Raw genomic sequence first — 287,652 nt, forward strand, 5'->3', positions numbered from 1 at the left:
GCAAAGCCCCAAAGCTCCGCACTAAAAAAGTCGGGTACTTACCCTGACTTTTTGAGATTGGAGCAAGGCTCCGTGCCTCTGCTGAGCCTTGTTAAAAAAGAAAAAATTAAAGGGGGGTTGGAAATTTTGCCAGGGAGGGAGCACCCCTTTCCTCCCCCCCCTTGTTCACCCCCATTTAGCCGTAAATGTATCAAGAGGAGGCATGGTTGTTGAGCCCCCCAGGAATTGCAGCTCCTTTTCACCATTTCAACTTGGTTGTTCACCCGGCTCTTGCTCTGGTCCAGGCAACAGAGGTGATGAGAAGGAGGAACAGTATATGCCACTGCCCACTTGCCACTGGCTACCTGCCTGACAAGTAAGCAAGTGATGTAAGTGATGGATGAGAAAGAGAGAAGGAGCCAGAGCAGCTGGGGACGGTGCCAGTGAGACGGTAAACTCGCTCAGGGAGGGGACCCATTGAGTGTTCCTTGCCCAAGAGTATTCAACATCTAGAGCTGGCACTATATGTCCTCAGCATCCTTAGAAACACAGCGAAAGTGCAACAATAGTCACATGCCAGCCACACACAGAGGAAGCCAGGGAACAAAACAAATGCAACATGAATCACAACACGTGCAACATGAAAAATGCTGCTATAGCGCGCGCACACGCACACACACACACACATATATCACCCTGCTATTACCACTGCCTCCAGTATCCCTCCAGGCAGGGTTTGAGGACTATTAGGCTACTCCATTCTGGAGCAGAATACGCACAGCACCCACAGAGCTCTTAAGCTTCATTCCACATACCTGTTTTCCTCGAATTATCCCCTACAGCGTTTAGCTGTCATTGTTGTACTGCTGCTGCTAGCTAAATCACACCCCGGGCGGCAGCGTTCCTAAGATCCTTTGCATACCAGGAAATGGGTTTAAGGGGGGAAATGTAAAAAAATCATTAAAAAATCAACGGATGACCCAATCCGATTCAAATTTGGTATGCTTAAAGCTCTCCTTAATATCTATTACTGTGCCAATTTTGATGTCTTTATCTTTAAAATTTACACAGATGTAAGCATTTGTTTAATTTTTCTTTAAACCTCTCAAAACCTGCTCCTTCGCCCCCAGTGGCCGCTCGGAGAACAATAAAAGATTTGCTCCTAAAGAGGTGGCAAAATAGGCCGGGTCTTTTGCCTTTGAAGCACAATTAAAGCAGGGTGCCTGGGAGTCCTTCACAGTCAAAGCAGATTATAAGCTGGAAAACTTTGGAGTCCTTTGCACACAATCCGCAGTGATTGTGCAGTATAACGCTGGTGTGATAAAGCTCCTTGAGCAGGGAGCCTGTACAGAGCAGACCCTTTCTATTGGAAAAGGGTTCATAGCCCAAGGATGTAAGGCAAGACTCTTGCCAAGCAGACAAAGAGACGGGCCGGGACATGCAGGAAGAGGAGCCACATGTTGGCAACAACACCCTTCAGGGACTCATAGGGTTGGGAAGCAACAAGTATGAATTTGAGCCCCACACGGGGCAAGGTAGGGAATGGCCTGACTCACCTTTTGCACACCTGCAACCACAAGAATCAAGAAGGCGGCAAGAGAGAGGGAGCCTCTTAGGCACAAACGCACACTGCAAACACCACAGAGCAGTTCCCCAAACCGCTCAGCCCCAACAGCAGACAGGAAGCACTACAGACACTTCATAGGTGTTTGTCTTCCCTCGGTCTGAAGACCAAGAGTACGGAGCCTTTTTTAGCCCGAGGGCCAGATTCTATTTCGGAAAAGCTCTCAAGGGCTGCATTCCAGTGGTGGGCGGGGCCAAACGCAAAAGGGGCAGGGCCAAAAATGGGAGGGGGGAATATGCCCACATATTTTAGCTTGAAGTTTCTACCACCACTCGGAGAGGCATTTCAACTTTTTACGAAGGGGGAAAACTAGAAAAGGTGGGAAACCAGCCAACAATCAATAGTCGTGGGAAAGAAAGATGGTGGACCCAAGGGAATGAAGTGCAGACAGCTGGAAAACCTTGGAGGGCTGGATTAGGACCCCGAGCCTGAAGTTCTACACTCCTGCTCAAGACTCTGACACAGGCTGGGTTCGGACAACACGATAAGCAACGGTTGATTAATTAGGCAATCATCCGTTGCCTTGCTTATCGTGTCATCTGGTCGGTGCACTGTTTTCTCAAATTAAGCAATCAAGAAAACAACAGTCTGCTCCGTTGCTTATCCAGAGACCCATTGCTTATTGTGTTGTGTGGTGAGCTCCGTTGCTTAATTTCACATGTGGAGTGCGCTATTTCAGAAACCCATAGAGTCCTCTGGCAGGAGTGGCCAAAAGTGCCCTGGCCGCTCCTCTACAGCTGGCAGAACTTGCAATGGCTGATCAGGAAGGACCTGAGAGGAAGGAGGGACGAGCAACAGCCATCAGGAAGTACAATGGGAGCCGCTCGATGGGGGGCGGGGCAACATGTTGTCTGGGGAGTACCAGCAGCATAACATACTGTGAGTTGCCTATTCCCCCCCCTCCGTTGCCTAAAATGTCGTCCGAACGTGACCATGGACACCAGGAACACAGAGGCTGCAGGAGAAGCCCCAGCACAGTGGAACAACTCATGCAGGAGGTTCCAAATCCAATCCAAGGTACAGCTCCACACTAAGAAAGGTGGGGAGGGGTCCCCCTTCCTCCGCTTACCTGTGTGAGGTCCTCTGCCTTACACTCCCCATTGCTGGAGTGAAGGTTGTTTTGGGGCATTTGTGTCTGGCAGTCCTGAGGCAGGGTACCTGTAAGAGTCATATAGCTTTATCACACCAGTGTTATACTGTGCAATCACTGCGAATTGCATGCAAAGGACTCTGAAGTTTTCCACCTCATAATCTACTTTGATTGTGAAGTAGTCCCAGGCATCCTGCTTTAATTGTGCTATAAAAGCAAAAGACTCGCCATATTTTGATACTAGTTTTCGAGCGTATCATCCGAGCAGCCACTGGGGCGCAGGAGCAGGATTTGAAGAAAAATTAAACAAATGCTTACATCTGCGTAAGCTTTAAAGATAAAAAAATCAAAATTGGCACAGTAATGGATATTAAGGAGAGCTTTAAGCATACCAAATTTGAATCGGATTGGGTCATCCATTTATTTTTTATGATTTTTTTTACATTTCCCAACCCACCTCACAGGGTTGTTGTTGTGAGGATAAAATGGAGAGGAGGAGGAGGAGGATTATGGACACCGCCTTGAGTTCCTTGCAGGAAAAAAGGTGGGATATAAATGTAATAAATAAATAAAAATAAGTGTCTGCAACATGGGACTAGAGTGATATAGCCCCATGACATGCGCCCTGTTATTCTGCTCTTCCTCCTTGGCATTCACAGACTGATGGTGGCATGTTGTGATTGGGGTGTTGATGGGCACCATATCCAATACTCTTGTCAGGGCAGGATGGCTGTTGCGATGATGGCTATTTTAAAATTTATGTTTTCCTTCCATTTTAATCAATGGAAGGGAAATTCTTTGGTCCAGGTCTGGAGCTGGTGGAAAGTGCCTCAATCAGCATGGTCGTAGTCTGAGTTAATATAAATTATGGCATAAGTGTGCTTCTCCCCTGCCCTGCCCACAATTCCAACACATTTTTGCCATTTTAACAATGTATCTTCACCTATGCAATGGCTGCACTGGTGGAGTGTTCTACCAGCATATTGAGGTATTTTGCTGACATATTTGTCATGACAGTGGCCTATCTTCCATTCCGCCAGCTTAGCAGGGCTTTTGCCATATCCTATAACCCCTTATCCAGCATAACTCAAGTACAGGATTGCTTTGTAACTTCCTCTTTCTTTTTTATTATTTTATGCTCACGTTCAGGAAAAGTCTCTGCTTCAAATTATGCGTTCTTATGCATGTTTTTCACACACACACACACACACACACAACCTTTACAGGAAATATTCCAGAACTACACATGGGGAACTTTAAAATAACTCTTAACGTAAAAAATATTGAACAGCAAAAAAAACCACCCTCTTAACGGTTGCTATTGGTGGAGTTCTGTAACCCTTTTATGAACGAATAACTCAATTCTATTTTATACGAAAAATCTACCCACATGAGCATGAGTTTCAGGATCAAGACCAAATTCTGTCTTGCTTTATAGGACAGAATCGCATTAGGATTGTAGCTGGAAAAGTGATTATCTATTATTAATGCTCTATCAGACAAAAATAGCCCTTTAAATATTGGGATATACATTAAACACATGCATATTTTATCATCAGGTCACTCAAGTCAACTATTACAGCAAGAATGGTTATTACATTTTTTTTCTTTTATTGATCAGAATTTGGAACTGTTTTTGCACATGTCATAGGCAAAAATTAGGGTGACCATATGGAAAGGAGGACAGGGTTCCTGTATTTTTAACAGTTGCATAAAAAAACAGGACTTTCAGCAGGTGTCATTTGTATGCCTGCGGCTCCTGGTGAAATTCCCTATTCATCACAACAGTTAAAGCTACAGGAGCCCTGTCCTCTTTTGTATTTGGTCACTCTAGTATAGCTCCTGCAACTTTAACCATTGTGATGAAGAGGGAATTTTGCCAGGGGCTGCACATATACAAATGACACCTGTCCTCCTTTCCATATGGTCACCCTACAAAAATACAGTTGCAAACTTGCATCTATTTATCTCTCTAGGTAGCCATTTTGCCAATGTTTTCCATCCACTGGCATTATCCAATGCGACATCGGCACCAACATAAATTATGTTGTGCTAGTGCAACATAAGGGGGCTCTAGAGCAATTTCAATAGCATAAGCTGGTGGGATTCCCCAAAAACCTGTTGCACCAGCTAATGCTATTGGTGTTGTGCTGGAGGTCCCTTCTGCTAGTGCAATGTAATGTAACATCAGCATTCATGTCACATTGGATACTGCCACATGTCTCATATTTACATTGGAAGGAGAAGGTAGCTGACGGTAGGTTGACCTTTCAATGTTCATAGAGGAAAGAGATGAAAAACCCGTTGCTCCAGCAAACAATATGGATGTTGTGCTAGAGGTCAGTACACTAGTGCAAAGTCATTTATGATAGGGCTAGTGCTGAATTGGATGCTGACCTTGGGGTCACACCAAGGACTCAAAAAGAACCAAACTGTTCCCGTGTGCTCTTTCTGACCACTGATGACCATTGCTCTATTTATTCCGGTCGTTTTGTTCACTGTTTGCTGATGTTTAAAGGCAGCTGATAAGAACAGGGAAATTACACACAAACAACAAAACAGCTAGATTGAAATCTCCTGTATATTTGCAATTGTGATTCTTGCATTCCTGGATAATCTCGATAGGATTACTGTAGCTCTTATGGAAACATTGTGCAACTAAATGATGTCTGTTCTTCAACAGCAAAGATAAAGACAAGAAAAATTGTTAGCTTTTACATAATTCTCCAATCAATGTTTATTTTTGTGAAAAACAGAGGCCAGGTCCTAGCCTCCCATCTTGATCCAAGTGAAGAGGCGGGTAAGAAATAAATAAATTATTATTATTATTATTATTATTATTATTATTATTATTATTATTATTATTATTATTGAAAAATTAACTCACTCACTGCACCAAGAAAGCAGCAATTTAACATGAGTGATAGTAAATGAAAGCAGGGGGTATGGGTATGCATTCCCATCCATATCACAAGACAGACTAGATGGGAAAGCGCCTCTCCAGATACATTAATGCTGATTAAGATTTTATCCATGCATCAGGAAGGTTGCTCTTCTTGTCTGATCCTGATCCCCGTATACAAGGCACCACATCCTGGGCCTTCATCTTGACAATGGCAATAATGCTGCGTGCGGTGGCGCGAGGCACAGCAGCGCCGTATTGATGCTCCTTCCAACCATCTACATCAGAAGGAGCAGAGTTGTGGGCTTTCTGGGCACCCCTGTCAGCGCTACTGTGCCCACCCATGCCGTAGGTATGGGGTGCCTGGGAGCATCAGCGCCCCCTCTTGTAAGGTTAGTGGATTTGCTTTTAGTAAAAATGGGACTGATGCGTTTTGGGAGGATCGCATTTTGGAAGGGTCACATTTACAGCTAACTGTGGGGGGAACAGGGGGGGAGGAATGGGATGTTCCCTCCCTGGCAGGACTTCCAACCCCCCCTTTTAATTTTATTTTAGTAAGTACCCGACTTTTTTAGTGCAGAGATTTGGGGTTTTGCCCCTGGATCGCTTCGGAGTGGCGGCTGCGTCATGTAGATCAGCTGCCACCGCTCCAAAGTTACTGTGGGGGAAAGCGCCTGTGTAGAGGGGCCCATATTTTCTAGTACAGCATCAGAAAAGGCTGAAGCTCAGTATAGACCCATGCCTTGCATGGGTCTATACTACAAGGTCCGAGGTTGAATTCATGGCATCTCCAGGTAGGCCTGGAGAGTTGCTACTATTCAGTACAGACAGTAGATGGACTAATGCTCCGACTTCCTATAATTCATTCATTCAGTTTATCAGCTGCCCAATACCAAGAGTTCTTTGGGTGAAATACAACGTAAAAACCAAGTACAATCACAATTACAATAAAATCATGAAGTAGCAAAGAGTACAAGAACACAAGAAGACCCCTGCTGGATCAGACCAAAGGCCTTATCTAGTCCAGCATTCTGTTTGCACAATGGGCAATTAGGTGCCTGAGGGAAGCCCACAAGCAGGACATGAGTAAAACAGCACCCTCCTAGGAGCCCATGTTCCCCAGCAACTGACACACAGAGGCATACTGCTCCTGAAACTATAAAACTACTACAGAGAGCTCAAGAGATACAGACATTGCAGCAATCACCAACTGATACAATTGGAGGAGGGGGGAATTCAGAGCTAAACCATGCTAAAATTACAGCATCGTGTAAAGCAAAAATAGGCAACCAGGTGCCCTCCAGATGTCCTGGACTACAACCCCGACATAAAATTTAAAAGGCCTGGAGGAAATGAGAAGGTCTTTGCCACTGAAAAGACATTAAGATAGGCACCGGGGTAGAGTTCTAGGTTCCTATCAGCCCCAAGTGACGGATGCAGCTATTCAACGGATGCAGCTAGGCAACCCTGCAAGGAGATCCATGCACAGAAGCCTGTTTTCGACACAGATCTCTTACTGGATTGAGTTGGCTATATATACACCTGAGGAAGCCCGCTCAGTTTTGCACACTTCCCTAATTCCGTCAAACCCTTTCCCTCCTGAAATGACACACATGCTGACTGCAGATTCTCTATTATGAGAGCCTCTATGGCCTTGAGTACGTCTCAAGTTCAGCACACATAGCCCTACTCCCTGTCCTAAAGGATCTCTCTCTCTCTCTCTCTCTCTCTCTCTCTCTCTCTCTCTCTCTCTCTCTCTCTCTCTTCTTTTTTTGCACATGGTGCCCATATGCGCGAAGGAAGAATGAATGGAATCTTTGCTCATGACCAAAAAAACAAGACTTGCATCTTCAGTCACAGAGATGGTAATAGCTGCTTTTTCAGTGTTGGGGGACATCTGACTAACAGGTTTTATAACAACATTCCTGGCCTGAACGCAGTTCCTAAATTTACTCTCATCAGACTGTTTACAAAGCTGTGGCAGCAGAATCCTATTCAGTGGTTTGGAGCGCCTGCACAAACCTGATACACCAACCTCGTTTTTCAACGTTTTGGCTGCTTTTAGGTGCTCCTGTGTATCCGGAGAAAGTGGCAGCATCCAGGCTACAAGACCAATTTGGGGCCCTTTTCAAAATATGCACTATTATTCATGGCAAACCGAATCCAGTAATTTTAAAAAGCAAACCATATGGAAATATGGCAAGCAAGCGGGACAGTTATAGTATTTCCGACTGAATGAAAAGGGGGTAGGAAAGAAGATAGGTTTATCTGCCGGCCCAGAAGAGATGTGGGGGAAAAGCCTGTCTTCTTGACAATTGCCAGACCAAGAAAACTGGAATAGTTCTGATATTATGCAATATATTACTCATCCAACGATCTCTTTAGAGACCTATCTTTCATTCGTTGGCAGCTTCCTTCAAACATTGACTTGGATGTGGAAAATCCACTCAGATTTTATGTGTGTAGGATGGGGAGGAGGTGTCCTTACTTCCTGGAATAGGCATAGGCTACCTGGTACCTGCCAAATATTTTGGATTACAGCTGTCAGGGTGGCCATGTCCTATTTTACAGAAGACAGTCCTCTATTGGAAGGGCTGTTCAAGGCAGTCTTCTATTTTGAACATGTCCTCTGTTAGAAGGGCTGTCCTGTCCAAGTCCAATGTAACAATAAACAACCCTAAGAAGTGAGAGCAGAGGACGTGAAGTTGCCCATCAGCAGTTATCTCCTGAACAGAAGTTTAAACAAGTAGGCACGGGGCTCACTTAGAGCTCCATCACACCAGCGATTTATCACACACTCGCCATGCCTGGTATGCAGCTTTTCAGCCCGGTACTCACATGATGTCATCCACTTCCTGCAGTCATTTTGCCTCTTCCCCTCCATGTTTGGTTTCTTTTTGGAGCGGGGAAAGTCTGGGGGCCTTGCTAGACCCTGCCAGATAAGCCGGCAGGGAGGCGGGGCAACGGCGCGCTAACTTTAGCGCACGCCGCCCCGCCTCCCAGATGGCCGACGCGCAGGGACTGCGGAAGCCCTGTAGCGTCGGCCATTTTTTAAAATTATTATTATTTTTGTTAAAGGGGCCACGTGCGCCCCGAAGACTCTGGAGAAGGTAGGTGGGCTTTTTTTAATTAAGCCCCCCACCCTTTTTTTAATTAAGCCCCCTGCTCCCTGCCCACTCTTTCTCTGCCCTCCCTCCCTGTCCCCATCCCCTGTGTCGCCCTCCGCCATCCCTCCCTGTCTCCTGTGTCACCCTCCGCCATCCCTCCCCGTCTCCCATGTCGCCCTCCGCCATCCCTCCCCATCTCCCGTGTCACCCTCCGCCATCCCTCCCCGTCTCCCGTGTCGCCCTCCGCCATCCCTCCCCGTCTCCCATGTCGCACTCCACCATCCCTCCCTGTCTCCCATGTCACCCTCCGCCATCCCCCTCTCCTGCCGGTCCAGCCTTCCCCCCCCATGTCCCCCCCTGAGTAGCCACAAAAAGCCACGGACCTTGCTAGACGTTCTGCAGTCCCAGCCTCAGGCCGGGGCTGCGGAAAAGGCGCGCCATAAGCGACTTCGCTTATGGCACATTAAGGGAGGTCTGAGCACGGCTTGACCCTGGATTCCCCTGTGCGTCATCTGGACGCACAGCAGGGAAACTGGGCCTCAAAGCGCGCTAAGGCCTCGTCTAGCAAGACCCTGGATTATTTTCCCTCTCTGCAAAATAAATGCACTCCTCCCTCCTGTGTATTGCTGTCGTTGCATTCTATCGGACCGTCCCGTTCTTTGTTGGAGGCGTGTGTATCTAAGGGCGGTCTCGCTAGCAAAAGAGGAGGGCAGGCAGTTCTCCACTCAGCCATGAAGGGGGAGGGAGAGAGGTCCCATTTAACTCTATGTTCTTACTCCTGAGTAGGCATTTTACCTTAAAAGAAATGTGGAAAATGCACCCTCCATACCCGCAGCTCCCTCATTTTTAAAGATAAAGAGATCAAAATAGGCACAGTGATAGCTCTTAAGGAGGGCTTTAGCCACCCCAAGTTCGAATCAGTTTGATCTCTTTATCTTTAAAACTTACGCAGATGTAAGCGTTTTGGTTACCTTGGAGCAAAGGAGGGGACCTGACCACCTTTACAAAAGAAATTAAAATGATTGTTCATCTGCCCGCCCTTTGAAACTAGCAAAACAAACCTTCGCTCCTCCTCCCCTGTAAACATTTCCCAAGGGGCGCAGCTTGAGATTTCACCGGCATAGTAGCGCTCCAGGTGAAAAGATACAGGAGCTGAAAGAGCGCAACAATGCACAGACATGAAAGTGCCCAGTGCTCAACTCGCTAAGGAAATGGAGGGGGAAACTGTGGATGAAAACTGGATAAAAAAAGTAGGTGTGATGGAGCACTTAGTCGTAACCTTTCCAATATGCTAAAATGTATAGTATTTCTATTTAAGTTATTGCAATTCTTTCAAATTTGCATCTCTATATAAATTACCACTTACGATTTTTATGCAAATCTACATCCTTTCACCCACCTTTTTTGTTTGTTTGTTTATGTGAAGCAATTCCACTTTTTTGGGCCATGCATAAGAAGGCACCCTACCTATATTCCTTGACCATTGACCATGCTAGCTGGGGCTGATGGGAGTTGCAGTTCAAATCATCTGGAGGGCATCAGGTCCCCAACCCAGTCCTAGAAGGTAGAAAAGGTCAGCAAAGTTCAATGAGGCTGAGTGAATTACTAACAAGCACAAAATGACCGCTGTGATTGTAAATTCAGATATTATGTTATTACATTCAAGCTGTGCGTCTCCTTGTCTGGTTGTATTTGTGCCTGTATTCCTGGCATGGAATTAAAATTAGCTGGAAGATTTATTTTGTAAACTGCCCAGAGAGCTTCAGCTATGGGGTGGTATAGAAATCATCATCATCATCATCATCATCATCATCAAAATCTTCAGTGATGTCCAAATTAGCAAGCAATGGCTAGCACTTGCCTCTGATGGAGAATCAGAAACTCACTCCAGACCATCATTTCTGATTTGGTGGGCATGAACAACCATAGTTTGCTGATTCATATATAGAAGCAAACTATCATTAGTACTAAGCAGGAAACAGATAGGGATGCTGCATTGGGAAGGGAGGAAGTAAGTGAGTCCATGGCTCATTTCTGAGCCTTCATGGTTTGGCAGATCATCTTAACTGAGTCATTGTTTTGCCACTGGAGAAGAGTTTGAGTCTAGCCTTAAACTTTAGCATGGAGCTGATTTAAAATAAGGTGACCATATGAAAAGGAGGACAGGGCTTCCGTATCTTTAACAGTTGCATAGAAAAGGAAATTTCAGCAGGTGTCATTTGTATATATGGGGAACCTGGTGAAATTCCGTCTTCATCACAACAACTTGGGACCAGGATACCTGAGAGAGCGCCTTCTCCCTTACCAACTTGCCCGGTAACTGAGGTCATCCGAGGGCCTGCTCCTGGTGGTTCCACATAGTTCTATCCTCCAATTGGAATCCACCAGGGGAAGAGCCTTCAGCGTGGTGGCTCCCCTCCTATAGAATTCCCTGCCTCTGGAGGTCAGGCAGCCTCCAACTTTGTCCTCCTTTCGGCGCCTCCTGAAAACATCTTTATTCCAAGAAGCCTTTCCTTAATATGCAGCCTTGAATCTCTGTTTTTGCTTCTTTTAAACTGTTTTATTCTGTTTTTATTTTCATTTTATCTTGTACACCGCTCCGAAATTTTTCAATGGGGAGCGGTATATAAATATTCTAAATATATAAATAAATAAATAAATAAATAAATAATAACAACAACAGTTAAAGGTGCAGGAGCTATACTAGAGTGACCAGGTTTAAAAGAGCGCAGAGCACCTGCAGCTTTAACTGGTGTGATGAAGAGGAAATTTCACCAGGTTCCCCATACAAATGACACCTGCTGAAATTTCCTTTTCAATACAACTGTTAAAGATGCAGGAGCCCCGTCCTCCTTTTCATAGGGTCACCCTATTATTTAAAAAAAAAATTGGGGGATGCATCGAATCTAAAGTGATTCAGCTCAGCTATAGATAAGAGGCTACTGGTGTTGGTCAGAGAAATGACGCATAATTTTCTGAGTGGGTTCAAACAACGTGCTAAGTCATGTTGTTTAAGCATTTTGAGCTAAACATTATGACTTAGCGTGCCGGATAAACCATTCCTAACAATGGTAGCTACATAACCATGGCTTAAAAACGCACACTAACCATTTGCTTCAAAATGGCTTAGCATGTCATCTGAACAGGTCCAATGACAAACCATTGTTTAAACAAACCAGAGTTAACCCAACAACAAACCACGGAAACCAGAAAACACAGGAAGGTTATAATTGAAAGATGGTGACATCTGGACCCCCACGTAAAATTCCGTGAATGGGTGTCATATGCTACTAGATGAGGTAGGTCTCAAGGTGCTACTTCATCTGGTTGCACCCTGAGTTCTGAATCTGGTGATAGATGAGAAAAAGAGCTATGTTTTACATTACATAACTTTTAAAAGTCAGTTTTTCAAACTGGTACACTTTTTATAATGAAAAGAGTAAATAAAATTTAAAAAATGATTGGGTTTTTAAATAGGTCTGACCTTCCTCTACGGTGTTTGGGACCTCTGGGTGCTTCTAAATTTACAGGGGAGTAAAAGTCATACTGTTATCATATAAGGTAATTCCAAATTGCGGGAGGGAAAAGTCCATTGAGTAATGTTTCTCGATAGCATGCTTTATCTCAGGTGTCAGCTTAAAGGTTGTGCGCTTCTATTTCCTCTCCTCTTAAGTTAGAAGTCCTTTAGGTACCATAGCAACAGCTGCATCACATGGGCTTTCTGCGATGCCACCTATAAGCAGATGTGAACTGTGCTGGCTAATAAAGTCTGAGCAAGTGTCAGACAGAATTGAGAACTCAGCCAGGCTCTGCATTGCCGGTGGAATAATTCATTAGTAAATGCTTTCTTACCTCCTCTGATGCACCTAGGTAAATCCCAACCCACAAGCTAAGAGAACGCTAATTACTATTCTGCCTTTTAAAAAGAAGCTGTCAATGTCATTTATATCTGGCAGATTATTATTTTTTAAAAAACAACAACCATATATCGCCAACCCTTTAAACATTACTGTAAAGCTTGTGGCTAAAAATCTGTATTCCTATAGTTATTTCTTCACAGCCATTGCTTTACTGTTGATCCCGGCTGCAAGGCTGATCTCTTCCATTTAAACACAGAGAGAGAGAGAGAGAGAGAGAGAGAGAGAGTAAAATTGGATGGGAAACTATTGAAACAGTTGCATTTAACCTATAATGATTATTCTGCCTACTGGAAGCATACACACAAAAAGCTGCAGAGCACATTTGTGTAAAAGCAGCTACTGCATGGACCCACTTGTAATGCAAGACAGCATGCTCTTCCAATACTAACTGTGTTGGAAACTTACTAGGGGTTCTGCAATGAGATTAGTATTTGTGGACAAGCTTCCATAAAGCGGCTTGCCCATCACTACCTAACATATCACCTTAGGGAAGCACGCTCCATCTTCTGCCGTCAGCCAGGGGACCAAGAGCCAATGGGAGGAAGCTGCACCCGCTGCTTCCCAAGAATATCATCAAGCCAAGGGGGGAAGGCAAAGCTGGACCCATCGATCTGCCACAGGAGGAGCAGTTGCAGGGAGCTCGCTTCCCCCTCCCTGCCAGAAAGAACACTCAGCTCCAACTGCCAGCTCCAACTGCCCCCATCCATTGACCTAAGGAATAAGAGCCTCATTCAGGCAAGAACACCACCAATGGAAGAACAGTGCGATTTACCAAAGTGCATTTAAATAGCCGTTTATAGCGCACCACCTTGTTCTTCTCTTGAAAAACTGATCTCCTTCCTCTTCTTTTTCCCTCCACTCTCCCCTTCTCTTGTGTGTGTGTGGTTTTTTTTTTTTTTTTTTTTGTAAGCTTGATGGCAGGACCTTTCTCTCTTACACACACACACACACACACACACACACACTTTTATTGATGTGAGCCACTTTGGCAGACCATGACCCTGCCTTCACGGCGCTGCGTTGCCTTCGCTTTGCTGCTAAACCCCATGGTTTCACTGCTGCAGGTAATCTTGATGGCAGGAGACAGTGTGGGCTTTCCAACAGCCATCTGGTTTGCTGGACCCGCCCCCTGTCCAGCTTCTGGTGACCAATCAGGGGTCACCATCCACCTTGAAATGCCCCGCTCGACACAGAGCAAGGTCTCACAGCAGAAAGGCTATGGTGAACTTGCTTTGAAGAGGGCAGCTTTGTGTAAACGTCCTGCGGTGGCTGCACGTCAGCGGCTGCGTCATATAACCGGCGCAACACCACCACGGGGCAAATAAGCCATAGAGACAGTCCCAATAATTGTCTGAAAAGGAGGATAAAGATATAGCAAATAAATAAATATTACCTGCAGCAGAGATGGATGAGTTCTGTGGCACATGGGAACTCTCTCAGTCACACAGGGCAATGATAAGACCCCGCAGGCCTTACTGTGGCATCATTCCATATGATATGAAAGGCGGGCCTTCTCTGTAGTGGCACCCACCCTCTGGAAAACCCTCCCTCGTGTGGTTCAGGAGGTGGAAAATGTAGTAAATTTTAAATGCTGCCTAAAAACATAGCTTTTTAAACAAGCCTTCCCTGGACTGTAATTTATTCTGGTTTTATGTGACTTTAAAGTTTTAATCTGAAATTTATTATTTTAATTGTAAACTGCCCAGAGAGCTTAGGCTGTTGGGCAGTATAAATATGTAATAAATAATAAATAAGAATAATAAAATAAATGCTCTCCTCCTCATTTCTCCATAACATCCCACAAACAGGATGCAACGTCTGCATATTGAAGCATTCTCCTAAATGGATCTCTGCCTGGTTTTCTTCTAACGATGATAGCCACCAGGAAAGAAGAATGCCCTTATCGAAGTAGAGTTCATGAAATTCACATCGGCTAATCTCTCCAGACTTCCATTAATATCACCCAGCCCCTCCTGCCTCTCTACCTCTTTTGTGAAGCTTTTATCCTGGAACATTCTGGAGCATCTTAGCAATTCAGCTCCTTGCTCACGATTTCCATTTCCCTCAAGACCTATCACCTCTACCAATCTTTCCCCCTTTGCTCTGTTTCCTCCACTCCTTCCCTAAGCTATTTCCCTCTTTCTGCTGCTGTACCACCTACGTCCATGACATTGAGGCTCCACTCCATCCTTATTGATCCACACCTTCCTCATTTCTATATTTCTCTCTGCCCATCCAGAGTACTTGAACAATTCAGCAGCTCAGCTAATGGCTAGCGAGAAGTTGGCACACTGACATGCAACAGACAGCATATGTTTACTGCCCCAAGCTGAAGTTAAATGGAGCATACCACCAGAAAATACACACACGCACAAAACTCAGTGAGAAAGGGAGTTAGTCGCATCTGAAATTGCAGTGGGAGAAGAGCTAGAGGCTCAGAACTGGATATCGAGGATTACCAATTAGTCTTCCAATTAAGGAAGAAACAGTGCATGCACGCATGTGCACACGTGCGCGCGCACACACACACACATCCCATTCCTATTAGTATAGTGTTAGGCAATTCACATCAGACCAGAATACTCACTCATGTCATGATGCATGGCTGAAGTTCTCTCTCTCTCTCTCTCTCTGGCCTTAGCTAGACCAGGCTATACCCCGGGGCGAACCCCGGGATCGTCCCTGTGCATCCAGATGACGCACAGGGGATCCCGGGATCAAGAAGGGATCATCCTTCCCTTGCCCCAGGATATAGCCTTCCCCTTTGGGCCCATTGTTCCGCATCTTGGGCCATGTAAGTGTGCTAGGACTGCAGCCATATGGGCCTAAACCGTGGAGGGGCTAAGGACAATTGGCAGGTAAGCAAAGGAAGATAGGGAGGAAGATGGGAGCCAAGGGTGCATAGCAAAGCTAGGCCTTGTTTCATGACAACATGATAGTCTTACTTCCTACACCCTGGAGCTGTACAAGGCCATACAATATGCTTCCCCCCCCCCCCCCCCCGTAGACTGGCTCAGGATATAAACTAAATTAGTTGCATGAAGTGAGCATCTCAGTCTTGGATGTTCAACATGCGTGATCGTTTCTTGAACAAGGTTTGGTAGCGGTAGCATAATTAAAATGGACACACACATTGCAAAATGGACATCTGAGTGAACAGCAAACTTCAAGAGCTCTGTGCAACTGATGACACACGCACACCTCCCAGTATTTTGTGCCTGGTGTCCTATTGGGGCTATCCTAACCCAGTATGAGGGAAATACAGTTAAAAGCATGATCATGACAAGAAATGTGAACACTTTGGTTGTGACTTGATCCTAAACTAATAATAAAGCCATTTTCTGTGTCTCGCTCCTCTTGTTCTTTTACCTTTTGTGACAAAAAATGCCGCTATTTTCTGTATTAAAAACTCTCACAAAAATAGGGCATTTGCGGCCTGTTTTCTCCTGCAGCAGCAATCCTCCTATTCTTTGCTCTCAAAGTGCTGTGTACTCAAACACTTAATGCTGCATTCAGCACAGAAGCTCAAGGCTAGATATCATAGGGCATACATTTTCTCCGCATCATGCACAACAACAGAGGCTTTTATACGATGCATTTGAGTGTGGGGTATACCCAGGTTTGAGTGGCAGAAAATGCAGAACAAAACATAACTGCTTATTTCTAACAGCTATTCTTTGAGAGTGGTTCTCTGTACAGTAAAATATTTGGTCTTATGCCCACACACAAGCCACAATGTGGAATACATGTGGGACCTCTTAAGAAAGGGAGGTGCTTTGCTCTTCCTCTCAATATGAAATTTTTGACTCTGTATGCCTCAATCAAGCATATATTTTGGGGAGGGGCTGTAGCCCAGTGCTAGAGCACATGCTTTATGTGCAAACATTTCCAGGTTCAATCCCCAGCATCTCCAGGTAGGACTGAGAAGGATTCCATCCTGAAACCCTGGAGACCTACTGCCCATCAATGTACTGTAGGGTAGAACCAGGTGGGGAGAAGGTAGATCTCCAAATAATAATAATAATAAATAATTTATTTCTTACCCGCCTCTCCACCCGGATCGAGGCGGGGAACAACAGCGAATATAAAACACATAAAAACTGAATAAAAACATAATATACATGCTTAAAACATCCTAAAAACATTCTAAAATTCCACTGGATAGGCCTGCCGGAATAGATCAGTCTTTATTGCTTTTTTAAATGCTAAAACACAAGTTGACAAATCTCCTCCGGCAGGCCATTCCACAGTCTGGGAGCAGCAGAAGAGAAGGTCTTCTGGGTAATGGTTGTCAGCCTAGTCTTTGCTGACTGAAGTAGATTCTTCCCAGAGGACCTGAGTGTGCGGGGCGGATTGTACGGGAGAAGGCGATCCCTCAGGAAGCCTGGACCCAAACCATGTAGGGCTTTAAAGGTAATAACCAACACTTTATGCTTCGCTCGGAAACTAATTGGCAGCCAGTAAAGAGATTTTAAAACTGGTGTAATGTGGTCACTCCCAAAAACCCTTGCCAGCATGGCAAGTGGCCTGGAACAGTAGGAGTTGAAGACCAAAACATCTGGAGTTCTACTCCACTCCCAGTGTATACATGTGGTATTGTGGTAGATGAACTGCATGTTGGGAGTTGTAGTAGAGGCATGGAAAGGAGCTGTGAGGAAGAGGAAGTGAAAGGGGGAGTCAGGAGGATTGCAGAGGAATAGTATTTGTTTGAGTTAGGGTTTAGTGAAGGCCTAGAATAAAGAAGCATTTAAGTAGCTGTCTCTAGTGTCTTGGGATTCTTGCAATACAACAAGACTTTACAGGTTTATATGTATCAATGGTCTGATTTGGTACAAGGCAGCTTCCTATACTCTCCAGTACATATAACATGCAGTGCCAGGAGGCAAGGTTATCTGGTGTGTCATGGGTGGGTGTGTTCCTGCTACACTGCCATACATTCATTGAACGCATGAGGAGGGGTTGTATGAACACCTTTAATGTAGCTAAAAGCATCATTATGGAGACATGAAATGTGACAAGGATAATCCCAAAAGTTGAACGGCAAAGAGGCAAAAAGAAGTACTCACATGAGAACTAATTTCTCTAATGTGACATTCTGATCACGGAAAAACATAAAGAGGAAAATAGCCCTTTTGGCCTTATCACCACTTCTAAAAGCTTAAAGAAGAGAAGGTCACTACTCACTTTTCAGGAACAGTGGGCACCGCCTTTTAGACATGGAATGGAAAGGAAGTGGGTTGCTGTGGTGGTCCCAAGGCAGCTGTGCTCATAACCAGGTATATAAAACCAGGTGCAAAGTCAGCTTTTTGCTTCATCCCACGTACCTGTTTCCCTCGAATTATCCCCTACCGTGCTAAGCTGTCGTTGTTGTTGCTAGCTAATCACACCCCGGGTGGCAATGCTTCTAAGATCCTTTGCATACCAGGAAAAGGATTTAAGGGGGGAAATGAAAAAAATATAAAATCAACGGATGACCCAATCCGATTCAAATTTGGTATGCTTAAAGCTCTCCTTAATATCTATTACTGTGCCAATTTTGATGTCTTTATCTTTAAAACTTACGCAGATGTAAGCATTTGTTTAATTTGAAGCTTAAGAGTATCAAATCCTGCTCCTGCGCCCCCAGTGGCCGCTCGGAAAACAACAAATGATTCGCTCCAAAACTAGTAGCAAAATAGGTCGGGTCTTTTGGCTATATAGCACAATTAAAGCAGGACGCCTGGGAGTACTTCACAGTCAAAGCAGATTATAAACTGGAAAACTTCAGAGTCCTTTGCACACAATCGCAGTATTTGCACAGTATAACGCTGGTGTGATAAAGCTCTTTGCCTGTGTGCTGAAGTCAGCGGGCGCCAAGCTGACACATGGCATATATGCTGAATGAATTCTGTCTGACTGGAAACTAAGGAGGGTATGGGGAGATGCCTCAGTTCTTCAAATGCTGAAGTGTGTTGTATTTGGCACACACTCAGGAGAAAAAGGGATTTGGGGGCATCCAAACAGGATATTGGGACGTAGCTGTTGTGTACTGCCTCTTTAGGAAGCAAGCCCAGAAGGACTTCAGCGTGAGCAGACCATATGAGTGAACTGAAATAAACAGTTTTAACTTTTGTACAGGTGGCTGGGCCTCCATATTCTCCTCAGGGGCCAGAACAATCCTGGGCCTAGTAACCAGGGTCGGCTCTCAGGCCACAGCTAGACCTAAGGTTTATCCTGGGATCATCCAGGGTTCGCCCCTGCCTGAGCACTGGATCCCCTGTGTGTCACCTAGATGAACAGGTTTGACCCCAGGACGATCCAGGGATAAACCTTAGGTCTAGCTACGGCCTTAGTTGCTCTTGTATTTCTTCCCCTTTCTGCCCTGGTTTTCCCAGTGAATGCTAGTAAATGGTTAGGTTGTGGGAAGTCTGGTGTGTGCTCTTACTCTGACATATAGAGTAGTACAGAAGGAGTATCCATGGTAGTCTGTTGCCATGTTAGCCTATTAGTCTTGTGGCACCTCAAAGACTAACAAATGTATTTGTCCTGGCATAGGCTTTCGTGGACACAGTGTCCATGAAAGCTGATGCCAGAATAAATATATTAGGGCACAATCCTGGGAGTTGTAGGACTTTTTCTGTCTAAACATACATAGGATTGCACACTTAAGTGCTTTTTTGTTTATATCCAGTAGTTATGACCCTCGGCTACTATGGTTTGATAGGAATCCAAGGGAAACCTGACATAGGAAGATGTAGCTTGTTCCTTCCATCCCTCCCCAACTTTGCCTGGGTTTCTTATCAGGCTTCCTTTCATTTGTGGGCCCTCAGATCAGGCTGCTGCTACTGCCTCATCCCCCGTCGGCTGAAGTTTGCCAGGCCTAGCAGTGGGGTCTCATGCCCATGTGCACCAATGTGACTGTGGACACTCTCTTGGCACCCAGCGGGCTCCCTGCCCCACCTGATTTTTATTTTACTTTTTAATACTTTTTTATTTTATTTAACTGGGACATTGGCATGCTGCAAAGTGAAGTACTGCCCTCAAGCATTCTTTATTTAGACTCAAACGAGTGCTTTTGTGTTTTGGAGCTCAGACCCCCACGTCTGCCTTATACTTATTAGTTTCTCAGGCAAGTTGCTTTTCCCAGTTTGCTTTCTGGGAAAGGAGTGTTACATAGGGTGACCCTATGAAAAGGAGGACAGGGCTCCTGTATCTTTAACAGTGGCATAGAAAAGGGAATTGCAGCAGGTGTCATTTGTATGCATGTCGCACCTGGTGAAGTTTCCTCTTCATCACAACAGTTAAAGCTGCAGGAGCTATACTAGAGTGAGCAGATTTAAAAGAGGGCAGGGCACCTGCAGCTTTAACTGTTGTGATAAAGAGGGGATTTTGCCAGGTTCCCCATATACAAATGACACCTGCTGAAATTCCCTTTTCAGTACAACTGTTAAAGATACAGGAGCCCTGCCCTCCTTTTCATACGGTCACCCTATATTTTGTGACAAGCCATGACCGCCATTGCAGCTATTCTCTGAATCACCAAGCACTGCCGCCAATGGTAGCTCCTTTGGAGAAACCATGTGACAACACTTTCCAAAAAATCTAAATGTGCCTAATGATCCCAAAGGGGTTCCCTGGGTTAGCATATAATTGGAAATAGAGGAAATAGAAGGAACGTGGAGTAGTCTCTCCCATCTGCCCCTGCCCACCCTCAAAACAAAGTAATTGCTCCCATAATCTGCCCTCCTGCAGAATAGTTTTCTTATATAAAGAGAAGGAGCATAATTTGAAGCAGCAACAAGCTTAGTAGGAAAGCATCCCACATGCCTGTGGTTATCTCCTTTCCCCCCTTTTGTATCACAACTGTCAAAATAATTTGACAGTATTAAATTTTATTTATTTCATTTTCCAGTTTGAGGGCTTTTAATAAGTTCCTAGAACTCCTAAATCACACAGATCCGTATTTTCTTCCTTGCCTTAAACTGAAAAGTAAATTCCATATTTGTGAAATGATTTGCTTCAGTCCCTCAGAGTGCATGTGTTACACGGAGTGCCTGTCTAAGAGCTTCATCCCACGTACCTGCTTCCCTTGGATTATCCCCGTAGCGCTAAGCTTTCGCCGTTGTTGTTACTTTTGCTACCGGGTGACAGCGATCCTTTGCATACCAGGAAGTGAGTTTAAGGGGGGGGGGAAATGTAAAAAAATAATAATAATTAAAAAATCAACAGATGACCCAATTCAATTCAAATTTGGTATGCTTAAAGCTTTCCCTAATATCTATTACTGTGAACATTTTATTGTCTTTATCTTTAAAGCTTACACAGATGTAAGCATTTCTTTAAAATCCTGCTCCTGCGTCCCAGCGGCGGCTCAGAAGATACGCTCAAAAAGTAGGGGCTAAATACGGCGAATCTTTTGGCTTTATAACACAATTAAGGCAGGATGCATGAGAGTACTTCACAATCAAAGCAGATTATAAGGTGGAAAACTTCTGAGCCCTTTGCATGCAATTCGCAGTGATTGCACAATATAACGCTGGTGTGATAAAGCTCCGTGACTTATACAATTAGTTGCACTACCATCCTTATCAAGGTATGCAAACTTTTCTGAAGCCTGCTGCAAAAGAATAATCGTACAATTGTGAGATAAACATCATAACAGTAAACTAAGTAAGATATCCACTGTGGAAAAATTGTGCTATTTACTAGAACACTGCCAATGTTTAATTTGGAGGCAGAAAACATGTAATAGGGAGGGTTGCAGGAATTTAAAAAAAAATGTTGTGGGTTACTTAAATATTCCTAAAATAAAGTGTGTGTGTGTGTGTGTGTGTGTGTGTGTGTGTGTGTGTGTGTGTGTGTGTAATGCATAAATAGGAGCAATGATACTGTGTTTTTATTGACCTGATTGTTTTAATTGTGTCAGATTGTACCTGTGCTTTATTATCATTAGCCTCCTTGAACACTGTTTTTTTAATGGAAAGGCAGGTTTTAAAATAAATCAATAAATAATTTCTCTGGTTTTGCCTATCTAGGATTAATTACTAAAATTCAAAATAGTTTGCATATCAAGAAAATCCTGGAAGAATTTACCACAGGAGTACTTGAAAAAATTACACAACAGTCTACCAAAGCAAATTGCTTCAGTTTTGCATTTTAAGGGAGGCCACACAAAATACTGGTTCTAAAAACGCAAGAAGTTGTGTTACTTTTCGTTGTATTAATGGGCTCATCTACACCAAGCAGGATATTCCATTATGAACGTGGTATATAAGAGGTAGGAGCCACACTACTGCTTTATAGCGGTATTGAAGTGCACTGACAACTGTTGGGGCCCACTGACACATACCATATATTGCTTTCATACCACTTTCATAGTGTTATATCCTGCTTGGTGTAGATGTGTCCTGGGCCCCAACAGTTGTCAGTGCACTTCAGTACCACTCTAAAGCAGTAGTGTGGCTCCTGCCTTTTATATAACACTTTCATACCACTTTCATAATGGAATATCCTGCTTGGTGTAGATGAGCCCAAATGTTTCTTTATGTTTACTTCAATATTATATAGTGGTGGGTTTTTTTTAACAAATAAACACTTACTGCTCAGATAAATGGCTTTAATTTGCATTTTTCAGGTTGGCCTAAGACTTTTGCACAGTACCGTATATAACATTTCTTGAGTAGGAAATAATTGTTTTTAAAGTAAGCAAAATGATATCTGTTTATGCCCATTCATAGGCATTGCACAAGACAGTTAACACTGTTCCATGGAAAACACACTCACCACTTTGAGTGGGAGCTCCTTGAATTTCCACACTGGCAGGAAACCAGACTAAGAAGGTACTCATCATCCCACAATGACAAAACAACTCCAAAGAAAACATTTGTAATAATGTTACTATGAAAACACAGGGAAAGGTGGAAAAATACCCAGTGGCTGCTTAACATTCGTATTATTATTATTATTATTATTATTATTATTTATTTATATAGCACCATCAATGTACATGGTGCTGTACAGAGTAAAACAGTAAATAGCAAGACCCTGCCGCATAGGCTTACAACCTAATAAAATCATAGTAAAACAATAAGGAGGGGAAGAGAATGCAAACAGGTACAGGGAAGGGTAAGCAGGCACAGGGTAGGGAAAAACTAACAGTAGAAAGTAACAGTAGAAGTCTGCACAACATCAAGTTTTAAAAGCTTTAGGAAAAAGAAAAGTTTTTAGCTGAGCTTTAAAAGCTGCGGTTGAACTTGTAGTTCTCAAATGTTCTGGAAGAGCGTTCCAGGCGTAAGGGGCAGCAGACGAAAATGGACGAAGCCGAGCAAGGGAAGTAGAGGCCCTTGGGCAGGCGAGAAACATGGCATCAGAGGAGCGAAGAGCACGAGCAGGGCAATAGTGTGAGATGAGAGAGGAGAGATAGGAAGGAGCTAGACCGTGAAAAGCTTTGAAGGTTAACAGGAGAAGTTTATATTGGATTCTGAAGTGAATTGGAAGCCAATGAAGAGATTTCAGAAGCGGAGTAACATGGTCGGAGCGGCGAGCCAAGAAGATGATCTTTGCGGCAGAGTGGTGAACAGAAACCAACGGACTGATGTGAGAAGAAGGAAGGCCAGAGAGAAGAAGGTTGCAGTAGTCCAACCGTGAAATAACCAGTGCATGAACAAGCGTCTTGGCAGAAGAGACAGACAAAAATGATCGAATCCTGGCAATATTATACAGGAAAAATCGACAAGATTTAGCTACTGCCTCAATATGAGGAATAAAGGAGAGCGAGGAGTCGAAGATAAAGCCAAGGCTACGAGCTTCCTTGACCGGAGTAAGCGTAACATCATTGACAGTAAGAGAGAATGAGAGATGAGGAGAAGGTTTAGGAGGAAAAAAGGCGCTGAACCTTTGTACTGGGTGAGAGAAGGGGTAGATTGCTAATCAAAAAGGAAATAAAGTGGGTAAAGGGAAGGGGGGAAATGCCAATGTAGTAAACTAGACATGAAAGCAAACACTGCCACTGTGATTCCAGGAAGTCAAGAAAACCACTTCTACTCTTCACCAAGGGCCACACCAGAAGTGATGGAGCTGTCATTTTGTTGTTCACCTTTCTGCCTCATTAATGTAAAAATGGGGGGGGGGGGGGAATTGGTGTAACCTTAAGATCATCTACAGGGGCCCTTTTCCGTGAGCCCCTGCCAAAGGAAGTGAGGCAGGTGGCTACTAGGAGGAGGGCTTTTTCCGCTGTGGCACCCCGGTTGTGGAATGAGCTCCCTAGAGAGGTCCGCCTGGCGCCTACACTATACTCCTTTCGTCGCCAGTTGAAGGCCTTTTTATTCTCTCAGTATTTTAACACTTAATTTTAACTTAAATTTGAATTTTACTGTTTTAACTCTGTATTTTAATTTTATATCAATTTTGCTGCGTGGTTTTTATTCTGGTTGTGCTTTTTATATTGTATTTTGTATTTGTGCTTTTAACCTGTTGGTTGTCTTACTATGGTTTTAATTTTTGTGAACCGCCCAGAGAGCTTCGGCTATTGGACGGTATAGAAATGTCATAAATAAAATAAAATAAATAAATAATGGCCAAAAGATTTATACAGTCTGAAGAGAAACCAGAGTGGTATAATGGAGCCAGGACTCACAGGGATACTTTTTGATTAGCAGGGTCACTGAGGTTATTTGCCATCCCCTTTTAATTGCTTGTTCCGTCTGAAATCCTCACATGATTGCGATGGCTTGGTCTTGCTCCTATTGTGGATGAAAGCTGCTGGACCTGGTTTGTTGACATGGATCAACACAGCTGCCGGCATTTGAGGACTCTCTTTGGCGACATTATTATTATTAGTAGTAGTAGTAGTAGTAGTAGTATTAACTACCGACCTGTCTCTTTGTTGCCGTTTGTTTCAAAGATCCTGGAGCGTGTGGTCTACTCTCGTTGTCTTGATTTTCTTTCTAGTAACTCTGCTCTGGATCCTTTTCAATCTGGATTCCGTCCTTTGCATTCCACTGAAACAGCCCTTACTAAGATTACCAATGATCTTCTTACTGCCAAGTCTGAAGGCCATTATTCCGTTCTTATTCTCCTTGATCTAACTCCAGCCTTTGACACGGTTGATCATGATCTTCTTTTAGATTCCCTTCATGACCTTGGATTTTGTGGCTCTGTCTATAACTGGTTTGCCTCCTATCTAGCGGGTCGCTCTTTCAGCGTGTTGGCTAATGACAGCTCGTCTTCTTTTCCCCTTTCAGTAGGGGTTCCCCAAGACTCGGTGCTTGGTCCGTTGTTGTTTTCTTTATACATGTTGCCCTTGGGTAATCTTATTCAATCTCATGGCCTCCAATATCATCTGTATGCCGATGATACACAATTATATCTTTCATCTCCGGATCTTTCTCCTGATGTTCACGATCGTATCTCGGCATGTCTTTCAGATATCTCAGCTTGGTTGCTTCATCGTCGTTTGAAACTTAATATGGCAAAGACTGAATTGCTTGTTTTTCCTCCTAAACCTTCTCCTCATCTCTCATTCTCCCTTACTGTCAATGATGTTACACTTACTCCAGTCAAGGAAGCTCGTAGTCTTGGCTTTATATTTGATTCCTCGCTCTCCTTTATTCCTCATATTGAGACAGTAGCTAAATCCTGTCATTTTTTCCTGTATAATATTGCCAGGATTCGATCATTTTTGTCTGTCTCTTCTGCCAAGACTCTTGTTCATGCATTGGTTATTTCTCGGTTGGACTACTGCAACCTTCTTCTCGCTGGCCTTCCTTCTTCTCACATCAGTCCGTTGGTTTCTGTTCACCACTCTGCTGCTAAGATCATCTTCTTGGCCCGCCGCTCTGACCATGTAACTCCACTTCTGAAATCTCTTCATTGGCTTCCAATTCACTTCAGAATCCAATATAAACTTCTCCTGTTGACCTACAAAGCTTTTCACTGTCTATCTCCTTCCTATCTCTCTTCTCTCATCTCACACTATTGCCCCACTCGTGCTCTTCGCTCCTCTGATGCCATGTTTCTCGCCTGCCCAAGGGTCTCTACTTCCCTTGCTCGGCTTCGTCCATTTTCTTCTGCTGCCCCTTATGCCTGGAACACTCTTCCAGAACATTTGAGAACTACAAGTTTAACCACAGCTTTTAAAGCTCAGCTAAAAACTTTTCTTTTTCCTAAAGCTTTTAAAACTTGATTTTGTTCTGACTTTATACTGTTAGTTTTACCCTACCCAGTGCCTGTTTACCCTACCCTGTGCCTGTTTGCATTCTCTTCCCCTCCTTATTGTTTTATTATGGTTTTATTAGAATGTAAGCCTATGCGGCAGGGTCTTGCTATTTACTGTTTTATTCTGTACAGCACCATGTACATTGATAGTGCTATATAAATAAATAAATAAATAAATAAATAATAATAATAATAATAATAATAATAATAATAATAATAATATCCCACCTTTTGCCCAATGCTGGGCCTCAAGGCGGCCTTCCAAAGTTTAAAACATACATTGGGGGGGACACATAAACATTTAAAATACACAACAAAATTATAAGACATTAACACAGATGGAGGGCCAGATTATTCGCCAAAGGCCTGCTGGAACAAAAAAGTTTTTGCCTGCTTTCGAAGCCCATCAAGGAGGGAGCCAGCCTAGCTTCCCCGGGAAGAAAGTTCCAGAGCACTGAAGCAGCCACTGAGAAGGCCCTCTCCCATGTTCCCACCAAGTGCGCCTGTGAAGATGGTGGGACTGAAAGAAGGGCTTCTCCAGAAGATCTCAAAGCACGGGCAGGCTCCTAAGGGAGAATACGTAGACATGGCTATGGAGACTCACGAAGAGCTCCCGCTCTTCAGTGTTTACCACAACAGTATTGCCTGTTGTTTTTACTGCAACAACTCCCATTGCAGAAGAGGTAAGCCAATCTTCAAACTGAACAACTGCTTGTTTCTTCAGCTGCAGTGAAAATAGCAAGCGAAGCGTTAGGTAGGCATTCGGTTCTCTCCCACATGGGCATGCTTCTCTTTCAATCTCAGCTGTAGCGTTTACATATTACGCTGCTTCATAAATCAGCTATCCTTTGTCAATGCAAGTTTAGTCCGGGCTCTTAGCTTTGAACCTGGAAGATCTGGCTTACTTTAAATCCAAGCTCAAGGGTCAATAATAATGGCCACAGAAAACTGTAGCTTTCATGTCTACATCCATTCTCCATCTCAGAATGGATGAACAGTAACCAATGAAAAAGTTTCCTTAGTTGTGGTGAGTCAGATGAGATAAAGAAACATTACCTGCTCATAGCTTAAGAAACAGGGTGGGTCATAAATCAAAACTAAATGGTAAAAAATGATGTTAAAAAAAACCAAAAAACTACACCCGGATATGACTCACATTCTTTACAACAGTGATCAAAGAGAACTACAAATGTGACTTTAATTAGCTCCATATTTTCCCATCATACTGAGACTTTTTTTTAAGTCCACTATTCTGAAGCATTTGTTTTACATTTGAAAAGATCTGACTGTTCTATATTTGGCCAATATAGAGTGAATCAATTTACATAAGAGAACTATTAGCTAATGATTAAAATCCATGAAACATAAAAACACCCTCCCCCTTCTCTAAGCAATAATTATTCCCGTTTATCCCTGCTAAAGCTAAACGTTGTATGACAGCTTAACTGTACATGTTGCTGCTTTAATTGACTCTGTGCCTGAAAGACGGACGATAATCACATGACAATGCGCTACTGGCCTGACTCAGTGCATTAACAACTAGAACGAGGCTCAACATGCATAACACTGGCCGGTTTCATTAAGCTAGATCCACATATCATTTACTGATTTCAGGTTTACAAGCTCTCCATGTGTTTGAGGAGGTGGAGTGGGGGGGGGGAGTGGAGCAGCTTTGGAATAGACCTGGTGTGGGTAAACATCACTACCAGAAAAGCGGAAAGGCAAGTTGGGTCACTTTGTCATATGCCAGTCCTGCCTACCTGTGTGTGATGCAGGGCAACCTTCAAACCAGTAAAGGTAGGGTGACCATATGAAAAGGAGGACGGGGCTCCTGTATCTTTAACGGTTGTATTGAAAAAGGAATTTCAGCAGGTGTCATTTGTATATATGGAGAACCTGGTGATACTCCCTCTTCATCACAACACTTAAAGCTGCAGGTGCCCTGCCCTCTTTTAAATCTGGTCACTCTAGTACAGCTCCTGCAGCTTTAACTGTTGTGATGAAGAGGGAATTTCATCAGGTTCTCCATATATACAAATGACACCTGCTGAAATTCCCCTTTCTATGCAACTGTTAAAGATACAGGAGCCCTGTCCTCCTTTTCATAGGGTCACCCTAGTAAAGGAGGGATTGTTGGGTTAAGGATCTACTGGTGTTTGAGGAGGGGGCGGGTGGAAAGCCTGTCTTAGAGCTCCATCACACCAGCATTTTATCGCATTCTCATCCTGCCTGGTTTGCCATTTTGAAACACAATACTCACATGACGTCATGCATGTCCTGCAGTCACTTCGCCTCTTCCCCTCCATTTTCAGTCTTTTTCCAGCATGGGGAAAGTGTGGTTTATTTTCTCCATGTGAAATAAAAGCACCCTTCCAGCATAGTGGGAGACCAAACAAGTGAAAAGTGAGTTCACCAGTACAGCAGTGCTCATAAAAGGGACCAGCACTTGCCACACTAATGAAAATTTGCGGGTGCATACTAGGAAAAAGAAGTAGTTGTGATGGAGCTCTTAACCTGCCTTCAGCTGAAGGCCAGGGTAAACTGAATGATTCTACAGGTGTATCATGCTGATTGTTTGTGGGTACTAAACATTTCCAAAAGCAGCAGGTTATTTATCTATCACTCTTCTCATTCATTTCAGAGATGGTGTGACAATGCAATACCATAATACCAAAAGAATAATGAGGACAAGGAGGATGACAGGGCATTGAGTAGTTTGGAAGAAAGACAGAACTGGTTAGGCTGAACAGCTGTGAAGAATCATGAGAGATGTGCCTGTCAGGATGAGCAGATAGCGAAATCTTCAGACTGACTCTCCCTACTCTACTCAATTTCATGGCTAAAGTTCAGTAAGTCTGGTCCCATAAGTTGCCTGGATAGGAACCCACAGGGAACTAGATCATATATAAGCGGTTCTGTGTTCTGTGCAGGAAGAGCATGGTGTAATTGTAATTTCTGATAAAGTCCCCCACCAAAAACTCCAGAACAAACTAGGGCCGTAGCTAGACCTAAGGTTTATCCCAGGATTGTCCTGGGGTCAAACCTGTTCATCTAAGGCCATAGCTAGACCTAAGGTTTATCCCTGGATCATCCAGGGATCAAACCTGTTCATCTAGGTGACACACAGGGGATCCAGTGCTCAGGCAGGGGCGAACCCTGGATGATCCCAAGATAAACCTTAGGTCTAGCTATGGCCTTAGTAGTCATGGAATAAGAGGAGAGGTCCTCTTAGAATCATAGAATCATAGAATCATAGAACAGCAGAGTTGGAAGGGGCCTACAAGGCCATCGAGTCCAACCCCCTGCTCAATGCAGGAATCCACCCTAAAGCATCCCTGACAGATGGTTGTCCAGCTGCCTCTTGAAGGCCTCTAGTGTGGGAGATCCTACAACCTCCCTAGGTAACTTATTCCATTGTCGTACTGCTCTAACAGTCAGGAAGTTTTTCCTGATGTCCAGCTGGAATCTGGCTTCCTGTAACTTGAGTCCATTATCCGTTATGGATCAGTAACTGGTTAGAGAACAGAAAGTAGGAAGAAATGGTCAATTCTCCCAATGGAGGGAAGTAAATAGTGGGGTCCCACAGGAATCGGTATTGAGACCAATCCTTTTGAACTTATTCATAAATGATGTGGGATTTGGAATGAGCAACGAAGTGGCCAAGTTTGCTGACGACACCAAATTATTTAAGGTTGTTAAAATACAAAGGGATTGTGAAGAGCTCCAAAGGGATTTCTCCAAGCTGGGAGAGTGGGCATCGAAATGGCAGATGCGGTTCAATGTAAGCAAGTGTAAGGTGATGCACGTTATGGCAAAAAAACCACCCAACTTCAAGTACAACCTACTGAGATCTCAGCTGGTGGTGACTGAACAAGAAAGAGATCTTGGGATTGTGGTGGACAGATCGATGAAAATGTCCACCCAGTGTGTGGCCGCTATAAAGGAGGCAAACTCCATGTTAGGCATTATAAGAAAAGGAATTGAGAATAAAACAGTTTGGTCATCAAACCTAAAAAAGGCTATTATAAAGCTGGAAAAAGTGCAGAAAAGGGCAACTCAAATGATTAAGGGGCTGGAGCATCTCCCCTACAAGGGAAGGTTACATCAACTGGGACTGTTTAGCTTGCAAAAAAGGAGGCTATGGGGAGACATGATAGAGGTTTACAAAATTATGCATGGTATGAAGAATGTGGATAGGAAAACATTTTTCTCCCTCTCTCAAAATACTAGAACTTGGGGTCATCCCATGAAGCTGAATGGTGGGAAATCCAGGACAAATAAATGGAAGTACTTCTTCACGCAGCACATAGTTAAATTATGAAACTCACTACCACAAGATGTAATGATGGCCACCAATTTGGATGGCTTCAAAAGGGGGTTGGATAAATTCCTGGAGGCGAAAGCTATCAATGGCTACTAGCCCTGATGTTCGTGTGCTATCTCCAGTAATCGAGGCAGTAAGCCTGTGTGCACCAGTTGCTGGGGAACATGGGCGGGAGGGTGCTGTTGCACCATGTCCTGCTTGTTCATCCCTGGCCGATGGCTGGTTGGCCACTGTGTGAACAGAGTGCTGGAGTAGATGAACCCTTGGTCTGATCCAGCATCAGGGCACTTCTTAGGTTCTTATGTTCTTAGATGTGTTCTTAGGAAAAAATTATACGTATGTTTTTGTTTCTGTTTCTGAATTTAATTATCTCTCAAGTTAGGGTTTTAAAAATGAGGGGAGACTTTATAATAATAATAACAACAATAACAATAATATAATAATAATAATAATAATAATAATAGTTGTTGTTGTTGTTAGATACACATGCAAACTGAGATATAGCAGCAGTTTCCCTTGAAATTAAATGAACTTTCTATTCTAAAAGCCAGCCACGTGTGCCTTCTGGGTGCCATTTTATCATGCTAGCTAATAAGAAAAAGCAGCACTACCTAACATAATAACATACTTTGCTCTGATGTATTGTTTTTCCACCTGAAGTGCGCAAAGTGATTTCCACACTACGGTAAACTGAGCTCAACAGCAGTCATTTGTGACAGATGCATTGTTCGTATTACATATGCAAGGAAAATGAGGCAGCAATCTGGTGACTTTTTTTCAAGCTCACACAGCAAATCTGTCAAGAGGATCTGGAATTTAAGCATAACTTGGAAGAAGATACATCTGCGGGATAAAGGTAGGACCTGGAGGTAGAATGGAAGGGATTTATATACTGGCAATAATACAGCCCTGTCTGTCTGAGATAACTCAGGTTGCAGACTTCAAAACGAATGGAAATACTTGGATTAAACAGATTTTGATCTTGTTGATCAGCCTTAACTGGGTAGTGAATCACAGTATCCCTTAAGATTTTGTGTTCTCTTATACATCTTTTATTGAAAGATTCATGGAAGTGGTATTTAAAACATCTGAGTATCGCAATTACTGTATAATCATACAATATTACGATTATATTAGCGTAGCTTGTTGCAGATGATTCTTACATATCTCTGCCTCCAGACATTGTTAAATGTGTGCTCAAAATACACTCCTTTTCACCCAATTACACAAGGAGAAGGGAAGAAAGTAGTGTGTATGCACCCTCACACACAAGTGAAGTAATGTATGTCTGTGTGTATGGAAGAGAAAGAGCGATCTTGCTGACAAGGCTGAATCTGCATGAGTTATTCTCTCTTCTTTCCCACCCTTCTGCCTAAGGCCAGGTTTGTCTTAAAGCTGAGTTTTACTGGTCATGTCCACTTCAGCTCAATAGATATACCATGGCTTCATGAGACACGGCTGAGAGTAAAGCGGAGCAGAAGATGAGGAGTTGTAATCATTGCATCATACTTTGATTATAAAATGCAATTCAGAGCATTACACAATTCTGTTCAATAATACAGATTGTAAGGGCGCTTGGGAGAATATAACTGTTCATTTTCGTATTATCATGTCACTCTGTTCCACCTTTGCCATGTCTCTGCTGTTTTGCTTCTGTTGCTAGAGAACAGAAGAGGATGTTGCCAGCCAGCCAGCCAGCATTTCCAATCTATAAATAATGATAATTGGGAAGAAAAGATCTGTTAAGCTTTATATTCCATTGATATTAATTGTCTTAAGAACATTTGTTAGGGAAAGAAAATCCATCTATATTCTACATCTATATCATATATATATTAAATGTATATACTTCTAAAAGAATTAACTCTTTTAAATGAAGACAGTTCGTAAGTGAGTAGCATGTGGACAATATAAAATACAATATAGGGACACAGAATTAAGTACAGTAAAGTTCAGATGTGACACAGGAATCTGTTCTCAGGCAACTGTGTATTTGCTGTCTGCGGAAAGCTGGAAGTTGTAGGATTTTTTCTGTCTAAAATTCTGCATAGGATTGTTTTCTTAGTGTTTGCCTGGTTGGTTTGATGTTATGCAACTTTAATTTGATGACCATATAAGTCCCTGTCACCACATCCCAATATGGCATACACATAATATAGAAAATGCACATAGCATCTCAAAAAACCATCTATAGTTTTTTTAAAAATAAAGTACTTCAACAATCTAGATAGTTATACAAGTTTCAAGAGATATGGGGCGTATCTACACCTCCCGGCGATCCACGAGGGAGGGGAGAGGATCACGAGATCCTCCCCCTGCTTTCACACGCGGCGCGCAACATCCAGGGAGGAAGGAGGACGTCACGCCCACCATATTTTTTTTAAGAATACAGGAGCTGGAGTGCCCCTGCGCGCCAGCAAAAAAGTAATTCCCCCCAAAAAAGCCCTGACCCCACTCCCCACCCCACTTCCAATGGCCCTGGACTCTTCCTGTCCCCCTCCGATGACCCCCGCTACTCGCGGGGAAGAGGGAAGGAGCTGGGACAGCTGGCCACACCACCCGCAGTATTCGGAACCATCCCGGGGCCATGGGAAAAAACGAGAAAAAAGGGTATGGCGATATCCCGGGGAAATGGAGGGATCATCTCTCCCTGCTCCCGGGAGCTCCTGTGCGTCATGTGGACACACAGGGACGATCCTGGGATGATCCCTGGGATATTGCCCGGTGTAGACATGCCCCTGAGCTCTCCAGGGAATCCAGCAAACTAAGGTATTCATCAAAAGAGTGCTGTTTCCACAACCTTAAATCAGTTAACTCTGTCAAAGTTTGAGGCTTATGCTCATTTGCTTGGCACTATCACGGAAGTGTGTGTGTGCACTGAGTAGTCTTTTAACTGAAAATGAAAAGCAACTAAGAGTAAAGAACAAAACATAGGATACCCCAAGGCAGAAATACAAAACGGGACGCAATTCCGTATTCACATCTCCATATCCAACTTAATATTCATGAAGCTTTGCTTGTTCATATGTTTTGGTGAACCAGCTTGGATTTGTTGTGCTAGACCTCTCTACCGCTTCTTTTTGAAGAAGTTTTCTTTACCAGGATGACATTGCTGCTGCATCCTCATCTTTTTCTTCATCTTCCGCCCATTATCTCAAAAGTCTAACACAGCTGGATACGGGGAAGAGGTGGACATGCATAGGGGGAGAATACATAGTCCAGTTCTGTTCTGAAATTACTATCTAGTAATAGTTTAACTATTTAGGGACTAATCCTATGGCCCTAGACAGAATGGGCTGCTTCTCCAAGGTTGGAAAAGCAACCTTCTGAGAGAGGTAGAGGGGGTGTTCCAGTGGGCGGGGAGAGGAAGGGACTGGAGAGGCCAGGATACAAGCTATCACAAGGCCTCTCCAGCCTCCTTCCCTCCCCCTCTGATGCGCCCCTGCTAGATGGGCAAAAAAGCAGTGCGGGAGGAGCGGCAGAAGCAATAATCGCCTCCACCACTCCTCCCACTCTGCACTGGATGCTTGCACGCTTCCGAGTTCAGAGGCTCATGAGCATCGAGCACGGAAGTCGTAGGATTGTGCCCTCAATTAGGGCCATGTCTATACAGGTTCTTTACCCCGACCTAAGCACATATTTTTGCGCTTCCAGACACATGACTCAGCCGTCAATTCGCCATAGCGCCGGCTTATAAACGCATTAATGCGCATATTCTGAGCTCCGATTTAACGTGAATTTTGAGCAGTGTTCAAGTGTGCACCGTGTTAAACCTATGTTGAGGGGGTTAAATCGCCTTTTGACTTGTGAGCATATCTTCCAGGGCAGGACACAGTGATTGGCCGAGTGCCCGCCTTCCCACCTATCGCATCCTCCTCTGCCTCCCTCATCCCTTCACGTCCTTTCAGTTTGAATTGTATGATTCTGCGCAGCTCCGCAGATAGAACTTATACTGAATTTGAAAACAAACTGGGAAACGGATAGCCAGAGGCAGGAGACGTATTGTTTTCAATGCTCTGCTTTCCCCCCCGCCTTTCGTAACCTGCTCTGCTGCGTTGTTCCTTTCCCCTGCTCGTTCCTTTCCCCTGTTCGTTCTTTTCCCCCACTTGTTCTTCTCTTCCATTCCCCCAGAGCTCCACAGATAGGAATTAGAGCCTCGCTCGGCGATAATCCATACCTCTGTGTATGTGTGTGTTGTGTGCGCGTGAATGTGTGCAGTAATAACTGCAATATGAGAAAAAATTCAGGACATAAATCACTGTTATTCCTGAAGTGTGACGCTTTTGGACTAGGTTCGAATCAACAAAAATTCAGGATAATATTCAAAGAGGAACAATCCCGTTGTTGTATAGATGAGGGCTAATTTTGTCCCAAGGGCTCAGAGCCAGTAATAATATGCTAATTACTCTACGCTAAGACTTCCCACCCTACCCACCAAAATCGAGTTTGAATAGCAGTGTCATATTGCTTCTTCACAGGCTCAGCTTTTGGCTAGGAGTCACAGGAAGGGTATTCCAAAATGGAAGAGCAGTCGGAATGAGTGCTAATGGACGTGATCTTGCGTTTCTGACTTGCTGCAAGGATGGTATACGCACAAGAATGTTTGAGAATAGAATGAGCCTATTTTCATCTGTGACTTATTGAAAGAGAGAATTCTGTAGGTGGTCTGGTGTGGCTTCTACTGAGATGCTTTTGCAAATGTTCAGCTTATTAGGCTGGCATTTCCCTGATGAGCCTGGTGATAGTAGTGCTGCCACCTTGGATTGCCTGAGCATGATGAACATTCTCAATGCTAAGAATAATTCAAGAAGTTACTGCCACCCCATGTTGCCAAGCCTGCCAAAGACTTAGTCACTCCTGCTGTGCCTTAGTTAAGTATGCCAGAAATTCTAGGGAGGGTGAAACCTCAAGATTCAAAACATCACATGTGAACGAGCTCATTGCTAATTATTTGGAAGCAAGTAATCTATTAACTAACAGGAGTGTAATAACATGCTAAAAATAAATCTTGAGTACATAACGTAGTACTGGACACCACAGGATCTAGATGTTTAAGGAAATGGGAATGATGTAGCCCTCCTTTGCTAACTAGAAGACAACAATGGATTTTAGTTATCTAAATGGTTCATTTTGGTTTTAATTTTTGTTGTTGTTGTTGATATACAAACAGGGCTGGTGCTAGACTATTTTGCGCCCTAGGCAAGGCGAGCTACTTCCACCACCATCACCCCCCAAAATTGCCAACTTCGATTCAGCTGTTCAAGAAAAGTTTCTGAACTATTATAGTTTCCTTTTATTTGTAATTTTGTAGTTTGTAAATTTGTAATTTTGCACTGCTGCTGTTTTTATCTGGTTGAGCTTTTATATTGTATTTTATAGTATGGTTTTATACTGTTGTTTTATACTTTGAATGTTTTTAATTTTTGTGAACCGCCCAGAGAGCTCCGGCTATTGGGCGGTATAGAAATGTAATAAATAAATAAATAAATAAATTATGTTTTTTTTCCTTAGAACAGCTAATTTGTATAAAACTGTGACCCTTAAAGGGCAGTACTGCGCCCCTCTGAGGTCTGCGCCCTCGGCGGCTGCCTAGTTGGCCTAATGGTAGCACCGGCCCTGGATACAAATAATGAGAGGCCACGTTCCTGCCCCAAGGAGCTTGCAAAGAAAGAGCAAGGGGACAGGAGCAGGCAGAGGAAATATCAGGGCCTACTCCAGTTGGACTCCCACCCCCCAGGGCTAACTGACATCTTGACCCTGCGGGGAAGAAGAAAGAGCAAGGGGGCAGGAGTGGGCAGAGGAAACATCAGGGCCTGCTCCAATTCGACTCCTCTCCTTCAGGAGCAGGACAATCCCATCAGCCCTGTTGCAGGACTTCTTAATTTCTCCCTAAGCTGCATCCGACAAGCGTTTTACTGCACGCTCGTTACTGGGAAGTCACGGATTGATCACATGACATCCTCTGCCTCTCGTGCATCTTCTGCCCCTTCTGGCCTTCGTTGCGCTGCAAACCCCCCACCCCAGGAAAAGTCCGGTTGCTGCTCTCTCCTACCAGACTGAATGGGCCTAATTACTTCCTGTTTTCAGGGAGCAACCACAGAGAAGGGACGGGAGCCGTGCGTTTCAACCTAGATGTGATGGGGCTTTCTGTCTCTCTCTCTCTCTTTTCCCTCTTCCCTCCTGAACTCCTTTTCCTTGTGTGTCATGTCTTTTTTAGATTGTAAGCCTGAGGGCAGGGACTGTCTTCTTTGCTAATCGATTGTAAGCCGCTCCGAGAGCCTTTTTTGGCTGAGGAGCGTGGTAAAAATACAATAAATAAATAAATAATACAATCTAGACAAGGAGACAACAACAGAAGGCTGGGAGGGAAATGGAGGTGGGAATAAACAAGTTGTTATTTTTTTATTTTGAGTTTATTACTATATAGAAAAGTGAGACATTTCTCCAAAAAGAAATAAATGGGAAGAAGATGAGATTATTTCAATTACACATACTCAGGCTTAGTTACAGTAGGTTATGAGGACCCTGGAAGAAATGAAGTTAAACAGTGCAACAAGTTATTAAGAGACTATTTGGGGAAACCTTTGAAGCCCTCATTTATGAATGAGGTCATGGACCTCATTCATAAAACACATGGCAATCAAGAAGGAAGGAATGGAGAATTTGCGAAGTTGTAACGTATTGTGAGAAGGTTGGGAGGTTGTTGCTTTTGTTGAAATGTAACATCCTGCTCCCAGTGCCATTAGGTAAATTTCCGTGTTTCCCCTTGCCCCATCTTTTCATTTGGCTTAACCTTTGCCCGTTCAACTGCTCCTTCCCTCTCGGCTATGTGCTCACGTCCCCATTAATTTCAGTATATTCTTGCTTCCCTGGGTTGTCATGTTCCTATAGTAGCTGGCCTAGAGCTACAAACTATGTGTGGCTGTGATTTGGCTTTTGCAGAATGAAGAGGATTTACATGGCTTCGGTTTATCAGCACTTCGCAACTCCACAGCGGTCATAAATGGGAAAATCTGTTGGTCTGTGTGATCCTTTTCCAGCTGGACACACCGCTAAGGGCAACCTCATGGCAACTTCATACAGTTAGTGACCCTATGTGACTTCCTTAGGTGGGACGACCAGTATGCTAGCTGGGATTTTGTGGAGGAACTAATCAAGGGGCATCTTCAGATGGGTGTTTTTTCGTACGATCATCATGGTTTGGTGACTGGTTTTCCTGCGCGATCTACACAATGCCGGCATCATACAGTTGTTGTCTCGTGTCTTCCTCCCCTTTTTGTGTGTTATTTTGCTATGGGGAAAATGTGGTATTCTTTGTAGGCATGCGATGAAACCACCATCATTCTCCCCCCCCCCCCATGTGATCCTCCAATCACATTACGTCCTGCTTTGTGTGGGCGGATGTTGGGCGCAAAGAATCAGCACTTAACAATGGGATGGGGGCTGCTCTCTGCACATGCTGCCTGGAAAACCTGATGATGCTCTTACTGGCAAGGCCGGCCCTACTATTAGGCAGAGTTAGGTGGTCACCTCAGGTAGCAGATCCTGGGAGAGAGCAGTAAGGTTTTGGTCAAATACCCCAAATATTAGCATATTTCTGTGTATAGCTCTTATTGCCAGTAACTAAGCCTTAGTCAACTTCCCCTTCCCCATGAGGGTGGGAAGGTAGACGGGTGAAAAAAAGAAAAAAGTTTCCATTGGAAAAAATGGGGGTGGGAAGGTTTAACCCTCCCCTCCCAGAATGCAGCAGTCCCAATACACGTCAAGGATGTGCATGCCTACACTATAGTAAAAAATATATAACAAGCCTTGTTGTGCTTCCATTTTTCATATTAATTATATTCATCATCTTGATGGTGCAACAGCAACAGCCCAGTGCCTTTATATTAGAAGCACCGAGCAGATATAAAGCAAGTAACGGGGGTGAGTTCGTGCAGAAAAGGGGCAGGCAGCAGAGAGTGCTGAATCCTGCCTTCCCTGGGGCTTCCTCCCCTGAAATCCAGCCCTCCTAGTCTCCAAGTCTAACCCCAAATAGGAGAAAAGACCCTACGGTAACTTGGTTTTTGGAGAAGTGGTGAAAGGGGTTCAGCACCCCCTCTCCACCTGCCATTTGACTATTTAAATCAGTCCTTAGCCCTGCCCTTTATACCTGTTCAACCTGAGCTGCATTTAATGCAGTCCCAGCTAGCTAGCCGATGGGCGTGCTAAACAAAAGCTGGGATGTAATTCGAATACACAAACAGACATTTGATTATTGCAGTGGTTTCCAATGGTAATTCAGTTCTTGCATTCAGTGATATGGGCATAATTACAGTAAATCTATCTATCTGACTATATATGTTCTTTTACATAGAACAGTTTTCTTGCAGGTGAAGTTGAAGTGGAAATTTCCAGTAACATGAATCTGTCTGTCTCGATGTCCAAAGGCTGCTTTTGAATATTGAGCAAGGAAAAAGAGACAAGTTACATGAGGACATGTCTTTTACTGGAGTAATGTCTGTTGGAAAGTTTTAATAACATCATGTAGACTTGATTGGTTCCAAAGTAAATTATCTGCGTAACTCACTTGGCCCCCGTCTATACAACAACGGGATTGCTCCTCATTGAATATAAAGCTGAATTTTAGTTGATTCGAATCTATGGAAAGAGCGTCACACTGCAGCAGCAACAGCAATTCATCTCCTCAATTTTTTTTGTAGTGCAGTTATTAATGTGCACATGCGCATTATCGCATTTACGATGCACTGTAGTATAGACTAGCGAAGCTATAAATTTTATCTGCGGAATTCTGCAGATTCATAGAAGAGGAAAACCGAGGGTGGAAAGGAACGAGGCAGCAGAGGATGTGAGAGGGGGACTGAACACGTCTCCACTCCCTCGCTGCCCATTCCCCCCTCTTTGTTTTAATTTTAAAAGCTGTATCTGCGGACCTCCACAGATTCATATCGTTCAACATGAAAACAGCGGGAAGGAACGAGGCAGCCAGAGGACACGATAGGTGGGAAGGCGGGAAATTGGCCAATCACTTTGTCCTCCCCTCAAAGTTATGCCCACATGTCAAAATGTGATTTAACTCCCCCAAGGACACATAACTCTAATGCAGTGCAAACTCGGACGTTGATCTAAAAGTTGCGGTAAATCGCAATTGCGAATATGCGCATTATCGTGTTAAAAACCCGGCGCTACGGCCAATGGACGGCTATGTCATGGGTCCTAAAACGCGAATCTGCGCATTTATGTCAGGGTAAAGAAGCCGTATAGACAAGCCCTTGGCTGGAGCATGGAGGGCTAATTAACACTGGGGGGTGGGAATATCCAATGTTGCATGAGCAAACCTCTGCTTGTGTAACGGGACTTCCCCTTCCTGTTCATCCTTACCCACCCCGAAATCTGTTCTGGTGGATCTTCAAACCTCCAGAGCAGATTTGGAAGGCACACAGGTCACTGCAGGGAGGAGGAGAAATCTGTATCACAAATGGTATACATACAGCTGGCAGATGGACAAAGCTGGACACAACCCTCAGATCATATGTGTCGGTTGCCACGTATGGTATTGACGGATGGGAGAGAGTTAGAAAACAATCAGATAAGGGAGTAAAGGCAAGTACACATATAGATGGCACCCTAAACCCAATACTGGAAATGAGTCATGAACTTTGAATAAATGAGTGAGGAGAGACAAGGTGCCAGAACAGAGGGCAGGGAAAGGTTCAGCACCTTTCTTGGGCACACTTTTTACGGTTAAAATAAGGACTTTCATTCCCCCACCCACCCCTACTTTATCTGGGAACATGAAAAGAAATGTGTTTACCACCATCAGACTTGTTTGGACCTCAGAGAGGTGGACTGGGGGCCAGTCTCCTTCTCCCTGAGATCTCATTTTCTACGTTAGGGGTGGGCAACCTCAGGCCCAGGGGGCCCTATGGGGTTCACAAAATGGCCATGTGCCCCCCCCCCCCACGATCTTGACCCTTTCCCCCATCCAACAGTTGTTTGGCGCTTTCCCAGCTATTGTGCAGATTTTTCCCCATTCTAAAATGCTGAAATGCCTCACCTAAGACTTAGGCCAGATCTATACCAAGTAGGGTGAAAGCAGTATGAAAGCAGCATATAAGAGGCAGGAGCCACACTACCGTTTTATAGCGGTATTGAAGTGCACTGACCACTGTTGGGGCCCATTGACACATACCATATACAACTTTCATGCCACTATATCCTGCTTGGTGTGGCTCCTGCCTCTTATATACTGCTTTCATACTGCTTTCATAGTGCTATATCCTGCTTGGTGTAGATCTGGCCCTAGTGAGTCGCAATAAGAGCTTTAAGCAACAATATGCTGGTATTTTTAGGATTTTTGATCCCACCGCTTTTGCCCACCACTGGAATGCAGCCCCCGAGTGCTTCTCTGAAATTGAATTCAGACCTTGGGCTGACAGAAAGCTCCATCCGACGGGCGTTTTATTGCACGATCGTTACTGGGCGCTCACGGAGTTTGCTCAGGTTCCTCACATGACGTCGTCTGCCTCCTGTGTGCCTTCCACTCCTTCTGGCCTTCCTTGCACGACAAAAAAAAACACCCTCATTAAGTCCGATGTATTTTTAAACTCAGAATTGCTGCTCTCTCCTGCTGTGTGCAGGAGAAGCACCACCATTAGAACAGCGGACTCAATGGGCCTTGTTCTCGTTGTATACTTCCTCTTTTGAAAAAGGAAGTAACTGAGGAACGAAAACTCAAAAGTAGGGAGCGTGTTAACTCCCGGTGTGATGGAGCTTAGAGGTGCCCCCCCCCCTCTTCCATGTAGAAGGATTTTACTTTTGGTATGCAGGCATGTTCAATCATCTGAGCACCCCCAACTCTGCAATCTGAAGTTGTACAGCCCAGACACAGATTACCACTTCAGGGCCTACTACATGTTGCATCAAAACTAACATGCTTTTAATTGGCCACATCTCAGTAAAGGCCGCTGTGCCCCACCATTCAGTTTGGAACTGTATTGTGGAGGGAAGGAGATTAAGCCCTGAGCACATACGGCTTTCTCTTTGAACATCACACACAGGGCCGGTGCCAGACTATTTTGTGCCCTAGGCAGGTGAGCAGCTTCCAGCCGGGTGTGCCATTCCGAAGCCGCCCCCCGCCCCAGCGTCCTGGCTTCGAAGCCAGCACCCGGCCAGAAGCCACTCCTGGCTTCGAAGCCAGGACACTGAGGTTGGGGGGCGGCTTTGGAACGGTGCTCCAGGAAGCTGCCCTTTCAGAGCTGCTGTGGGAGAGCAGCTTCCGGGCACGCCGTTCAGCGCCCCCCTTACTTTGGCGCTCTAGGCCGCCACCTGAGCTGCCTCTATGGCAGCACCGGCCCTGATCACACACAATGCCGCTTGACCCCAAACATGCTATTTGCATCAAGTACCAGCACTGGAGGAAAATACCAGCAGCAGGAGGCACTTTTCGGTGGGGAAATTGTGTGGTGGGAAAGGCCTAACACCTTTGCACTGAGGTCCCAACCCAACGCCTGTGACCGCTTTTAAAAAAATGTGCCCAGTCCTGAGCATATTACATTAAAAACAATTTTAATATAACATGTCATTTGGCCTTCAGTTACAACTAAGCCCATAGTGAAGGCACAGGTAATGATTACTCCTCTATAATTTTTGAATTGGATTCCTTTGCCAGTTTCAGTTAGTTCCTTGTGTTTCCTATTCTATTTTTATATAGTTGCACAATGTGCTGCCTGTTCCACAACATAGTTGGCCATGGGCCTCACCAGAGGGGGAGAAAAAACACTGGAACCATGACATTGACTTTTGCATGGTAGAAGCCGTATGATACATTTCCCCCTAATTAGCCTGAGACTATGTGGTAAGAATGATTAATGCCAGTCACACACACACACACACACAAAATACATTTTCTGTTTTCAAGTGCTTTCAGTAAATAAAATGGATTTCAAAAAGAACCAAACAGACATTTTTGGCCTGTCAGGAGATCTTGAATTTCATCATACCAAGCCTCTAAATAGTAAAAGAAAATGTTTCATGAAATGTATCGCTTCGTTACCCTTTTGCCCACAGTCACTACTGGCTCCAGGTTTTTGAGGGCCCTTGTGCAAGACACTATCAAAGAGGGCCCTCCTTCAGTCTGGCACCGTCTCCTCCTTGCTGCCCTTTGTCACCAGCTGCTTTGCTCCGCTTTATCATTGTTGACTGCTTGCTTGTCATGATGGAGAGAGATCTAAGGAGTGAGGAGGCGGCAGGTGCTGCTTCACTTCCCAGTCACCATCATGCACCAATTCTGGGCCAGAGAAAAGGGTGATCAAGTGAGAAAGTGGGATCGTCAGAATGAGCCAGGGGGCCCTCTGCAGAGTTATAGGCCTCAGCAGGTACCCAATCATGCCAACCTCTGACGTAAGCCCTGTCCAAAGGCAAAAGACCATTCTGAGGATCATTTCATGTATGGAGACAATGGTTACGGAGACCTGAGATGATGTTGGAGGAGAAATGAGAAATCTGTTTCAGTTCTTAGATCAAGATCTACTGAGTTCACACTTTGGGACCGACCATGGACTCAGACACAATCTGCAGTTGAAGTCCAGACATTTCCAAACTTGCAGTGTGATTCGTGGACACACACACACACACCCAAATGTGTTTGACCATATGCATAACACATGAAAAATGTGTCCTATGAAAAATGCACACAAATAAGCACACATGAAAATAGACAAGGTTTTCACATGAAAAGTAAAAACAACAACTCACAAATGAGCTTTGAGATGGAATTCAGAGAACTTCAGTGAACTTAAGTGATGCTGATTTGCACATCCCTAGAACCTGACAGCCACGCACAGAATCCTTGGGCAGCTGCCAGGACCCTGGGAGAGGACGTTGCTGATGTCTGCCCTGTTCTCCACATTGCTCCAGAGTGATGGTGCTACATTGACAACAATGTGTGAAACTAAAATGGCAGCTCCAAACCACCCGGCACTTATTACTACTCTTCAGTTTTTGCTTATTACTGTCACCATGGAAGATACCCACTACCACAAAGTATGCTATACTGTATAGCTCATGTCCATTAAAAGTTCTTATAAATGCTAAGTAAGAAATCAAAATGTGTTTTCATGTAAAGATATTCCTAATGCAAATAGGCTTATTGCAAGATAACTGGTTTTGTTCAATTATTAGTTTTTTGTTGAATCTTGCCAATCACATATATAAAATAAACCTTTCCTTGTCCTTTTTGATAGATATATTATGGGGCCTTTTAAGCTTGATATAGTTGAGAGCCTCAGAATGTCATAATCCAGCCCTGACAGTTTCTTTTCTTGTAAAATAGGAAAAACCTGTGGTTATATGTAATAAAATTGATTAACTGACTGACAGCAACCACTATTATTAATTTCCCTCCACCTATGAACCATTGTCTACAGTTAATGTTAAACCTATAATACAGTTAATATTAAACAGTAATGCCTCTAGCCTCCTCCCTGTCTCTCATTTTTCTTTTATTGCTACCAGAGGAAACTGCAAGAATATTGTGCAAGGATCTCAGGAGACCAGGATAGTTTCCCCAACATGATTCAGATTTTGTCAGGAACATTCTAACTATAAGGTTTTTCTGAAGTGGTGTGCAAAAGTGTCATTTTGACTAGGGGTGTGCACGGATCCCCCAATCTGCTTTGTGGCCCGATCCAGAAAATCCGGATCGGGCCCGATCCTCTTCACGCCGTTCTGCCCGTCTCCCGCTCCGCTCTGTGGAGCGAGATCCAGCTTCGCCGCCGTCACTACATGGACGGCGGTGGCGGCAGTGCCAGGTAGGCCAGCCCCCTGCCCGGCCCCCTTACTTGCATCCGTCACGGGCTTCAACTGAGGCCCCGGTTGAAGCCAGAAGAGGCCTCGGCCTTCACTTCCACCTTCAACCGGGGCCTCAATTGAAGCCTGCAATGGACGCAGGTAAGCATCCCTCCTCCCTGCTCCCTTACCTGGCAGCGCCGGCAGCACCAGATGAGTCCCCACACACACACTTAATTGCAGGGGAAGCTCCGGATTGAGGCGATCCTCTTCACCTCGATCCGCAGCCGCCCTGACTCTCTTTGCCTCCGCCTTTTCCGGAGGCGAATTAGGCTGCCTCGCTCCTGCTTCTCTGAACCGAAGAGGAGCGGAGCACATCCTTAATTTTGACCATAACGATCTATCTTTAGCAGACATCTGTAGAACAGCCGATGAAGATTGCTCTTCTACAGCTTTATAACAATGTTCTAGATGTGGAATGTTAAATTTTCCTTGCCTGAATAGCCCTGTTAGTCACTGTTAGATATTCCTGATTCCCTTCTTCCCATTCCAAATGTCTAATAGAATTAATTAAGGCTGTGGTTGCTTAAAAACAACAACCACATTTCTCTTTTCTCCCACCCTCACTCCCAGGGGCGAACTATACATTTTAAAAGCTCCACCGAGGCTGCACAGTGGCGCTGCGTTGGTTATACGAAGCATCAGCCCCTTCGAAGCCACTGCAGGGCTTTGTTGGGCCTCCATTTGGGATGGGGGACACAGAACAGCTGAGCCTGAAAATGTTTGGGGAGGGGCCCAGCACATGGGCAAGCAGAAGATATCCGCAGCTCGACCCAGCTGGCCTCACTCATTAATCAGCCTCAGCATAAAAGACAAACCTTGAGCCCGATTCAGGTGCAGTTTACTCTTCTCCATAGCAGTAAATGTTCCTGGCAGCTCCTGGACCCCACTTGGATTTTTCTTGAACCCAGAACGACTCCAACTATTCTTCACCATGTTCCTTGGCTTATTGACTTTGAACTATTTAATGACCCATCCTAGCTGCTGCTTATCGCTCCGTGATTTACATCAGGCTTTCTCGCAAAGGTTCAAATTTAAAAAGTCAGGGACTTGCTCCAACTTTTTATGCTAGAGCAAGTTGACTACAACCCTTCCGCCATCTGTCCTCACTCAAGAGGGCTTCCTGGGCAGATGGTGACCCCTGATTGGTCTCTGGAAGCCCGGGCAAGGGGTGGGCTGTCAAGCCAAATGGCTGCCAGAAAGTCTGTGCTGCCTTCTGCATTGGAATTTGCCACTGCCACCCCGCAGCAGCGAAAGTGCAGGGCTTTTCCAAAAGCTGCAGCAACACAGCACCGTCATGGCAGCCCACCCACCCCCAGAATATGACAATATATGTCCTGTTCTTAAGGCTTTATAAATATCCCAAACTATAAGGAAGCTAGAAAGGGGTTAAGGGTTTTTTTTTGGGGGGGGGGGAATAATTCTTGTGCCTGAGTTTCTATGATCACTTATGATAAAACAGCCTTTTGTATTTTTAGTAGAAGAATGGGCTTTTTAAGAGTTAACCGTTTCAGCTTCCAAAATCCTCAGTAGCTGTGATGTTAAATGACTAACAGGAGTGGTAGTTTGGAATGCTGTCAGATGAAAATTCCTAAGGAGAAAAAGACCCCATAAAAGAATAATGTTTATGAATTGCCCTCCCAACTAAGGACATTTGGACTAGATTCTCTGAGCCTGTAGATCCAGACGTTTTCTCTTTTTATTATTTAACCCGCCAGGTGGGTTTCCTTGTGGACTGAGTTCTTCATCTGGTTTGTCAAAGTGAAACTCAATTATCTGCATTACTATGGAAACATGCCCAGTGATGTCCCCCAGTGCCTCGCTCACTGCGTTGTGGGGAAAACACTCACTATCAATTTTAGGAGGAAACCACTGTGCAGCTCTGACAGCAGATGGCCAAATATTTAGATACTTATTGCCGATTGTTATAAAAGGAAGAAGAATCAGGCGTACTGTAGTGATGGTATCTGCTCTAGGATGTAGGAAACTCAGGCCACAGCTAGACCTAAACAAGATAAAATCAATAAAATACCATAGGTAGCATAAAAATGTTAAAGACAATTTTAAAAGATAAAACAGTAAAACCATACAGCATAAAAACAATCGTATTTTGGTAAGAGATGTGAGCAACAAACATTTCTGTGTTTATTTAAGGAAGAAGAAAGGCACCAATGGCATCTATACCAATAAGTCCTGATTTTCAAGTCTCACCTCTGCCATGAATTCTCTAGGTAGCTTTAGGCAGGTCATTCTCCCTCAGCCTTATCTCCTTCCTCCATCTTTAACATGGGGATAATAATAATACCAATTTACCTTACAGGGTTGTTGTTATAATGATCACTGAGACAAAGAACCCATAAAAATGTCCATCATGACACAGATCCATTGCAAGCAGCACTCATTCCGTGGCAGGTCCCTTGTCAGAGGCTGAAAACTGGAGTGCTAGAAAATAGGGTTGTGCTGTGAGAATAGGATCCATCTGCAGCTCCCATCATCCCCAGCCAACATGACCAATGGTCAGGAATTGAGGGAAATGTCCAAATCATCTGGAAGACACTAGGGCCACAGCTAGACCGAAGGTTTATCCTGGGATCATCCAGGGTTTGCCCGTGCCTGAGCACTGGATCCCCTGTGTGTCACCTAGATGAACAGGTTTGACCCCTGGACGATCCAGGGATAAACCTTAGGTCTAGCTATGGCCTCAGATGCAAGTCAATGTTAAAAACAGACAGTACAAGAGAAACATAATTGTCTGCAGGATGACACTTTTTATGACATCTGGTAACTCTTTGTGGACTATATGAGGGGAAGGACAACAGATAAAAGGGCCCCCAGCTTCAGATGGCAGCCTATGGAAAGACCAGTTGGGATAAATCAGTCTGTTTTCTTGTTCTGCTTCTTTCTCTTTTGATGCAATTGCTTGTGTTTGATGTTTTTGTGCATATACCGTATGTCCTCCATCTTGTAATTTTTATAAATATTTTATATAACCTCTACCATTTTAGACTTTTATTGGCATTTAGTCTACATAGAAGACTAAATGTATTTGTCAATTATTACTGGAAAATTTAAACAGTAACATTATTATTATTATTTAATATCTGCAGCATGAATGTAGATTTTGTCAGATTTCATGGTGATAGGTCATAAACAGGTTTGGCAAGTTTTTATAGAAGTGTGTGTGAGCACGCTTCCAGTTGGAATTCAAGGTGTTGGTAATGACGTTTAAAGCCCTAAACGGCTTGGGGCCTCGATACTTGAGAGAGCGCCTCTCCTTATACATGCCTGCCCGAGACTTGAGATCTGTTGGAGGAGCCCTTCTCCGCATCCCACCAGTACAACATATGCGCTATTATGGGACAAGGGAGAGGGCTTTCTCTGTTGTGGCACCCCGACTGTGGAATGCCCTCCCCTTGGAGGCCCGACTGGCGCCAACGCTGATTTTATTCCAGCGCCAAGTGAAAACATGGCTTTTTAACAAAGCCTTTAATGGTTCAATTCACCAAGTTTACACATTGTTTTAACTGTTTTAATTGTTTTACTGCTTTTAAATTATAAACTGGCTTAAACTTGATTCATGGTTTAATTTGTTTTTAGCTGAGTATATTTATTGTTTTATATTGCATGATTTTATCGGTACACTGCCCTGATATCCTACCGATATAGGGTGGGATACAAATGTGTTAAATAACAAATAAATAAATTAAATTAATAAATGCTGTGTTCCGTCTTTGCAACATCTTCTTCCATAATGCATCATCAGTGGTGGAGAATACTTCCTCTCCCTTTTGGGCTCCTCACATCCACCACCAAGAGAGATCTGGGCAGTAAACAGTGAGTCCCGTTACTGCTGCTCTGGAAAGCTGTAGAGTGTCCAAACAGCTGTTGGGCAGAAGGAGAACAGAGCATCCACGGGTGGAGGGAGACAGTGACAGAGTCTGTCTTTTAACAACTGGACCTATTGATGAGCAGAGGGGTTATGGAAAAAAGGAGAAAAATGCACACACACCTTTTTCTTCTGCCATTTTCCTAACTTGTATTTTCTCCAGTTCACATTTTCCAGGAGATCTTCCAGAAAAGCTGCAGAAGAGGGTTGGCTATGCCTCTGAAAGCTCCATGCTCAAGCTCCACACCTTCCCTTCCAAGTGCAGTGCCAAATGCGACAACACACAGCCCTTGGCAATAAGGTGACCCTATGGAAAGGAGGACAGGGCCCCTGCATCTTTAATAGTTGTATTGAAAGAGGGATTTCAGCAGGTGTCATTTGTATGCATGCAGGACCTGGGTGACGAGACATAAAAGAGGGCAGGGCTCCTGCAGCTTTAACTGTGGTGATGAAGAGGGAATTTCTCCAGGTGCTGCATGCATACAAATGGTACCTGCTGAAATTCCCCTTTCAACACAACTGTTAAAGATACAGGAGCCCCAGCCAATGGCCTGCCCTCTGCCCCACCAAGCACAGCAAGGGCCAGCCAGCCCTAGAGGCAGCCACTAGAGGGCACTCTCCAGCGCTTGCTGCTTCCCTCTCTCTTTCTGACCATAGCTAGACGGGGCGATATCCCCGGGATTGTCCCTATGTGTTCACATGACGCACAGGGGATCCCAGGATCAGGGAGGGATGATCCCTCCCTTGCCCCAGGATCTCGCCCTACCCTTTGAGCCCGGTTTTTCTGCAGTCCCAGGCTGATCCCGAGACTGCAGAATGTGTGGCTGGGTGTCGCAGTTTGTTCCAGTCCCTCGCAAGGAGCCGGGACCCGTGCATAGGGTGCAAAGCTCCTCAGGAGCACTGCGCCCATTGGGGGTAGGGTGGGGGGAGCAGGGAGTGTATGTATATATAAAAAGACTTACCTTTTACGCACAAGCGCTCATGCACATCTTCTTCTTTAAGAAAAAAACACAAAATGGCGGGTGCGACGCCTCTCCCTCTGAGGTCGTCGTGCGCCACGTGTGAACAGAGGGGGAGATCTCGCACTAAAAATATCGCAAGATCTTCACCCCTCCATCCCACTAGACCAGTAGGTCTAGCTAAGGCCTCCCTCTCTCTCTCTCTCTCTCTCTCATTCTCATATTCACCCTCTTCTTTCTCCTGTCCATTCTCCCTGCTCCCCCCATCTCACCTTTTCCATGGCATATGGATCTACATACCCACAAGATGGACTGTAGGACTCCGCTCTGTATCTTGTTGCATTCTCTAAAATGGCCAAGCGTGGCTTTAAGAATTTATCAACTGTGCAGCAATGCACAGCAGCTGAGGTACAGAGGGAGGTGATCTATGTGATAGCTCCTCCAGTATTGAATTCTTTTGCTTCCGCTAGTGCAACAGAAGTAGCAGAGGCACAGCAGCAGTACAGGATCCTGCCCCTTGTTGCTGCTTCAAGTGGCAGCTCAGGGGCTTGAATCATGCTCCTGGGCCAGGCTGCCCCAAGAACAATGATCCAAAGAGCATTTTGTTCCTGGAATGATGCCAGAGCTGGTGAGCCACCGTGACTTAATTGATAGTTTAAAAGATAGAGGGTAGAGAAGAGAAGAAAGGAACCTCAGTTACTTTGCATTTAAGGTAAGGCAGAGAACCGCCCAGAGAGCTCCGGCTTTTGGGCGGTATAGAAATGTAATAAATAAATAAATAAGGCGAACATTCTTGAAATTCGACTGGCTGTCGTGTTTCTCAGAAAACTCCTGCTTTCGATGGGAGGCAAATGACGAGGCTTGCTAAGTAATCCACAAAGCTTTTATTAAGCAACAAATGTCTCTTCTACCGGAAGAGTCTAACCTCTTGGAAACATAACCCTAGGTAAAACTATGCAAACTAAGCAATCCACTTAAAAAGAATAGGAAGCCACTTCCCAAAACACCCCTAACTTCAGAGAGCCTGGTGCGGAGGCAGGTCCTGGTGTAATCGAACCAACTTTCTCACACCTTCCTTCTGTGCCGTGCGTTTGAGCTTCCAGCAGACCCTAGCATCAGCTAGCTTGTCAGGACGCTCACCTCACTTCCCACTGAGTGTGTAGGATTTGGCCTTGAGGAGATAAGCTCTGGAGAGGGCTGACTCCCAGCTGGGGAATCGCCCATGAGAGCTTCCTCCCCCACTGGTACAGGCTGGCTGGTGTCTGGCGCTGCATCTTCTAGTTCTGAATCTGGTTCTGATTGATTACCTGAAAATATCTTCTCCAAAAACAGGAGCAGTAGAGTTAGCTATGACACCGGCCACTGAAAATCACCAAGTACACACACACACACACACACACACACACACACACACACACACACACACTTTCACAGGGGATAAATGGTCCTGAAAAATTGAGAAAAACTCATGAAACTGTTTTCTTTTTATTAAAGTTTTAGAGGCAATTTCTGAAATCTTAACAATGTATTTTCCAGTTTTCACTTTTGATATTCATAACTAGTTTTTAAAACAAACTGTTTTATACAGTAAATTTAACAAAGGCGGCCTAATGTGTGTGTGTGTGTGTTCGCTCATTTTGTTTGTTTGTTTGTATTTTAAGGAGATTGGCAGTTTTAGCATTAATTCTAAGAGTGGATTCAAGATTCAAGTATCCTGGAAGGATTGGTAGTAGCATCCTGTTTGGAGGCATGTACTCCTCCACAGAATGGAAGTCTCCGGTATCGGCCTCCATCATGGTGTGCTGCTCCACTGCAAAACCTGGAATCTGCCTATTTATGGGGGAAACACATGGCCAGTTTTCAACGAGAGGGGGGTGCATTTGTGCCTTGGTCCAGTCAGTTAGGGGACAGAGCGGTGTACACCTTCCGAGTTCCCCTGGGACCAACTAGCCTGCTGACTGAGTGGGGTGGAGGAGGCCATCCCATAATGCCAGGGTTGAAGTCAGCTTCTGTACATGCCCTGGAGAGGGCGCCATCTTGCCCTTCACGTCAGGAAGCAAAAGGACTCGGGGAAAACCTTGCTTCAGTGCACTCTGAGCGTCATCACACAGGGAAATCACATTTGCTTATCAACGATTGTCCACCCACGTGTTTGTCCTTCTTTACTTTCTCTTTTGAAAGAGGAAGTAAACAACTTGCACACAGCAGGAGATAGTGGCAACTTTCATCTTTAAAAATAAGGCAGACTTACTGGGGTGTGGTTTTTTGTAGTGCGAAGAAGGCTAGAAGGGTCAGGAGGCACAAAGGAGGCAGACGACGACGTGAGAGGGAACCGCGAAAATCTGTGATTGCCCAGTAACGAGTGTGCAATAAAACGTTTGTCTGATGGAGCTCTTAGTCAGAGGATCCTGGAGAGACTCAGGTCCTCTCCCAGCAGAGACTTCAGCAGCAAATCCAGCTTTGGACTACAGCTTCTGTACGGTGTCTGGAAGAAAAAGAGAAAGTCTTATCGCTGTTAAGGATTCTGGACAATAAAATGGGGCTTGTGAACTCGAACCAATAACCCCTCTCCATCTTCTTCCTTGCCTGGGGCACACAATAAGCTCACTGCACCCCAAGGGCAGAAAGTGTCTCCGAGATTCAACTAAGACAAGGTATCAGGTCCTGCAGATTCTGAAGAGGCATTTGCACATCCGTATCTTATTTTTGGTTTGGCAAAGTCCATGAATTTGTGCCTAAAATGGTGAGCATGAATGTATATTTCAGAAGCAGATTTTTTTAAAAAAAATAATAATTTGTTTTTATAATTGCAGGTGGAGACACTGCCCTATTCTATATTGTCAAAGGTGTGAGAACCTTGGACTGATATAGTCTTTTTATATATGTTTCATATGCATTGAAAGAGACCTATGGTCAAAACAGAATGTGCTATTAGAGGGGAGAAGTAGGACCTGCCACAAAATGCAGAATGCTCCCGTTTAGAATTCCAACCACTAACAAAAATTCCCCAAGAGTCATTGGAATCCCAAAGGGGTTTTTCCCTAAAAATGTGTTGTTGTTTTTAACTTCTGCAAGACTTGGAATTCCCCCAAGCCTGGGAATTCCTACTGCATGGTGCCATTTTGGCTACATAAGCTCCGACACTCTCCCACGTGCAGATTGGAATTAGATGACGATTATATTTTATTTTAAATAAAATAAAATATAATTTTATTTATATAAAATTATATAAATTTTATATAAAATTTATATTTTATATAAAATTTTATATAAAAAATTTTTATATAAAAAAAATTATAAGGGGGGCGAGGGGGGGCGGAGGGTGACACACGGGAGGGCGGAGGACGATGACAGGGACGGGGAGGGAGGGCGGATGGGGGGGGCTTAAGTAAAAAAAAAAACTTACCTTGTCCAGAGACTTCGGGCCGCACATGGCCACTTTAACAAAAAAAAAAAATGGCCGACGCTGCAGGGCTTCCGCAGTCCCTGCGCGTCGGCCGTCTAGGAGGCGGGGTGGCGCGCGCTAAAGTTAGCGCGCCGTCGCCACGCCTCCATGCCGGCTTATCCAGCAGGGTCTAGCAAAGCCCTTAGTGTAGTTGTTTTGAGTATACCTTTGTGTGCATGTATTATATGTGGTGTAAAGATTGTGTGTTTGTGATGTTTAAATATATATATATATATATATATATATATATATATATATATTTAAAAAATACAGTTAGAGTGCCCTTCATCCTTCCAGATGCCAGGGCAGTGTACCATGGGCATGATTAAACCTAAGGACCTACGAGAGGCAAAATGGTTTCACCCTGTGATCTACCCTGAGTCTCTGTGTGTGTCCATGCCTGTATGTGAGCACAGGCCAAAAGGACTGCCCAGCCCTACTCTATGTAGCAAGGGGCAGTTTCTTCAGGCTCGAGGGCAGGGGGTTCTAGTTCTGGGATCCAAGCGCCTGCCGTCCAGAGTCCTCCAGCCATTATTCCTTTATATTGAGCACATTCTCTTTTGGATACCTGTTGTGTTTAACACTTTCCCTGGAATGAAATGATTCTGGAATGAATTTATCTTCCTACTTGCTCATGAAATGCTTTTGAATACTTAAAGATTTTTTGCTTATTGCTTACTCAGAATAGTGCCAACGGAGTACAGCTTTAGGAGGCTGCAACACAGAGGCGGAGTTTCAGCATACAAGACATGTGGGAAACCCTCTTTCACTGACGTAGAAGCAGTGCCCATTTACAGAGCATGGCACCCTGGTGGTACCATTTCATGTTCATCTCTCTGCTCCCAATAGTGGGGGGCCCAGGGAGGAAACTGAATCTGCAGGTCCTTCTTTCACTATCACAGGTCAATGGCTAGGGATCTCAAAATGCTCTCCCCCCCCCCCCATTCCCCACAAGTTGCTGAAGATTTAATGCAGTGAGTGTAATCCTTTAAAGATAACCCTGCCTTAGCTTCAGAGGAAGGAACCCCTTCAAACCCGAATGCAGAAGCTGCTAAGACATTCTGCTTACATTCCTTCCCTCTCAATAATGCTAACAAAATGCGAGAGAAAAGTATTTAACGGTTTCTTGCACTAAGCATTTCTGCCCATCTGACCATTGAACTAGCTGAGACACGTATCACAATCCTAACATTCACATTCAAAGAGCTAGGTCTCTGAATCCTCATTCAATTGATAGTTAAAGTTACAGTTACTATTATAAAACTTGCTTATTCTCATTATTCTCATTCAATTATCAGTTTAGACATTCTCATTGCTTCACATTTGTACAGTTCTCTTCAATTCATCATTTAATCAATGCCGACAACAGCTTTTGTTGCATCCATCTTGTCAGGTATAAATGCAGAAGGGTCTATCCTGGACCAGCTTCCTTTCTATCAACATCTCTGCCGGAGATAACCCTGAAGTGCACTGATGTGTAATTAATTCTATAATTAAATAAGTAACGAGAAAGTCTTATGTTGAGATTGTCTTCAGGTATTCTGACAATGCCTTCTTTTTTTAAAAAAATGCATGGCCTTCTCTGTCAAACCATTTGACATGGAATGATAGGGTGCAGAAGTAACACGTAGACATGGGGTAAATGTTCACCCATTTAGAATGTGCATCTACCAGTATTAGGAGAATTTGAACTAAAAATAGACAAGCATAATCTACATATAATCACCTCTAACGTTGAGCTGGCCACTCCCAAGGATGGGGCTTAGCCACAGTAAGGATTATACGACTTTCTTTACACACTGCACAGGTTTTTACAAGACTGCAATCTCTAGGTCTGTTCCAGGCCATCATGGGTCACTCCTAGCCAATCCTCACATTCCGGGATGGACTTGGTGCATTTCCTTTAATGTACTCTCCTGTCTTTGTTTCAGAATTACCACATGGGCTCCCCACAGTACACATCCATCATGTACACTCAGTTCCCACCTACACAGGTAATATGGCCATGTTCATTTCCATTAAGAAATCAAGTCATCCTCTCAAAGCAAATCCCCTGACTTTGGCTAACACTGGATTTGTTTGAGTCTGTTATTTTATCTGGATGTCTGTCACTGGGGATGCAGGAGTGCAATCCACAAGTAGCACACAGTCCTCATTTTCCATTGTCACCAGTGTCTCAGACAGTGGTAATCGACTCAGCACATATACATAACCTAGGGAGGTTGTGGTCTCTCCCACACTAGAGGCCTTCAAGAGGCAGCTGGACAACCATCTGTCAGGGATGCTTTAGGGTGGATTCCTGCATTGAGCAGGGGGTTGGACTCAATGGCCTTATAGGCCCCTTCCAACTCTGCTATTCTATGATTTCATGATTCTATGATTTCTTTTCCAGCTCCATACACATTGGTGTATTCGTAGACCCTCAGAATGACTGCCCACCTCTGGATTCTTGGTGATACCGTCTGTAGTACTGCTTTGGTTTCATTAAATAATGAGATCAAGTGTTTGTGCTCAGTTCAAATCATACATTTCCCTCCATATACGTATTTACGAAATTTATGAAATACAAAAGCTAATTCTTCACAATCTGACTGTGAAGGATTATTGTTAATATCTAGTGTAGAACGTCACATGCAAAAGAATTACTACAGGAAACTGTTGGGAATAACCATATATGGCTAAATTCTTTTGCAGGCTTAAACTAAACTAACTTAAAATCTCACTGAATTTAGCTAAATGTCTCTAGGTTTGCACTGTTTTAACTAGTAGTATAGATGTTCAGGAAATGAAATCTTTATGGCAGAATATATAAAAAGCTGCATTGTAGAGATCAGTAGTACCATCTTTATAGGGGTGAGTGAATTTTCATGGTGGCTCGCGGTGGCTTGTTTAAGCCAGGATGAGACATGGTGCATCTCATGTTGTCTGAACTCAGATGGTGGGGACTATGCAAGGATTAAACAACCCTTGTATAATCCTAGAACAGGCCATGGGTTATGGGAGGGTTATTTAATATTCAAAATGGCCACTAGCATTATATTGTATTTTATATTGTATTTTATATCATGCTTTTATACTGTTTGTTTTATACTTTGAATGGTTTTAATTTTTGTGAACCTCCCAGAGAGCTTCGGCTATTGGGCGGTATAAAAATGCAATAAATAAATAAATAAATAAATAGCATGTGCCACAGCCCACTGTGGCTTAAACATGTCTGATCATGTGAACCAGCCCTATGCCTTCTTTATATTTAGGTGGGTGGTATGCAACTTTGGTTGAGGAAATATGTTAATTGTTTGTAGATATGTACCTTTACGTAACCAATCAAGTATCTTTATTTGCTATGGCTGCTAAAATTATTAAAGTAAAGGTCCTAAAAACTGTTTCAATATTTCAAAGTCCTGCGTATATGTGCAACCCCACAAATAGAAGATATTCATTATATATTATTCTGTATGTTCTATGCTGATCCTAGGAAAATATTTTTTTGCATCTTTGTTGGGAGGAATGTCTGATAGAACTTCACCAGATAGGTTGAGGAAATGTGTAAATTGCTTGTAGATACTTATCTTTATGTAACCAATCAAGTAGCTTTATTCACTCTGGCTGCTAAAATGATTAAATCAAAGGTCCTAAATAACTGTTGCTGTCAGCTGTACGCATGATGAATTAATTTGATTGGCTTGTTCAGTCTTTTGTGTGTGACTGATGTATTCTCCCTTGGGTGAGACCTGTCAAGGTCTTAATGAATACAGAGGTTTATTGGGTCTAGGTCAGGGTCACCCAGGATGTTTTGCTGTCTGAGGCAAAGGTCAAGAGGGAATGGCATCCCACCATTCTCACAGTTGAAATTTACTTCAACACTGATGATGGGAGAAGGTCCCCCAGCACACCTGAAGGCAGCAAGCTATTTTAGGGGGTGAAGAACAGGCCATGTGGCACACAAAGTAGTGAGCTCAGGAGGAATTCCCAGGGGGCTGCCTCACTCTGCCTTATAGTAGCGTTGTCCCTGACCTAGGCTGTTGCTAGACGAGGAGTTAGCCCGGTGTGAGGCCCGGGCTCCCTGCTGTGCATCCAGATGATGCACAGGGGATCCCGGGGTCAGGCCAGGCTAAGTGCTCCCTTGACCCAGGATAACAGGATCCGCTTATGGCCCGGCTTTTCCGCAGCCCCAGGCTGAGGCCGGAGCTGCGGAAGGTCTAGCTACTTCTGTGGCTTTTCCTGGCTGCTCGCTTACTCGTGAGTAGCTGGGAGAAGCCACGCACTGGGCACAGCATTCCATAGGAACACTGTGCCCATCGGGCCAGGGTGGGGGGAAATCACGGGGGGGGATGGGGGCCGGGGGGAAGAGCGGACCCAGCAGGAGAGATGGGGGGGAGCGGAGCCAGGGTGGGGAGATCATGGACGGGAGGGGGCATCAGACATGGCAGGCGGGTGATCGGGTGGGCATGGCGAGTGGGCTGGCGAGTGGGCAGGGGGGGCATCAGACATGGCGGACGGGGGGAGAAGAACAGGGCCAGGGCATGGCGAGCGGGGACGGGCATGGCGAGCGGGGGAGGACGGGTGAGCGAGCGGGCAGAGGGGTATCAGGCATTGTGGGGGGGAAATCAGGGGCAGGGGGAGTGGGGAACCCTTTATTTTTTTAAAAAAAAACACTTATTTTTCCGTTGGTGTACTCCTGCGCACATGGCCCTTTAAGTAAAAAAAAATAAATGGAGGACGCGACGGGGCTTTCCCTTACCCTATCGCATGTTACGTGTAGAAAAGGGCGACGGCCCACGCTAGCTGTAGCGCAGCGTCGCCCCTACTCCCCACCGGATTATCAGGTAGGTCTAGTAAGGCCCTTAGGTCACTTGGGGCTTTATAGATAATAATTAGCATCTCTAACTCTTCCACTCTGACATTTTCAGCATAACGTATCTTTTATAGGGACAGCAGAACCCCCCAACCCTATTCTCCACTGGTGCCGCTCACTCAGGATTTAGGATTGTCACACTCTGCATGAAGAAACAGCTGTATGTAAAAGCATTTCATGATCATGGAGACAAACTGCACCATCATGTAATCATTCATAGTACTGTTCATGAACGGGATTTGGCCTTAGGGATGTCAGTTGCAGATCAGTATTTTATGTCATCATTTATATTTGGAGAGTTGTGTTTGTAGCTTTATTGAGGGTATTGTAATTTCCCCCCTTTCTAAATACTTCCACACTGCGTCACTAGAGCAAAGGAAGTTCAACTAATCCAATTTGAAAAGTGTCAAACACCAGTAAGACTATGCCCCCCTCCCTCTGCATCAATGTTATCTCCACTATTTTATCCTTTGATTTAAAATAAATATTTGGGTTAGAACTTGGAAGGTAGTATATCCCTGGAGCCAGACCAGATCTTTTCTGCTTGTTTTTGTTTTCAATGGCAAATATGTCTATGAATATTCCTTGAACTGTAAGGTTTGCTCTCTTACAATATATTCCATATTAGTTAGATGAAAGTAGAATATGATTCCCCTGTCACAGGATTGGGGGAAGGAAGCCTTGATGGAGGTGTGGTGGTGGTGGTGGTGAGGAGAATAGATGACTATCTGGAATGGCCTTGAGGCTTCACCCCCGTTGTTCCCAAGTTCATTGATTTGTACAACAGAGATCAATTTTCCAAGTCCATATTTGTATACAGCAGATGTTATTTTCTCTGTGTGCCTTTTCCGGTGCAGGGGGAAAATATGATTTTTCACTTGGTAGCTTGACAAAGGTATCATGGTAGAATTAGATCTTGGGTAGAAAGATAAAATGCAGAGGGTGTGATTATTAACAAGCACTCAGGATTTTATTAGTTGAGGAAATGCATGGAAGAAAGTGAAAGGTGAATGACTGGGAGGAGCAAGCAGCAGTGTGGTTGAGAACAGATGATATCGCTAGCAAAGAGGACAGAACAGAAAGCAAACTGATAAGGAGCAAGGGAAGTGTTTGGTCAGGTTACAAGGCATGCCTGGCTGGGGTAACATAATTTAGGTGCAGAATATCAATGGATAGTTATACAAATTAGCTGTCACAAGTTAAATGACTGATATTGCAACTTAAGACATGTAATTCAACTTACACAAAGTTGTTCTGAATCAACAATATTCCTGCAACACAAAGCAAATTCTTTGTACTGTAAATCTAATAGGTTCTTACTATTTTTATCTGCTTGTCTTTTGAATGTGTTCAGAGGAGGGTAATGAGGATGATCAGGGGTCTGGAAACAAAGCCCTGTGAGGAGAGACTGAAAGAACTGGGTATGTTTAGCCTGGAGAAGAGAAGATTGAGGGGAGACATGAGAGCACTCTTCAAATACTTGAAAGGTTGTCACACAGAGGAGGGCCAGGATCTCTTCTCGATCATCCCAGAGTGCAGGACACGGAATAACGGGCTCAAGTTAAAGGAAGCCAGATTCCAGTTGGACATCAGGAAAAACTTCCTGACTGTTAGAGCAGTACGACAATGGAACCAGTTACCTAGGGAGGTTGTGGGCTCTCCCACACTAGAGGCCTTCAAGAGGCAGCTGGACAACCATCTGTCAGGGATGCTTTAGGGTGGATTCCTGCATTGAGCAGGGGGCTGGACTTGATGGCCTTGTAGGCCCCTTCCAACTCTACTATTCTGATTCTATGATTCTATGCTTCATGCTTTTTGATTATGGTGCTTTTAGGGTTTTTTCTTGCATTTGTGATTTTTAAAACATTTCCCTTGTATTTCTATATTACTTTCTATTAGTTTCCTTGAACTTTTTAGAAAAGGTGGGGTATCAATGTTTTAAATTAATAAATATGCTTTATTTCATGTAACAACATTATTACTATTTATTCAATTTATACCCTGCCTATATGCAGAATATCCTAGGCAGCAAACGAGGTTAAAACAATTAAAACAAGATAAAATCAATAAAATACCATAGGTAGCATAAAAATGTTAAAGACAATTTAAAAAGATAAAACAGTAAAACCATACAGCATAAAAACAATCGTATTTTGGAAAGAGATGTGAGCAACAAACATTTCTGTGTTTATTTAAGGAAGAAGAAAGGCACCAATGGCATCTATACCAATAAGTCCCAATTTTCAAGTCTCACCTCTGCCATGAATTCTCTAGGTAGCTTTAGGCAGGTCATTCTCCCTCAGCCTTACCTCCTTCCTCCATCTTTAACATGGGGATAATAATAATACCAATTTACCTTACAGGGTTGTTGTTATAATGATCACTGAGACAAAGAACCCATAAAAATGTCCATCATGACACAGATCCATTGCAAGCAGCACTCATTCCGTGGCAGGTCCCTTGTCAGAGGCTGAAAACTGGAGTGCTAGAAAATAGGGTTGTGCTGTGAGAATAGGATCCATCTGCAGCTCCCATCATCCCCAGCCAACATGACCAATGGTCAGGAATTGAGGGAAATGTCCAAATCATCTGGAAGACACTAGGGCCACAGCTAGACCGAAGGTTTATCCTGGGATCATCCAGGGCTCACCCCTGCCTGAGCACTGGATCCCCTGTGTGTCACCTAGATGAACAGGTTTGATCCCTGGACGATCCAGGGATAAACCTTAGGTCTAGCTATGGCCATTGTCTCTGATTCATGAACTAGATTATAAACATACTGAGGCAGAGCTTTTCTGTATGACACGTTTAGTGTGCACTCGTCTTTCCCTACTCACAAATGGGAGATGTTTACAGGTTCTTTAGATGACATCGTGATCCTCCAGTTTTGCTTCTGTTTTAAAACAGTACTTTCGGCAAGCTTTTTTTTAGAAAAGGGAAAAGGTAATTTGTGAAAGAGAAGGACCACACTTTTCCCACTTACGTAATTGCTACTCCACTGTACTACTGTGCCACCTAGAGATGATGTATGTAGCCGAAGGAAAGGAAATGCTCTTTGTGTAGTGCTCGGATCTCAATTCTGCGATGAAACCGAAAGTAGATAGAGCAGAATAGTACAGAAAAGTTTGTAGAGATCTAATGTTTTGGTTATGTTACTATAAATAGAACCTAGTATAGTGATGTCATCATCATCATCATCATCATCATCATCATCTCCCATTTGTATGTGCCTTGTTTATATAACACGCCCTGGAGGTGAATTGTTAAATAGGCTTAAAGTTTTGCAGGAAACTTAGCTCATCAAACATAAAGAGACTGGAAAGTCGACAGAAGACTTAAAAGGAGAAGTAACCTTGTATGGGAAAATAGATTAGGTTGAACATGATTCAACGGATGAGATTATGAGAGACTCGGCTTTGAAGGGACAAACACCCAAGCAGGATACAAGAGATTCACTGCGGTGACTTCCTGGAAGTGAAAATAAGCTTCTTCTTTTTTAAAAAAAAAATGGCATAGTGATAGTGGACCCAAATTATCTGCTTTCTTTATCCTACAACAAAAGTTCTTTCTGAAGTAAAGCAGAATTGTTGGCTTGGTGAAGCATATTTTCTGTTTGCAGAATCCCATCATCCCAGAAAGTCATTGAGCAAACAGTTTGAGAGAATTAAAGAAGGATTAGGTGGTGATGTAGCCCAAAGATCACATTTGCAGCTGTGTGATTGAGATTAAAACAATGCAGGGGGACAATCTGGTCAGCATATAAGCTGATTGTCTGTGAAGGCCTGCGAGATAAATCTGCATTGCCCAAGACAACAGCCATGATGACAGCTGACTTCTAGCTGACAAAATGTTAGGCCCACCCATTTTTGTACGGGAAGAGGTGGCAAAGGACGTTTATCAACATGCCCCTGTGGAGGACAGCTGATTCATGTCCCTGGATGATAAACGCAGTGATAAATTTGTTCGTTGTGCGTGCATGCTATGATGGTATCCATCACAAGTTGCTCATGGACAAATGTAAAACTCACATGTGAAGAAGTCACTACTTACAGAGAAATGATTGTATAGATAGACCAATGCCTGGCTATTATACTACAGCATGATAGTTGCCGCACTCTTGCAATGTGGTCTTATTACATGAGCTCAGGAGGAGATCTCATTATTATTATTATTTATTTATTTATTTAGCACCATCCGTGTACATGGTGCTGTACAGAGTAAAACAATAAAATAGCAAAACCCTGCCACATAGGCTTACATTCTAATTGAATCATAATAAAACAATAAGAAGGGGAAGAGAATGCACCAAACAGGCACAGGGTAGAGTAAAACTAACAGTATAAAAGTAAGATCAAAATCAAGTTTTAAAAGCTTTAGAAAAAAGAAAAGTTTTTAACTGAGCTTTTAAAACTGCGATTGAACTTGTAGTTCGCAAATGTTCTGGAAGAACGTTCCAGACGTAAGGGGCAGTGGAAGAAAATGGACGAAGCCGAGCAAGGGAAGTAGAGACCCTTGAGCAGGTAAGAAACATGGCATCTGAGGAGCAAAGAGCATGAGCGGGGCAATAGTGTGAGATGAGAGAGGAAAGATAGGAAGGAGCTAGACTGTGAAAAGCTTTGTAGGTCAACAGGAGAAGTTTATATTGGATTCTGAGGTGAATTGGAAGCCAATGAAGAGATTTCAGAAGTAGAGTAACATGATTTCGCTCATCAGAACAGCATTACATCTGAAGTAGAAGAATAACTGGTGTGGTTGGAAGAAGGATATCAGAATTTAGAACTCAGTTACTTGTTCTTTCCTACAGACCTTCCCTGTGTTATATCAGAGATAGGATACTGATAGGTCAGCTGAGTTTGCACGTGGACAAAGAATGAAGAGTCAGGACACGAGATACTGGAATTTAAAGGGCCACAACTTTATTGATTAACAGAAGGAACTACAGACATTAAGCCTTTGAGTCCAGTTTAAGTAACTAACCCTGTTCCCCTGCAAACAGGTAGCCAAACCATATGGGATGAGAGCAGGCCCTATCACAGGGGGCAGCGGAGTGGCAGGAGGGCCATTCAGCACAAGCCTCACAATTATGGAGGGGCCTCAGATTTAAACTTTACATTGGCCTCATCTACACCAAGCAGGATTTTGCACTATGAAAGCAGTATATAAAAGGCAGGAGCCACACTACTGCTTTATAGCAGTATTGAAGTGCACTGACAACTGTTGGGGCCCATTGACACATACCATATACCCCTTTCATACCACTATATCCTGCTTGGTGTGGCTCCTGCCTTTTATATACCACTTTCATAGTGCAATTTCCTGCTTGGTGTAGATGAGGCCATTATTTCCAAATGAGGTTATACATACAGACACAGAGATAAACTGACAGGACTGAAAGAAGAAGACGTTCATCATACAGCTTTAAACTTATGTCCCATTACCAGGCCACCCTGCCCGTAGTGCACTATGAATTAATTTTTTTTTATAAATCCTGTAATTATCTTCTGAATAGCACAATTATATTGTAAGGCATGCCATCCGTGGTGGAACCTTTAAAACAGGATTAGGTCTATAGATTATGAGTGACACATAGCTATCAGTCAAACCATAATTGATATAATACTCTCTGTTGTATTGAAAATTCTAAAGTGACATTTTGCTGCAAAAAAAATTAATGTTTTGTATCTGTCAAAAATACTTCAATCATTATACTTTTTGAGTGCAGAAAAATAAAATACTGGCAAAGCTGAACCTATATTTTTCATTTGTCAATTCTAATAATTTTTATTAGGATTTTTTTTGGGGGGGAGTGTTTTGATAATTTCATGAAAAAAATGGAAAGAAAATTGCTATTCAGTTTTTAACAATTCTAGAGGAGTGTGAGGTAGATTCTCAACTCTGCGTTGGTCCAGCCTACGATAATGGATACAACATGGTTGGCAAGTATAACCATACAATCAATTACAAGTTATTGCATTGTATTTTTGTGTGTATGAGAAGCTTTATTATTTGGAAGTGGCCCAGGCCTCTCTCAATATCTGAGAGGGCCTGGATGAGAGACGCACCACTGTCCTTGGAGCCAGAGATATGATCCCACCAATGGAACAGCTACCCTTTCTGCTTCTGGCTTCTCATTGCCCAAATATCAAAGGTGTGCTGAGGGAGGCCAGTCTGGATCACCTGACCCTGAGCCCAGGGGTCCGAAGTGTATAAGGCAAGCAGACCTCAAATGCCTTCCCATTCTGGCTCTCCTGAGCCAAATAGCCAAAAGGACCAGTCTGAGGGAACAACCCTTCACCCTCAAAGCCATTTCTCTCTGAGTGAACAACAATGTCCCTATCTTTGGGGACATCCCACGTACCTGTTTCCCTCGAATTATCCCCTACAGCGCTAAGCTGCCGACGTTGTTGTTGCTGCTACTGGGCGGCTAGATCCTTTGCATACCAGGAAGTGGGTTTAAGGGGGTAAATGTAAAAAAAAATCATAAAAAATCAACAGATGACCCAATCCAATTCAAATTTGGTATGCCTAAAGCTCTCCTTAATATCTATTACTGTGCCAATTTTGATGTCTTTATCTTTAAAGCTTATGCAGATGTAAGCATTTGTTTAATTTTTCTTCAAATCCTGCTCCTGCGTCCCAGTGGCCGTTCAAAAACTAGTATCAAAATATGGTGAGTCTTTTGCTTTTATAGCACAATTAAAGCAGGATGCATGGGAGTATTTCACAATAAAAGCAGATTATAAGCTGGAAAACTTCGGGAGAGGCGTTCCCTGATGGAACGCCTCTCCCGACATCCTGATGGAACGCCTCTCCCGACATGAACCTACCCGTACACTGTGCTCAACATCTAAGGTCCTCCTCCGAGTGCCTACTCCGAGGGAAGCTCGGAGGATGGCAACAAGGGAGAGGGCCTTCTCAGTGGTTGCCCCCCGACTGTGGAATGATCTTCCCAATAAGGCTCGCCTGGCGCCAACGTTGTTATCTTTTCGGCGCCAGGTCAAGACCTTTCTCTTCTCCCAGGCATTTTAAGCAGCATTTAATAACGTTAAGTTTGTTTTTAATGGACCCCAGAATTGTTGTTTTAAATGGATACTGTTGTTTTTATACTGTTTTTATGTTTTTTAAAAATTTTGTGTACTTTTAATGTTTACTATTTTTAATTGTTGTAAACCGCCCAGAGAGCTTCGGCTGGGGGGCGGTATATAAATGTAATAAAATAAATAAATAAATAATAAATAAATAAAAACTTCGGAGTCCTTTGCGTGCAGTTCACAGTGATTGCACAGTATAATGCTGGTGTGATAAAGCTCTTAATCTCATCCCTTAGCTGAGGGGTGTATATACTCAGGCCTAGGGATCAAATCTGGCCTTCCAGAAGTTCCAACATGACACTCTGGAGTTCCCCAGATGGCCAGGCCTTCCTTCCCCTTCCCCTGGTTTCATCCCTTTCCCCTGACCACTGATCATTTCATGGTTTCCCAGCTTTGGGACAGTTTTCCCCCATTCTAAAAGGTTGAGATACCTGTTGTAAGGCTCAGTTGCTGGCAGTAAGAGCTGTAAGCTAAAATATGCTGGTATTTTTGGTATTTTGGCCCGGCTCTTTAGTCTTTGGCCTTGCCCCACCACTGGAATGCGCCTCTGAGAGCTTCTAAGTGGAATTTAGCCCTCAGGCTGAAAAAGGTTCAACAATCCTGCCTCAACCTTCACTAACTTTGTCCCAAGAATACACTAACAGTGCCCCCTCTTGCTTGGTTGAGATCCAACAGACCTTACTTCAGGCAGTGGGCTCCGACCTTAAATAGTCTTTCTCTGACAGTTCACTGACGGTCCAAAACAATGTTGTGCACAGCTTGCCTCCTCATCCAAGTGACCGCAGAAAACATCTCCACCACCACCTGAATCTGCAGCAGTGGGGAAAAAGACAGACATCACTTGGGCTTAGTTACCTATCTTAGATATATTTGTGGTCCACCACTCACCCTATGACACAGTAAGGCAGCTGTACACACAGTTGGGTTTGTTGTTGTTTATTCGTTCAGTCGCTTCTGATTCTTCGTGACTTCATGGACCAGCCTACGCCAGAGCTTTCTGTCGGCTGTCGCCACCCCCAGCTCCCCCAAGGTCAAGTCTGTCACCTCCAGAATATCATCCATCCATCTTGCCCTTGGTCAGCCCCTCTTCCTTTTGCCTTCCACTTTCCCTAGCATCAGCCTCTTCCCCAGGGTATCCTGTCTTCTCATTATGTGGCCAAAGTACTTCAGTTTTGCCTTTAATACCATTCCCTCAAGTGAGCAGTCTGGCTTTATTTCCTGGAGTATGGACTGGTTTGATCTTCTTGCAGTCCAAGGCACTCTCAGAATTTTCCTCCAACACCACAGTTCAAAAGCATCTATCTTCCTTCGCTCAGCTTTTCTTATGGTCCAGCTCTCGCAGCCATAGGTTACTACGGGGAATACCATTGCTTTAACTATGCGGACCTTTGTTGTCAGTGTGGTGTCTCTGCTCTTAACTATTTTATCAAGATTTGTCATTGCTCTCCTCCCAAGAAGTAAACGTCTTCTGATTTCCTGGCTGCAGTCTGCGTCTGCAGTAATCTTTCCGCCCGGAGATACAAATTCTGTCACTGCCTCCACGTTTTCTCCCTCTATTTGCCAGTTATCAATCAAGCTGGTTGCCATAATCTTGGTGTTTTTGAGGTTTAACTGCAACCCAGCTTTTGCACTTTCTTCTTTCACCTTTGTCATAAGGCTCCTCAGCTCCTCCTCGCTTTCAGCCATCAAAGTGGTATCATCTGCATATCTGAGATTGTTAATGTTTCTTCCTGCGATTTTAACTCCAGCCTTGGATTCGTCAAGCCCAGCACGTCGCATGATGTGTTCTGCATACAAGTTGAATAGGTAAGGTGAGAGTATACAACCCTGCCGTACTCCTTTCCCAATCTTAAACCAGTCCGTTGTTCCATGGTCTGTTCTTACCGTTGCTACTTGTTCGTTATACAGATTCCTCAGGAGGCAGACAAGATGACTTGGTATCCCCATACCACCAAGAACTTGCCACAGTTTGTTATGATCCACACAGTCAAAGGCTTTAGAGTAGTCGATAAAACAGAAATAGATGTTTTTCTGGAACTCCCTGGCTTTCTCCATTATCCAGCGGATATTGACAATTTGGTCTCTAGTTCCTCTGCCTTTTCTAAACCCAGCTTGTACATCTGGCAATTCTTGTTCCATGAATTGCTGGAGTCTGGGGCTAGTTGAACTTATCCTCTGTTCCTCCCCAATAGCATTTTGACCATCTTCCAACCTGGGGGTGCCACCTTCTGATGGTATACCGACATATCTCTGGTTGTACTGATCCATTTAGTTTTCATGGCAAGAATACTGGGGTGGGTTGCCATTAACTTCCCCAGGGATCGTATTTAGTCTGACCTCTCTACCATGACCTTCCCGTCTTGGGTGTCCCTTCATGGTTTAGCTCATGGCATCCTTGAGGTGCTCAAGCTCCAGCACCACGACAAGGTAACGATCACCTTTGCTGGAGACACAGTTTGGTACAGCTTGTAAATCTTTCTGTGGGAACTTACACAGAGGGAGAACCAGGAGTTCCTCATTTAAATCAAATAAAATTGAAATAGTAAAAGGTAAAAGAACAAAAAGTAATCCAAATATATCAGTCATTCTGACCTTGGAAAACCCAGTTTGTCCCCTCTTCTTCTGAATGCGTGGAAGAAACACCCACGCATGTATCCCTTAATGTGGGAACAGATCAGTTCACCATTACTCTGCCTTATGTGACAGTTTACCTCCAATTGTTGACAGCTCTTCATGTCAACACAAAGACAAACAATAAATTGGGGAATGTACTTCTACAGTAATCCAGGGCTTGAAACACAAGGCTAAAAGTGGAGCAATGTGATGGGTTGTTCCATGTTAGTCCTACTTAATGTAGACCCATTGAAATGAATAGAACAAGCTAGACTGCCATGCAACTGAATATAAATGAATCCTTTTTGGTTTGTTGAATAAAAAATGTAAAAAAAGAAAGTTATAATTTTAAAAAGTTAAGCATTTGGTCCTTCCCTTCTGCAATCGATTCTGTTCAGTTGCTCTTCTTAATGAAAGACTTTCTTGATCTTCAAGCCAACATTGACCTACTAACATTTACAACTATAATTCCCCCTGCCCAGAAATCATGTTTCCTTTTTGCTGGACTAAATAGGTGCAACACTACTAGCAATATTTATTTTTTGTTTTGTTTTTCATTCCTGGAACAACTTCCAAATTCCCTTCCTCTTTGCATTAGTCCAATCTGAATTCCTCCTGTTGGAACTTGGGAAAGTGAAAACTACCCATTATACATTCTAGCCTTATACATCAGTTAGGGTGGTGAGGTGTCCTACTTCACAGAGGACAGTCCTCTATTTGAAGGCATCCTTTATTTGAAGGGTTGTCCAGTTTAAAGATTAATAACTCTAAGAAGGGAGTGCAGGGGCCTTGATGTTGCCTTTCAACAGTTAGTAGCACCTGCATAGAAAGGTGAGCAGCCGCAAAAGGCCCCTGCTGGTCACAATCTTCCCCACTATGGTGAGATGTATTTCTATTTAAATGATACCAACGATGTATACATGTGCATCTATACATATAAATTAGCAAATGCTGATATTATGCAAATCTGCCCTGGATTCTCTTTTTTAGTGATGCATTTCCTCTTTTTATGTTGTGTAAGTAATACATGCAGCTAATACATGCAGTGATCACATTTGCTTCCTCCTTGTGTCACAGCTATGGCCCATAATAATCTTTTCATCAGCCAAGACGTCTAGAGACCCCTTTCCTCTTTCGATGCAGGCTGGTGGTTGACAGCAAAGGTGCTTACTATATCTCCCAAGATCATAGCTTTCCCTTTGTATTATTTCTGTTAGTCATGTCCATGAGATCATCTTATTTATTCTACTTAACTTAAAATGTTTATCATACTTGATGAGACATGGAGGTTGATGAGATCTAACATGGATGTCACCTCTTTTTACTTTTGTTCAAATCCCTTCTGAAAAACCAACTTTTCTGTAGGGTCTTTGGCTCAGTCCTCTATTTCCCATACCTTCCTGTAGTTTTCTCCATCCTGGTGCCCTCCAGATGTTTTGAACTTCAACTCTCACCAGCAAGTGCTGGCGAGAAAATAAAAATGGTTTCCATAGTGGCTATGGAGTGCCCAAAGGTTGCTCCATAGCTACTATGGATGCCATTTTTTCAGTTAAAACAAAATTTGGGAGACTGTGGGAGTTGGGGTGGGGTCAAATGCAGGCCATGGGCCACATTTTGCACTAGTTACATAGGAGTAATTCTATTTATATTGCCAGTTTTAAATATTATCCCCAAAATTGACTATTGAAGAATTCTTACTAGTTGTCTAAAATTCTGACTACCTGAATATATTGCCGTAAATCTGATTGCCTGATTACTCTAAATAGGTCTATCAACATGTTTTTGTCTAAAAGGTTCATTTGATGGGAGTCATTTGACAAATGAACTGTTTGATGACCGTAGATGTTTCTACGATGGGTAATTCACTTGCAGGCACAGGGGCTCAGAGTCCTGTCCTGCTTGGTGGTGGAAGAAAGAAGGAAATGGGCAGTGGATAGTTTTCAATGGAGACAGAGAGTTTCTGGTCAGAGTTAGCAGGAAACTAGAGTTCAGCACAAGCTGCTTCCTGGGAACCAGGTGCCTGCTGTAAGAGTGCCTATTTGCTTCTAAAATGCTCTTTGTAAATAAAGCAAGTATTGCAAATACAAGAGAGGTTCCCTATGCTCTGTCATTCAAAGAAAACTGAACCATTAGAATTGCCCCTGTGAACCTCTCACTGCTCAGAAGCAGAGAGTGCACCAAAATCACAAGGAAAGCAACCCCCTTGCCACTTCTTCTAGCAAATTCTTTTATTATTACAAACACTTTGGTTCACCCCACTCCCAAATGGGGTGAACCAAATGTTTCACATGGGGGGGGGGAATTTCCCTTTCCCTTTTGGTAGCCACTTCTGTGGTACCAATTCCTGAAAAATAGCCATGTTTGCCCACTTCATAAATCTAATGAAGTACATAGTTATCCAGAAAAGCTCATGCCACAATAGACAAGATGGTCCTCTGAACAAAGCCAGCCCAAGGTATTTTGATATCTGACAGAGAACATCCAAATGGCACTGTCTGCCATTAACTCTGAGCACCATTCACTGGCAAGTTCTCCTGTACAAGCTCCATTAAAATGAATGGGGGCTAAATGAGATCAGACCCAGGGGGACTTCTTAGTACAGCTTCCCCAACCTGGTGCATTCCATATGTGACTTCCATCACCCTCAGCCAGAATAGGTGAAGGGAAAGAGAGTCAAACCTATCTAGAGGGCACCGAGTTGGAGAAGGGTGCCTTGGGAGATTTGTGCTTCAAGTATCGGACCCATCTCCTCTGTCTCACACTCTGCCACCCGTAATGACGCCCTACATCTGCCCTCTCAAGCAGGCCACTTGTTGCAACTTCTAATGTGGCCACAGTTTTTGGGTCATGTGCTAGTGTGGCCACAGCTCTTTGGGTCATGCGCTTGAATATCAGCTGCTTTGCTGAAACCCAAGTAGATTAAACCAACAGTGTTTTTTTTTTCTGATCCAGAAAACCAGCTGTGTAAATAAAAATAAAAGGTCATTGGATTAGGTTAGTGGGGGCTGCTTTAACTGAGCCATGCCTTGTTGTTCTCCATGTCTAATGTTCTCCAATTTTTTTAAAAAAAAATTCTAATGTAGACAGTCAAAGTCTATGTGCTTCTTGAGAGAATATGAATTCTTATTTGGTTCACATTACAGCTATTGTTCTGAGTCCAGGTTTCCTCCAAGATGTTTCAGTTTGCTGTGTACAGCACATGCTTATACTCAGAGTACCACCGCAATGTATTCCCCTGTTATATATGCCGGAAAGAAACAATCTGAAATAGTTTATTCTTAATGGAGCACAATCTGTTTTTGAAGATAAATTACAGTAAGAGAATCAATGGGTTAGGATGAGGAGTTTGTTGTGATAGCTTAGATCCTTGAGTAAAGTAGCTGCAAATATTGTGAAGCGGTGGGAGTGAACTTTCCTTATCATGTGTTCCAGAACCTCTCAAGTGGCAGAGGATACAAAGACAGAAGTCCTCTGTGAAGAAAAAAGGAACATCTTGGTGCTACAGACACATTTAGCTCTGCATGTGAATGAATAGCAGTTTGTCATCCAGCCTGCTGTACAGGCTGTCAATTGCAGACCGCTTTGCGACTGTTCACTTCAGAATATCGCAGACAAACAGCAATGGGCAAACGTAGCCGATTCTATAGGCCAGAGGTGTCAAACCTCAAGCCCATGAGCCAAATCCAGCCCACTTGTGGTACCAAGCCAACCTTCCAAGGTTCCCCAGATGGCTATCCCTCTTCATCTGACACCAGTTCCCTTCCTCCAACCAGCAATTATTTAGTGATTTAGGACGTCATCAGACGGGGGGTGGGAGTGAATCACGTTTCCTTACCAATGCGTTCCTCCCCCTGCTTCTGTCCCACAGTACTTCCTCTTTCTTCACACGGGGAAGAAAGAGGAAGTAAACACTGACCATGTGGCCCATTCAGTGGGCACTTTTTATCGCGCTGCTTTTCCTGGAGGCACATTTTGCTTTTAAAAAATGGATTTACTGGGGTCTATTTTGTTGCGGAAAGAAGACCAGAAGGAACAGGAGACAGGCGGGAGGCAGATCGCATCATCAAAAGGCCAGTAAAGAGTGTCTGGTAAAAAGCTCGTCTGATGATGCTCTTACTGGCAAGGCTGGCCCTAATATTAGGCAAAGTGAGGCAGTCACCTCAGGTAGCAGATCCTGGGAAAGTGCTGGAAGGGTTTTGGTGGAGAGAGCTGTGTGGCCAGCTCAAGCACCCTGCTCCCTATCCCATAAGCTAGCCAGGAGGGATTCCACACGTCGTACTGAGGCCGCTTCCATGTGGCCTCAGTGCACCCCGAAAACGATCATGTAGCCTGCCTGTAAAAGAGACGAGGAAGAGGCGTCCTTGCTGCCACCGCCACCGCCGCCACCCACCTCCCTCCTCACCGGTCGGTGAGGAGAGCTCAGCGGAAGAAGGCGGGGTGGAGAGCAGAAGATGCTCTCCACTCCGCCTTCTTCTGCCAAGCTCTCCGAGCCAGCCGGCGAGGAGGGAGGTGGGTGGCAGCAGCGGCGGCAGCGGCGGCAAGGACGCCTCTTCCTCGTCTCTTTTACAGGCAAGCTACATGATCGTTTTCGGGGTGCACTGGGGCCGCATGGAAGCGGCCTCAGTACGACGTGTGGATTCCCCCTAGCTTTTGAACATAGAACAGGAGGTGGCGCCATCTTGATCTTTGCCGCAAGCAGCAAAATGGACTTGAGTCGATCCAGTTTCCCAGCTTTTGTGCAGCTTTTCCCCTGTTCTAAAAGGTTGAAATGCCTTTCCAGAGGCTTAGTTACTGGCAGTGAGAGCTTTAAGCTAAACTATGCAGGTATTTTTGTCTTTTTAGGCTCTGATCCTTTAGCCTATGGCCACACACCCTTATCCCTGCCCTCCACTGGAATTCAGCCCCCACAAAACCTCTCTGAAATTGAATTTCATCTGCAGGTTGAAAGAGGCCTTTTGCATAAGCTTTTAGGGTAATGTGTAGATGAGTCATGTCTTTTTTGCCCCCGACCTTCCCAATTGTACCAATGCATACAGCTGTGCCAACAGCACAGTGCAACTATGGCCCCGTTCAGGCAACACACTAAACCATGCTGCTTAACCACAACATGGTTAATGGAAAGCATTCCTTTAACCATTTTGTGGTTAAGCAGCATGGTTTAGCGTGTTGTCTGAACAGGACCTTTATGGGTTAGCCTACAAGAACATATGTGACTATGGAACAGTCTTTGCATGACATTCTACACTCTTGTGTGTTGTTGCACATAAGATTGGATCACAAGACAAAATTGTAATTTCTATTAAAACAACAACCTCCAAACATATGCAGTTTTAGATTCTACAGATCAGATGATTTTATTGCAGATAACCATAGGTTCTTACAATTTTGCAACAACAGCAGACACAATCACAGAAAGAAAAAGGTTGAACAAGTCACTCAAATCAATTCATCATGTGCATCATACAGCAACCATTTTTAGGACCCTTGGTCTAATCTTTTTAGCAGCCACTGTGAGTAAGGCTACTTAAGTTACATACGGATCTGTATCTACAAGTAGTTTACACATCAGCCCAGACAAAGTTCTATCAAATATTCCTCCCAGCAACAGTGCAAGAAATGTTTTCCTGGGACTGGCACAAAGTTCACAAATACATATATAATGAATACGATCCTCTGTTTCTGGAACCCCACATAACATGCAATGATTTTACGATTCAGAAATAATTTAAATGCTTAAGTAAAACAAAGTTCAAAACATATTTTAATAAAAATATTAAGAAGTAAGGTATTCTAGCAGAAGTGTAGTAGTAGTTCATTTGCCAAGTGTGTTGTTCCTAAGGCAAAGCATTTCTGAAATACAATGAGAATACTAAGGTTATGTGTATGTATATATATATATATATCTCTTCGCAAAGTGAGGTCATTGTTTTTATGGCCTCATTTGTCTGATTTATGTCAGACGCTCTTGACAAGAAATCATGGATGTCATATTTCAGTTTTGGTGAAGATAGCCAGCAATGGGAGCAGTTGCAGGAGCGGACCTGAGTTCTTTGGCCAAATTTAAACTAACAGCTGAAAACTACCTTTCTTTAACAAACTCAAAACACTGGCATTTGTATTTGTAAAAGAAGTAAAAATGGAAAACAAAAATGAACGAAATAAAAAGGATATGCTGAAGAAGGGCCCTGTAAGGGTGGGCATGGGAAGAGATTTAAATCTGCTTTAAAAGGAGCTAATCACATAGCTGCCTTTGGGTCAAAGCAACCTATTTCAGCTTATAAACGTTAATATCACCAGCCTTAAGCTGTTTGAAAATTCCCAGACTCAGTCTACTGTTTTTATACACTTGGATGATGCGTCCTGGGGCAGATTCAGAGGTTTGTTATACAATGTGTGTTTATTATGTGCCTTTTAAATCCATGCATCAGATTTACAGTGCTAGACAGCGTGTGATTCTCCGCCGGGCCCCTCTCCACACACACTTTGTTTCTGGCAGTATAAATAAAAAGCAGATTGGAGTTGTGTGCGGGGAAGGTTCATGTTCCTTGCGATTGCATTTCCTGTATGATGGGGAGCAACCACGGAAAGGAAACGAACAAACATCATTAGATAATGTCCAAATTAGCCTGATCATACCAATGGTTATATGTTCCCAAAATGGTATTGGGAACCAAAAATTGCTGTTACATTGTGGTGAGTAAGTGGGGGATGTATGTATGTCTAACATTATGTTCTGATACCTTGCTAAGCAGCAATTCTGTTTTTCAGGGGGTGTCAGGATCTATGCTGTACTGAGTACTTGCAGGACCCAGGTCTTTGGTCAGGACCTGTCCTGCTGGGGTGTTTGCAAGCCTCAGGCCCCTGACTAACTAAGCAAGGGATGTGATTGGAGTCCAGCTGGGAGGGGCCAAGGTAAGAGCTATTTAAGCATTGCACTTCTCTCTCAACCCTTGCCACAGCAACACCGTTCCTGTGCTGCCTGGCTCTGGTTCTTGTGAACTTCTACACCTGTTCCTGATCTTGTTGGTTCCTGACTCCTGGACTTCCTTTGGACTTTGCCTTGCCTCTGCCACGCCTTGTTGGTTCCTGACCCTTGGACTGCCTCTGGACTATGCTGTGGTTCTGCCTCTGTCTTGGCAGAGGGTGCTGGACCCTTGTGCGGGTTCTGGGACGTTGCTCTGGCTTGGCCCGGACTCAGGTTCAACTGTGCCTCCGAACCCTTGCGTGCCTCTGGCTCTGGCCCACACTAGTGATGGTCAATAAAGCAGAACCCTTCATGGTCCTGCTTCAGTATGGTGTTCTCTTCTGCCTCACTCCCCCGGCTCCCAGCGGCCCAGCCTAGCTCCCTGCTGCCCACGCCCCGGATGAAACGGGGCCAGTTTGCCATTGGGGTGGAAGGAGGTAGTAGATAAATGCTGCCATACTTCACCTTCCAAAAGCCCTGCTACCGAGTCCTTTTGCCACAGATGCTTTTCATCCCTGTTGCTCTTTTGCCTCTAGGCTTGGCAATTGTAAAGGGCAGATGACACTATTGAGCAGACTGTAACTGACCCATGGGCTGCCAAGTGCCAGTCCCGGCTCTCTGTTCTGATATAATTATGTCAGATAATTTTGTCAGCATGTGGAGCTTTGCTCAATGTTTTGTTTGTCAAACCATTTAGAGTCCACCTTTCTGTCCTAACAAGAGCACCCAAGACGGGGCTTACAATTAAAATTAAAAATGACAAAAGTCATATCTTATTGTGGCTGTGTGCATGCGAGAGCCATTGGTCGCGCCATGGAACCAGTGGAGCAGCAGTGCTGGATACTGCTCCCTGAGTAATACAATACAAATCTAAGAACCTAACTGAATATTTATATATACATTGAAGGTTATAGCTTTAGAAGGGGCCTAAAAATAATTACACACACAGTAAATGTCAGCAGATTCTGTAAAGGGAATTCCTATAAATGTGTCCCCTGAGATGTAGATGTGAGAAAGCTGGCTCCATCATAATATGACCTGACTTCTATAGGGAGCCGTCACGATGTTGTCTTTGCTCCAGGGTGGCTCCGAATTTGTGCTGTGTCTGCTAGATGATGCAGCCGCAGATTTGAAGCCACCCTGGAGCAAAGGGGCAAGATACGTAGCTGAAAGTCAGGGACTTACCCTGACTTTTCCAGCCAGAGAGGTCAGCCCAACTCTTCCACAGGTTTGTCCTCACTCAGAGCCACTCGGGGGGGGGGGGCACTCCCAGGTGGAAGGTGACCTATTGATCACTGAAAGCCATGGGAGGAGAAGGGGCAGACCCAGCAAGCCTAATGGCCACTGAAAAGCCTGCACTGCCTCCCCTTGTAAGGACAACTTGCTGCCACCGCGCACCAGCAAGAGCACAGGTTTTGGTGGTGGAGTGGTGTCAGCCCGGTGCCATGAAGACAGCCCCCACATTGCTCAAATATAGGGAAGGGGAGATGAGAACACAAATGTGTCCAGAGGAAGGCCACCTGGATGGCGAGAGGTCTGAAAGCCAAGTCATGTGAGGAACAGCTGAAAGAGCTGGGTATGTTTACCTTGGGAAGGAAAAGATTTAAGGAGAGATATGATCTTCCATTAGAGGAAGGGTTATTTCACAGAAGATGGAACAGACTTGTTCTCTGTTGCTCCAGAGGGCAGGACTAGAACCAAGAAATGGAAATTGCAGGAAAGCAGAATTTGGCTAAACAGCAAAGTTGTGAAATTGTAGAGAAGCCGATTTAAACTAGACATTAGGAGAAACTTCCCAAAGGTAAGAGCTGTTTGGCAGTGAAGCAGATTGCCTGGAAAGCCAGTGGGCTTTCCTTCACTGGACGTTATCGATACTGGAGGTATCGAAGCAGAGATGGGATGGCCACCGGTCAGGGATGCTGTCATGGCAATCCTGTATTTCAGGTCCTAACCTAAATGAGTTGGACTGGAGGAGCTTCAAGGGCAGCGCGCAGACGACAGTATGTGACCTGCACATCCCAGGGAGCAATGCCTGGAGATGGTTTTGAGGTGGATAGGGACAAACAAGCTGAAACCTAATGCAGAAAAGACATAGAAAAGACAGTATGGTAGATGAAGCATGCTGAATACCCAAAAAGTGATTTATGAATGCTATTATTAATTATTATCATTATTATTCAGCCAAAAAGATCAAAACATTAAGCATGTTTGCTTTCATATCTACTGTATCTAGTTCGCATTTGGTTTATCAAGACAGGCAGCTGCTGTTACATGTGTCTTGGTCTATGTTTGGTCATCGTCCCCCTCCCATCATGGAGAATGTTTATTCTTGCCTGGGCATTGCTCCATGGGTGTGTCATTTCATGCCTCACTTGGCCAGCAGGCAAATGGTTGTCCATGGGTGTGCCCCTTGCTTTGGCACTGCTTGACATGTTGCCCTTTGAGCAGGCTAGAACTAGATGGGCTGCTTCATACCACATTAGCAGGTGGTAGAGACACAGTTAGAGGTGTGTGTGTTTTCCTGTCTCTGGAAGTGTCTCCATTTTCTTCTCCATTTTCTTTTAAAATAAAGGAATTATAAACGTGTAATAAACACCGAAATGCCCACCAAATGAGCATGGGTGCAACTGAGAGGCACAGAAGCTCAAGCTGGCAAAAACTGCGCGTGCTCTCAGCCTTATTTCCCACATTTGTAATAAGGGCTGAAATAATACTGACTTAACTTACAGGGCTGTTGAAAGGTGAGAATAGATTAACTTTCCCAAACCTGGTGCCCCATAGATGGGTTGGACTACAGCTCCCACCATCCACCATGATGAGAGTTGTAAGCAAACACACACATCTAGAGGGCACCAAGATGAAGAAGGCTGATAGACAATGCATGTGAAATGATTTGCACAGTTGAAAATACTATGCAAATGTTAGCAAGTCTTCTACTACTTCTAGAAGTTAGATAGTGGTAGAAGCGTGCAATTTTGCCCCAGATGTATATCTAGAATGCCAGAGGGTGCTAAATAACAGAGGGTTATTTAGACTCTCACACACAAAGAATTAGGAGGTGATCAGTATTTAGATTAATCAATTTACAATAGAGCTGCATAATCTTGCATGTGAATAATCTGCAAGAATGTACAAAATGTTAATCTTTTGCTTTGACTTCTTTTTTCTGGTCATTCACTGCCTTCCCTTCATTCAATGCTCACAACCATCCAAACACTGTGCTGCAAAACTAAGTCACCTAGGAAGCAATTTAAGGTTTGTCAAAAGTAGCTTCCCACTTTCACAGTCCCATTCTCAGACATTTTCTACACATCAGGTGACTTTTTCCACTAGGAGACTTACATTTTTAGCAGTCAGAGACAGTAACAGAGCCTTCTTTTAAAACTCACCCCCCGCCCCCTGCTTTCTTTCTTACTTTAAAGAGTTTTTTTGCTTGTGGCAGCAGTGATCCTTCTCTGGCAAGAGACTTTTCACCCTCAATGGGCCTGACTAAAAACACTAAGAGCTCCATCACATGTGGGAAACCACGCTCCCTACCGTTGCTTCTCCACTCCTGATTTCGTTACTTCCTGTTTCAAAACAGGAAGTAAACAACGAGCACGAGGGCCATTCAGTCAGGAGTTCTAATCATGCTGCTTCTCCTGCACGCAGCAGGCGAGAGCAGCAACTTCCCGGTTTTAAAAATATTTCAGACTATCTGTGGTTTTTCTTGTGGCGCAAGGAAGGCCAGAAGGGGCGTGGGAGGCAGATGACATCATGTGAGGGACCCGTGAAAAATCCGTGAGTGCCCAGTAATGAGTGTGTGGCATCCCTCGGGCCTAGGGACCATAGGGGTGAGCTGACCTGCTCAGCCTGTCGCTCGCCCCAGATCTTGACCACCAAGCAATAACTCCAAAGCCTCTTCCTTGATGTTTTCCTTTATTGTTAAAACATCTAGGAGCAGCCCACACATCAAACTGTCTGCTTCAAAGCCCACACCAAGAAGAGCATAAAACAGAAGCCCTGCCCAGGCCTTCAAGGAGGACCTGGAGACTAACAGCTGCAGACCTCTTAAAGATACATTCACATGTCACAGAGCACACAATAAAATTTATTTATTCATTTATTTAAAACATTTATACCCCACCCTATATCATTACGATCTTAGAGCAGCGTACAGATAAAAACATACAGTATAAAAATATGCACAGTTAAAAACAAATTAAACCATGATCCAAGTTAAAACAATATATAATTTAAAAGCAGTTAAAACAATGGGCCAGTGAGTTTAACCATCAAAGGCTTTGTTAAAAAGCCATGTTTTTACTTGGCGTCGAAATGAAATCAATGTTGGCGCCAATCGGGCCTCCAAGGGGAGGGCATTCCACAGTCGGGGTGCCACAACAGAGAAAGCCCTCTCCCTTGTCCCATCATAACGTATATGTTGCATTGGTGGGATGCAGAGAAGGGCTCCTCCAACAGATCTAAGGTCTCGGGCAGACATATATAAAGAAAGGCGCTCTCTCAAGTATAGAGGTCCCAAGCCGTTTAGGGGTTTAAACGTTATTACCAACACCTTGAATTCCGACCGGAAGCGTATAGGCAGCCAGTGCAGTTCCTTTAAGACCGGTGTTATGTGGTCTCTGTATGATGTACCCGCCAGCAGTCTAGCTGCTGCAGTTTGCACTAGCTGCAACTTCCGTGTCGTCTTCAAGGGCAGCCCCACGTAGAGCGCATTGCAGTAGTCTAAGTGGGAAGTTACCAGTGAATGCACTACTGTGGCTAGGTTGTCCCTGTCCAGGAAAGGCCGTAGCTGGCAGATCAGCTGAAGCTGACCCCAAGTACTCTGTGCCACAGAGTCCACCTGGGCATTCAGTGACAATGATGGGTCTAGGAGTACTCCCAAGTTACGTACCTGCTCCTTCAGAGGGAGCGCCACCTCATCCAGAACAGGTCGCTTACCCAATTCCCGAACTTGGGAACCACCAACCCACAGAGCTTCCATCTTATCAGGATTCAACTTCAGTTTAAATGCTTGTCGGATGGAGATCTACATATACTGAAAGCTCCATCCGACGAGCATTTTACTGCACGCTCGGTACTGGGCACTCACGGATTGCTCACATGACGTCGTCTGCCTCTCGTGCATCTTCCGCCCCTTCTGGCCTTTGTTGCGCCACAACCTCCCCACCACCACCGAAAATGTCCAGTTGCTGCTCTCTCCTACCAGACTGAATGGGCCTAATTACTAACTGTTTTCAGGGAGTGACGACAGAGAAGGGACGAGAGCCTTGCGTTTCGACCTAGATGTGATGGGGCTATGAATGTCCTTCCTCAGATATATTGTGGGATGAGACGAGCCCTGATAGAAGAGGGTCACTGCCGCCATGGGAAAGCAGCAGCAAAAGCTATTTAAGGCAGGGGTCCCCCAACAGTGCCCATGAAGCTCGCCACTCCCTGCCCCCTTCAGAACTTTGTTTTAATTAAAAAAAATAAGTTGCAAAGCATTTGTGCACCAAGCTTTCCTTCCTGTTTCTGAACCTGCTGCCAATCAGCTGTTCAGTGGGCAGGAAGAGAGGGAAAGAGTCTGTTCTTGGCCCCATGCCTTTTCCCCTTGCTTTTTGTCTCTCTCCACTCCCGGGCTCTACCCAATTTCTCTATTTCTCTCCACCCAAACCCTTTCTTCACTATTTCTCTCCTTTCCCAGCTAATAGCCCTGCTATTTCTCTCCCCTCTTTCACCTCACTGTTTCCCCTTCCATCCCAGCCTCGCTATTTCTCTCTCTCCTCCCACTTACTTTGACTACCCTACTGCAGCCATTATGTAACTAGCCACATCCTCCATAGGAGCCATTTTGTGGTGGTGCCCACAGCAGTTTCTCAATTTCTCAAATGTGCCAACAGGTCGAAAAAGTTTGGGAACCCCTGAATTAAAGCAAGCAAGAAAGCGAGGAATTAATAAAAAGAAGCCTCTGGCTGTGCTACTAGAAATTTAAAAATGTGTGTTCAGCGGGTGCCCCTCAAAGTCACCAGTTCTCCACCCCACGTTTTTCTCCTCTCTCCTCCTCTTACGAATGTGTTGGGGGAAACTATTCTGAGAATGTTCAGCACAGCTGCAGTAGGAGTTCCATCAAATCTTTCCACTCGACATTCACCACAAAAGTTAGAATAACAGCAAAAGAGAGAGAGAGAGAGAGATTGAATTCTAACAAAACATATAATCCAATTTCACCACTGGGTTGTACAGAGTGATAACCCACAACACGTTTTAACCTTGTATGTACAAAATCAGGATGGATAAAGAGATTTAAGGGGGCTTGCCATACAATCAGGGCGATTAAAGCCTACTAAAAGAATGAAATTTCCCCACCATTCTGACACATGATTATAGGTGATGTTTTAAAGGATGGCATACATCCAGATATTACTATTATTACTTCTAATTTACTATTGTGGCACATAGGTTATGGAGCTCCTGATTGGATTGCCCTCTTTTAAACTTCAGGAGAGCTGTTAATACTTTTTTTTAAAAGAAGCTGCTTGGCTTTTAATTTGGGTTTAAGTTAGGATGACTGCTCCCATTGTGAAGGCACTGTGCAAGTATTCTGCCATTCTCTCCATACTACATTTGTGTGTGCGTGTGTGTGTGTGTGTGTGTTAAGAAAAAAGACCAAAGAAGCACTTAGAAAATGTGAGAAGGTTACAAATGGATGATGTCGTCATCTGGATTCTCTGTAAAATTCCACGAACGAGGCCTAGACTGGCTGCAGCCTAAAGGTGCTTCCAGACAAGGCTTTTATAGCGCCATCACCCTGTCTCCTTCACCAAAATTTACAGGGAATCTCTGGAAGCAGACTGCTTGCATGCTTTCAAATGGAAGGCTCCTAGCACTACCTAGTGTATCTTTCCTTTCTTAATGGGTTTTTGGGGGTGCTTCCAGATGAGGTTTTTATCATGCCATCACCCTTGCCTCATTCACATTTTTACCGGTATGCTTGTGGGTCCAGACATCATTTTCTATGTTTTTTCTTATCAAGCAAAATAACCCATTAAGTAAAAGAAGTCAGAATAGCTGCACAATGCCTTCTGACTCTTAGTGGTCTTGGACCCCTTCATCTGAAAGCATCCCACGTGATAAGAAAAAAGACAGAAGCAGCAACAGAAAACACAGAGAGGTGACAAATATAAGACATCTGGACCCCCTGTAAAATTCCATTATTGAGGCAGGGCGATTGTGGGTTAAACGTTTTTTCCCTAAGAGCGTCATCAGACGGGGTGTGTGGATTTTCACATTTCCTTGCTGTCGCTATGGCTTCCTGCTGCTGTCCCACAATAGTGACGACCTCTTTATACGGGTAAAGAAAGAGGATGCAGCAATGACTACGTGGCTCACGCAGTGGGGAATTTTATTGCACTGCTTTTCCTGCACACAGCAGGAAATGACGGCAAGTTTCATTTTTAAAAAATAAGTCAGATTTTCTGGGTCTTTTTATGCGATGTGAAAAACTAGCGGAAGGAGCAGGAGGCAGATGTCATCGTCTAAAGGACCATGAGTATGCAGTAACGAGCGTGCGATAAAACGCTCATCTGTTGATCCCCTAAATCTCCCCCAACTTTTATGCTTGAATTGCTTGATCCTGCCCTTGGGCTTTACAATATGGAATGCTTTTTATTAGTTTGATTTGCTTTTATATTCAATGCATTTGAATGTTTATTATATTGTAAACCACTTTTGAGTGTGTGTGTGTGTGTATGTGGAAATACTAATAATTTAGAGCTCCATCACATCGTTTTATCACACTTTTGTCCTTCCTTGTTTACCGTATTGCCCCACGACCCTCACATGACGTCGTACATGCCCTGCAGTCATCTCGCCTCTTCCCCTCAATTTTCCGTGTTTTTCTAGGACGTGGAAAGTGTGCTATTTTTTCTCCAGGCAGGATAAAACCACTTTTCCATCCCTGTGTATTGCTGTCCTTGCACTTTGTCAGAATGTCCTGCTTTTGTGGGGGCATGTTCGTTGAAGGGCGGCCTTGCTGACAAAAGAGGAGGGCGGGGGCGGTTCTCCTCCAACATGCCCTTTGAATTCCTTCTCTCATTCTGCTTGGAGATGCGTGCTGAGTTGGCCAAGTCAATTCAATGGACTTTCGCTGCTCCAACCCCCACTCTCATTGCTTCCCCCCCACCAAAAGGGGTGCTCAACCAGGAAGGAGGATGGAGGGCGCCATGCAAACACCCCACGCAGAAGGGAGCATTATTGCACCTCAAATGACAAAAACAGCACCTAATCGATTAAATGCTAAATTGCTAAAACAGTAGACAACAAAACCAGAGCAAGGGATGGAGGCGCCCACATCCATCGCAATGTCCATCAACCACAAGAACCAACGAACTGGAGGGGGAAGGAAAAGGGGAGGGATGGGGCAAGTGCAACTGCGGGAGAGCGAACAAGTGAAAAGAGATTTCGCCGGTACAGTGGAAGCGCAAGCCAATGCAGGTAAAAAGGTAAACACGGTGAAATAGCACAAGGCACGTGTGTGAAAGTGATCAGTGCTTGATGCGCTAATGAAATGGAGATGGAAGATCACAAGCTGAATATGAGCCAACAGTGCAATATGGCTGCAAGAAAGGCAAATACTATTTTGGGCTGCATTAATAGAAGTATAGCTTCCAAATCGCTTGAGGTACTGGTTCCTCTCTATTCGGCCCTGGTTAGGCCTCATCTAGAGTATTGCGTCCAGTTCTGGGCTCCACAATTCAAGAAGGACGCAGACATGCTGGAGCGTGCTCAGAGGGCAACCAGGATGATCAGGGGTCTGGAAACAAAGCCCTATGAAGAGAGACTGAAAGAACTGGGCATGTTTAGCCTGGAGAAGAGAAGATTGAGGGGAGATATGTTAGCACTCTACAAATACTTAAAAGGTTGTCACATGGAGGAGGGCCAGGATCTCTTCTCGATCCTCCCAGAATGCAGGACACGGAATAACGGGCTCAAGTTAAAGGAAGCCACATTCCTGCTGGACATCAGGAAAAACTTCCTGACTGTTAGAGCAATACAACAATGGAATCAGTTACCTAGGGAGGTTGTGGGCTCTCCCACACTAGAGGCCTTCAAGAGGCAGCTGGACAACCATCTGTCAGGGATGCTTTAGGGTGGATTCCTGCATTGAGCAGGGGGTTGGACTCGATGGCCTTGTAGGCCCCTTCCAACTCTGCTATTCTATAATTCTACGAAATCCTAGATGCAAACCAGGGGAGGGGGAAGTAGGTATGATGGAGCTCTTAATGCAGGGGGCACCATTTGGATTCTCACTCAGGTGCCACAATGTTATGCCCCAGTGGATTCTCTTTGCCCTAGTCATCCCTCCCTCTTGAGGTGCTAGCCAGGGTGGCTGATCGCGGGCCGGAAGGAGCTCCACACATGCTCAGAGGTGCTCTTTCGATGGTTACTTCGCTTGCTCCGGGGGCTCAGAGCCCTGGTGTGAAGAAGCAAACGGGGAAGAATTAAAACTAGAAGAAGAAAGAGCAGGCGCGCGCGCGCGGCGTCCTTCTCCCTGCGCACCCGGGGAGACAGGGGTGGGTGTGGAGCGGTGTTTGAACGGAGCTAGGCGGGAGCTGGCTGCTGCTGTGGCTCTTGCAGCAGCAGCAGCAGCAGGAGAAGAAGAAGGAGCAGGAGGCGAGGAGGGAGGCGCGGCGAGGCGAGGCGAGGCAGGCGAGGCCTGCGCGCCGGAAGTGAGCGCCGCCTGAGCTGACTGAGGGGAGAAGAGAGGCAGGAGGAAGCTCGGCCGGCGGGAGCGGCTTGCCGAGGTCTGCGGTGGCTGCAGCTGTCTTGGGAGTCGAGCTCCGCGACGGCGAGGAAGTGGCAGAGAAATCTCGGCAGCCAGAGAAGCCTCGCCCGGCTTCGGGCTTCTGAGGCACGGTCAGGCGGGAGCGGCGGCTGTAGCCGCGGGGGAGAGGAAGCCGCTCAAGCCAGCGACCACCGGTAGCAGCAAGGGCGTTGAGAGAAGAGGAGGAGCCGCCGCCGCCGCCGCCGCCGGCATAGTGAGCACCCGCTTTTCTTTTTTTAGCCCTGGGTATAAAGGGTGTGGGCAAGCAAAGACACACATGCACACACCTTTCCCCACCATTTTATGGGAGTCCCGCCCTTTGAGGTTCCTTAGGGCTACGGGGTGGTGGGTGGGTGTGGGGGTCGCTTCTGCCGCCTCCCATGCCCCGCAGGAGCAAAGGGGGCTGAGGCCCTGGTGGGGTGTGAGAAGCTCAGCTGAACTGGGGTGTGTGTGTGTGTGTGAGAGAGAGAGAGAGAGAGAGGGAAAAGAGGGGGGTGGGGGGGTTCCCTCCCCTCCCCTCCCCTCGGCTCCTTCTCTCTTCCCACCGCCCTTTCCAGCTTCCTTTTCTTCCTGGGGAGGCTCCCTGGGAATCCTGTTAACACGAAATGGTCGCTGTTTCCTAGACAAGGTGTCTATTTCTGTGCCGGGTGAGAGAAACGGAAAGACGGGGCTGGCGTTTGGTGGGCTTCCCCCCCCCCCACACACACACACTCCCTCTTATTGTTCCTGATTCTGGGTCACACAGAACCCACACCCATTTCTCCCATTGGAGTGGGAATAAATGCAGCCGCCGGCGGCTACGTGGTGGCATGAGAAGAGGAAATAATATTTAGCATATACCTCGCCTCGCCCTAAGGATGAGCTTCTTAAAACACATTAAGGCACAAAGCCACAACTATGTTGGACACTGGTGGGTGGTGCAACGATTCTATATTTGGGGAAGGGGAGAGTTGGGGGTGTGTGTGTGTGTGTGTGTGTGTGTGTGTGTGTGTGTGTGTGTGTGTGTGTGTGTTTTACTGGATATGTGCAGTCAAGATGCAAGCACCCGTAGAAGAAATGCTGAGAGGTATCATTCCTCCAGCTTGCATGAGAGGGAAGGGGTGGGCTTGCGACAGAAAACAGCATGACATCCCTTTTCGTTTATTGGTATACTAAATTGCTTGTAGATCCAGCCTCCACCCTGTCTCTCCTTCCTTCTGGAATCAGTTATGCACAGGCTATGTAAAAAAAGGGGGTTGGTCTAGCACTCTGGTTAGCTTCCCTCCCCCCCCCCTTCAAATTTTTCCCTAGTTGCATTCCCAAGGATTGCTGTCAAATATGTGGCGATTTTAATATAAAAATAGGAAAGCAAATATCACTTAGCTGAGGTTTCAAAATAAACTGAAAGGCTGCAAGATTGTGCCATACTGAGGCATTCAGTGTGTCAGTTCCAGTGGGACTCCACCCTGTGGAGCTAGAACCAACATAATTCCCCCTCTACAAGCGTATGCAAATTTGTGTGGAATAATTCATGAACGCTTCACAAATTAAGAACTGGGTGTTAAGGGCTAGTAAGTGTTGATTGGTGTGAAATAAATGTTTCCTTTTAGAATGTGTTCACATAGCTGTTCAGAGAATAGTGGGCTGGTATATTACTGAAGAATCTTACAGGCGCAGCTGGTGGCTTCCATTAAAATGAAGAGAGACTTCTAGTGTGGTGAAAATTGTTAGTTAGAAGGGTAAAGTAGGAGGACTGTTTGTGTTCAAGAACCTGTATTTTGTTGTAGATGACTGTCCATTAATACTTGTTCCTGGTGATTCCTCCCCCCCCTTTTTTTTTTTTTGCAATAATATATTAACATTGGCCTTACTTTTTAATGCAGTTTCTTAATCTACACCAATGTCTTTGAAACCAAAAGTGTAACCTGCAATAGGCATATGCTACTGTATGCAAAAAAAACACCCCAAAACCTAGAACTCCTATACAGCTGTTTGATGTATTTGAAAGATATCTGAAAACAATTTTTTTACATAGGTCTTGGGTTGGATCCAGATTTAGTGATACTTGGAGTAAACCTATTGAGATCTACTCTAAGAGCTAGGAGCTACTGTTGTGATGATAGAATTGAAAAATAATACAGAACAATGAACTGTATGCCTATATAGGCTATAATTAGTAGATTATTGCAGTCTTGTCTAATTTAATTGTAACTAAATTTTTATGGTTACACTTTTAACAAATGATCAAAACTGTATTGCTCTTTCTAGGACTCAATTTAATAAAACCAAATGTGTGTTTAGAAATACACAGAGAAGTATACTATTTGAATGGTTTTGCCGCTCTGTGTGTAACCCATTAAATTACAGCTCTCTGCTTGCTAAAGAAGCCCTTGTAATTGAAGGGGGAGGAGAAGTATGAGAATGTGGAAAAATGCTGAATCAGAATCCAGTGTCTCAGTATTTTTCTCCAGTGGCTAAATTTAAGTTTGTTGTTAATGTGCCAATTTCTCTTATGTGTACGCATGCAGAATATAAAGCTAATTGTTTTGCCATGCTTCACTTAGCCCTTTTCTGTGTGTGAATGGATATTCCAGAAAAAGCAAGCTTAAGGAGACTGTTCTATTATTTGTGGCCTTTTTTTGCACATGAGTAGACTTTGCTGAGAAAGAATGAGGCTGCAAACCTATGCATGCTTATCTGACAGCAAACCATAACCCCCCCTGAATACATTGAGCAAACATGCATAGGATCACGTTGTAAATATAGTAATCTCTTTGGGAACCTAAAACATTCATATGACCATGCAACTATTAGCTAATTTTGTGTGTTGGTTAACTTAACAGAGTACTAATATATTTAAGCCTTATAGGAATTCTATTTTGTGTGTAAAAACGATATAGCTATTCTGTCTCTCTCAATATATTAGAACACTTTGGACACAAGATATATCTTTTCATATGAGTATAGGTAATCAAAGGTCTCAAAGAACAAGGCTGTATTGGAACCACTGTAAGACAAATATAAGGCAAATCCCTGCATCATCCCAACCCCTGATTCTCCTTTGAATATTTGTACAATATGCTTACATCAAACTCCTGAAATAATTGCTGTATAATTTGATAATGCCTTTTCAGTCTTCCTTTAAGGTAGGGGTGTGTCTTCCATTTCCCCCTTCACCTTCCATATTCTTTTCCCTGTATATGAAAAATCTTAAGTGATGTTCTTCTATTGCTTTTTTACATTTCAAGCAGCCTTGCAGTTTCAGGAACTCATTGCCAGTAGACATGCCAGGCACAGAGCCTGAATTTGAATGACATAACCAACACATATGATACCTTATGTTTATCTTACCAGATTTTCATACTAAGCCAAAACATTTTAAATCATCAATTTGTGTTTTAAATATGCACTTTCTTCATCAGCCCCACATGAACTCTGTCTGTTAGGTTAGTTTTTTTTGTTTGTTTGTTTTGCAGCATTCCAATAATATTAAGTTTGCTGTTACAGATATCTTGATATTACCATGATGAATCTAAATGGGTATTTTTCATTGGGTCATGCTTTGGACACTATATTCCGGATGATTGCCAGTTTCTGTACATTTTGTCACATTTTCAAACCACTCTTCTACACCTTTCTGTTGGTATTGGGATGTATTATGCCTTTGGAGACCCAGAAAACGTTGCAGCAGCACCCCAGGTTGACTTTGTATCTCTCTTCAAGTAGTATTTTAAACACTTTTGTTCTCTTTTGTTGCAACCAAATTCATTCTTTTAAAGAGATTGCTGCTGTAGTCTACTGGAATTCAGTGAATATCTAATCACTACCACTTGTTCTGAAAATTTTAGGCTATTATAACAATATATTATGTATATATGACAGCTGATTTAAATAATTTCCCCATTCTTTTGGTTTGCATTAACCAAGCATTAGATTTGCACCATGCAAATCATTCAGGTCCCTGCCTCTGTCCTTGCAAGGTGACAAGCATATCTTGTTAATCTCTCTGTGTGTGGACTTGGGTAAGGCTTAGCTCAACTAGCTAAATCATGGTTTCCATGTATGTTTGGGTTTTCAGCCTGGATTAAGGCATCAAAGAATTGCTACCTTGAACCGTTATGTCTGCACTAGACAGAACAACAAAACTTGAGTTTCCAAGGTCTCAATCCTATGCACCTTTAGAAGGAAAAGAGTCGTACATCTCCCTGCCTGTCATGCTGGCTGGGGAATGCTGGGAGTTATAAACTTTTTTTTGTCTAAACATGCTATAGATTGTGACCCAAGTGAGCCTTTTTTTGTAGCATTAAAACTTACTGACATATGAGTGTGTTCAATTCTCATAGTGTGTTCTATGTTAAACATAGTTGCAGTGCTATGGTGGCTGTACACATGGCCTTGCTGGTCCAAGAACAAGGTTCACTTGATGCTTGGGTGCTCATCTAGAAACAATATATGTGGCAGATTGCCTTTATAGAAAAAAAAATGTGAGTGGTGGTCATAATGGCAGGTCTTGCAATTTCTAAAATTGAACTTCTTGCTTTTTTAACTATAAGTGGTCAGTTCTTCATGAAAAGTAAAACAATGCAACAGCTGCTTGAATTGTCTCTTTCTATGAATCCTCCCTCAAGCTGTTCAGTGTAATTTTTATAAGATTTTCAAGTTTAAGAGAGAGGCATTGTGTTGCTGGCATGGTATCACTCCTGTCAAAACTTTGTGTTTTAATGCATTATGCCTAGATATTCTAGGCCAGTCTTCCCCAACTTGGTGCTCTTTAGGTGTGTTGGACTACAACTCCTATCATCCACAACCAGCATGGTCAATGGTCATGCTAGCTATAGGTAAAGAAACTTGTAGTCTGTCACTTCTGGAGGATACCAAGTTGGGGAGAGCTCTTGTAGCCTATACTTGTATAGCATCTGTCTGTAATTATTTCTTTTCATTCTTCCTCAATCTACAATAGTTATAGTCTTGAGTGTCTGCTTTCTTTCTCACTTAGATGTAGGTTTATTTTAAGCCATGCTGTCTGCCCTTCAGGACGATTTATTTTATAATCATCCTGAATTGTCTATGTTTTTCTGCTTTGTTAAAATACAATAATAGGATTTTGAACACATAACGGAAATACATAGGAAGGCCTACTAATATTCCAATATCATGCGGTTAAAAAAACTTTAATATCTTGCATAATTTCATTTATTGTGCAGTGCTTTAGATTGAAGAACTAGTCTACAAAAGCCCTTGTTTCTCCCTGGATTTGGGGTGGGGAAAGGTCTATGTTATAATTAAATCAGTTATTTAACTTAAGCTTTCCCTTTGTACTTCACATATTTTTAAACAAAAGTGTTTACTAATTAAGTTGACGTAAACATTAACATGTTGATTTACAATCAAGTGGGTAGTTCATACTACCTGTGGTGATATTTTATTATTGTAACCTATTACATAATTTTCTGCGACATGCCCTGGATCCAGAGGCTGGATCCTCAAACATATAATAACATATTACTTCTGGCTCACAGTATCAAGCTGATAATTAATGTTAGCTGCATTAGCATGTAATGCTAAACCACAAATCCTGCCGTAATAAAGCATGATATGCATGAGCAGCAGTGTGCGACTCATTTCACTCTTCCCTTCACATGAGCAAGCTAACAAGCCAAGATTCAGAACTTAAATATATCTTCCTGTGATGTGTGAATTGGGAAGTGTAGTTAAGTTCTTGTAAACAAGCCAGGGTGAGAAACCATCTTTAAACCGGGGTTTAAACCCAGCTAGTTCCTTTTTAAATCAATCTTAGAAATGGCTATTGCCACATCTTTTGGCAGTGTATTTTGTCAGCTGTTACTGTGGTATTTGGGGAAGTAATATGTGCAAAGTTGTTTTGTGAGTGCCTGAATATTGGAGTTGCAGGGGGAAGAAGAGAGAAGGCTGGGGAATGCTTGAAGTTGTAGGACTTTTTATGTCTAAACATGCATAGAATTGCACCCTAAAACATTAATCCTACCATCCAACTGATTATTCTAAGCATAATGCAGTCCTTTCTCTCCTTAGGTATATATAATTTAATTTTATATAAAATTGGTTAACATTTAGATATTTAACTGTTTTTAGAGAGTATGCTTCTCCTTGGTGGTTACATGCAAGATGGATTTTCCACTTCTTGAATATGGATAAAATACTGCTGAGCTGATGATTGTTTCACAAGCAAAATTTTTTGGCAAGGGTATCCCTCTGTAACCTGGATATGTGCCTATTTTTATCCTTGCTTCATAAAACCCTCCAGCTGTATTTAATTTAAATAAAATGTGGATATGCTGGTTCTTCCAAAGTGAGAAATTTCTGTCAAGATCTGTCTTTTGTTGGAAGTATACTGTCTTAAGCCATTCATTCCAAGGAGAAACTGCTTTTGTTCCAAGTATGGCAGAGCATAATATAAGTAAGCCAATGGTTCACAGAACATAGCATATATTATTAGATCTACAGTTACGTATGTTGACAAGTAGATATTTTCCTTGACTGTCATTCAAATGTCAAGGAAAGTATCTACAGCTCAAAATACCTTAAAACACATTTCTAACGTGAAGCAGCCACCCAAATGTCTCCATGATTCTTTGTAGGCATTGGGGACACAGATGACATTGCAATTAGGGTTTTCTTCTTGGTCAGTCTTGGAGACAGCAGAGGCACATAATGAAGATAATCTTTCAGTGTGTGGTACACAAGCAATATAGACCTTTATAGATCAAAACCAACATCCTCCCCTCCATAAGAGAAGGCTTTGTATATTTGGTTGTGCAGGCATCATTCAATGAGGAGCTGATGTTGCTTGCTATCTAGCCCATGGGGACCCCTCCAAATGTTGGGTTACAACTTCCATTGTCCTTGATCATTGAGAATGCTAGCTGTGACTAATGGGGGCTGGTGTCCAACCACATCTGGAATGTCACAGATTGTCAACCCTTGATCTAACTCTTGCTCAGTTCAGAATATGACCTGTGTTAAATAATTTTGCACTCTTTGTTCGTAACTATTTGCCTTTCCAGCCTACATTCTGTGAATAGCAGATAATTGAGTTTTCATGAGCACTTCTTCCTTTTGGACAGGATAAGTGCATACCTTTATTCTCAGTTGCATCCAGAGGACTATAGTGGGTAATTTAGAACCTGAAGAGCAATTTTAATATGTTTGTAACAAATTGCAGGTTTATGACCAAATAGCACAGTGTCCTTGTTGAGAGGGGGGATGGGGAGGTCAGATACCTCATGGTAGAATGATTAGCCAGGAAAAGCATTGTTTTCCTCAAAACTGGTTGCTTTTATGCTCCTTCTGCATCAAGAGGTGGCACACATTAAAAATGAGCCAAAGAAGACAAGACTGATTTATTCCAAATGCTGGCTTAGAGTAAATTGAGCAGAATACAGGAATTGACTTGATCTTGTGAAACAAATGGTGAAACATTTCAATTTATTCAGCTTTTTGGTGGAAATGCTTCCACCATTTACCATCTGAAATAGTAATTGCTTTTTAGAAGTGATTATATGGTAAAAGGTCTGCGCTGTGATTGCTTGGTTTGGTGCAGCTTAAGCACCGTCTGCTTCAAATCCTTTATCAACCCATGGTAGACTGTAGGATAGACTCTTATTGATGTTTGCTGCTTTCTTTGAAATTGCCTTGTTTTATGAAGATGTGCAATAGCATCTGCCATCATTTATGGTGATAGTTACTTATCGTCAATACAAGACAGTTTTGTTGGTACACTATGGAGATCTGTGCTGATGGAAGAATAAACCTGAAAGTGATAGTATCACTGGCCAAGTTTAGTCAGAATTCTGGAATCCTGTCCAATATGTCTTCATAGGTAAGGCGTTCTGGCTTGTTGGAGTTATAAAAAAGCAATGCTACATGCCCTGGCATGGTGAACATAACGTTAGAGCTATGCTGAATTAACCCAAACACTTATCTCTTGTCCAGCATTCTGTTCACTAGGAAGCCACAAGTAGAACATAAGTGCCGTAGCACCCTTCTGCTTGTGTTCACCCAAGAACTAGTATACAGAGGCATACTGCCTCTGATACTGGAAGTAATATATCGCCATCATGACAAGTAACCTTTGATAGCCTTGTCCTCCAGGAATTTATCTTTCCCCTTTTAAAGCTATCCAAATAGTTGGCCATCACTATATCTTCTGGTAGCAAATTCCATAGTTTAACTGTGTGTTGTGTAGTACTTCCTTTCATCTGCCTCAAAATTCAGCTCCATGGTATGACCCTGGATCCCAGTTTTATGAAACTCATCCACTTTCTTCACACTCTGCATCGTTTTGTACACCTCTATCATGTTTCCCTGTACTCACCTTTTTTCTAAGCTAAACAGTCTCAGACATTGTAACCTTTCTTTGTAAGGGAGTTGCTCCAGCCCCTTGATCATTTTGGTTTTCCTGTTCTGCACCTTTCCCAACTCTGCAGTATCCTTTAATGAGGTATGGTGACCAGAAGCATCCGAGGTGTTGCTGCATCATAGAGTTGTATAAAGGCTGTATGACATGGTTCTTTTTAGTTCTTTTTCTGTTTATATCCAACATGGAATTTAGCTTTTTCACAGGAGCCGCACACTGGGTCAACATTTTCATTGAGGTATCCCAAGATCTCTTGCTTCATCAGTCACCACCAGCTCAGATCCCATCAGCGTATACATGAAGTTGAGGTTTTTTGCTCCGCTGCGCATCACTTTACATTTGCTCATATTAAACCACATTTGCCTTTTAATGCCCATTGCCATTAATGGCCAAGGGAAAACTACCATCTTAACTAAAGAATCTGTGCATGATCCAAAGTTAAGTACTTTTAAAGTTCCCAGCAAACATGACCAGCTCATTGCGCACCCTTTACTCCAGATCATTTATGAAAATTAAAAAGCAAAGATCCCAATAGAGATCATTGGGAATCCCTACTGTTTATATTCCTCATATGTAAAAATTAGCCATTTATTTTTACTCTGTGCTTTCTGTTCTTTAACCATTTACTGATCCATAAGAGGACTTCTCCTCTTATTCCATGACTGGTAAGTTTGCTCAGGAGCCTTTGGTGAGGGACTTTGACATAAGCCTTTTGAAAGTCCAAATAAGCCATGTCTACCAGATCACGCCTATCTACATGTTTATTGACATTCTCAAAGAACTATGAAGGTTTAGCGAGATAGGACATACTTTTGCAGTAGCCATGTTGATTCTTTTTCAGCAGGACTTGAGCTTCTATATGCTTGATAATTTTATATTTAATACTGCTTTCCAATTTACCTGGAACAAATGTTAAGCCAACCAGCCCTTAATTACCTGGATTCCCCTTTAAATACCTTTCTAGACCTCTGATACGGAGGCTAATCTTAGATGGTTTCATACACCTGGGCACATGGAAGCTTTAATTCTCATATATAGTCATATGTATGGAAGGATATTCTCTAGATGTGCTACATGCTAGATGGCTCTGGAATGTTCTCAAAGTATGTCAGGAAAGATATCCATATTTCAAAAAGGTTCTTCTACCTACTTTAGAGATCTTTAGGTTTATTCCTTCTCACCCTCTTTTAACGTAGTGTCCTAGGTCTTGGAGGACCATAATGAAGGAATTGTCAGGTTTCACTCTACCATCCTAGAAATTAGGAAGTATTGGTTGGCTGTGTTTAATAATAATGTGATCTCATGAACTCTAGAGTTCCCTGGTATTGAGTAGTTCAGCCCAGAATTTCATTAGTTTGGCCGTAATGGGAAATTCTGGCTTAATGCAAGCTAGGGTGTTTGTGCAGAAGCTGGTGCATGATAGGAAGAGGCAAAGATAAAGGAAGGAGTGCATGGCCACAGCGCTTGTCAGTAACTTCATAAACTATGGCATATGTGTGTTGCACATTGACCGCTGTTTCGACCATGGCTTGCAGTTCTGGTTTAGAGGACTTGCTTGAATGATAATTGGCATGAGGACTGTGATTAAGAGGCTGGTGAATTTGATTCTCTAAACTCTGTCAGGTTTTATGATGTACTATTGCTGTATTATCTGCTTCTATGTTTTTATGGCATCTTGAGGACTGAACAAGTTTTAAATTCAGGAAATGAGCCTTGTTACCATGAATTGATACATCTGTAGGTAGTGAATGTCCAAATAATTGGTGATCACACTGGTGACTATGGGTTAGTGTCAGTTCTCCAGCCCTGCCATATGTGAATTCCCCCGATCCTTCCTCTGTTTGCATTTAACCGTGGCTGTTAGCAGATATTAAATGTAGTTTATACTGACCCTGCTCTCTCTGCTAGAGTTTGCTAACCAGCTCCAAATTATAACTGCATTTCCATTATTTCAGGTTTGAAACTCTTTGACTACTCAGTGGCCATGCTCATATATGAATGATACTTTTGCCGAGATATGAACAATACTTTTTGCCTATGTCTGCAGTCCCCACATGGCAGCCATAATCAAAACAGGAAGTCTCTAATTGAGGCTTGTGTGAGAAGGGGCTACATGCATGGGCAGAAGGCTCATTCATATCTTGGCTGAGTAAGTTGAGGTATGATCATCTAGGCTTGATAAGTGTTATGAACTTGATAGTGCAGTTTTCAATATTAAAAACAATCTGAATTTCTGTGTCCTGGAATTCATTCATGTAATATTTGGTAGACACATGTCTTCATGCCAAAGAGGATATTTTTGAGGAAAGGAAAATAATTGTTCTTTGGGGATATTATTCACATAAACTGACAAAATGTTGCACAGCTGTTAAATGACATAATAGATATTTTTGTTTAAGGGCGTAAATAAGAACTTCCTTCCTCCTTCATTCATACTTGTTTTCGCTCAATGTAGGATTGTGATTTGAAGAAGAATTATAAAGTTACTGTCCATTGTAAAACAATCCATGAGAATGTATTAATCTATTTTCTTTCCATGTAGACACTTGATCTACATTGGAAATAGCATAGTTCTGTATTCTCCGTTTCAGACCCTTGGGCTGACTTTTGCTGAGCACCTGAGAGTAACATCAGACATACTAAAGAAGAACTGCATCTTGAAGTGGAAAAATTTCTGAATGCAATGCATGTTGATGTCTTTTCAGTGCCAGCCAAAGGACCGTCCTACTTCCTCATGCCTTTAAAGAGTTCTAATTGTTTTAATATAAATTGAAGGTTCTTGATACCTTTTAAATATATTTTTAGTACTGAAAGATTGATATTGGTACTACTGGTCTCTGCTTATGGATAGCTGTTTTTTTGTTTTTGTTTTTTAGTTTGGGACATTTTTTTTTAGCATTTTATATATACAATGATCTTTGTGTTGGCATTTTATCCTTGTGTGTTGGCTTTGCATTTTTTGTTGAATTAATTGAATTAGTTGCTATCTTTTCGGTGCATGGTCAAGTCTTTTCTCTTTTCCCAGGCATTTAGCAGCATGTGATGAGTTTTTAGTTGATCCTGAATCTGTATTTTAGGTTTGGCTGATTGCTCAAAGTTGTTTTAGATGTATGTTGTCTTTGTGTATATTGACTGTTGTATATGTTTATGGTTTTAAATTTTGTATATAATTTTAATGTTTTAATCTTTTGTAAATCGCCCAGAAATCTTCACTTCCTATCTTTCCATCATGTTCATGTAAATGAAAATGTATGTGGATCAGTTTCAAAATGAGTAAACCAGCTGTTGGCTTCTGTTTTCTACCATATTTCTAACATCTGCCTATGTTAACATGTTGCTTGCCTTTGACTTAGTGAGTAAGTACATGTAGAAGCCAGCTAAAAAGCATACTGCTGTTATCTGTGCCAATCAGCCTGTTCTTTTTATAATTTTTGACCAAGCAGAAGGACTGCCACCCTTAGGGCTATGTTTTATTAAATAAAACAAAATTTTCCTTTTGCCTCAAGCAGCACAGTTCAACAGTTGCAACTCTGCTATTGCTTAATAATTACCTAGGTAATTATGTAGGAAGGATGGTTCATGTAGACTATTCTAAGTGAGATTCAAAATTATAGGTGTCGTCTTTTTCCACCTGTCTATCGACTCTGCTATTATCAAGCATATTTTGGGGGTTTGCAGTTAGTGTATGCAATGTAGTTTTTATCTCTTTTTGTGAAGTGCTAAAAAGCCTATTTATTATCTTTGATGGAAGGAAACTAATAGTACTTTTATTTGTATAAAGGGTTCGCTTGGTGTAAACAGCCCCACCATCTTGATATCTAAAAGTAGGTAGTGAATAAGGCTTAGGCTATATGGCTCGGGTCCAGGTTATTTGAAAGAATGTATTCTCCCTTATGAGCCTGCCCATGCTTTGAGATCTTCTGGAGAAGCCCTTCTTTCAGTCCCACCATCTTCACAGGTGCACTTGGTGGGAACATGGGAGAGGGCCTTCTCAGTGGCTGTTCCAGTGCTCTGGAACTCTCTTCCCGGGGAAGCAAGCCTGGCTCCCTCCTTAATGGGCTTTTGGAAGCAGGCTAAAACTTGTTTGTTCCAGCAGGCCTTTGGAGAATAATCTGGCCCTCCATCTAGGTTAATGTCTTATAATTTTGTTGTGTATTTTAAACTGTTTCCCCCCCCATGTATGTTTTAAACTTTGTAAGGCTGCCTTGAGGCCCAGCATTGGGCAAAAGGCGGGATACAAATAAATATAAGAAGAAGAAGAAGAAGAAGCTGCAATCCTATGTAGGCTTAACTGCCATTGCCATTGAACTCAAATACCTGTCATTGAACTCAAATACCATTGAACTCATATTAGTGAAAATCAGTTGCCAGTAGAAATGTAGTTGTATTCTCAGTGTGTGGGTTACATTGGTCTTTATTGCAGGGTGGGCAATAGAAAAAATATTGGCTTCTTCCTTATCTTCTTCAAAAGTATGGTTGGGAATATTTACATCATTTATAATGATACGATTTAGATACGTTCTATTGAATAAGCTGTGGGTAAGTGGGGGTTTACCAGTTTCTCAACGTAGATCATGTTCAGTGATATTTTTCAATTAGCATCACTGTTTCTGAAATGCAGTGAGATCTGACTCTTTGTACTTGGATTTATAACCAAGTATGTGTTCTGCATATACCAAGTAGGTGTTCTACATGCACAATAGTTGGGTTTAAATTTCACTGAAGTAAGTTAGTTTTTCTTTTAAGTAAACATGCATAGGTTTGTGCTGTTGGTTTCACAATTTATGTGAGTTGGTGGTAGGGATGCTTTCCCCCATGACTTGTAGGAAATAGCAAAGAAATAGAAAATTCTTGTCTAGAGTTAGGGAAAATGCTTCAGCTGTCTCTTAGGAAAAAGGAAGGATGACATCTTCAAACATTTCAATAATGGAATAAAATAAACAATCCTTGGCCAATGGCCATAATAAACTTCCTTATGTTATAAGAATGTGTGTGGGTATAATCAACTAAAATTGAAGATGGATTGTTTTTCTTAAAATTAGAGAATTATCCCCAGGGATTTGTCTCCCCCACCTTCAATATGACTGGGCCATTGGGTTTGAGACTTGAGCTTGTGAGCTCCCTCTGTCACTTCCTGGTTCTCCCAAGCCATAGTTTGCTGTTACATCTGAATTGACAAGCTTTGATTTGCACTTGCCCTTCAAACCAGAATTAGTTTCCACATGGTTTCCAGTTCTGTTTTGGAGAACAAGTGTGTGACAAGCTGGTATGTCTGTACCTCCAACCCTGAGATATGTAGGGCATGCTACAAGACATACTTTGTCTATATTCCAGACTTAGCGCCGGCCCCCATATATTACTAATTCCTATGGAATATTAATATTTAATAACTCGTATCCAGGATACATGACAATCCAGGCTATGGCTTTTATATATGAAGAATAGGCTATTTATTTATTTATTTATTGCACTTTTATACCGCCCAATAGCCTAAGCTCTTTTATTTCAGAGTCTCCTTTAAACTACTTAACAACTAGGCTAGCATGTTTCCCAAGCAACCAAGTGCACAGGTAAGGCCACCATTAAGGCTAGGCAAGAAAATGATCTTGCCTTCACTCTTTGCCAGCCTGTCAGACACAATGGAACTTCCCTTCACAGACACAGATATTTATTTGGGGGTGCTGGGGAGCTCCCAGGGAAGGAAATTCAAAATGACCCATCAATAGCCTGGGAGGACCTGGTCATGCATCTTCTAGGTGATTTCTCTGTTATTATTAGATCTACATTTATGTATGTTGACAAGTAGATATTTTCCTTAACTGTCATTCAAATGTCAAGGGAAGTATCTACAGCTCAAAATACCTTAAAAGACATTTCTAATGTGGAACAGCCACCCAAATGTCTCTATGATTCTTAGTAGACATTGGGAACACAGATGACATTGTCAGTTAGGAAGGTGTTCTTCTTGGTCAGTCTTGGAGACAGCAGAGGCACATAATGAAGGTAATCTTTCAGTGTGTGGTACACAAGCAATATAGACCTTTAATGGTCAAACCAGCCCCCTACTGTGTGTTTGCCTGTTACATGTTCAGTGTTTAGCCATGCAAGCATCACTAGTTAACATTTTTAGAATAAGGTTGTTTACAACTAAAGGTTTAATATTGTCGAAGCAAAATATTAGGTTTGTCATTCCAATTATATGCTTATAGGAGTGGACATTTTGAATAATATGGAACAGAGGAAAAATCTGCTCATGCCATTAGTGCAGTGGTTCCCAAACTTTTTCAGGTAACTACCCCCTTGGTTCCACAAACACATGCCCAGTGCCCCCTACCATACACTATAAAAATCTTATTCAGAATAGAGATTTTCAATGACCCACTAAGGAAGATAATAACAATGAAATTCAAAACAGTAACAATTGAATATTTATTCAAAATCCTTTTTTTTTTAGTTTATTCAATTAAACATAATTGATGAACTTGATCCAGTGATACCATCTTTTTAAAATCTGATAGTCATTTAGCAAGAATATTAGATATCACAGGGCCTTAGATGATGAGTGTAGTATATTTGGGTAGGGTCATCAGCCCGAGTTGTCCGGAGCCATGCTGCCAACAAGACCCTCCTCAGTCCACATGTGTATTAATACCGTTTAAGAAGAGTCCTTTTAACGGTGAATTGAAATGTTTCAAAAGCACCAAAACCCTAATAAAGAGACATACGCAGCTTGGTGTGCCCCGCCATGCCGGCTGCAAACAGAGGCGTTAGCTTTCTTTTGCCTCCTTACCTCGGCAAGCCTGGGGCGGGTGCTTCCCATTTAAAGGGCCGCGCTCCTCTGGATCCTGCTGGTCTGGGTGGCGGCCAGGCATAGGAGCTGAGAATGAAAAAAGGGCCATACTGCGCGTGGCCCCTTTAAATGGGCAGCACCCGCCGCAGGCTTGCCGAGGGAGGGAAAAGAGAGTGAATGCGGCGTGGCGGGGCACACCAAGCAGGGTATGTCTCTTCATTAGCGTTTTGGTGCTTTTGAAACATTTCAATTCACTGTTAAAAGGACTCTTCTTAAACGGTATTAATACATGTGTGGATTCTTCCCCTATATATGCGCTTTGGGACCAAACTACCTTCTCCCATAAATATGTCCCTTGATTTTAAGACCTTCTGGAGAGGTGCTTCTCGGAAAAGACCACCTCGAGCGCTCCCCAGCCACCCCTTTGCCTCTTAATGCCCCCCCTATGCAATCCCACCGCCCCCAAGAGGGCAGTACCGCCCACTTTGGGAACCACTGCATTAGTGCCTGAGTTCTTCCTGTTAGGCAGCCTCTCCCTCACCTTTTGAAGACTGACTTAAATCAAGAGTGATTATCCTCAGGGGGCTGCCATCTGCTGGGGGGGGCATTTCTGAATTGTTGGGGGGAATTCTATGGGGCAGTGTACAATAATTTTAATTGCTGCTTTCTTTGCTGGGACTTGAGTGAAGATGCCTGAACACTTTGTACCTTTTTTCAATGAAAGAAATGCATAAAAGACTTTCTGTCTTCTGCTTCCACTCTCTTCTAGTGAGAGTGGAAGCAGAAAGTCTGTACCAGTGTGGGGTGGTTTTGATACTGTTCTGATGTAGGGCTGACTTTCTCAACTTGTGACCCATCCACCTCAATTCACCACGCCAGCCAAATACTGTAGGCTAGCTACCCAGTGTGTATCAGCCCTTCTTTTATGTAAGTCTCAGACAGACAGAAAAACCAAGAGTTTTCTTGAGCTCCGATGGGCCATTGCTCATGATTGGTATCTGCAGATTGTGCAGGGCATTTAGTAAGAGTCAGAATATTATGGAATGAGAAAGGAATAAATTGGTGGAGTACTCCCCCCCCGCCCACCCCCAATATATGAAAGAAGACATGATTGGGAGGTAGGGAATGAAGATAATAGATCTTGGGAGGGATTCCATTTCCCATTATGCAAATGCTGTTGGGAATGGCATATATGCACCATTCATTTTTATAATTCTTTGATGGTTTTTTTTTTTTTGGTGGTGTGTGAAAACATGTTATAAACATAGCTCAGCAAAAATGAGTTGTTAGTGTATGAAAAATTCTTGACTACGAACTTGAATCGGATTTCAATTTGGTATAGCTTACTGGTATTGGGTTATAATTATACATTGTATATAATACATAAACTATACACAGGAAAAGTTATTGTTGTAGCAAGAAGACTGTGTCCATCTTTATAAAAACAAAAACAAACCACAGTTGAAATGCTGATACTGAGCCCTTGTTGAAAGGAATTTGGCAAGTCCTCTGGAGTTTTACTGGATAAGTACCCACATTGTACAAACTAACAATGTCTCACATGGCAGGGAATCTAAAAAGTGAGCACTAGCATAATTGCCACTTAAATCCAAATATAAAGGATCCCTTTAGCAAGAATAAGAGGGTGTTTATTATTGATGGCTTTTCAGAAACCCAAATCTTTATAAGCTGGCTCTTTATAGATCAAGGGTATATTCCTTTATAAACTTTACATTCCTAAAACAGAATCCCCTCCTTAGAAGTTGCTTTTCCTTGAAGTAATTTAAATAAAAATATAATACATCTTAGCATACTAATAAGTAGCACTGGATAGTCTCAAAAAGAACTACCCCTGAAATTGCAGGGTAAAATGATAGGGCAGTATTTAATGCTGCCCACTTGCTAGCAGGACACGCCACTCGCACAATGGGAAGCAAGTGGATTCTGAAGCAAAGAGGAGGAAAAAGCCAACATTCTCATTTCTGGAACAGGTCAGGTCAGCAGAGCTTGCAGAAGGGAACTCCACTGACCTGTCTTGTTCTGAAAATGAGCATTTCTGTGTTTGGTTAGGAAGCACTAGCTTCCTTTTGTGATAGAGGTGGGTCCTGCTGCTGCAACAGGAACAGCGGAAGTGCAGCAATCAGTCTGTCCATAGTTCAAGCAAGCATGGAATAGCTGAATCCCAAACAATTTTAAAGAAAAGAATGAAAAACACTCTAGTCAGGTCAAAAAGACATTTGCAGGTCAAAAAGATACTAAGGCAACTTATAAACATAAGCACATCCGAGAACAACCATGGGATGTCTAAAAACAACCACCACCTTGACGGCACTAATAACGGAGCGTACAAACTCACATAGACTTTTTAATTTCCACTTGTGAAGGAAAAAAATAAACTCATACTCTTCCTATGCACTGGAAAGAATTACTGGCCTGTTCTTACAACAGGCTAGATATTAAACTTAAAATTCTGGATATTTTACCAAAAAGGGGAAAACTGAAATGAAAGGGGGGATTGAAATGAAAGGGAGGGGAAGTAAAATTAAGAATTTAGAACAGACAATCTGCAAAGAGAAATTCTCAGATTTTTCTAATTTTAGAAGTTAAAATTAATTTAATGAAGTTAATTCTTTTTTAGAAAAGTTTTTTTTCCTTTCTGGCATCTGGAGACCTGCCAAGATAAAAGGAAACAGGAGCTCAATATGTGTGCTTTAGTACTTAGCTAAAAATGTTTACAGATAACATTAAGGCTGCAATCTCCAGGTCCACATTTACTCTCTTCCTACCTACCTGCCTGCCTCACCCATAGGGCTTCCTCTTTAATGATCAACCAGATGTGTTGCCATTGCTGGAAGGCCCTCCCCATACAGACCCAGTGTTTGCTGGGATTTGTAGTTCAGTAGGAAAAGAGAAAGATGGTAAGAGAGAACCCAGAATCCAGTGCACTCTTTAGTCTTCCTGTGTGTGTGTGTGTATCTGCTCATTGCACTCAGAGAGAGCTTTGATTTGGGGTGTCCTTCACAAACATCCTATTAAGTAACAAACAGCTGTATCCTGATTTGCTCAGGGGAACTAGTATTGAACCAATAATAGTGAAAAGGAGAAAATTGCTGAGTCTTCAACCAAGATGCCTCCCTGAACTTGGAGGCAAATTCAGCATTGGACCACAAGGATGTGTTTTGTTTTCTTGAGATGACTTGCACTTTATTTATTTATTTATTTATTGCATTTCTATACCGCCCAATAGCCGGAGCTCTCTGGGCGGTTCACAAAAATTAAAACCATTCAAAGTATAAAACAACAGTATAAAACCATAATATAAAATACAATATAAAAGCTCAACCAGATAAAAACAGCAGCAATGCAAAATTACAAATTTAAAACACCACGTTAAAATGTATTTATAGATTGTTAAAATGCTGGGAGAATAAAAAGGTCTTCACCTGGCGTCTAAAAGCATATAATGTAGGTGCCAAGCGAACCTCCTTAGGGAGCTCATTGGGGAGGAGCCACAAGAATGCATGCACCAGTAGCCATCTCCTGGCTGGAACAGACTTCTGAACCCCTGCCAGGGCAAATCAGTGAGGAGAGCGAGTGATAACTTATACAGGATTGGGGAATGGGGGAGAGAGATAACGGGGTACATCATGGGGGACCCTGGGCACTGACTGGTGGGAGGACAATGCCCCAGCTGCCTTTATTGAGGTGGGTTCCCTGCTTAATAGTGGTCCTTTATTGAAAATGCATGTTATTGAACTTAGAACTCCAATTGGTGAAGTCTCGTTAATGCAGTGACCTTCACGAAGTTTTTAAGTTCTGCTTTCTACTCTATCTCATTACATAGTTCTGTATCTTAAATAACAATAGCACAATAAAGGAGGGCCATAGTCATACGCTGAAGAAAACTTTAGTACCATATGTTGACTGGATATTTACATAATTAAATTTCCTTATTCTAGAGAGGATGTTTCCCATATATTGAGAGTAACACATTCTGTTTGTGGTGTGTGTGTGTGTGTGTACATGTACATATACAGATATATACAAATCTGTTTTTTGTACTGACTTCCTGATGCTAAATTTATCTGCTTTGAAGAAAGTCTCATTTCTGCAGAACTTGCTTCAAAGTGACTGTTCCCATACTGTTACAATGTTCCGCTTTCATAGAGTGTGCTGATAGAACTCCCTTCTTGTGTTCTTAAGATGTGGACTATGCAGGCTCAGTTCAGCAAATTCTGTTGTCTGATTGGGCATTATCAGCTTAATTCTAGCAAGCATTTATTATAGGATGTGTTTATGTTTCAATAAAGGCTAGAAGGAAGATATAGGAATAGATTGAACATGGACTGTAGGAGCTTAAGAGAGCGTAGCGCCTGTGGTGATATAAGGAGTACTTCTCACCTTTTAAAGCCTACTTATATACCCTAGTTTGATGTTTTTATAAATATGGAACGTATTCCTGTCTGCAGGAGACTTTGTTAATCAGAGTTGCTAGATGTTTGATCTCAGAAGTTGGGATGGGCGAATGAGCCATTTTCATACTTGTCAATGCTCTCCTTTTCTCACCCTGATGCGTATTTTGCCTCATTCTCATTTGTGAATGTGAGCATAGATTTTTTCAAACAGAAAATGCACACTTTTCCAAGTGTGCACTCAAATGTGCATTTCCACCAATTAAAGTGTGTCCTTAAAAAACCCAAACCTGAGCAATTTAAAATATGCATTTTTAAAAAAGACACATTTTTAGATTGTGATCGCAAGCTTCAGAATGTGTGAGCATTTTCCAAAAATCATATTTGCGCTTACATTCAGGGTTGCAGAAGGGGCATTTTTGTCACTTTTTTTTGAGTGTGAACAACATTCTCACACATCCCTATTCAGAAGCCTGTTAAGGCAACATTGTATACTATGTTTATCTATGCTGATGCAACAAAAGTGTCTTAAAATGCTGTTTGTTGACACAGTTCACACGCAGCCAGGCACGCACGGAGTAGTACACAAGCTGTTTCCAGTTTGAAAAACAACCTACAGGTTTTATGACTTTTAACCAAGTGTTTATTTTAAATTTGGTTCTTATTATTGACACCACTTCTCAGGTGGTGTGGTGTAAATTTAATAAATATTGTGTGCCAGGCTGTGCTTATGCTAGTCAGTGTTAGAACCCCTGAATTTAAAGCTGCTTAAACTAATCTAAAAGCCTGAACTGAAAAGGGTAGAGATCAAAAAACATGATGTCTGGTACTGCTAGATGGTACTACATGTTAAGTTGAAATGTTTTTGTTTAAAATGAAACACTTTGAACATGAATCAACATCCTGTTTAGAGGAAGGTTATGAAGGACTTAAAATTCTGTTGAGTTGGTGCTGTCTCTAAGCTGGGTCCAAATAAAAGTGTGTGGAACAGAGTGACGGAAGTTGACTTTCGCATTCCCTCTTATTCCCATGCGTCCTCACCCCCCCCCCCCGAACTCCTGAGGGTTCGGAGACCCTCCTGAATGGGGTGCTACGGGCGACCTCAACCTACCAAGATATTGGTAAATTGGGGGCATTTCCTCTGTGTAAATAAGAGACCCTTTGAGCAGCTTGTTGCTAGATTGCTATGCTGCTTCTGTCTCTTTGGCCTTTGGAACTGTTCACTCCACAACTAAAGCTCTAGCTTCAACATACACTAGGATTGACCTGGTAGAGCTCCTGTTTTCCTTTTGACTGGTTGGTTTGGCTGACCCTGATCACGTGCCTCATTCCGAACTGGAAGGCTTCAAGGCTGCCACTTAAAAACAAAAACAGCCTTAATGTTAAGCCAACATCTTGCCTAGACCTGCATCCTGGCTGCTGTGTTGTTCTTTGCATAACTTCACCTCCCTCTAGAAATCTGTTTCTTGTATACATGAGGGAGTCCATTCCCTTATTCTTTTGTACAGCTGCTAACAACTATTTAGCCTCCTAGGTCAACTACTCTGTGCTTTCTGACTCTGTTTTCTACAGTTTCATACTTCACCCTTGTGATTGTGTATATTTGAAACTGCCCTTCCCCTTCCCTGTTTCTTCAGACACTAAGTGTGTGGGCAGAGTCTATCTGATTTTATTTTTTATGTTGCTTGATTTGCAGGTGTTTAATAAATAGTAATCTAACTAACCTGTACTGCTATATAACTAGCCTGTTTTATAGCTTAAAATTTCTCTATGGTTTATATTGTTACATTTTCCAGCCCCAAAGTTCACTTTTTGCTTATTATAAATTTTTAAATAGCAAATTACAGTAACTGAATAACTGTCAGCCAAATAGTCTTTAAAAAGTATTAAACAGAATGCACTTTAGATGAGTTCATGCACTCATAGAACTGGAGATTTTCTAGTTGTTGAAACAACTAGAAAACAACTTTCCTGACAGATGACATGCATTGCGTCAGACATGTAACTTTGTTACTTTAAGACAGCCTTCCCCAACCTGGTGCCCTTTAGATATTCTGGACTTCAACTCCCATCAGCCTCTGGCAGCATGGCCAATGGTCAGTGCTGGGCAATGTAGTCCAAAACCTCTGGAGGGCATCAGGTTGGAGAGGGAACATAAAACAGTCCCTCTGTTCCTAAAATTTATTTATGTATATCTTAGTTTGCTCATAAAATATTCATTATATTTTAAAACATTTAAAAGTAAAGTCATTTGGTAAATTTGTGATTATTGTCAAAATAGATTGACTGCTACAGCATCAGAGATGCAAGACTCGGTAGAGCAAAACACAAACTGTCAACACTGTGCAATGGTAACTCTGCTCACACATTGGGAAACTGAGCATAAATGTCTATCAGTAAAATATACTTTAGATCAATAACTTTAATAAGGAATAAAAGAAATAACTATGCCGGGAATATTAAAAACGTATTTTTCCTCTGTCTTCATTATTTGCAGACATTTTACATCTCTAACATTTCTTTTAAAAAACATGTTATTACATAGCTTTTAGAAATCATTTTGGGGGAATAAAGGCTGGGTAACAATATATAAATACTTTGTCTTAAATTCTAAAAAAAATTATTCATAATCTAAAGTTGTTCAATTTTTCCAATTTTTTTTGAGGGGGAAATGATAGTTGGAAGTAAACGGCGTTGGGGGGGTTTCCTTTTTTTAATGTTTTTATTCCCTCCACTGAGGTGTTCACATCTCTATTCCTGCCTCATTGTTACCCTCCATTATTAATCCATCTAAATTATTTTTATGCTGCTCTTCAGTAAAATTCCCAAGGTGGCTTATAATTATGTAATGGCCTTGTAGGCTTCTTCCAACACTGCTATTCTATGATTCTAGGATAAATAAAAAAATACCCAAGAAACAATAATAACAATAAATATTAAACTACTAACAATCAAATAGATTAAACAGTGGAGAGCAGGAACTAAACATCAGCAACCATACGAATTTAGTGGAATGGAGAAAAACAGAATCTGTAGCTATCTTATGCTAGATGTCAAAAACCCTAGGCAAATCAAAAGGCCTTTGCACGGCACCAAGAAGATATCAAAGTTGCAGCAGGCGGATTCCTTGGAAGGGCATTCCACAGATCAGGTGGTAAAAGTCATCACCTGCTTAACTTTGGATGACAGGTGTGACATAGAGGAGGATCTTAGAAGATGTCTGTAAGGGTCAGGCAGGGTTGTGTGATAAAAGACAGTTATACAGGAGCCTTCCAAACCTTTTAAGGTTGGCCTCAAAGCCTCTGCCCTCTGATCTTCAGATGGGTGGATATATGATACAGGGCCTGTTCAGTACTGACACCAAGACTGGTATACCCTACCTTTGGAGATTTCTTCTTGTTTTTAGGCATCTGTTGAAGAATTTTAAATTTCAGCCTGCCTTTACTATGACTTTAATCTGCTGATTTATTGCATCCTGCTGTTTTAAGGTTTGCCCTATATTGCTGCTTAGCAATATAGATGTAAAAATGGTTTTATGTTTTTAATTTGTGTAAATAGCTGTGTGTGTATTTTTTAAAATATCATCATCATCAAATAGTTGCTCTATACCTATTGACTTGGCCAGAATGTATTGGTAAGATTCTTGGGCACGCTGACCTTTAATGATATTCCTCTGGGATTTAATGAGTGGAACCCTTCCGCTATTCCAGCCAGAACATTAGACCCAGAACATTCTTAATAATATAACTACTTAGTAATGTCCCTAGCAATATATGTTTTGCAACACAGCTTATATAATAAGGACTATTTAATGTATTATTAATTAAATAGTCCTTCAGTGGGACAAAGTGCTTTACTATCATTAGCAGAATAATGATAGCCTGATTTTATAGACTGGGGATCTAAAGCCGAGTGACATCAGTATCCAAAGACTACCAAATCTGCAATCGTACAGTCCTTGTGAGAGCATCCCAGGGGCCATAGGATAAATTGGATCTCCCCTCTGAGGGCAGAGAGAGAAAGAGGACTGCCCTGGCAGTAGGGATGGGGAAGAAATTTGTTTGCATTTTAATGTGAATTTGCCTAATTTCACACTTTTTAAAAAAACCTATACATGAATGAAAATGCAGTTATCCTTCAAAATTCACACTTCTTTGAATTTTGTGATGAGGTTCTCCACTCAAAGAAATGTGTACAGGTATGTAGTGTTAGTGCAGGCTCCAGGGCCTTGGTCAAAACCCCTCCATGGGGCCCCTCTCTCTCAGTGCCTACCCTGTGTAATGTGCACAAAAATGCACGTAACAGTGGAAATAATGTCAGGAATGTATTATATTATAGGGAAATTGCTTACAAAATCTATGTTAGGCAAAATTGCATACAAAAATGTTTGTGCCAACTTTGAAAATAACTGGAGTGACTAGATACAAAAGAGGGCAGGGTTCCTTCAGCTTTAACTGTTGTGATGAAGAGGGAATTTCAGCAGGTACTGCATGCATACAAATGACACCTCCTGAAATTCCCTTTCCGACAGAAAGCTCTGGCGTGGGCTGGTCCATGAAGTCACGAAGAGTCGGAAGCGACTGAACGAATAAACAACAACATGCAGCTGTTAAAAGATACAGGAGCCCTTTCCTCCTTTCCATATGGTCACCCTACATTAACCATACCCTGGATCCACACAGCCAACCTATGCTAGCTAGCCTTAATTAGCCATGCGGGACAGTGATCGAGAGGGCTCATGGTTGGCCACGTGACTGCAATCACCTTGTTCATGTCATCAGGCTGCATTAACTGAAATTGATCCCACAAAATGTGGATAGTTGGTGCATTGAACACATCACTTGGATCTGCCTTAAGAGTAGCATCTAAATTGCTTCAGAGCTGAATGACTTTATCCTCAAAGTGCAATGAAAAAAGCATTGCAACCAGCTTCTGAGGACTCTAAAGGAGCTGTCTCTGCGGTTAGCAACCTCTGAACCGCTCTGAAGAGCTCTGCTGGTCAGCTACTTGAGGATGCTCTGGAGGCTACGATACAGCCTTTTTCACTGCCTGCACTGCCACATAGTGGGCACAGTTATGTGCTCTAAGCAGTCTTTGGATGCCTTCAGAGCAAGATATCCACCACCTGTGCTCTAGTCATTGTCCAGCCTGCTTCATTGCCCATAACTACCAGAATACCATGGAGCAAAATGGGTTTGGGGCATTACAGAAGGCAGCCTATTTGCCCTTTGGCTCTGTGCTTCCTCTCAAGTGGTTTAGTATTCCTGGCAACTGTTCTGTTATATAGTAAATATGATTTTTACATATATGTTGATGATGGCACTTATAAAGTATTTATGTATTAACAATTAATTGTCATTATTAATACTAATTTTTAATCATTCCTTCCTGTTCTAGAATAATAGAATATTCTGACAAGGGAGAGAACTGATAAAAATATTCCAAAAGATCTCACCTACAGACTTGACTATAGCAACACTTCCAATGCAGTATGATGCAGTGAAGTCCTGCAATGTAGACAGGACTTGTTGGGAGGACTTATTGGGAGGAGGATGTTGACAGGTGTAATTACAGCATCTTATATCTCATTTTGGACAATTGCACTCTGCATGCAAAACCAAAAAGCAGTTTGCATTGTGAGGAATGAATATTAGGCTGGGTTCACACAGCACACTAATCCACCCAGTGTGGGTTGTTGTTGTTGAACCATGGGTTATTCTGTTGTCTGAACACAGCATGTTTTTTGCATGGTGGGTTATCATGTTGTCTAAATTCAGTGCTTTTCCCACAAGGTGGGTTATCGTGTCATCTGAACATCTGAACACAGCTCATTTTCCACAGGGTTGCTTGTTAACCATGCTGTGTGGCGTGTTAACCACTCTGAACAACCCAACAAGACATGAGTGCTCAAGATGGCTTGTTTGAGAAAAACAAACCACACTGTTTGGTTAACAAGCCACCCTGCGGAAAATGTCTTGCGTTCAGACATTATAATACATGGTGGGTTAGTGTGTTGTGTGAACCTGGCATTTTCCAATGTGTGTATGTGCTGGTGTTGTGATACCTTATAAAGTGAAGGCTTTATTGTCAACTTCCCAGCCAAGCATAGACTGCTAATAACAACAGCATTATTTAATGCTATTTTTTTTTCTTTGGGCAACTTTAATAAAAGTTAGGATTTTGTGGTTAATATTACCTGTCCAGCAGTTGCACTCAAACGAGTTCAAGAAGATGTACCTGTGACTTGACTTTGGACAGATTTGGCAAATTTTGGATGAGTTTGGAGGCAGTCGTTGTTTCTTGTAATCAGTGAGGCTTGGCTTTCTTTCTGCTCCACAGATATAAAGTAACTACATCCTTTTTGTACATGCTATTTTTTGAATGGATTTTACAGTGAATGTGTGTGGTGGTGGGTGGGTGGAGTGGGCAACCTTTTGCCTGCATTTCAAGACCCCTAATGATGCAGCCTGTTGTGTAGGATGCAGCCTGTGCCATTTTGAAAGAAATGCTCTGTTCTCTGTGTTGCCAGCAGCTTAAAAAACCCTTTGGAGTATACTAGATGCTCTCCTTGCTGATCGTTAGAATTAAATTTTTGGTCACCCTTGGCAACCATATTTGTGAACCACTGACCTTGGAGAAACAGAACATGGGTAAATGGCCTGGGATTATTAGCTTCAGAACAACTGTCAGTATTACATGTGTGCCTGCTCCAGATTTTAAATCTGTCTAAATGCACCCAAAAAAGCTAGAACAAAGGTTTTATTTACTTATGTTTCCGTTTAGGAAATCTGTAGGGCAGTGATATCCTTTGCCAACTATAAGCTGTTTTTCCAATATAAATGTGATTATTACCTACATTTTGGTTGTGGTGTGTTCTCCCTTTATGAACATAACACTACTAATTAAGGAGAAACTATTCTCTTTCCTTTAATCACTTTTTCCACAAGACAATAATCAGATGCTTCTGACAAGGTAACAGCTGTCTCTGGTTTCAAAAAAAATCAAATGTTCACTCCATACATATCCTGGCTGAACTTCCTCTTTATACATGCAAAATAACATGGTGGTTGTAAGAGTCTTGTAAAATAAGAATTTATAGAGGGGTGGTATAGCTCTAGGAAAAGCTGCAATTCAAATGCATTAAGGATATTAATTTTTTTCCAGCACATTATTAAAGTAATAGTTGCTGGTCTAACAGCCTCTTGGATTCTCTGGCTGATGCCCTTGTCCAGGAAATCCAGAATTAAATGATAAAGCCCTTCTTTCTCATCAGTTTGGCAAGTTACTACATTGGAGTTTGGAAGATGCAGGAATAAATAAAGGTTTCACTGTGTCCATTTTCTTACATTTGCTTCTTGGTAGTCTTTCTGCCACCATTCTAGCAATTTTGGTGTCTCTGTTCACTTAAAGATAATCTACAAAGTAGTTGGTCCATTCAGATTTCCTGAAATTGGTTTGTGATATACCTAAACTTTCTCACAGGACCTGAAAGAAAATTTACTGGCTATTCTTTTAAATTGAGCAGGCATTTCTTGAATGATGGGCAAATTCACCCATTTTACCTCACAACAACACTGTGAAGTAGGTTGTCTCAAAATCGCCCTAGGATATTTTAACTAACTTGAGGTCTGTATCCTTTATCTTGGGTAGAGTTAAAATAGTGCATTTAAAAACTGAGCGGGAGCTTGCTTGCCTTTCTCTTATATTGATCTGATTCGTTTTGAGCATAAAATTGAAGGCAAAAAAAGTTACTTTGAAAAAACAGCAAGAGGTCATATGCTGCCAGTGCTCTTCAGAGGTTTGCGTTAATCAGACAGCACAGTATCTTCATTAGGTAATGGGTAGACATTAGACAATGGTTGCATTTGCGCATCATGCTAAGCGCAACATGGGAAATGCACCTCAGTGAGCGTTGCTCATTCCTTTTTCCTCCTCTGCCTGCATGGTTAATTAAACATTGTAATGAATATTAACTATGGTTAGCTTCAAAAAAGCCAACTTCAGACCATAGTTGCTGACAATGACTTGTTTGAAACCAGCCATATTTAAGACTAACTAGTTTGCTGGTCCGGATGACCCAACAAAGAGTTAAGTAAATATGGAAGCTTCTGAACTCCTGTTACCTGCCTGGGAGGAAGGGGGAGTGCAAAAGCTCAAGGCTGGCTTCACATGATTTCATGTGACATATGAATGTAACAAGTAAGAACAGATGCTTACTGAAATCAGTGGAGGCAACTTCAGTCTCCTAGCTGGGGCTCCTATGCTGGCATTGGATTGCATCCTTAGTCCTTTTAGGTGGCTAATGGAAAGAGGTTACAAAACTGGATTTTTTTAAACACTTGACTAAGGGTCTGAACAAAGATAGTAGATGGTTTGCTCACTGAAAACAGTGCTCTTCATAGTGCTCTATCAAGTGTTCTGTACTGACTATTCTACAGTATATTTGTCACGCCCCGATTACTTCAAACCTTGTTTACTATAATCCTGTTACCTTGAATTTTTGTTGTATTAACCTTGGTGTTCCTCAGCATTTGTATTTATGTAGCAAAATGCCTAAGAGAGCAATCCTATGGCCCCTAGACAGCATCTAGGGAAAACAAGATATTTCGGATTCCTGGATCTGAAGCTGCAGACAACCTTAGAGCCAGGGAAACAAGGTCCCCACCCCCTTGTAGCTGGCATGGAGAGAACCGTGCCAGCCACTTATATGAGCTCACAAACGTAGAGGGTTGAAAAGGGGAATGTCAGCAAGCAGGTCAAGGAGGAGACTGAGGACATAGGGATCCAAGTTATCCCCTGTCATCTCCAGCCTCTATCCCGCCTCCTCCCCAAAGCCTTCTCTGGAAAGGCAAAAACGCCCATCTAGCTAAAATGCAAAGTGGGAAGCGTGACACGCCTCCTGCTCCACATTGGATACTTGTAAACTTACGCAAACCCAGGGTGGGTCCGATAGGATTGCACCTATTGTGTGTGAACTGTGATATCCTTAGTTCGTATCTTTTGTTGTTTATTCGTCCAGTCGCTTCCAACTCTTCATGACTTCATGGACCAGCCCACGCCAGAGCTTTCTGTTGGCCGTCACCACCCCTAGCTCCCCCAAGGTCAATAGCTTACCTTGGCCATAATTGGCTTCAGCCTCTCCATCTGCAATATAAGGATAGCAGTAATGGTGGGTTTCACAAGTTGTAAGGGTTACCAGAAGAATGCATGTGAAACACATTGAATATTTCATATATACCGTGTAAACACTGAACATTATTAAAACTCATAGAAGTGGAGAGGTTTTGCATTTTAGAATTTCTCAGGATGAAGGTATTTTTCAGTTCAGGAGCCCAGGATAGAATGCTTGGGGAACATCCAGCACTTACTGTTTCATAGCAAAGCATTTCCTAAGATGTAAGAATAGCACCGCTTGGATTATGTGATAATGCTTAACTGTCCTTCCTGTTGGATAGCCTCCATAGCTCTGTAAAATCTTGAGTGAAAGAAGATGGTGAAAATCTCTTCAGCTATACAGCTCTCTCTGCTCACTTCTGGGACGGGGCTTAGCTTTTTTATATGTCATGCAGTGTGCAGCGTTGCTGAAGAAGTTTGGTTAGCTTCCAATATTTAAACTCTCTGAATGGATGCTTTCCAGGCATTCTCTGTGGCCCATTTAAGCGACATTTCTGTGCGAGAGAGCACATTTCTTACTGTGTAATATTGCACAACTTGTGGTTAGCTCATATTCTCTGGACTTCTCCGCTGCAAAATTTGTTGCTGGTGAAGCATACCCTGTAACAAGAGCTATCAGTTGGATGCATGCTATGAATCCAGAGGAGTTTGTTCTTTTTATTTCTCACCCCCTTTTATTATTTTATTTATTGCTGATTAGTAAAGTTGGCAGTAACAACCTCATTTTAGAAGCATGACTACATGTCATTTATTATATTTTGATAGAGCCCAAGACCCAAAGCTCTCTGGGCAGTTTACAAAGATTAAAACCCTTAAATACAATATTGTACATTATATATATAACAAACATATAAAGAGACAAGACACACTCACACCTAACAATTTTAAAAATCAACAAAAAGAAATCCAGGGCCCAAATTAAAAATCTTATCATATGGTTCCAAATGCCTGAGAGTAGAGGAGGGTCTTAATGTGACACTGAAAAGGTAATCATGTTGGCGCCCGGAAGGTCCTCTCCCTTGCTGCCACTTTCTGAGCCTCTCTTAATGCTTCATTATGTCCAGTACAAAGTTATGGTTTCTTTCTTGAGGAGCGAATATAAACAAACATGGTGCTACTATTATTTCTAGACTTTTGGATGTTATCTTCAGAACTCTGCTGGAAGTTACCACTGTGCTGCTAGCTTCAAGCTCAAATATAGGGATCATTTTACCCTTTTAACAAATACTTTGTGCTTTATTCTGTGATTCAGTTATCCTGTCTACCAAAGCCATTGCACCCTCTTGCAGTCGGTGAATTTAACTATAGAAAGTATATTCCTACTGTGCTGTTTAGCTGCAAGAGCTTTCATTTGCAACATGGGTTATTTTTTATTGATATAATATTTCATATTTTATATGAAAACTGTTTGCACTGTGCAGGAGTGTCCAGTGTTTTAATCACATTCAATTGCACAAATGTGCTCTTGTGATGGGCAGGATTATCTTTAGGTGTGTAGAGTGTTAAGGGAAACAAGATGAAATAGTAAGTTCTTCACTATATTTATTTATTTAGAATATTTGTATACTGTTCCACATCCAAGTCAATAATAATAAATAAAAACGCCACGTTGAAATCGCTATTTTTAAAGAAACAGAGTTCTGATAAGACTGCAGCTGGTCACTCAAGGAAGGCTTCCTGAAATAATGTTTTCAGGAGGCGCTGGAAGCAACTTCACATTGGTGTCTGCCTGATCTCTAAAGGCAGGGGATTCCATAGGAAGGGGACCCACCATACGAAAGGCTCTTCTCCTGGTGGACTCCAATTGGGCCATAAGTCTATATGTGAGGTAATCTGTAAGTCTCCATAAATCTGAATCTATCTTCAACTTCTAAACCCCGGCCAGTAACTAACTTTTAACAGTGGCGATAACTGAGCATGAGGTGAAGGACCAACCTACTGATTCACCAATTAATCTAAGACATAGGTGGAGGACTCTAGAATCCTCTCTCCCACAGTATGAGCAGCAACTGAGCCTTTAGCAGAACCCCTCCCTTTAAGCACCTCCAATATTCGTTATCATTCCCCTGTGCCTTAGCTTCAGCCCAGCTGAGCAGGCGAGGTGTAAAAAGGGAAGAATTTTTCCAACGTTCCTTTTGCTGTTCACACTGTAGTAGATGTAGCCTTTGGCTGTCTCTTCGCTTGGGATTAAGTGGATGAGTTGCATAATAGTGGGGAGTGAGGAGAAGAGATGGACACCCATGGGATCAGGGTTGTGTTGGGCCAGAGAAAGTTCAGATGTCAAGACAAACTGCGGCTAAAGAAAACCAGGAGGTGTTCTATTTAGGAGTGCAAGAGAGAAGGGAGTATTAGGTTGCTGTTCATTTGTATGTGTCTAAGGCATTCTGAACCAAAAATCCTCTTTCTGGAATTCTGTTAATGTATGCTGAATTTTCAAATATGACTGCTTATCTTTATCACACTGGATGCAACAAAGAATACCGGAAATGGGGGAGTGTTGATTTTTTTCTGCAAAGGAAATGTTTCATGTTGCATCTGGATTCCCCATTGTGTACATGGTGTTCTCCTGGTTAGGAGAGAACATGAAATACCTGGATCATAATCTATACAAGAAAATCAATGCCAATAAAATATTGGCATTTATATTCATTTAGTTTAACTTATATTCATGTAATATATTTTGAATTAACTGGAAGGTTAGTCTGTATTTTGTTTCTAGAAAGAATGTATTTCAGTCGATATTTTATGTGGCATTACAAATTGTTCAGTGTCTCAAAGTAACAGTTGTGGATTTTTTAACCAGTTAGTTTTTAGGAGTCTCTAATATTTTAAACCTAACTGATTGTGGTGGTCATCTACTTATAAATAATTGTTAGAAAAGTGGTTAAGCATAAACAATGTGATCTCTCAAACATACATTAAGCATTTGCCTTTAAAATACTTATTCATTGTCTCTTAGATGGAGCAGCTATCAGATGAAGAACTTGATCATGGTGCAGAAGAAGACAGTGATAAAGAAGATCAGGATCTGGACAAGATGTTTGGGGCTTGGCTTGGAGAATTAGACAAACTCACACAGGTTAAGTCATGTTATAACACTTTATGCACTCAATAGCAAAGGAGATCAACCTTTCTTACTCAGTAAAGATATATTGCTTCTTCCTTGCTAATATGTGGACCATATTGGTAAGGAAAGCTAGCACAGAGGAAGGTTGTGATGTCATACAGTCGTACAGCTTCTCACTGCGTTACTGGACAGAGAGCAGAACTGTCAGCTGACCTGTTTGATGAAGAGTGGTTTGTGCTATATAATGCAGTTTTATTGCAGTGTGGTTAAGGGCTTGTTGTAGAAGAATGTTTGGAAGTTCAGTAGGTCAAACCTGTTAAGAAGTTCTGTGATATTAGAACCTGGTGCTTGCAGTTAAAAGCTGCTTGCTTTTGATGGAAGGACAAACTGAGAAGTTTGTAAAAAGATAACTAAAATAATGCTTAAAGCTTTTAAAGAGGGTCTTTACTAATTAGATTAAAAATGACACTTGTTAACCTTACCTGTATTTTTGTTTTGCTGAGTTGGTAGTAAAGACATTTTCTTTTTGCTCTCTTGCATTCCATCAAATATCTGGGATGACTGTGTGATAATAGCTCTGCTAGAACCCACATTTTATAGGCACATGAACATGCTTATTTTATGTGTACATAGATGGATTTGGGACACTGATTTACATATCTCACTTCTAAACAGGACATGAATTATGTATAAAATCGTAGGAATACTGTATAGACTAAGCTTTTTTGTATATATCCATGTGAAAATGAAACAGTTAAGGTGCACAAACTTAAACATGTGGTAAATATTATGTGATAGAATAGAATTTGATAGTATCTAATAATCTGCTCTAAGTTAGCACTGCAAACTTAAATGCAGTTAAGTCTGAGTAATTGTCAAAAAAAACTCTCCCATGGTAGTAGTGAATTTTTTAAACTCTTAAAGGATATACCTTCTACTACAGAAAGCTACATTAGAATGTATTTCTTTTGTTGCTTGCTAATATTGGGGGGGGGGTTAGATTACTCTTCTATTCGTGGCTAAATGACTTTGAATGTTTTGTTGCCATTAAATGGATGTCGGTAGTATTTTTTTTTTTACTGATAAATAAACATAGGAGGAAATATCTCTTTAGATTTAAACAACACAACTACAAAAGCAAGCATTTACCAATGTTTGAAAAAGGTTCATTTATGGTTTACACTATTGTAGCTTATTTTGCTTGTTTTTCCCCAATTCCTTTAGAGTCTGGATACAGACAAGCCGATGGAGCCAGTAAAGAGATCCCCTCTTCGCCAGGACACTAATATCGCAAACTTCTCCTATCGCTTCTCTATGTACAACTTGAATGGTAAAATGAATTACTAAACGATTTTTAACTAGAATGGGAGACTTGAATAACATACATTTAAAGTGAATTTGATCACAAATCCCATTGGGTATAAAATATCCTGCTCTTGATAGCATGGGGATAGACTGGTTACAATACTAACTCAGGCTCAATCTTTTTATAAAAAGTAGCATAAGGAGGATTACATAAAGTTTTAGCACTATTTAATAGTCTTCAAAATAACGAAAATGTGCATCAGGTAGTTCCATGATTAGGGATAGTTTTGAAAGTAATGAGGAATCACAGGACATACATACCATGGGAATTGGATACTCCTCTTAAGTAATCTTGAAAGTACAGTTCCTGAACAGGATGTTTTATTAGAAGCAGTTCTAATAATATCAAGACTAGAACTGGACAGCCCTTATCTGCACAGAGATAGCCTAGCTACAGTTATCCATGCTCTGATAACCTCTCGTTTGGATTACTGCAATGCGTTATATGTGGGGGTGCCTTTGAAAACGGTCCGGAAAGTTCAACTGGTACAAAACAGGGCAGCACGGTTACTAACAGGGACTGGCCGATGAGACCACATCACGCCAGTCCTTTTCCAGCTTCATTGGCTGCCAGTCCAGGTCCGGGCCCGATTCAAAGTGCTGGTATTAACATTTAAAGCCCTAAACAGCTTGGGGCCAGGCTATCTGAAGGAACGCCTCCCCCCATATGTACCTGCCCAGACCCTAAGGTCATCCTCAGGGGTCCTTCTCCGCGAGCCCCTGCCAAAGGAAGTGAGGCAGGTGGCTACCAGGAGGAGGGCCTTCTCTGCTGTGGCACCCCGGCTGTGGAATGAGCTCCCTAAGGAGGTTCACTTGGCACCTACATTATATGCTTTTAGACGCCAGGTGAAAACCTTTTTATTCTCCCAGCATTTTAACAGTCTATAAAAAAAATTAACTTGGTGTTTTAAATTTGTAATTTTGCAATGCTGCTGTTTTTATCTGGTTGAGCTTTTATATTGTATTTTATATTATGGTTTTATACTGTTGTTTTATACTTCGAATGTTTTTAATTTTTGTGAACTGCCCAGAGAGCTCCGGGTATTGGGCGGTATAGAAATGTAATAAATAAATAAGACTAAAACTTGTTTCTAAATGAAAATGGTATGACAGGAACTAAATACTAATTGTTATTCACTTGTGAGGATTTAAAACAACATTTCTGAGGTATTAGATTATAACGTAAGCCAAAAGTCTGTTTAAACCTATTACATTTTGTTTAATACAAGTATGAAATAACACATTTAGTGGAAAATTGAATAGAAAATCTTTCCAGGTTAGATGACACCTTGAAATACAAAACAACACACACAAAATCATCCTGATATTTAGAAAATTTAGAAATAGTCATTAGGAGTGCCTAATGACTATTAAATATTTTATTTTTAATAGATTAGTTTCATTGCCATATATATGCGTCCAGTTCTGGGCTCCACAATTCAAGAAGGACACAGACAAGCTGGAGCGTGTTCAGAGGAGGGCAACCAGGATGATCAGGGGTCTGGAAACAAAGCCCTATGAAGAGAGACTGAAAGAACTGGGCATGTTTAGCCTGGAGAAGAGAAGATTGAGGGGAGACATGAGAGCACTCTTCAAATACTTAAAAGGTTGTCACACAGAGGAGGGCCAGGATCTCTTCTCGATCCTCCCAGAGTGCAGGACACGGAATAACGGGCTCAAGTTAAAGGAAGCCAGATTCCAGCTGAACAGGAAAAACTTCCTGACTGTTAGAGCAGTATGACAATGGAATCAGTTGCCTGGTGAGGTTGTGGCCTCTCCCACACTAGAGGCCTTCAAGAGGCAGCTGGACAACCATCTGTCAGGGATGCTTTAGGGTGGATTCCTGCATTGAGCAGGGGGTTGGACTCGATGGCTTTGTAGACCCCTTCCAACTCTGCTATTCTATGATTCTATGATTCTATGCTTCCTCTACTAACTGATAGATAGGCTTTCAAGCTGTGTTCAAAGGGTCCCTGAGGATCCTCAGTGGGGGGGGAATCAGCTTGCCAAGCACTACAACCACTGGGGAGCTACAGAGGAGAGTTGAATATGAAGCCCAACAGACCTGGTCAGTGCCCCACCTGAACTAAGAATACATCCAAGGTCATGCATCCCTGGAATGCAAAGCACAAGGGTTCTGTAGCAGACATTGAGTTTCTCAGCAGATAAGTCACCATGGGCAAAGGCAGAACAATGGAAAATCGCAGCCATAGACTGACCAAGTAAACTAGGCATCAGAACAGTGTGATGCTTTATACACTAGGGGCACGGTGATAAAATTTGAATTGTTGATCATATCCTTGTCTTTCACTGCAGAAGCCCTGAATCAAGGAGAGACTGTGGATCTTGATGCCCTCATGGCAGATCTTTGTTCCATAGAACAGGAGCTCAGTAGCATTGGTTCACAGTCCACAAACAGCGCATCAGTAAAACGCTTTGCAACGGAAGCAAAAATGGGTCAGAAACCACCGGGGGGTGGACGACTTGCCGCCAAACACAGTAGCATGAAAGGATTGTCCTCTTCCTCCTCTGGTCGGGTAACAAAGCCTTCACATGCTATCTTTTCTCTGGATGACATTACTGCTCAATTGGAGAAGGCATCTTTGAGTATGGATGAAGCCGCTCAGCAACCTATAATGGAAGATAGAAAGCCTGTAGTTGCAACCCAGCATAGGAGAACAGCATCGGCAGGTACTGTGAGTGATGCTGAAGTCCGCTCTATCAGCAATTCCTCGCGTTCCAGCATCACGTCCGCAGCCTCCAGTATGGACTCCCTTGACATTGATAAGGTGACAAGGCCTCAAGAACTGGATTTGACTCAACAAGGGCAGCCAGTTAGTGAGGTAAAGTATGATCCATTCTTCATAGTAATTCGGTTTTTTAAAATGTATCTCATTAGTCCATCTCAGTGCATTTGCAAAAAATAGAAAATTAAAAATAATGGGGCAAGAGAGAATTACTCATTTTAAACTTTTCCTAGAGAGAATTTCTGCCTTGTCTTTCTCTAGCATCTTACTTTCATGTGGCGTGTTTTGTTCTGAAGTAGTAAGGCACTTGTTTAAATGCTCAGAGGTATAAAGTATGGCAAGGTGAAAGAATTTGTATCAATACCCTGGACAGCCTTTGCCCCTTTATTTATGAGCAGTAACCTTATAGTAACACTGCTTACTTATTTGCGCAGGCGAGGAACTGAATAAGGACTTCCACAAGGGAACACGGATCCGTTCCTCTAAGGCTATGAAGCATATTTTATATAGGAACATGTTAGACTCATAGCTCTGAAATGGATAAATATTTTAGTGTTGTATCAATTCAGTTTACATTGCATTGTCCTCTGATACTGACTGAGCTGGTGTGGTAGCGTGGAACTTTCCAGCTACTCAAGAAGCAAACTGATAGCCTTTAGAAAGTCACGCTTCTCAATTCTGGGAGGATGGATAATAATTAGTTGGGGTCAAAACTTCATACAAGTCCCAAGGAAGGAGGCGCTGGTCGAATTGGCAAGCTAAATTTGACGAGCTTCCCCAGGCAAACTAAAGGGAAATGAAATCAGAGGCAGACTGATTAAAGAGCAAGCAGTGGAGAGACTGGTGTCTGAGGTTAGGGAAGATGGAAAAGACAAGACTGAGAAAAGGGCTTAGGCAAAGATGACAGAATGTAAGAGAGCTCATGTGTTGCATAGAAGGAGAATTATGCCAACCTTTGCTTCTACCATTATGCCATTATGAACCTGGCAGTCTAAAGGGTGTATGATGTCGGTACATTGAATTTCATATACTAAACTAACTAGCCAATTCTTTGGCTGCAAACTTCAAACAAAGGAAATTGTGTTTTCACATGTTCAGAGAGGAGGCTTCCAATGCTTACAATTTAATTTCCTTCAGTCTCTTGAATGGGTAATTTTTAAAGTCACTGTAGCCCTTTAGACTAGGGCCAGATCTACACCAAGCAGGATATGACACTTTGAAAACAGTTTAAAAACTGTCTATGGAGTGTGTCCTGGGCCCCAGCAGTTGTCACTACTGTTATAAACTGTTTTAAAGCAGCAGTGTAGATCCTGCTCAAAGGTCTAAATATGCCTTTCTGTGCAATGTGTTTCACAAGCCATAGGAGGCAAATGTGCTCTCAAAGAATGGTATTGTGTGCACCCAGGATTTTGATTAACTTACTGGGCTCTTTACCTTTGTCTGAAATGGTTTCTGCTGGCGCAGAAAAGAAAAACATAGAAAAATGTGGGTTCAAAGTAATATTTGTATGCATGTTGTGATGTACAAAAAAGAAAAGCAAAAACTATTGGCTGGGGGTGTTCTACATGAACACTCTATTAATAAACAAATCACTCTGTCCTGATTGGCTCAGGGAAGCCAATCAGGACAAAAATGGGGAACCTAGATGGAGCATTCCTCCCGGACACTCTACAATCCTCATGATCTATGGGAGAAGCCTGAGCATGTGCAGGAGTTGAGCAGCAGGCAAAGTCAAGCTGTACCTTGGGTTTGTTGGGTTAACCACTGGGCTGTTTATGCCATAAACAACATAGTGGTTCAGGTTCACATATAATGCAAAGCAGCCTACAAAAGAGCCCAGTGTTCAAACCAAGGGCTGTTGTGACATGTGAACTTGCCCCTGTATCTATCAAGCTGTCCTAGACTAGCAATAATTGTTAAACGTTGTAATTGTGCCAATGTTTAGAAATTATAGTTGTAGTGTAGTTTTTAAAGTTTTGGTATAGATTATTACTCTTTCTTCAAGAATAGCAGAAGCAAAATCCCGTGCCTTAAAATTAAACTTATATCCTCATTGAAACTTTCTGAATTGAAATATTTATTATTTATTTATTTATTTAGAATATTTATATACTGCTCCTCATTGAAAAAATTTCGGAGCGGTATACAAGGTAAAATGAAAATAAAAACAGAATAAAACAGTTAAAACAAAATTTAAAAAGAAGCAAAAAACAACAACACAAAAATTCAAGGCTGCATGTTAAAGAAAGGCTTCTTGGAATAAAGATGTTTTCAGGAGGCGCTGAAAGGAGTACAAGGTTGGAGCCTGCCTGACCTCCAGAGGCAGGGAATTCCACAGGAGGGGCGCCACCACGCTGAAGGCTCTTCCCCTGGTGGATTCCAATCGGAGGATGGATCTAGGTGGAACCACCAGGAGCAGGCCCTCGGATGACCTCAGTGACCGGGCAGGTTGGTAAGGGAGAAGGCGCTCTCTCAGGTATCCTGGTCCCAAGTTGTTTAGGGCTTTGTACACAAGTACAAGAACCTTAAACCTGGCCCGGTAGCGAATAGGCAGCCAGTGCAGTTCCCTCAGCAGAGGAGTTACATGCTGGAAAGGGGCAGCTCCAGACAACAGCCGAGCTGAAGCATTCTGCACTAGCTCCAGCTTCTGGAGCAGCTTCAAGGGCCGCCCCACATAGAGCGCGTTGCAGTAATCCAATCTTGAGGTTACCAATGCCTGTACCACCGTGGTCAAGCTATCCCTGTCCAGGAGAGGCCGTAGACAAGCAGCCCTGTCCAACTGGAGAGATTCCATTTTAATCTCTTCCATTATGCAGTGACTAGAAAGCCTGACCAGCAAACACTGTTTCAACACTGTTATTTGGTCAGTGATTATTAATTAAAAGTTGTACTGGCAAACAGTAAAAAACCCAGAGAATCATTTCTGCTTCGCACAGTGGTAATTGGCATTTAGACCGAAACACATAGTGGATCAAGTGTTTGTGTCAGGGAGATCCTTTTACATCTTAATCAGATCTTAATCTGAAACCTAAACACTCACTTTGAACATGCGTGTAGGTTTTGAAACAATCTTTATTATACTTCAGCATAAACACTGACGTTATTTGTTTGTGTGTTAATTTCGAAGTAGAATAGAGAAATTTTGATCAGTGATCTTGAAATATTACTTTTGGCCTACTATATTATTGGCAGCATAATTACCACCAGTTTAGCATCTGTTATTTCTGGAACAAAAATAAAAGCAACTTTCACTCTTCCAAGTGGAACAGCTCCAGTGGAATTATTCAAAGTAACCTATCAATTTGCAGTTATAGAGTTTTGTATATGTACTACAGATTTCAGAGGAAGGAAATATTTATCATAAATGTGTTGCACAGAAGATCCAGACCCACATTCCTTTTACATTATAACCTACAGCTGTAAAATTACTAGCGGAACTCTTATTTTGAAGGGAAATGTATTTGATTTTTTTGTTCTCAAGAATAGGACAGTGGCTTGTATCCATCTGTGCGCATTTGCTAGGGGAAAGGATTCCGCTTCCTCCTGCAGCCCATGCATATGTGCTCCGGAGGTTTAGCGGTCTACCCTCTAAAGCAGATTTGGTGGGTGGAGGGCCTCAGTGGGGACATGTGGAATAAAAAGTTCTGTTGCATAATGTAGCCTGGTATATATAAATGTATGATTTTACTCTTATGCAAGTGTCCAATATTGTGTTTTCTGGAGGACTAAGGTATCTTCTAAATTATCCAGTATGTTCCTCCTTATTTGAAATTGAGTCTAGTTAATAGTCTCTTGAAGAAGGATGCATGGTTTTGTTATGAGTTTCCTTGTGTCAAGCTATCTTATATAGGACATCAGTTCCCAATTGGTGATTCAGGCCCTACAACTGGAGGTGGGGGGACATGCTCCTGTGGGCCATATGCAGCCCCCAGTTGCCACCCCTATTTTTACCTATTTTAATGGCATCCATAGATGCTAAAGAGTCCCCAAAGGGGCACATTTAGCTTGTTTGCAAACTAAGTTGGACCCTTTTGGCATTCCGTAACTACTATGGAGTGCCAAAAGGGTTGCATTTAGTTTAGAAACAAGCTAAATTTAACCATTGTAACACTCAGTAGCAAACCACACCAGAATTTTGGCAACAATGGCAGTGGTGCGGGCCCTTTGGCAGTGGGGTACCCCATAGACTGTGTGGTGCCCTGCAGCCCACAACTGAAATAAAAAATGCCCCACAAACCAAAGGAAGTTGCCCACCTCAGCCCTGTAAGCACCGCTTTACCAGGAATCAAGTATTTCTAGTGTACCTTAAGCCAAACAAATTGCTCAACAGAGCAGTGAAACTCGATGGTCTTACACTTCAATCCAAAATATGTGTAATTGAAAGTCCCATGTATAGACCAATCCTGTGTATGCTTAAGAAAGGTGGTTTAAGAGACAGCACAACTTTATATCAAACATATCATAGTTTCCCCTGGAAATAGGTTCACTATTCTATGTTCGGCGTAGAATGAAATTACGAAATTATATATTAGTAAAGGTGCCCAAAGGGAGAAAATAAACATAGATCTACCCTTAAAGTGGTGACCATATGAAGGTGGCTAGAGGATCTGATCTGCAACGATGCTACATGTTGGTCGATACATTTTAATTCATATTGCCACTCCTTGCCCCTATCCTGCATGATAATAAATGGCTCCTTCCCCCATCTTTTTTTCCTTCCCTCTTCCCCATCTTTTTCCTCTGACATTTTCACAGCATATTGTTTCTATGGAACATTCCAGCAAGCAAGCCAGACGTCACATTGACTTTTCTGAAGAAGAAGCTGAATTGGCTCCTGTAAGTTATTAGTATATGTGTGTGTGTGTCTGTCTAGCATGCTGTGGTTCCTCAGCATACAATGCAAAAGGGGAGAAATGTCTGCAATGTAAGTCCCACCATTACAAGTTGTATTTAGCAAAGTGGTAATGTCGAACTCAACATTTTACATCCTTCCCTAGAGCTGTGTCATGTTGATTCTATTTATTTATTTAAATATATTTATGCCCTCTCTCATCAAATTATTTCGGAATGGCTTGCAAATAATAAAACAATAAACGTTAAAAGCAGCAAGGCTATAAACCAAATTTACTAATAAAATAAAACAGCAGGGAACACTGAAACTAAAATAAAACCCTGGGTAGTGCACATAAAACAGTAAAAATCTAGAGGAGCAGCCAGAAGAAATAGGGAAATGAATTAAAAGGTCTGGGCAAATAAAAGCTTTTTTTTTGCCTGGCACCAAAAACTCAAGAGATGGGAAAGGAATTTCCTGAAAAGGCCCATTCTCTGGTAACTATCTGCCTGACTTCAATATGTAGGGGCACTCTAAGAGTCTACCTAGATTATCTCAAATCAAAGTCAGGTTCATATGGAAATAAACAGTTCTTCAGAGAATATCTAAAGCCCTATCTGGTTTGGGAATATAGTAACACTAGCCCTTTTAATCCCAGTTAATCATCTAGCCTGTGTTGGTTTGAATAAAACCTACTTAACATCTGGTTAACAATCTATAGAATGGTGTTAACCAAGGTAAATCCATAGTTTTGTAGGTCCAAGTACTATTTCCCCCTAGATCAGGCTACATATATAATTCATGCCTCAGAAATATTATCATCTCAGTTGTACACCAAGAAAGTCTTTGTAGGCAAGACTTTGGCCTTTTGGTATTTTTATGTTTTATTGAACTCACATGGTAGAATCTTAGAGCCATCTTTGTTTGAACTGAGTCAAATAGTGGTGACGAAATGAATTTTTAGACATTAATGACAAAGTGAATGCAAACAAGTTAACAGGACCAGATGGTAGGTATTCAAGAATTCTTAAAGAACTCAAAATATGTAAAGTCCTCAAGATTGGTCTTTGTACCAGAGGGTTAGGAATTGGCCAGCACAACGTCAATTTTTTTAAAAGGATTGAAGGGGGGATACAGAAAATTACAGCTCGGTTAGCTTAACAACTTTTCTGGGTAAATTAGTGAAATGAATTATTAAATATAATAATGGGTTATCAAGCCTATAGAAATACAAGTTTTGTTAAAGAAGAATCAGCATGGCTTCTGCAAAGGTAAGTCCTGTCTCATTAACCTTTTAGAGGTTTTTCAGAGTGTCAGCAAAGATATAGATAGGGTTGATCTAGTAGACATTGCTTACTTGTTTACGGTGGAGGGATATAAGCAGTGGGGGTGGGGATCTCCCAATGAACTGTATTGGGACCTTTGCTTTTTAATGTTCATAAATGATCTGGAGTTAGGAGTGAGTAGCAAGCTGGCCATTGTTGCTAACAACACCAAATTATCTAGGGTGGATGAAACAAAAAAGGGACAGTGAAGACCTCCAAATGGATCTTTCCATCCTGGGAGAATGGTAATCAAAATAGCAAATGCAGTTCAATATAATGTAAAGTAGTGCATGTTGAGGCAAAAAATCCGAACTTCACATATAAGCTGATATGTCAGCTGGTGATGACTGACCAGGAAAGGGATCTTGGAGTTGTGATGGATAGCTCAGTGAAAATGTCAAGAGCTGTGAAAAAGGGAAAATCCCTGTTGGGAATCATTAGGAAAGGAATTGAAAATAAAACTTGTCAATATCACAATGCTTTTATACAAATCTATGGTGCAAGCACACTTGGAATACCTTGCATAGTTCTGGTCACCGAAGCTCAAAAAGGACACTGTAGAGGTGATAATAGGTGATATTGGATAACTCTTGTTATCCAATGAAGCTGAATGGTAGGACATTCAAGGAGGATTAAAAGGAGTACTTATTCACAAAGCATGTAAACCAGGGGTGGTTAACCTCTTTCAACCTAAGGGCCAAATTCAGTTTTGGAGCAGTTCTATGGGGCTTCATTCTAGTGGTGGGTGGGCAAAGGCAGGAGGCAGAATGCAAAAAGGATGGGGCCAAAGACACACCAACCACCCCCACCCCCAGCATATGTTAGATTAACGTTCATCCTGGCAGTGAGTACACCTTAGAAGAGGCATCCCCACCTTTTAGGACGGAGGGAAACTGTACAAAAGGTTGGAAAACACCAAACAATCAGTGATTGGGGAAACTGGGGGGGGGGGCATCTGGGGGACCCCAGGAAGGCCAGATTAGGACCCCAGGAGGGCCTGAGGTTGTCCACCTCTGATGTGAACTATTTATTTCTCTACCGTAGTATGTAGTGATAGCCACCCATTTCAACGGCTTTAATGCAGAATATCAAGGGCTATATATTTCCCTCACGATATAGATATATTACCTCCACTATCAAAGGCAGCATATCTCTGAATATCAGTTGCTAGGGAACAAGAACAGGAGGGTGTCATGCACTCATGTCCTGCTTGTTGGTTTCTCATATGCATCTGTTTGGTCTCTGTGGTAACAGAGTGCTGGACTAGATAGACTCGTGGTCTGATTGAGCACAGGTGCTCCTACATTCTTAGATTTTTGTGTTGCTTCTAAGACATAACTGCACACCAGTATAAAGAATTACAATGACCACTGTCTGTCTTCTCTCACAACACCTAGGTCAGCATTCCTTTAGCAGTGCTTGAGCTCATTAGGTTTATCATGGTTTCAAGATATGTGTTGTAACTTAATAGCGTGTTGCCATTTTCAGCCAAAATATATGATTTCTGATTGTGTACCTGTCCTGAAGGACAACTTCTGACATGCAGGTTCTTACAATTCCAAACAAAATCACCTCTATTTCAGGGGCAGGGAGCTTATTCCTCATTTGAAGAGTTGCAGCTAAGCTCTTTATTTGTTATAGTCTAACTTATTCTTAGTTATAATTGCTTGGCTCTTCAAAGGTTTTTGAAAGGGGTTTTGATGGGGTTATCTCACTATTCACTGTATGTGAATGTTTGTAAAGCAGAACTCAATGCAGCAATTGTGTGAGAGCAGTTCATTAATGATCTACTGGACAATATTGCCACCTGCTGCCTAGAATAGGCATAAAATTTTCTGCATTCACTGCATCTAAAATTGGCTAGACTGTCTTAAAATATTTTTACATAAATTTTAATGCTAAAACTATCTGCATAGTAAGATATTAAAGAGGTGTTTACATTTGTGGAACCTTATATTTGTAAAACCTTATTTTCAGCTATTAATATTAATATGAATTAGGTTTTCAGAACATCATTAGTGAGCGACAGACTAGAATACAATGTTTTTGTTGTTATCCTGCAGGGTTCAATTTTTTGTAAGTAATTGCATGTAGATGGACGCTATTCACACACAGCTTGTTCTGTCATAGTGTGATTGGGAGTGCAATGAGAGAATCTAGTGATAGCAGAATCACTCCACACATATCCTCTTATGGCTGGGGTGATCCCAAGGGTTGTGTATTCAGGTTGAGCCTTTTTGATAGCTGCTTCTCAGTGCTTTGTGCTCCCTCCAGGGCTAGTTCTCAGAATCAACAGTTCACACATAGGTTGCAGTCTCCTACAATGCACTGAAGTGGTTGGATGGAGCTGGCATGCTGTGCTACATTATGCATGGAACCTAGCTCTCGACTCAATAAGATGCTTTATCGGGGGCGGTGCTCTCTCTCTCTATTATTATTATTATTTATTTATTTATTTATTTATTTATTTATTTATATAACGCCATCAATGTACATGGTGCTGTACAGAGTAAAACAATAAAATAGCAAAACCCTGCCGCATAGGCTTACATTCTAATAAAATCATAATAAAACAATAGGAAGGGGAAGAGAATGCACCAAACAGGCACAGGGTAGAGTAAAACTAACAGTATAAAAGTCAGAGCAAAATCAAGTTTTAAAAGCTTTAGGAAAAAGAAAAGTTTTTAGCTGAGCTTTAAAAGCTGCGATTGAACTTGTAGTTCTCTTTCTCTCTCTCTCTCTCTCTCTGTCGATCTTTGGGTGTATGACCTTTTAGGTCCTACTTCAAATTTATGGTCTTGATTATCTCTGTGTACTACAACATCATTCAGTAAATTCAATAAAAGGGGAATCCTTATTTATTTATTTAGAGTATTTTTATCCCGCACCTCAGCCAAAAGGCTGTCGGAGTGGCTTACAATTTATCAATAAAGAAAACAGTCCCTGCCCTCAGGCTTACATTCTTAAAAAAACATGACACACAAGGAAAAGGGGATGGGGAGGGAAGAGGGGATCCTTGGGAAGCTGGCATTTATTTACTGGTTTATATATTGCACAGAATGCTCCATAATGGTTGTCTTCTCTTTGTTGTATATTTTAGTCTCTTAAAAACAATAGTTATTGGGTAGTGTGTCTGAGAACACAAAAATGTAATAAATCAATATAACTATATTCTTAAGCAGTACGTTGTAGAAGAACGTGTTCAGGATTGTAGGACTGAGCTGAAGCCACTCACTGCTTGTCTGTAACATTCCCTGCAGTGCTTTAAACATCCTTCCTGATTTTTCCAACACTATTTCTGAAAATATTGCTTGTTCATTCAAATAATTATCTATTGCGCTCAGCCAAATAATCACACAACCAAATCTCCTTGGGTTACATAGCATAGTGATTTCATCTCATTCATTAATCCACAATTGGATGGATTCACCTATGTGACTAATCTAAGAAGAAGAAAACAATGCAAGAGACACTGCCAGTCTTAGTGGGAGTTTTCCATTTCTTCTCATTTCTCTGTTTTTCCCCTTGCAATTTGCAATGTTGTAATTGAATGGAATACACTAACCTAGAGCTCAACTGAGCTGGTCTATACAGATGCCTGCTACTTCTCCAGAAACTCACCAACCTCATGGTAAGGAACAGCCCAGCCTGCACCAGCCATTCCATACTTCCCACAGGGTTCTAAGGACCACACCTCACTCCTTCCCAAACTTGTTAACACACTTAAAAATCCAAATTAAGACAGAGGTATTTGATGTGCACTTGGTTTGCACATCACAGTGGCAATTCCTGGGTTGTATAACCTAGGAATTGTGGGGATGAGTAGAGCATGCAGTGGCACACTCCTCTCTAGTTCCTCTACTTTATTTTCAAAATAAAAAGGGGGCAATGGCCTCAAGCCTTGTTGCTAACTGGTTGCATCACTTTGCCCACAGACATCCAAAATAAAGGCTTTTGAATGAATGATGATGGGGAGACCAAAGGGAGGCAATACCATTATTAGAGACCCCAAAACTATCACAATTTTTGTTAAAAGCAGGCTTTGGTGGGTTATGTATTCAGGTTGAGCCTTTTTGATAGCTGCTTCCCAATGCTCTGTGCTCCCTCCAGGACCAGTTCCATCTTTGGACTCAGAACCAACAGTTCACACATAGGTCTCCTACAATGCACTGAAATGGTTGGATGGAGCTGGCATGCTGTGCTACATTATGCATGGAACTAGCTCTGGACTTTATCAGGGGCAGTGCTCGCTCTCTCTGTCTGTCTGTCTTTGGGTGTATGAGGCAAATGGATCTATTTGGGGCAAGGGGCAGGAAAGCAAGGAAGTCTGGCCCTGTAAACATGGGGCAGGTGCCAGATGATAAAGTGAAGGATTGTGCTAGGAAAGAGTCATGAGGAATAATATTACAGCCAATTGGCCATGAGTTATTCTCAGAGCTGTGAAACACCCCTATGAGGGATGCCCTAGCAGAAAGAATTAATATTGGCTGCCCAAACTCCAAGGCAGTTGTAGGGTTCAAAATACAAGGAAAACGAAAGAGTTGGATGGCTCAGAGGTTAAAACAAAAGGAGCAATAGTTTGGTTCTCTTAACTGAATGACTCATGGAGGTTCTCTGCATCGTGATTAATTTTATGTCTAGCTAGCTATACAGAGTACTGTCATATAATTGTTAAAACAAAAACTGCCACCAAGTATGCTTAGGTAGTGTTTAACCTTGTTGACCTGTGTGGGAGGTTGGGACACGTCAGTATTAGGCTGTGTTTCCTGCCAGGAGCCAGCATGTGTCTTATAGCTACAGATTGATTTTATGCAGCTTCCTAAAGTGTGGTTGACCTGGGCTGGCCAAAAACTGCTTAAAAGGTGAGGATGTGCTGTGTGCATGCATGTATTGTATTCAGTCATGTTTACCTAATATTATATACCTAGGTGGATCTTGTGAGATGGGGAGAAGGTGTCCCTAGAGGTGTGGCATGATCTGAAAACTGCCAGAATAGAGGATTATCTAGTCCACAGCACAAAATTCATACTACTAATTTACTTTGGGCCTGTTCAGACTCTGTGGTCTGTACACACAACTGTGCACACAATACTTTAAGCCACGGTTAGAGCTGCTAACCCTGCAGCAGTTGGTCCAACTGGTTAGTGAATGAGCAGGGTTTAGCAAAACGCATCGCACACGACACCTGAAACCCTGCTGCTTAACTAAAAGCCTTAACTAGCAGGGTTTAAGGTGTCTTTTGAACAGGCCCATTTTTTAATGATAAACCTTTGAACTACAATTAAATTTTCCTTGTTGTCTTTTGTAATGTACCATTAGAAAAGTCCAATGTGTTGACATACCTGGAAGCTGCATGAAAATACGTTGCTTTTAATTCCAAGGTGCTTTGAATGGGAGCTACAGTTGTTGACCTATACGAGAGGTAGACCCAATGTTTTGCACTGTAGTTCTCACAATCCCTGACCATTGACCATGCTGACTATGCTGTAGTCCAAAACATCCGGAGGGATCCCTGTTGGGGAGACTTGGCTATACTATTTTAAATTGGTGGAAGTCTGCGGATAAGAGCACATGATACATTGCTAGCAAGAAGTTATATGCTTGCACAATAGTGACTTCTGTGATGCTTTGGTAGAATTGCTAACAAGTAGTTCTCACAATTTCAGAATCAGCAAAACAACCACACAGGTCTAAGAGACTTTGTTGCACAAACATAAAAAATAATAATCTTGATTGCTCACTTGCTTATTTTCAACTTAAAATGCACCTAGAACTCTCTCTTCATGCTTCAGATGGAAAGAAGAAAAGTTGTGCCTATCTGCTGCCAATCATACACTATAAAATTACTGCGCTGACGTTCTTTTGACTTAATTTCTTTCTTTCTTTTCTTTTCTGCACAAGCACTCCTATTTGGACAGGGAAACCTCCCTTCTTCTGAGAAACATTGCAGGAAAGCCTTCTCATTTGCTGACCAAGGTGATACTATTACTTCCCACACCTGCATGTGACCATTTCCTTGTAGATAGAATGGCATTCCTGGCGTGTGTTTGTGTAAATTCGGACTTCGTTCCCAGTAGCTTGTGTATTTGTGAGAATGACTTTTCCTCTGGTAAGAGGGAAGACACCGCTTTGTTTTAAAATGTGCTTGGATCCATAAGTCTGAAAATTGCTCAGATGTTCTTCCCTAAAACTGACACATTGCAAATAAAGATATTGTGTAAGATACCCTCAGAGTAGTAGGACACATCAGGCTGCCCTTTTATTTATATTGCTAGAAATCAGGAAACTGAAGATTTTTTAAAAAAACATCCAACTCACTTTAATCTATGGCCTCCCCCACCCAGTTGTAATCTGCACCATTCATACGCCCAGAATGTAAATATGGAAATCAGTACAACTGAGAATAAATCATTTGATATGTTTTTATTCCATTTGCATACTTGTTTTTGAACTTGGTATTTGTTTATTGATGTATATTTTGTAATATGGCCAAATAATGGTGAGTGAGCAGACAACATGACTAGGAGCCACAAAGTAAAGACTGAACCTGGTCTCCACTGACCTGAATTAAAAGAGCTTTTCAATGTTGATTGCCTTCTCCTTTTGAAAATTGAATCCATTACTGCACCAGAAAAATGCTCCTTTTATTAAATCAAAATGTAATGTTATCCAGGATCTATATGCTACACCAGATGGCAAATTCAATGCAAGATTTTCATGTAGAATTGCAGAGGTCACGTGTCCTTTAACATAGATTAACATATTCCTAAGAATTTGTTCAAGGAATCCTAACTTGTTACCCCATTTTAATAATTTGTCGTGATAGTTATATATAGAATCATAATTCATGAGTGATCTCGATTAACAGGTGAAAAACGATTGTTAGCAATCGGCTGTGTAGATGAAGGTGACTGATATTTCCATCTAATCCAGCCTTCCTCAACCTGGGGCACTCCAGATGTGTTGGACTACAACTCCTAGAATGCCCCAGCCAGCTGCTGGCTGGGGCATTCTGGGAGATGCAGTCCAACACATCTGGAGCGCCCCAGGTTGAGGAAGGCTGACAATGATGGAACTCTGTGCACAGAGTTTCATCATTGATTAGATGGAAATAATCAGTTTATCTTTCAGCAAAAAAACCTTTATTCTAGAGGAGAACTGGTAACTTGGTTGGGTTGCCACTTTTGCCAGGAAAAAGTAGCTCTTAAGAGGCCAAGAGGCCAATTACAGTTTAATAGGACAGATTGACTTTTCTCTGTCACACAAAGGAGAGGGAAGACTCCATAACCCTAGAAACCTTCTTCTCATAATGCTGGTGTGTTGAAACTTTTTCAGCTCAAGGGCCAAATTCCATTTCAGAGATGCTTTCAGGAGGGGGGGTGCATTCCAGTGGGGGGGGGGGGAGGGCAAAGGCAAAAAGGGGCAGGCTCCCAAAATACAAAAACCAGCATATTTTAGTTTAATGCACTTACTGCCAGTAAATGAATCTTAGGAGAGACATTTCAGTCTTTTAAAATAAGAGGGAGGGATCCACAAAAGCCGCGAAAACACCTGTGGTTGTGGGAAAGAGGGTGGGGCCTCAAGGAGGGGAATATAGTCTTCTGGGTAAGCCAGGATGCCCCCTGTGTCTAAGGTTCTGTGCCCCTGCCGTAATGGGAAACCAGTGTGTTGGAACTGAGCTTTTGATGTAGTGACTTTAGCCCTGGAAGTTAAGTAAACAAGGAAGCAGAAGCTCCAGATCTGGAAGCTTGTTTTAGCTTATGTTTGACATCAACTCTCTGTGTTCTGGACTCATTGGTCATTTGGTCTTGCTGGTTGGTGTGCGGTTCCAGCAGTTGGTACTTCCTTGAGTATATTTAAATCAATTCTGGTTGGACATGTTCCTGCCTTGCCACAATAGACAGGATGTGGGCTATAAGAGTCTACAAGAGCTGCAGTTCCAAACAGCTTCAGAGATCTATTCTAGAAGGCTCAGAAGCATGGATCTTGGCCCATATCTGTGCTTTAGCAGAGGTGGCTCAGCCAATGCATTGCTATAACTGATATATGGCACTCCTGGCCATGGGCACCACCTGCTTTAGGGAGAATCCACTGACTGCAGATTCCTATTAAGATCGGTAAATCCATTCCACCAGACTACCTGGCTTCCTCGCCAACTTTGGCCCTCTTCTTGGGATTCAGCTTTAGCTTATTATTTATTTATTATTTTTATTTATTATTATTTAGTATTTTTATCCCGCACCTCAGCCAAAAAGGCTCTCGGAGCAGCTTACAATTGATCAGTAAAGAAGACAGTCCCTGCCCTCAGGCTTACATTCTAAAAAAGACATGGCACACAAGGAAAAGGGGATGGGGAGGGAAGAGGGAGAAAATAAAAATAAATTAAGGAGACTGTTCAGGCTGGTGGGAAGACCCTGCTCCGTCCTCTCATCTCCCAATGGAGGGGCAGATCAACAGCTCCTTCTTCGCCACAGGTTGAAGATGTTAGCCCTGGGGCGGGGGAGGGGGTTCCAACTGAAACAGGCTCTGAGGATCTCTGCCTGCTCAAGTCTCCCTTGCAATAGCTTGACAATAAGATATGTATATCTATATTTTAGACAGAGCAATATGCTACTTATTCACACCACCATAAAAAAAGTTTAATCTCTGCATTTGTTACATTATGCAACCATGGTTTGAATGTGTAACTAAAGTTGATTTAACTTTAAATATATTAAACAAGTATGCTGTGGTAATTCCTAAGAAAATAGTTTTAAAACCAAAAATGTTAATGCTTTCTAGTGGGACTAATTAGTTTTTTTCTGGGATAGTGAAAATTGCCCCCAAGAAATACCATGTCTGCACTACTATTTAGATCCATATAGTAAAACACCACAGGGTATCTTAGATGTGTAGAGTTGACTGCATAGTCAGTTGCCCATTGAAATGTTACTATTTCTAATGAGGAATTAAATACCATTACTACAATTAGGGAAGATCATCAACACTGTTACTTCATAGCAGATAGAACCAGCTGCCCAGAACAAAAGTCATTTTCTGCTATTTCACAGTCTCTGGTTAAAAATCCTTTTGTTTGGGGTTCATGTAACTCAAATGGTGGCATGATTTAATACATTTAGATGCATGTTCAAATGCATGCCTATGGAGTAAAAATTGAACTGTCAGTGAAAATGTCTCTCCAAGCATGCTAGCTGGTTTATTGTGTAAGCTTGCTATATTTTAGAAGTTTCTATTTTTAAAGTTTGCGTAACAGCAGTTATTTATGGCATATATTTTAACAACATTTTATGTTACCCCCCAAAAAATCACAAAACATGAGCATTCAGTAATCAAATTCTATAACCTGTGTTTGTGGGATCTGATAAGAAGGTCCTGTTCGGAAGCCAGATCTAACAAAAATATTGTTCTGTTCCAAGAAAAAAATAGTGTTGCATCAAAGAGAAGTTGAATAGAACTTACTTTCTTGTAAGCCTCAAGGACCTCTTGAATTATCAGTCATTTTTAATTCATGGCCAGGTTCCAAAGAACTGAACAGCTCATTCCTAGGCGATATCATAGATGGATTGTGAAACTCATCAGTTTCAAAAGTAGTTTGCCATGGTGGGGACAGGTGGGGGCTGCTGTTTGAGAAAAAATAGTTGGAACTAGTGGAATGAATCTTTTGATTCTGGCCACAGTGTAGTAAAGAACTTGCTAATGGAAATAATTTGAGGGAGAACAAACCCGTGTAATACCGTATTTCTTCGATTGTAAGACGCCATTGATTGTAAGACGCACACTAATTTCAGTACCACCAACAGAAAAAAAAACCTAAGACACACCCGCGATTCTAAGATGCACCCCATTTTTAGAGATGTCTATATGGGGGGGGGGGGGAAGTGCACCTTAGAATTGAAGAAATACGGTAGTAATTCAGCAATATTTTCAACTTGTTCACTTTCCAGCATGATGCCTAAGAAATACTTGTCCAAAAGGTAAAAAATAATGTTTTAACATATTTTGTCATCGGTAATAAGTAGGTTTTGGTCCAGCATATTTCTGGAGGTGGATGTTTTTTCATAGTTTAGGGAAGGGAGTATACCACAAAACACTATACTAGTTAGAAACAAATACTTGTCTTAACTTCTACCTTCTGACTTGGATCCAGCATCACGTAAGTGAATTTCCACTCATGCAATGACTCGCTGGTGGTTGTGAGACTTTTTTTCTGTCTAAACATGCATAGGATTTCACTCTAAAGTGCACAGGTCTGCTGTGTACATGTGCACACACACTTATATATACACGCAATAAATCATCCAAGGGAGTATATTCTTCTTTCCTATTAAAAGAGTAGCCTCAGTTGAAGTATTATGTGCCTGCTGGACGTTGAGCTTCCAGCTGTATTTCGCTATAAGGCTTGAAGAAAGTTGGTTCAATTCCTTCACAAGTAAAACTGGCCATGCATTTGTAGCATATGTGTTTAGTACATAGCTTGAGTGGTGGATTATGAGATTGTCTTAAATTGAAAAAAGGGAAAATCAAAAGCTTTTTAAAAGTGTTCTTTGACTTGTGAATACTGTCAGAATTTTTATAATCTAGTCATTAACCTTCAATATTAATTTCTGTTTATAGCATGCTCTATGTCTCAAGGGCGCCGTTGGTTAATATCAGTTGTATTAATGCCTCAATGCCAATAGAAATATACAAGGTGTGCCTAACATATTAATAACAACAACAAAAAAGACTTTGTGATTGATTAGAGATCATGAACACAAAGCTGTTTTGGTATCTTGGCACATTAGCATTTTGTTTTACAAAATATACACAAGGGAAGAGAGGTTATAACAGCATGCAAAGGCTTATGTACATGTTTAGTTCATTCTTAGAGTTCGCTGTGTGGCGGTGACCCGAGTGTGTGTGTGCTCCTCCTTTCACAGGCTTTGTTCAGTTCTTTCCTGGTTTGAAGTTGGTTTACAATTTTGGTTTATTTTTTATTTATTTTATTTATTACATTTTTATACCGCCCAATAGCTGAAGCTCTCCGGGCGGTTCACAAAAATTAAAACCATAATAAAACAACCAACAGGTTAAAAACACAAATACAAAATACAGTATCAAAAAACACAACCAGGATAAAACCACGCAGCAAAATTGATATAAGATTAAAATACAGAGTTAGAACAGTAAAATTTAAGTTAAAATTAAGTGTTAAAATACTGAGAGAATACGGGTTTAAGACCCATAAACCCATTAGCTCTAGACGTCATAGTTAAAGATAGTGAGGGATGTCATGATGTTGATATAAGAGTATAAATAAGTCTAGGACATGAAACCATAATCTGCCAGTTTACATGTAGCAGCAAACTGTAGTTTGATTAAACCAGGAAATGAATAATTGAATCCATTGTGTGAGAAAACAGGGGATTATACAAGCATAAAATTCATCCTTGTAGATTCAATTCACAATTTGGCATTGCATGTGAACTAACTCCAGATATGCAGTTTTGTGCCATTATTCTTTTATAAGAATAATACCATTCTTCAGTCATACTGAAAGCAATTAAGACCTATTCCTCCAGCCTAAATGTTACTCTGAAGTATGATCCATGGAAATAGATGGACCTAATGCATGTGTTTCGTTTTGGGATGTAAAGCAAAAGAGGGGAGATCTGATAGAGGCTTTATTACAACTTTCAACTCTACCTTTGGCCTTTCAGATAACGAAAACAACTCTCTCCCCTTCATAAAGCAAGATAAATTATATACAAATGTTTACTTTTATTTGTAAACAGTAAATAATCAGGCTGGTTTCTCAGCAAATTGCTGAGCACTATATGAAGTGGACCTTTTTTTGCATGCACTCTCTTAGAACAATATAGCCTTTGCTCTAGCTAAAGAAAACTCCTCTGCTGCTGTCCAGGAATAATTTAGTCCTGAATCAACTGTTCATGCCAAATTTGTTGGACAAGTACCAGGACAGTTGGAAATGTTCTGAACATTATGCAGGAGGCAATGGTAGAATGAGCCCTTCAGAAAGAGCCACCAGAACCAGAGAGCTTTCCCCCTTCCACTTTAAAAAGCCAGCATTTACCAGTATCAGAAACGAAGTATATGAGAAACTGAACAATAGGTAGATTTTTCATTCTCGCCACTTAATGGCTCAGGCTGACCAAACAAAAGTGCAGATAAAGAATAACAGGACATGCATCCAACTCCTGCTCTGCTTGCTTTTTCCTCCCTTTTCTTGTCCGTCTTCCCTCTTCAGTTCAATACTAAATGATCAAATGTGTCTTTCTTCAGCAAACACTGATGCTTGATCAGTGGATACTCTGATCCACCCCCCTTTAGCACGCTTTGAGTTCTAAGCTAACAAAGTTGTGTTTTGTTGTTTGTAAAGCAGCTGGTCTTTTAATGGCGTTTTGTTAATTTATTTTGTAAATGGAATGAAATATGCAGTAGTAGACTGCTCTAATCTAACCATAATGATTCAAGTTCTCTTGAAATAATTTCTGGCCCTTTGTGGTGTGAAAGTATGATACTGCCTATAAGTTGTGGTATGCAAAGACTAATCTTGAAGGGTTGACTGTAGTAGTTAAATCACTCCAGATTCCCAGTTACAAATGGGTAGGCTAGTAGAAGCCATACAGTTTGAGACCAAATTAAACTTGGGGGCTTGTCTGTACTTGGGGAAAGCCCCGGGGTGGCTCCACGGTGGTGCTGTGTTGTTTATATGATGCAGAAGCACTGCGGAGCCATACCAAGACTTATACCCCACATTTTTGTCCGGAGCGCAGCAAGAATGGCACTTCGCCATTTCTCACTGCGCTCTGGAGTCATGGCGGAGGTGTGGCAGGGCAAATGGCGACCCCTGATTGGTCGCTGTCCTCCTGGGCGGGGCCAGTGAGTTGGATGGCCACCAGAGCGCCCCCACACTGCCTCCCTCGCCCCCAGAGAACATCGAGGAGCTTACTTGCGAGTAGATGTACAGATGATCGGGCTGCAAGAACTGCGTCTGCGTTGAGGATAACCATGGTTGTTTTGGTATGTTTAAGTTGCATACATTGTGTTTTTCCATACATTTCACTGCTTATGAGATTTGTACTATAAAATTATTAGGCCTAGCTTTACTATTCAAGGTACATGAAACCATCTTCATGATGGTTAAGAATGGATCCTTACACCAGCTTAATAAGAACCTTTGTTTCTTGCCTAATTGACTGTTCAGATAATGTTTCAGACCTCATTTATCACTGCTATTATCAACTTACTCATTACTTTCATAGAAGATTATTATGTTTCCAGGGAACAAGGCCACTGCTATCAGCAGCTGTTGCCTTTTTCACTACTCATTGTAGTTCAGACTGAACATGATGAGGCAGGAAGTAGCTACATGTGGCTAAAAGAAAAAGCCATCTACGAAAGAGTTCTTCAGGAGGATGGAAAGAGCAGCATGAGTGCAACTGAAATGAAAAATGCCTGTACCTATGTTAGATCAGGTAAAACCCTGAACATCCATAGCACATGTTTTTAATCAACAAATGGTATAAAAAGAAGGCCTGTGGTAAACAATAGATTACTGTGAGTGAGTGAGTGAGTGAGTGCTACCTTTCACTGCTGAGAAGTAATTTTAAAGCAGTAAAACACTTAATAGTTCTCTGTTCTTTACACCTGCATTTTTCAGAGGAATTATCGAAGAATTTGTAACTGGGAATGGGGATGAGTAGGAATAGAGGGTGACAGAAAAGACAAGTAATATTTTGCTTTAAGTGGTTCTGTCAGAAGTGATCATATCATATCATTGTGTTCAGTTCAGTGATTATTGCCAGTAGATAATTAGTATTCAAAAGCTTTGCAGTGGTTAAGACTTAAACCAGTAGTTAACAAAGTTTTTTTCTTTCACAGGAGGAACAGGCTGCTAAGCTAAAGGCTGAAAAGATCAGGGTTGCTTTAGAGAAGATTAAAGAAGCACAAGTTAAAAAGGTAAACAGTAAGCCTATATACACCAGTTGCTGGGGAACATGGGTAGGAGGGTGCTGTTGCACCGTTTCCTGCTTGAACAGAGAGCTGAACTAGATGGATCCTTGGTCTGATCCAGCATGGCTCTTCCTATGTTCCAGTTCCTTTTTTCCCATTGTTCAAAACTGATCTTGATGTCTGATTGAGATCTCATTTGAAACATTAGTTCACTGTTGAAGAAGTCATATGTATGGCATTAATATTCTCTCTTGGTATTTTTACATCATTTTTTTCTCTTAGGGTGATGGTGCAGTTTGTATTGCCTCATATCTTAGTTTTTGAACACTGACTCGTGCTCAACATCTGGATATAATAGTAGAAACAAAAGTCCTTCGTTAAAGATCAAAGCATATGACTTCTTAATACAACTTGTTTAATCTTAAGTATAGTCTAAGGTACTGTAAATCTTAAATCATAGTGCACACTCTAGTAATATACCATATCAATGATAATGTTTACAACTGTGCACTATGTTAGTGTGTCTACAATTAGAAGCAGCAAAATAGCTTATTCTATCTTTACTGAGAAGAACCATAATAATTGAAATTATTTCATTTATAGCATGGAGTGGAGGGCTCTCTTAGTTTGCAGTTACTTAAGATGGTCTTAAATACCAATGCAATCAGCAGGACAATTGGAATCACAAGGCAAAAGTTCATTAAGCCACATTTTTAAAGTGGCATTTATATATCCTCTTAAAAGTAATTGATACCAAAGTGAAACTAATTAGAAAAACGTCAGCATGCTTTTATGTTTTGAGGTTTCATCTGGCTGATTTATTCCTCCCGTCTTTTTAAATACAGCTCGTGATCCGAGTCCATATGTCTGATGACAGCTCCAAGACTATGATGGTAGATGAAAGACAGACCGTAAGACAAGTGCTGGACAATTTGATGGACAAGTCTCATTGTGGGTTTAGCTTAGACTGGTCTTTGGTAGAAACCATCTCAGAATTACAAATGGGTTAGTAAACCTTGAAATTCAGACTTTTTCCTGTTTGTTGTGCTGAACTGAGGCTGAATTTTGCTGATATATGATCCTATTTTCAGATTCTTTTCTAGCTTAGTCAGTATCCATAACTTGAGTTTAGATCTTAGGTATCTGAGTGTTCTGCTTACCAAATTACATTTTATATCAGCTCATGGATAGAAGACTTGTAGTGTGGGTCTGGACATTGTGCTTTCAGTAACATTAACATCCTGAGAAGTCATTTAATATAATATGGCTGTTCTCGTGATTGCAGTTAGAAAATACGATGGCAAAAAGAGGCAGGATGTGAAGTAAATAAACCCAGATCCATTTTCCTTCCAACATTCATGATTTCTAAGTCCATGTACCATAATTTTCAAAGGGATGCTCATCTTGCCGTAGACTCAAAAGCTTGTCCTACAGCGCTTTAATATTGAATTTATTAAATGTCTATATACTAGCCTTCGATCTATTTTTATTCTGGAGCAGTGTACTACAAAGTCACACAAGCTCGGGTCCATTGCATAATGAGTCCTTTAGGATGAGAACCATAGTTTGCTTACATTCGGTAGCCCTCATGACCAATGGGGAAAGTATGTACACATACATGTATATTATACAAATCATGTAATTGTAAAAAACAACACTTTTGTTTGTGTCTGCTGTGTATGTCAGACATATGCTCGGTTTGCAGATTAAACCACTTAGTTAATGTGTTTTGTCATTTGCCAACAACCCACTGACTTGACCCCATAAAGACAGGTGGCTGAGCTTAGAATATTGATATTATTCCCTGTAATTACACAGAGAGAATTTTTGAAGACCATGAAAACTTAGTTGAAAACCTCCTCAACTGGACAAGAGACAGTCAAAACAAACTTATGTTTGTAGAACGTATAGAAAAATATGCACTTTTCAAAAATCCCCAGGTGAGTAGAATGCTCTAATTTTTCTATGCTTGAGCACCTTTTCTGCCACTTGTTTTTAGATTTTTAATCCGTCAGAAACAACATCTGCATGCAATTGTGGGAATGATTTTAACGCTGAATGTAATATCATTTATATAAACAAATCTAAGAGCTGAGCTGAAAGATCGGGGGAAGGGGCAGCTTTTCGTAAAAGTTTTCATCAGTTTCAAGAAGTGCTCTCCTTTGCAGTTTTTGGAAGCGCTGCAAAATTAGGCAGAAGTCTGCACTCAGAATGAAGGCAATTCCTATTTGGGAAGCTCTTCACCTTGAATTGGCAGCATTGCCTCATGATGATTTTCATGCTCACTCCATTGTCCCCAATTTGGCTGAGATCCCAGGGAGAAGTAGCCCTGGCTTCCTGGGGGGGGGGGGGCAATCACAATTGGGCAGGGAACAGCCAGTGGAAAAAGTGAGTGTATGTGTGTGTGTGTGTATTTATTTGTTTGTTGGGGAACACTTTGCTCCAAATGCACTACTTTTCACACAACTTCCTTGATATTTATTATTATTAATAATAATAATATATTTAATTATTTGTTACCCGCCTCTCCCTCTGGATCGAGGCGGGGTACAACACAAATAAAAACACCATAAAATACATACAACTAATTCAAACGTTTAAAACTAGTGCTTCATTAAAAAAAAGCACACCATTAAAAAAAAGGCATCTTAAAATTCAGCTGGGTAGGCCTGCCGGAAGAGATCAGTCTTTATGGCTTTCTTAAATTCTGGAAGACTGTTAAGTTGATGAATCTCTCCCGGCAAGCCATTCCACAAACTGGGAGCGGCAGAAGAAAAGGTCTTCTGGGTAATAGTTGTCAGCCTTGTTTTTGTTTGTTTGTTTTTAAAAAAAATTATTTACCACAAATTAAAACATCTTACAAAAAAGAAACAACAACACAACATACTACATACATTTTATATTGAGTAAATATTAACTATAACCTATCCTATCATACAATATAATCATTCTTAACATATAAGTGCACCCCCCACCTCGGGATTCCTGCTTCCAAAACTGTTTCCAAATTCCTTCAAACTCATTTATTTTCGTTATACCTTTCCTCCACTTAATATTACAAGTCAATTTATCATTAATAGCTATATCCCAAACTTCTCTATACCATTCTTCAATAGAATATTCCCCCTGAATCTTCCAGTTCCTAGCTACCATCAATTGTGCTGCAGTCAGCAAACTCGATATCAATTCTTTAATTTCTTTTCCACATTTTAAATCTTCAAATAGTGACAGTAATGCAATTTTTGGTGTTTGTTCTATTTTCATTCCCACTATTTCTTCAATTTCAAAAAACACCATCTTCCACAATCTCTGTACATATTTGCATTCCCACCACATATGTAAATACGTTCCTTTTTCCCCACAACCTCTCCAACAATTTGCTGAATGCTGATTATTTATCTTATTCAATCTAATCGGGGTTAGGTACCACCTCCACAAAATTTTAAAGTAATTCTCTTTTATTCTCACTGACATACTTCTCAACACTCTTTGTTTCCACAGTCCCTCCCAGCTCTGTCGCCCTATTTGTACCTTCAAATCTGTCTCCCATACCATTTTTCCTGAACTATCCATTAGCCCTTTTTCTAACAATATTTTATATATTTCGCTCATTAACCCTTTTAAGACTAAACTTCCTCCTTTACATTTTTCCTTTTTAACTATTAACTCCTCAAACTTCGTCATTTCTCTACAAACTCTATTTTCTTTAATCCACTTTTTATTCCACTGTTCTAATTTCCTATACTCTAACCAAGATAATTTTTTCTCCTTTAACAGCTCTTCCATATCTTCTCTTGTATTTATATCTCTTAACCAATCCTTTAATTTCATTTTATTTTTCTCTTTTAATATTTTACTTAATCTACCCTTCAGTTCCTCTGGGAAATTCTTTAACATTATTACCGGTGACAAGGGAGAGTTGCTCGGAAGCAGCTTCCCTTTAAATTTACTCCAAATTTCCCATTGAGACCTCAGGAGTGGATTATCTATACTTTCAACCCACTTTCTCCCTCCTTCCTTAAAAAAAAAAACATTTTCCAAACTCATCTCTACATTACAAGTAATTTTATCCTCCATCCAATCTAAATCTCCTACTCCTATAATTGCTTCTACAATATGTCTTAACCTGTTTGCTACATAGTATAATTGTATATTTGGGAGACCCAATCCTCCCTTTTTTTGGCTTAAATACCATTTATTCTTATTTACCCTCGCCTTGTTTTTGTTGGCTGGAGTAAATTCTTCCCAGAGGACCGGAGTGTGCGGGGCGGATTGTACAGGAGAAAGCGATAGCCTGCACCCAAACCATTACTTATTTCGTTTTTATACCACCCAATAGCCGAAGCTTTATTGATTGCTTCAATATTATTATATTTGCTATCTGATAGTATGCTTTGTGTGCCTCTGAGACGTGGGCATCCTTTGTGTATTTTTTTTAAAAAAGGTGTAAGGAACAACTTTTAAGCAGATCCAAGCACGTTAGATCCTGGTACCTACTTGGAATTCTTATCTGTGAGTGTGTGGGGAATACATTTTCAATATATCCCAAATTATAAGACACCATAGGGGGTTTTAATCAGAAATAACAATGAGTGTAAATATTTGTGAGCTATTTAAGAGTACTGAATTCATTATTACAACATTTGTGTGTTCAAGAATGTCAACTTTGCTTTATTTTGCTTAATCAAAATCCTAGCTTCGACTCCAAAGAGTTCTAGATCTTTTTACTAGTCGGAGTATATGCTAGTGATTGTTTAAAATATGCAGTGTACTTGTATGAACAGTAAGTGGGTCTTTTTTATAAAGCACATGTAATATTTGGACACACAAATTATGTAATTGTGGTATCCGAGAATAAAAAGAATATGAGTTGAATCTTTTTGTAAGCAAAAGGTTCTTCCCTGTTCCCTCCTTCACTCTGAAGCCTCCTGAGTGGAACTCTTCTGTCACTAGGTACGTCCACCCACGTTGGGGTGAATTCCGCCTTCCGCTACATCCCCCTATGACACAGTCCACACTATACAAGAGGGGGCCCTAACTGTCCAGTGTGAAGATGGGAGAGGAAAGATCCTTGCGCAAACAGCCTTCCACTAGTGCGTTATTTGGACCTAGCCCTCTAGCTACAATAAACACACATTTCCTTTTGTATTTCAACTATATAGGAAAAACGTGATAGATTCTGGTAATATGACTTCTTTAACCCTGCCTCTTATTGTAGATATTGCTTAATTTGTTGACCCCAACAAATGTCATTAGTGCCAGCGTTGGGACATCATTGGATACTACTCATATCTAAACTTTGGGGATATAAAAAGACCAATATTACCTCTTTGATTATTATTATTTTATTGTGTGGGGAGTCTAGAGAAGTTTTACTCACAAACAGAAGTTTGCATCAGCATCAAAAGAGAGTTGTGGATAAGATAGCAGTTTCATTTCTGAATCATTCTAGACTTCAGCTGAAGACTGAACTTCTCTCTTACAGAATTATCTTCTCGGGAAAAGAGAAACATCTGAAATGGCAGATAGGAATAAGGAGGTACTACTGGAGGTGAGACTTCCCAGGATATTCATGAAGTGGTGGCCATTTTAATATTGCTTCTATTTATTTATAGCCATAATAGTGTAAACTGCCATACAAGAATGTTGAAGGAATCTAGGTCCCATGCACAGGCTTCATAATCTAAATCCATTGGGCACGTCAAATATAAGGAACCGTGTTGAGGTTGCTTCAAGGAGTGAAGAAGAAACAGGTTTCATTAAAAAAAGAAGAACAAGGAGGCATGCAGAAAGTATGGAGGAGACCGATAGATGATTTTAGAAATACATATGGGGAATCAAGATTCAAATGTAAATATTAGAAGTTTGAAGGAAATGCAAAAGACAAAGTGAAGCAGTGCAGATATTCGAAAAGAGTGATATGAACATCGAATAGGAGAGACAGGTGATGATAGCAGAAGCATAACTGAATTGATGGAAAGGGGAGGCAAGGTGAAAGATGGACTAGAACATGCATGAGGGATTTTTCACAACAGGTAGTAACTGGTTAGTTTTTTGAGATGTGTAGTAGTATTAAGAACTGTGGGACAAGGAAAAGGGGCTGAAAGCGATGTAAGACTTTTACTTGGGAAGTGGAGATCGAAAAGTTAGGATCTCAGGACTGTTTTGTACATTACAATTTCCTGTATCGGAAATTAAGCTCTATGTAAAGGGAAAGGAAGTGCAGCAGAAATGCTTTTGGCTGCAAAATCAGACAGGGAAGCCAGGTCATGGATATTAATGTCCTTGGAGAAGATTGCAATGTCCCTCTGCCATGATCAGTTTTAGAACATGTACTAGAAACAGGAATATATGATTAGATGAAGAGAGATGTTGGGAGGAAGAGATTTGGAAGCCTTAATAAAACAAACAACAGCACCCAATAAGGTGTTGTTTTTTGTAATATAATAATGGCATGGTTAAACAACTGCTAATTGTTTACTTTACTTTAAGGGATAATAATGTGGGGGGGATTCCTTTGAACATACGTTGTTTTATTAACATTTCTCTTACTTTTCTGTTCTAGGAATGTTTCTGTGGAAGTTCAGTAACAGTGCCAGAAATTGAGGGAGTGTTGTGGCTGAAAGATGATGGCAAAAAATCTTGGAAGAAACGTTACTTTCTTCTCAGAGCTTCTGGGATCTACTATGTTCCAAAAGGAAAACCAAAGGTGAAGTTCCTCTTTCTAAAGTCTTGTATCACTGTCATCTTTTCAAAGGAGAAAAGTGGCACACACAGTAATTTGAAATCTTCATTGAAATGTTACTGCAGATCACTTTAGTTCCATTTAAAAAATAGATATATTACTAGGAAAAAGCACTGAAAAATTCATGATCTACTTTTTATGAAGATAGTATTGAAACAAAGAGAACCATTAAATTGCTATTAGAACTTAGTGGTCTTTGACTGGAGATTAAGACCTCTTATTTGAAGGTGGGGAAATGTCCATTGAATGTGTGCACACTATTCATGGTGGTAGATCTGGAGGAGAACAAATGAAACACTAGAGGATACTCTTTGTATGTGTGCGTGCGTGCGTGCGTGTAAGGAGGGGACTGAGAGAGAGTTTAGTCATGACTGAGGCATTTTGTTAGCCTTCCCTTCCTTGTTTGTTGGTTTTTCCACTCTTTCTAATCTTAATTTTGAGTGTACTTTAAGTTCACTACATATATATAGGCATTGACTGCAAGGATTAGGAAAATGCTGTACTATTTAAAGATTTTAAAAGCATTGAAATCACTTTTTAATGCATCTATGAGTGTCACAGGCAAGGAAATAGTTACATTATTCCTATCGTAAGATAATCATGGTCAAAATTACATGTCTGGACTCAATTTCATCATCACTATTCTATTCCTATATCTAATAGTGCACTTGGTGACCCTGTGCTTCTCAACAAGGTAGCAAAATGGAGCTGCTCACAGCCAAAGTTTTTACTTTCCATACTTACAGATATGCAGAAAAATGTTTGTAAATTTTAAAACTTGGGATAGTGAATTCAGAAGTGGAATGATTAGGATTTTATAAAACTTATTGGTCCACCAACACTCTCAATTGGCTCATAAAAGTCTTTGAACATTACTTCTTTCTATTAATATCTTTATTGTGTTTGAATAAAAGACAGAAAAGTAATAACCAGTTACTTTATTTTCCCACTTTCAGTACAAAATTGCATCTCAGTGAGTTTCAGATATATATTAAAAATATGCCCCCCCAAAAGAATTCCAGACATTTCTTCCTTCTCCCAAAAAAGCAATCATGCACTGCCTCTGATAACTTCACGTGAATTCCAGTTGATGTCCAGAACTGTAGGCAGAACTGATTGTTCCTCTCCCTTGAAGGCCCTGCATGCCCCCCCAAATCTGCTTTGGAGGCTTGTTGAACGTTTTGGAGCAGTTATGGGATGTGTAGGAGGTGAAGGGCAAGGAGAAGAAGAGGAAGACCATCCATTCATGTGACACTAGATCATAGAATCATAGAATAGCAGAGTTGGAAGGGGCCTACAAGGCCATTGAGTCCAACCCCCTGCTCAAGGCAGGAATCCACCCTAAAGCATCCCTGACAGATGGCTGTCAGATGGTTGCCCTTTGAGCATTTTTCAATATTCATCAGAGGATACTTGAGCTGATCAAGTCTTGATTTTACTGACTCTCGTGCAGGACTCAAATTTTGAATGAAAATACTCCAGTAATACCTATATAATGTTAACCAGCAGCTGTGTCCCTTTTCTGGTAATATTGTAAATTTTGTGGTGAATTAGTTTTGCTTTTGTTCATTTTCTTTTGATTTCTAGTAACATATCACAGTTGAAATAAAAATGTTACAAACTAATAGTATCTCTAGTGACATTATATGGCATGAAGGTTGGTTTGTTTTTTTGTATCATAGAAAGAAAATACGAAACATTTAATGAAATTATTTTAAGTGTTGACAGATTCTAGTAAATTGTTGCCCATTGGTCTTGTGTTCTTTCTCTCTCCCTGTCCCCTTGCTTGTAGTGATGGCGGTTTTGTTCCCATCTTGGTCTGATGGGTTCATAGTTCACGTTTGGGTGCTTATGGGGAGGGAGAGCAGATTTTGAATTCAGATGTCACTGAAGTTTATGACTACAGATTTCCTTATTTGATTCTCGTCACCTTTTAGCTTCTTGGAAGTGGTGCATCAATGTTCAGTAGGATATATTACTTGCACTTACATTTAGCGGAAGCATACACAGGAAATGGCCTTGAAAGCTTTGGTCAAATGATTTGTCAATTTGTCTTTGGTGACCAAAAATGTGTTTTTATTTATAGGTCTCACGGGATCTTGTATGCTTTCTTCAACTGGACCATGTAAATGTTTACTATGGGCAGGACTATCGCAACAAGTATAAATCCCCTACAGATTATTGCCTAGTACTGAAGGTAACTGCTGAATAGTAGCTGTCAATATGAGAAATAAATAAGAGGTTAACAAAAAGAGGCCTTGAAATAGAGGTTGGAATGCCACAACATTATACCACATTGATATCATTAGAAAGATTTCAGTACCCCCTTAAAATCAGTTTGAGTATAGTTGCCATTTTTGACTTGCCTGTGAGGGAAAAGGACTCATTCTTAAACATTCTTTCAACATTCTTTTCAACTGCATTTTTTCAATGCAGTTTCCTTCAGTAGTTTTAATCTAGCTATATATTCAAAGTATTTTTTTATGGTATTGCTTTCTTTTTGTTAACTGTCTGACCCTATAAATATAGTGCTAATGGTTTTGTAGTGCTCGTCCTTGGAGGAGTCTTAATTTTGGTTCTGTACGGCTGTAATTCAGTTTAAACTGATCACATCAAATACTTTTCTTACAGCATCCGCAGATTCAGAAGAAGTCTCAGTATATTAAATATTTGTGTTGTGATGATATCAGAACCCTACATCAATGGGTAAATGGCATCCGTATTGCTAAGGTATGCGCTTCTCTGTTCTGTTCACAAGAGCCCCATGATTTAGCCTTCCTCCTGTACCAGATCTACTATTAATATATATCCACTATAAGAGAGAGGGAGCAATCCTGAGGAGATAGTGGTCAGCCTCCAAACTCAGACGCTGACCACTGTCCAATGCAGGGCAGCTGGAACACAGAGGTGACCCTCGCCGCCCCCCCTCTGGCCACTCTGCATTTTTGGCTAGACAGGCAATTCACCTGTCTAGCCAGGAAGCTTCAGAATGGGGGAAGCTGCGCAGTGCATAGGAAGCTGTGTAAAGTGGCTTCCCCTGTCTCTGCCACTCCCCACCCCTGGGACCGCCTTTTTGCCCTTTCCACACTCCATTTACGTGCACAGATACGTAGCCGATGTGGCAAGAACTGCACCATCTAGGAGGGGGCAGGGGGACCAGTTCCTGGGAACCAGTTCCTAGAAACTGAAAAATCCTATGGCCTTCTAGACAATGTCTAGTGGCCAAAGAATTTCACCCTAAGAGTGTTTAAACACAGTGGTTTTGTTAATGTTTACTTGGAACCAGCCTCACAAGTTGTCCTGCACACCCTAATCCAAGAGAGAGAGAAAAGGCAGCCCTTCACTATCTTTTGGCACACTGTGGCTTGAGCATCTATATACCTAAGCATCCTCTCCTCTGACAGAAAAGAGATGGCTCTTTGCACCGTGGGTGTGTAGAGTGAGGGGGGCCCTCCTAGAAGCAGTTCCAGTTATTGGTGACCAAGCAAATGCCGGATTACAATAACATTCCATTAAAGCTTTTGTCCCACTCTTAACAAGAGCTAAGGAACAGTAATATTAATTAAAGGCAAGCCAGTAGCACTGACACAATATGATTTTCTCTACAACATGAGCTACCGAGACAGGAAATGGCCAGAGATGAAATACACAGATCTTTCTTCACTGAAGAAGCAGATTTAAAGTTGATTGGTGCAACCCTGCCAATAATGAACCTCACTTCTTTGGGCTGTGTTTCTCCATGCTAGATGGTCAGTGACTATAAATGTCTCACAGGATCTTATGTGTATTTTTCAGCTGGACCATGTAAATGTTTTCAGTGTCTCCAGTCCTTATGTATCTACAGTAGATGCTGCCAATCTACTTGAAAACTAGCCATTTCATTTACAAAGAATATGGCAAATTTATCAGAGGTTACCAAGGGCTCATCCATACCAAGCAGGATATTTCACTATGAAAGCGGTATATAAAAGGCAGGAACCACACTATTGCTTTATAGCGGTATTGAAGTGCACTGACAACTGTTGGGGCCCGTGACACATACCGTATACTGCTTTCATACCGCTTTCATAGTGCTATATCCTGCTTGGTGTAAATATGTCCTGGGCCGCAACTATTGTCAGTGCACTTCAGTACCAGTATAAAACAGCAGCGTAGATCCTGCAGTGCACTTCAATACCGCTATAAAGCAGTAGTGTGGCTCCTGCCTTTTATATACCGCTTTCATAGTGGAATATCCTGCTTGGTGTAGATTAGGCCCAAGTATCACCTCAGGTAGCAGTCACTCGACTACGCACCGTCCATAACAGGTCTGCTGTTTTTTTGCTTTTGCTAGTGATAATGGAAAGCAGGATTCTCCGTAACAGCTATTGGAGTGGCAGATGTTTTTAAAAGAGCAATATATGCCACACTTGCCCTGTTATTACATAGCTCATTGCCGACTGTGTGATAGCACAGGGACATAGGAAGCTGCCTTATACTGAGTCAGACCATTGGCCCATATTGTTGACACTGACCAGCAGCAGCACTCCAGGTTTTAGGCAGGATTCTTTCCTAGCACTACCTGGAGATGCCGGGGATTGAACCTGGGACCTTCTGCATGCCAAGCCTGGGCTCTTCCCACTGAGCCACAGCCTCTCCCTAGAATAATCTCCCCCACTGCTTTCAGTCCATCATTAATTTGGGGCTCAGTACAAGAGAGAATGCCTTAGAACAACCGTGTTGGCAGCCTATGGCAGTGATTCCATCATCAGAGTATAATCAGAATCTATCGAAATGTTTTTTTTTTTTTTCTGGAATTCAGCTCGTGACTCTTAAAAAGGACCACCTTAATTGCTCAGTCATCGTGTAGGGATAGAGGATGTCAAAGGTTTTGGAGGCCCTAAGCAAGATCACTTGAAGATGGTGCACAGAACTCTTTAGAAGCAAAGGGTGGGAAGCGGCACTGCTTCAGTTCTTCCACCCGGTTCCAAGCGATTTCCCTCCCCTCCTCCTGCAGCCTCCTACAGTACAGGCCCCACCCTTCAGGAGGGCTCCTAGAAAGGCTTTTGGAAAGGGGTGCATGGGCTGTAGAGGGGAAGAGAAAGGTTGGGGTGGGTATGTGAGCTGCCTTTGGCTCTTGGAACCATTGGATACAACCCCGTGTTTACTTACTCTTGCATTTAAGTATTTCCAGACCCTTACATGATTAATTTTACTGTTCCGTCTTTGTGATCTCAGTCACCTGACCAGTTCCATGTCCCTCTTCCTAAGATTCCTTGTCAGAACAAACTTAGTACTTGGATATGTACTTATGTGGACACTTATTTTTACTACCCAAGCCTACTTCAAAGCCCTGCTGTTGCCGCTTAATTTTTTTTTTCTGAATTTTTTTCTCAAAACATGCCTACCTAGATCTGATGTCTGAAGAACTGTCACTCTGTTAGAAGAATGACTGTTTGGAACTTAGCCGTTTACCATAAGACATAAATTTGACCCCCCACCCCATTGCAAGTTCAGTATGTCTACACAAATAATTGATATTGTCATTCTACAAAGCAAGCATCTCTTTTTAGCTCTCTGGACAGATCAGTAGTAAGAATTGGAAAACAAGGGCTCCAAATCTTCAACCAGACACGAAATGAAATCTTACAGCTCAAGTTTTGTCAGGAACGATCCTGCTACTGTTAAGTTAAAGGCTTTGCGGTGCAGTGTGCCTGTGTGTAGCTAAACAAGCTCAGGACTTATGCTCTAGGAATGTTTACATTCCCTGTTTTATTTTGTTCAGTATGGGAAACAATTGTATGTGAACTATCAAGAAGCTCTGAAAAGGACAGAATCGGCCTATGACTGGACATCCCTCTCCAGCTCTAGTATTAAGTCAGGATCCAGTTCGTCTAGTTTGCCTGGTAAGTCATAACTTACTTCAGTCGGCCAAAACTAGGCTGACCACTGTTACCCAGGGGATCTTTTCTACTGTCACCCCCAGACTCTGGAATGGCCTGCCGGAGGAGATTCGGCAACTTAACTCTCTCTCTGAGTTTAAGGCAGCTATAAAAAGTAGCCTCTTCCAGCTGGCCTACCCGGATGAATTTTAAACCAAGAATTTTAAGATGTCTTGATTGTTTTTTGATATTGTATTGGTTTAAAATGCTCTTGTAATTAATTTTATGCATTTGATTTACTGTATATTGTATTGTACTAATGTTGTTCCCCGCCTCAATGCAAAGGGAGAGTAAGAAATAATTTTATTGTTTTTATTGTTATTATTATTATTATTAGCCTTAAAATACACATAATTTTGTCTCCATGCAATGCTAAAAGGTTTTGGTTCAGTAACTGGTAAAATTATATGCATTTCCATCTTTCCTTCCCCTTTAGTAACATTAAAATTACTAGTCTAATTCAGAAATCAAATTACTAGTCTAATTCAGAAACTGGAAAGGAAATGGATAAAAGAATACACTGAAAACATATTTGTGTAAATTAAAATGGATGACAAGCTACCAGAATGAGACAAGTTTCTGCTTGCACACAATTTTTTCACTTTTACAAAGTATAGTTTTGAACATTATAGGATAAGTAGATCCTGTTGTATATCACCAGTTCACACATGGACCATGCCCATTTGCACATAATGGTGGCATATCGTGGATTAATTAACTTCCACCACTTAAATATGCAATCTCTAATTGCAGGTTGTTCTGTGATGTGCAAACCCAGATGCTATGGGTTAATCATTGTAGATTCCCTTTGGATTGTTTAACCCATGAATAAATCATAGTGTCCAGGTTCGCACATCATAGAGCAACCTCCAATCAAGTTAGAAGTTGCATAATCCGAATGGTAGCAACACACCCTGACAAATCATGGGTTGATTAACTCCAGTTTGCTGCTGTTACATGTGAACTGAGTCATGGCCACAGTGGGGTGTGAGAGTGTTCTACCAAAATCAACATGGTCTGCTTGTTTTTGTGTTTTGTTTTACAAAGATGCTAATCATGTTTTCTACACTTCTTCAACAGAGTCTCAGTCCAATCATTCTAATCAATCTGATAGTGGAGTTTCGGACACCCAGACAGGACATGTCCGTTCCCAAAGTATCGTTAGCTCCATCTTTTCAGAGGCCTGGAAACGGGGTACTCAGCTGGAAGAGTCCAGCAAAATTAGTGTAAGTATATGCAATTGGCAATACTCAATTGTAATTGCAGGTTGTGGATTTTACCAGTGTAAAACCTGGCCTTGCTTATAAGTCATTCCTGCGCAAATGAGAAGCCAACGTCCTTGATTATGAGGTTAAGTGTGAAGCAGCAAAGTTTCAGATGTTCTGAGAATTGCTGTTGCAGAAGCCATCTCTTCATGTCGCCCCTTAGTTACTCTGTCCCCTGGTCCCCCTGTGTTTTATGCTATGTTTTGTTTTTGTTTTTCCTGTTGCCCCGCAGTCTCGTGTGGCAAATGCAAAACCCGGAACAGCTCAGAGCTCCACTGCAGTGATGACTTAAGCAGGGGTAGAGTTAAGGTCAGGGGCCTTGTTTGAACTATTAACCTCTGGGTGAATGATGCAACCAAAATCATACAGACTAACAGTTTTTTTTGAGAAAGATCTAATCTTTAAACACTTTGATTAGCCCACAAGTGCCTGAGCCCTTAGTGCCCGAATTTGATGCTGTCATGCACCCCCACATGTATTAATAACCTGTCATAGTTCTGGTTTAGCATAGGTTACCGGGAAATTCTTCCCAGAATGAAGTATTTAAAACATTGGTACTGCTTGCTGAATTTCAGATACTTCTTCTTTACAACAGTGTACTTAAATATGAATCACAGGAATTCAGTTTCATAATGCTTAGCTCAAAGAATTGCGCCATATGGAGGGTGAGGTATTCGTAAAACAAAATTGTTCATTCTGTGCTCCATCATCTTCTATTAATAAAAAGATGTCACAATGTCAGTCACCTTAATACCTTGACCAGAACTCATCAGTACCTTCTGTTTGACCTCTTTCTTTCCCTCCATGCATGCCTTGAAGTCTTGATAGTTTACCCATGATCTCTTCTGTATTGATCATCAGTGCTTGTTCTTCACTTACATTTTTAAAAAATGATTCATTGGGTTCTTGTGTATTTTTCCTTCTGCAGTTGGGAGGGATATAAAAAACCAAAGGAGCTATACACAGTGCTCCTTAGTTGAATTGTGACTATGCGGGAGTCCTCTGCACAGGGATTTCAGCCTTCATCAGGCGACCCTTACGTCTCAGTTGTATGACTCCTCTGATTCAGTACTTCATCATTCATGGCAGCTATGTGTGTTCAGCAAGCATTTCAATAATAATAATAATGATAATGATAATAAGACTTCTTTTGCTGTAAATATATTTTTGAATATGTTCTCCCCATTTTTCTTTTAGGCCAGAATGGACTCAATCAACCGACCCTTTGCTTTACTTGCACCACCTTTGTCTCCACAGACTAAAACAGCTGCCCCGTATACCACCTCGCAGCCATCACCTCCCCTTCCTCCCCCTCCCCCCTCCCCCACCCCCACCCCCTCCTCCTCCCCCTCCTCCTCCCCCTCCCCTCCCTAGCCACTCTCTGCCCTCTGGAGGTAGCTCAGCAACACTGTTTGTGAAATACAGCACTATAACAAGATTACAGAACGCCTCGCAGCATGGCGGACTTCTCTTCAAGTCCCCCCTGATGATACAGCCGCCTCCGCCGCCCCAGCCACCACCACCAGGAAAGCCTCAGAACCTCGTACCCCCTAATGGTGTGGTCCCTCCGCCCCCACCTCCTCCCCCGCCCCCTACACCAGGATCAGCCATGGCACAGCTCATGAAGCCAGTGCCCTCCAACCTGTCCGTCCCACAATTCACGCCCCCCGCCCCCTCCTGCTCCTCCTCTCAAAATCCACCAGGTCCATCAGAACCTTCCTCAGTCTGCTGCTTCGCCGCCACCTCCTCCCCCTATGCCAGCACCCCCACCTCCCCAAGCCCCTCCTAAACCTGCCATGACTCTGCCTACCCAAAGCAGCACAAAAGCTGCCTCTCCTGTAGTGACACAACCCACACCACCTTCTTCTGTGTCTTCAGCAGTAAAGAAGCAGCCGAGTTTCACGACTCCACAAATTCCATTATCTCCTGTCCCACTAGGCCCTACTCCGCCACCCACTTTACCCAAGCAACAGAACTACTCTAGTAAGCTTCCTCCTTCACCTCAGTCTCCTGTGCCATCAGTTGTGAAGCAAATAGCCAGTCAGTTTCCTCCTCCCCCCATGCCAGTTGCAGAGACCCAACCTTTAAAGCCTGCTCCTCTGAGTGTACCACCCCCATCTCCTCCAGCAGTGAAAGCCAAGCCAAAATGGCAACCCACCTCTGTCCCCTCTCCTGATTTTCCTCCTCCACCACCTGAAAGTAGCCTAGCATTTCCTCCTCCACCTTCTCCTTCTCCACCGGTAGTATCTCCCACCCCAGAGAAGACAGGAGGTTCTCCAGTCAAAAAGTCTAGTAAGACATCCAGTCCTGGAGGGAAGAAACCACCCCCTACCCCTCAGCGCAACTCCAGCATAAAATCTAATAGCTCCGCAGAGTACCATGAATCTAAGAGACCTTCGGTGGACAGCCTGGTTAGCAAATTTGCACATCCACCAGAGCCTTCAGGGTCTCCTGTCAAGGAGCCTCCAACTCCCCCTGCAGCTCCTCCAAAGCCAGGAAAGCTCAGTCTGCCTATAGTGCTTCAGCAAGCAGGAATGTCAGCAAAAACGCCTGCCGTAGGAGCGCCTGGCACAGGTGCTGTCGAAGAGTTTCCTTCTCCTCCATCGGATTCAGACTTTCCCCCTCCTCCACCTGAAATAGATCTTCCTCTGCCACCGGTTGAGATTCCTGCTATATTTTCGGGCAATACCTCTCCAAAAGTTGCTGTTGTCAATCCCCAGCCTCAGCCGTGGTCGAAATCATCCGGGAAGAAAGCTCCCCCTCCAACAAGGCCCAAACGCAACGACAGCACCCGGCTCACACAGGCAGAAATGGCGGAAGCCCAGGCTGCTGTCAGCCCGCAAGTGCCCACCTCCCCCAAGTCCGGCCTTAGCGTTCAGCCTGGGTTCCTGGCTGACCTGAACAGGACTCTGCAACGCAAGTCCATCACTCGACACGGCTCCCTCTCCTCTGCCCGGATATCCCGGACAGAACCAACGGCGACAATGGATGACATGGTGCTGCCTCCTCCCCCACCAGAACTTCTTGCTGACAAGCAGAAGACCAGCAACTTTGGAGGGAGTCAGATATCGGGCTATGCGACTTTACGGAGGGGTCCACCTCCAGCACCTCCAAAGCGGGATCAAAACACCAAACTCTCTAGAGACTGGTGATGCTTACCTGGCGAGAGCTATATCCGCGTTGGCTGCCAGCGAATGATGCGTGTCATACCCTTGCATTGAGACTCCTGGTCAAATAGCCGAGTCAAAAAACACACATATGTTCTCACGGTAGCTATGGATGGTGATTATGTTCACTTCCAAAATCAGTCCCCAAAAGGTGGTCGTTCGCATTTATTCTATTGGGATGAGGGGTTGGACTATTTTTTTAATTTCCTTAGTATGGATTGGACCAAAATCTTAAACACTTCTTTTCCTCCCCCTGCAGTTCAGGAAAACTACTGTTAAGTCTGTCAACGTGAGACATATTGGTGCATGTATTATAAATGTAGGTATATAATATATTGTGAAATATTTTGTTGGAATTATAGAGGCTAACCAGAATGTTTTTGTACATCTGTATTTATTGTTTCAGTCAACTGAAATATATATTACTAGAAATTGGATTGTGTATCTTAACCAGAAAAGTCCTATAACTTTTAAAAATGAAGATATTAGGGGGCACTTTAAATCAGCAGAAACCTCTTTTGGCAGTTGGTGACGGGTATACAGTGCTGACAAATTCTATCAGTATCTGTACATTGTTAATTGGTTGAAAAATACAGACACAATCTACCAAAACATTCTGGTTGTAATACTACTGAGATTTGAGTCCATATATTAAAAAAAAGGAGGGGGGAGTGCTGTACAGTGGAGCTGCAGTTAAATATATTTGGATAATAAAAACATTCCCTTCTAGAAGCGTTAAGGAAAGGATTTATGGAATCAAAATGTTCAAGAATTTACTGCCAATTATTAGTCCTAGGCACACTTGGACACAGTGGGGGTATACTTCTGAGTGAATTTGTAAGGCTACAAGTTCTAGTCATGCTTACTGGGGAGTGATTTATAATGAACTTAAGAGAGGTTTACTTTGGAGGGATCATTCTATATATGCTGTTCTGGGCCACTACTCGTTTTATTTCCAGGTCTGTTTTGCATTTAAGTGCTTATACCAGTTTCAGTCAAACACATTCTGTCATGGCTGGCTGCGGATTCTGTTAAGTTTACTAGATACTTGGTGCTGCTCACCACACTGCCAATGTGCCAGCTGCACATGCATCTCTTCAGATTAAAGGTTAATCGAAGTGTGCAGTTGCACATTCCAATATTACCCTCATTTCCACAAATCCCAAAGGTGGAAAGCACTGCGGAAGCAGGGAAGAGGGTACGGCAGATGGATCCGTAAGGGAGAAAATGGCGTAATGAACAAAACAGACGTCTGGGCAGTTGGAGGAGGAGGGCTGTAATAGCGCGCTTCTCAGATGCCAGATGTTGAAATGGTGGCGTAAACTCCAGTATAAAAGGTGGATAGTAAGAGAAGCCCTGGCTGCTACCATCACCAGTTTGATTGCGTGAGTGTAAGCTCTTCATATTAAGGTTCCGTGGTATAAATGGGATGCTTAATTTCAGAAACATTTTAACCAGAAATGTCATTGGAAGGAGAATTTCTAGTGCCCCTCCATTGCCCGTTGTTAACGGATTTATCGTAGATTGCATATCATGAATGCAATTGGTGTGCGTCTGAGGGAGGCCAACAGTATTTGCTGTGTACATAAAACATATTCATTGATTTAAAGGGGATGTCAAAACTGAAGTGATGACTTGGTTTGATACCCCAGAAATCAGCACAGCCTTGTCCATATGTTTTAAGCTAGTGTTGGGGATCAGAAGTTAGTTACTTCTGGGGCTTAGACATTTTTTAAAAAACCACCACCGCTCACCCTGGCCTCTGTTTGTTTTACAAAGAAAGGTATTCAAACCGGAAACGTTTTGCCCTAAAAAGAGGTGGAAGAAAGTTCAGACATTTTTGCCTTCGTACAACTCGGACCAAAAGGATCTTTCAAGCAGAAAAGGGGTGGTGCTGTGTCATCTGATGCTGAATCTAGTTTCCCTTTCCACAAATGTGTCCTGGGCGTAGATTTCCTATTTTAGAATAGTTTACTTAAGCAATAAGAATATACCATTGTGTGCATTTTTAAAAGCACTGCTGTTGGAAGGCACATTTTTGTATCTTTCACAGCGTTCAGAGTTTCATTTCTTCTATTTTTCTGCATATAAAAGTGTCCTTAGCCATTTGCATTACTGCATTGTAGCATGTTTAGGATATCTGGCTAATGTCTTAGCAAGATTAGGGTTTTTGTTTTTTGTTTTTACTTATGAAACATTGGTGCTCTGACTTAATTGTTCCTGCTGCTGCTTGGACCACTTGATGGCCCTTAAAAAGAACCCGTCATTTGGGTGGCATGAGGAATGTGCCAGATCTGTTCCATCTCGAATAGCAACATCACAGCCTGGGTAAGAGACGTGTCTGGGGCTGCTTTGGAACAGCCAGATGAGTTAATTCGTTCAATTTCTTTGCACAATGTTGTTAATATGACACAGGTATCATTGGGGAACTGCATTTCTTCCCTTTTGCAAAACAGCGTCTTGAATGCACAATCTGGTTTTTCACCATTTGCCCCAACAAACGCTAAGCAACAGCAGGGATAAGAAGGTGCCCATTAGCAGACCATGGGTGTCTTTGGAGAAATGTTAATGTTTAACTTTTCATATTTTTCCTGGTTTACCAAATTTTGCAGGTGAGTTCACACATTAGTATTTACATAATGTAGTATATAACCTATTACCAACCTATATATAATCTCTGGGGTGTACTCACCCTGCTCATTTAGATTTCAGTTACCTTGCTGTTTGTTGCTTCACCATTTTTGCCAGGGCGTCTCCTCCGTGTTGATCTTAATCGAAGGCTACAAATTGCCCATCATGCATGTGAGAAGTACTGAAAAACGCCACGGTAGCACTGGTTAAACAAATTATCTTTTCAATTCTTGAACAAATAGGTAAATTGCATTTCCATTAGAGTTGCTATTTGCCCCAAAATATGTGTCCTGACATTAGTATAGTGGTAACTATAATTTCTTCTTGAATGCAGTGATCCGTGGAAATAAGGCATATCTTTGAGGTGAGAGGTAAAGAATAATCCATTGCATGCGTGGAGAGAAATACATTCTACAACACTCTGCATTCTCCAGGCAGCTGTTGGTTAGCAAAATCTACATCTGATCAGCTTCTTATAAAGGCACATTGTTTTCGAACACAACAAATTGGCCTTAAATATTTTAGTGTAATGTTTAAAAACTGAATTGAGTTTCATTTTTTTTTAAAAAAAAAGCATGGTTACAAGCCAGATCATTAAGGTTAGTTATTCAAGCAAATTTTCCTGATTTTACCTGTCTAATTCAAGGAGACCTTTTCAAAATAATTTTATACAATACCATAATGCTTGCTTTCTAATAAAAATGAAAAGTAGATGATTATTCCTGGTAATCCATGTACTGAGCAAAAGATTGTCCTTCCCCCCCCCCCCCAGGGTTCACCTACCTGAAAGTGTTTTTTTTTTTTCTCAAAATTTGAAAATATTTGCAATGTAGGGCCAAACTACACCTTGTCCTGGTTCATACCTAATGCCCCAGATGGCTTTGTGGCACTGCAGTACGGGCATTTAAAAAGGCTAGGGTTGTTGTTTTTACCGCTCTTGTCTTTTGCATTTGTAGCCTGACTAAACAACCATAGTTAAATCCATGGTTTAAACCCACAGCTCACAACCCAACAACAAACCATGGTTCTCTTTGTGAGTTAGTCATTGTTAACAATCCATAATTAAAGATTCATACAGAACAAAAAAACCTAATTAAACCATTGTAATTACATGCAAACCACGTCCTGACGTTAGCATGGAATTAGTAATTGTGTGCTAGTTAAGTGAACGAATCAAGGGTAATCAAAGCCCCCTCTCCTGCCCCACATGCTTGCATGTGTGCCAGCAATTGTACGGGTGGGAGAGTAATTATGTACTCATTTTTGTTAATTACACGCTTAATGTGTCATTTGGCCCTTACATAGACAGAAGCTAAATAAGTTTTTGTCCAGAACTATTGGCACTCATTCAAGATTTAAAGAATGTGCCATGCTGACTGTAAAACACTGCACTGAAAAGTGACTTTCAAACACTACATTTACGTGCAATCTTATTAATGTATCCTGTGTACTCTAAAACACTATTGCTTCCCTGCCCACCTAATAATTGTTAAAGTGTGGTTCATTTATAGCCTGATTCTTAGATGGAAATAATCAATCCCTCCAACTTAAGTTCCCTGGAACTATTTACCTTCCCCAGCTATAGTGTAAATAAGTCCCATCTCATATTTTCAAAATTCACTCATACAGAACGATCCCGTTAGTGCAGCTGGATGGTAGAAGTATATGTGAAGGAGGCTCTCTACACTGACGTCCTTGTGGGGTCTCTTCCCTGCCCCCTCCTTTTGCAGGTGGGGTGGTGGTGAAGATATTTCACATGAGGGCCTTCAGCTGCTGCCATGGACTACCTGGCTCATATACGATTTTCCTTGCACTGCTGTGATGATAAAGCTACCCTGCATGGTGGAATTTTGAATGTATTATAAACAATGTGACACCTTCGCACCAAGAAGCTTAGTACTAGTCATGAGGAGTACAAATTTCACCTTGGGCTTGGCTTTCTGGAGCATCAAGGCAGGCCTCTCTCTTCATGCATTTCCTCTGTAACCAATAGGACAGCCTCAAAAGTATTTGGGATTCTCTTATCTACCAAAGTCAAACAGGACAGTCTGTGGTACCTCTCTCAAAATGCCGAATGGCTTCCCTATTACAGATCCAGGCCGCACTACAAAGGTTTTGGGGAAGAGCTTTCTGCCAGAATGTGTGTTGCCTTTGTTTTTTGTGAGAAGTGTGTCGTATAAAAATATTTATTACTGACTCTGTGCTCCAAACATATTAAACTACCCACAAAGTATGTATTTTACCATCAGAAAGTAGATGGGGGGTCATTTGTCTGCTTTTTCCTGCTTTGCATATTTTGTAATTGTAAATCTTAGGATTGTAAATTGTGGGGAAGAACATTAGCTTTGTTTTGCAGCCATTGGTAACAATGGTGATGAACCTTGTAACTGATTATGCACATGTAAAACACCAGTGTTGCAGAAATGATTTTGTCTGTGCAGCAATTTGTGATAAGTGCTGTAAATACATTCATATGTTGACTGCTTTACAGAAAATATTGCACATTTTATCTTAGAATGGGATTGCCTCCCCCATCTCCTTTCACTTTAAGAAAGTAAAGCTCTTTGCAAGTGGTAACTTATGGTTGAGAAGAGCTTTGTTCTCTATAAATATTCTATAAATATGTAAAAATATACTTTTTTAAAGCATGGGAGAAAAAAATACAAAATGCATTCATGACAAAATACTCAGAAATCATTATACAATGGAATATGCACAAGTCAATAAAGATATAGTTAAATTTGTCTGTGCTGGTCTTATAAGATGGATAATTTGCCTTTACTTCAGCAGGTACCTAACTTGACAAAGCTGCACACCAATACCTAGGAGTTCTTCTTTGAGAATAACAATCTCTAATAAAAAACAGACATGTTTATTTCTTGAAGTAGATGATTCTGTTCTTTTAGAAGAATAACTTCTACAATACCATTTGCTCAAGTTGCCATGGCAGCAAAGCAAATGCAGAGGCAATCATGACTGCTTCATTACTTGTCCATCTCACGGCAAACTAAACAGTGAAACAGTCACATGGTTTACCACAGTCCTCTGAAAAAGACATTAACAGAGATGGTTACAGTCCAAAATATCTGGCAAAGGCTGACATGGTGACCTCCAGCCTCCTGCAGATGTTTTGAACTGTAACTTTCATCAGCCATACTGGCTGTGTCTGATGGTAGTTGTAGTCCAACACATTCGGAGGTTATGTCGTGGAAATCTGATCTAGTCCAGCCCCCCCCCCCCCCCAACCCCAGCTCAATGCAGGACACATCTACAGTATTCTTGGCTCTGCTTAAATACCTCCAGTAAAAGAGAAACCATCTCTCAGGGCAGTCTGTTCCACTCCCCAATAGCTTTCACAATTCGGAAGTGCCTCTGATCTGCTTCCCTACCATTTCCACCCATTAGTTCTAGTCCTGCCCTCTGGAGCTACAGAAACAAGTTGGCTCTATCTTCTACATAGCAGCCTTTCAGATATTTGAAAACTGCTATCATATCGCCCTTTAATCTTCTCTTTCAACCATTCCTTCTTTCCAGCCATCTCCTCTGAACATGCTTAGGTTTGTCAGTGTCTTTAAAATGAATTAGACAGTACTCCAAATGTGGCTTAATGCAGAACAAAGCAGAAGTAATACTGTCTGACCTGGACACAACTATTCTGTAAATACAGCCTATGTCTGCATTAGCTTTTTTTAGCAGATACACTGCACTCTTGGCTTGCAATTCACTAAAATATCTTGATCCATTTCATATGTAACTACTGCCAGGCCTCGCATCCTGTACCCATGTCTTTTAAAACAAAATCTGTACATGAATGTAAGACTTTGTTTATCTTCATTGATTTTTATATTGTTCATTTTAGGCCAATGTACTTCGCCCATTAAGGTGTTTTTGAATCTTGATTATCTTCTATGGAGTTGGTTATCCTTTCCAGCATTGTGCCAGTACCTTAAAGACTAACAAATTTAGTCTAGCATAAACCAGCCTAGGGTGCCAGAAGATTCTTTGCTGGAAATTATTTCTGGCTTGGTTTTGATAATCCAATTGCAGTCTTCAGGGCAATAGTAATGTTGAATGTAAAAACTGGAAAAAGCAGGAAGCCTTCAATCAAGTGTACTGAAGTATGTTTGTTGATGAAGTATCCAAGACGTTTTGATCTTAAATCTTCAGGGGCACTCAACCTCAATCTTTTCTTGAACATGTTAGAGCAGCCTTCTCCAGCCTAGTACCTCCAGATGTGCATCATTCCCAGCAATCAATGGGCTCCCTGATTCCTGAAAGCTTGCATAGGCTCCGATGTACATAGCCTAGATCTGGTCTGATGATTTGTCCAGTATTGTTCTGTTGGCAGCAGCTATCGAGGGTCTCCTGAAGATTCGTCACACTAGTTCTTTTTACTGGAGTATACTGGTGATCAAACCTGGGACTAACCACATTCAACTTCTGAGCTATGGTCCTCCAGGTATCCGGTAGGTAAATCAATTAGAAGGTTTGGGTTTATCTATTTCTTTACTGAAACAAGCTTGCCTGTGTAGCCTCTTCCTAAAGGAGGTACTCCTGTAAAGAACTTTATATATCAAAATGTGTATTATACCTTGCGAGGAGTAAGACTATAACACTTCGCCATTTTAACTGTTTACATACGCACACACATATTGAAGTATTTAAAGTGGCTTTTGCTTTAACTAGCTCAATATATCCTTTACTGCACCGTTGGTAAGCACTGACGTAAAGTGTTTCTCAAGAAAGGCGAACAACCTGATTTCTCATTGATCCCATATCAGGCCACAGGAAGGCAATTGACTGCATCCTAGGTTAGCAGCATGAGCTTATGAGATCCTTCATTTTGATTTCAGTTCCAGGGCTACTACAAAAAGATACACAATTATGAACCCAGAAGCCAGCAGGTTTGGTCTCAATTCTATTAATACCATATTTTGTAAGCAGAGGTTTAGAGATGGAACAAGCTCAAGACGCTTGGAGGGTATTAGAGTGTGCTTTCTTTGTTTTTATTTAGGACTTTTAACAAGAGGGTTTTTAGTACACAGCAACAGTTAATTCCAAATACAATTTAAAAACTTTTAAAAATCTGTTCCCCCACTCATTGGAAGGTGGTTTAATGGCACACAAAATAAAACAAAACCAGCAACACAGCCTTTCCAATCCAAAGTGTCGAACAATAACCACCTGCTCTTTATAGAATCTCAGCCATGAGCATTCAGCAAAGCCCTAAAGGGAGGTCAGTCTATCAGGTTCTCCATCAATATATGGTTAACTTCATGGAATCAAAAAATAGAAGAGTGGCCAGCTGTACAGCATCAATCCCATTCCCTGGTCCAATGCAATGCTGGTCACAACATTTGCTCTCAGGGTGTGTTGGGGCGTTGCCTCTATCAAACTGCACTGGCAGACAAATAATGCCACCCTTCTAAACTATGCATAATACATGTATACACATAGTGGATTGGATCCAGACACAGAGTAGACCCACTGAAATCAAGGGGACAATAACTCTGTATCCAAGCCAACTCCATTAACTTCAAACAGTGTTGGATCTAATACTTTTCATCGGTAAGCATAAAAGAGCCTCTGAATTCTCTATAGGTTTCCATCCATCAAATTCTATCAGCAACCTCCAACTTTTTAAAAATTAATGCAGCACCCTAGGACACTAGAGTTGGGCAACATCGGCTAGTTTCATCTTGTGTTTAAATACTGCAGGAACCATGATCAGGTAAAAGTGACAGAGTAATACTGTACATCACACAGGAATCTTGTGAAAAATCATTCCTCACAAATAACTTTCCCCATCCTCATTTGGTACATCAACCGTGCCCAGATTTTTTAGAATCTATGCCTGCTTTCTGGTCCTCAAAACACTATGTAGGTGTTAATTAAATGGATAATGCTTTACTACTGAGAAGTCACCTTCTGCTAACATTATTTAAATTCTTATCCTTATTAACCTTGTGATGTTTTCAAACACTGCCCAGCAACTACAACTTGGAAGACACACACTAGTGCCACTGCCACTCCATATTCCCTTACATTTTAACTCTGAGGCAGCACAAACAACACTGAAACGTAGCTGTATCTATAAATGTGTTTTCCCTGTCAAGAGACTAATTTTGTTTTAAGTCCCTTTTTCTATGGGGGACAAGCTTGATGCTTTGCTTTTGGCTCAAAACCCAGATCAATGGGGTAACACTGAGAAGAACAGAACATTTAGACTTACATCCAGTAGAATCCACAAAGACTGGGAAACTCAAAGAAAGCCCTATTTGTTGGAGGCAGCTTTTCAAAAATGGAATCTTCACTCTCTAAAATAAAAGGTGGGCCCAGGTAAAAAGGTGCTCCTTTAAAGAGAATGGGCTGACTGATTCTATCTCCTTCTTTAGGGGAAGAAGTCACAACACTCACACACTCAGGTTTTATGTGCAAAACCAGCAACTGCTAAGGGTTGTTTCCACTCAAAGCCTTATGAAGAACAGCCAGCTTATCCAAGGACTTCAACAATGCTCTGTGATGTGGGCCTGATTTAAGGCTCTGCTACACCAACTGATAGGCCTCCATTTTCCCAAGACTTCCATGCAAGATCATAGAAAGGAGTCAGACAAGGGAACTCCTGAATATTCTTTAAGATGTGATTTGGAAAGGGGGAGAGGACATGTGCAAAACCACTTAGCCGACCATTGTCAATCCTTTGAATTGGAATCATTCGCAACCTGGCATTAAATCTTTTGTGAACCTCTTCTCATTAAATTCTCTCGCCACCCCACTCTAAATGTTGCTAATATAAACAAAGGTAAAAGACCAAAACACACGAGCAATATTTCAGATCAAGAGAATCTTCTCTAGGCCATGCTTGGACACCATGCAGGACAGAAGCAAAGCAGCAGCTAAGCCTCACCATGGACAAATGCTCTTGGCCCTATCCTCCTTCAATGTGCTGTGCAAGCCCCTCAGATGGAAGGGCGGGGAGAGAAAGACAGGCAGAGGTGATGCATACAGAAATAGGGCAAAGGCAGCCCTTGGAAACCTCTACCTAACCCACCCAGCAGGCCCGAAGTAAAGAAGGCATCAAAGTAAAGAAGGCATCAGAGATTACCCTTTCTACTCTGGATGAACAGCTCTTTATGTAGGGAAAGATTTATCCTGGTGCAGTGGGGCACAGAAGCCAACATGTTGGAAGTGGGGCACGATGACACAATCTGGAACTGTGCGCCATTATTGCATGGATGGAAAAACAACCGCGGAGGGAATGAGAGCCATTTTATGAAGGAACAAATGCTAAGTAGTTTGACACAGGGTCATACATTGGGCTGTTCTACTGTTCGCTCTCCCCACAAAATACTGAAAACGGAATATGGAATGATCAACATCATTAACACCTGAATTTGATTTTTGACAGGTCTCCGTTGCTGAGAGGGGGGCAGGATTCCACGAGTGGAATCAATTCCAAATTCCCAGGCCTTCTCCCTCCCTCCCCCATTTTTGAAGTAAACATTAAATTAAAAGAGGGAAAGTTGGGGGAAATTACAACCGATAGCTGGAATACCACCCTCACTGACTTGATATAGCATGCAGTCTATGCAACATTACATACATACAAAGTCTGATTACTTTGGGCCTTGTACATCGCATCATCCCTAGACATTCTACAGAATTCAAAATTGTACAAAATAAAAAATAAGCATAAAATCCAAGGAATTTCTTTACAACATTAGTACTGCAGAATAGAAAGCATAAAACCAGCAGGAGGCGAGCGATCTGGAAACGCCCTCCGCCGCAGCTCTGCACGGAGAGGATTTTGGCCCGTGAAGTGTGGCATCAGCCGTGGCATCAGAGGGCCGCCAGCCTTCCAGCGCAACGTGTAGCACTGCCCTCCATAGGAGCTGTACAGTCTTTCAAGTCTCTCCCCGCACAGCTAAGGAAACATGTCCATTGTAAATAGGGCAGAGAAGCTCCTTAAAAATCGATTCTATATCGGAAGTACTTTTAAAAAAAAAACTAGTTACAATCTCAGAAGCCTCTCCAAACCATTTTCATGTGTGAGGAATCTATCTGGATTCAATTTACACTGCGCCAAGGAATCATGGCCCAACTTCCCTGGACCATATATGCATTTGTTCTCAGAATGAAATCTTAACTCTGGTGGTTGGGACCTTGCAAACGACGACTACTAAGGGATCCTATTTTGAATTTTTAGCATTAATGCTTAGAAGACCAGAGCTCTAGAGATGACGTTTGTTCAGCTGTGAAATCTAAAATGAATGATATGACATTTCCCAGAAGGACAGAAGAAACCAACTTACTTCAGAAGTGAAGAATCCAAAGTTAAGGCAACCTGTTTTTGGAGGTGGGAGATGAGGCAGTAAATGGAGAGGGGGGGGAAGGTGTCCTTGAGCAGTTGACCATAGCATGCAGGGCCCAGAACCAGACGTAAAGTGCATCAGTAATGGGGAAAATAACACTGGGTCTCCGTAAAGGGGTGAGGGGGAAAGCTCACCTCGCCATAGCAGCCATTAAAGCAGCAGGGAGCGCCAACTGCAGCCTCCTCATTATGCTGCCTTTCCACTCTGCCTTGTTCGCATCCTTCAGAGCTGCAAAAACTCGTTGCAACACAGCAGCTACCCTGCATGGTTTGAACAGAGGGGGAAACTTTCCCATCTCTCTTCCTGATTCTCCCAACACCTAATTCTCACAGGGGTCAGTAGAGCACAGGTATCCACAACTTTTGCCTTGGTGTTATGAGCTCGCCATAATTTGTCGTCACCACTGACTCTTTCCTCTTGCCTCACTGCCAAGTACCAGAAAACCCGGGAGTGGAGAAGGAGGACTCTCTCCAACATCCATGAACTTTGGAGCAGCTTCTTGCTCCAAAGCGCAGAACAGTATCAGACCCTTTCCCCCTTCAGAGTCAGAGGGGAAGACAGCGATCCCTCATACCGTGCTGCTGACCAGGGCCCCCGAGAAGCAACGGTACTTGCTTGTAGGAAGCGTATTTATGGAGGCCTACAATTCCATATAGGTTCTTCATGTCACAGGCTTTTGTAAACGCCCCCCCCCACCATACATAAAGAACATTACACAAAATTACACCTACATACGTACATCAATATGCCATGGCTGTAGTAGAAATCCCCACCTCTCTTGGTAGACTGATCACACACAAATGCAGGAGACTTATTGCACACGTTCTATGTAGAGGGTGGAGCGCTCATGCCAGAGACCTGCTCCAGCACTCCCGTGCCTGCAGAACTCCTACATGAATCAGCCCTCAGAGACATGGCCCCCCGCCAAGACAAATAAAACCTTGATTCCGCCAAACAAGCCAGTCCTGAAAGTGAACCCATTCTATGCAATTTAGTCAAGGTGGCAGCATAGCTAGCCTTAAACCAGTTTTCCCCAGCCTGAGTGCCCTCCAGCTGTTTTGGACTACAACTCCCAGCATTCCTGATAAGAGCTGACATCTATACCATCTGGAAGGCACCAGGTTGAGGAAGGCTGCCTTAAACTTCGGATGTGTGATCTTTGTGGTCACTCTGGTCACTCATAGAAGCAGCTGTTCAACAATCTATGCTCGGAGAATGATTCTTGGTACCACCTGAAGCTTGTTCATTGAGATGGGGGACCAAACCAATACAATCTCTGCAGACTGACAAAATAAATACCTACAAAACCAAATTTTGCTGAATTAAGGAACTTTGGGCTGGTTTGTGTAAGAAAGGAAGGCCAGCTGGTACAACCTGTGGTCCAGGTAAATTAATTTTCAAACACTGTCTGAGTATACACTCAATAAATCAGTGTGATCGAAGGGCCAAAGCAGATGATACATGACATGTATGACCGTATTTCATGTCTCTGGGGGTTCTTTTGACTGTGGTTAAATAGCACTGGGAGGGTCAGGATTGGGACCGTGGCAAGTAGGGTGGGGGTTTAACCCTCTCCACCCACCCCTTTCTACAATCCCAAAGATAATCCCTCCTCCCAAATTAATCCGCTATTTGCTACTGGAGAAAAGATGCTGCTGGCACCAATAGCAACTTTCTTCTGTGAAAAATAGCTGTGGGGGGTGGGCGGTTTTAACTGGGATATCAACTGACTTCATGCCCAATCTCAACTGGGAGCCTTCATGGCTGGTATGTAATAAAAAAACAAATACATTCCATGTATCATCTAGTTTGGCCCTAAAATGTATGAAGCCATTATAGCAGGCTTCCATTCACACAAAGGAAAATCACCCATCTCTTTATTAAAGAGAGAAAAGGCATCTAAAGCTCTGGTCAATACCTAATTAGCATTAAAAAAAATGGGACATGTGGCAACCCTTTCAAATCCTGCTAAGATCGGACAACACACTTGGACAACATCGGTCTGCCTGCATGGGTCCTTCATGATATGTACCATAATTAAAAGCCAATTTATATCTTCTGATTGGTATACATGATGATAAGTATTAGAGCTGAATTGTCTACCTTCAGCTAAAACATGCAAATAAATTCAAAATTTCTCCTTCTCTAGAGATACTCAACTTTCCCCCCTGTTCCAATTCCCGAAACTATAAAACATGAGGTAATTTCAGAAGACTGCAGCCAGCCTTGGTGAAAAGAACCAAGCCTGATATGCAAATCCAGAAGATGTGGCTTACACATGGCCTGAAAGCAATATGCAGCACATCAGGAGAGCAGCCATAATCCATTTCCCAGCTACTTTGCAAACTGGGAAGCAGAATAAGGCCGCCTGTAGAGAGTTGCAATTATATGCGGGCCACAGCCCAATCTTAATGTTTAAGCTTTATCCTCCGTTCAAGACCTTCCTTTCCAACTCTTGGGGGGGGGGGGAATTAACTGTACAAGAGAGGCTTAGTTTGTGACTTACAGGGTCCAATATAATGGGAGACCATCTTTGATATTACATCCCCCCCTCCCCATGTTATCAAAAATAAGAGGAAGGCCATTTGAAACCAGCTCCTTGCATGTCCAGATCAGGCTACACTGCTCAAGTGTTTGGGTTAGAGATGCAAGGAACCAACCCGAGATCCAGTTGGTCTGTGAACCCAAAACGTTTGCCAGTACAATATTCATCTTCCAATAGTAAGAGTGTGTAGAACAGGAAGTTAGGGAGGGGAGAAGGGGGAGTGGCCTTTCAAAGCCAATCGTTCAGCCCTAGCATCCAGGATGCCCCAATACCAGGGCTTGCATTATTCCTGAGAAAAATCCCATGTCTTGATTGAATGGGTCACAATTTGAGCAATGGATCGGATAACTGGCAAGCTCATTACATCTCCTGTTATCTTACACCCGAATCAGTCAGCTAATTAAAATCTGTCATTCAGCTCAGCCGCTGCTGGCAAATGGAAGAGCCATTTCTTCAAAACAATTCAAATTACTATTTTTATAAAATGTTTGGGGGGAGAGAAGAGAAGCAAAACAAAAAAAAGTAAGAGTGGTTTTGTTACAACAATCCGTCTTTCCTTCAGTTCAACCTGCCCAGGTCTCCCCAGGTGCTGGCGGAGATCTGGGGACAATCTCTCGGTAAGCAAGGTGCACGTCTGCCTCTTGCCGCCATGGTCGTCTTCATTCGGAGTAGTGCATGATGGACTCCACGTAGTTCCCTGGGAACAGTCCTGTTACTCCGTTCATGACACCCTCGTACCACCCATCATCATTTTTCTTAATGACGTAGATGATGGCACCTTCCTGAAAGGAGAGTTCATCCTCCTTGTCTTTCGTGTAGTCGTAGATCGCCACAACTAGAAAGAAAGAGGAAAAACCACATCACAAGATCCCAAGAGAGCAGTTGCTTGGGCTGACATCTATTTCAACAATACATAGCTTTCCCCGGGGAGGGGCGGTTGTCTCTCTTTTCCCAAACAGCAGAAATGTCTCTTTAGTGGCTACGCATTTAAATGCTGTATTTTCTCCCTGCTTGCATTAGAAGGTTGCTCTCATCACAAACAGAATGAACTTGACCTCTTAATACAGTAATACCCTATTACTTCAATTCTGAGATGCACTTTTTTCCCCCATATAAACATCTCTAAAAACGGGGTGCGTCTTAGAATCGCGAGTATGACTTACAGGTTTTTTTTTTCTGTTGGTGGTACTGAAATTAGTGTGCGTCTTACAATCGATGGCACCTTACAATCGAAGAAATATGGTAACTGAAACTTGGTGGGATGACTCCCATGACTGGAAATATAGCAACTGAAGGGTATAACTTGTTCAAAAAAGAGCAGGAGAAATAGAAAGGGAGGCAGAGTCGCACTATATGTTAAGGATATTTATCCCTGCACAGAAATACAGGAGGATGAGCCTGGTAGCCCCACCAAGAGTATCTGGATTAAAATAAATGGGTCAAGGAATAAAAGGAACATGGTCTAGTACCGACTACCCAATCAAGGAGAAGACGAAGATGAAACTTTTGATAAACAAATTGCCAATGTTTCAAGGAAGTGAGATGTAGTAGTAAAGGAGGACTTCAATTACCCTGATATCTGTTGGGAGACAAGTTCTGCCAAAAGTGGCCCTTCCAAGAAATTCCTGACATATGTGGCTGATAATTTTCTCCTACAGAAGTGGAGGAAGGAACTAGAGGATCGGCTACCCTTGATATAATACTGACAAATAGGGATGTCTTAGTGGATAAAGTAGCACTTATGGGAACTCTGGGGGAAAGTTACCATGTCATACTTGAGTTCTTGATTTTAAAGGAAGCAGAAGCGGAGTGTAGCCATGTTCGTACTCTGGATTTTAGGAAAGCTGATTTTAATAAACAAAGAATTATGGTAAATAAGGTCCCATGGCAAGTGACCCTAATGAGAAAAGGAGTCCAAGATGGGTGGAAGGTTTTAAAAAAGGAAAATTTAAAAGCACAATTACAAACAATTCCAACAAGAAAAGAAGTAGAAGACAACAGAAGAAGCCAATGTGGCTCCACAAAAAGCTTAGAGATGACCTGAAAACAAAAAAAGGATGCATATAGGAAGTGGAAGGAAGGCCAGGCTACAAAAGAGAAGTACATACAGGAAGCACAGAAATGCAGGAATGGCATCAGGAAGGCTAAAGCTGAGAATGAGCTGAGGCTAGTGAGGGATGCTAAAAGCAACAAAAAGGCTTTCTTCAGGTATGTGCATAGTAAAAGACAGAAGAAAGAAAAGGTGGTTCAACTACTCAATGAGGATGGCAAATAGAAAACAAACGACAAAGAAAAGGCCAAAGTGCTCAATTCCTACTTTGGTTCAGTCTTCTCCCAAAAGCGGGTCTATGACCCTCCTGGAAAAAGTGAAGTACAAGCTGAAGGAGCAGGAATGCAGTTAAACAAATGGTCAAGGAACGCCTAATTCCTTTGAATGAGTTCAAATCTCCAGGACCCGATGAAGTGCTTCCTAGAGTAATAAAAGAGCTGGCAGAAGAACTCTCAAAACCACTGTCTATTATCTTTGCGAAATCATGGAAGACGGGTGAAGTGCCGGACGACTTGAGGAGGGCTAATGTTGTCCCTATCTTCAAAAAGGGCCAAAAAAATCAATCCCTGGGAAAATTTGGAGCAGATTATAAAGAAGTCAATCTGTAAGCCCCTTAAAAACAATGCAGTGATTACTAAAAGCCAGTATAGCTGTCAAGAACAAATCCTGCCAAATTAATTTGATCTCATTTTTTGATTCGGTAACCTCCCTTGTGGACTGTGGGAATGCTGTAGACATAATATATCTTGATTTCAGCAAAGCTTTTGACAAAGTGCCCCATGATATTCTGTTAACAAACTAGCTAAAACTGGGCTAGATGGAACAACTATTAGGTGGATCCACACTAAAAGAGTGCTTATAAATGGTACCTCCTCAAACTTGGGGGAGGTAACGAGCGAGATTCCGCAGGGCTCAGTCCTGGGCCCAGTGCTCTTCAACATTTTTATTAATGCTTTGGACAAGGAGGTGCAGGGAATGCTTATCAAATTTGCAGATGACACAAAATTGGGTGGGATAGCTAATACTCTGGAAGACAGAAACAAACTTCAAAGTGATCTTGATAGGATGGAGTACTGGGCTGAAAACAACAGAATGGAATTTAATAGAGGTAAATGCCAAGTTCTACATCTAGGAAAACCAAACCAAATGCACAGTTACAAGATAGGGGAAAGTTTGTTCAGCAATACTACAAGCGAGAAAGATCCTGGAATTGTTGTAGCTCACAAGCTGAATATGAGCCAACAGTGAGATGTGGCTGCAAAAAAACAACACAATTTTGGGCTGCATTAATAGAAGTATAGCTTCCGAATAGTGCAATGTACTGGTTCCCCTCTATTCAGCACTGGTTAAGCCTCAGCTTGAATATTGCATCCAGTTCTGGGCACCACACCAAGAAGGATGCAGACAAGCTGGAGGGATTCAGAGGGCAATAAGGATGATCAGGGGTCTGGAAACAAAGCCTGAAAGAACTGGCCATGTTTAGCCTGGAGAAGATTGAGGGGAGACATGAGAGCACTCTTCAAGTACTTGAAAGGCTGTCACACAGAGGAGGGCCAGGATCTCTTCTAGATCATCCCAAAGTGCAGGACATGAACAATGAGCTCAAGTCACAGGAAGCCAGATTCCGGCTGGACATCAGGAAAAACGTCCTGACTGTTAGAGCAGTATGACAATGGAACCAATTATCTAGGGCGATTGTGGGCTCTCTCACACTGGAGGCATGCAAGAGGCAGCTGGACAGCCAATGTGGATTCCTGCATTGAGCACGGGATTGGACTCAATGGCCTTATAGCTCAACTTCCAGCTCAACTATTCAATTATTTTATGAAATCCAAAAAACGTGTTTAGACCTTTATAGGCATTTCATTCTAAAATGAATTCTAAACCTAAAAATTGAGAGAGAAATTTTGCTCTAATGCGGTCTCATTGCAACACACTGATGAGTTAACCCACCAGTCCGTGCTCCTGGGTCCCCTCGCACACAATCTTTTCGTTAAAGTCACTACCATGTGTCTCTCCCACTCCATTTTCACATAAGCTTTTCTTACCAAATGGCAGGGTATGAGAGAACGGATTCATACGTTAAAATTTAAACGTACAAATCTTAGCCTGCTTCCTTCAGAATCCAGGGGAAGGAGTTAATAGTGTCTACAACTAGGCTGAGATTAAAAGCGTCGCTTCAAAGAAACTGGCTAACACTGGTTCTGCCTTGACTGACGGTAAGTAGGACCATTAAGCAGGCCGTGCTTTGAGAAACACCAGAAAATAGCAAAACATTCCTTTCACGCTGTGCCATCACTTGATAAAATTTGAAATATCTGAAGGATAGGGTAGCCATCAATAAAATGCACTGCGCTGAATTCATGCCTAATGGCTGGAATAGAAATCTGGTTCTGTTTTAACTCCGTACTACAGTTTCCAGCAAACTCGCCTTTCTCCAAGTATGTCCTCGGTGCCCATGGTGGATCTTCTTCGGCATAAGGGTCGCTGTATTCTACCACAGCTGCTTCTTCTTCTTCATAATCTTCTGGAGGAGGAGGAGGAGGGGGGGATTCATCAAAGACTGGTTCATCTGCAGGGGGTGGGGGAGGAGGCGTTTCTGAAACTAAAGAGGAACAGAAATACATATTAAAGTCTCGAGCGTTAAATGTTTATGTTACGTGCAGTTTATAAAGGCCGGTTTCACTGTCTGTGTTGTCTCTTCTCCCCTGGTACTGAGTAAGGACAGACCTCCGGGGCTGAAGGATTTTTCCTATTCTATATACAAGACCCAAGGCTGAGAGAGAACTGACCAATACGGAGTCTACAGATCAAAATTAAAATGCTCTCTCGTCTTCCATGTCTCCTAGTCTGTAACATGGGATCATAGAATAGCAGAGTTGGAAGGGGCCTACAAGGCCATCGAGTCCAACCCCCTGCTCAATGCAGGAATCCACCCTAAAGCATCCCCGACAGATGCTTGTCCAGCTGCCTCTTGAAGGCCTCTAGTGTGGGAGAGACCACAACCTCCCTAGGTAACTGGTTCCATTGTCGTGCTGCTCTAACAGTCAGGAAGTTTTTCCTGATGTGCAGCCGGAATCTGGCTTCCTTTAACTTGAGCCCGTTATTCTGTGTCCTGCACTCTGGGAGGATTGAGAAGAGATCCTGGCCCTCCTCTGTCTGACAACCTTTTAAGTATTTGTAGAGTGCTATCATGTCTCCCCTCAATCTTCTCTTCTCCAGGCTAAACATGCCCAGTTCTTTCAGTCTGTCCTCATAGGGCTTTGTTTCCAGACCCCTGATCATCCTCGTTGCCCTCCTCTGAACATGCTCCAGCTTGTCTGCATCCTTCTTGAAGTGTGGCGCCCAGAACTGGATTCAATACTCTAGATGAGGCCTAACCAGGGCCAGATCTTAGTGGGAACACCACTTTCCTACTGAGAGATTTATGACCTACTTCACCTGCTGCCAGCTCTTCCATCTGTCATCCCAAATAGTTATAAGGATGAAAATTCCTGGATAACTCTAGTTTCCCCTTGCAGCAAAGTGCATGCACAAGCACAACGGCTCTCAAACATGTAGAGCAGAAACATTTGGGGGGATAGAACACCTGGTACCCACCAGGTGTTCTTGGACTCCAACTGCAAAAAGGTCATGATGGTTGCTGACTGGACATTGGGCAGAATTCACTAATTCATTTATCAACAACAGATAAACGGGAATGGACAGAGATACAGCAATGTGGGGTTGCCTGTCACCCAAGAGGTATCTTATCACTCATGCTTAGCTAATACAGGTAAATTTAATTTAAGATCCTATATACGAAAGTATCTCTTATCTAAATCACAAACAAATAAATGACGCACTTACTATTTTCCTGAACTCTGGCCACAAATCCCATTAGTGGTAACTGTGGAGTTACCTGTAGGATGGAGGGAGGAGGCGGTGCAAGAGACACTGCAGTGGATTAAAAAATAAAAACGAAGCCTCTGATGAGAAACGTGATAGACCAGGCAGGCACTTTGACTTCAGAACTAAACGCAACAGAAAAGAGAAGCCACGGAAAAAAGGAGACACCGTCACTGGCCAGTTTTAAACTAGCTGCCAAGGACAATACTGACGCTTGCTTTAACTAGCAATCAGGCAGAATTTTCTTTGAAAGTTAATGCACGGCTTGCTTCTGTAACAGAAATGTTTCTTCTTCTTCTTTTTATGCAAAGCATCTCCTATAGTCACCGCAGAATATTCTTCAAGCACCTCCTTCTGAATCACAGACATCCCTGGCTGTTGGGGAAGATAACTTGATGTGGAAAATGGAAATATTCCCAAATCCACGTAGTCTTCCCAGTGCTTCATTTTTGCACCATCTGTATTATTGCTCCCAGACTGTGGAATAGCCTGCCGGAGGAGACTCGTCAGCTTGACAGTCTTTTAGCGTTCAAGAAAGCTGTCAGGACTGATCTCTTCCGGCAGGCCTGTCTAGTAGAATTTTAGGATACGTTTAATATGCTTTTAGGATGTTTTTAACAGTGTATGCTATGTTTTTAATCAGTATTTTATGTATATTATGCTTTGTTGTTTTTCCCCATCTTGATCCAATCAGAGAGGCGGGTAAGAAATAAATTATTTTTTATTATTATTATTATTATTATTATTATTATTATTATTATTATCATTATTAGTGCTCCAAGGATAAAAAATTATAGTTTCATATTTGGTTTACTAAATATTTGAAGACACTGATGAAAGTTGCACACAATGCCTCTTTCTTAGCATGATCAGAGAAAGTTTAGGGCTGGGACTTGGAATAACTTTACTCAAGGTGTCTGTGTAGTTTGAAAGCAATGAATAGAAGGACTTTAATGAACTGTGTGATCTTACTGTTTATAGGAGTTTTTAGAAGAGTGCTTGTGGGATTAAGCCCCCAACTCTGTGGAGGGGTTGAGAGCTTTACCTGAGATAGCTTCAAGGAAGGCTATATTGACTTTCTCCCACAGAGCTCAATGGGGACCTTTCTCTTCTGCGCCTAGAGACGCAGTTGAGCTGGGGGCAAACCTAATCCCAGCCCCAGCTGCTGGGGAAGGAGGAAGTCAGGGGTGGAGAACTTTTGCTGGCCCAAAGGCCAAATGGGCTCCAGGTGGGCACACTTAGGGCCACCCACAGCTGGCACATGGCCCACCGACATGATTGCCCAGACCACACCCCCACCACACAACACCACCACTTCCTTCCCAAGACTTCCCCCACTTGCATAGCAAAGGCTTTTAAGGGCCTCCGCTGGTACCAATGGGTTGTTTTTTTTTTAAAAAAAAAAAAACCTGATTGCAGCATGGCAAGGGGGCTGATAGAGCATTTGGGGAGGGATTTGCCCTTCCCTCCCTAATAGCGCCCCTTCCAATCACCCCAATACATCAATTAGGCTTCCTAAAGGCCCATTTTATGCCAATTTAAGCTGATGGGAGACTAAGAGATTTTTCCTTCCACGATGGGGGACGGGCACGATCACTAGTGGAGAAGCTGGCAGGCCAGTTGAGGCTCCCCATCCCTTGGTCCACATCTGAATCACGTCATGAACTCCAATTCCTTTACTTTCGACCTGAGGGTTCAGTGGACGCAATTAATTCTATACGTTTTGTTTATTTCATTTATATCCCGCTTTTTACCTCCAAGGAACCCAAGGCGGCATACAAAATCTTCCTCCTCTCCATTTTATCCTCACAACAACAACCCTGTGAGGTAGGTTGGGCTGGGAGTCTGTGACTGGCCCAAAGTCACTGGGTGCTGAGCTTCCATGACTGAGTGGGGACTAGAACCCGGATCTCCCGACTCCCAGTCCAACACTTTAGCCCCTACACCACACCACTTTTTTTAAAAAAACGGAGCTTCCCGAGTGCTGCACTTAGGGGCCAGGGCTATTGCCAATTCAAAAAAATGTATTCGTGTGCACAGTCTCAATTTGCTTTTGTTGTTTATTGTGCTGTACATAGGTGTAACAGAGTGCATTTCAGTCCACATCTTGGGAAGCTCTCAATACACGCAGTTCTGCAACCATTCTCACATTATAGATGCTTTCACATAACATCACAGCCTGCACTCCTTCCGGACACCTGTATTCTCAAAAGTATTTTTCTTTGGATAGTCCCTCAATATAAAATTCAGAACTCATTTTTCAAATAGCGTTGCTTGCTCCTCTGTCCTAACAGCTCTTCATTTTTCTGGTACCACAGCAATCTGGTTGCCCTCAGCCTTCTCCCCACAATGGGTCTTTGTTGGGCATCCCATTGATCATCCTCTGGAAGAGGCCCAAGTCCATGGACCTATTTCTTACCTGAGCATCTAAATTTCAATTCTTACAGACCTCTCCTTATTTGTTATTGGCTTCAAAGGAAGTTCCTTTCTTTGTAAATTTACAATCTAAGCAAGCAACCCCTTTAAATCATTGCTTTCTTCTTGTCTAGGCAGATTGAATTAGGATTATAGAAGCTATTTACAGGCTATTTGGCATCTTTTGTGAGATGAAGAAACAGCAACTATTAAAGAGCCATATATTTAACAACTCATGCCACAACAGATTCCCCAAAACATGCTGAGTATCAGGCAACGATTTTTGCAGGGGAAAAACATCTTCAAAGGTTTCTCTTCCTATAAAAGCTTTTGAACGCTTTTATGGGTTTTCTCCATGAGCCTGCAAAGAGTCCATTATTAGTATCTCCTTCACACTTAGAACGATGCCTTTTTACCATACTTATGGCTACTTCATCCAATACATTTTGAACACGCACATGCAAAATGCTTTGCGACTGCAGACGTCCTAGAGGTATGTGCACTGAGGGGCCACAGAGCTACACTTATGCCATCGTGTGGTGGATCCAGAGGCACGTCGTCCCAGTAGACGGGGTGTTGGGTTTGGTATGGAAGAGCCCAACTTCGCCTCGATGCCCAACCCCTGGCCTCTGCCAGGTTGTGAGCTCTCAGGCTAACATCTCAATTTACGGACCTGTGTGTGGCTGTACGTTACTTTAGAAATTCTTTCAAACATGCCTCTTAAGCTTAGTTATCATGAACAGAACGAGTAGGAAGCCTGTGTCCGGACTGCATTACTTGAGACTGCAGGTCCTACTTCCCATGACAGAACACTTTCCCAAAGAACAACATTCTCAGATATAGAAAACTAGCATGTTAAGAGAGTTTTCTAACAGTAACAAAGCTTTATTGTTCCAACCCATTGTTTTGCTGTTTACTGAGAGTTTTCTACATTCAGGAAAGTGTGTATGCCTCTGTCCTATTTAACTATAGGAGCATCCAGTCATGAATCCCCCACCTGGAGCCAGAACAAGTACACATGTGTACACACACACACACACTTACCATCTCATCTGCTGTTTATGAGAACCAGGTCTCATAGGACAAATCGAAAACACAGAAACAGAACTGAAAGTTCTGCTTGATCCAAGCAAACCATCTATTTAAGGAATATGCAGCTGCGAGATGAATGCGGTTCTAGTATGTTGATTCTTTTTTGGCAGCTCTGTTAGTGGTTGGCATTTGAGACTAGCTTCCCCATACTGGCTCCTAGGATGTGAAACTGACTTAAAACAGATTTCCTTCCAAAAATGTAAGCCAGCTCAACCGGGGGGGGGGGGGGGGGGGAGAGTAAACAGCCACTTATGAAATAAGAATGGATGCAAACACAGCCAAAGTAAAGTGATCACATTACCTTTATGGAGCAAGCCCCCTCTTCCTCCCCTCCCCCACCGCCAATCCAGTATGGAGCAGTACTGGATTGTGCCTGGCTGGCTGGCTCCTGACCTTGTTGTCACTGGATTCTTAAAAATAACAATAAAGGGACATTGCTGCGCTCTCTCTCTCTCTCTCTCTCTCTCTCTCTCTCTCTCTCTCTCTCTCTCTCTCTCGTATGCACTCTCTTCTCCAATTCTCATCTCTTAAAAAAAAATCAGCTGCTGCCCTCAGGTGAGGTTCCCAACCCCTAGAGCGGCTCCGGCTCAGTCTCTCTCTCTCTCTCTCTCTCTCTCACTGCACCTGGCTTCTCCCTTCATGCACAGTTTTTTTACTTCCGCATTGGCCCAGTCGGTCACCTGATTCATTCAGGGGATGATTTCCACAGCACGCCCTCCAGGAAACTGGCCATTTTTGTAGGGAAGGATCTTGGCCTGCGCACGCAAACACGCAAGCACACTTTGTTCGCTGAAGTCAGTGGTGCCAGCAGACCAACTGGTGACAAGCAAAGCAGTCCAGCAGCAGTCAGGGCAACGGCGGGCCAAGCTAGAAAAGCTGACCGAGGAGGAGGCGAGGAACCGGCAGCGCTCCAACCCACACCACGTAAACAGGGGGAGCCCCGGGGTGGGGGGCAGGGCACCGCAGTGCCCGCTCTATTAATAGACTTGCCCCTGAGCAACCGATTAGCAGCGGCAACCACCAAGCAAGCGCTGTAGCTGCTGAGACAAGACCATGGTGGCAGCAGACAGGCTGGCCGCTGCTCCGGTCAAATTGAGGAAGAGAAGAGGCAGGGAGAGAGGGAAGGTTTTGTGAGCCGCCAATGGCCTGCTAGCCTTGCAGTAAAGACCAGGGTACAAGAGGGAACAAAGCCATATGATAAAACAAAAGAAATAAGATATTGAGTTGACTTAGAATGGCAACCAAATATCAAATACAGTCAGTTTATAGAGGAAAACACAACCCACCCACCCCATATGGGGGTCGTATCACAACATTCAGGACATTGTAATGATGGATAAGATCACCACTAAAACAATGCCAGCCTGTAAACATCCTGACAATTTCATAGAGAAATGGTTTCCCCCATGTTGCCCCACTCAGGGGCCGCCACAATCAGTGGGTCCCCATGTTCTTCCCGGGACAGGTGATATGTACCTATAGAGCTCCGCTGAACAAAAGCGGCAGGCGGTTCTGTCGCTCTTGCCTCGTGGCTCTGTAGGCATGTGAAACCATCAATGGCATCCACCACATGACATAATCATTAACGGTTGTGCAGATAGTCAAGTCTGTGTTGATACTTTGAAATTGTGTAAATAATCAAATGTGTATTTTACAAAGAATGGGTGTAGTTAAAGATTGAAAGCAGAGAAACGCAGCAGCAAATTAGGCAGGTGTCTGTTATGAAGGCAAGAAACACCTGTTAATTGATGTCAGTTTGCTAACAGTTTAAAAAGGGAGTGTCTTAAACAGTTGGGAGGAGGGGGTCGGGAGGAGGAAAAGAACTGACGAAAGGAACATTGCTGCAGAAAGGAGATGGAAGCAAGGTTGCTGATACTGCCTCGTTTGGCTGGCACGGGAGGAAAGCTTCAAAGCAAAAGGTCTGAAAACTGAAACTCCCAGAGACTAATTGCTGGTAGGAAAGATTGTTTAAAAGTTCTCAGAAGAAAGGAAGAAGAATGCAATCTGAATATGCAATGAAATGAATTGTATGTTGTTCTATTGCCAATGCTGAAAAGTAAAGCTATACTCCTATTAACCTATTTGGCGTAAGAACTTATCTTTACAGCAGCGTGAGGAAGTAAGCTGGAATCCGCTGACTCCTTCCTCTCGGGTGAGGAAAGAGTATAAACACAACCCAACAGTCTGCACATCGTTGATTATTTGCATTGGTTATTTCGGAGAAATAACCAACTGTGGTCTGGAAAAGGCTCATCATACAACACAATAGTCAACGGTTGACTATTTAATCAACTGGGGATTGTGTCATCCGAACCCAGTCAGTGTCTCCCCAGCAATATTTGGTTTAAGAATGACGTTATACGATTGGGCCTGGCACTTCTCTGCCTCTTTTCTTTGGATGCTGTTTGCATCAGTCAAGGGAACACTGAGCACTTTTCACATCTGTGTGTGCTTATGTTAGTTTGTTTAACCAAACATTGCCAGGGAGATGGATCCATGAGGGATGTGGGTCAGCATGAGCTACACATATCTCCCTACAGACTCCACAGCACTGGCATCTTTCTTGGTGGGTCGGAGTAGTGAATCCCGCTGCAGTCCATCTTACCTGGGTTCTGGCTATAAAACGGTCCTCCGTTCACCTGGTTTTGAAGGCTGTTCTGTGAAGTGATGGAGGGAGGGCGCCTGTATGGCAAAGAGCCCCCTATTGTTGGAGGGGTGTGACGAGTAGCAGGTCTGTTCATGCTGTAGAACTGAACAGGATGACCTGTTTGGAAAAAGAAAAGGATACAGGTGTGAATAGGGAATACAAACACTTTGAAACCAGAGCCTGCATTTTCACATACACATTTAAAATCTACCTCAAGAGAGTTTCTGAAAACAACGCAGTTTGTATTCACGCCTAATTCAGTTGATACTTTATTGGTCAATAATACAAAGCTTACAGTTCTATGCATTAGTAGTTCAAAGGCAACGTGACTGAAGATGAACCAAATTATCAAATGGGGAAAATGTCGCTGGTAGCATATTACACAGCATTTAAAAGGAGAAAGATCACAAAGCTGATCTGTTAGCCCTGAAAGAAGCTGACTAAGCTTGGAACAAGCATACAACCAGTGTGCTCTGCTTGATTTTCCAGAACACAACATTCAGATCTAGTTTACTTACATCACTTGATGACCAGCATGTGTGAATGAGGAACCACAGATGAAACTTTTACATCACTGCAAACACAATGCTTCCCAGTAGAAACGGTTTACATGTTTAGCAGAGACACAAAAATTACAATAACCCAGTGACAAATATCCATACATTAATCAGCCCTGTATTGCTCCATGTTTGAATGGTTTCACCAATCACAGAACACTGGATTTTAATGCATAGTTACTAATCAACTTTAACCTCAGCTGCTGCCTTATTCCTGATGGTGGGTTGTCCCACCCCACACCAAATCCAAAAGCAATGGCATGGTAAAACCTAGAGCAGTGGTTCCCAAACTTTTTCAGGTAACCGCCCCCTTGGTTCCACAAACTCATGCCCAGTGCCCCCAACCCTACACTATAAAAATCATTATTTAGAATAGTGGTTTTCAACAACCCACTAAGGAAGATAATAACAATAAAATTCAAAACAGTAATAATTAATTGAATATTTATTCAAAATCCGAAGCACCTGCCGCAGGCTTGCCGAGAGAGGGAGAAAAAAGAGAGTGAACGCCTCTGTTTTGCAGCCGGCGTGGCGTGGCACACCAAGCAGGATATGTCTTTTCATTAGCATTTTGGTGCTTTTGAAACATTTCAATTCACTGTTAAAAGGACTCTTCCTAAATGGTATTAATACATGTGTGGATTCTTCCCCTGTATGGCTTGGGACCAAGCTACCTTCTCCCATAAAAATGTCCCAGGGTTTTAAGACCTTCTGGAGAGGCGCTTCTCGGAAAAGACCACCTTGAGTGCCCCCCTGCCTCTTAGCACCCCCCTGCCGCCACCTTACCTCTTAGCGCCCCCCGATGCAATCCCACCGCCCCCAAGGGGGCAGTACCGCCCACTTTGGGAACCACTGACCTAGAGCATGGTAATACTGGCTAATCAGTTTCTTCCTCTAACTATTTAAGCAACTTAGGGTACAATCCTATGCGTATTTAGAATGAAAAAAGTCCTACAACTCTCAGCACAGCTGGCTGAGAAATGCTGGGAGTTGTAGGACTTTTTTCTGTCTTAGATTGTGCCTTTAGACTGTCATCAGTTAAGATTCATCATCATGCTTCAAAGTCTCTCAAAACTATGTCATGAATTTCTGGTGCACTACAGCCAGATACAATACGTCTACGAAATATTGAATTTAGATATCTGGAAGCAACTTCTAAATAAGTCACCAAAATTAATGAACAGATCAATCTGAAAGCAACCTGTAAAGAAGACACCAACATTAATGAACGATGAGAAGGGTAATCGTTGAATATAAAGAATGGAGAAAAGACTGTAGAGCATATAAGGGGGTATATTTCTTAAACAGATTGTGCACTTCATACACAGAAATACAATAACCCCATGTGTGCAATATCGTGCTATACCATCACAGCAGCTGAGAGAAAAAAAGCAGATATATTGTGGTGCTTATAACTGCAAAGACTAAATCAACGCACATACCAGTGTTTGCCTATTCATAGGATTAATCAGGCAAAACGCCACTTGCCAATTTGGTTTTCTTTAGCTTCCATTTCATTAGGTACTGAATCAAAATGAGTACCCTTGTTCTTTCAAGAATTCATGGAAAGCAAAAGCTACTGGTCCAAGACACATCCTGTTGATCTTCACATGTTAGAACCTGAATTTTGCCGAGTGTACAATTTGATATTCCAAAAGAACACGCTTTTCCTGAAAATGGCACAGAGCATTTGTAAGACTTTAATGTTTGGAGGGAAAATATCTCTTTCCCAAGATGTGCCAGATCTACACCAAGCAGGATATAACACTTTGAAAATGGTTTAAAAGCTATATATGTAATGTGTCCTGGGCCTGAACAGTTGTCAAAACCATTATAAACCGTTAAAAAGCAGTAGTGTAGATCCTGCCAGGGAAAGAATAAATCAATAAATCTAAGAACGCCACAAAACATGACCAGCCTTAGGTACCATCACATCTTTGCTCAGCTGCCTGCAAAGAGCAGCAGAAACTCACCTGCAGAAGGAGCGGAAGAGGCAGCAGGGGGAGTTGGAGAAGTGAAGCCATCAGCAAGGGGCTGCGCCCCTGCAGCAGCAGCAGCGGCGGCATCCGGGGCAGCAGAGGATGGGGCAGGGGCGAGAGGAGTGGGAGCAGGGGCAGAAGTAGCAGGAAGGGGAGAGGTGCCAGCTGAACTAGCGGGGGCTGGGTGGAAAGAGGAGGAAGAGGAGGAGGAGTTAATGAGGAGTTCATACGGGTGTCGGGTTAGCAAGGGTTAGAAAAAGCTTTGAGTATTTGGTATTAGGTGTTCCCCAAACCCTTAAATGGTAGCAAAAAAAGTGAGGAGGGATAGAAGAATGATGCTGATGTAGGGAAAGGAGTTACCCCTTAGGTCCGCAGGGGAAAAACAACAACCAGGAGCAACAATGCACCTTGCATATAAGAAAGTTTTACAAATATGAAGCATCACCTTATATGTCATCAGTTAACATATCTGTTAACCATCTGTCAGGGATGCTTTAGGGTGGATTCCTGCATTGAGCAGGGGGTTGGACTCGATGGCCTTGTAGGCCCCTTCCAACTCTGCTATTCTATGATTCTATATACCTCATGCTATGGAGAAAAAAAACTTTAGCTAACCAGTCCTTCGCTCAGCATACATTTTAGCCCATTTTTTTTATTAAAAAATAATATGTACAGCAAAGGGGAAATGCTATTTCCCCCCTTTGTTTTTAGCACAAATAATGCTTTTCAAAATATCAATTTTTCTTGTTTTGCCGAGTATGGTAAAAAGCAATACCAAAAATCTGCTTAAACAAGAAGGAAGGAAAGGACAAAAGTCTGCATTTCTGCAAATATGAAATAATGGTCCTTAAGCATGTGGAAGCATAGAGCAACTCATAATAGATCCACTCAACTTAGAATTTTGCAGCTTCTCATGGAAGCAAAAACGTATAAATTAAGGGCACATCTGCCCCATTGCCTCACTGTATTTCGAAAATTAGAATGGGATTATCACTCCAAACGGAGAGGCGGGTAAGAAATAAATATATTATCATTATCATTACTATTGCATCATCCTATTTTTTTTCTCAGCACCAAGTTTTAGTTAAGTACAACTGATGCAATGAATCAATGACCCAAACAAACAAGTATTTTCAAACTATGACAATAATATTTTAGTACTTGTGATTCTGTGGTATTATTTGTATAATTCCATTTTCAAATGGGGGGGGGGAGACACTTATACACCAAGGCAGTAAGATTGTTTAGCACCATAGTTACTTTGCATTGACAAAGCAGTTTCAGTACCATTTTTCTCTTCAAATTTTTAGTAGGCTGTGTGCTTTACAAAAGTGTAAAGCAATTAAAATGCAGACCCAATTCAGCAATTATATTCTCAATGCCCACAATCTAAGAGTTAAATCATATGAAAGATAAAATGGATATTGGTTGCTTGGGAAGCCTACTTGCCTGCTCCTCCCTAATAATTTTAAATTATTCGAATTAAAAGTTCAGACTGCGCAACACCAGGCAGATTAGAGGAGGGAAGTAGATTCCAACAACAGCCCAAACAAACCAGCCAATGCTGAGGGACAGCGACAGAACTGAAGGCCCCAGGCCTCCTTTCAGAAAGGCGCCGCCAGAAAAAGTTCTGAGGAGAAACACCCACACCCGCCTCTTTCCCTCAAAGGACCTCCAAATTCACCTAATCCTGTCTAGGACACTGAGAGGAGGAAGGGGGAGAGAGGAGGAAAAGGATCACTCCTAATTATCATATTTGCCCCATTGAGAAAGCACCTTAAACCATGGCTTTAACCACAATGGCTAAGCCAGAAAGCACGGCCAGAATTCAGAAGACACTTTAAACCAAGGCTTTAACCACGGTGTATAAGGCTTTTTGCCTTTTTCACCATGGTTAACACCATGGTTTAAGGTGTCTTCGAAACATGGTCTGGCTTTCTGGCTTAACCACCATGGTTTAAAGCCGTGGTTTAAGGTGTCTTCTGAACAGGGCCTTTATGTTTCAAACTATCAGGCTGCCAAAGAGCAGCCCAAAAAACCTGACCCTTCTCAGTGAAGACAGAGTCAAGACTGGGAGGGGGTTCCCTCCTCCAGGAGCAGAAGTGAAATTTCATTGGCCCTGTCTTCTCAAGCTGGAGGACTTAACCTTTGCTGTTGGGTCCACTTCTCCGCTGACCGAGAATATGCAACGCCCAGCAGTAAAGCACAGGCTTTGCACGCAAAAGGACCCAGGCACAATCCCCGGCATTTCTAAACAGGGCTGGGAAAGGCCCATGCCTGGAACCCTGGAAAGCTGATGCCACTCAAGAGTAAACAATATTACTGAACTACATGGACCAATGGGCTGACTCAGCGTAAGGTAACATCCCGGGTTCTTAAATTAACAGAACGTTCTCTGTACTGGGTAGAACAATACCCCAATACCTTACTCTGCACATTGGTTGCCCTGCTTTGGAGTACATTTATTAAGTTATATCTTTTATGTTAACTCCATTAGGCACCAGGAGCTGCCACTAGAAGGTGGAGGGGAGGTGGCAATTCATCCCCAGTGTTTATGCAGAGCCATTGTGCATGTAGGCACAGGCCTCTTGGGAGCTCAATCCAAATGCTTCTCAAGCAGAGAAGCTGAAATCCAATTCCATCGCCGCCACTTTATCTCCATTATCTCATTAGTATGGTGATTTCACCCACACAACCACTGCAATTTTTTTTAAAAAAATTAAGCTTCTACATATGCATGTGCTTTCTATTTGCACAAGAGATTGCTATTCGTATCCAACATTGGTAAGCTATGTAAAATAAAGGGAGTAAAAACTCTGGAATAAGGACATGGGACACATACACAAATTATCGTTGCTGCACAGAATCCAAAATCTTCTAACTTGAAATTGGCACAAGGACTGAGGGCTCTACTGAAATCCTGGCATGGAGACCCCTCCCCAGCCTTGGAATCAGGACACAAAGCTTTTGCTAAGAAACTGACGAGACCTATTGTGGCAGCATCTAGCCAAGTTCTAGCCAACTTGGCTAGTTCAAGCATCTAGCCATGTTTTAGCCTTTGCAGGCTTAAAAGGCACCCTCCCCATTTGTCACTCAAGGACACACCCAAGACTAGCAAGTATTTCAAACGTTCCCAAGTAATGCCAAGCGCTAATTTGTCTTCCAAATTTACACAGCGCTGAGAAAGGAGGACAAATTAAGCACAGGGACATAACGACTAGAGGTTTCTCTGATAAACGAATCACCAGAACATGAGAGGGAGCTGAGCTTCCCATTTACCTGGATACACGCTGGGAGGGGACGGAGTGGGGACAGCAATAGGGACTCCCACACTTCCACTTCCGCTGTTTTCTCGACTGCTGCTCCGACTGCTAGGGTGGCTCCCTCCACTGCTCCCGCTGCTGCTAAAGAAATAAAAACCACCAAGGTATCTACATTCCATCCCACGCTGAACACACAGCTTCATAACAGAAGGCTGCTAAATCTGCAATTCTGCGGACAGAGAAACACATGATGAAGTCTTTGCCAATGCCTAAGCTAAAATTGGGATGCACCATCCAAGGATAACAGCTGCCTGCTAAATTATAGGACATGGCCTGCAGGAAGCTATCCAACGGGTCCTGGCAATATGGACCTTTGGTGGAAAGGGGGCCAACATCTGTAAGAAGGCTGCTTTTAGCTGCACTGCTTGACACTCTTCCAAGTAAAACACTTCGGTACAAAATAGTTTTCAGAAATATACCATGAAATCTTACCAATGTACTATTATTTTTTGCTACGTGGGGCTGACCTGCTGTGTAGATCCATTTCCACAAAATGGCCTATTTTACCAGGGCCATTGCCCAGCCATTATATGCCTTCTGAAAATCCACAAAAATAAATGCAATCAGCCGTGTTTCCTGTAGTTAACCAAATAACGTATCTGTTCGGAGTTGCCAACATTTTCACAGGCATCAAAGTCTCACCACTGTTCAGCATGAAAATCGTGGTTTCAAAACCTTGTAATGGAAGCTACTATAAAACCTCACAATTGCAATATTCTCCTTTTCAAGCACCGCATTTTAGAAACTGTGCATCACCTTGGGGCGGACAGGCCAATAATAAAAGTTATAAATAAAAATTAGATATATTAATTAGATATCGTGGTGTTACAAATCAGCTAGTAAATTCTGTCCTGCTTTTGAATAAACGCTTCCTAAACAAACAATGCCACATTGTACAATACATAGTATAAGCAGCATGGTTTCCCTCTAATGCCCAATGGATTTCCCAGGAAATCACATGAATTTATGAAGTTCTAAGTGAAGGGGTGGGGTAGGGTGTTAAAAGCAGATTGCTATAAACTGTGTTATGGGTCTTAATTATTGTTAATATTTTGTGGAGGAGCAGACTGAATACCTGTAAGTGCGATTCCTTTGATTCACAGAAGCTGTTCTAACAGGGCTCTGTTGCGAGGGAGCCATATTACGGGTAGGGCTAGGTACATAGTCATTTGGTACCACTGGAGGACGCACTGGCTCCAGTGTGCGATAGGGAGAGTGACGCCTACACAAGAAAAACATATGTATGGAAGCAATTTCAGACAATGAAATACACCAAAGATCTTTGGGCAAGGCAGCGTAGAACTCCTGCTCACTGTTCAGTTTGATAAGGCATAGGACAGGACCTAGTCCACACCCTGGGTACAGCACTTATGGAGAATTTCCTTAGGCTCCAGTTCTCCTACTTCCCCTGCTGGTGTGCAGGCCTCCCCTATCCCGAGTTCTCCGTCTCACCTGAAAATGAGCTCAGAGCACAAGTAACTTGCCTTGAGCAGAGAGGACAGCCTGGATGAGGATGTGGGAGGCATGCACAGAGCTCTCGTTTCCCTTGAAGGTCTGTTGTGCTGCCTCCATAGATTAGGCAGGGGGAAGGGAAGGGAGAATCCAATGAGCCTACCAGAATCCCCCACATACTGGCACTCTGCCTTCGGTGGACCTAACTGGGCCCATGGAATTTTTGTATTCATGTAGTACAGGATATTTAGGCTGATTACTTATTCCAGGCCTACAGCAAAAGATCGTGTAGAGCTACTTGTACTATATACAAAAGTGCAAAAAGGCTCCTGCAGGAAGAAAATATTTAACCAATAGTTCCAATGGCGATACTATGAATATCTCATCTGCCTATGAAGTAGACACAGAAGACATCTCCAGACCCCACAATGCAACTTTAAGCACCTATGAACCATGAGGCAATAGTAAAACTGATAGAAGTTGTTTTTTTTAATCTTCTCCTTGTAACTCTTCCCATCCACCTTTTGACACATATAAAGGTGTACTTACCCAATGGTTCCTTTCCCTGACATTGGTGGACTGGGTGGTTTCTGGGTGGGTGGTGTGGTACGAGGCAGACCACCCATTTTCATATTCTGGGTACTAACCTGCATGAGAAGTAATGGGAAGAAAAACAACCCTCACTGAAACTCCTCAGGAAAATAAAGATAAACAAGATTCCTTTGAGAACTGATCTGCAACATTAGAGAGACAGGAAAATGTTTAAACAATTATTTCTTAAAAAACCAAAGTGTTCATGCATATATAAGCTATGAGCTGTTCTCAAAGGGCTTGTGGTTGTATGCTGTGTTTAAGTGTTACTCTGACTGTATTTGCCTTTGGCCATCACGTTTACCTTTAGATCACTATTAATGTGCATAGCATACCAAACTAAAGATTTGGACATCACAATGACGTTCTGCCATTACTGTGAATGAGCAAGCAAGCTGGTGCGTTCTTCTCATTTGCCTCTGCTAGGGTCCTCCTGCCAGTGGGAACCACTAAATAAGACAGGTACATTCCACCTGTGGCTTGTTTGACATCTAAACTGGGATCTCTGGCTTATTGTTCTCCCAACAAGCCAAAGTCATAAAGCAGCAGTTCCTAATTCAGGCATTACACTAAACAAACCACAGACAGATGCAAACAAACAGAAGTGATTGAGCAAAATGCTCCAGCACGCTTACTTATTTGATTAGTTAGTTCATTTATAGAAGCTCGTTCTAAAGGATTCTGGCTTGTCGTGACATCCGAGCACAGCCAATGAAAGTTTTGCTTACTAGGCTCAACTTAGAATCACTTCATATATTATATTTCTACTCTGAATGGGTTTACTTCCAATGGGTTTATTCCAGGTAAGTGGGTGTAGGATTTCAGCCTAGAAGTACACATGAAACAATTTATTAGGAAACCTGAAATCTAATGTGTACAGAAGGTTTTCAACTCCATTTATTATATAGACACATGTACCCAAGGGCTGGGTTTGGCTGTAGTTTTCCACCACTGATACTAATGGTGGCAAATGCAAACTTGCCAAAGCATAATGCATGAAGTGTCCCTCAGTTATAATAAATACTTTAGGAAAGCACTTATTCATTTTTTTACTTAAACTTTGCATAGGACAGGGAATACTTTCTTTATATGAAGCCCTTACAATAATTATAAAAGCACAGGAACAAGTCATAAGAAACTGGTATTCCTTCAATACAGTTAATCTTATATTCCCCACTTCTTAGGTGGGATGCAAAGGCCTGGCCGTGTCTCAATGAATATCTCATTCTGCAGAAAAAGAGGGTCTGTTCCAAAACAACAGAAGCCAGTGTTACAGTGGGGTCCATCCGTGCCACTGCACCAATAGTTCCCCTTGTCTTTGCCATGCAAGGTTGTTTATATGTTGCTCGGGTATAGTTTCCCCTTGCCTCTTTCCCTCTACATGGCTTACGGAAGCCAAAATAACTGGCATGAATCTACATAAGCTATTTCTTATAGAACAGCATTGGACAAGTTGTTTCCTGGTGGGGCAGGGTGGAGGAGAAGGGATACAACGTTGGTCCATCTATCCCAATATTGTTGACACCGATTTGCAGCGGCTGCCCAGGGTTTTAGGCAGGACTCCTTCCTAGCCCTACCTGGAGATGCTCGGAGTCGAACCTGAGACCTTCTGCATGCAAAGCAGCTTCTCTACCACTGAGCTGCGGTCACTGGTAGTTGCAGTAACACAAAACACGGTTTGCATTGCTAGTAAAAAAACTCATAATACTGAGTTGTATTACTAACACAGTACAGCCAAGGGGTCAAAAGTTGATGCAAGTAGCTGCTAATGGGGCCCGTTCAGCCTGTCAGCCTTGATCCTGACACTCCAGTATCACCAAAACTGTATGAAAAGCTTTTATAAATCAGCTGCATATTTATGTATTTGCAATATATGTATGTATCCTAGTATTTATTGTCACAAAAGAATGGGAACATCACCAGCTCTTACTTCTGCCATAGATCAACCCAATTTTTAGGAGATGGTGGTCATTCTATTGATCAGTTTCATGAGATGCTGATGACAGATTACACTTGAGGCGCTGTAAATATGAGGTATGAATAATTGAATGTCTCCTGCTCATCAGCATCAGTGTGGATTGAACTAAGAAATAAACTTGGTGGCTTATTTTCACATAAATCACAAATGTGAGACATCTGTGATGACTTGCATTTACATATGGACAGAGCTTGCTACGTGGATAAAATAAACTATCAGAGATGAAGTCAATCTGGGTTCAACTCCTATAGGAAAGCTACTCAACCTTACTTCTGCACTGTCAAAAACAGAAATAGTGGGGACTCACAACACCCATGAGTTTTATGGGATACTCTGGACTCTAAATCCAATATATATATATATATATATATATATATATATATATATGAAGGAATACTTTACAAGTATGTGCTGGGATCATGAGACAAAGTCTATGAGGCACAACATATTGCAAAACATACCTCCATCATGACAGATGTTTGTGTCCAGGAAATCTAAGCCATTTTACAACAGGCTCAAGTTCAAAGTCTGATTACAAAATTAGCCATATTTTCAGCGGCACCATGCAGCACGGATGACTCATAGCTTCAGAACGGTGGTATAACCGCAAACAGAGGACATGCCTTTGTTCTTTTCTTCCAAGTACGTTTTGGAGAAAACTCCTCCATTGTACTTCCTACATACAATATGAAGACATTCACTACCAGACACACAGAAATATTTAGCGTGGACTGGTACAGAAACTAATGTATTCCATGATTTTTCTACAGCCTGTCTTTCAGCCAAGGACTGGGTTTGGATGCCACATTAAGCCATGATTGTTTATTTTTCTGAATTAACCATGTTGGCTTATCAGGTCATCTGCACATTGTTTTTCCCAACCGCGGTGGTTTATTTAGCCAAAATAAGCCACCCTGGTAGTGAGGTTTATTTAACCCATCATGGCTTATCGTGTCGTCTGGTGCTCCCAGAGTGGTTTAAATACGTCGCCTACAGGGTTGCCTGGCAAGAGTGATCAGAACTGCAGCCGCCACTCTGTTGCTTTCAGGCAATCTCTGTTTCTGAGATTTGCCCAGCAACAGATTGTGCTCTCTGCCCTCCCCACTTTCTCAGCAGTGAACTCTGCAAACTTCCAAAGTATCAAACCCCCATGATTCCCATGGAGAGGCATAGCTGCACAAGGTTTTAGTTCTGTCTCTGCGTAAAGGGAACCTATGTGTGAAATGTTGTCCAGTTCTGCAAACTTTCAAAGGCTTAGAGCTGCCACCCCCTTGGGATGTGGAGGTATAGCAGTGCAGGGTTTTCATCATGCATTGGGTGCATCTCAACAAGGGGCACCTCTGCATGAAATCTGACTCCAATCTTGCAAACTTTCAAGGGTTTAGTGTTATCACCCCCTTTGGGGCACAAAGTGCCTTAGTAGATTCAAAGCAGTATTAAGGAAACCCAGTTTTAAGCAAGCTGAATAAGTCATCTTGACCAGGTTCACACAACATGCTAATCCGCCATGAGTTATTATGGAGCACATTTTCCGCAGGTTGGGTTAACATGTTGCCAGAACACAGTGCATTTTCTGCAGGGTGGATTATTGGCAGAAATAAGCTTCCTTTCTGTGTTGTTTGTTTGCTACTGGTGAGAGGCTGTGGGACAGGAATAAGAAGTGGGGGAAAGGAAGGGAGCAAATGGTTTGTTTTCACTCACTTTTCACGTTGAGGTGAGATAGGTGGCAATAAGGCAGAGACAGAGGACACCAGGCCACATCCCCTAGCGCACAGCCAACCAATTGGAGGGAGGAACATGATCTAACTTCAGTGCGAGGGTCAGCAGGATACGGTATCCAGCACAAAGAAAGGTGGATACCACCCTGGCTGAGTGGTAAAAGGGGCGAGGAGGGGGGGGAATAAACCATGCTGCGTAGCTTAATTGTCCGATCACATGGGGGATCACAGTAGCTTATTTTGAAAATAAGCTACTGCGAATAGTTTATAAATCACTATGGCTTAAAGTGATGTGCAAACCCACCCAAGGTGTAACTACTCTTCCTGACTGTTAGAGCAGTGCGACAATGGAATCAGTTACCTAGGGAGGTTGTGGGCTCTCCCACACTAGAGGCATTCAAGAGGCAGCTGGACAACCATCTGTCAGGGATGCTTTAGGGTGGATTCCTGCATTGAGCAGGGGGTTGGACTCGATGGCCTTGTAGGCCCCTTCCAACTCTGCTATTCTATGATTCTATGATTCTAAAGAATTTAGTGATCAAGCTAGTAATGCTTTTAAATACTGTAATGCCAAAATACTTATCAAGTTGGAAAATAACCTATGCAAAAGCCAAATCATATTTATAATTATTGTTATCTGTATAAGGAAATGGATTTAAGATGAATAGCTGGATTATAATTTTAATTCCCAAGCCGATCTCAAAGGAAAAGTTAAAAGAGCGCAGCTTTTTTTGATTACTAACTGAAAGGCAAGCAATCTGTAGCACGGCATTTTGCTGTAACAAATTTCCAGTCACAAATGCTCAGCTTGATATGGCAAATGAAGGGTACAAATGCCATTTATGCAGGCGTATTTGGAAAAAGATTAAGTCCTTTAAGGCTGCAATCCTATACCCAATTACCTGCGAGTAAGCCTCAGTGAACTCAATGAGGCTTACTTCTGAGTCTGTAAGCAAACTTTCAGCATTATGAAACCTTGAATTGCTTTAAGTGAGAAACTAGATAGGCCTAAGCGACGTCGTTTTCGGGAGGAGGAACGAACAATGAAAAGGGGGACATTTTATTCTAGATACAGAACACTGACACATCTCTCTGCTGTATCTTTTGCCTGGCTTATCAACCATTCAGTTAGCCTGCCTGCACAAATATAAAGAATCCTGTCTATGTCTTAGCTCTAAATTCCCAAGTTGAGATTTTCAAGAACACGCTTAAAGTACTAGTGCTAACTGACAAGAGAGCCTTTAAACTAGCAGTAATATATATCCAAATGCTTATCACTAAAGATGCCAAATGATACACTGTTTTACAACGAACACTACCTCCTTAAGGTATAAGCTAAAATAAGTTTGAAAAATAAACGCTTTGTGTGACTGAATCAATTCAGCCCTCATGACAACACTAAAAGTGTTACTTTAAAAGTTAACTCAGTGAGTTTAAATTAAAGTGCCCCAAACAACAGAATGCACAAGACTCTGGGGGCAGGGGGCTGTTTAGAACACTTGCTCGTGTAAGAAGGACATGTGGGTCACTTGGTGGCTATTATATTTTATTAGCATCCCCAAAAGCTTTTCATATCACATACAAAGAATGCTGGGGGTGGGGGGGATTAATCTTAAAAATCGTATGAGAACTGCTTCACACAAGCATATGAATTGTGTATGCCAGTATATTTGAAACACATACTTTCACTATTCTACCTCATGTGCATGCAGCAGAGAGCCATATTTGGCCAAAGACCCTCAAGCATGTGCTCACACAGATTAAAAGGTCATGTAGCCACTGAACATGTAATACCACAACATGTTCAGTGTCCCTAAGTCCGTATGTTAGGTATTACAAAATGTAAACAATGGCACAGATTCTCATTTCAGCATGAAAGTGTTAAAAGAAAAACGCCCCAAGATAGCACTATTCAATTTCAACTCCATGGCCACAATCCAGAGAACCATGCAGCCACTTCTATTTCCCCAGTGAACCTTAAGACTTGGGCTTCCCTGAAGAAGTTACCCCACAACACACAGCAAACTGCTTTCAATACTCGGAGAAGTTGTAATTTCTAATATAGTATGGAATTTCAGGAAAGGACCAAAAGTTCCTAAACGGTTAGTACGGCTGAAGTTTTCAGGATTATGGCCCATGTACTTGACATTGAAAGGAGGGAAGCAACTATGATTTTACATACCTGTTTTAGAAATCAGAAATGACTTACGTTTTTGCCATTTTCATTTTACAATTTTGATTTAACAGGTTCCATATTGGCAAAAAGTTAGGGGTAAAAGAAAAAAAATGCTTCTACAAATCAAAATATATTTTTTAAAAAGGCTGACCTCTGTAACAGCTTTACCTCTCTCAAGTAGAATGCTAAAAGATTAACAGTTTGCAAACAACATACATCCCATTTTTCCTACCCACAAAGCAACAGCCTCTTGTACTCAGCACTACTGCTTAATTCAGAAAATTAAGACCCCCTAAAATGAGTAATAAGCATTGAAAGGCAAAACAAGTATCACAATTGTTTAAATTAATGAACAAAGTATCCCGGACAACATAATTCCCAGAATTCTAAAAGTGGGGCAAGGGAGCAGCAGATCATTTCTTTTTAATTTATCCTCATATTGTAATTTATCCTCATACTGTACTGTGAAACTTCAGCACACACAGAGAACAGACTTTCTTTAACTGAGTAAGTATTAATTATGTATGCTTTATACCTGCCTCAATTAAATTCAAAACATTGTCTCTTTTCCTCCCAAATGCTTTAAAACAGAGCTGTAGAATAATCTAATATTGCTTCCATGTTGTTCAGAATTGTACATTGCTGACACAATGCAAGTAGCAATTCATCACCAAAATTACATGTGGTGGGAGACAAGTCTATAGTATCTGAGATTCCTTGACCAATAGGTCTCAAATTGTATACAGCTCTGACTGTAGGTTTTCAAGTTGGCTTTTTATATTGCTGGAACTGGGGAAAATGTGGGGACAAGGGGTCCCTATACCACAGTTCCTTTTGCCACCAGAGTCTGGAATGCAGGGAAGGAAAAAGATGTCCCCTTCTCTACAACTTCTTTCTGATGGTAGCAGTTCTTCCTTCGTGCAAATCAATGCAGTAGACATGCCGTCCCAAATGTAAGATAGGGGAAATGGTCTGCAAAACTGCTGGATCTTCACCCCAAATCCTGGAACAAGACGGCCTGGGGAAGGGAACTAGGTGCCCACACAGAGGATTGGCTCAATTGCAAAAACATCTGTACAAGACAATACTTGCATGTGAAAAGTGGTCAGTGACTGCATTTGAGAAATTATAGCCTAAGCCAGAGATGGGAAACGAATTACTATGGGTCACAAGCATTTCTGCCTGTTCTGCTCCTTTAATCCCTGAGCATGTGGGGAGGGGAGGCTACTCTCTATCCAGGCTTTAAAATGGATGGGTCTGAATGGATGGTGAAGAGGAGAGAGAGGGAGACAGACAGACAGACAATGAGAAAAAAACGAATGAATGCACAAACCATCACTCCATCTAGAGAGAGCAGGAAGGCTATGTGCACCCAACCTGTCTGCAGTCCCCAAAAGGTTCCTCTAAGGGAATGGAGACTTCGGGGCGGGGGAGAGTTTCCACTCCTACCTTAGGCAATGTGGCCCCATCTATTGAGAACACTTTGATTTTTGAGATTACTTTGATACTGAAAATTGGTAACTCAGAAGCTGTACGCCTCTGCTGAAAAAACTACAGCTTAGTGGAAGGCAATAGTAAACAGCGGCTTTCCATTCGGTACTCTCTGTTATCAAAATGCATACTGTAGTTAAGGCATGAGCAAACCAACAGACCCACAATGTTCAGCTTAAAGAGTCTTGAAAAACTAAGGCAAGGGTGGCATACCTGAGTTGCAGATATCTGTATTATTCTTCACGTTTGTATCCCAACCATCCTCAAAGGGGCTCTGTACAGTATACATCTCTCATTTTAGTTCAACTTAAAACAACCCCATGAAGCAGATTAAGTTGAATGTGTGTGACTGACTCAATATCATTCAGTTAGCTTTGTGGCTAAGTAGAGATTTGAACTCAGGACTCTGGAATCCAAGTTCAAAACTCTCTCTACTACACCATACTGGCTCTAGCTACGTTCAGTTAATTTTGTCTTAGAGGCTACTAGAATAACCTTCCTGAGTGATGCAAGGCTACGTATTAAGCAGCAATCTAGGGACCAAGGATAACTAAGGGATTTGTTTTTAAAATGATGAGTGTTATTTTTTTAAATGCCTCCCAGCACAAACACATGCCTATAACTTACAAAAGAAAACAGGATAGGATATGGGCTGGTTAATTAATAAGCAAAGCTGTTAAGGGCATGTGTTCAAACCTTGAATTCTCTACTGAACTCTGAATAAAATAAAGAGGAGACTGATTCTAAGAATGCTATGAAAAAATATTATAAACACCAGGGATAAAAGAGGCAATCCAAAGGATAAGAAATGCCACGTGCTCGCTACTTCACGTCAGACGTGACTGAGCTGTAGATCACGCCCTATAAGTAAGGCTGAAAGACATGCATACGCACACAGACACACCTTTACTGTTTTCCAGCATCATCTGTAGGGTCCAATCTACAGCCTAATGAGTGTAGGTACTCTGGTGTGTGGGGGGGTGTACACACCCATTTTGTGTGTGTGCATGTATTTGCTGTCTGATGCTAACACATTTGTGACAGAGTTGCAAGATTCGCAGTGGCTGCCAAAAAGTTGAGAAGATGAACTGTAATGATGAAATTTAACGTGAAGTTTTAATGTACCAGTAGTATTAACTTTTATACATTTATGGACCTTTTAATGTAAATTCTTAAGTCTCTTATTTTAATTCTTTGTATTAAAACTAATTGTTTACACATTCGTGGGCACCTTCTAATGAAAACCTTTTTAGCATCTTTTTGTATTTTACTTTTTTGTACTGTAGAGTTTTTGCGTGCTTACCTGTATTGCTGGTGTATGCATTTGTAAAGTTGATATGACCATGATGGTTGAAACAACAAGTAAACAGTACTACATATACACTTATGCTTATGTGCGGGTGTGCTCATTGTGTATAGGAGCTATCAAGTAGTGGTGATTTTTTATGAAAGGCTAATCTTTCCCTATCCTCAAAGAACCTCTCATCTGGGAAAGCTATAGCACCATTCAAATTTACAGACCTGATTAAGAAATGATAGGTGCATCTAATCCATACGTGAGTGGAAGGTAACTCATACAATCTTCCTCTTACCTTCCTTCCTGCCTGAACACCGAACATCTCCGCCCCCTTGCAAGCCCCTAAAAAAGCCTCTCTAGAAGGTTGGGGGACCCTCCTAAACAGTAGGGTTACAGTGGTGGTGAGGGAATCACCCCAGAACAGATGAAGATGAGCTGCACCCTGCTCTGCCTGCTTTCAGATGATTCTCCTCTCCCACCTCAGTGACGTATGACAGAGTGTCCACTATTCAGGAGGAGGCACTGACCTTCTAGAGAGGTTGGGGGGATATTAAGGGCTGCAAGGGGAGGAGAAAGAAGAGAAATAATGATTGCATGAGCTGCCTTCCACTTGCCTGACCAATGGATATGTTCCCCTAATTTGATTTCCTGAGCCCAAGTTTGAAGAACAGCTGTTTCTCATAAGTGTGAAAAGACAAGCCCCACATTTCCAAACTTCACGTTGCTTTATGTTAAATCACATTTTAATTAATAGTATAATTAAACAAAGTTAATAAATTAATTGATCGCTACATTTCTAATTATTTTCAACCAGATTTCAAAATCATCTACTTTTTCCAATGGGGGTCATGCAATTAGCTCTATGCACTCAGGGGATTTGTGATGTGCTTCCCAGCCACTCGCTCACATTATGTTGCACAAGAAAGTGTTGCTGAGAAGTCAGGGGGTAGAACGGCGGGTGGAGGGGAGTTATGCTTCACTGGAGGCTGCAGGCTTTGAGCACGCTTAAAGTAGTTCTGCATTGTTACTGTCTTTGGATAGAAATCTAAAAGAGTTACGCAGATCTAAATTGATACCGTTAAGTTTTAAAGTCAAATGGAATTTAGGCACACCCATCTTTTTCAATACCGTTTGACACTTTGACATGAATGACAGCATGACAACACTGAGACCACCACAAGTCAATGTTAAGCCTACTTCACAGAGTCAAGACTACAGATTGTGGGAGGATCTGTGTAAACAGGTGTACTTTCATAGACGTGTTTACAAAAACCTTAAATTCATAATTGCCAACATTTGAACAGTACAGCTATCTGTGCCTGCAAAACCAGTCTAACATACGGACTGTACAGATTTGTTAGCAGTCCAAGGATTTGGTTGGAGGCTGCTAATCGATACTACCACTTTTTCAAAAAAAAAAAAAAGAGAGAGAAAACATGCCCCAAATTACTTTTGATTTTGCAAGACAGAATAAGCTTGCAAATTCAAGCACTGTTCATAAAGGTAGTTAAATCACATCATACATAAGATAAAAAAATATTACATAGGGGGAGATCAGAGAACATGTTACAAATATGTATCTTATTTTTCTCATGCGAACTACTGGCTTTCAAGGCCTTGTAAATTATCCAGTTCCTTAAAAGTCAACATTTCACTCAGCTAAAAAAAAAGAAATTAAGAACCAAGAAATGTGAGCAAAATTGTAAACTTCATGCCTGCCCCCTCACAAGAAATTAACATTCTCCCCATATGTAACAGTCTGAAGAGTAAGAATGAAATCCAGCCCTGTTGTTTCTTACCTTAAATCTAAGCAACCACTTAATGCATAAATGAAGCAAATAAAAGAGGTAAGGAAGAAAAGCATTGAAAGGTTAGTTGAAACTTCAGGATATGAAGAGAGAAGGAAAAAAAGAAAGAAGTTAAGCATTTAGCATCAACAAAATAATGTCTCAGTAGATCATAGAAAGAGTGATTAAAGCAGAATGTGTCGTGAACAAAGGGTTTTCAAGATGGACTTTTTCATAAAGTCATTAAGATACTATTAATGATATCTTAATATACTGTTCTTAAGATACTATTCATTCCAATGTTTCAAGCACTAATCATGAGACACAGTGCAGAGGGCCACCATTATGCCTCCCAAGAACCAGCTTCTGGCTACCAAGTCCTTGTTTCTAAATGGACTAACTTTACAAATGTATTTGGAGTAGATTCCAACAGATCTGGCTGCACAGAAAACTTTTTACCAAATTGGTAAATGGCTATTCTTAATTCCAGGCAATTTATTTTGCATGTGCAACATATTTCAAAACTCTCGTGCAATACTTAAAGACATTGAACATGATCTCAAAGTTAACCCAACAAAAATTTGTTATCTCACAAATCTACTGCTTAACCTGTTATCATTAAATCATGTTTTCATGGAACTGAATATACTATACTTCGCTTGATCAACTATACACAATTATACACTTTTTAATTTCTTAAATTAAAACACAGCTTTTAAAATTTTGCAACCAACCTGGCTTCATGAACAAACAAGTCATGGGGCTAGCTTGCAAGCTATAAATATAAAGTAGGTATAGTTGACAAACAGAGTTTTCTTAAGAGAAGCTACATACCCATTGTTTATGTGGGTTCTGGTTTCATTTTGCAATATTAAAAATGTATGGCATTTATTTCAAAATAAAGCTACAGAAATAGGTCTTTAAAATAAGGTTATAAATGAAGTGATTCCCATATATCGTTTTTTAGAAATAATTTATTCATTTATTTCTACCCTGCTCTATTAAAAGGTACTTAGAACAGCTAATTAAGAGTGAAATTGAACTAAATATCATGCACACAGAGAGTTAAATCTTATTTGAGCATGTAGATTGATCCACTACTAACTACCTTTTTTTTTTTGGAAAAGATGGTGCCCAGAATAGACACCACTGGCAAAAGAGATTCCCGTCTCTCCCTTGCAGCCCCCGCATGCACCCCCTTCCCCAAATCTGCTCTAAAGGGTTGGAGGACACCCCCCTAGAGCAGCTTTGGCAGGCACGTGGGGGGGGCCAAGGCAGAGGGACGTAGGGGGATGTTCACTCATGGGATGTTGGCCGTAGTCCATAACAATTACCAAACACGGTATAACATTGTCACTATTGACTATATATTTTTCTTTGTTCTTACAAAGTATGATATTCAAACATTCCCTTTCACATAGGGTATATATGCTTGCTATTATGGACTATTTGTATCCTTAATAGTTACACTCCAGAAAACAGAACAGAGAATGCAACTGCATAAATCAAAGAGACAATGTCGCTGCTATGCTCCAATGATAAACATGAACATAATATAACAAAGTAGACTAACTTTGGCTTAGCTTCTTCTCTATAAAACCTGGAAAACCAATATTTGTACTGCACTGCCTGTTTTAGCTTCACAACAGGACTCTCCCTTATATACAAGCCTTTTAACAGGCAGTACATTGGGTTTCTAGTTCACTAATATTTAAGGCTACTTCAACTCAAAAATATTGAGTTAAATATTAAAATATTTGAGTTAAATATTTAACTCAAAAATATTGTGTGCTTTAAGTATAGTTAGTTCAGTGTACTAGTTAATGTAGCAAATGCTTCCAGTGACAAATGGTGGAATAAAATGGAATTATATGAAGGGTTTGGGTATACTTACTTTTAATATGGCTTCACTGAACACAATTTTATATTTGGTTTTTTTTATTGTTAAGTAGCATATAATTTGTGGTTTAAGGAGAGCCACATGAGTAACTAACTCAAATAATTCCCAAGGAAATAAATATACTGTCATGTTATTCTGCCATTACCTCGCTGCAATGTTGCTGACAGGAGGAGTTGCAGGCCTTGTAAACCATTCCTATTCACATTAGCCTTTTTTATTCCAGTGGAATTTTCACAATTTGTTAGTCTTATAACTACTTCACATATTTTAAGAGTGCAATTTGGAAAAGACATGCAAGATTGTGAACAAAATTTGCACATGCTATTAAAAGTGTACCTACACAAAACATGCAGACAAATTGCACAAGAAACTACTTTTGCAATTTAGCATTTTGTTAGATTGTACTAGGATGCACCCTGAATCCTAAGCAGTTTTCTACTCGTCCTAATGTTCTGCTTTAAAATCTCCTAACTGACAAAAAAAGGCTAGCCTCTTCATTCTGCCTATCATGCAAGTCTGGAAATCATAAGTTTAGTTTGGGAGAAGGTTAATGCCATGCAAGTAGTGGCATTATATCTGTTCACTTACAAGGTTTAAGACAAGCAAACAGAAGGGGAGAGCACGTAAGTCACAGACGTGTACTGTTTGACAACCCAATCAAAAGGAAGGGATTGGCACCAAATGCTTTCCAAGATGAAAGCCTTCTACCAATTTCTCACAATGCAGATATCACAAAAAGCTAGAAAAGCAGGGCTTATTACTTTTTTTCAGAGAGAGATAAAGAAATAATATGGGATCAGTAAGGATCAGTAGGATAGGAAAATCCATGCAGTTATTTGAAGGAAGGAGATTCACACACAAATGTCTGCATTCTGAGAATATACAGGCAGATTGTCAAATTTGAGCTATTCTATATTCCACTTACCTTTACCCCATGCCCAGTATCATCTAGAATTGTATAATCAATAGGTTTTCTAATATAGCGAACTGGTCGCTCCAGGTTGGCTGGTGCAATGATTTTGTGAGTTCTTGAAGTGTTTTTGTTTGTAGTCAAGATGCCAATTTCTCTTCTAGCCACTTTTTCTTTGTGTATGTCAACTGTCTGCAAGCATAAGGAATTTACAAACAGTAATTAGCCAAATGTGCTTTTCCAGTCATTGAAAAGCATCTATGCAAGCTAGTCAGTATCACTGTTACTTCCATTACTTAAGGGTTACATATAGCCTCTTTGTTCCAACGTAATTTATTCTCCTTTAATATTTTACATTACACATTATTACCACATTTAACTAAATGACACAGGGAATATCCAACATGTCTGAATACAATGGAAATGTTGCCCATAAAAGCACAAGACTAATGTCATATAATTAAGCAACCAAAGCAAGAAAACATAAAGCAAGACCTAAACATTAGCCCCTAGTGCCTATGACAACTGAAGATGGTGACACACATTTTCATATCCATTATGATATACATTTTAGATGTTTCCCCCCCAAAATTTGGGCATTAATATTCTTGTCAGAAAAAGTAAATTGAGAAAATGTCCTGGAAGAGGTACCACAAACACTACCTAGCATCCTCGTTGAAGCTCTCAAAGGCAGAAGACCACCCGTCATGGGTGCTGGCATCCCACCAAGGATGCCAGCACCCGCTTGCACGTTTATGCTGATTTATATTGTATAAATATTTACAATTGCTGTTTCCATCAAAGGTTATTCCAAAAATTTCTTATTACATGCGACTGTGCCCAGCAAGCATACCACCACCTCTGTGTTATGCAACATGCTTTTGGAAGAAGTGGAGACAAGGTGGCCTCACCTGGTCACACTGCTCTGATCTTACTGTGCAACGTGGCATCATGATTATTTAGACCCATTCCGGTCTGGTTACGGGACTGAATCAGCCTTGGTCGCCCTGACGGATGACCTTTACTGAGAGAGGGACAGGGGGAATGCAACCCTGTTAATCCTGCTCAATCTCTCATCAGCTTTTGATACCATTGACCATGGTATCCTCCTGGATCGACTCTGTGGGATGGGCATCGGAGGCACTGTGTTACAGTGGTTCCGGTCCTACCTACAGGGTCGTTTTCAGAGGGTAGCATTGGGTGACCACTCCTGGGCCCCTTGGCAATTGAGCTATGGAGTGCCACAATGCACCATCTTGTCCCCAATGTTATTTAACATCTATATGAAGCCATTGGGGGATTTGGAGCTAAATGCCATCAATATGCTGATGACACGCAGCTCTATCTCCCTGTGACAACTGAATCAGGTGAGGCTGTGCAGGTCCTGGACCAGTGCCTAGACTCAGTAATGGGCTGGATGAGGGCCAATAAACTGAAACTGAATCCTAGCAAGACGGAAGCCCTGTGGATGAGTGGCTCCCGAGTCCGGGAGATAGGCCCATTGCCTGTTCTGGATGGAACTGCACTCCTTCTGAAAGATCAGGTTCATAGTTTGGGGGTACTCTTAGATCCATCTCTTTCGCTGGAGGCTCTGAGTGCCTTTTACCAGCTTTGGCTGGTTCGCCAACTATGGCCTCTCCTGGACAGGAATAGCTTGGCCATGGTGGTACAGGCATTGGTAACCTCAAGACTGGGTTACTGCAATGCACTCTATGTGGGGCTGCCCTTAAAGCTACTCCGGAAGCTGGAGCTAGTGTAGAATGCTGCCGCTCGGCTGTTGTTTGGAGCTGCCCCTTTCCAGCATGTAACTCCTCTGCTGAGGGAACTGCACTGGCTGCCTATTCGCTACCAGGCCAGGTTTAAGGTTCTTGCACTTGTGTACAAAGCCCTAAACAACGTGGGACAAGGATACCTGAGAGAGCGCCTTCTCCCCTACCAACCTGCCTGGTCACTGAGGTCATCCAAGGGCATGCTCCTGGTGGTTCCACTTAGACCCATGCTCCGATTGGAGTCCACCAGGGGAAGAGCCTTCAGCATAATAGCCCCCCTCCTATGGAATTCCCTGCCTCTGGAGGTCAGGCAGGCGCCAACTTTGTATTCCTTTCAGTGCCTCCTGAAAACATCATTATTCCAGGAAGCCTTTCCTTAATGACTAGTCATGGTTTACTGTACATTTTGCTTCTTTTAAAATCTATTTTAAAGTGTTTTATTCTGTTTTTATTTTATTTTATCTTGTACACCGCTCTGAAATTTTCAATGGGGAGTGGTATATAAATATTGTAAATAAAATAAAAATAAATGTGAAAAACTGCATGGGGCTAAATCATCAGGTTCTTGCTTGAAAAGCATTTCTTTTTCTTTGGTTGCTTTTTGGTCTCTGCTTCCTGCAGGATCCAATAACTCAATTTACATTAGAACCTCCAATTATACTTGAGACACAGCAGTTGTGTTTACACAACACAAAAACCCAGCGGGGCTGTTCACACAACACTCTAACTCACCAGTGGTTGAGTGTGGGTTCTTGTTGAACTGTGGGTTGTTTGTTGAACTGTGGGTTAGTGTGTTGTCCAAACCCAGGACATTTTCCGCAGGGTGGCTTGTTAACCATGCAGTGTGGCTTATTTATCTAGAACAAGCCACCTTGAGAACCCATGGTTTGTTGTTGGGATGTTCAGAGTAGTTAACAAGCCACCCTGAGGAAAACGTCTTGGATTCAGACAACACACTGACTCACGGTTCAACAAAGTAGTAGTAGTAGTAGTAGTAGTAGTAATAATAATAATAATAATAATAATAATAATAATAATAATAATAATTTATATAGCACTTTTTAACAAAGTGCTGCACATAAGCTAAAATCGGTCAGGGAGTTTACAAAAATGGAATAAATACAATAATTCTAGTAAAAGACCCAACAACAACCCACACTCAACCACTAAGTGTGAGTTAACATATTTTGTGAACCCAGCCGTTGTGAATTTTGTCGGAAACAAGCCATGGTGGGTTATTCTATCATCCAAATATGGACTGGTTCCCACAGGGTGACTTATTTTTGGCCAACAAGCCACTGTGACCGCCCATGTCTTGTTCTTGGGGTAATTTAACCCATGAATTCTTGGCACATTGTTCAAATCCAGCAGAGCCAACACATCATGTGCTGCAGCAAGCAGCATGGCAAGAGTGGAAAAAACCCTGTCACTGTTCCTGAGTGATCTCAACTGTGCTGCAGTGACAGCGCCTCCACTGATGCCCTAACAGCACTTTGGAGAGGCTGTCACTCATTCGCCAACCCCCCAAACCCTTTTTCAGTATTTTTCAGGCCCCGACATTTGCACAAAAAGGGCCAGAATGTGTTGTTGTTGTTGTTGTTGTTGTTATTTCGGCCCCCTTCCAAGAAAATGGCATACATTGAGGGTTATATCCCTTCATCATCACAACCACCCTGTGAGGTAGATTTGGCAGAGAATGACTGGGCCCAAAATCACCCAATGAGCTTCATGTCTGAGAGGATTTTTGAATTCATATCCCCCAGATCATCCAAGTCCAATGCTATCTACTGTATCAAATACAAACTGAATAATAATAAATATTCGCTCACTTGTGAAATGTGGTTGATTGAAGATTCCATACGCCTAAGCTGGGAAGCCTGGATATCCAGCATCTGCAGAACATTGTTGGCCAAGGTGTTGATCAAATAGGCTACACTAGCTAAAGACTGAGTTGTGTATGCTTTGGTTTCTTCTAGGGCCCGATGCTTATCTGTTGACTAAAGAAAAGGAAAATAATCAGAGGTGTGTCGTTTTTATATGAACTACTTCGAGGTAATAAGTAACATGCATCAAAAAGGCAGGAAATCCACCCAGATTTGCCATTTTTACCTCCCTAGTTAAGTGAACATGAAAGCGGTTTAAGTGTCTTACAGAATAACGAATCAGCAATTGCAGTAAAATATTTTCAAGGTACCATGTACCAAGTAGACTGTTTAATAAATGCCTGAAGTGGCATGTCCATCCTCATGCTTGCTGCATCTAATTAAATCTTCCCAAAGTTCCAATCAAGTAAAAAATTCCCAGGATGGTCTGCAAACATTCTCAAAGGCAAATAAACACACACAAAATGCATACATGCAAGTCGGTTTGAAAGTTCTATTTTCTTCTATTCATTTCCCATCTTGTTCCTTCTTACTTAGGATTAATTTCTGATGATTGCCAGAAAAACATTAAAAGTTTCATACTCCCTCAGATTTGATTCTAAGAATCTATGATAGTAACAAATTTAGTCTCATTCATGCCATTGTTACTAAACCAGCCAATCAGCAATCCATTCCAATGTAAACATTGATACATAACATATTAAGAATTATTTTCCAGATTCCAAGATTTCTGCACACGTCAGTTTCCATACCTGGACTAAACCTGTTAAAAAGAAGACACCAGTTTCCGTGCATGATTACGTTAGCATTGAACAACAGCAAACGTGGTCCTTTTTCTTTAACTCGATACAAGAAGGGAGCTTACCTTTTATCTCCAGGTTGCTGGCAGACACTCTTCAGCAGCACTGTTATCTTCTAAACATAAAAGGCACTGCTAGTACCCACCATTAACATAAACTCCTTTTTTAAAAAACAAAAAACTTCAAACAGCTGTCCCTCAAACACTACTATTTCCCTGCAGGTATCATATCAAAACCTTCAATGTTTTTAGTAAAGCAGTTATTTCTCCACATCACACAATGAGGGAGTTCTAACAACTGAATATTACCCTTTCTGCAACGTACTAATGGGAATCTTACATCCTTTTGGTGTGACACCAAAACCAAAAAATTATAACCAACATATCCCAATTCCACTAATACAAACCTACTCTTTAAAAAAGCATCTAAACTAAGTTTGCTTACATAATGTATGTCTACTAAGATTTCTAGTTACATATCCACAAACACAGTGTTCCTGCCTTTCTCACATTCCCACCTCTAACGCGAACACATATTGCAGAAGTAACAAACAACTTAGAAAGTGGAGCAGCCTCCTTTTCACTTTATTCTGAGAGGTGTTATCCATACTTGTGGGTACAACATAGGCTGCTCACTGCGCATATAAATAAGGCTTAGTCGGAATAGCTTAAACAGTAATCGTTCACCTTTAGTAGAAAATTCAATATGGAAAGTACATAATGCATTTGGAGTTCCAGTATGCCAGCATGCTGGTGCACCCTTTTCCAATCTAATGTTTTCTAGATATGTTTGACTACAATTCCCAGGCACAAGATTAGAGAATGTTATGTTGGAGTTTTAGACATGGCTCTGGGAAATTGAAGTACAATCTCCTCACAGCCATGAAGCTCACTGGATGGCTTTGGGTAAAGTCACCATGTAATCAACCCTCACAAGACTGTTACAAGGATACAGTGAGGAGCTTCATATATACTATCCTTAATTTATGGAAGGAAAGGTAGGATAAAAATGTGAAAAATACTAGTTTCATCACGTTTCCATCCTTATTCAGAAAGAAGCAAGAACGTTCTTAGACTCATATATCAGCCAGTATGGAAGGAATCCAATATGTATTTTCCTGGTGCCTACATAATGCTAACCCATGGTTTATTTAACCCATGGGGTTGTTGAATTCTGGGTTGTAATAGTGTGTGAAGCCAGATACATTAAGTGTGGTTTATTAACCACTACCATCCCAGAAAAAGAACACATGGGCATTCTCATAAAACATGCACAAAAACAGAAAGCCAGATAATAATCACTGCTACCACTCTTAAAGTATATGCAGTCATAATATCTTTCTAATTGCCATCTAGGTATTTGGAGATGACTCCATTTTCTCTTATAAAAATCCAAAGTTTGCCAACAGCATAAGCACAGAATATTGAAGAATTCCAGACAGTATAAAAATAGATTTTTAGGAAAACAGTAATGGCATATAATCAGAAGATAGTTCAAAACCTAGCAAACTTTGGATAAAATCCAACGTAAGTCTTACACAGAGTAGACCCATGACTAACTTAAATTCCATTCATTTCAATGGGTTTACACTATGTAGGACTTATGTTGGACTTTACCCTCTGTTCCTAGATGGTTGAGAGAAACTTGGCTCCTAGTTGCATAATTCCAGGCTTCCAGAACATTTAGCATATGCTATTTTGTGTGTGGATGTTTTATTAAACTATGGTCACTAAGTGTATGAAGCCAATATCCCATTTGAAGAAATCTTTACTTCCTTCAAATCACTGAAGCTAGCCAAAAAGGCAAGACTCTCAGGAAGAAACGCAGGAAAGAAAGTGGCAATACACATTTATATTTAAATTTATATCCCACATTTTCACCTTAAAGTGGCTAGCAACAATGAATTTATAATATTTAAGTCTCAATATCTTTTTTGAAAAACTAAGAGCACAACCCTATGCATGTTTAGACAGAAAAAACTCCTACAACTCCCAGCATTCCCCAGCCAGCACTGCTGACTAAACATGTATAGAACTGAGCTCTAATACAATTAAAAGGACAAGCAACACACTCATTCAGCATTCTAATGGGCAATCGACTTAATATTTTTCTTTCATATGGCCTCAAGATCTAGCTCCTGGGAATTAATTTGAGAACTGCATAATACATCCTAATAGAACATAAAAGCCATGCTGAATCAGACAAAAGGCCTATGTAGTCCAGTATTATGCTTCCATACTGGCCAACCAGATGTCTAAGGGAAGCCCACAGGTAGGACATGACAGCAATGACACTCTCTCACTCAGGTTCCCCATCTCTACAATATCTTTATGAGGTGCAGTGATCAGAACTGTATACAATAATTCCAAGTATGGTTGCATCAGCATCATAGATTTGTAAAAGGGCATTATGATACTGGCAGTTTTATTTGGCTCCTTTTTTTAAATATGCCTAATGTGGAATTTGCCTTTTTCACAGCAACCTCAAACTAGATCAACATCTTCATTGAGCTGTCCAGCATAAACCTAAGATCTCTTCCTTGGTTAGGCAATGCCAGATCAGACCCCATCAGCATGCACATGAATTTAGGATCTTTTGCTCCGATGTGCATCACTTTACACTTGCTTACACTGAACTGCATTTGCCATTTTAATGCCCATTGCCCATTAATGCCCAAAGGCCGAATGCCATCTTAACTAAAGAGTCTGTGCATGATCCAAATTAAACACTTTTAAGTCCCTCCGAATTATGTGGGAATTATATATATGCTCTCTCATTAAAACCAATGGGATCCCAAAGTGCTTCATTTAGGCTATACTGTGCCATGTATATTTCGCACGCAAGTCTTCAGATTGCTTCCGAGACACTTTTCCACTAAAATGACAACCGTTTCAGTCTACCAAATAGCACAGAAAATGGAATGCAAGGAGGGCCACACAAGAAGTAAAAAAAAAAAGCTGTATCAACAATAGCAAATAGACAGACCTTAAAATATATATAATCCCACCCAAATAAGAGCATAGTGCACCAGCTGTAAAGAATTAACTATTTCATACACAGCAATAATGAGCAGTGGGGCCAAGCAGCTATAATCTGTTCCACACACAGTTTCACTTTTAACACTTGCATATCAACCAACAGGGTGGATTTGATTTAAATCACTACTCAGAAAGACTCGATTTAATCATGTGACTCCACACACACACACACACACACACACACACACACAAGTGCACTCTTCCTCGCTATATTTTACACAACTCAGAGTTACCAAGACTCATTCTTGCTGGTATAATCTTAATATTTACAACCAAATGAAGGTTTCATTTGGTTGTAATATTTACAACCAAACGAATAGCAACTTTTCAGATTAGTTTTACAGTTATATAAAAAAAATTGATCTGGTTATACTATTAGAAACACATCATAGATAAATAATTATGACATTATTGCGAGGTGAACTATCTCCAGTTTATTTATTTATTTATTTATTACATTTTTATACCGCCCAATAGCCGAAGCTCTCTGGGCGGTTCACAAAAATTAAAACCACAATAAAACATCCAACAGGTTAAAAACACAATTACGAAATACAGTATAAAAAGCGCAACCAGGATAAAACCACACAGCAAAGTTGATATAAGATTAAAATACAGAGTTAAAACAGTAAAATTTAAATTTAAGTTAAAATTAAGTGTTAAAATACTGAGTGAATAAAAAGGTCTTCAGCTGGCGACAAAAGCAGTACAGTGTAGGTTAATAGGTTAATCATTCATATTTGGACAACTTTTCTGCTGCACTTTATTGGAAGGAGAAAAATAATCTTACAGAAACCTCTGGAAGAGCATGACATTGTGAATGGATTAATGGAATTCATTGACCAAAAAATTTAAACAGCCTCATGCTACATAATTAAAAACTAATCCTTATTTCATGATGAATAACCTTTGGACTATCTTTAGATAGATTTTTCTTCAAAAAGCATTTTATTAAAAAAATCCAATTTAAATTAAAAAATCTGATTTAAATAAAAAAAACAATTTAAATTTTTAAAATCTGATGTTTTGGGTTTTTTTTTAAAAAAATAATCATTGATTTTTATCCACCCTGTCAACAAATGAAGTGCTTAGTTTAAAATAAAACTTGGCGCTTTAGCATGAATGCAAAAAAGTGTGTACGCACACATTTTTAAAAAAGTACCAGCAGGGTCAAAGCCATACAGGAACAAACACACACACACACACTTTAGGTTTTATAAAAGGCTATTAAGAAGAAATCATATCCTGCACCCCATCGTTCCTACACCTACCTTCACTGCCTGCTGCTTGCTCCACACTGTCTTATAAAACATTTTATTGTACATCATGGAGGTGCAATTTGTTCCAAAGTCTTTTTGCTAAATCTTTCACATAAGATTTAAAATAACAGAATAGAGCACAAAATGTATTTGTAGAATTTAATTCAAAGGAAAAAGTTTGCTTTATTATTACAATTATACTTTTAACGTTTGTCATTGGTTCATGTTGTAACGTGTAAATTAACACATCAGGACACTTGTTGTAGATATATACAATTTTATTCTGCCTAGCCATCCAGTAGAGCAAACAAGGCAAGAGGATTTTAAAGAAGTAATTGAAAGGGACATTGTAAGCCATGACTGATTTCCAACTTTGTTCTGCTTCAAGTAGTAAAAAAAGAATACATAAGGGAAATGAAGCAGTCAGCCATTCAGAACTGAATTTAAGGAAGAAGCAGCTCAGAAAGATATGATCTTCAAAATTTGCAAAAGGTTACATCTTTCCTCCCCATATCTACCACACCAACCAGTATCAAAAAGATGCAGTCAATAAACCAGGACTCCAACATTTTTAGCAAGTCAACTGCAAGCCAATAGTGCGGTCATCTTTTTAACGCAGGTGTACTAATTTGCTTTTTCAAATAAGAAGTGAACTACATTTTGATACCAGAAGAAATGTTTCAGCATAACACAGCAAGAGCCCATTTTAATAAAAACAGAGGAGTTTAACCATCTGGTCACCTATTCCTAACACACTGACTTCATTAGATGCAACTGAAACAGTATTCTAGCACCATGTTCTAGAGCCAGTGCGGTGTAGCGGCCAAGGTGTTGGACTGGGAGTCGTGAGATCTGGGTTCCAGTCCCCACTCGGCCATGGAAACTCACTGGGTGACTTTGGGCCTGTCACAAACTCTCAGCCCAACCTACCCCACAGGGTTACTGTTGTGAGGATAAAATGGACAGGAGGGGGATTATGTACAATGCCTTGGTTTTCTTGGAGGAAAAAAAGCGAGATATAAATGCAATAATAAATAAATAAATAAATGTTCTTTGCAGAATTTTATGAAACCATGAAGAGCTACTGCCCATTTTCCTTCATGCTTCACTTTAGCCAGAGATAGTTGACAGAGCATGGCAAATAATTCTAATTCCCTCCTTCTACCTGTTTTCATTACTTATAAACACACAAAACGTAAAATGGACCAACACTTTACAGAAATGGGAACAATTCAGTTTCATACAAGTTTATAAATTTAATTTTTATTGATCATTCATACGCTACCAATATGCATGACTCTTTGTTGGATGCACGATAGACAAACTCTTGTCGTCGGAAGTATCACAACCAGCTTTATCATGAAGCAGGAAAAAGCTCCTGCATGAGGCGGTGCAGAGTGGGAAGAGTGGCAAATCATGCTGCTCCACCATAATGCCACTGCACCAGGAGGACCCACCTAGGCAAGGCAGCCCCGGCCTGGCAAGAAGAGAGGGCACCTCTACAGGACAAGGGTTATGCACATCAGCCTTGCCATTCCCCCCCCCCTCGAAGCTGGAGGAGTCAGCGTGTGAGCTTGCACCATTGCTTGCACCATTGCTATCAGGAAGGAGCTTGGTGGCTGACTTCTTCTCTTCAGCCTTGAGGAGTCCGTCCCCCATCACTCAGCTTTGGCAAGCTAGAGGATCCTAGAAGGAGGCAGGTTAACCAGCTAACCAGCCAGCCTTAAATTGTGAGGGACAGAGTTGTTGAGGAAGAAAGGAAAAAGAACATGCTCCTTCTCAAGTATTTCCAGGCTAGGGCTGGAGAGGAAGGGCAGAGCGGTGGGGGAAAAGAAACGGGGCATGCCGCTGCTGACGCGTCTTCAAGCTGCCCCTTTTACCACTTGTTCCCCCTTGCCTGACCCACTGCCCGTGGAGTGAGTTCAGCCCCAGCCAACAGACTCTGGGGGCTGCTCCCTTTTCCAGTTGTAGCTCTGGCAGTGAACAGCCAGGCTTCACCTTCCTGAGCATCTCTTTGCCCCTGCTTGTGAGAAGCTCTAGCTGCAGTAAGTGGGTCCCTGCTCTTTTCAGACCGACCCACCCCTATGTGTAAAGCCCCCTTCCCTTTGGACCTAATCTCTTACACTCCTTAGTTTGCAGGGAGTGTCTGTGACATCTTCCCATGCAGAAACCCAGATGGAAGGATAGCGCAATCTTATGTAGGTCTACTCAGAAGTAAGTCCCACTGAGATCAATAGGACTTACTCTAAGTAAAATAGTGTTACTTTTCCTTCCCTCATTTTGACCGTTCTCCCTTGCCCCATGTAGAGATGTGAAGGCCCAGGGGGGAAAGCAGAAAAATTCAGGAGGGAAAATGTTTTTCCCCACATTTTTTTTCAAAAGCCTGTTTCCAAAAAAATTTAAAAAAAAGAAAAGAAAAAAATGGATTATGGAATGTTTTATTTTAGCATGATGAATAAAATGTTCAAGGCAAGGTGTTCATATACTGGCTATACCAAATGATTTCTAAAAACTATGTACAGTGTCAGATTATTACAATTTCTGTGCACAGAGGACAAGCAAGTCCTAGGTTGCAAACTGAGACAACAACTCTCAAATGCAAGAGCAAGATGCATTTCTGTCTCTAGGGGGCACTGCCATTGAAGCAGAGACTGAAACTGATAGTGATTGCTATGGGTCAGAAAATGAGTCTGATTAAATTTCTTGCATATTCATTGAGTCCTGGTCGCCCCCCCCCTTTTTTTTTTCTCAGTTCTTTTTATTGGAATGGATGCTTTATGTCTGCTTGACACTGTGGGGGACTAGTGGAGAGATAAATAATTTTCTTTGATACTAATGTTGATGGTTTCTTCTGTTTTTTGCCTGCTCCTCATAAACTTCCAAAACCGAAGAGGTTCCATACAGTTCAGTGTTGCTTACAGTTCAGGAGCTCGTAGCAACATTTGTTACAAAAAAAAGTAAAAATGTAAAAAAGTAAGTTCAATTTGTAATAATTGTTTGAATACACTGTACTTTTAATATACCAAATGTAATAATTTTGTGCCAAACCAAGTTGGACATAATACACTTTATGTTCCTAAAGTAACAAAGTGACTTTCAATCTGTAAAAAGTGCTAATATTGAGGGGGGGGATTCTGTTTTTCAAAAAAAAAAATCCATTTCCTCCCCAAAAAACCCCGGGGGGAACGTGTTTTTTTTCCAATAGATTCAACATTTCCAGAAATTTCACATCTCTAGCCCCATGACACCTGAGCAGCACTACAAGGCTCCTGTTCCAGGATGGCTGGAGTCCTCAAAAGGAGTACTTTTCTTAAGAGGTATGGATACACTGCAACATTTTGTGGTGGGTCCCACTTGTTTCCTCTAATTGGTGAAAACAAAAAGGCCACTCGCAAAACAAAACAGACATTTTTCCATACCTGGGAAACTAAAACATGCAGGAGACAAATTAGGCTTCCCAAGGGAGCAAAAATCTCCCTTACCCGCTCCCGAATAAGGTTGAAGGGGAGGCCCGTGAATGCATGCTGCCTTCATGCTATAATGGAAACTATGTCTATGTGATTTTGCTTTTGTCTTACAAGTCTTCTGAGCCAGGAAAAGCCTTGGCATCAGGTCAGACAGATTTCTGCACTGTTACCCTGAAAACAGGCTCAAAGGACCTAGACATTACGTTAGCTGTGGCTGGAGTCGTTCATGCTCTGACCCTGGGCTGTTTAGCATTGCATCTGAACCCAGACCTCTGGCTTGTCTCTCCCCTGACAAAGACCCCATAGTTTGTTTTTTGTTGGGGGGGGTTCTCTGGTTTGAGGGGTGAGAGTCAACCTAGGTTTGTGTTTGGTCACAGTGCTAAACAACCCAGGGATGCCCTGTCCTAGCAACCCTGGGTTGTTTAGCCATTCCTGCTTGTTGAGCGCACAATCAGACGGAGGGAGCCAGCACACTTGCTTGTTTCTCAACAAACCTGGTTTTTAAAAACCCTTTGGAGTTGTTGTGATGTGTAAAATTTCACTTTAGGGCTATAGCAATGAATTCAAGCTCCCATCCTATCACTGGCACAGAGCTAAAGCCCTACAGAGAATTTGTACTATAGCCCTTTGTTGAGTCTGAGCAACATTTATCCCCACTCCAACACAGTTTCACCCCCACTATAACACACATAGTGAGAGGATACATTGTATGAAGTAATCTTCCCTGAACGGAAATCCTAAAGGAATGGAGAAATGGGCAACTAGCCATTAGGAACAATTGGACACACGTCAGCAGTTCATAACATGCAGACACACACACAAATCAAATGAAGTTAGGCAAGTGCAGGCAATCTGCACACCACACAATAGAATATTCAGTCCCAGTTCATGTCAGATTGACAAGATGTTTACAGTTTTTAAAAACAATGCTTGTCGCAGAAAAGCCAATACAACAAACTACTGTAAATGAACAAGAAAAACAAACACACACAAAATACAAAACGTGAGACCTTCCCACTTGATATGAACTGTACCACTGCAATGTCTGCTACAGACCTAAATTTAAAAAACTGTGCACCGTTTTGTTGCAAGTGCAATATAAAAGATACAACATTTTACAATATAAAAACTTTTAAGGTGCATACTTTAGCCAGGTAACTTTAATCCCAAATAAGTCAGACCCAACCAACCTATGGGTTGTTCTCCTCTTCATCACTTTACTCAAGTATTGGAATGGAGATCACAAAAGGGGCCAGCAGCCAACATGAGCTATTCTCAAAGGGCATCAGTCATACTTTGAAATTTGTACTGTCCCTGCTCGCCAGAAAGTACACCCATTCTTTATACAAACTGCTACTGAAGCAAGTTTATCCAAGCTATGACATTTGCATGTTTTTCTCCCATGGGGGTTAAAAGCTTTGCCCAGTTCCAACTACAGAGTGGCCCAAATCATTCAGGAAGAGAAGGAGCTTCTGCATTCTATTTTCACATCCCTCCCTAACCAAGTCATACAACTGGCAGCCCAAAGCTGCTGTGTTTTATTATTTTCTGCCCACTCCACTTCCCCTGCCAGCACTAAAGCAGAACAGAGCTCTGATTGCTACTTCTCACAGAGTAAAGGATCAGGACAGGCTCACCCACCCCAAATTTTTAAACCCAACTCAAATGAAAAGTGAGAGATATGGTGAGTTAAGAAAACCATACGTGCAAGGATTCGCCCAAAAGCCAGAACTAGGAGTATTGTCTGATCACTCCGTGCAAGCAAAATAGTCAATACCTTAAAATTCTTGGTTTTAATAATTAAAAAGTAAGCATCTTGCCCTAAGCCAGTGAAAGTAACCCAATCAGGTAGGCATGTCCAAAATCTTGTATGATTGTAAGTCTTGCATAAAAGTCGTGGACGGGTGGATGAGATAATAGTTCCCTTTTCTTTTTAAATGAGAGACTTGGCACTGAATATCTAGCTACTTCGTAATGAAGTATCTTGTTGGTAATAATCCGCTGTCCAGCATGAAATAAAAACAGCCATTGCTGATTCATGGCTTCCCAAATGTAAAATAAGACACATGCATGAAAACGTAACTTTTTGCCGTTATTTGGGAAAGACGCCTACATAAAATGCTGAATTATCCATGGAAAGCTCAAATATATATAAAATTACATGCAGTCTTTTTATTCATAGAACAGGAAAGGTTAAACACTCTCCAAAATCATGCCAAATTTTATTTTATTTATTTTAGTTGTGGATTTATGCAATCACTTTCTTTTTACAAGTCCTTCCTTCTCAATCACTACATCCTATGCCCAGGCAGGCATCAGAGATACTATGCCCAGGCCCCCTGAAGAAATCCCTGCTGTTATCTCCTATCTCAGATTGGAGATAACAGCAGGATAGAAAGCAAGTAGCCAATGCTGGTAAGAGCAGCTGCTTTTCCCAACAGAAAACTCAGTGTAAGAATTCAGCCAACACTGGGAAGAGCAGTTGTTCCTCCAAACACCAGCTATTCACCACCCACATCCCCACTGTTATCTCTGATCCTACTTCAGAGATAACAGCAGGGATTCCTCCAGGGAGGTGGTCTTGGAGACAAAGCAGGCTCTGTGGCCGGATGGCAGAGCCTCTTCGGGCCAGAGATTCTGCAACCCTGTCCTAAAGCATACGTGCAAGATGCTGCTTAACTGAACTCTATCATGGTTAAATGCTATTTTCGCTTTCCCTAATATGTGATAATTAAAACTATAGAAGATCTGAGAGATAAGAGTGCTTCCATTACCTCTGCAATAATACACATGCAAATTTAGGGATGGGGGAGGATTATTAATATTGCTATTGTTCTGGAGCAACAGAATCTGTGGAACATGTCATTTTGCATTGTAACGTGTATGAGGAATGCAGAAAAAAATTAATCTTTCCTTTATTAACAGCCTTTTCTGGATGTAACCCCACAACGTTGGTATTAATCTGTTTAAAGGATGTGTCCTCCCACATTACTGAAAGGAGGGTCTCTAAGTTTCTCATGACCTCAATGCAAATTAGAAAAATAACATTGCAATCCTTCTGAGAGAAGCAACTCACCAAGCTGTAGTTTGTTTTTATGTCTCTTTTTATCTATCCTTTGCATGTTTTGGTGTTGATTTTGCTGGTATGCGACCGTAATAAATAACAATTTGATTTGATTTGATATTGCTACAGTTTCCGACAGCATTGTAAAATATGCATGATTGAACTTAAGAGACCATTGTTATTTTGATTTCATAGGCTTTATTTAGGTTCCTGAGTGCTCTTGGATGAGAGTATGTCACTGACAAAAATAATTATTTCATTTGCAACAAGACTTGAGGGTGGAGCAGTAAGTCCTAGCAGTTGCTGTACTATAAACCTACTTCTCTTATTGGAAGAGAGAAAAAGAAACGCCCTGAGCCCTGTTTCTAGAACACAGCCTTGTGCCTGATGAGATCTCGAAAGGTTGCACTTTTTGGGTGAACTATTAGTATCAAAATGCTAATCATCTACAGACTCAGGAGAGTCTGGTGCAATGCGAAGATCCAGTTCACCTTAGTTATTATACTAATATGAACTAATAAAGTTATTACACTAATATGGATTCTGTAGCCTCTAGTTCAGAATGGCATCAGCAGAGTCATTGACAATGGAACTTTCCAAGACTCCTTAACCGTATACAACACAGTTGGAAGGAAAGGAACAGAGACTGGTGTAATGTCTCTGTATATACAGCATCAGACTGTAAGCCTGAGGACAGGGACTGTCTTTTTTGCTAACTAATTGTAAGCTGCTCCGAGAGCCTGTTTTGGCTGAGGAGCGGGGTATAAGTATGAATAATATGAATAATAATAATAATAATAATAATAATAATAATAATATAAAAAAACTGGGCCTTTTATTTTCTCACAAGGTTGTTGAGTCTCGATGCCCAAAGCTTGGGCCATCTTTAGAATTTGGTCAGAAAAATGGTATAAGTCTTCTGAGGGCGATGCTCCCTCTTGGGTAATCACAACAATGTCAGGTGATTGCACTGAAGGAGCCACTGAAGAAAAAGACTTCATTTATCGCAATGCTAAATCATCTACCGACTCAGGAGAGTCTGGTGCAATGCGAGGATCCAGTTCACCTTCTTCAGTTTGATCCTTAGAGGCAAACTGTGGTGGAGGAGGCAAAGGATGAGAAATACGAGACATGTGTGGCATGTCAGCAGCAGCCCTGGGTGCAGTACTATCTTCAGTAGTAGTTCTGAGACAATGACCTTGGTGGTACTGAGGAGGTGGCAGGAAAAGATCCTCAGCAGATGGTCTCGAGGTGGATATCAGCTGAGGCGCTTGGGGTGAGACAGGAGCTGAGCCTTCAACAGTCGGTCTCGATACCGATGCAGACATAGGCGGTCGATACCAAGGGGAAACTTCATCGGAATAATGAAGCCTCTCACAATAAGCCTCCCTATCATGATGAGGCTGCCAATCACCGTATTGACAGGGCATTCGAGGAGGAAAAGACCAGTTTGAATATCTGTCCCATCCCCCTACAGGTGATCTAGAATGATGTCCCCAAACATGTCCCTCAAAAAAAATCTCTCTGCTGAAAATCTGAATGCTTCAACCATCCTGATTCAGGGGGAAGTCCTGAAACGATGATGAGGCTGTTGCATTGATCGTCGAGGTGGGGAAATCTGCAGAGAACCTGGTGGTAAGAGATCCCTGATCTCATCCTCCGTCGTTGATGTCACACACTCCATCCTTGGTAGCGTAAGATCCAACCTTGGTACCAACGAAGCTGTTTGCGTTATCAGTACCAAGAGAGCAGTCTGTGGAATCGGCGAGTTCAGCAATGGAGAGGGAGTTGGAACCCTAGCCGACACTGAAGACTCCAAATGAGCCTTTTTGGAAGTCTTTTCCTTCTTTTATCTGCAAGTTTAGTTGACCTGGCATTTTTAGAAAGCTTTTTGGCTGTCGACACAGTTAGTGAATGCCCCGGTGTTTGGAGATCGGAACAACCCGTGCGTGGTTATGGTCAGGGTCCTGTTGTGTAGGCTCTGCCATAGCTGTTTCAGATGGCAACTTTGATGAATCCACTGCTTCCAAGGCTTTTCTCCACAAAATAGGAATTAGACAGTCTGCTCTAGTCCACTTAGGGCCTGTTCAGATGACACTGAGGGCTCTGTGATTAGCTTAACCTTGCTTCCTTGTGGTTAGCACTAACCACAAGACATATGAACACACACACCACCAGAAACCCTGCCCAGTTCCCTATTTCCTTAACCACACGTTAACCACAAACCTGTTAGACGAGGCGCCTCTGATGACCCGAGCTCACCAGCATTTGGGGGTCTGGGGGTAATTGCAGATCACTGGGGCTTGTTGTATTGGAGACATGCCTTTGGACAGTAAAAAAGGGCTGGATTCAGTACACAGCCCTTTATACTTGAAAAACGGGGCCAATTACACGAAATGGCAGCCTCCATGGCCGTATTAGAACTGAAGCTATGAGGAACAGCAAGCAAGCCTGCAGGCAGGAGCGGCCTAGGCTATTTAGGCCGCTCTATACTGCTAGCTGTATGATTTCGGCCCCTCACAGCTGCATCACATAAGTCTCCTTAAGCCATAGTTAGTGCCGCTAAACCTGCTGCACAACAGGGCTAGTGAAGCCGGCCACAATATGGTTAGTAGGTGCACCTACTTTAGGAAAACGCATTGCACATGACACCTTAAACCCTGCTGCTTAAACAAAAATGCTTAACCAACAGGGTTAACTGTGTCATCTGAACAGGCCCTGTATCTACTTTGTGAATCCCATGCAGTGGCGACAGGTCTCAACTACATGCGCCTCCCCAAAACAAAACAATCAAAGGGAATGTCCATCAGCCGGGGGAAGCTTGCTGCCACATTCAATGCATTTACGAAAAGGGACCATACAAGCCCCTTACACAATCAGAGATCGCCTTTTCTATATAACTGTTAAAGATACAGTAGACCTGCCCTCTTCAGCTAGAGTAATGAGATACAAAAGAGGACAGGGCTCCTGCACCTTTAACTGTTGTGATGAAGAGGGAATTTAACCAGGTGCTGCATACATACAAATGACACCTGCTGAAATTCCCTTTTCAATACAACTGTTAAAGATACCGGAGACCTGTCCTCCTTTCCATAGGGTCACCCTAAGTAAATAACTATCTCATGTTCCCTGCCTGTGCTACCATTTTTGAGTTTTTGCTCCACCCTCTGTGTCACCAGTTTTGGGATATAGCTCTGGTTGGTAAATCTGCAGGTTCTAGGAAAAACATGAAGTAGATCATGCAAACCTGAGGACAGCTTGCACCTGAGGAATGAAATACTTTCTAGCGTGGTAATCTAGCAAGGATAGCAATCGTTTATTGTCAACATTTCATCAAATACACAACTAGAAAAACTTCACCAAAGATAGGAATGGACTAAATTGACAGCATGGCCCATGCATTAGTTAAGGTTTAAAACTCAGGTCTTTTAGGCTTTACATTATCAGCTGAATTGTACTTGCTCTTGAGGAAATTTGAGTTTGATACTTGCCCCTAGGCACAGGCTGTTACTTAACATTCACCGCAGTGGTGTGCCACTTCCTGCCTTGAAACCAAAAGAAATGAATCACAGAGATTAATGTTCTCAAAAACACAACTCCTAAAACATTAGCAACTGAACGTAATTCAGAGTACTGACAATCCAAAAAATACATTCTCTAATCAAATAATTATTCAAAGTGCTTTTTGGTATTAGCTGAGAAGCCTGCTGAGTATTCTAGAGCCATTTAAAAATGAATAAAAGTAGTACACAAAAGCAAGAATATAGGTTGAGTTGCAAAGTTATTCTTGTAGGAATATGGATCTGGATTTGTATCTCATTGCCCTATGTTCATATTATATTTTAAGTTTGTGACCGCCTGGACCTAAAAGCTGTATGTTTAACTAGCTTTGCTTGCTGAAAAGCTTTTCTTACAGGACGATGGAAGTTTGTCAAGCACACAGGATCTACTGTTAATTATAATAAATGTTTACTAAAAGAGAAGTTCTTACTAACCAGAAGTACTTACTAAACATTATTGTTTCTTGCAAGCTCACATATGTATGCAACCTGAAAGTAGATTCATGTACTTGAAATATAAACACATGGATATAAATTCATGCCAGATAGAGAAATTGTCTTCTCGGCAATGGAGAAGCCCACCAAGCTTTAATTGTACAATCCAAATGAATTCTGTATGAAATTCACTACCACAAGATGTAGTGATGGCCACCAATTTGGATGGCTTTAAAAGGGGGTTGGATGAATTCCTGGAGAAGGCTATCAGAGCCCCCTCCCTCCTGCTACCAACTGTCTCTGCAGAGGCCACCAGTGAAGGAGGAAGCAGCAGCCAGGCACCTCTCCACCGTGCCTGGGTCCAGCTCCAGCTGAGAGCCCCCTCCCTCCTGCTGTCAACTGTAACTGCTGAACTTTGCAATTAAGATTGTAGTGCCTGAATTTGCTTTCCTTTCCCCCCCCCTCCTCCTCCCTCCCAATCCCCTTTCCTTTTGAGTCATGTCTTTTAGATTGTAAGCCTGTGGGCAGGGACTGTCAAGAAATACTTTTGTAAGCCGCCGTGAGAGCCTTTTTTGGCTGAATGGCGGCATAAAAATCCTTAAATAAATAAATAAATCAGTGGCTAGTAGTCCTGAGGTCTATATGCTCCCTCCAGTAACAGAGGCAGTATGCCTATGTATACTGGTTGCTGGGGAACATGGGTAGGAGGGTGTTGCTGCACCATGTCCTGCTTTGTTGGTTCCCGGTCGACAGCTGGTTGGCCACTGTGTGAACACAGTGCAGGACTAGATGGACCCTCAGTCTGATCCAACATGGCTGTTCTTATGTTCTTACTCTGTTATTCCATGAAAAGGGAAACCAGTGCAGAGGCAGCCCCTTTGTGAGAATGCGTGTTACTTAGCATTTTTGATAATGCTGTCTTGGTTTAATTCCTAAGAAAATGGAATGGCATTCCTGATTCAGATTATTCATACAGCACTGTTTCAACCTTTCCTACAGACATACAATATTTCCAGTCTGATCCTTAATAAAGAAACTGTAGCACTTTCATTAAGATCTAGAGACCCCATCTCAATCTACTTGCACATATAGGAAAGTTTACATATATATTATACTATATATAACATAATACAGTATACACACTTGAGTACCTTTAATATGAATGTGCACACTGTGCATTTTTAACTGCCCACAAATCGTTGACATTAGCAAGTTTTAAAAAACAGGAACATTTAAAAGTACCCCGATTACACTACTAATGCCTTTTAAATCTGTCCAGTATATACTTAAAGCATCAGCTGCTTGAAGTGTTTACATGTCTTAAATCCATTTCAATCTTGATTTTTTCACTGCATCTTTAAATCTCTTTAATGATAACGCTCTGTCCCTACAGGACCATTTCTCACAAGATAGAAGTGGCTTCAGTCTAGGAAATGCTATTGAATTGTATGACTCCTATGCGTAATTCATCAGGTGTGAGGAACTCACATCTGTAATCTCACCAAATGTAGATGTGATGGGCAAACAATTGCAGCTTCCCACCATCTTTCTAAGCAGTAAAATAATAGTTCTGCATTTGTCATACATGACTAAGTACAATTTCCTCTATGGAAGGCACTTTACCTATGGTATTTCTAGGGCAACAAATCCCCAAGCATTGTGCTGCTCTCTTCAGTCAGAACAACCCCACTTTTAGACCATTCCACAATATGGAAATTACAAGATCATCACACATGTCATAAGCACTCCCGCTGCAAAAAGGATCATGCTAACCAGTGGTGAAAAGCCAGGCCATGTTTCTGAAACATAACAATTCCTGCCCATAATAGTTGTGACAGCTGCTACCATTACAGCATGGAAACATTGTCATGCCAATGTCATGCGTATCTGCTGGATGGTTTCTGTAACATCAATGTGATGCCTCCCAAGTCTTTCCCTTAATAACATTTTGAGTTATCCACCCCAAAGACATTTTCACTTTTCATGTTCATTTGTTTTAAATTCAGGAGCTCACCTTTTGCAGTTCATGAATGGAACCATTTTTCTTTATAATTAAAAGGGGGGGAGATATCCCACCTAGTAAGATTATTCTCCACAAGAAGGCTAGACCTTGCTCCCTCCATTGTGCAGGGTCAGAGCAATCTCTGCAGATGCCAGAGATGGTAAAGTACTGAGGGGAAAGGCAATGTTGCCCCAGCAGTAGAAAGCATTTTCTCCAGAAGAATCCTTAACTGGGAGGATTTTTCAAAATTAATAACTCTCCTTACTGAGAGGTAGCTTGACAATTTCCAACCTCAAGGAATGAAGAGAGTAAGCAAAAGCACTTTTTACTTCAGTCCCATTACAGTTTCCTTAGTAAAACAACTGTTTTGTAGGACTAGCTTCTAAAGACCAACTAGAGACCCACAGCATTCCATGAATCATAGAACAGTAGAGTTGGAAGGGGCCTACAAGGCCATCAAGTCCAACCCCCTGCTCAGTGCAGGAATCTACCTTAAAGCATCCCTGACAGATGGCTATCCAGCTGCCTCTTGAATGCCTCTAGTGTGGGAGAGGCCACGACCTCCCTAGGGAATTGGTTCCATTGTTGACCATCCCACCAACTTACTCCTTTTTAAGTAAAACTTTCCAGGACTTCCAATTCACCACAGAAAAGAGAACGAGTTTTTAAAAAGGGGAACTGTAAAAAGGGGTGAGATTTTCCTTTGTGCACTGAGCTAATTTATAACCCATGGCAGGGAACGTGCAAGGAGTCACACTGTTGATTTCGAGATAACACTATGTTCTTGTAAAATTACTTGCAACTAAAATACATTAAGGTTATATTGTTTTGTATTCAGGTAGGGAGGTATATAAGTTGAAAATAAAAGTAATGCTTCTTTCCTGGTACAATTTGTTCATTTGTGTATTATTTAAAACATTTATACCCCACTCTTCAGCCAAAAGGGCTTCCAGGGTGCCTTACAGATCAAGAAATACAGAACACTCCCTTCCCTCAGGCTTGTAATCTAAAAAGACACAACACGAAAGGTAAGATGGGGAGAGAAAAGGGGTGGGTGCGAAGAGAATTAAGGCACCAGCTCTCACTGTTATACAGCTCTTATCACGGCCTGCTGTAATGCAGTCTGACATTATGACCTTTTCATGGACAGTTCGCATACTAACAGTACGAAGAGAGAAGGAGCCAAAAATTGCTACTCTTTGCTAATATGTGAAAACACACTTCTTTAGCCAGATGAATTTTACATAAGACCATACACACTCACCTACTGGGTTTGGATGTCATGATTACCCATGATGAGTTAAATATGCTATGATGGCTTATTTAACCCATTATGGGTTGTGTCGTCTATCAGGTGTTTAAGCCACAATGGCTTATTTGGCCAAAATAACCCACTCTGATAACCCACAGTCTGCAGAGTGGGTTATTTAATCCATCATGGGTTATCGTATTGTGTGGCAGGCACAAGTGTTTACTTTGGTTGCTTACAGAATCACTTGGCAAGAAAAGTCAAAACTGCTGCCATCACTCTACTCCAGCAGACAGATCTTTGATTCCATTTATTTATTTATTGCATTTCTATACCGCCCAATAGCCAAAGCTCTCTGACCTGCCTAGCAACTGACTGAGCTCGTAGCCTGACTCCACCCTAATTCTTTCCCCAGTGGTGCACTCTGCAACCTCCCCACGTTCAAACACCATCTTGGTCAGGTGGCGGCAGATGTGTAGGGTTGTCATTTTGCATATCCCTGCCACAGGACGCTGTGTATAAGTTTTGTCCCAGTCCTGCAAACTTCCATGCGAGTCATAGCTGCCACCCCGCTTTTTTGGTGAAAAGGTGCTCTCGCTTCTATGGCACAGGATTTTCAATGGGCCTCACATGCACCCCTGTGTTTGAAGTTTGGTCCCAATCCTACAGCTTCCAATGATCTATTTGCGCCACCTCCTTTTTCGTGCACCTGGGGCTTTCGTTCCTTTGTGTGTAATCACACAAGGTTTTGACAGTGCCTCCTGACTAGGGGGGGCTGTATATGAAGTTTTGTCCCAATCCTGCAAACTTCCAGCACCGGAAGCACTGAATTAAGTCCCTATACTTTACCCCACACCTTTCCTCTCTCATTGGGATATTGTGGAAGGTTAAAAAAGGCTGCTGGATTGTTATCAATGGGTGAAACAGTGCCACCACTGGGGAGGGAGTACTGCAGCAAGGCAAGGGGGTTGGAGGAACTTTCTATAGTTCCACTGAATTACCTGGTTGAGTTTACACTTTCTGGGACCAGAAACCTCTGTGGGGAGGGGACTAATTAAGATGGTCTACCTCAGAAGACTGATGGATCCAGATATTTTCTGATAACTTTTGGGGATTTTCCTGTCACCTCTGGAGGCGATTCTATTGAAGCCCTGGTTAATCTCTGGAATGGAGAAATCAGGCAGTTGACACAATTGCCCCCAAGTGTTCTCCCTCACGGGGTGCAGCCAAATGAGTGTTTTGGTTTTCCAGGCACTGCAGGCGATGAATCTAGTGAGAAAACAACTAAAGCAATGTTGGTAGAAAACTCAGAATGGGTCCAATCAAGAGCTAGAACACACTTTAAGCCTACTCTGTGGCAATGAGGGCAGCAAAGAAATTGCATTTCTCCTCCACCGTGGCATCTTCACCTAGTCGCCCAGCTGAGTTTTTTCAAGTGGTGAGAGGCCTATTATACTTTGGCCCACAAGAAGAAAAGGTAGAGCATCTGATAGCCCACTGTGAACAAATTGCATGACACTTTGGAGATAAAATTGATCCATCTAGATCTATCTCAAACTGGCTTCTTGCCTGGTTATGAGAAAGACACTGCTTTGGTCACCTTTGGATGATCTATGCTGGGAACTGGACAGTGTGTCCCTATTGGCTCTGCTGGATTTCTCAGCAGCTTGTTACCATCCACCATGGTACCCTTCTGAAGCATCTGTTTGAGATGGGACTCGAAGGCACTGTTGTGCATTGGCTCTGATCCTTCTTGGAGAGGCAATCTGTAATACGCTCTATGTGGGGCTGCCTTCGAAACCTATTCAGAAACTTCAGCTGGTCCAGAATGCTGCAGCCAGACTGTTGACCAGAGCCAGTTACAGGGAACACACAATACCCTTGATTTAACAGCTTCACTGACTACCAATCTGTTTCCAGGAAGAATTCAAAGTGCTGGTTATGATCTATAAAGCCTACACAGCATGGGACCTGGCTAACTGTGCATGTGCTGAACCACTGTTTGGAATCAGTGATGCAATGGATGAGGGCCAATAAACTGAACTTGAATCGAGACAAGATTGGAGATTTTGTAGGTAAGCAGTTTTAAAGCCTAAGAATTGGGCACACCACCTGTCCTAGAAGGCATTCCGTGAAAGAATAGGTGCATAACTTGGGATATTCCTGAATCCAATGTCATCACTTGAGGCCCAGGTAAACTCAGATATTGGTAGTATCTGACTGACATTCATGACACTGAGAGGAATGCCAGTTTAAGAAAGCAAACTCACAAATTAGTAGGAGAAAGAAAGAAAAAAGGTTACAATAAGCCTTTTAAGTAATTCTCAATACTGGGGTTTTGCATTATACTTAGATGTCACTAAAGATATATAACGTGAATGATATATGACCCTCATAAAAATTACTGGGTATGAGACCAGATGGAGAAACATCAGTGAAAATTAGGCTATTTACAGATACTGTTGGAAGAGTCAGTAACAATGTACACAATCCAATTTACAGTGACGTTTTACCATGCAAATCCTGCAGCCAGGAATAGTCATTATACAGTGAAGATGCTACCATTTGCCTACATGAATCAGACCCAAATGCTGTGTACATTCCACATGTTTGCTTGGCCAACGTCCTATTTCCTGTCAGGCAGTTTTATTTAGTGAGGATGCGTTCCTCAAATGTTGCCTGTAAAATTTCCAAGCCACTGAAAATAGATGCTGCATAGAAAAGCCACTAAAAATTATTTTGGTCCTATTTGTTCTATGATATTAACATTCTGTTTTAAAATGGAACAGCCAATTACCTTTTCGTTTAAATTAAGTTTTACCAAGATATTTTATCATCAGTTAATGTACAGCTGTACCCAATCCAATAGTCTCTCACTCATTTTGAACTGAGAAACACGTGCAATTGTACGTCATAATCAGTGATGTCAAACAGATTTCAATGCTAATAGTAAAAATTATTCCAATGATCGGAATGGGGACTGAAAATATAAATCAGCTTAATTATTCACTTACAAACTGGAAGTATTTCTTTAATTGAAGCTGTTAAATAGGCTTTCAGCAGCAATGGTTAATTGTAAAACATACATGAACACTATTTAGAACCATTAAGGCTGCAATCCCCACCTCGATCCAAGTGGAGAGACGGGTAAGAAATAGATGATGATGATGGTGTACAGGAGAATTTACCAAACAATAAGGATAAATCCTGCATGTTGTTATGCAACTACAATTATAACTGTAGGTGGCTGTTCTACAATTATAACAGGCAGTGGCTGTTCTGAACCAGTGCCTGGGCACGGTAATGGACTGGATGAGGGCTAAAAACTGAAACACAATCCAGACAAGACGGAGGTACTGTTAGCGGATGGTTCATCTGTCCGGCAAGGAGATGTTTGCCCTGTCCTGGACGGGGTTGCACTCCCCTAAAGGATCGGGTCCAAAGTTTGGCGGTGCTCTTGGATCCAGAACTGTCACTTGAGGCACAGGTGAACTCAGTGGCAAAGAGCACCTTTTATCAGTTTAGGCTGATATACCAACTACGCCCTTATCTGGACAGAGATAGCCTAGCTACAGTTATCCATGCTCTGATAACCTCTCGTTGGGATTACTGCAATACGTTATACGTGGGGCTGCCTTTGAAAACGGTCCGGAAACTTCAACTGGTACAAAACAGGGCAGCACGTTTGCTAACAGGGACTGGCCGACGAAAACACATTACGCCAGTCATTTTCCAGCTTCATTGGCTGCCAGTCCAGGTCCGGGCCCGATTCAAAGTGCTGGTATTAACATTTAAAGCCCTAAACAGCTTGGGGCCAGGTTATCTGAAGGAACGCCTCCTCCCATATGTACCTGCCCGGACCCTAAGATCATCTTCAGGGGTCCTTCTCCATGAGCCCCTGCCAAAGGAAGTGAGGCAGGTGGCTACCAGGAGGAGGGCCTTCTCTGCTGTGGCACCCCGGCTGTGGAATGAGCTCCCTAAGGAGGTTCGCTTGGCACCTACATTATATGCTTTTAAACGCCAGGTGAAGACCTTTTTATTCTCCCAGCATTTTAACAGTCTATAAATAAATTTTAACTTGGTGTTTTAAATTTGTAATTTTGTATTGCTGCTGTTTTTATCTGGTTGAGCTTTTATATTGTATTTTATATTATGGTTTTATACTGTTGTTTTATACTTTGAATGTTTTTAATTTTTGTGAACTGCCCAAAGAGCTCCGGCTATTGGGCGGTATAGAAATGTAATAAATAAATAAATAACTGAACACATATATACATTTCCATAGAATTATGTATTCTACATGATTTCCAGGAATCTGCCAATATTGTCGCCAGCAGCAACCACAGTTCTCTTTCTGGAAACCATCTACCCCATATGTACAGCTTGAAACAAGAGAACTCTTGCTTTCACTATATTTTCTGCACATCACAAAGAACTCAGTGGTGGGAGGGGGTCTCACACTTCTTTGTGGGCGGGACAGATTCTGCTCCTTTCCCAAGTTCGCTGGCATGTGCTGAGAACTTGGGGTAAAGTAGGGATCAGTCAAGAGAAATTTTCACTGCATCCATGTCTCTCCAAAAACTGGGGTGAAGTAAGAGATTGTGCCCTGTGCCCCCCCCCCCCCCCGTGTCCTCTGTGCATTCTAGAGGACTCAATTTATGGTGATCACAAATAATGTATGGCTATGCAGACTAGCTAAAATTTGTGGACCCTAAATTATTTCCCTGTATTCATTCACATTGCCTGTATTCATCCACTGTCACATAAATTCAATACTGCTTGCACTGCAGTACTGCAAAATTCATTCTCATGGTAACAGATCAGTCAAATCCAATAAATCTGGTTTTTAAGGAGGCCAACCAAAATTAAACGCAATGAAAAACTAGTATTAAAAACTCCTAGTTTCAGAAATGGTTAATTGACATGTGCCCTATCTTTGACAACAAAACGTTTCTTCCACTGTTGTGGGCCCATCCCACAATTTCTACAAAAATCATTATTTGAATGAAAGCTAAAAGGAAACTTGAAGCGCCAGGTTATTGGGTGGTGTGTTTTTTTTTTTTAAAGTAACATCTACTCTGCAAGACCCTAATTGCCTACAGTAACATTTCTAGTATTAGCAATTGAAAGCATTGCCCATCAAGGAGAAAGGAAACCAACTGACAGAGTAATCCTGAGTGTGGTTGTTGTGAGTCAGGAGGAAGATTTCCACCATCCCCAGCTCGTGGGGTGGAGGACAGTTTTGCAGGGCTGCTCAGCCCAGCAGATCCATATACTAAAAAAAAAACACCATACACACACATCATTAATAGCAAATGGGAGAGGAGAATTAGCTACACCAGCTCCGGGACTGCTGTACCTGAAAGGCCCAGATTAAGCATGTCTAGAGAAGCAAATCCAAACCAATTTCTCCATGCCCCTGCAACATCACATTTCATGGGTTTCTGCCTGCTACCATAGGCAGGAAAACCAGTGCAGCGGCTGAGCACTCTCTGTGCTCTTAGAGGCTGCATGAAAATGTTCACATGTCCTACTAAAAGTGTATGGTCAACTGAGAAGGTTAAATTGAGTAATTTTCAGCATCAAATGTTGATTTTCCCATCAAATGTTCCTTGGTGTAAATATCTGCAAGTCTGTAAACTAAGGGGTATATGTGCATCTTAAACAATCTTGCCAGGATAAAAGGAATATCCATTGTCCAAGTTAGGCACTGATTTTATATGGTGCAAATGTATCACATAAATATGGTGCAAATGTACCGTACCATACGACTGCTTTGTTGTTGTTTGTTTAAAATATTACAAATGAAACTGAGCAGAGATGCAGCTCTCTCTTGGTTGAAACAGTGATCTAAGTAACAGGCTATCTTCATGGACAGCAAAATATTAATTCTGTATTAATAACCAATTCTTCTCTAACATTTTCTCTTTCAGGAATTCTTTGGTTCTACCAGCCTATATTTTATTTTTACTAACAGAAAGATCTGGATATGATTAAAACCTCAACATATTCTCCCTGCCTAAAAAGTGAATGAGAATCTTTCCACTCTATGTCTGGGTTTGGAAGACACAATAACCAATGGTGGATTAAATAGTCAACGTTGGGTTAAATTATCAATGGTGGGTTATTATGTCGTCTGTCGGGACTTTTTCACATCACAGTTGGTTATTCAGCTGAAATAACCAACGCAAATAACCAATGCTGTGCAGAGTTAATTATTTGAACAATCGTTGGTTATCATGTCGCGTGTCAGGCACCGTTGACCATTTTGTTGCACACAGTTGATTATTTTCAGTGACTACAGAGTTCCCTGGCAAGAGCGACCAAAGCAATAGCTGCCACTCCAGCCCAGCCAGCAGAACTCACAATGGCTGATGGGATACCAGCAGGAGAACTGGGGAGGGGGAGAGATGTATCAAACACCGTTGACTAATAGTCAACTCTATGCTAGTCTTAATTCTTAATCATGTCATGTGGGGAGTATCCCCTCAATAATCAACCATGGAGTTGACTATTAACCCACCATTGACTATTGTGTTGTCCGAACGTAGCCTATGCTTATACACTGGGCCTAATCACAAAATAACTGAGATGACATGCAGATTAACGACAGGTCCAAAACTGCCCACCAACATTCTTGAAGGGCAATTTCAGAAACTGTTCCAACCACTACTTATGTCTTTGTACCGCAAATGTCACTAATGTTTTACCACACTACATATTGTATTCTATAGTGATGTAAGAGTAAGATTGATTAACAAACTGCCATCTTGGCCCTGTGGGGAAGAAGAAGGACCGAGGGGACAGGAGCAGGCCGAGGAAACATCGGGGCCTGCTCCTGCTGGGCTCTCCCCCCCCCACAGGGCAAACTGCCATCTTGGCCCTGTGGGGAAGAAGAAGGACCGAGGGGACAGGAGCAGGCAGAAATAACATCGGGGCCTGCTCCTGCTGGACTCTTCCCCCCACCCCACAGGGCAAACTGCCATCTTGGCCCTGTGGGGAAGAAGAAGGACTGAGGGGACAGGAGCAGGCAGAAGTAACATCGGGGCCTGCTCCAGCTGGACTCTTCCCCCCCCCCCCACAGGGCAAACTGCCATCTTGGCCCTGTGGGGAAGAAGAAGGACCGAGGGGACAGGAGCAGGCAGAAGTAACATCGGGGCCTGCTCCTGCTGGACACTCTCTCTCTCTCTCTCTCTCTCTCTCTCTCTCTCTCTCCTCCCTCCCTCCCTCCTTGACTCCTTTTCCTTGTGTGTCATGTCTTTATTAGATTGTAAGCCTGAGGGCAGGGACTGTCTTTTTTGCTAAGTGTAAGCCGCTCCGAGAGCCTTTTTTGGCTGAGGAGTGGGGTATAAGTATGATAAATAAATAAATAAATAAATAAATAAGACTGTCCATTCAACTTTTCAACATTCCCCACCCCCCACCCCCCAAGTATAGAATTTTCACTACAATTTAGCAGGTAAAATAAGACAAGTCAGATATTTAACAATCTGTTTACCACTTCTCTGGGGAAAATAGCACCTGTCCCTAAGCCTCCATCCTACTGACCTTATCTTTGGACAGCTATGTCTTCGTATCTGTCCTTCTTTCCATAATACAATCTTAGGATAGTATAAATTTGACATAAACACAAAATGGCAGAGATCACATGCAGATTAAAGACTGACCAAACTCTCAAAGCAGGTAACAGTCCTAATCCTGACTGTATGACAATGCTTCCAGTTTTGGTAAGAACATTTAGAAATCTTTCAAGTATTGATAAAAGTTTGCATACCAACCTTTTGATTTTCCCAGGTCTTCTATGTTTCAGCTTTGTTTTATCTCTGCCACATGAATTTATGCTGCTTTTATTTATTCTTATTGTAAACCACCCTGAGAACTTATAGGACAGCATATCACCTAGTTTGCATGTTGAAACAAACCATGATATCCGCCGGAGCAATTATGTCTGTGGGTTTCCATCCACCTGCTCCCACTGCAATGAACCCAGGGAAGCTTGATCACTGGTTTGTATCCATTATGTCCAAACCTGGAAATCTGAGTTGTTGTGGGAAAAACAACCCAGAGTTTAAACTCATAATAGATTAAAGAAGTTTTTCAACTTTGGCAAAGATATAACACAGCCCAAGACTGCTAGAATTTGAGAAGATATGACCTCATCACCATCTAATTAAATAGCATGGTATGTTTTTGATTTTAAAATTGACTATATTGTGTAAGCCACCATAAATGCTCCATTCTGGAATCGAGAGGCAGAACAAAAATATCAATATAAATTCAGAATTGTCTCTCTGTAAAATGTTAACACTTCCTGTTTTAAAGTTGTCCCTATCAAAATATTCCATGCTCCACTGAATTACCGTAAGTTCTGTTTTAGTCACATATTTGCACTATGCTTGTATAAAGAAATAGATTAAGAAAATAAACATTTAAAGGATTAAAATGTGAAGTAAAATTCTTTGAGAAATTCTGATATACTTAGGTTAATACTGAGCACTTTACATCTGCATGTCTATACGTATTTTTTCAAGAAATTATAAAATATTAACTGAAATCTATGACACATAAAAACATGATTCAATTAACTACCTGGCTCTCATTAGAGTACTGATATATGCTTAGGAGAAGTCATGAAGTAGTTCTGGCCTTTCCTTACATCTGCATTTTGCAGGACATTTCCTCATATAGTCTTCCATCCCACACACTTTGCCAATCTGTGTTAAACTTTACTTCTTTGTGACATTCTGCAAAAATACATGCATCTCACATCAGATATGAAGGGTGCATGAATGTATAAATCATCAGCTTTTCCTTTAAAATACATGAGTGGAGAACGGAAAAGACCACATTTCTACTTATATACATTACAAATGAAAAAACAATGCATTTGTTTTATACATTTAGAAGAGCACATGTAGATCATGAATTGGTGCAAGTGGGCGTTAGCAATGATAATCACTAAGGATAAACATCTTGGATTTCACTGCAATACATACTAATACTGCAATCCTATGCAATCTTACCTAGGAGTAAACCTCACTAAACACAGTCATTCTTGCTTTTGAGTAAACAGGATTGAGACACATTTGGGAATGGTCTGCATGGCAGAGAGAGTTTGTTTAGTTCAAAAAGAAACTGGAATCTAATTTCTGCATCTGTGAATTGACTTGACTGGTAAAACAGTTAGCAGTCCAACTTAAGCTAACTCAGACAACATCCCAGATTTAGAGCACAATCCTATCGACTGCACCCTCAACGATTGGAAGCCCCCGATCATCCAATGCAGGGCAGAAGCAGCAGCAAGGACAATCTTCACCTCCCCGCACTCTCACTCTACATATTTCACTTTGCCCATCGTATCCTGGCTTCTCCAGTCCCCTCCCTTCCCCCTACTCTCAGAGGTCGCTTTTCCTACCTCGGAGGGCAGCCTGCGCAGTTCTTTCTGTGCCAGCTGCGAGGGGTCATGGGGTCAGATCTCCCCCTTCGGAAGTAGAAGCACTGACCTCGGAGGGGGGAATCCCCAGTATTCTATGGCCCCTCTGGCAATGTCTAGAGCAAGCCTATGGCTCTTTTAGTTTTGCTTGCTTAATTAAAATAAAAACCACAGCACTGCAAAACCATTACCAAATAATACAATATGCAGTAATTTTGAGTATTATACGAATAATGTTCTCGTTTTCCCAGTAAATCATGGGGAAAACAGTAATTATCAGTAACCAATCCATAACCCATTTCCCCAGACAACTGCTACCCTGAGGTTCAGGCTTTTTTCTGACAATATGGCACATTCTCAGTTATTGCCAGCTTTACAGTGCCTCAGGTATCTCTTCTACTGTGATCCCTTTCAGCTACCTTGTTTATATCATGGAGTATAGCAGCAAGTACCAAAGAATCTGACAGAAAAATCACTCACCCCACCCTCAAATATTTATGCAAAAACTATTTGGAGGGAAGGCTTTAATTTGCATAGCTAGCTAAAATGTGTATCATTTTGAGATTGTGTGTTCCTCCACAAACAAATACTTCCTTAACTTTCGGCAATCATCAGTGAAATTCTTCAAGGCTATGATATCAGAGGGCAATGATAACAGCTTTCTTAACACCGCACACCACCATTTCAGCAAAGTCTGATCAGAAATTCAATCATCTCCAGGTCAAAATGCCAGAACACATTTCCAATTGCCATGATTAAACCCCAAAAAATCCTGAAAACCCACCAGTTCTCAACAAGTTCAGCAACACAGCAAAAGGAATCTCATTCATCCTGGGTTACAAAAGAAAACCTTCTGTTCAATCTGAATCATAAAGCTATTTTAAATAAAGGATACCATGGTGAAGCCATAGTACATGCACCAAGGCAGATCAAATGCAAAAGCTCTCTGAACACAAATATATATTGTATCTTGATAGAACTTGTTATTCAATCATGTAAATAGATCATAATGCATCATGTCATTGTGCCATTTTAAATGTTCTGCCCTTCCCTTATTCTTCAAGTCTTAAATTGCCATAACTTCTCACTGCATATATGCTTCCAAAAAACAACAACCCCACTTCGTTTTAGACAAGTACTGTGATCTTCTATGTTTCTAGGACTCTTCTTAAGAATTTGTTATATTTACTTTCAGTGTAGACACACAGAGAAAGGAACAAATTGAACACCTTTATCTATGCCACAGCCTGTATTAACCACTGACTCTTTTCTCCAATCATTCCCTCACATAAAGTCCAAAAAGCTCAGATTCATTAGCACAGGCTCACTAATAGTCTGGGCTTCAAATTCAAGACCACAGATACTTAAGTAAACCCAATTAACAAGTATGTCAATTAAAATTCATATGTACCAAAGCAACAGATGCAGCTTCATGATGCCCACCTGAAGCAAGATCATCTACATTCAATTGTTAGTCACCTCCTATTTGGTCCTTAGTCATCATGGAAGACAAGTCATGATTATGTTATTATTTGTAACATACATTACTCAACTGTCCCTTTAGAGCTCTACCACTAATTTGTCTTTTCTTTTCTTTGGCATCTTCTCACTATTTAGTAATTGATATTCTAACTGTTCATATCAGCTTCACTGAAAAATCTTTGAAAAATAAAATACCAGCCAGTAGGCTACCATGCAATATGTTAATGAGACTGCACACAGAGTAATAATACAAAGATTAACCATGTCACCTCTCTTTTATGAGTGGGAAAGAAATGCTGAGGTGAGGAAGGAGTAATCTAAAGCACATACAATGTAGGCTCTAGGCTGAAAGGATTTCCTTCAGATGCCTCTTCAAAGACTCATTTATTTCGCTTCAGCCTACAGCACATTTATCCAGAAGGAAACTGCTTTTTCTACACTAACCTCCCACCCAGCCACATAGCCAGCTCTAACATTACCACATCACAGTAAGAGCCTTGAAGCTCAGTGTAGTTTGACATCACCTCCAGAACTACTGCCAGATCACAATTTCAGCTAGAAGGGGCAGTCTAGTAGCTTGGAGCTTGAATTACATGATCGGCTAATATCCTCTTATTGGCAGCACATTGTGATATTCTTAGTGCAAGAGTGGGAGAAAGGAGGCAATCTTTTGCGAAGGCACATCGGGCAGCCATCTCTCGACAAAGCGCAACACATACATGTGGACTTAGAAGTAGAATGTTTGTCCCTAATCCCTCTTTCAGAAATATCCACTAGGAATCACCTTCTGCACATACACCCAAACACTTCCAAAGTGTAACCGACGCACACAACAACCCCGGCACAGTCAGAATGAGAAGCGTTTCATGCATCCCAATATCCCATAGTCATCTCCGGGGCCGCAGACGTTACTAGGCAGTTGGGAGAGCATAAGGACCAGACGCCCATGTGCCCACACTTTCCCCTTGTTGTTAACCTCAGCCTCGGGGGCGCCCAGGAGAGCCTGTAACCTTGGGCATCTTGCAGCGCCCACTCTCCCAAACCTAAACCCGCGGTGGGGGGGAGGCTCTTGCGTGGCCATGAAGCGAGCGCAAACCCCCAGACACACACACACCGTTCCAAGCTCCATCCAGGCCAACTGAAATGGTGTGGATGGAGAGAAGATGCGTGATAGCACCACACACATGCACGCGCGCACTCACACATACACCCCCCCCGACTCTTTCCCTTCGCGCAATTTGGAGCGGCGGGGTGGGGGAAGATGGGGGGGAGAGGGGAAGGTCGGGGTGGGGCGGGGCGGAGAAGCGCTACCTCGCCGTACCTGTATGTAGTTGCTCTCGCAGTACTCAGCAACCCTCTCGAGGTTGGTGTAGCTGTCGAAGAGGGCCCGGCGCCCTCCCGGGATCTCCTCCTCCAGCAGCATCTGCAGCTCCGCCATCTTCACATCCTCGCGCGCGCGCGCGCTCGGCCCCGCCCCTTTCTCTCTTCTCTTCCAGCCCCCCCTCCTTCCCTCCCGTGCAGCCAACCGCCCCCTTTTCCCCCTCCCTCTCTTCTCCCCCTTTGCTAACTCCCTCCCTCCAATTCTTCCCCCCACCCCTTACGACACCAGCACCACCGGAGCCCAGCCGCGGTCTCTCTCGCACACTGCCTGTGAGAGGAACACCCCCCAACCAGTCCTCAGCGGGGGCGCGGCGCAACCGACCAACAGCAGCTGCCCCCACTGCGCAGGCGTCGAAGCCTTCCACGATCATCCCTCTCCCCCCCCCCTCCTCCGGGTCGCTGCGCGCGCCCCCCCCTCACGCTGCCGCGTCCCGTTCACACTTCCGGTGCCCGCATCCCGGCATGGCTGGAATGTTGCGCGCTGGAATGCCCCGCCCCCCTCCGTCCCGCTTCTTGCCCCTCATGAGGAGAAACTCGCAGAGAGAAAGGATGGAGGGGATAGAGGAACAGTGGCAGGAGAGGAGGCAAAGGAAATGCCTTCGCCTTCCCCTCCGTCTGCCCTTTATAAAAACAAACAAACCCCACATTCCCCCCCCAACCCCCAGATTCAGCTTTCATACTTTTTCCCTCAAGCACAATTTTACATCACCACCGTCTCCTGAATCCAATCTTATTTTTAACCGTCCTATTACTGTTTTTTTCTTATATAATCATCCATCAGCGATCTTGAGGCATCTTAAAAGACAAAAACACGTTTTGTGTGCAGTCAAAGGCTAACAGGTTTATTGTGGCATACGCTTTGGTTAACTGAAGTCTCTTGTCAGAATTTGTGGCAGTTCCCTTCTTGAATTGCCTCATGAGACAAGCCCTAATCCATAAAAGCTTATTTGAAAATAAATCTGTTACAGCTCAGGAGTGCCACAATACTTGTTGATTCCTGTAACAAACTAATGTGGAACTCAACGTAAAAAAAACAAAAAACTGCTTCAGTTATTGCTATTAGCATATACTAACAAACTAGAACCGCCCAGGGAGCTTCAGCTATTGGACTGTATAAAAATGCAATAAATAAATAAAATAAATAAATAGAACAGGCCACAGGGATAAACCTTAGGCTTCCCACCCAATTTCTAATGGACTATTGCAAGGATGAGGAATGTGTGGCCCTCCAGATGTTGTTGGACTGAAACTCCCATCATGCTAGCTAGTGCTGGTAGAAATTTCAGTCCAGCAACATCTGGAGGACCCCATGTTCCCCACCCCAAATTCTCTGGGATTCTTGCAAAAGAATACTAGATAAGTTGGTGGGCCTTCTCCTTTTCTAGAAAGGCTCTTATACAAAAGTGCATATTCAGGAATACTTGACCCACATTTTGCCTTAACTGTTAAGAGATCCTGAGCCCACAATCCTGCTTTGTAAATTTAAAAAATGTCAGTGAACTGTAACAGTTCTTGTAAATGTAGGCCACAAACCATTGAAATTAGTACCCCTAGTTCTACCGCTTCTTGAACAATCGTATAAAGCTCCTTGAAGTCTGGGAATAGTTAAAATCCAGTTAACTCTGTAGGTGATCAGTTCAAACCTCTATCAAGAGTGATCTAGCCCTCCCTCATCAGCCTACAGTCCAGAGAGAAATGGGCAGGGAGGAGAGAAAGAAAATGAATGGACTAGCCCTGTTCACTTTTGACTCTGATCCCGCCCACTTTTGGCTCTGGCCCCACCCACTGCTGCCTTCAGCTCCACCCGCCACCAGCATATGACCTTCATCAGAAAAATGGTTCCCTTGATATATACTAATATATCATCCAAGAGTGCTCACGATTATCTTCATATAAACTAACAGCAATCTCAATTATCCAAGTGCTAGTCTGTATGTGGCCAAAGTGACAGTATCCTTGCATAAGAACGAAATATCAACAGATTTAGGTGAAGAAGGCTTAAAAATGAGACCTAGAATTGATTGGAATATAAATAGATATTGTTAAGAACAAAGTTAAAAATTAAAACTGTGAAATAACCTGTTTCAGTAACAAAGATAAATACCATTTTTGGGCACTGATATCTAACCATAAAAATGGGTACACAGAGAAATAGCACCACAATAAATAACTCATATTACACATTAGTCTTCCTAGATTACAATTTCATTTTGAAACCTCCTGAAAGCCACAACATCTCAATATGCACGCACATTCAGGAGTTTAAGGAAACAAATATACTTTTTCCTTGAGGGATACATTGCAAGTTGAATTCCTTAACAGTAAATATTTTTCCAGATGGATTTTTAGAAATATGTTGTCTTTATTAGACATAAGTAATACTAAACGGACACATATAGTCTAGTAGAGAATGTTGATTGCCCTTCAAACTTAGGATATTAATTTTAAAACAGAAGTTATCAAATATTTGAATGTCATTGAAAGAGAGTAAATGTTTAATTCAACTGATAAAAAATTTTTTATCTGTGCATCCACTGAATTATTATTATTATTATTATTATTATTTATTTATATAGCACCATCAGTGTACATGGTGCACAGAATCCCTCTGTGCTTCTATTTAGCCAAATTAAATAAAGAATGCATAGTTAACTAAATGCAGGCTATTTCCCAGACACATAAATGAGATTGTACTATTCTGTATGGTAAGGTAAAAATTAATCACCAGTTATCATTAAAGTTACATCCAAGAGGAATGTAACCAAGTATTAAAGACAATATTAATCCAGACAGGAAAAAATTAGATGCCAATGTTCAGCAGTAAATTTACAGCTGTCAAACCTATAAAGTACTGCAGCAGAGTGGTACTTATGCAAAGATTTAATTTCAGTATGTTAAGTCGAGAATCAATTATATAAGAAAAGATGCAGCTTTAAAATAGATTTTTGTGGAGTCATCTTCTGATCTTAAATTAAACTGCTCTGTGGTAAGACAGCAACCAGATAACAACTACCCACATGATTGGTCTAGCACTGTAGCACTAAACCAGAAATAAAGGGGAAAGTGCTTTATTTCAATGGTACTGACAACCTGGTGCCCTCCAGAGTTTTGAATTACAACTCCCATAAGCCCCAGTCACCATGGCCAACAGACAGGGATTATGGAAGTTGTGATCCAAAACATCTGGAGGGCACTAGGGTCACCTACTCCTGAACTAATACTAGAGCTCCATATTCTTTTGCATTCATTCTTTGGGGCTGAGGCACCCATAATGATCCTGCTAGTCTCTAGCCTGTTATTTGGTCTAAGTCATCAAAACAATGATTGCCACAGGTACCATACCGCTTGAAGGGATCAAGCACAATGAACAGCACACCTGCCTCTACAAAACTTTTATCTACACAGGAGTGGGCAACATGCAGCCCCCACTATGTCCCTTGCTGCCCCCAAATTTAGGGGGCCTTGGGGAGGATGGCATCCATAGCAGCTACAGAGCACCAAAAAGGTTGTTGACAAGCTAAATTTAACCCTTTTAGCACTTTTTAGCCACGACGGAGTGTTGAAAGGGTCCAAACAAGCCAATATTTATCATTTTGGCACTCCATTGCACTATAGACACCTGTGGTGGGGGTGTAACCCACAGGGAGGACTGGAGGACAAAAATGCCCCCTAGACCTCCCACAGTTGCCCACCCCTAATCTGTACTATAAACATACACCTATTTTAGTGATGGATATGTTTTACCCAGCTTGACTCAGAATTAGCTTTATAAGCTCTCTCTCCAAGCATTCAGAAAAGGTGCTCATTTGTTTTCTGAGCGTTTTCTCCCAGTAATTTGAAATGTTAAGCACACGCATTCATATTAGCATGTTGTCCTTGATTTAAGCTGCCTTACACCTTCCTCTCACAGCACCAGCAATGGCAGAGGAATGCTTGGGAAGTGAACATGACCACCCCGCCAACAAGCACACCTTGGGAACAAGTGAGGATTTTACATGTTGGCGAGTGACAGTAATCACATAAAACATTTTAAGAAACTCTGGGAAAACTGACTCAAATGGAGAAGTTATGGTCAGTAAACAAAAGCCTGCATAGTCAGGTCTGGTCACATGGTTCATGGTAATCAAGAGAAATTTAATTGAGAACTAACAGGTTAATATTAAAGAGCTGCTGCACACCCAGCTAGAATGCATGCTGCCTAGTTTGCTGAATGTTAATTGCATATGAACAGAACAGCAGAGAACCTCTGAGGGAAACCATGTTTCATTTATACTACAGCTGAGCTTTACAAACTGTAGAAATTTGTACATTAAACCAAGCAATTATAAACTTCAGCACTATTACTAATCAATGTTGTACTACTTCAACTGTCAAAGGACATTAACTAAGCAATGGTAATTTGCTGAGGTGAGAAGCCTCTATTGCAGATTGCTAGATCATCCTTAGAGGACTCACAGGGTTCTGTGGAGAGAAAGGACTATGGCTGTGTTAAACCAGTTTGTACTGTGGGTATGTCGTATGTCCGAAACATTCCAGTTAGTACATGTGATAAAATGGACAGTGTCCATGAAAGCTTATGCCAGAATAAATCTGATCATCTTTAATGTGCCACAATACTCTTTGTTTTTGCTGCAACAGACCTACACAACTACTTCTCTGAAAATCCCAGTTGAGGAAAGTCTATTATTTAGAAATGGCGGAATTAGGGTCTTGTGTGATTGTGCAATTCCACTATATCACAATGCCACGTAGTGGTTTTATAATGAAACATATAGAAAGGCAGAGAAAGAAAATCTCCAGAAAAAATGTGTAAAGGAGCCAATCTTAATTCTGCAAAGAAACTGGAAGCAGAAGCCTCAGTAAAGGTGTGGGATAAGAGCCTCATGTAGAAATGCCCCTGCAATCCCTGCCTCTTCGGTTGGATTAACTGGTCATTGCAACCAGTTAATAATATGCATTGCTATTTTCTTTCACGTTGTGTCAGGGCAAGACTTTGGGGCAGAAATCCAGGGTCCCACTCAACAGAATGAGCACACTACTTCAAAAGGCTTACCACCTTTTGAAGTAAAGCAAAGTAAAGAGGAAGGAGCCCTTAAGACCATTAACTCGAGAGTATAAAATTACCTAATTGTACCACTCATCATGTTGACCAGCCCTTTCAGCTCACTGTGCCAGTAATTAATGTGGTACAAGATGCTCTGTTGAGATTCACTGGTGTACTTTCGTTACACCCTAACAAATCTGGAAGGTCCAATATGTGAACAATAGTTTGGCTCTCTGAAGTGGCAAACCTGTGTCTGAGTTTCAAACCATAATTGTGGGCTCCCATGATTGAATGGTCCTACTTAAAAAATAAATATAAAAATCCACAAGTGTAGTCTGATGCAGCAAACACAACAAAGCATCTTGTGACACCTTAAAAACTTAAATTTATTTTGGTATTAGCTTTTTCCTATAAGGCTGGGGTCTCCAAGGTGGTGCCCATGGACCCACCAGCCTCCCTACCCTTCCTGACTTTAATTATATTTCTTAAGATTGATTTTTTTTTGTAATTAACTGGGAAGCTTGCTTGCTGCAAGCACCATCTTTATTTGGCTTCAAAAGAGTGTTTTGTGGGAATTCCCATGACACTCTCAAAATTCCAAATGTGCCTACCGAACTGAAAAGCTTGCAGACCTGCTTTAAGGTGCCACAATTCTTTAGGGTGCCTTGCAACTCTTTCTATAAAGAATGAATAAAGCTGAATCAGCTAACATTTCCACTAACCAAATTTCCATAGGCACAAGAGGCTTCAAGACAACAGCTTGCCAAAACAATACAGACTACCATGATATTCAGGGTGGTGGGGCCTCAATCCATTTACTTGTATTTTCAAATACTTCCATTGATTTCACTCAAACGTGTTTCTAAGGAAGTATCCTGGCTTAGATAAATCCATAAAGGGAGGCCTATAAATGGCTATTAACTATAACAACTACAGAGAGCCTCTGTGTTCAGAAGCAGTATATTTGTGAATGGCCATAATCTCCATTTTTTGCTTGTCAGTTTTCAGAGGCATCTGGCTAGTTACTGGTGGAAACAGAGTACTGAGTTAGATAACTAGACTATCCAACAAGACCATTTTTAATATTTAACACAATCAATCACTATCTTGCCTTGTGCGTGTTTACCGGCTTCTCATGGCATGAAAACAGCTGAGAGCGTCCCATGTTTTGAGACGATCCCAGGCCAGTTTCATGATGTTTAAAAAGTAGCCATGGAGACTGCACAAAATACAAAGGCTGATACATTGATGTGTTTGACCTCCTCTGAATATCCCTGAATTATCTCAGTCTTAAAGAATGAACAGTTTTTTGGTACCTCCAGATACCGGACAATCCTCAATTTATTTCAGATCCAAGGCAACAATTTGAAACAAATGCTTGTAAAAGAACAACTTCTAGACTGACCTTTCTCTTTATCCCTGCTTTGTAAGTCCATCCTGCCCTCCACCCGCCCCTCCGCTCCCACATGGAGGTCTTTATAGTGTTTTACTATCCAAACTGTTCGGATAATTTAGGATACATCTGCAGTTTAAACTGCTTGCTAATCCTTTAAAAATAATAATAAGTTAGCTAGTGTGGTGTAGTGTTAGAGTTTTGGACTGGAACTCTAGGAGATTAGAACTCTAGTCTCTGCTTGGGCATGAGTTGGGCTCACTGAGTGAGTTGGGGCTAGTCACTGAGTCTTGGCCTACCTCACAGGGTTGTTGTGAGGATAAAGTGGAAAGATTGATTGTGTACACCGCCTCGGGCACCTTGAAGGAAAGGCAGGATATAAATGTAATAAATAAATAAAATGCATCACTAAAAATATACCATCAATTTGAATAGCATAGCTACGAATTTAGAAATAACTTAATTATAATTTAAACAGAAATACCATATATCTCACCATAGCATGGAAGACAGTGACCAGTGATCTGTGTGCCTCCCTCCATCCTGCCTTCCAGGGTCTCACTGTTGATGGGCAACTTCAAGGCTCCTCCCAAACAGAAGACACCTTTGAATAGAGGACTGTCCTCTATAAAAGAGGGTCTATGGCCACCCTTCTGTCATCACACACATATGGATTTGTTTTGGGACATTTTACTATATACTGGAATTAGGCTTGGAGTTGGAAAATGTCCCCCAAAAGTATTTAAGGTGGGTTTTTTAAAAATGTTTGGTTCATGAAGGTTAGCATTTTAGTAACTTATTATTCAAGAATCACCCCCACCCCCTGACCTGTACCCAAGATATCAAAGGTGACTCTACTCTTGACAGTTGATTGTACTCAGGAACAAAGCTTTGAAAATCTGGCAAACCTAGGTGTGAAAAGAGCAAAAGAATTGTGGTGTGGCTTTTATATTATTCATTCTTGATTTAGACGCAATCTGGGGCACTTTCCCCATCTCTTCCTGCGGAGATCATTACATGCCGTTTGCAGGAGACGGGGTCTTTCTTGTGCGATGGCACTGCCCCAGATAACTGTTATTGTCTCCCTTGCCCTAAAAATGTGTCGAAGTGAGACTTTTTATTGCACCGACATATTGCTGAAAGTGTGTAAGCTTTCTTGTTTCTCAGAACTTTTCCAACTGTGGGAAAGGAAAAATAATTATGTGGTGCATAAAATCTTGTATTGGGTAACAAATGGGAGAAATGTTTAATCACCTTATCCTGTGGTCCAGGGATAGGGCCCTCCAGAGGCTTAGGATGATGACTCCCGTAACACCTGGCCATGCTGCCTGGGGCTAATGGCAGCTGTAGTCCAAACAATCTGTAGATATTCACCCCAATCCAATAATCCAGCCTTCTCCAACCTGGTGACTTCTGATGCTGTGAACCAACTCCCATCAGCCTGAACTAGCATGAGCCATAGTCAAGAATAATAGGAGTGACAGTCGAAACATCAGGAGGGCAGCAGGTTGAGGAAGGCCACAGAAATAGAAACATAGAATAGTAGAGCTGGAAGGGCCATTGAGTTCAGCCCCCTGCTCAATGCAGAGAGCTTTCTATGTACACGTGAAGTAAACCTCTGGGCACAGGTTGCCCCTTTTACTTTAGTAACTAATGCCATCAGGCTTACAGAAGGCTCAGTGGGGAGACAATTTGGTCACCCATCTAAAACCTGTTTTAAACTCCTGCTTTAGTATTTTAGTGTAGCTCCACTCCTGTAAAGGGATGACATATCTGGAAAAAGAATGGAGCATGCCATACATATGGAAGCTCCATATATGCACAACCAGATTAAATAGCTGGGAAAAGAATGGAATGCCATATACATGGAGCTCCATTGATGCACATGAGAGCTCCATATATGCACATTGGGGGAGAGGCGATCCCGGAGGTCACTTGCGGTGCCACAATGTAAGTGGGTCACCTTCCCACCAATACATCGCTCTGAAAAAGGGCCACTCAGAGCAAGGTATTTAGGGGAAGGCAGAAGGAGGGAGGACGAGGCTCACACTTCCCCACCCACTAGGGTGACCATACGACCCAATTTGCCCGGATTTGTCCGGGATTTTGATGACAAATCTGGGAGGGGGAGGGGAAATCCGGATTTTCCCCCCAAAGAGCATCTCTAATGGGAATTAACAAAAATGCTTATAACTCCTTCATTTTTTAAGATAAAGACATGAAAATTGGCATGATGGTAGCTCTTAGGAAGGGCTTTAGTCATACCAAATTTGAAACAGATCCGTTCATCCATTGATTTTTTAGGATTTTTTTTACAAATTGAGGTTTTAAAATTATTATTTTTAAAATCGTCATTTTTAAAGATAAAGAGATGAAACTTCACACCATGATAGGATTTAGGTAGAGCTTTAGCCATACCAAACTTGAAACAGATCTGTTCATCCATCGATTTTTAGAAATTTTTTAAAATTTGAGGATTTAATTTAAAATATATATATTATTTTTAAAGATAAAGAGATGAAACTTGGCACCATGATTGCGCTTAACAAGGACTTTAGCTATGCCAAGTTTGAAACAGATCTGTCCATCCATTGAGTTTTAGGATTTTTTTTTAAGTTTGAGGTTTTAAAATTATTTTTTAAAAATATAATTTTTAAAAGATAAAGGGCTGAAAGTTGGCACCATGATAGCTCTTAAGGAGAGATTTAGCCATGCCAGGTTTGAATCAGATCTGTTTGTTGTTTTTTAAGGATTTTTTTAAATGTTCAAAGTTTTAAAATTATTGTGTTTTAAAACTGCTGGAGCCATATCCTTCAAACTCAGGTTGTCAAACCTCCTCTTTGGGGTTTTGCATATTGAGCAGTTTCAGCCCTTGGCATTAAGGGGATCTCCAGTCTTTAGGTAAACTGCCACAACACCCACCCTAATGTTAGAGTAGAGAAACTTGTGACAATTATACACAAGCTTTTTTAAAAAATTGAAATTAAAAAAAGCCAGCCATCCAGCCGGCCAGTAGCAAACCCTGTTAACAACAACAGCAGCTTGCAATGAGTGAAGATACAGTCAGAAAAGATATTCGTGGGAAGGGGAGACTGTATCACACAAAGCACAGCAAAAGCTTCAAAGTACAGCAAAACCTACAAAAGTAGGAGTGAGTGAAGTTAATTTCAGATACATTGAATCTCTCACTTGTTCTTTATTTCAGTGATTTTAACATTAAGATGCTATGTAGAACAGATTTGTCTTAAATGTGTTCTGTAAAATCAGACATGTAACCAAGACTATGTTCGGGTGGGACCGCCCCCTTGGTGCTGGACACGCCCCCTTGGGGGCCGACCATGTTGTCCTTTTTGGTTTCCAAAATATGGTCACCCTAGGCCATGACAAACATTGTTTATTGAATCGAATCCATTTCAGAAGCAAGAGCTGCTTCATCAGGGGCAACCTTGCCAAAGCCACATTCTGGAAAGAGGCTAAACCAGCTTTCAGACAGTCTGGTTGTTCTTCTCACCCCCTCAGATCAGCTTTCTTACCCCATGATGCCCTGACAGTCTATATTCAAATGCTGGGACATTGCACCAGCCCAGTCCTGGCAGGCTGAAGGCACTGCAAGGCAATCTGGGCTCTCCCTCATCCACTACTATACGTCTGATCCCAGGGCCGGATCTACACTAGTCTTCTAGCGTTGCTAGTGTCCCTTTCTAACGTGGTTCTCTGTATTGGTTCTCTGTATCCCGGAACACACTAGCGTGACTTATGTTTTGCTGCAACGGAACTTCAGGGCACATTGTTCCATCCTTCCGCTGTTCTCCCTCTTCTGTGAGAGCTGCTGGGTTTGCTCCGCCCACTGCCTGCCTCATTCCTAGCCAGCAGGGCAGGGCAGGGCAGAGCAGAGCAGGGCAGGGCAATAGTCATAAGCACACACAAACCTCCTCCCAAAACATTTTAATGCAAGTCCCAGGAAATTGCCTTAGTGCATAGGAGCCAGCCACTTTGCTGAAGCTAAGCAGGGCTGGGTCTGGTCAGAGTTTGGATGGGAGACCAAATTGAAAAGTTTTAGCAGCAGCCCCATTTAAGCCCCACTGGTCATGAGTTTTGAACTTTGGACCCTTGTTAATTTTCCTGCGCGGAGCTACAGCGATCCTTTGAGCGCTCCTCAGCTCCTTTGCAAAGAGGGGGGAAATGTTAAAAAATCATAAAAAAACAACCGATGACCCAATTTGATTCAAATTTGGTATTTGAATTACTGTGCCAATTTTGGTGTCTTTATCTATAAAGCTTACGCAGATGTAAGCATTTGTTTCAAATCCTGCTCCTGCGCCCACAGCAGCGGCTCGGGCGAATCTTTTGCAAAAGGAGCACAATTCAGGCTGGATGCATGGGACTACTTCACAATCAAAGCAGATTCTAAGGTGGAAAAGTCTGAGTCCTTTGCATGCAATTGTCAGTGATTGCACAGTATAACGCTGGTGTGATTGATCTGCTGTAGCAGATAAGATAGCAAACGGGGCGAAGGAAGGAGAACAGGAAGTGGGCGGAGCAAACCCAGCAGCTCTGAGAAAGGGAGAGGAAAAGTACCGGTAGAACGAGGCACATGAATCTGTGGCCACGCTGGAACTAAGAAATAGAACCTGTAAGTACAACTCATTTGCAACATTGGAAACCCAGGGTCACGTGACGCTGTGCGTCACAGTAACCCATTCAAAACGTTAGAATAACATCAGTGTAGATTCCCACCAGGTCGCAGCAATAAGAGGTGCAGTTCACATCATGGCACATGGTGTGGTGGGGGGGGGCGCACTGGCATGCATTGGACCTCTGTGTGCATTGCCAGAAGAGACGGGACTTGTGTCCCTTATGAGCAGTGTGTTGGGGGCACCATGGATATGGTAAGACAGGCAGACATGGGCTATTCCTAGAAAGCACAGGTGCTGCTCTAGCCTGAATCCAAAGAAACACGCATGGAATAGCCAGGGGATGGACATGGATGAAAGGCCAAACCCAGAATAAGGCCAGTCACAACAATACCCCTGGCTGCTCAGTTGCTAATGTCATTGTGACACGCCCTCCCCTGTGACACATGACACAGCTGGTTCTGGGGCCAGCTGGGCAGAAATCCTGTCACCTGATGAGTGAGTGGTTTTCGTTGTTGCGCTAGAGTGAGAGAGGAAGAGAGAGAGAACAAGAATGTAAGTAGAATTCCTTAGCAGCCCTGGTTTCTGGTTGGCCCATTATCCAGCGCCTTCTGAGGGCTTCCTTCCTCCCCAGCAAAGGCCGGGCTACCCTTCAGAGGCCACACGCAGGGCAGGGCGGCAGGAGGGGGACATCTTCACAACTCCAGCCGGTGGCAGGTGGAATGAAGCCACGAAGAATAAGAAACGGGCCTAAACCCACACAGACCAGGAGGAGCCGTCAAGCCCCCTCTCTCACCTTCTGCTCACTCTTTTCTAGGCTGTCAAAGTTGAAGAGCTTTTTCATTTGCAAGCGGAGAGCCAAGGTGCACCCGGGAGAGGCAGGAAGCAGCGAAGCAGCTGGAGCAGTTGTGGAGGCGGCCAAGGCTGGTCGCAGGTGCTGGCGCTTTGGGCTGTGCTGCCGAGGGACCCAAATACGGCCCATGGCGGAGGAGGAGGGACAGGAGGCACCAGCGCCTCCTCCCAAGAGGAAGTGGTTTTCCCTCTGCAGGGGGAGAAAGACTGTCGTGGTGCAAGAGCCCAAGGAGAAACCCTCTCTGGGATGTGCCGTCCGAGGTGAGGAGATGCCTAGGTCCTTGGGGGGATGGATAGGCCAGAGGGGATCGTGACCAGGGGGGCTGGCTGCTGCTTGAGGCACTCTAGCCAGTGCCAGCTCCAGGGTCCGGGGGGGGGGGAAGGGAATGGGCCCCTCCTTTGGTGAGTCTTGCTAATTATGTTAACATGGTCTCTGTGTCTCCTTTCCCCCCCAACAGAGTCAAGATCCTCCAACGTAATACAGGTGGTCCCCTCTTCGTCCACCATTGACCTCAGCTGTGGCCAGGTGTCATCATCAATTTATAGTGCTGACGTCTCGAATGTGGACGAAGAGGGTAAGAAACAGCGCAGAGGCTTCCCTCGTAGGTGTCTTTTGCATCAAGGACCTTTCTTGCTGCTGAGCCATTGCTTTTCAGCAAAGAGGCGTCAACTTAAGTTTTGATATTAAGAGAGCAGTATGTTACTACTAGGTGTAGCTATGCTTGGTTGCCTAGATGTATTTCTTGTATTGTGCAGCAGTCTCCTGTCTGCACACTACAGTAGATGAAATGCCAACCACGCCATATGGTAAACATGGGTCTTTGTGAGAAAACCCCGACCACAACCCACAGGCTTGGAAGCAGCAGTTCCCACCTCCTTTGGGAGCTCGATTGCTAGCCCCAAGCCAGTGACCCCCTTCTCCCAACCATTTCTGAAGTCTAATGTTCTGCTACCATTAAGACCCCCCTTCTCCTTTCTGCCTTACAGGTGATGATCTCCTGGTGGAGGATCTTGACTCTTACAGGATCTGAAACATCTTGGCACATCCCTCCTTCTTTCTTTCCTTCCTTCCTTCTCTCTCTCTCTCTCTGCCTTTCTCTCTTTCATCCTTTCTTTTCCATTCTATCTTTTTCCACTCTCTTTTTGTCTCCTTGGGCTCATTTTCCACCGCGACAGACTTTTCCCCTCTGCAGAGGAAGAACCACTTCTTTTTGGGAAGCTGTGCTGGTGCATCCTGAACCTCCTCCTCCAGCCTGGGCCGTACGCTGCTTCCTCTCCAGCACGGCCCGAAACGCCAGCGCCTGCGACCAGCCCTTGGACCAGCCGCACCAGCTCCGCCTTGCTCGCTGCTTCCTCCTCCTCCTCCCGGGTTCACCTTGGCTTTCCTCATGCTATGGGCAAACCTCTTCAGCTTTCACAGCCTAGGCCTTGCCTACCAGAGCCCAGTCTGGGGCACTTGCCAGCCTTAAAGCAGGAAACAGACTGAGTTTCAGCCTTTTCATTTGCTGGCTTTCATTTGTTATCATCATCATGATTATCATTATTATTATTATTATTATTAAATATTTGTTAAATATTAAATCTTGTTTGGTTGTCTTTTATCCTTACGGATGCATGGGGAGGGAACGATGGACTTGAGTCTACTTACATTTTAAAAATGCACATGCACACACACACACACACACACACACACACACACAGAGACCTGGAACCTTTAAATAAAAACCTCCATAATAAACAGTTTAAAGGCACCTGAAGCAACTCACTTTGGGAAAACTCTGTCTCTCTCCTACATACTTTCATGGTTATTCCTTGTTGCCTAGGCTACGCCCATTCCCCTCATCCTGCCTGGAGGCGTTAGAGCGTGAACATACTAAAATCAGATGCATGCTTGCCTTTGAGTAAACCCCATTGAACACAGAGAGAGACTTCTGAATAAATAGTTGTAAGACCTCAGAAGTAAGCGTGGGGCTGCAGAGCACTTCTTTCCAGTTTGCTGTTATAGACTTCTTTTTTAAAAAAAAGCTTCTGAGTGACCACACTATTAAAAATCAGTTCTCTATGTGTTTACTCAGAAGAAAGTCTCTCTCTGTTCAATGGGGTTTACTCAAAGGTAAGCCCGCATCTGATTTTAGCATGACTGGGATGTAAATGCAGTTGAAATCAATGGGATTTACTTTTGAGTAAGGGAACCAGCAGATCTCTATTTTATGAACTTGAAGATGTCCAGCTTCGCATGATCAAAGCAATAGAAGATCGATCCTTCAATCCTCCGGACTTGTGGACTACCAGGAAAAGGGTTTAAGAGAGGGAAATTAAACAAAATCATTAAAAAAAATCAAGGGATGACCCAATCTGATTCAAACTTGACATGCTGAAAGCCCTTCTTAAGAGCTATCGCTGTGCCAATTTTGATCTCTTTATCTTTAAAACTTACACAGATGTAAGCATTTGTTTAATTTCCATTTTAAAAATCCCTTAAAATCAGGAAAACAGAGGAAGCCCCAAACATTAGGGTGTGCCTGGGCACGCATGGCACACCCCTTGTGCACACCAGTGGTCCCACCACTGAAAAGGCCATTTCCACGATAGCCACTGCCCATGTCTCAGATGGCGGAGGAAACCAGAGAAGGTCCTCTGAGGAGGATCCCGGTATACGATCAGAGGCAGATAGAGGCTTCCTTCAGTCTATGAGGATGGCAAATTGATAACAGATGACAAAGAAAAGGCTGAAGTGCTCAATTCCTACTTTGGCTCCGTCTTCTGCCAAAAGCGGGTCTATGACCCCTCCACCCTGGAAAAAGTGAAGCAGAAGTTGAGGGGGCAGGATTGCAGTTTGAGATTGATAAACAAATGGTCAAGGAACACCTAATTTCTTTGAATGAGTTCAAATCTCCAGGGCCCGATGAACTGCATCCTAGAGTAATGAAGGAGCTAGCAGAAGAACTCTCAGAACCACTGTCTATTACCTTTGCAAAATCATGGAAGACGGGTGAAGTGCCGGATGACCGGAGGAGGGCTAACGTTGTTCCTATCTGCAAAAAGGGCGAAAAGGAGGAACCTGGGAACTACAGACCAGTCAGTCTGATATCCATCCTTGGGAAAATTTTGGAGCAAATTATAAAGAAGTCAATCTGTAAGCACCTTGAAAACAATGCAGTAATTACTAGAAGCCAACATGGATTTGTCAGGAACAAATCCTGCCAGACTAATTTGATCTCATTTTTTGATTGGGTAACCTCCCTTGTGGACTGTGGGAATGCTGTGGACGTAATGTATCTTGACTTTAGCAAAGCTTTTGACAAACTGCCCCATGATATTCTGATTAACAAACTAGCTAAAAGTGGGCTAGATGGAACAACTATTAGGTGGATTCACAGTTGGCTACAGAATCGGACTCAAAGAGTGCTTATCAACGGTACCTTCTCAAACTGGGGGGAGGGAACGAGTGGGGAACCGCAGGGCTCAGTCCTGGGCCCAGTGCTCTTCAACATTTGTATTAATTGTTAGGACAAGGAGGTGCAGGGAACGCTGATCAAGTTTGCAGATGTCACAAAATTGGGTGGGATAGCTAATACCCTGGAAGACAGGAACCAACTTCAAAGTGAGCTTGATAGGCTGGAGTGCTGGGCTGAAAACAACAGAATTTCATAGGGATAAATGCCAAGTTCTACATCTAGGAAATAGAAACCAAATGCAGATTTACAAGATGGGGGATAGTTGGCTCAGCAATGCTACAAACGAGAAGAATCTTGGAATTGTTGTAGATCACAAGCTGAATATGAGCCGACAGTGTGATGTGGCTGCAAAAAAAACCAAATGCTATTTTGGGCTGCATTAATAGAAGTATAGCTTCAAATCGCGTGAGGTACTAGTTCCTCTCTGTTCCGCCCTGGTTAGCCCTCATCTTGACTATTGCGTCCAGTTCTGGGCCCCACACTTCAAGAAGGATGCAGACAAGTTGGAGCGTGTTCAGAGGAGGGCAACCAAGATGATCAGGGGTTAGGAAACAAAGCCCTATGAAGAGAGACTGAAAGAACTGGGCATGTTTTGCCTAGAGAAGAGAAGTTTTAGGGGAGACATGATAGCACTCTTTAAAAGGCTGTCACACAGAGGAGGGCCAGGATCTCTTCTCGACTTTCGCAAAGTGCAGGAAACGGGATAATGGACTCAAGTTACATGAAGCCAGATTCCAGCTGGACATCAGGAAAAACTTCCTGACTATTATCATTTAAAAACTATTATTTAAAACATTTATATCCCGCCCTATATCATTAAGATCTCAGAGCGGCGTACAGATAAAAACATACAGCATATGACAATAAATATGCACAGTTAAAAACAAATTAAACCATGATCCAAGTTAAAACAATATATAACTTAAAAGCAGTAAAAGCAGTTCAAACAATTAAAACAATGGGCCAGTGAATTTAACCATCAAAGGCTCTGTTAAAAAGCCATGATTTTACTTGGGGGCGAAACGAAATCAATGTTGGCGCCAACTGGGCTTCCAAGGGGAGGGCATTCCACAGCCGGGGGGCCACCACAGAGAAAGCCCTCTCCCTTGTCCCATCATAGCGAATGTGTTGCATTGGTGGGATGCGGAGAAGGGCTCCTCCAACAGATCTAAGGTCTCGGGCAGGCATATATAAGGAGAGGCGCTCTCTCAAGTATCGAGGTCCCAAGCCGTTTAGGGCTTTAAACATCATTACCAACCCCTTGAATTCCGACCGGAAGCGTATAGGCAGCCAGTGCAGTTCCTTTAAGACCGGTGTAATGTGGTCTCTGTAAGATGTACCCGCCAGCAGTCTAGCTGCTGCAGTTTGCACTAGCTGCAACTTCCGCATCGTCTTCAAGGGCAGCCCCATTGCAGTAGTCTAATCGGGAAGTTACCAGTGCAGGCACTACTGTGGCTAGGTTGTCCCTGTCCAGGAAAGGCTGTAGCTGGCGGATCCGCCGAAGCTGACCCCAAGTACTCCGTGCCACAGAGTCCACCTGGGCCTCCAGTGACAACGATGGGTCTAGGAGTACTCCCAAGCTACGGACCTGTTCCTTCAGAGGGAGCAGTACGACAATGGAACCAGTGACCTAGGGAGGTTGTGGGCTCTCCACACTAGAGGCATTCAAGAGGCAGCTGGATAACCATCTGTCAGCTATGCTTTAGGGTGGATTCCTGCATTGAGATGGGGGTTGGTCCCTTCTAGGCCCCTTCCAACTCTGCTATTCTATGATTCTATGAAGATTATAAATTCATAGACGAGGAGAGATTTCAAATATCAACCGCAAACCACTGAGGGCTTCACAGGTATGAAGCAGAACCACAGGCTGAGCTTGGAAACAAACTGGAAGCCAGTGTGTTTGATACAAAACCAGCATACAACACACACACACACATACAACAACACGGAAGCTCCAAACCAGGCCACGATACAAAAAGAGAGTGTATGCTCAAAGGCGGCTATGACAAACATTGTTTATTGAATCGAATACATTTCAGAAGCAAGAGCTGCTTCATCAGGGGCAACCTTGCCAAAGCCACATTCTGGAAAGAGGCTAAACCAGCTTTCAGACAGTCTGGCTCTTCTTCTTACACCCTCAGATCAGCTTTCTTACCCCATGATGCCCTGACAGTCTATATTGAAATGCTGGGACATTGCATCAGCCCAGTCCTGGCAGGCTGAAGGCACTGCAAGCCAATCTGGGCTCTCCCTCATTCACTACTGTATGTCTGATCCTAGGTCCCAGCAATAAGAGGTGCAGTTCACGTCATGGCACATGGTGTGGTGGTGGTGGGTGGGCGCACTGGCATGCATTGGACCTCTGTGTGCATTGCCAGAAGAGACGGGACCTGTGTCCCTTATGAGCAGTGTGTTGGGGGCACCATGGATATGGTAAGACAGACAGACACGCGGCTATTCCTAGAAAGCACATGTGCTGCTCTAGCCTGAATCCAAAGAAACACGCATGTAATAGCCAGGGGATGGACATGAATTAGGCTGCCCATACCCTCTGGAAAATTCCGGAAACCTCTGGGGAGAGCTGGGGGTCTGGAGCAACCGGACTTAGGGCCCAAAATACCGGGGTTGTGGTTACTGGGCTCGCAGCAACCACATCTCCAACTTACCAGGCCTAAATTTTTCCGGCGAGTGGCGACGGCCATCTTGAATCTCGCCCGAACTCACGCGAGATCTCGGCAGCTGGCTGGGAACTCTGCGAGACCCAGCCAACAGCCGAGATCTCGCGTGAGTTCGGGCGAGATTCAAGATGGCTGCCGTGAGGGGTGGGCGATGAGAGCGAGGTGAGTGGTTGGGGGCTGCGTGCAGGAATTTCCAGCAATGCAGCCTCCAGCACCCCACCCCCCAGCGCAGAAGAAGCAGAAGTAGAAGCAGCAGCAGCAAGAAGAAGCAGAAGAAGAAGCAAGCAGGAGGAGGAGGAGGCAAGACTGAGGTTTTTGTGTGAGAGAGAATGTGGGTGTACATGGGGTCTTTGAGTGAATGCATGTGTGCATGCGTGTTTTTGGAGTGAGTGATGCTGAGTATGTGTGTGTGTGTGTGTGCGTGCAAACACACGTGTGCTGGCAGTGTGAGTGTATTGATGTCTGAATGGGATGTGTTGTTGTTTGACTGAATGAATGCATGTGCATGTTTGTAGTGGGGGTGGCTGTAGTTTTCTGTGAGTTGGGGGGATGATTTAGAGGTGATGTTCCTATTAAATAATGCATTTTAGACCCATAGACCTTCCTTTCCAATTTATTTACTATAATTGGCATGACGTATATTTTGTAACAGTGGCTGACAATTGTTCATCCTTCTTAAAGAAACTTTTAAAAAATCAACAGGGTTGCTATCATCACCATCATCATCATCACCATCATCATCATCATCATCATCACCATCATCACCATCATCATCATCATCATCATCATCATCATCATCATCATCATCTATCTCTCTCTTGCTTGTGGTGGTTTTTCTAGAAGAACATGATGGGCTTTGCCAAGTCATGTTGTCTTTTACTGATTCAGAAATGCCCTGACTATTGAACATGTTTTAAGTATGACTGCTTTCTGGATGTTGGCGTGCATGTATTTTGGTAGGCCTAATTTTTGAAGGTTTTCTGTAAAAACAACCACGATGTCATGTTGGTGACTGATGTGACTAACAAATAATTGTAAGTTTTTCCTGTTGCCATAGTTCTTTAATTTCCATAGCCAGTGGTGTATATTTCTCTCTCTTTTCCTCTTCCTTTTCTGCAACATTTTTGTCATTAGGTATTGCAATTTCAATGTAGGTGTGTTTTTCTCGGTTGTTTTTGACTGTTATGTCTGGTTGAAGTTGAAACAAGCTAAGACACGCTTTAATCCATTTTGTTCCATGGCTCACGTTTGCAGGCTAATCGTAGTTTATACTCTTTCTGAATGCTTGGTTCTTTGGTTGTTGCATACTTGTCAACTGCTTCATTAGTTCAGTGGTAGAAGTATGCAATAAGGTGATGGGGAAACAGTGTTAAATGTTAGGAAAGGTTAGACTGTGGTCATCCAGTGAAGGATTTGCAGTCAGAAAAGATATTTGAGGGAAGGGAAGACTGTATCATACACAGGGCTCATCTACACCAAGCAGGATATTTCACTTTGAAAGCGGTATAGAAAAGCTAGGAGCCACATTACTGCTTTATAGCAGTATTGAAGTGTACTGACAACTGTTGGGGCCCATGACACATACCATATACCACTTTCATAGTGTTATATCCTGCTTGGTGTAGATGTGTCATGGGCCCCAACAGTTGTCAGTGCACTTCAGTACCACTATAAAGCAGTAGTGTAGCACCTGCAGTGCAGTTCAATACCTCTATAAAGTAATAGTGTGGCTCCTGCCTTTTATATACCGCTTTCATAGTGGGATACTCTGCTTGGTGTAGCTGAGCACACAGTATAGCAAAAGCTTCAACGTACAGCAAAAGCTACAGAAGTAGGAATGAGTGAAGTTAATTTCAGATACATTGAATGTCTCACTTATACTTTATTCCAGTGATTTTAACATTAAGATGTTATGTAGAACAGGTTTGTCTTAATTGTGTGCTGTGAAATCAGACCTGTGACCAAGGACATGTTTGGGTGGGCACGCCCCCTTGGGGGCTGGACATGTTGGTGGGCACGCCCCCATGGGGCGGCCATGTTGTCCTCCTTTTTGGTTTCCAAAATATGGTCACCCTACCACCCACCCCAAGAGTAGCACATGGCAGCCCGCAGTTCTATCCACCCCTGGCAATGGCAGTGGAATGTCTTCCTACCTCAGGCGGCAGGAGATCTTGCACCAGCCCTGATGCACAAGAGTTGAATAAAGTCAGGCTGATGCCCCTTCACAATCTAAATATCTTGGATCAATGGAGAAACAACACACCAATCATGGAAGAAGTGAAGGTTATAACGTGAGGTCATCCTCTTACAAAGTTATAGGATCATTATCTTGATAACATTTGTGTTCACATGTTTGCACAGAATGTCTACTCCTTTGGGAAGGGGCTACAAGCACACACAAAACAGTTTTCCACATGGTTGCCTCCCCCTGCTGCATGTGCCAAAGGTTATGAGGATAAGAAGGAATCTCTTGCAACTAGCAAGGAGAATTGCAGGGATGGACTTCCTGGACCACATGTACTGGTATATCAACAAACCGAGTTTGGCTCTCTGGTGCCCTCTGGTGGGTGGCCCCTTATTTGGGTTTCATATTGGTGGGCCTGGTAAACTGCGATCTGCACTGCGATCTACTGTATATCTATTTAAATTATAATAATCGCTTTAAATTTGCATATAGGCATATAAATTAGCACATGTAAATATTATACAAATTGCTGTCCTCTTTCTCAGTGATGTGTTTCCTCTTTTTTACTGATTCGTCACTTGGAGCCCTCATTTAATTTTCCATTGTGCCCCAAAATGACTCTTGTGGGAAATCAAAATGGCATCTATCAGGCTCAGACTCAACCACTTGGTACAAGACGTCCAGGGCAGGCTTAAGCCCAGCAACTGCAACATACTGATGGATAAGGGGGGGAATTATAGTTGAAGGTCTCTTTCTTTCTTAATTCTGCAACAGAGCTGTCAAATACGAAAACATTGATAATCTGTTTGACAAAGGAAAGGAACTTCATGCACACAGCTTTCGGGTTGCAGCCTTCTGCTGCACTTGAGGTCCAGGGGGTAAATATGCATTAAAAATTGTCCTTATTAACCAAATAACTGTGTGCTCTTAGAAAACATTTCAGGCAAGCAGACTGTCTCACTGTTGACAGTGGTGCGGGTATGTAATTTTATAACCTGGTCCAAATGAGTTTACAGGGCGCCCCCCTTTGATATCCAACTGTGTCATTCCGCTAGCGCAGGTCACGTTGCGCTAGTGGAAACTAGATTCTGAGTTATGCGCAAGAGGGTGATCTAAGCTGCAGTTATATTTTTGCAAGCGTGATTGTTTAACTGCTTGTTAAACAACCAGGTGATGAAACTGGACCTGTCTCTTGCTGACCCCATCATCTGCTGTTCTATAGGTAGTCATTTGCGGTCCCCTGGGCCATGGGGCCATGGGTTTCCAGCCCCAGTGGCAACCACTGCACCACTGCCTGTTAAGTAGGTGTGATACCTATCTAGGGAGTTACAGGTTTGTATGGGATACAATGCTTGCTGCTGTTGCTTCAGTTCAAGTTGACTGTTTTGTTGGTTAGATGGTAGTAAGAAGAAAGGGCATAAACCTTGTGGCAAGCATTAGCTAGTATGGGTTCTTCAGTCTCACTTAGGGCCAGAAGGCGGCACGACCGTTAGGCCAACTAGGCAGCCGCCGAGGGCGCAGACCTCAGAGGGGCGCAGTACTGCCCTTTAAGGGTCACAGGTTTATACAAATTAGCTGTTTTAGGAAAACACATAATAAAAGGAAAATATAATAGTTCGGAAACTCTTCTTGAATAGCTGAATCGAAGTTGGCATATATTTGTTTGCAGTGGGGTGCAAGTAGCTCGCCTTGCCTAGGGCATAAAATAGTCTGGCACCGGCTCTGATGGCAGCATCTCCATTTGAACTGAAATATGAAAATCTCATTTGTCATGACAGTGGTCTTCCTGCAATCAGCTTCCAGACTGCTCCCCATAATGATAAAATATATTGTTTGAATCCAGAAGACTATAATTGAATTCCATTTAATTTCACTAATTCCAACAAATTAGCCCCCATCTGTCAGATTAAATGATGTGCTAAAGTGGATAAATTTTGTACTCTCTCTGTCTTCATTATCATAATAAACACCTTCTTTTCAAGAACATTTATCCATTATTAGATGTATTATTATTATTTTTGCATAACAGAGATGCATTATCATGAGGAATAAACATGTTATCTAAAAATAACCCTAGAAAGCCTAATCAGAAACCAAGGTATGTATCAGCAGTTGATGTGGATAACATTAGCAATTCTGTACACACACATACACACACAAATCTATAGTGTTCTCATTATTTGAATATATAATGGATGAAAATATATTCAATCAAAGAAAAATGTCATAGATTGATTTGTTCGTTCTGCACTTCCCTATGAAATATGCTTTTCTTTATTACCTGAACCCCATACACTTTTTAATTTTGATTACAGAGCTCACAGACTGAATGTATTCTGGAGGCGGCCTCCTTTGGCCCAAGGATGACTCACTGGTTTGTTCTCCCCATGACTATGTATAGAGACAGAGAGAAAGCTTTTATCTTCTAAAGAGGATGCTAACAAGGAAGCTTTGCTTGAAGACTTCGCTGTATCAAGCTAAGGGCTATTTCAACCAGTGCACAGCCAAGACCATTTGCCAGTATTAAAATAATGTAAAGCCCCTCTAAGCCAAATGCCACCTGATGTGTAAATAAAGAATATGCCTAACTGTACATTTCGAGTGAAATTAGCCGATTTCCCCACAACAGTGGCACTTAATCCTCTGGTGGCCGTTTGCTAATTCTGTGAAAGGATACCGTTCTCCAAGGTTATCAGCAATGGCACAGCATGCTCTACAACCACTTTTTAGGTCAAGCTTGAAGCATGTCGAAAGTGCTTGCCTAGAAAAAATAGCCACACAGAAGCTGAAGCTTTACAATGGCAGTGGCATGTGGGAAAGCAATGGACAGCTCCAAAGTAATGAGGGAGGAGCTTTAACAAGTTATGGACATGGGGATGAGGGGACACTTGTGGATTGGGGAGAGATTTGGAAAAACTTCGTGCAAATCACCTGTTCCCATTTAATATTGTATTCATTTTATATGTTTTTTAATCATTTTTATGTATTTTATGGTATTTGTATCTAATGTTGTTCCCCGCCTTGATCCAGAGAGAGAGGCGGGTAAGAAATAAATAAAATTATTATTATTATTATTATTATTATTATTATTATTATTATTATTAAGACAGTATAACTGTGAAGGTTTGAGGCCTACAGAGGAAAAGTAATAAAGTCAGGCCTTAGGGGCCTAGGATTTTTCTGCTGTGAGGCGGTATCCCTGAGAGGAATAGTTAGGGTGACCATATGAAAAGGAGGACAAGGCTCCTGTATTTTTAACAGAAAAGGGAATTCCAGCAGGTGTCATTTGTATATATAGAGAACCTGCTGAAATCCCCTCTTCATCACAACAGTTAAAGCTGCAGGAGCTATACTAGAGTGACCAGATTTAAAAGAGGGCAGGGCACCTGCACCTTTAACTGTTGTGATGAAGAGGAAATTTCACCAGGTTCCCCATATATACAAATGACACCTGCAGAAATTCCCTTTTCAATACAACTGTTAAAGATACAGGAGCCCTGTCCTCCTTTTCATATGGTGACCCTAGGAATAGTTTCATTTCTCCGGTTAAGATCCATTTTCCTGGTTAAGTTTAATTTCTCCAGTTAAGTTTCATTTCTTCAAGGTTCAAACAGTACTTTCTGATTTGGGGAAGTGGGTATAAAAAAAAAGAGGAGAGAGCCAGCCAGAGAGAACAGGAAAACACAAGGAAAAAGCAGCTGGAAAAGCCTAAATGCGGGTAGAGCAAAGGATGTTTTGCAAAATTTATTTTATTTTAATGCCTTTGTATCACTTAGCTCTATTGGCTAAATATCTTTACTTGTAATTTGGTTGTTTTAATATTCCGTGTACAAAGAATAACGGACTACAAGGCATGGATGATTATTGAAAATTACTACCATAGACAAAGTCAATATTTTATTTGAACTGATAACTGCAAATTTGAACAAGGCACAGAAATCACTTAATTACTGCAGGGGCGGAATCTGGTTTTCAGCAATGAGGATGAAGCAGTTTCTTATTATGCAGATCATTCGCAGGCCAGATTTATCCACACCAACAATTTGAAGCCTTCTCACAATCCAGTGCCCAAGCAACTGTAACTGTCCCTCTTGTGATATGTTGGCTTTAAAAAAATACCTTGTTTGGAAAAGCGATCTCTTTGGCAACGGTATGTTCATGAATTTTTTAATGAGGTCCCTTGTATTAGTCTGAGCAGAAATGCCTTCTACATATACAGTACACCAAACATAACAGTGTCTACTCAGGTTCCTTTGCATTTTGCGAGCTGTATACCGGCAGATCCTCTTTCTTCTCTTATACACAATCAAAAAGCATAGTGACAGCATGCACGCACACACACACACACACACACACACACACACACAGAGTCCTGGTTATTGTCATCTGACTTTGACATTAAAAGCACGAAAACTTATTGCTGTTCCCCGCCTCGATCAGGATGGAGAGGTGGGTAAGAAATAAATTATTATTATTATTATTATTATTATTATTATTATTATTATTATTATTATTATTTGGATAATGAGTCATCAGAGAGCAACACGCCCTCCTTCACTCATTCACATGTGATATGTTTCCCTGTTTCCCAGAAGACAGCTCAGCTTTACCACTGTCAGTGCTGCCACACCAAGGCCACAGCTAGACCTAAGGTTTATCCTGGGATCATCCAGGGTTTGCCCCTGCCTGAGCACTGGATCCCCTGTGTGTCACCTAGATGAACAGATTTGACCCCTGGATGATCCAGGAATAAACCTTAGGTCCAGCTATGGCCCAAGAGAGGCTGCTGAAATATGGTAAGAAGGGCGCTCAAAGAGGTCTAGATTTAGAACAGAGATGGGAAGTTGTTTTAGCAGATGGTGACTTGTTAAAGCTGGACCCTTAGGACCAGTTCACACAACAGAACATCACACTGGTTTTCACTGTGTGACTAGTCCCACATTTATTACATCTGGCTGCAAGGCCAAGTGACTTTCTGACTAGGATTGTGAGAAGATTACTCATTAATTCACTGGAGGTTTAGCTGAAAATTAATCTGGCCAGCAGAGGAGTGATTTAGAGAGGACAAAGTAGTATTACCCCTGATCCTGGTCATCTCAGACTACATGTGATTATTCCTCACAATTATTAATACCCGGATAACTCACTAGGCTGATTTACACAATCAAGCAACCCACTATGGCTTATTTAAGTGTGTGCCAGTGGCCATTTTTAATATTCCAGCCACAACTGTGTCTTGTTGTGCAGTCTGAACCTGGGAACCATGGGTTATGTGAAGGTTAAATAACAAGCCATATGTTCTGAAAGGGCTGTTTAATGCTTGGAAAATCAATGGTCCCTGGGTTTGGACACAACATCTCATTACTGTGGCTTGAATATTACCAGGATGGCCTAACTTAAATAAGACACAATGCACTGCAACAGTTTTGCAAACCTGGTCACTGACTCTAGCATGTTTCCGGATGGAGGGCTCTTGGAACTACCAGTCAAAATGCATTATGAAGCTATTCCTTCTTTCCTTCCTTAATATTTTTGTTGTGTGTGAAGAAGTGGTGGAAAAACATGGGAGGCAGGTTAAAGATGGAAGGTGATATCATCTGGACCCTCCCCTGCTTAGATATTTAATTTAATTTAGTGGTATAGAAATATTATAAGTATATAAAATAAATCAATTTGCTTAAAAAAGAGAGGGTTGATAATAATGGCGGTGTGAAAAAAAAGTTTTCATTTAAACGGCTCCATCCAACTAGTGTTTTATGGCACACTCGTTACTGGGCACTCACGGAATTTTCACAGGTCCCTCACATGACGTGGTCTGCCTCCTGTGCCCCTTCCACCCCTTCTGGCCTTCCTTGCGCCACAAGAAAAACCACAGAAAGTCCAAAATAGTTTAAAAACTGGAAGTTGCTGCTCTCTCCTGCCGTGTGCAGGAGAAGCAGCGTGATTAGAACGCCCGACTGAATGGCCCTCGTACTCGTTGTTTACATCCTGTTTTGAAACAGGAAGTAATGGAGCAACAGAACCAGGAGTGGAGAAGCGAAGGTAGGGAGCGTGGTTTCCCACTTGTGATGGAGATGAATGACTTAAAAAAAGAAATCCATGGTGTAAGGTTAAGACCTTCCTAGCCCTATTCAAACATCTGAGTAGAATGAACATATGGAAGGGAGAAACATGGCTGCTGGCCCAGCACCTAACTTCCACAAGCTCATCCTAAATTGTCTACATGTGAACAATCTACACACACAATATTGCATTATTTTACTCCGCAGGTTCAAGACCCACCCTCATCACTGTGTGTCCCACCTCCCCATTTTGAAAGCTACTTTGATATGGATTTGCATCACATCAAGTAAAATAAAAATGCTACGGTTCTCCTTTCCTATCTGATACATTACGAAATTGTCCACATGCTGCAACAGCTGGTTTTTTTTATAGGCATTATTCCACATCTGAAAGTCTGAGGAAATCATTCCAAGAATACATTCTACTCTCTCCCTTCCTCCTCTGCAATTGCCTTCTCCCCAGAGAACTCTTGTAATTAAGGCATTAATTATTGTAGTTACTATACAGGTACCTATGACTCATTCTAAATCAGTTTCAACCTCTTTTAAGTAACCCAGTTATTGGTTTAATTTAAATCCCCTTTGAAGACTTCATAAACATAGTTCTTGATTTTCATTTTTGATCTCTGTTAACTACCATGTAATGTGTGCATGTCTGAACAATGTGCTAACACACTAACTTATCAGTTCCGCAACTCAAAAACTATATTGTGTGGCTATTATACCTTATATGGGAGAGAGTTTCTTCAGTGTGTTATGCTATGATAAAGGCATTGTTGCTTCTGCACCCCATCCCTTACCTCTTCCTAGTGGATTAGATCCAGATTTAGGAATGTACAGATGGGCTAGTCAAAATGGGCTTGCTTGCCTGCTCTCCTTGTCCCCATGGCATCCCCTCCAGCCCATTGAAAACGCTACACATATTGTTAAAGGATAACAATATGTGTAGCGCTGAACGAGGTAGGATGTGGTGTGGACTGCTGAGAAGGGGAGGATCCCAGAAAATTGGACTGAATTTCTCCGACCTGCTCCACAGCCAATCCATTCAGGATGAACTCCTGACCCTTTGCATAACATTTTCGGTAGGTGGGGGGAACAACTCCGGAGCTGCTGGGATGTCCACTTCCTCCAGCTCCGCTACAACAAGATCAAACCCACTGAAGCAAACCCAATCTTGGATAAAAAGGTTTGACAAGTTTTTGTAGTGTCTCAAAACCTGCAATATCGATTAGACCAGGGACCAGTAGAAGAACAGAAGAAATAATTGTGATCTCCACAGTCAACTATACCTCTTATTAACCTCACTAATATCAAATTACTATATGTTTCCAATGCAAAGGTGAATTTATATGAATTTTGTTTAAGATTTATTTTTCGTTGTGGGTGCAAAAATATATGGATCTTTAAATTTCCACTATTTTAGTTTTGCCAGGAACTTAAAGAAAAGTTAGGAGGAAATTATCTTGGGCAGGGGTGGGGGGGAGATGACAGTTGGTCCTCCATGGAAAACCTATGGGCTGAGGGAAAAATCTGCACAATGATATTTTCCCTCTTAATAGCCTTTGGGGCTAGAAACATTTTCCCCTTTAAGATTCACAAGATCCTGAAAGTGACTAGTTTCTACACAAGATATCCAAAGTCTTTTGTTTGCACATTTCTAAACGCCCTCATATAAGAAAACCTTTTTATATGGTGTTGGAAGTATGCAACTTTGTTTAACAGTGAGCAATGTAGAATAGTTCCTTTGGAATTTGAACTCCAATTATGTTAGCTGAACTGCAGCGTGTGCATAATCTCAGAGGGCTATTTATTTATTTTATACCAATCTGTTTCTTGTCAGTACTTACAGCATTTTTAAACAAAAAGATTAATTGGGGCACTCACTAGCAATTCATAGTACAGGAGAGTAACAACTAATTTAGAACAGCTATTCAGCTATATGCATAAGTGAGGAAGACATTATTTAGGCAACCGGTTGGTATTTTAAAAAGCCACACACCCAATGTAGCAATGTGGAAAGACTAGTATAAGATGCATTACGAATATGGCTATATATACTCTGTAAATGCCAGTCTTTATTCCTCAATCACTGTTCCAAAAGAAAAAAAGCTGAACAGCAACAAAACCTTCTAAAATGTTATCAGAGCGCTCCATGAATTTAACTGCATTTTTGACAAAATGCCAACAACAGGAACCATCCTCCCCTCCTCCGGAGGAGGAATCAGCAGTTATTTCTCACCAGTTTCCATTAACTGCTTGTATTATTTGCATGCTCACATGAGCAAACTGAGTGAGTCATGTCAGCGAAAGACTTGGTACAACCAATTTTAGGAGGAGACTGCATTGTAAAAAATAAAAACAAAACCCTGCTTTATCTTTCAGAAGATAGTAGCGGCAAGGGAGAGGTATGAGAAGGCAATACATGAAGTGTTTTCCTTCCCCAATACAGAGTTTGTTTAAAAAATTATAATGTTCCAATTCAAAGTCTTGGCAACGAACACTTCTGTTTTTGTTTCTGCTTTACAGGTCCTAATTGAATTTCTTGTATTTGGGACTAGAATGTTTTTATGTTTTTAAAATTCCCACTGATGAAGACCACGTGGGTCAAAACGCGTTTGGATTAATTGTATGCTTCATGTTTGTGGACTATTTAGTTTATATTTTAATCGTATGTATTTGTTAAATGATTAAATACTTTTATGGACAAATTATTTTATTTTATATAGCTCCATTTGAATTTTGAACATTGTTCCATATCAGTTTCCTTAAACCCTTTTCCAGATTGGTTTAAGAAAACACTTTTTTATAATATTGGTGTTTGTCTGGGCATCTCCTTTCCCTACGTTTTCCCCTTGCACATCAGCACTGACCCCATAGTAGAACTGAAACCATTCTGCTGGGGTGTGTGTGATATTGGCTCCCCACCCATCTGTGCACCCCAGTAGCCATTTTACAGTGGACTGAAGGATTGTCCTGCCCAGTGTTCAGGAGTCTTGTTCAGCTTTGCTGTGCCTCCTTTGTTTTCTCTTTATGCTTCAGAAATCTCTCCTCCTTCGCTAGTGATAAAATATTAGTTTTATGGTCATCATTAAGAAATTAGGTGAAAAACAGCCTCCCCCGTTGCACACACATTGGGAGGCAAAGTTGGCGCCATGTTGGTCGTACTTCCGCTGGCAGGCAAAGATGCCCTCAGTGGAAGCCTATTGCAGAAGAAGTGTTTTAATCGGCTTGATGCTGTTTATATCGTTCGTTGATGTGTGGCTTAAGATCTGTTTTTAATTCATTTGGTTTTTATGACATGTTTTAATATAGATTTTGTTTTTAATCTGTGTTACATTGTTAGCTGCCTTGAGCGCCATTTTCCTGCTAGCACAGCAGGAATTAGGGGTTCCAGGGAACATAATGGAAATGAAGGACAACGTCTATTACCATAATGGGGCAGTTCAGTGGAGCTCCCAGAAGAGAGCAACACTGACCTGCCACACTCCAGAAATGAGCAATGCTCATTTCCAGGCTTTTAAAATAATTGTGGATTCCTGCTGCTCTAGAACATTTGAACATGTTCAACTGTAAAAAATCACAGTTGCACATGTTCAAAATGATCTGTGTATCAGATTGGGAAATATTTAGGGTGGAAACTTGTGAAATGAAAGCCCTGTATGATAAGCTGTAAAATCATACAATCCTGAGAAAGTGGACGTATAACAAGATATCACTCATAATTCCCTAAGCGTTGGTGTAAACCCCGTTATTATACATTTTCTTAATCCCCTTTAAAAATACAACTTTTTTGTACTTGAGTATTCTTTTGAAAGTTTTATAGTTTTTGAGTAAATCACGGTTAAACGTCACATATAACCAATGTTAACACTGATTTTATACGTTCAAATGAAATTATCTCAAAAACTAATGGAGTTAACAAAAATGTGTAATTACAAAAAGTATTTGTCATTAAATTGGAAACATTTCAGAAAAAAATCATCTCTGTAGCGTAAATGGATGAGAAGTTATGCATATTTAAATGTGGCAACTACATAATAGGACGGCAGCCATATTGATGATGTCATCACACAGCCCCCCCCCCAAACCACTGGAATTTTGTAAGACTCACTTTTCTAAGACACTTATGTCATATATAAACAAAAAATATTCACTAAGCTTTTGCACTCGCTGAGGTAAATAAATCGTGCCTGGCTCTGGGACTACCAAGGGAAGCACTCATCCAAAAACCAGCAGCAAGGAAGAGACATAGAGCAGGACCACCTCTGTTTGGGACCTCATCGGAGACGGGAACCAAAGTGGCAAAACTTCAAGGTTCCAGTTATTCTAGGGGCACTGGGGACATAGATGCACCACTGTGGCTCTTTCTCCATTGGTGGAAGGCTGGGGGGGAGGGTCTAAAGCTGGGTGGGGGACAGGATTGGTCCTAGGAATAATCCGGAGGGCTGGTTGACACCAGGGGGTGGGCCCCGGAAGCCCTTCCTCCTGCCTAAGCCCCACCTCCTGACCACATTGGGCCCATTTTGCAGTTCTTACGGTCATCTTCAGCATATACAAAAGTGGGATTGTAGCCTACTCTTGTTTGTGACTGAAGCTGGTGTTTTATACTGGAATGTTTCACTTTTTAAAATCTGTTTATATGTGTATATGTTTATACATTTTAAATCCATACTATTTTAAATTTTTGATTTTTTTTTTTAAAAAAAACCTATAAAAATGTATACGCTGGATGTGCTTCTAGGGGGTTGTTTTTGTTTTGGGCATGCCGTATCATGCACACTGCATCACCTGCACATCGGCTGATGCAGAGCTATCTTGTGGTGGAGACCTAGGGCATGTCTGCATGAAGGGTTTGCCCTGGGGTGGCTTCACAGTCGCGGCACATCATCTACATGATGAAGCCACCATTGCAAAGCCATCTGAGTGCAAACCCTGGAAACTCCGCTCCAAAAAAGTCAGGCACTTTTTTTGGCAGCGGAGCTCATGGCACCCCCTGATTGGTCGCCATGGGAGGACACGCACCTGTAAAAGTAAAAAATAAATAAAAATGGGGTGAGGAGAGGAATGAGGCTGTTCCTCCCCCCTTTTTAAATAAATTTTTATCTGTATCTCTGCAGCTGCGCAGATACAGATAATAAAAATAAGAAATGGGGGGCAGAGGAACGGGCAGCCAGAGGGAGAAGAGGTGATTCGCCCCAGTCCCTGCCCTCTCTCTTCACGTCCTCCCTCTGACTGACTGTTCCTCCCCCCCATTACCACCACCACCCCGGTCTCTCCTAGGAAATGTTGGAGAAGCTCAGCAGGTCCACCAGTCAGAAGATCCCTCTTTCTTCAGGTAATGGACGCCATCATTCCCTTGAGGTGCATTGTGGGGGTGGGCGGGGAATGACATTCCTTCCCAGTAATCAGGGATTAGGCAGTGGGAGATGAATTATATACAGGCAGCAGGGAAACGTAGATTTTCAGGATAGCAAACAAAACATGACGGGAAACAAAATGGTAAAAACAGAAAGGAGAAAGGCACGGGGAAGAAAAGCAAATCCCTTGTGAAAAAGAACAGTTGTCCCAATGGCCTGCGTCCTGCGCCTCACTCTACATGAGGTCCTCACCATGGAGCTACCGAGAGATGGTGTCAACCAGCAGGTAAATTCTTTTTGAGCTCATCAGCTCTGTGTAAATGCCCCTTGAGAGCCTGCAGGTCTTGATTCCTTCTCTCAGGCATCGTCATCAGAGGGATCCCCAAAAATCTATGAGTGTCCAGTAATCAGCGTGCTATAAAATGCTCGTCTGATGACGCTTTAAGAAACAGGCAAAAGGTTCTTTACACTCTTAGCTCTCTGCATACAATCACTTCATATGCAGAGCATTGCGGACCAGCTGCATAACTAAGTCCTGGTTTGATCAAGCTTAAAACCAAGGAGTATTGATCCCTTGTTTAATTCCTTCATTTTTCACCATTAATTAGCTGCAAAGGCAAAAGCAAGCTAAGGGTTTCAGAAGATTATGGAACAGTTGTTCAAATAAAATAGGCAGAAAGGTTCCTTCAATACACACTTAGCTACTGCAGAGATTGTGAGGCACTCAGAAGCTATAATAATGAAGGCTATATATAATGAATGACAGAGAGAAGTGGTTATTATAAACTTGAGGTCAAAGACTATCTTATTATTAATCTTTGTAAGCCACTCTGTGAGGCTTTTTGGCGGAAAAGCAGAGTAACAATACTGTAAATAGATAAACGAATTAAAGATTCCCAAATGTTTAGTTGCATGAAATTTGTAGGCAGGTTGCGAGACTGCCAGTGATTCCTCTTGCGGATAAATGCAGTGCATGTGGGATTCACGTCTGGATCAGGGATTGAAATGGCAGGTGGTTCTTAGACAAAGAGAAAATTTGCGTACTCTCCCATGCTAGACATATTGAGTACCTTCCACTGAAAGTGTAATAGGTGTCAATTCAATATAGACAACTGAATGGTTCTATTAATATAAAAGATTGGGAACCAATAGAATAGAAATTACATATGATAAAGAAAGTAGCTTCAGCTCTTTTTTAGCACTAGGGGTGATATGTCCCTGGGGCCAAAAGTTCTGCACACTTATTTTTGCTGATGACAGTGTGTGCCATTTTGCCACGTGATCCTGTTCATAGGACCCAGTGGGTTAATTTAAATTATTAGTGGATAAATTCACCTGTGAATACAGACCTACCGGAGGGGGAGACTAAGAGCTTTATCACACCAGCGTTATACTGTGCAATCACTGTGAATTGCGTGCAAAAGACTCCGAAGTTTTCCAGTTTATAATCTGCTTTGACTGTGAAGTACTCCCATGCATCCTGCTTTAATTGTGCTATAAAGGGAAAAGAATCGAGGTATTTAGCTACTAGATTTCAAGCGAATCGTTTGTTGTTTTCCGAGTGGCCACTGGGGGCGCAGGATCATGTTTAAAGAAAAATTAAACAAATGCTTACATCTGCGTAAGTTTTAAAGATAAAGACATCAAAATTGGCACAGTAATAGATATTGAGGAGAGCTTTAAGCATACCAAATTTGAATCGGATTGGGTCATCCGTTGATTTTTTTAATGATTTTTTACATTTCCCTCCTTAAACCCATTTCCTGGTATGCAAAGGATGTTAGGAGCACTGCCGCCTGGGGTGTGATTTAGCTAACAACAACAACAACGGCAACAGCTTAGCACTGTAGGGGATAATTCGAGGGAAACAGGTACGTGGGATGAAGCTATAATATCCAACAGGGAAATGATGTGGCAACTTTGGAGGCCTTGAAGAACCGAGATCTGTAAAGTGATCTTTTTCCTTAAGGTTCTACAGAGCCCTTGCAATTTTGTCAGCAGAGGCATAGACTGTTCTGAGCTTCCAAAAAGGAGTGAAAACAAAGCAACAAAGAAGCACTACAACCGCCCCCAATTAGGGATAAGTGAGTATGAGTGAGTCACACCGATTCTGGACTGTTTTCCTTCTCTGCGTGCATATTCTAAAGATTCTCCCAACAGTAGCTTTGCAGGAATAGAATCATATTTGTGCAGAGCTCAGAATAGCAAAAGAATACAAATAAATGCTGAAGAAAGGCTGCAGCTTTTCCAAAGGTCCTGAAGTAGTGCATTTACCCATTGTTTGATGCCTTTTCTCTTTTTGCAGCCATTATCATGACTTGAGGTGACAGTGCAAGCCACCCAAGGATATCTGAAAATATAAATATCAGCATATTTCTTTGACATCGTTGGAGGCTAAAATCTATTGGGCGTGAAGTGACGCCAACGCCTCTCTTGTTGCTTGGATATATTAGAATTCCTGGATGGATATTCAACTGTAATTCGGATCGCAGCAGGGGAGAAGCCACTGTGCAGCAGTAGAGCTGAAAAGCTTAAATTGCCTTAAAGGATTATCTGGAACAAACAAGATAAATGTAATCACTCCCTTACATCTGACTAAACTCTTGCACAAGCAAAACGATCAACTGTACAGTTCAAGGAACTACAAATCTGCAGTTCACTGCACATTTCGGTAAGAGGGGAAGTATGAACCTACTGCTGCAGCTTTTTGGCAAATAGGATCGAGTGGAAAAGATGATAGGAATATCTGGCTGTAGAAGTATCATAGCTAACACACTGTGCCTTCGAAACTGAACGAAGCAGCATTCCTCTGGTAGGGCCTAAGCTCTTCCCATTCTTTCTCCAAAGCCTTTGAGGTGGTGGCTGTTGGATATTCAGGATGATGGAAATGGTTTCCTTGGGCAGGATTGGTGGATGGGTTCAATTTTCATAGGGAGGGTCAAATTAATTTATAAGAAAAGGTTGTGAACCAACAACTCAAATTGAAGGATAAGACTGGAGGTGTGTGGGAGAATAGACTGCCTTGCCCTGTGGCGTACAGTGTAACTCAGCCTTCCCCAACCTGTGCCCTACAGATAGTTTGTGCTTCAGCTCCCATCAGCCCCAACCAGCATGAGCAATGGTCAGGAACACTGGGAATTGTAGCCCAAAGAATCTGAAGGGCACCACTTTGGGGAAGGCTGACATAACTGAATTCAGTTTTCCAGCTGTGGTTTTATCAGTTTCAAGCAGATCCATTTTATTACTTTCTGTGACTTGTCTAGATCGTTGTTTATAGTCACTCCTTCCATTAGCAAACTCAGGTGGTGAGTGCCAACAGGATTGTAATCTGGACACCGTAGCCAGGATTAGGGTAGACTGATAGCAAAGTCTGCCCAGTGCTCAATGCCAGGAATTATCCAGGGCTGGCCAGTGGTGGATCATATCCCTAAGTGCAGAGCCCAGAGATGTACTACAGCCTCCAGGGCTCCTTGCGTTTCATAAGCCCTCTTCCCATACACTGAACACCCATTAAAACAACAGGCATCTTGCTTAGGGTGACCATATGAAAAGGAGGACAGGGTTCCTGTATCTTTAAGAGTTGTATTGAAAAGGGAATTTCAGCAGGTGTGATTTGTATATATGGAGAACCTGGCAAAATTTTCTCTTCATCACAACAGTTAAAGCTGCAGGTGCCCTGCCCTCTTTTAAATCTGGTCACTCTAGTATAGCTCCTGCAGCTTTAATGGTTGTGATGAACAGGGAATTTCACCAGGTTCTCCATATATACAAATGACAACTATTGAAATTCCCTTTTCTATGCAACTGTTAAAGATGCAGGAGCTCTGTCCTCCTTTTCATATGGTCATCCTAATCTTGCTAGTATAGAATGCTTATATAGAAGATGGCTATATGGAAAATGAATTGATAACGTTCTGTTTCAAAATGCCTGTCAGAATGAGTTTTTTTTTTTCCAGAAGAAATCATACTTGGGCGGTGCTTCCTGACCCCCAAATGCAAAATCCCATGTTCCTCAATATGGCAAATAGATAGTTTGGCAATTTATACATCCCTTCACATGGAGAAAATAATAATAATAATGAACTCTTAATCTTGACATGTGCTCATCTAAGCCAAACAGTAAAATACAAGGATGTGAAATTGTATTTATAGCATGTATTTGCATCTTTGTCTAGATAATTAAGCATCTAAGGTAGGTGTGTGTGTGTGTGTGTGTGTGTGTGTGTGTGTGTGTGTGTGTGTTCTTTTTTTCTGTAGATCAGATAAAGAAATGGATCAATATTACTCTTCTTGCTGCAGTATGAGTCATTGTTAACTTGTTAAGTTTAGAATTCCTGTCCTGGTTAATTAGAAATCAGGCAGCAGGGGTAGTATTGGAACTGCTTCTCTCATCTCCAAGCTTCTGACAGAAGGGACCTCCTTAGATTCCACAGGAGAGGGGGAAACAAGACATACGGGAGAGGAACACCAGCTGCTACTGTTATTTGAATCTGACCTTTACTGGGACTTGAATGGAGAAACTTCCATTTCAAAAGCAGTTCCTGGACTGATGCCCTTAAGATGTAATCCAAATTCTACTAAATGCTGTTACCTCTGAAGCATTTGTCCCTGTTGTGCCAGCCTGCAGAATCAGGATGTTTTAGCACAACTATTTCTTACTAACTTGGCTGCCTCTCTTTTATTTGCAAAGGGGTTTGAACCTACTTGGAGGGCTGCTTCAGACCCGACTGTATATGCAGCCAAATAGGTGGGTGCAATAGTCATACAAGGCAATCTACATAGTTTTGTTATCCTTAAGGACTACTATCACTATCATCAGCATCATGTCCTATGCCTCCTCCTGCCCTCCCCCCACAATCTGGTCTTTAGGGGAGGCTGTAAGAAGTAGGGTCTTCAGAATTCTAGCAACCCTCTTTGTGGAATTCTAAACCTAGTTTGGTTCACCTGAGGGCTAAACTACATTAAATGCTTAACGCTCCGAGGGTTAACACGCTCCCTACCTTCGCTTCTCCGCCTGTGTTTTCGTTCCTCAGTTACTCCCTCTTTTCAAAGAGGAAGTACACAACAAACATGAGGCTCATTGAGTCCGCTGTTCTAATGGCGCTGCTTCTCCTGCACACAGCAGGAGAGAGCAGCAATTCCAAGTTTTTTAAAAAATGGACTTAATAAGGTTTTTTTTGTGGCGCAAGGAAGGCCAGAAAGGGCGGGAGGCAGATGACGTCATGTGACGGACCTGAGCAAACTCTGTGAGTGCCCTGGAACGAGCGTGCAATAAAACGCTCATCGGATGGAGCTCATAGCATGCCCCATTTTGTTTACTTTAGTAAAAATGTGTTGCCCTGTTCTAGATCAGAACCAAAGCATGCAGATTCGGGAGGTTAAAGCCTTCCCAACCATCTACTTGCCTCCCAGCCCCACTGCAGGGACCAAAAAGGGGAGAAATCCTCAACAGACACCAAATCATTTAGCACTCTCTCTCTTTTTAGCCCAGTGGCAGGGGGCAAATTTAGGGGTGGGGAGTGGCTGGGTGAGAACCTCCCCAACCTTCTCTCATTTGAGGAATGCTTCGGATTAATTTTACTATCTGTTTTTCTATATGAATTATTTATTCATCCATCCCAATTATTTATATCCCACATTTCAGGATAAAAATCCTTCCAGTGAGGCTTACAAGTACAATAATAATACATTAATAAAAACTACCATGAACAATATTAAAACAACAAAACAACTCATAAGGATCCATCCCAGAGAAGCGAGTTGATGTGTTACTTCATCAACTATGACGTCTGTGATCTTGGTTTTCATGGATGGTAAGGCGATCAGTACCTGCTAATGTCTAAGAACAGAGGCAGCAGGCCCTCAGCTCTACAACCACTGGATTACATCTCATTATTTTTTAACCTGCATTTTCCGTGATTCGCTTCTGCTCAAAGAGTGTTACACTGCAGCAGCCCTCCCTCGTCTCAGCCCCTCCACCCACCGCCTCCCCTGCCTGTTCCGAGGTATTTGATTAAGATACTCTGACATGGGGGAGGATTAGATATGGACAGGGAGATGTGTTTACTCAGAAGTAAGTTCCCCCTCCTCCACTCCCTCCCATCCCCACTTCTGCAAGGCAGATGCGTCGCTCCTTGGGACGGGCGTGAATTATTATTTTTTAAGTATATATCTTCTGCGCACCTCCACACATGCAAAGGAACAAAGCCCCGTTCACATGGATTCATGAACATAGAATTTAAACTTCACATTCAGAGCTTGGATAGGTGGTCGTTTTATTCACAAAATCACAAAAGGCATGGCAAATTGGGACCTACGAATATGCACATTTTAGGGGATTTAAAACAGTGGAGCATCGAATGGACGGCTGCGTCATGTGACGAGCAACGCAGAAATGCGCAGCTCAGACGAGTTATAGAGCCCGTATAGATGTACCACTAGGCCAGATCTACACCAAGCAGGATATAACACTTTGGAAATATTCTGAAAACGTTCTATGGGTGTGTCCTGGGCCCAAACAGTTGTCAAAACCAGTGGTCTACCGCCATACTACCCTGAACGCGCCCGATCTCGTCTGATCTCGGAAGCTAAGCAGGGGCAGGCCTGGTTAGTACTTGGATGGGGGACCGCCTGGGAATACCGGGTGCTGTAGGCTAAAGGACCCCTGAGCGGTCGGCGTCCAACTTCTTAGAGGGACAAGTGGCGTTTGTAAAGGAGCACGCACCAGCAAAAGCCGGCCCTTAGACTGGATTTAGCACAGATCCCCAGAACACGCTCACAGCTCACAATTTGGAGGTTTAAGACCATTTATTTCAGGAAATGGGTAGGTTACATGGGATTAGCAACTAAAACTATTAAAACATGCATATATATAAGAACCCAGAAAAAGCAAGCCAGAAAACTAAAATGACAGTTCATACATCACCCAGCCATGGAGTCAGCCAGCCGCGCTGAACTCCCCCCACAAGTATATTTTATAGTCTCTTTTCCTCCAACTCCTTCCCCCCTCCCCTTGGCTTCTCATGCGAAGATCTTTCACACCTCCGCCTGAGATGTTAATGTCTCCCAAGGCTGGGCAGACATGCCTCAGGCAGTTCCTGGCATCACCATTCTCCCCCATGCAGCTGGACCGCTTATCTCCCTTTTCCTATGAACCATAACAATAAAATTAACACGTTAAAAGACAGGCCAGCCCCAGTTCCATTCACCCGTCCCTTACAGCATTCAGCCACCCGAGACTGAGCAATAACAGGTCTGTGATGCCCTTAGATGTCCGGGGCTGCACACGCACTACACTGACTGGCTCAGCGTGTGTCTACCCTACACTGACACATGTGGGTAACCCGTTGAACCCCATTCGTGATGGGGATCGGGGATTGCAATTCTTCCCCATGAACGAGGAATTCCCAGTAAGTGCGGGTCATAAGCTCATGTTGATTAAGTCCCTGGCCTTTGTACACACCGCCTGTTGCTACTACCGATTGGATGGTTTAGTGAGGTCCTTGGATCGGCCCTGCCGGGGTCGGCCACGGCCCTGGCGGAGCGCCGAGAAGATGGTCGAACTTGACTATCTAGAGGAAGTAAAAGTCATATGGTCAAAACTGGTATATACCATGATAAAGCAGTAGTGTAGATCCTGCCCTGGTCTCTGAATTGCTGAGGAACAACAGCCAAAGAGGGCTGTTACCTTTGTGTCTTGCTTGTGCACTTACCATAAACATCTGGTGGTGAGTAACAGGATGCTGGACTAGATAGGCCTTTGGGCTGATCCATTAATGCTCTTCTTATGTGGTAACCCAAACCATATCTCCATTCACAGTATGCCCTTATACTATATCTAGTGTTAGTGCGAAAATCTGTCTGGTTCCTCTGTGCTGTATATAGTGTGTGGGAATCCCTTACTACCAAAGCCAGTTCCTAATGTCCTACTAGGTGCTACTGGGACCAAGAGATACAACCCAAGTTCAGGCTATGGGGTCAACAGCGGCAGGAAGCAGTTTAGCCCCTACTCCAATAGTATGATCACTGTACCTCTTTACTTTTTCTTACCAAAGTGAATGTTGTTGCGAAACAACAACGAGAGAGGATAATTGCCTGCTCTGTTTTTGGCTTCCTGGAGGCATCTTTTGTCTGATCTAGCCAGGCTCTTATGGTTTCATGATATGGTTATTTTTAATAGTGTTTCTTTGTGAGACACCTTGAAGGTCCCATTGGGACCATATGCTAAGATAAAAATGTAAATAACTATGAACAGCCCAGAGCTGTTTTTTTAATTTGGTTTCTCAAAATATGGGTTGGCCTTTTAACACTGCCCCTGACATGTATGTTACAGAATGACTGCTACATTTATAGAGTGTTTTGTCTTATTTCTATAGAGGCGTTTAAGTAGATGGAATGGTTACTGCTCAAGGAAGTTGTAGCAGTAGATTTCCTTCAGTGGCAGGGGGTTGGATTAGAATACCTTTGAGGACCCTTCCAACTCTATGATTCTATGACTGAGCATTGTACGGTTAATAGCAAAGATCCTCTGTCGGGAAGCCCTGGAACAAAAGACTCAGGAATATGATTGCTGCTGCTTCTTTTTTTACTTTAAAGCTTTCCTTTCCAATAGGTGTTAATAGAGGACAACAATGCAGCCTCTATTTTATATGGAGGAGGATGCTCTTTTGAGAGCTGTGGAAGGAAGGAGAATTTTAACAGCACCGTTTCAAAGGGAGAGACAAATGTGTTTGGAATGCTTACACTGAGATAGATTTAAAAATACATGTCTTCAAGCAACTATCACCATGGCAACACTTATCTTTTATCCCTTTCCCACACCCTGCTCCTTATGAGTAAGGAGTGTTTTATGTGTCTCTGTGGTGGCTCCTAATTCAAGCCCTCAACATTCTGACACCTCAGCACAGCATTTTTGAAGTTTCAGACACCCAAAAGTGGAGATTTTCCTCATCTGCCATGTTAACACACGGTCAAATAGCAATCCTCCTTGTCTTCTTTACCTCAGGTTAGGGCTGATTTGAAGCTGACCAAATGTGCAGCACCTTATAATGGCCCCGTTCAGACAACACGCTAAACCATGCTGCATTCCGTTAACCATTTTGTGGTTAAGCAGCATGGTTTAGCGTGTTGTGTGAACGGGGCCAATGTCTGCTATTCTTGCTGTCTCTCATTGCTCCAGCACTTTCTAATGAGCAAAGAACTATTATATACATCTATATTTGGTGCTATTTTTAAAAAAAAATTAGAGGAAAAAGAAATAACTCTAACTGTTTTTTTGACAGGAATTTCTGGAAAGTGCTATTGGCCTTAACTAAAGAATACTCTGGAAATGTGACTGGTATTCAGCAGTGAAAAATGGGTGCTTACATTGCTGAGCAAACTATTTGGCATAAATTTTAGAAACACTCCAAGCAGTGCTGTAATAAATTAATGCTGCAGCACTGGAGAGACACTTTGCATTTACACCTTCAATTTCTATCAGCTCTTGGCTTCCTGCCATCGGCTTACAGGGTCAGTTTAGTGTCCTACGCTGACATCTAAACACCTGCACAAATGCCAAGTATGTATGTTTTACTGAATGCGTAATTTGCACCTGCAATATGAAGCTAAGTCCTTACCTTTAAAGGCTTGTCTATGGGGTTGCCAACATTTTGCTGGCCTCTGCTCATGGGCCAGAATCTTGTGTGCTTCCAGGGGTGAATGGATGCCTTGAATGGATGCTCCTGCCAGCAAAATGGGTGGGGAGCGACAGTCAACTTTCAGTGACTCCCTCTTTCCCCTGGAGTCCCTTGTGTCCCCCAAAATCTGTTCTATGGGGCTAGAGGCCCCTCAGGGGAACTGCAAGCAGAGCAGGGAAAGCAAAACTATGTCATGATTAACTTCTCCCATTAATTTCAATGGGACCCAAGTTTAACATTACCCCCATATCTCTATGCTGTGGCAAGCTCCATCTATTGATTTCTGTAGGTAAAGCTGCTGTTAAAAGGCACTGGAGAAGGCCAAGTTATTCTGTTCAATCAATTTGCCATCCTTCTTATATTCTTTACCTCAGATTAAGGCTGCTTTGAAGCTGACCTAATGAGCAGCTTGCTTAGAATGACTGTCATTTTTGTTACCTCACATCACTATAGCACTTTTCAATAGGCAAAGTATTATTTTTATCTGCTCAACCGTCATGAGAGGTAGGGTACGTTGATACTTACCCAAGGCCACTTATTGCATGGCATAGCTGAGTCAGGCCTGGGGCCTAGATTTCGCACATCTATCCCAACACAACAGACCTTTTTGGGTAGGTGAGCACCTTTAGAATTTTGAGAGTTTCATGAGTGCTACCACAAAATGGCTGCCTAAGAACCTAAGTACAAAGTGTAGGTGGGTTCTGAGCTTCAAATCATCATCATCATCATCATCATCATCATCATCAAAATAAATATGGCACTGGAGGACAGCACTTTGCTTTGTAGCATGCTAGCCTCCCAGTTAAAACAAATCTTAAGAAATAAAATTAAAATCAGGGAGCATGATGGGTACCAAGGGAAATGATGACCATGGGCACATTGGTGCCCATAAGCACCATGCTGGAGACCATAGTGCTATTTACTGGCTTTTAATGGCACTTAGGTGGAAAACCTATGGGAATTAATAAAGATGTAGTAAAGCTTTAAAGAAGTAATAACTCTTTAGAAGATAGGGAAATCCCACAGTAGGAATAAGCGGAAAGAAGGCCAAGCAAAACCTAAAGTGGAAACAGGGGTTTGGTTAGAGATGGGCTCCAGAATAAAGATAACGGGAGGAGGCAAATAAGAAAGAGGCAATTAAGGAAGTGGGATCAAGCAGGCCCCCCAAACTCAGACACTGAAATATATGTTGTTTTTGGATTTAAAAGTAGCCATGCTCCATTTTCAGAATAGTCCCCATTATAAACAACCCTTTAACTTCTCAGTCCTAACCTAAAATGAAACCTTGGCTTGTGAAACTGCATTTGGCCCAGTAAATCTCTTCCTACCCTTGCCTACATGGCGAGTATTAAGGGCTGGGGTCATTGGGCATCTGGAGAGGCCCACAGCCTAGCAAGGGCCCCACTGCCAACCCTTGGGGCATCTAATTCCTCTTCCTCCTTGGTGCAATTCCCACCTGTTTATCTGTCCTCTCCAAGTGGACAGCGGCAGCAACCTTCATTTGCCTTGCTGAATCTCTTCCCGCACCAGGGTGTATGTTGTAAAATGTAATTTTGCTCTCCTTCAAGAACATAATCAGATTTGTTTTAAATGGAAGACCATATGTGGACCTAAACCTTGCATTAATCCCTATCCTTTTTGGAGGTTGTGTATGGGTCAAGCCAAGTTTGTCCATATACATTCATTTGCTTTTTGCATTTGTCATTTCTGTCTTTCCTAGAGAGCTTAAGGGAGGTGTAGTCAGGCTGGCATATTATTTTCCTCCTGGCTCATGAAGCTCCAGTATCCTATGGATATTATTTATTTATTTATTTATTTATTTATTTATTTATTTATTTTATTTATTTATTTATTTATTTATATACCACCCCATAGCCCAAGCTCTCTGGGCGGTTTACAAAAGTTAAAAACACTGAACAACTGAAAAGGTTAAAAAGACTGAACACTGAAAAGAAATATGCAAAATTTAAAACCATAAAAAGCATAAAATACAAACAAAAACAGATAATATCCATTTAAAAACAACTATTCTGAGGTCAGTTAAAAAACTCAGCATATGCTGTTAAATGCCTGAGAGAAGAGAAAAGTCTTGACCTGGCACCGAAAAGATAACAATGTTGGCACCAGGTGAGCCTCGTTGGGGAGATCATTCCATCATTGAGGGGCCACCCCTGAAAAGGCCCTCTCCCTTGTTGATATTAGAGGATGTCGGATAAACCCATCCTTCTTGTATGTATTTCTCAGAGCAGCCCAGTAACAGACAGAACAGAACATTCCCTAGAATGATGGGAAGCAATCTGGAAAGTAGCACTCCTGCACTGCTTCAGTGGCAGCAGCTTAAAAGTTACTACGCATTCAACAGTACTGAATTTTTCCATTTATTTGTATTGATTGTGCTTACTCCAGTAGAACCCAGAAGCTTCAACAAAGAGCAAGTGCCCAGTGTGTCCTGCTTTGTGAAAAATTGTAGTCCCTGACAGGGCAATTTAAAAATATTGGACTGAAAGGGAGCTGAAGGTCAATTCAGTTTTCACCAGGGCCTGAGAGTGCCTTGGACTGCAAGAAGATCAAACCAGTCCATACTCCAGGAAATAAAGCCAGACTGCTCACTTGAGGGAATGGTATTAAAGGCAAAACTGAAGGACTTTGGCCGCATAATGAGAAGACAGGATACCCTGGAGAAGAGGCTGATGCTCGGGAAAGTGAAGGCAAAAGGAAGAGGGGCCGACCAAGGGCAAGATGGATGGATGATATTCTGGAGGTGACGGACTCGACCTTGGGGGAGCTGGGGGGTGGGGGTGGCGGCTGACAGAAAGCTCTGGCCTGGGCTGGTCCATGAAGTCACGAAGAGTCAGAAGCGACTGAACGATTAAACAACAGGGTCTGCTATGGAAATGTATAATGAAAGGACCTGAAACTAATTCGCATATACTTCAACTGAAGCAATCATGTTAATCTAATCAATATAGAGCGCTCTCACGCACACCCCACCAGCTGGTGTTGAAGGCCCATTATAAAACAAAGTGAAATGTTACTGCTTTAGTGAAGACAGTAAAACCACATATAATTTAGGGGCACAATCCTATCGGGATGGCTGTAAGCCTTTGAACTTGGAGGCTTATAGCCATCCTGTACAGAGCGGGAGAAGCAGCGGAGATTATCTTCACCTCTGTGCTCCTCCCGCTCTGTATTTGGGCTAGGTAGGCTTTTTCAGCCATCTAGCTGGGGCTCTGCAGAGCAGGAGGGAAGGAGGCTGGGGAGGCCAGGGTATACAGTGTAAGCTGGCCTCCCCAAACATCCACTCCCCTCTCCGCCCACCTGCAGCCCCCCCCCTTCCTTCCTCTCCAAGGTCGCCTTCATGAGCTCAGAGGCAGCTGGCGTGGTTCGCTCCACACCAGCTGTGAGGGGGAGGAGAGCTCAGATTCTTGGTTCTGAGATGTCTCCAAACTCGGATCCAGGAGTCCAACTTTCCTATGGCCCCCCAGGATTGCTCTCTTAAACAACTTTCACACAAAGACTATAACATGAAAGGGATGAGACACACCAGTCTCCCCCCAACCTGGTGCCTTCTGGTTTTGGACTTCAACTCCCATCAGCCACATGTCCAGTGGTCAGGAATGCTGGGAGGTTTATTCCAAGACTTCTGGAAGGCAGCAGCATGGGGAAGGCTGAGTTACACTGGCAGAAAAACGGAGAGGGTAACCCCCTAAAACAGAGGTGGTGAATCACTTTCAGCTTGAGGGCCAAATTCAATTTTGGAGAAGCTCTCAGGGGCAGGATTCCAGCAGTGGGTGGCGCAAAAGCCAAAGAGGCAGAGCTAAAAATACAGCATATTTTAGATTAAAACTCTGATTGCTTGTAAGAGACACAATTAAGCTTCTAGAATAGGGGAAAATCTGTTCAAAAGCTGGGAGGCCACCAAAACAATTGGTGCTCAGGGAAATGGGATGTACAGTAGGCATCTGGTTCACCCGTAGGGCTGGATTTGGCCCATGAGCATGAGGTTCCCCATCTCCGCGCTAAACACACAGAGAATGAATTTAAAAAGATTTTACCATGTGGCTGAACATGTATAAGAACACTTCACAACGCCAGCACAACTTGCATTTTGGTCTGGAAAGCAGGCACAACATAAAGAAACTGTGTGCACTGTCCCATCAACATTTGGACTGGTATGTGACACAAGTCTGGGGGAACATCTGACTCTCATTGTGGAGAGGGGGACCAGCATCTGGATTTTATGCCCCAGGTGCCAAAACGTCTTGGGCAAATGTTCTGAAATTTGACACAACATCTATTGGGATTGTTAAAGACCCCCAAGTTACGGCAGATGAGTAATGCCTACCGTGACTATATTTCTTCTACAAACTCCGGTTGGTGGCCCAGCTACGCCCCTATCTAGACAGGGATAACCTGGCTTCAGTTGTCCATGCTCTGGTAACTTCCAAGTTAGATTACTGTAATGCGCTTTACGTAGGGTTGCCTTTGAAGACGGTTTGGAATCTGCAGCTTGTGCAAAATGCAGCGGCCAGATTGATTTCAGGAACCAGAAGGTTTGACCATATAACACCTGCTCTGGTCCGCTTGCACTGGCTGCCTGTATGTTTCCGAGCCCAATTCAAGGTGCTGATTTTGACCTATAAAGCCTTACACAGCTTGGGACCACAATACCTGACGGAACGCCTCTCCTGACGTGAATATACCCGGTCACTACGTTCAACATCTAAGGTCCTCCTCCGGGTGCCTACTCCGAGAGTGGCTCGGAGTGTGGCAACAAGGGATAGGGCCTTTTTGATGGTGGCCCCCAGACTGTGGAATGATCTCCCTGATGAGGCTCGCCTGGCACCAAAGCTGCTAGCTTTCTGGCGCCAGGTTAAGACTTTCCTCTTTGCCCAGGCATATGGCGGCACATCCTAATTACCCACATGTTTAGTTTTTAATCAGTTTTTAATTGCTTTATGTGTGTATGTTCTGTGTTTTAGAGTTTTAAATTTTGTATACTTGTTTTTACCTCAATTTTAGAATTTCTGTAAACCGCCCAGAGAGCCCTGGCTATGGGAGCGGTATATAAGTGTAATAAATAAATAAATAAATAAATAAATAAATAAATAAATAAATACACAAGTAAGCTCCAGTGAGATGCATTTCTGAGTAAAACACATATGAGTAGGTGTAACAGTTACTTTGCTTTTGAGGGAACAGTTTGACAAGGAGATGGGTAGTTTGGGACATTTATTTTTAGAAGATCTTCCTTGTGTCTGTCTGCTGCATCCATTAACATTGTGTGACTGGCTCACTTGTGCATACGCCTCAACTACGCATGAGCTAGCAGTTCCAGTGTTATACTGTCAAGTTTTCCTGAGAAGGAAATGTTTTTAAATTGACTGTTTTAGAAATGAACACACACATACTTTGTCTCTCGCTCTGGGAGTTAAAACAAATCCCTTTAACTAGTTTTGTTTCCAAAGGTTTTGGAAACATCTGTAACCTTAAGGAAAATGGATTTTGCTTAAGCACTGAAGCAATGTTTAATCTGTATTGCTTTCTGGGGACATGTCTGACCTTCAGTTAATCAAAGATCAGAGTTACTGAGCTTTTAAAAAATATTATTATAATGCAACCATCCAAAGCAAAGCAGAAACTGTGATATTTCCCTAAGTGCAACATTTATACAAACGTTTTTATATCCACTCTTTCACCTACACACACAAATCTAAATGACTTATTAAGCTAATTCTGTTTCAGGTCTGATGGCAGGCTTGAATGGCCTCACTCAGGGCTAGCATCATGGGTAGGCATGGCTGAGCACCTGTTGAAGGCCCACACCCCAGCAAGGGGCCTACTGACGAAAGCACCCTGGACTTCCTCTTCTTCTCTGTTGCAATCTGCTTGCTCACTACCTGTCATCCAGACAACCGTGGTGATGAGAAGAAGGAGCACGGCCTATTTTTATAGAAATCAAATCAAGACCTTTCTAAACAGGATACCTGGCAGAAAATTAGTAGGCTCCAACTATGTGGTGTAGTGGCTAAAGTGTTGGACTAGGAGTCGGGGGAGATCCAGGTTCTAGTCCCCACTCGGCCATGGAAACCCACTGGGTGACTTTGGGCCAGTCACAGAGTCTCAGCCCAACCTACCTCACAGGGTTGTTGTTGTTGTGAGGCTAAAAATGGAGAGGAGGATTATGTATGCCACCTTGGGTTCCCTGGAGGAAAAAAGGCAGGATATAAATGCAATAATAAATAAAATAATAAATGTTGTGTGGGCAGAAAGCATCGCTTTGGTGGGCAACAGGACTGACATCACTGGTAAATGAGCTGCTCAAAATTGCAACATGGCAGTGACTGAAAGATTTTCCATGGCAGAGTTGTTTATCTACAACCCTCTAACAAAGTTACATGTACTTCAGTATGATCAGTAATCTCATTGCCTTGAGGAGAACAACCCGACAACATTGTATATCTTTCAGTCCCACCACCACCTTGCTGTCTGAGCATCTTGGGGTCATTTGTGGGGTGGGGTCACTGCATTTTTCTATGGAACTGTCAGCTCCACCTCTTCTGATAAAAAAAGCCTGCTATTGTTGATTTGTGTGATGCCGGTGTTCCCCCACCACACACAATTTTACCCTCACAACAGCCCTGAGAGGTCAGTTAGGCTTAGAGAAGATGACTGGCCCAATGTCACCTAGTAAGCTTCAGGGCAGAGGGGGGATTCGAACTCAGGACTCCCCACCCTACTCCAGTGCTCTTGCCCCTACACCACACTGGCTCTTCGAGATCATGTCAGCAGCTGATTCAAGTCAGAAGAATTTTAGGAGCGTCTGTCCCAGGTTAAGCTGAGCACAAGCAGGCCTCATCTTAGACCAGCATTTGCTCAGCTGCTGCCCTCCAGATATTGTGGACTACAGCTCTCATCAACCCCCACCAGCATAGTCAGTCTGGGTGATAGTTGCCATCCAAAACATCTGGAGTGAACCAGCTTGGGGACACTGGTGTAAAGGGTGCCTGGCCCAACCCCGAGCAGTTTATTGCTATCTAGACAGGAATATTGTGTGAGGAAGAATGGTGCACATCCCCTGCCCTCCTGTGACCTTAATGCTGACTTCCAGGATATATGCTGTGAGGTTAGGGGATCATGCAGGCCAATTCCCATTTCTCCCTACCCCTCCATTTCCTTTCCCTCCTCCCCCAACTGACATCCTTAAAGTGCTGCATGTCTCAACCTCAGGTGCTGGCTTCTTAAGACTCTCAGAGTCTGCGCAACTTCCAGTTTCTTTCATTGTCACCCACCACCACCACCTTTAGAAATCTCTCCCAAGGCAGAAGTGAGCACTGCCCACAGAAAACAATGGAGAAATCCAGGATTTTAGTGTAGTTTGGGCAGCAACACGTCTCCCCTCCTCCCTGGAGTCCCACATTCAAAAGGTAGCAAGAAAGATAGGACCTCCATGTTCATCTGGAATGCCAAAGACAGGAACAGCACAATGCTATGCGTGTTTACTCAGAAAGTCATATAATGAAGCTTCCTCCCAGGTGTTTACTGCGTTGGCGCCTATGCTCCTTCTCTGAGCAGATGAATTTTGAATTTATTTTGGATGGCTTTAAAAGGGGGTTGGATAAATTCCTGGAGGCGAAGGCTATCAATGGCTACTAGCCCTGATGGTTGTGTGCTATCTCCAGTATTCGAGGCAGTAAGCCTGTGTGCACCAGTTGCTGGGGAACACGGGTGGGAGGGTGCTGTTGAGCCAGTGTGATGTAGTGGCTAAAGTGTCAGACTGGGAATCGGGAGATCCAGGTTCTAGTCCCCACTTGGCCATGGAAGCCCACGAGGTGACTTTGGGCCAGTCACAGACTTTCCGCCCAACCCACCTCACAGGGTTGTTGTTGTGAGAATAAAATGGAGAGGATTATGTACACCGCATTGGGTTCCTTGGAGGAAAAAAGACGG

At 42.2% G+C, this 287,652-nt stretch overlaps 2 protein-coding genes and 1 non-coding gene across 14 annotated transcripts; 2 read left to right on the forward strand and 1 right to left on the reverse strand.

Moving 5' to 3' along the window:
- Positions 1-83,737: 83,737 nt before the first annotated feature.
- RAPH1 (Ras association (RalGDS/AF-6) and pleckstrin homology domains 1) lies at positions 83,738-162,117 on the forward strand. Its single transcript, XM_063116157.1, is given in 18 exon segments — positions 83,738-83,817; positions 115,313-115,432; positions 116,645-116,750; positions 119,102-119,628; positions 124,288-124,368; positions 131,590-131,664; positions 139,573-139,650; positions 140,490-140,649; positions 141,463-141,584; positions 145,130-145,195; positions 146,210-146,353; positions 148,476-148,586; positions 149,021-149,119; positions 152,154-152,274; positions 153,391-153,536; positions 154,773-154,889; positions 154,891-155,238; positions 155,240-162,117. Coding segments are annotated over 17 exon segments (3,909 nt in total). The 5' UTR covers positions 83,738-83,817; the 3' UTR covers positions 156,728-162,117.
- Positions 162,118-170,752: 8,635 nt separating this feature from the next.
- On the reverse strand, positions 170,753-238,426 carry ABI2 (abl interactor 2). Of its 12 annotated transcripts, none has more exons than XM_063116137.1 (12): positions 238,304-238,426; positions 207,140-207,307; positions 203,557-203,733; positions 200,744-200,761; positions 190,243-190,340; positions 189,317-189,463; positions 188,198-188,319; positions 184,913-185,098; positions 182,341-182,499; positions 176,190-176,276; positions 174,772-174,945; positions 170,753-171,125 (listed from the first exon to the last, which is right to left on the reverse strand). In XM_063116137.1, the coding sequence occupies exons 1-12, from the start codon at positions 238,418-238,420 to the stop codon at positions 170,950-170,952; spliced, it is 1,629 nt and encodes a 542-aa protein (XP_062972207.1). In that variant the 5' UTR covers positions 238,421-238,426; the 3' UTR covers positions 170,753-170,949. The 12 variants fall into 12 exon arrangements, with proteins under 12 accessions (XP_062972207.1, XP_062972206.1, XP_062972216.1 ...); XM_063116136.1 differs by having other exon boundaries at positions 188,198-188,322; XM_063116146.1 differs by lacking the exon at positions 238,304-238,426 and adding an exon at positions 208,059-208,139 and having other exon boundaries at positions 188,198-188,322.
- A 38,135-nt stretch (positions 238,427-276,561) lies between these two features.
- On the forward strand, positions 276,562-276,680 carry LOC134393850 (5S ribosomal RNA). The gene has a single exon (XR_010025129.1). It is a non-coding gene; the product is annotated as a 5S ribosomal RNA (ribosomal RNA).
- The last annotated feature ends 10,972 nt before the right edge of the window (positions 276,681-287,652 follow it).

This window comes from Elgaria multicarinata, chromosome 2 (genome assembly GCF_023053635.1).
Source record: "Elgaria multicarinata webbii isolate HBS135686 ecotype San Diego chromosome 2, rElgMul1.1.pri, whole genome shotgun sequence".
NCBI lineage: Eukaryota > Metazoa > Chordata > Lepidosauria > Squamata > Anguidae > Elgaria > Elgaria multicarinata.

Bases quoted from the DNA above. Each gene is read 5' to 3' on its own strand.
- ABI2 (XM_063116136.1), bottom strand. From the start codon at position 238,420: ATGGCGGAGCTGCAGATGCTGCTGGAGGAGGAGATCCCGGGAGGGCGC. The intron at 185,099-188,197 runs GTAAATGGGAAG...CTTTCCACCCAG, and splicing joins CCCTCCCAGCGTGTATCCAG to CCCCCGCTAGTTCAGCTGGC. The intron at 182,500-184,912 runs GTGAGTTTCTGC...TTTTCCAAACAG, and splicing joins CTCTTCCGCTCCTTCTGCAG to GTCATCCTGTTCAGTTCTAC.